The sequence below is a fragment of the Pygocentrus nattereri genome, chromosome 13, assembly GCF_015220715.1.
Source record: "Pygocentrus nattereri isolate fPygNat1 chromosome 13, fPygNat1.pri, whole genome shotgun sequence".
NCBI classification, from domain to species: Eukaryota; Metazoa; Chordata; class Actinopteri; order Characiformes; family Serrasalmidae; genus Pygocentrus; species Pygocentrus nattereri.
In genome coordinates this window covers 26,047,978-26,336,335 of record NC_051223.1, presented here as the reverse complement: position 1 = coordinate 26,336,335, position 288,358 = coordinate 26,047,978, and the positions used below count along the sequence as shown (strand labels likewise).

At 38.6% G+C, this 288,358-nt stretch overlaps 1 protein-coding gene across 1 annotated transcript; it reads left to right on the top strand.

Annotated features, from left to right (window-relative positions):
• Positions 1-84,237: 84,237 nt before the first annotated feature.
• Positions 84,238-270,133, top strand: LOC108429368 (cadherin-12). The gene is made up of 12 exons (XM_017701065.2): positions 84,238-84,718; positions 149,272-149,771; positions 183,820-184,114; positions 193,755-193,874; positions 195,832-195,999; positions 200,469-200,656; positions 242,997-243,250; positions 248,930-249,066; positions 255,776-255,897; positions 258,971-259,088; positions 260,290-260,541; positions 268,726-270,133. Exons 2-12 carry the CDS (start codon positions 149,514-149,516, stop codon positions 269,256-269,258), a joined length of 2,445 nt encoding a protein of 814 aa, XP_017556554.1. The 5' UTR covers positions 84,238-84,718; positions 149,272-149,513; the 3' UTR covers positions 269,259-270,133.
• The last annotated feature ends 18,225 nt before the right edge of the window (positions 270,134-288,358 follow it).

The window sequence follows — 288,358 nt, the reverse complement described above, 5'->3', positions numbered from 1 at the left end:
TTAGGAGTCCAAATTTCTTAGATTGATGTGCATGAAGTCTAACACCAAATCTTTATGAATTGCTACACTGGAGCAGCTTGATGTATTTGAAGAACACAAAATCTCTTGTTGTAGCCATACTATCTAGGAAATGCCTTAAAATATTAATAACTCAAACTGACAGGAGAGATAGCACCTCTACATCATGGTTATAAAAAATGCATGATTTAAACTTGGAGCCTTGAGTTAGGACAAAACCTTTTTTCCATTTTAAAATGTATAGTCCAATGAAAATGATTAACCCATTAACTACCACGAAGTAAATACCAAGCGAAGTGAAAGCATCCTCTGCTGGTCTCTCTGCCACTGGACCAGAGCTGGCTTTGCCCACATTATTTCCTGCTTATCCTATTACTTGCTTGACATTTCCCCTAACTCATCCTCTTCAAAGGCATCTCAGCCATCACTGTTCAAGCCTAACACAATTTCACTGTCATCGATGATTCATCAGGTTCACAGTCTTTCTTCTCAAAGTTGTTATTCTGCCAGGTAGTTTTAGTCTAAATAATGAGATACAAAACACTATAATTGGGGAAAAACTGAGGCATCAGTAACAATGCTCATACACATTTTCCCCCGTGGCATTCCAGAATACTGAGGGTTGGGGTGAATACATTATCCTTTGGCACTCTAACAGTTTAAATCACCTTCTGGATAATAGTTTCACCTCTAATACACATTCCATGCACAATTTTGATACTGAAAAATAGTGTGTACAATATGTGTTTTAATAACTCTTATTGGTCATTGGCTGTTTAATGTGTTTTCTAGTAATGGTATATTAGTGGTTTTGAAAATCGAAACAGGATTGCAGTTGTGGATTTTTATATCTTTAGTAGCATACATTTAAGCATTAATATTTGTAGTAGCATACTTTTAAGCATTAATATCAGAAAGCATTAACTCGCGCTTAGCGTTAAAGAGTTATGGCATTTGCATGGCAGGGCAGGCGACAACAGGCAGTATGTGACAAACATGCAGAGATGTACGCAACAGGAAACCGGCCAAGGCCACAAACTGAAGTAGGTCTGCGCTGAACCGTTAAAACGTGAGGTTTTCGTTAGAACATGAGGTTTTCACATCCATATATGGTAAACCATATGTCCATTGCACCCACTAAACAGGAACATGTACACATTTAGGTTTAGCTTATTCGCACACACATATTTAGCTTCAGGGTATAAAAGGAGTCAGAACACATTGGGAGGTCAGAGCTTACTTGGGAGATACATGATGCATGTTCTCTGTTTGTAACCTCTCCAGAATTCTGTAATAAAACTTCAGTCTGATATACTTGTCTCATTTTTTTTGCATCAACGAACACGCAGGACTGGTTTCGTCCACATAGTTTAGACTAGTAGGGCCTGTTACCAACCCTTTACATAGTTCAAAGTGCTTTTTATTCTCAAAGAGTCAATTTACATTTCAAATATAAAATTCAATAATGTAGAAGCTTGTAATTTGCCAGATGATCTAGGGGGACAGAATGGCCACAAGCCCATCATCATCATCAAACTTTCATTTTAGGCCACATGTCCACAGAAATAGTCCACTGGAAAAAAAAAAGTATTATTTTCCCAAAGATAAAATAACTTTGTGTAGAAATTACACTGTGTAAAAGCTGTTTCTGCTGTTTAACTAAATAAATACAACTAAATAAATATAAATCCTACAATTATTATAAATCCAACAATTATAATTGAATTAGAGTTCAGATATTTACTCTAACTGTGCTTACAATTTTTTTAAAAATCCCATTTCTGTAGCTTGTACTCACATAGAGATAAAAGGCAAGCTCTGCCCCAGACAGTAACCCATAGTCATTTTCGCTCATCTCAGCCAGCAAAAGTCTGCCTGTCACTACTTTGACATTGAGCTGTGGGTTTGCCTTACAGTACAGTAATTATTTTACACTTCTCTTAGCTTAGTGATTCTGATTAATTTACTACCTCCTTCTCATGCAGTTCTCACTGCATGTTTATTCCGAGGAGTTTTTTGCTGTGGTTGGCTGAGAGGCATGAGAGAGGCATTCTTTTTCAAAGGTTCAAATGACAAATTTTGGCTGAACTCCTAAATAATCATCTCTCTGTCCTAACAGCGCATGCACTTAAAAAAATAATAAATAAAGGTGCTAAAATGGATCATGAATATTAGCATTCATCTACTCCTACTCCATCCCCACACCACCCTGATAGCCCATAAACCTTATTTCAAACTCTATGCTAATATCTGTCAGTACATGTTATGTATTCCTCCCTTACCTCATTAGAAGACCATTGCTTTAGATATAATTGCCTGTAATTAAAAAAAGTGCTTATGACATAAAAACTTAGCAATGCTAATCTTAAAGGGCATGTTCAGAGTGAATAAACTACTCAGGAAGCCCATGAATGACACAATAATATATTCCCTTCAGTAATTTCTGCTTCTTTTAGTTGGAACATTGATAGAAACCTTTAAAAAAAGACTTCTTAATGGCACAACAGTGTTTTGATGCATGCTGTACATTGGGGTAAATCCATAAGCTAAGTATGCTAAGTGTGGTCTAACCACCCACTCTCTGGGTGCACACTGATCCCCCCAGCTTTCCGCCTTCCATTTAATACCCCTCTCTAAACAAAGCACAAAAAGAACAAAGCAAAATAGTGTGCGTTTTGTTTATTTGCTGCTTTGGCTGGCTTTAAAAGCATGAAATTGACTGTGGGTGTGCTCCATTGAGACAGGCAGCCTGCTGAGGTGTATTGCGGGTGGTGATCATTAAGAATAAGTTGACCAAAGGCTATTGATCTCGGCCCTTTCTTCAAGCCTTTTTAGCATAATCCTGCTCAGAGTCCATCAGACAGCAAGATATTCATTAGCGTTGACTCGCTCATGAGAAAGGCAAATGAACTTCTGGAAAAGAAGTGAAAAGTGTGCACTCGTATACATGCAACATTCTGTTTGTACATAATGACTCACCAGTACATGTTTTCTGTGGACTATGGAAATAAGAGTTAACAGAAAACAAGAGGAAACAAGAAACAAGTACATATACAGATAAACAGTCATTCTAATGCAGTGGTTTAAAGTCAGAAATGAAAACACATTACAGATATTTAACTGACTTGGACTTCAGACTAAAATACTTTTGCTTTGAATGAGTTTATAACTTAAAAATGTTTATTTTGTTAAAAACAAATGATTGACCAGTGCATTTTGTTGTTATCAAAACAATCAAAACAATAACACAACTGAAACCTTTAGCTACTTGTGAGTAGAACTCAATAATGCTAGCTAGGGATGCAGTCTAACTTCCTGTTGTAAAATGCAGGGGTGTGGCTAAAATAAGGTTCTGTCTGTTGACAAACTATTTTCTGTTTCGGTACTGACATGAAAACATACATTTTTAAATTTAGATTTTTTATTTATATAATTAAACTTGTGATAAATCAAAATCTTTTAACTTCACCAAAAGAAAAACAGAAAAAGAACATTGAAAGAATATACAAAAATGTAAGTATTATTGTCACAAGTTGAAATTTAAGCAATAAGGTTTGGGTCAGATTATGAACAGAACGATTTTGTAAACATTTAGTTCATTACTATCTCAATTAATGCCTTGGGTTTGAATAAATCATAACGCTAACTGTAACCCATTTCCAAAAAAGTTGGGATGCTGGTCAAATGTAAATAAAAACAGAATAAAGTTATTTATAAATCATTAAAATCTGACATTTAATTGACAATAATACAAAGGTAACATTTCAAATGTTGAAACTGAGAAATGTTAGTGTTTTGAAAAATATATGCCCATTTTGAATTTAATGACAGCAACATGTTCCAAAAGTTGGTACAATAAAAGACTGGTAAAGTCGTGTATAGTAAAAAAAAAAAAAAAACCTGGTGTAACATCTCACAACCAATTAGGTTAACTGACAACAGGTCAGTAACATGATTGGGTATAAAAGATGAGGAGGAGTTCACCACTCTGTGAAAAACTGCGCTGGCAAATAGTGCAACAATTTAAGAATAATGTTTTTCCGTGTAAAATGGCAAAGAACTCATCATCTGTGGTACATAATATAATTAAAATATTCAGGGAATCAGGAGAAATCTTTGTATGCTAAGGACAAGAGCGAAAACCAATATAGGCTTACCGTGATCTTCAGGCCTTAGGCACTGCATTAAAAACAGACATGATTCTGTAGAGGAAATCACTGCATAGGCTCAGGAACACTCCCTTGTCTGGGCCCAAGCATATTTGAGATACACTGAGGTGAAAAAGTGCCCTGTGGTCCAATGAAACAAAATTTGTAATTCTTTTTATAAACCATGAATGCCATATGGGGGTCCATTAGCACACATCTGTGAAGGCACCATTAATGCTGAACAGTATATACGGGTTTTAGAGCAACATGTGCTGCCATTCAAATGATGTCTTTTTCAGGGAAGGCCTTGCTTACTTCAGCAACACAATGTCAAACCATTTCTGCATGTGTTACAACAGCATGGCTCCATTCTCAATGAGTTTGGGTGTTAAAATTATTACACAAAAAAAAATATTACAAAGGAGACATGAACTGTTAAGCAGCTGAAATCCTATATAAATCAAGAACGGGAAAACATTGCAAAAACTACAGCAATTGGTCTTCTTAGTTTTTTAAATGCTTACATAGTGTTGTTAAAAGAAGATATGATGCAATACAGTTGCAAACATGCCTCTGTCTCAAATTTTTAGACACATATTGTTGGCATCAAATTTGAAATGGGCATATATATTTAAAAAAAAAAAAACTTTTTCAATTGTAACATTTGACATGTTGTCTTTGAGCTGTTTTCAATTTACAGTGTGTTTTATTTACATTGTTTACAGAAACAGCATTGTAAATTCAGTAGAATGGTCTAGGGCAAAGTTTCAAACTCATTCAATTAAAACATTTAAACAATTTTACATAAACAAATAACCAATTTAGTCCCAAATAACTACTGCACATTAGTCACTTTTCTCAGAATGCATTTATTATAGATTCATGATTCATTCATGTTCAGGTAATTATAATGAAACATCAATTTTAGCTCAGATTTAATTGCAATTTAGTTCATACAGGTTGTGTACCTTTCCACCTGCATAAAGAACACTACCATGGGTTCTCTTTGGACCCACCAGCCTTTACCATGCAGATAAAATCATGCCAGAGCCATGGGGTAAAGAGAGGGGCTGAAGGAGGGTAATGTGTTTGGGTATATTGCCCAGTCTATGTCCTGACAGTTCATCTTAATGCCTTATAACAGGACCCAATCTCCCTCAGCCGAGATAATATCCCTTTTAGTTCATACACCCTATTAGAGCAGCTCAGCCTGTCAATATCTCTGACGGAGATAGCCTAGCATTGGCTAACATGCTGCTGCGCAATAAGCCCAGAGTAATGAGCACTCTTAAAGTGGTTAGGGTTATTGACTGACCAGCCCTGACATCTTAAGTCAATGCAGATCTCCCCTCTCCCCTATGCTTCCTCTTATCGGGGTCCCACTACACCATCAAGTGGCCCATGTGTATCTGTCCTCTTAGAAAAGCCATATAAAAAATAATGAAGCAGGCCAAGTGTCTTCAGAATTGAGACACCCAACTAAATCATTTTTTAATCAAGTGAGTGCACTCTTCTAATAAACGATCATGCTGGGAAGTGGCACAGAGTGTGTGTGAGTGTGTGTCTGCGGTGTGTCCCGAGAGCGTCCTTGAGCGTATCCCACATAATACAATTATTCATGCTCCCAGTCCTGATTACGTACCAGATAAATCACACGGTTAAATTCTAAGAGTCCAAAAGACAATAGACTGAAATGGCCACCTTTTAAAAAAGAGAAAGGTTTATGGGCCATGATGAAAACTCCCATAAATATAGCAACCTCACTTAATATGAGCTGGATTACAGAGGAGGTTTTAATGGCGCTCTGTTGATTCCTGACATGATGTCAAACATCAGCCTAAAGTAGCCTTCACTTCTGACTTCACACCTTTCAAAACAAGGTTAAAAGACATAACAGTCATGGCATGGATAGCATGTTCTATAAAGATGGATATAAAGCACTAAAATACACTGTAGGAGACCAGCCTCTTCATGAGTAATCCCAGACTATGCACATTAAGTACTGAATGCAGAGGAAAACAAATGTTATTTTATTATTATTATTTAATGTTTTGTTTTATTTTTGTTTGTGTTATTTTTGTTGCTTAGTCATTTCCATTTTCTACATCTAAATTGTTATTGTTCATTCATTCATTTTTTTCTTTATCTATCTAGTACTTTTCATTTTCCATAATGCAAAATGTGTATGCTTACATTATGAAAAATGAAGTGCTAGATAATACTGCAGTGACTTACTGTGCGGAGTCCACTACAGACTGTGTGTATACATTCAAGGTGCACGTATTCCAGGTATAAATAAATAATTAAATACACAAAGTGCTGTGCAAAAGTCAGAGACCCTTCATTTGTTTAATTTCCAGCCCAAACAGCCGCTGACTACTAGCTAATGTTTCATGGACAGATGAACTCTTACATACAGCTGTGGGTTTTTTCAGCTATGAAGTAAGAAGTTTGATTCCTCTTACACTGTAGAAGAATTTATGAAATTTCCACAATAATGTCACACTGTTATACTGTGGTCAAGGCAGTACATTTTAAATGTGTTTTACACTCTTACAGCATCCCTTGCTGAAGCACAACTTGTCTCAACATAAAATAGGTAAGTCGAGAATTTCATTTATTTATTTGTCATATATGTAATTAAATATTAGACTTTTAATGTAGAAACTTTCAATTTGTAAGTGTTCTATTTCTTTTTGATCATCACTGTTACATGCTACTCTCTGCTAGTTAGGGGATTCCGTCTCTGTGGGCTTTGCAGTGTCATGTTAGTGTCAAGCTAACAGTGATGTAACATGCAGTTTCCCACATGAGTTCAGCTCTACCTTAAACACTTGCTTCTCTGCGTTTAAGTTTTGGAAGCTTCTCCTTTTCCAATCATTTTCCTTTGACCTTCTCCTTCCTTATGCAGTTGGATTATTTTATGCCTTATCTCTTCAGAAATATCTCTTTCAGAAATTTTAAATGCACACGAGCAAGAAATCTGAAAGCAGCTACATGTGTTTGGGCAGTTATATGTGTGAATGGTGATGTCTCTTTGAAGGGGAACATAATGCCAGTGACACCTTTGGGAACAGCTTTTATTGGGAGGACACAGCTATAACTGCTTGGCTTTAAGATTGGTAGAATGGGAGAGTTAAAGTGTCAGTAGAGTGCACAAAAGAAAAGCATGGAAAAATTGAATACTGAGAGATTTGACAGGGTGGTCTTTGACTTTTGTGCATTACTGCACATACCTAGTATTCAGAAAGAGAGAAAGTAAAAAAGAATGAAAAAGGAGAAAAGGATGAAAAGCTATGCAAGACTGAGAAGAATGGCTGTGTTCTTATTTATTCATTGCATTGGAAATTCAGGCTGTATGCCACCATCAAACAGCTACACTCTCCTACACTCATGTCCTCTCTGGAGATACTACACACCAGTGTTGATGTAACACCTACAAAGTTCATTACAATGCTCATTTAAATCTAGTTAGGCACAAACACTAAGTGATAATTCAACACTGGGGATTTTGCTACATGTCTAATATCTAGGTGATGTATTCAAAAGCTACTCTGCAAGTTGGAGAAGTTCTGAAATTATGACACTGATCAGCTTTTCCTTTTTTGACGGGTATGACTGGAAAATAATTTTGAAATTCCAATCCTGTTATAATGCTCAATTAAAACCGCCATCCACGCATGACAGATATGCTCACCGCCTGGTTGGAAAAACAAAACACCTTTTCCAGCATTATGGAACAGAATAATTTGAGTCAATATAATCTCCCTTTGAATTAGCTGCCTCATGGTGAGGTTATGAATATAAAGCATTGGCTCAACAAGGCTTTAAATGGACGCATAGGCCAAACTACATTTCAATGACAACTAGGGGTCAGGCTTTTTACATTCTGACTACATATAACACCACTTTAGAGTGCATAAATAATTTGCATTTCTCCTCACTAGTGTTGAATACTAAGCGATCGTGGCAAAAACTGCCATCTTGGAAGCCTGGGAGAGGTACACCGCCTTCCGTAGGCACCACATTCCATTTCTGCTCATGGCAAATGGAAAAAAAATTCCTGCTATTTATCAAGTTCTTCTCAATTATGGATGCTGGAAATCTTGCACAGGATTGCAGTAATATGTTTCCAGACGGTAAATGGAGGAAAGGGGTGTTGAAAGAATGGCTGAGGCATGCACACTTTTCTCCATAGATGACAAAATGTGCCAGACAAACAAAGGGGCTAGCAGAGGCCAATCAATAGCTTTTGTTGCAGGTCCTCTGTCTTTATGAGGCTGCCTAATCAGGATGTATTGTGCGCAACATGACTGTGCACGTATTATGACTTAGTCATTAAAAGGCTATTATACAGTAATCTTCAGCTAACTTGTTATTCCTGTGAATCTGATGTGTTAATAAGAACACCCTTATTTGTCTTTGGTTTGGAAATAACATTGAACAGCACTCCAGGAGAACAGTTCTGAATAAAGGGCAGGGCTATATGAACAGATGGTGAATGAAACTTTGTTCATTAAGTTTCTTCTCTGACTACTCCAAGACTTCAGGCCAGTGATAAAGATTAAGACTTTGTCCACACAGACCCAGATATTTTTGGAAAAAAGGCTTTAAGACAAAGGTTTTCAGAAAACCCTCCATCCCCAACAGCAGCATTTTTGAAAACCTCTCAGTCCACATTAGAACCCAAAAAACAACTCAAAATTTGATGTCAGTTCAAGAAGAACATTGTGAGCTTGTGTGCTGTGCAAAATATGGAAGGTGCTGCAAGCCTGAAACAGAAAAAAAATGCGATAACAGACACATTAGGCTTTGACATGCAGGCCAACAGGCCCAGTAGTTCAATATTTCAACAGTCCAATTTCTGCAAGAAAACAAAAGCTTAGCAAACTGAAAGAAAGCTTACCACTTGCTATTGTGGGAGTTGTTTATGTTGCCATAGCCACTTATCTGCCCTGATCAGGAAAATGGATGGAATTTCTTACTCAATTTGAATAATGGAGTTTTTTTCTCAAGTCAGACTTTGGTTAATGATCATGTCACATATGTTTACAAATCATGAGGTATCTTCAATATTTACAATGAAATTGCACCATGTTTTAAAGCACAGAATGCAATACATTCAGGTGCTTCTACACTACTGGTTAATGGAAAAGTAAAACTAAATTAAATCAGAAACCTAACCAACCTTCAAATCAACCCCGAATTGCCAAGCAAACAGAAACAACCCAGTCATCAGCCATATTATACATTACGTTCTGCATGCTTAATACATTAAAATAGCAACAACCATGTGCAACTTAGTGAAACACAGTCAGCATTTTCCCATCCACACCAAAACTGCTAATGGAGTTTTCAAAAAAATCTCCACTCTAGAAAAAAAACCCTCCACTTTCAGTGATCAAAATGCTGTTTTCTCTGCAAATATAGGTGCTAGCTTTGTTTGAATGAATGCTTACAGAATACATTTTTGACATTTCGAAAGACAGTTAAACCCAAACCGATTTTCTAAAGGTTTTATTTATAAAGTTTTTATTCATTATTAAAAGAAAATGAACTGTCAAAAAAAACTGATATTTTATCCTGAACTACCATTTTGAGCAAAATGCCAAATGCACAGAAATATACTGCAGTCACTTCTTATTGTTATTCTGACTGAACCACTGTTTCCAACATCTAAACTAAGCTGTTAGTAATTGGAATGCTGTCTGAATGTATGCCAGCACTTGTTCAGAAATTGCTGCATTGCAGCAGAGACTGAGACGGCATTGTGGAGCTCCAACTCTGGCAGTATTATCACTGCTTCCTCCTGACACATTTTAGTGTTACTTTAAGCTATGTAAGGTCCTTTGTGACAGAATTGCTAGAGCATGTAATTTAATAAGCTTTTATTTTATACTTTATCTTAAAGTTTAGAAGCTGGTGTCTGCACCACTAGGGGGCCTGGGTAAATGTGCTACAAGTAAGAACCCTCACTGTTGAGTGGGATGACTTCTGTTGGACCCTATTTTCGTCAGTAGGAAGGTTAACTGAGTGTATACATTGGCAGGAAGAGCAAAGGAATGAGAAGACTCATACAGAGGACATGGCCTGGCCTTATGTTTATGAGAAAAAAAGCTGATACTGGACGTCAAAACAAACCTGTTTTTATGAGCTTGCAAAGGGCATGTTTTTTATTATTATTATTATTTTTATGAACTGAATCTATTGAACACCTGCATACATAATATAATGCTAGCACTTGATCACAGACTAGAAAAATTCCCTGTAATGAAAGGAAAGTTATGTAAACTAGAGCCTTAGCTCACTCCAATAAACATTCTAAAGCTCAAGCAATGCAAAAGATAGAGCAAATTCTGAAAAAGGTGTTAAAAATCACTCTAAAAACAAAGAAGAGTCAATATACCTTTTCAAGGCCCTCCACCTGCTGATGTGGATAAATTGACTAAAGATAAAACAACCCTCAAGTTGATGGGATGAAAACATAGCAAGACCTTGAACAGCTGAGAGGAGTTTACAATCTCCATCCCTTTGATGGACTAATGATTGTAAATGCCTTTGCAAACTGCAGGAGAGGAAGTAGCAGTAATAAGAGCCACAGACAGTGTTATGGGATATAATGAAGCAAAATGACTTTTGAGGCTTTTGCAATTACCATAAGCCTTGGATAGATTCATACGCTGCTGTTTCACAATCACTGCATGATCTGTTTGTTGAAGGTAAGCCTGTACCACATAACTCTACCACACACACAGATAACACCAGGTCATGGCTGTTATGACCCCAGTCAGTCAGGGCAGTGCCACACACACTGCCAAAGTGGGATAGACAGGTTGTTATACCAGAGTGGGGACTTCCTGAACAAACACTGTAACCCAAACTCATATCAGGCTCTCTTAAAAGAAACAAATGATATCCACGCATGGATACATGTTCTTCACTTTAAGGCTATACGAGTACACTAAGATTGAAAAGGAGAGCCTTGCCAGCCATCACCAAAGGACAGATGGGGGCGAAACAGGAAAACCAACCATGATCAGATACCAGACTCTAGAATGAGGAAACTGAATATCTGGTTACCTGAATTAAAAATGAGATGGATCATCAAAAAAATTTGAACCTAAGCCATACATGCATTTGCTGTACTGAACTCATTCCACAATTTCTAATTTAAATCAATAAGTGTTTTTTATGTTTATATCAAAGTAGAAAGCTAATTAATTTCTAAATCTACTTTAAAGTGATGCATGTGTGAGCATATATATATATGATGATAGATGTGGGGACACATAGCTTTTATGAAATGTTTTATTTAGTAAAACATACTTTTTGTTCATTTTCTAAGTAGGAAAACATGTCCTTTACTGGGAACACACTCGTGCACATTATAAATTATGGCAGAATTTTTTTAAATGTTTTATTTAATCCAAAATGTTAAATAAACAGAAAAACTTCATCATTATTTATCTCTTCACATCAAAGAAAAACTTTTACATAAATCAAATTTACTTTGATTTATGATACTATAAATCAAAACCTTTACAAATCAAATCAAATTTATGTGTATAGTGCTTTTTACAACTGATGTCACAAAGCAGCTTCACAGAATTCCAGTAAAGACAAAGTTTTAACATGAATGTAAAACCCCAGGTGAGCAAGCCAGTGTGACAGTGGCATGGAAAAAGTCCCTTGGAGCTGAGGAAGAAACCTTAGGAGGAACCAAGGCTCACAAGGGGGGACCCATCCTCCTCTGGTCAAACTACCTACAAATTACAAATTATTTACCAAAAAAAATAAAAAGAGGTCCCTATACATCACATAGGTCTGCTGTTATGCTCATGTGTACTGATATAGTCATAGTATATATAATGTAAGCAATGATGATGATATTATTATTATTATCATTATTATTATTATTGTTGTTGTTGTTGTTGTTATTGTTATCATTAATAATAATAATAATAATATTAGTAGTAGTAGTAGTAGTAATAGTAGTAATAGTTAAGAGTCCATGAAAACTTCAATGTAGGGTGGGCAGCTAGTCCAAGGCAAAAACATGAAGCTGATTGTTGCAAAATACAGCTAAAATATTAGGAATTATGTTTATAATGCCACTTTATGTATTATGTTAACTAATTTTTCTTATATGTTACCTAAGTTTTGACGACCAGTCTATATGACCTAGTTCTACAGATTACATCTGTTTCTATAACTAAATCAAATCTTTCAAAACGTTTCAATATTTATAGCTGAGTTTAGCTCTTTCTAGAAACCTAAATATGAAAATAAGGAAGGAAGATCATATTATTTATTACTATGCACTGATAAAAAATCTCTTCCAAAAGGAGTAATTGTGCAGGGCGAGAGGCACATCTATAAACTTCTATCTCAATTTCCTCTCCACATCGTCCCAGCATGTGGTTTAGTAATCAGACAGGTTATAGCACGTTGCTCCAAGTAGGCTCAGTCCCACAGTGCCTCCAACAATAACATGAAATCAACCAGCACAACATGATCTCCACTCACTAAATTACACATTATTATTATGCAGGAGTGAAGACAGAGCAAAAATGTTTTTCGTTAACACCCACTGATCCTCTACTCCCTTCCACAACTCACATACTGGTCACCCTGGAAATCATGATAAAGCTGCTGTATCAGTAATGAAGCTTGTCCATTGTCCTCTTGTTCAGTATTTTCTGAATGAATCAAAGGTTATTATGTCCTATAAACAGTAATAATCACAATCAACACAGGGCAATATTCAGCAAAACGACAAGGCTATGAAAAATGTAATTTTTTTGTTTTCAGACTGAGAAACAATCTATGTATTCAGAAAATCATTTACTTAAATTCTTTAAAAATATATATTCCCATATATTCATATTTTTAATAAGCAAACCTTAACATGGTTTTTAAGAATTATTTAGTGGCCACCCATGACATCCTGTTTCAATGGTGTAAAAATACAGATGACAGGTGACAAATAGAAGGGAAAACCTGATAACTACGTGGAGAAACATAACAAGTGCAAATGCTTCTAGACTTCCAGGTGTAGCGCATGATAAAATTAAGCAATTAACAACCTACTATGCTCTGTGGCATGTAGAAAATTCGAAGCAGGCCCAGCTGACCTTGATTTGGAATCAAGATGGCAACAGGAAAAGATGCAAGTGACTTGGAAAGAGGGTTCAATAACAGGGCACAGATGTCAGGAGACTGTTCAACTGGATAGTGTTTCAACAGAAGCAGTGGCAACAGTGACTTTCTGCATCTGCATGAACATCTGCATTTAGATCTATGAGAAAGACATCAGAAAATAGGGTTGGAATTGTGGTCTAAAGCACACATTCAATGATAGTGATGATTGTGCATTAGTGTGATATGAATGGGGGGATGAGGATGTCAGTGAATAGAGTGATCAGACTGCTGCAGAGGGAACAGCACATCCACAACTACACAGCGAGGGATATTAGAGTAGGACTGCAGTGCGTAAACCCCTCAATACAAAGATAAATGCAAATATGAGAGTTTAGTGGTGCAAAGCCCAAAGGCACTGGTCTGCACAGATGTGATATGGTCGGATTCTCCACAAGTGAGCGAGTGCATATGCAGCATAAACCAAGAGAGCTGATCATCTATATATCCTATGAGGAAAGATTTCTGTGCTGATGGGAGCAGTGTCCACATGTACAGGGCATGAGGGGCCACTTAACGAGTATTAAATCATATGCTATGGCCTTTTCAGTCACAATATCTCAAGCCCAGTTTTACAGATTTTGGACTAAACTGTTAGTGTTCTCCACCATCACTCCACCACTCTATGCCAAAGAGCCCTGAAGCTATTCTGGCTATCATGGTGGCTGAACACTTCTGCTAAGACATTTCTGATGTGGTCCATTCTGGAGGCAGCTGTCTAATTAGGCAGCATATTACGACAGCATTGGTGCACTCCTAAGACAAAGGCAGTCCCATTCAGAAGGCAGCATGTATCTTTATTGGTGAAGGTGATGCCAATCTCCATTGCTTCAGTTTGCCAACCATGGTAATCATTCCTGCTGACCAGGATGCTTACAAATGTTATTCTGTTATTAAAGTTTAGATTGACTGCTGTACGCATATTTGTAGAGGTTTGTAGATTGCTAGAAATCATTCCTGTGGTCAAATGAGGCAAGTTGCTTTTCAAAGGTGACCTGACAGGCTGTATTTGCACCACATGCTAATGTTAGTTAGCTTAGCTAGCAGCATAACTATGTAAACATGCCGAATCTTCAACAGCAACAGTTTCTTTTTACAGTGAATGCAAGAAAGTACACAACTTTAAAGACAGGTCATTCACTGTTTTTTTGTTGGTAGGGTCATTACTTTGCTGATTTGATGCTGCCACTAATTTAGATCTTTTTCTGTCCTCAGGGACTAAAGAGAGAATCAGTGCAGAGGCTCACAGGCACAGAAAGTACTTTTTTGCCCGCTCTATTTTGTCGTGTAGTGCTAAACCTCTCAGAGTCACATCAGGGCAAGTGAATGTTGACAGCTGTATTTCATACTAGGTGCCCATAAATAGACAAAAATACATGAAACATTTATTAAAATGCATATTAGTTATCCAGGCTGTACAAACATTTTTGCCGGGTACTTCTTGCACATAATTATCAGCAGTTTTATTCCTCTTATGTTAGAAAAAGAGGCAGGTAAAATTGTGAATAATGGGTGAAGGAGGACAGTGATTCAATTAAATGATTCACAAATTAGTGGTCATGTTTATTTCTATTAACATCAAGTACAGTTTTAAAAGATATGATTATTCAAGGGTTCTTTAGTAAAGAAAATGGTCCTATATAGAACCATGAGCATGCAAAGAACCCTTTCATTGCACTGAGAAAGAGATCTTCAGATTCATGGAAAATGTGCTGCAGATGGTTCTATATAGAACCTTTTTGAAAAGATTGCTATATAGCACTGTGATAAGGTAAGGCAATGCCTACCCCATCACCAATGAATACCATCCCTTGGACTATAAAATACATGTGTATGTTTGAAGGTACTTACCTGTGTCTGCTTGTGAAAGGTAAAATAGCAAAAGGGGGACAGCAGGGAGACCAACTTACCTTATCCTTATTGGGAGGATCCACCGATGGGGAGAAAAGGGGGGGTGAGGTCCATTCATCTAATATCCTGTGGGGGAAAGAAGAAAATAATTAGTTGTTATAAGTTAATGGCCAAGACGATGTACTTACTGGTTATGAATTGCTGAACCTAGGTTGACTGTTGTGTATAGAGCTATCATTTTTTTCAGGTTTAAACCACACTGTTCTGACCTCATGGTGGGGAATGGGATCTCCGAGGGTGGGGCTTTAGACTTAAAAACCCAAGGGCTCCACGAAGAGGTCTTCTACTTTTCTCCACGACTTTGCCACCGTGAACACTAACTCCTTGTAGTCTAAAATAATGGTGTGGGGGAAGTTGTAAAGTGAGTTGGGATCCAGCCTTGCAGCTGCTTCCCATGCCATGACAGCCTGATGCTTAGTGTTTGTACATACTGTAATACTTCATCCTATTGTTTATTTTTCACTTTGTACAGTTTTTGTTTGCCTGTTTTCATGTTGTGTAAATAAACCGCTTGCTTGCGCTCTCTACTTTTGGTCTTGCCCACCCTACTAGTTGTCTCATCCTCACAGACCTTACCAGTAAGCCACACGTAAAACCCAAAATCCTCTTCTCAGGATTTAACACCTTCACAAGCATCAAAAAGGGTTCTTCCATTGTTATTGTTCTGTCCCATGAATTCATAACATTAGCAGAACCCTTTTTGGCGGTATATAGAACCCAACATAGAACCAAGCACTGATATTTTATATACACACATATATATATATATATATATATATATATATATATATATAGAGAGAGAGAGAGAGAGAGAGAGAGAGAAATAATACATATATATATATATATATATATATATATATATATATATATATATATATATACATAAATATATTCTTTCTCTCTCTTTATTATATATATATAATATATCTTTTTTCTTTATATATATATATATATATATATATATATATATATATATATATATATATATATATAGGGAGAGAGAGAGAATATATGTTTAATGTATGTTTACTGTTTTTTTTCTGTTTAATATACTTCCTTGTGCTCTTTGAAAGACATCTATGATGGATGGGGAAACCCTTTAATTCAGCTTTAATATGGTGTGCTTCAACCTAGAAGTTTCTCATCTGTAAAGACTCATTTTCTGGGTGTTGATTCTACATTCAAATGAGAAGATTCTCATTGGCCGACTACATGGGGGGGTATGACTAGGCAGAAGAAGTGCAGGGGGCAGGATCTGGGTCATCACTGCACTGCTGTGTATAGGTCAAAAATGGCCGCAGTGGGCCATAGCCTTGTGAGACTGTCATGTAGCAGAGTGGTGCTATAGAACACACAAGCATGTTTATGTTCATTTTGACTTTTCTACTTTTACAATTTAATGAAATAAAACTTTCAATGTCATTTATCACTCTGGGAATCAGATTATAATAACTTCACAAACTCACGGTTTTTGAACTGACAGATAAGAGTTGAAAAAAGGCTAGGCTGGTAAGTAGGTGAGGTAACAGCCTATTAGCATTTGTCTGCTTATCTAAAAGACTGACTGCCTTTCTCTGTGTGAATTTTAAGGCACATGTGATTATTGTGTCTTTCTGTGCTCTCAACATGGCTTTCATTTAATGTTGTGATGGCAAAATGCTGATGTGGGGCTCACAACAGTGGCACGAGTCAGTTGTAGAGTGCATCGAGGATCGGTGCCAGTGCACAGATTTTTGTGTGACATTATACAGTGGTCTTATGTATTCAAATCAGAGTCAGGGGACATGGAGAGACAGGGGTCAACCACTGATGAGGATGCAGCAGGAAATTCCCAAATGGAGGTTTAACGCCATGTAGAGTCCTGTTTAGCTTACTGAGTGCAAGGTGGCTGATGATGTCATCTTGCTGAATTGACCAACACAAAGGAATTTAGCATCAACTGCCCTACATGAACTCATCAGAGATGTCTGAGAATTGTTTGTTTACCTTAGACTCCTCCTACATATCAGTTTTATATCATTAGTCTAATTAAGGCCAGAAAACTCAGCCATGTAGCTAGCTAGCTAGCCAAGTAACATTTTCAAAGAGCTTAGCCAAGAACTGACATTGTTAGTTGCAAAAGGGATGCACATATTAGTCCAGAGGGCACACAATGTTACCATGTAAACTGAAATACAGAGGCTAGGGTGTACGTGGCTGTGCAATCTAGGACTTGAGAACATGACACAAACCTGGCATCCATGCCAAAACAGCAGGGATTTAATATTTCACGATTTCATGAATGGAATATATAGTGACAAGTAACATGTGTGATTAGGAATCGCAGATTATGCTCTCGTTTAAAAGCATCATGCATAATTTAATATTGTTTTTCAGAGATATATGATATACACAAATGATGTAATTCAGTGACTGTAAAGTCATTATAACAATTTAAGCTGCGATGCATCTACTTCACTACTTCATTACAGGAAAAAGTAACCATCTCACCGTAATGCACTACTTTTTACTGCATTACCCTCAACACTGCCCATGACACCACCTCCATGCCAAGAAGTCTACTTTTCCCCACATTTCTTAAACATTACCGCAATTTTGACTGCAACTGAGTTCTGTGGTCAGAGGAGATAAAAGGTGGGTTTGGCCCATCCCCATCCTATCCTCAGTGTAAAGTATGGTAATTGATCTGTAATGATTCATGGCAGTGTTTTCTTCTCAAGATGCTGGGAATTATGTTAAGATAAGGTCTAGAAAGTGAGGAATAGGCAATAGTTAAATCTTCTTGCAGGGTAATTTTCTAAAGCATGTATCTAAACCTACGCAAAAATGCTTCCATTGACCATTGAACTGAGGTTTGGCAATCTCAGTGTTCTCACCTAAACACGATTAAAACACATCAGAGGTAGAACAGGCTTGAAGCATGAGGTTTGGTATCTTTTATGCTGTAAGCAAAACCAGTCCATTGTTCAAAAGATAGATGGTACAGAGATAGTGTGAAATCACTGTTCTTGGTATCAGGCACTACCATTCCATCAAACTGGCCCTTTAATAACAAACAATTCACAAGCATACCAGCAGCAGAATGTACACAGCCAAAAACAACAGATTTAAAGGGCAAAATTTGCCACAATGTATTAAATGGATCTTGAATGTATGCAAACGGATAGAATTAGACATTATATACAGTTAACCAAATAGAAATGTGTGTTATTCTTGTTATTCTTAATGAGATTGGAGTAATATTATCTATCTGAATAGCCTGGTCTTACTCTGCTGGAACACATTCTGTGTGAACCTGTCCACTTTGCACTTGGCAGTGTCTGTTAGTAAGCAGATGGCAGCAGGAAATATTCAGTGGTGTGGGTTAGGGTCATCTGTAGCTTCTCAGTCCAAATTTAGCTAGACTCGCTAGCAGAGCTGGCACTCCAAACTAACAGTGATACACACTCCCATTATCCACTCTCCTCCAAAGAAAATGAACTCAGAAGGCTGGATGCCACTCAGTTCTGTTGCTCAATGAAGAACAATGTGAATGTGGGGAACAGGCTGGGGGGGAAAAAAAACAAAAACAAATCAATATGATCAAATGTGCAGCTTCTAGCCTCCAGTTACACTTACAGCCTGGCTGGAGAGACAGAGAAAGGGGGATAAAGAGAGAGAGAAAGAGAGAGAGAGAGAGAGAGAGAGAGAGAGAGAGAGAGAGAGAAAGAGAGGGTGAAACAGAAAGAGAGAAGAGTGAGAGGGACAGGAGAGAGTGAGAAGAAAGATAGAAAGACAGAAGGGGAGAGTGTAAAGAGAGAGGAAAAGAGAGTGACTGAGACAGAAAAAGAGAGTCAGAGGTAAAGAAAGAGAGAAGAATGAGGGGAGAAATAAAATTAAAATAAAAAGACAGAAAAAGAGAGAGGTGGGAGAGGGAAAATAAAAAGAGATGGACAGAGTGGGAGAAAAAGAAAGGGAAGACAGAGAGAAAGAAGAGGCAAGAGAAAGTGGAAGAGAGGGAGCGAGGAGAGTGAAAAGAGAAAAAAGGCAAGAGAGAGGGAGAAGAGATAAAAGAGGGAGAAGGAAATAAAGATAAAAAAGAGTAAAGAAAAGAGAAGAAGAGGGGAACAGAGGGGAAGGAGAAAATGATGGGGAGAAAAAAGGAAGAAATTGGTTAGAAAGAAAGGCAGCAAGGAGAGTGGAAAATGATAAAAAAGACAGATAGAAAAGGAAAGAAACAGAAAGAGAATAAATGAAAGAGATGGGAAAGAGAGCGAGAAAGAGGGGTAGGACAACGTGACAGGAAGAGGAAAAAGAGAGGAGAAGGGGGAGAGGGAGAAAGAGAGAAAGAAAAATGAAGAGAATGAAAGCAAGAGAAAGAGAGAGTAAAGGAGAGATGGGATAGAAAGAGTGATAGAGCAAGAGGGAGAAGGAGAAAATGGCAGGAAGACAGAGAAAGAGAAAAAGAAACAGATTAGAAAGAGGAGAGGGAAAGAGAAGAAATTAGACAGAGAATAGGAAGACAGAAAAAGAAAGAGAAGGTGAGATGCAAAGAAAGGGAGGAGAGTGAGAAGGAAGCAAAGAGAGATAAAAGACAGAGGGCAAGGAACAGAGAAGGATAAAGAAAGGAAGAGAGAAAAAGGGAAAGAGAAGACAGAGAGAGTGAAGGAGAGAAGGGTAAGACAGGAGCGAGGAGAGTGGAAAGAGAAAAATTGAGAAGGAGCAAATATAGAAATAAGAGAAAGGATAAGAAAGAAATAAAAGAGTAAAGGAAAGAGGTGGCATAAAGTGAGAGAAAGAGGGGGAAGGAGAAAATGACAGGAAGAAAGCAAAAGGTAAAGGGAGAAAAATAGATCAGAAAGAGGAAAGCAAGAGAGGAAGATAAAAATAAAGTGAGAAAGGCAGAGGGTGCAGGGAGAAGGAGGGAAGTAAGAAAAGAGAAGAAAGAGAGAGACCTCGCTGTTTGACAAATTTGGCTGTTACCTGTACGTGTGGAGAGCCTTTATGATTCACAGTGGATACAGAGCTTACTGCATGACTTCCCTCTGACAGCCTGAGGAGCTTTTGTGTATAAAATCACCTCAGCTGCCCCAAGAGGGCACACCCCACTGAGAAACACACTCTCTCTAGGTGAAAGTAAGTGCGTGTGCTTTTATATATATATATATATATATATATATATATATATATATATATATACATACACACACACACACACACACACACACATACAAGCAACATTTAGAGGGGCAAGAACAGGCATTTGATCCCATTAAAATGTTTGGCAACTCACTTTAATTATGGAATATTGACATTTGTCAGAACTACCTACTATGTATAGAGACTGATCTCCACGACACTAGAGGGCAGCCTGCATTAATGAGTTTTCATGCAATGTAATGTACTATGGAAAGCACTGGGGTCATTACATTTATATTACACCCTGGTCAAGAGCCTAGCTAGTAGCACAGTCTCTACAATGGGAACAGATAATGACTTTCACAAACTCTGGAAGCTCACTGTTGACTTGTGTGCTCAAAATAACTACTTAGGCCCACAGCAACCACGAGGTAGGCATGGCAACATGATAGACTAGGTCAGATGCTGATTCTGCTATAGGTTTCTACAAGGCAGTGTACTTTGGTGTACTGGACAAAAACATTCAAGAAATCCATGAATGGTTCAGGAAAATGATGCAGAAAGCCTAATCACACTAAACAGCATTCTCAGCTCTAGAACACACACTGAATCGAACCTGGTATTTGTTTTTCGTCATTATGGATTTCCCAGAGAGGACATGAGCTGTCCCTCTTCAATGCTATGCCCCTGACTCTGCCAATGAGCAATGCGTCATGCAAAAGGAACTTTTCTTGCTTGCATTGATTAAGACCATATATGAGAGACACTATGTGTCCAGAAAGACTGTCTGACATTGCTGCGCTAAATACTGAACAGGTCATTAACATGGACTTGGAAAAAACAGTCAGTGCAGTGAAATGTCATGCTCTGTGGACACGGACACACACACACACACACACACGCGCGCACACATACATACACAGTGACACAGCTGCAGCGTTAAGCTAATAATGTCATTCCTATAAAAATTCTTCTGAAGTGAATAACAGAAATACATACAAGACAAAAATATGATAATCTAGTAAACCGACCATTTTCAGACAGATCAGACAGAAGAGGGAAGGGGCAGGATGAATCAGGAAGTACAAGAAATCTCCTAAAATACACTAGCACTAAAATTTAAATACCATCTGAGATATTGGATATTGCACTTCCTCTCTGCCACCCCTTCACAGAAACACACACACACACCCACACACACCCCTACACATTATGATAAACTCCCCCACAGAAGACTCTATACTTAATTGAAAACCATTCGACAAAATATACCAAACACACCTACAGCCAATCACGCATATTGCTTTCAGACATATTATAGTGGAGAGTGAAGGCGGAGGGCAAAGAGGACTAACGATGCTAATATAGAGAGAGGAACAGATCATTTCAGAGTGAGAGACGAATCCAGACAGTGAAAAATTACACAAAAAGACTGCAAAGAGGGGAACATACAGCAAGCAGCTTAACACAAAATAACAACTCAATATAGCAGACACGCTGAAGAAATGACTTCATTCTCTCTGCAACATTATGAATCAGTGACAGCAGGAGATCTGGAGGCGACTTTCTGAATACAGTGCAGTAAATGTGTGTGTGTGTGTGCGTGTGTGTATGTGTATATGTGTGCGTGCGTGCGAGAGAGAGCGAGAGAGAGCGACAGTGGCAGACCTTGCCACAAGCCCACCCAAAAGGTCTTATTAAACACATTCTACATCAGCACTCAGGCCACTTCTATTACAACTGTGTCCTTGGAAGTCCAGCTATACGACTGCTTATGTGAAGATAGAATGAATGCTTTAAGCTTCATCTTGCTTTAACATGACAATAACATATTTACAACCTGGGTTTAGCAAAATACTTTGAAAACATAGTGTTGTCTGAATACTGACTGTATTGTCCTAAATGTATTCAGTAAAGTACTTCATTACAATACATACAAAGTAACATATTCAGAACACATTTAAATACATTTACAGTACTTCTTGGTAAGGCACATGGGGAAAATGTGTTCACTACTGAGGAGATTATTAGTTTGATCGTCCTTCAAAAGAGCTCAGTAACACTGACTAGAACAGCCTCCTTGATTTATCAGTCTACTCAGGCTTTAGTAGTAACTTCAGCGTAAAGAAGAGGTTAATTGAGATCCTCTTTAGAATTTATCTAATGAACATGTTTGCTACATGCCATTCACCGATTATAAATAGTTCATAATTTACTTCAATTTAAGTTATTAAACAGTTTTAATTTAGCGGGTAAGAATTATAAAAGTGTTTTCCAAAAAAAAAAAAAAGTATTCCAAATACTGCCTTTACAAAATGCAACTTGGACAGAATACAGATGCTTAATTGCTGTATTCTGAAGACGTATTCCCAATACTTGTATTCTGTTATATCCCAGCTTTGTTCAAAACCAATCTATAAACCTGCTGCCATGGAAATGTGATGCTTGCGTTGACTTTTTGCATTCCATTGAAAGACGTGCTGAGTATAGAAGAGATTGATGTGTATAAGTTTGTATGTTTTCAACGAACAAAATACAGAATACTTCTATCAATTGTTTGTGTGTTTATTGTTTAATTTTCCTTGCAATATTCCAATGTACTATTTTAACAGCAGTTTCTGGCCAACCGACATAAGAGAAGAATTAGTATAGACATTTTGGCAGATGCTGAATCTCTTTGAACTGGATCTATGTACCACTGTGGATATGAATGTTTAAACTAGGGCAATGATCCAAGCTGTGAGTAAATTCACAACACTTAGCATTAAATGTGTTTAGCTTATCTTCACTAAAAAAGTCAGGTCTTATTTAATAGATATTAAACTGAACTAAACCAAAGTAAACTTAGTGTACTTAGTTATAACTAGCCTGTATCTGAACACACTGACTGGTGCTTGTTATTTGGGTAGTGTTCCTTACTCAGAAGTATAACAGCATCACCAGTATGGTAGAGGTATGATAACATGTGTGGTGCTGTGGTCAGTGTATCAGGCACAGCAGCATTACTGTGTACACTTACTGGCTATTTTATTAAACGCATGTACCTTGTGAGCACATACTGAAGATATACAGTCAGAGACTGTAGCTTATCTTTTTTTCATGTACAATGTGTGCTAGCCATAGTCTAACTGATCAGCACCACTCCAGCATCTTATCATGCTCTGTGGTATGTATAAAAGGCTGAGCAGGGTTTTATATTTATATAGGTTATGACATGTTAGTGGAAAGCACACATTCAGTGATGCCTATGCATCAGTGTGTCATTCACGTAAAAATAGAAGAGCAGCTGTTTCTCCAGTTGACTGACAATGCAGGGCGTCATCAGACTGTGTCAGCAAAAACAATCTATCCACAACTACATAGAAAGAGATATTATAGTAGTGCATTAAACCACAAACACTGGTCTACAGAGATGTTGACAAAAGTGATATGATTCATCCTTCACCACAGTCTCTGCAACTTGCATGTATGGCGTACACCAAGAGAAAGGCCAGAATACGTGGTCTCGCTTTGTTTTGAAGTGGGCATGTTTGGCTGGCCCACATTAGCCTCTCCATGGATCACCACCTTATCGTGGTGGAGAGGTTTGTGTGCTTGAATGATCCTAGGAGCTATGTTGTCTGGAGCAAAAGCTCCTGGTAGGGACTCCCATGGCAAACTGGTCCTAGGTGACAGGCCAGACAAAGTGTGATCCACAATCACCCCTATGAAACCAAAAAGGAAGGACTTGTGTACCCTGCCCGGATCAGGGTTACCGGGGCCCCACCCTGGAGCCAGGCCTGGGGGAGGGCATTCACTCATGGTGCCCGGCCGTGCCCAGCCTGAAGGAGCTACATGAGTCCCCCCTCCCATCGACCCACCACCGATGGGAGGGGCAGTAGTAGGGGTACGGTGCATTGTGGATCGGGCAGTGTCCGAAGGCGTGGGCCTTGGCGTTCTGATCCTCGGTTGCTGAAACTGGCTTTTGGAACTTGGAACGTTACCTCACTGGCGGGGAAGGAGCCTGAGTTGGTGCGCGAGGTTGAGAGATACCGGCTAGATATAGTCGGGCTCACCTCAACACACAGCTTGGGCTCTGGGTCCAATCTCCTTGAGGGGCTGGACTTTTTTCTTTTCTGGAGTTGCCCATGGTGAGAGGCGGCGGGCAGGTGTGGGCTTTCTCATAGCCCCTCGACTCGGCGCATGTATGTTGGGTTTTTCCCCGGTGGACGAGAGGGTAGCTTCCCTACGCCTTCGGGTTGGGGACCGGGTCCTGACTGTTGTCTGTGCTTATGCAACGAACAGCAGTTCAGAATACCCAGCCTTCATAGAGTCCTTGGGAGGGGTGCTTGAATGTGCTCCTCCTGGAGACTCGATTGTCCTACTGGGGGACTTCAACGCTCACGTGGGCAACGACAGTAAGACCTGGAGGGGTGTGATTGGGAGGAATGGCCTCTCTGATCTGAACCCGAGTTTTTTTTTTGGACTTCTGTGCAAACCACAGTTTGTCCATAACGAACACCATGTTTGAACACAAGGATGTCCATAAGTGCACATGGCACCAGGACACCCTAGGCCGCAGTTCAATGATTGACTTTGTAGTCGTGTCAGCGGACTTGCGGCCATGTGTATTGGACACTCGGGTAAAGAGAGGAGCTGAGCTGTCAACTGATCACCACCTGGTGGTGAGTTGGATCAGGTGGTGGGGGAAGATGCCGGTCAGACCAGGCAAACCCAAACGTATAGTCAGGGTTTGCTGGGAACGTCTGGCAGAAGAACCTGTCAGATTGATCTTCAACTCACACCTTCGTCAGAACTTTGACCAGATATCGGGGGAGGTGGGGGACATTGACTCAGAATGGGCCATGTTCCGCTCCTCCATTGTTGAAGCGGCTGACTGTAGCTGTGGTCGCAAGGTAGTTGGTGCCTGTCGGGGCGGTAATCCTCGAACCCAGTGGTGGACACCCCAGGTGAGAGATGCCGTCAAGCTGAAGAAGGAGTCCTACCGGACATGGTTGGCCTGTAGGACGCCAGAGGCAGCTGGCAGGTATCGACAGGCCAAGCGATCTGCGGCTTCAGTCGTTGCCAAGGCAAAAACCCGGGTGTGGGAAGAGTTCAGTCAGGCCTTGGAAAGTGACTTTAAGTCGGCTCCGAAAAGATTCTGGCAAACCGTCAGGCGACTCAGAAGGGGAAAGCAGTGTGCCACTAGCACTGTATATAGTGGAGATGGTGTGCTGCTGACTTCGACTGAAGACGTCATTGGGTGGTGGAAGGAATACTTTGAGGACCTTCTCAATCCCATCCAACATGTTCTCCAGTGAGGAGGCAGAGTCTGGGGACTCGGGAATAGGCTTGTCCATTACTGAGGCCGAAGTCGCTAAGGTAGTTAAAAAGCTCCTTGGCAGCAGGGCTCCAGGGGTGGATGAGATCCGTGCCGAGTTCCTCAAGGCTCTGGATGTTGTGGGGCTGTCTTGGCTGATACGCCTTTTCAACATTGCGTGGACATCGGGGGTGGTGCCACTGGATTGGCAGACTGGGGTGGTGGTGCCTCTTTTTAAAAAGGGGGACCGGAGAGTGTGTTCCAACTATAGGGGAATCACACTCCTCAGCCTCCCTGGCAAGGTCTATGCAGGGGTACTGGAGAAGAGAGTCCGGCTCATAGTCGAACCTTGGATTCAGGAGGAGCAGTGCGGGTTCCGCCCTGGTCGTGGAACACTGGACCAACTCTTTACCCTCTCCAGGATTCTGGAGGGTTCATGGGAGTTTGCCCAACCAGTGCACATGTGCTTTGTGGATTTGGAGATGGCATTTGACTGTGTTCCCCGGGGTATTCTGTGGGAGGTGCTTCGGGAGTACGGGGTACATGGCTCTTTGCCACGAGCCATTCAGGCCCTGTACAAACAAAGCAGGAGTTTGGTTCGCATGGCCGGCAGTAAGTCAGACTTGTTCCCAGTGAGAGTTGGACTCCGTCAGGGCTGCCCTTTGTCACTGATTCTATTGATAATTTTTATGGATAGAATTTCTAGGCGCAGTCAGGGGATGGAGGGTGTCCGGTTTGGTGACCTCAGGGTCACATCGCTGCTGTTTGCAGATTGTCCTATTGGGGACATCAGGCCGTGAACTTCAGCTTTCACTGGATAGGTTTGCAGCCGAGTGTGAAGCGGCCGGGATGAGGATCAGTACCTCCAAATCCGAGGCCATGGTTCTCACGCGGGAAAGGGTGGAGAGCCCTCTCTGGGTCGGGGATGAGCTCTTGCCTCAAGTGGAGGAGTTTAAGTATCTCGGGGTCTTGTTCACGAGTGATGGAGGGAGCGGGAGATTGACAGGCGGATTGGTGCTGGGTCAGCAGTGATGCAGGCTCTTTACCGCTCTGTTGTGGTAAAGAAAGAGCTGAGCCATAAGGCAAGGCTCTCGATTTACTGGTCGATCTACGTTCCCACCCTCACCTATGGTCATGAGCTTTGGGTAATGACCGAAAGAACGAGATCGTGAATACAAGCGGCCGAAATGAGTTTCCTCCGCAGGGTGGCTGGACTCTACCTTAGAGATAGGGTGAGAAGTTCGGTCATCCGGGAGGGACTCAAAGTAGAGCCGCTGCTTCTCCACGTCGAGAGGAGCCAGTTGAGGTGGTTCGGGCATCTGGTTAGGATGCCTCCTGGACGCCTCCCTTGGGAGGTGTCACAGGCAAGTCCACCGGGGAGGAGACCCCGGGGAAGACCCAGGACACGCTGGCGTGACTATATCGCCCAGCTGGCCTGGGAGCGCCTCGGAATCCCTCCCAGGGAGCTAGTGGAAGTGGCTGGGGAAAGGGAGGTCTGGGCCTCATTGCTCAGGATGCTGCCCCCGCGACCCGAACCCCGGAGAAGCGGAAGATGATGGATGGATGGATGGATGGATTCTCAATGTACCAGTGACATTGGTGTGTTTAAAAATAATTACATCTATATATTCAAATATGAATTCAAAGTGCATTAATTATTCAGTAAATACATGGACTATATTGCAACCTGGCAATAGAAACACTGTAATGACACTTTACAACTGTTGATGGGTCCTGTCCATTTAAGGGGGTTATGCTTTGCCTTGTATTTATTACAAATTATTAATACAATCAAAGAAGGTGAGTGGATGCAAGATTTAAATTCCAATCTTGTTAAGCTTTCATACTTGAAAACTGTCAGCATATCAAATATAGTGTTGCACTCTTCGTGAAATTCTGAATCCAGAACATTCACTTGGTACTTTACTGCACCATAACAATGAAGCGAGGGTGTGATTCAGGAGCTAATGAGTGTCTGTGGCTGGGAATGAGACTGAAGCGGCAAAAAGCGCCTGCAGACAAGAAGCCACACTGCCTCATTATCAGTCGTTAGCACAGAATGAAACCCATGTCAGCAGTTTCCCTCCAGGGCAAACGGGAATTAACCTACCTTTCAGAAGCGCTATTAAAAACAATAACGTCACAAGTTGGATAACCTCCACAAAGTAAACAATCCCTCTTTTGTTTAAGAAGACCTTCAGAGTCAGTACTTTCAAAACTGCGCTGTGAAGAGGAAGAGAGCAGCAGAATGAAGGTTCTATCAGTGAATCACCTGTTTTCTAAATATTCTACTTCCTCTGCTGTTAGTCTTTGAATGCCCTCTATATAAAAAGCATCTAGGCACACTCAGTGTTGTCCCCGTCTCTACTGAATGGCCGTGAAGTCTCCTGTTTCTGGTTTGCAGAATGAAACAAAATTAAAACAGCTCACAGATGGGACACATCTGTTTAGAAAACAAAATAAGAGGATTTCAGATTAAATTTCATAGAGAATTGATGCAGCAGTCATTGCACAAAGGTAATTCTTTATGCTTCCCAATGCAACATGAACAAAAATGATCTCAGGTTAGAATTTTAAATACATTTTGCCAATAGCAGTTTACCAACCAGCCACCAGCTGATTTTTAAAGACAGCAGCAGACATGAACGGAGTTCTGTCTAAACATTTGGATAATCGAAAGCATTTTTAATTTAATTTCAGGGTTCTTGAAATGCAGGATGCTGGAAAGCCATTAAAGTCTGCTTGAGATGATTGATGAAATATCCTACAACCGCAGTACTGATATAGCTCATTCCATATATTATTCAGTCTTTTATTCAGTATTCAGTTTTATTCAAATCTCATCTAATCATAAGCCATCATAAGCACAAGTAAGTGCAGAAACTTTCTGTAGGGGGGTCTGCAGGCCTGGTTTAAATGATTTAAACATGAAAATAAAGCATTCAGGAGCACTCTGAGAATAAAATATAAGGAGGAAAGCGACGTTGTAGTATTTTGCACTTTATAAGGACAATAGAAGACAGACAGGCTTTTTCTGATTATGGAGCTGTCATATTACAACACAAGTGTAATGTGGCTTTGCATTGTTATGTCAAAAAAAACAAAACATGTATGTCCCTAAAATAAGGCAGCATATTGTTGGTGTCCAATGAAAAACATGTATCTCTATGTTTTGATAGTTTTTACTTTTCTGTATCACTTGAGCTCAGCAGTTGTTTTTTTACATTGTGTGAAAATGTTATGATGATTGGACCAATAGAAATGCTCCAAAATTGCTTAGAATAAAACCTTTTTCCATTAAATTACATTGAAAGTAAAGAACGTTTTTGCCCTCTCCTTTAAAGTTTCTATTTTGGAGATGTTTTTCGTTGGACAGTGACGATATGTTGTGTATATATTTTTCAGCATTAGTGGTGCTTTCACAGGTGTACAGATGTTACTCATGGTTTGGGCACTAATACACACTAACACAATGACAGATCCTGGCTTTTGAATCTTGAGTTTAAGCCCAGAGAAGTCAGCAGTGTTTCTAAATGTTGTAGACATTGTGCACAGTATGATCTTAACTTGCAATTACAGATACAGTGAGAAACTAACAATGGTTTATCAAGGTGATGACATCAATCACAGAAACATAGCTGTTTAAATGCAGTCTCAACTGAGGAGTCAACGGTCATTGGCATTAAGTTTTTGGTCTTGCTTTTTATGCACAGAGATTTTTCCAGATGTCATGCACCATAGATTTAGGATTTGTTCTTAGGTAAGAACAGAATCTACACACACTCAAAAGGTGTGAACAGTTCTGCAGGTTAAGAACACCTCATGAATCTAATGCAGACTTTTTCTTAGGACCTTGAAGACTTAGGAAGATTGAAGTTGATTAGATAAAACATTGAATATACTGTCTGTGTTCTTTTTGTTTAAACACAGGTCAATGTCGATTTACAATTTATTTCTATTTAACCTACTGTCTCAACCTTTTGTTGGTACTGAGTTTGTACATTATTGGAAATCTTGCAACTACTTTTGCAACTTTTACAGGCTACAAAATGTCCTATGCACAGATGTGAACAGAATGCATCTATTCTTCTAAAGCCAAAAATGCTGGGCTAAAACGCTCTAATGTAATATTAAAATGTGAAGGCAACCCCAGCAGTAAATTCCTTTCCAGGTAATTATTCAACCTGTTTATCATCAGTTCAAACGTGTTGCATAACAACCGATGCTTATTTACAGATGCTTCTAATTATGAGGTGAACTTGGCTGAGGGAGGATGATTGCAGAGAGAGTGTCATGACACATTCCATTACACAGTCAGAGAAAATGCCCTCTCTAACCTTGAGAAGAAAGCAGGAATATTTATAATATCATAGCCTGTTTCATGAGGCAAGCATGTCTAAGACCAAGCTTTCTTCCTCTGCAACTTTAATAACTCAAATTACTATAATGTCTCAGAGTCTGAGAAAACATTGGTGCTCAGGGGATATTCAGGACAATGATTCAAGATGTAGAACTACTTTGTTGACAGGTAGCATTGCAGAAAGGACAGTTATTCTATGCATGCAGATCAGACAAATACACTGCTCAAAAAATAAAGGGAACACTCAAATAACACATCCTAGATCTGAATGAATGAAATATTCTCATTGAATATTTTGTTCTGTACAAAGTTGAATGTGCTGACAACAAAATCACACAAAAATCATCAATGGAAATCAAATTTATTAACCAATGGAGGCCTGGATTTGGAGTCACACACAAAATTACAGTGGAAAAACACACTACAGGCTGATCCAACTTTGATGTAATGTCCTTAAAACAAGTCAAAATGAGGCGTTGGTGGCTAGAACGAGACATGATGTCCCAGATATGCTCAATCGGATTCAGGTCTGGGGAACAGGCGGGCCAGTCCATAGCTTCAATGCCTTCATCTTGCAGGAACTGCTGACACACTCCAGCCACATGAGGTCTAGCATTGTACTGCATTAGGAGGAACCCAGGGCCAACCGCACCAGCATATGGTCTCACAAGTGGTCTGAGGATCTCATCTCGGTACCTAATGGCAGTCAGGCTACCTCTGGCAAGCACATGGAAGGCTGTGCAGCCCTCCAAAGAAATGCCACCCCACACCATTACTGACCCACTGCCAAACCGGTCATGCTGAAGGTTGTTGCAGGCAGCAGATCGCTCTCCACGGCGTCTCCAGACTCTGTCACGTCTGTCAAATGTGCTCAGTGTGAACCTGCTTTCATCTGTGAAGAGCACAGGGCACCAGTGGAGAATTTGCCAATCCTGGTGTTCTCTGGCAAATGCCAAGCGTCCTGCGCGGTGTTGGGCTGTGAGCACAACCCCCATCTGTGGACGTCGGGCCCTCATACCATCCTCATGGAGTCGGTTTCTAACCGTTTGTGCAGACACATGCACATTTGTGGCCTGCTGCAGGTCATTTTGCAGGGCTCTGGCAGTGCTCCACCTGTTCCTCCTTGCACAAAGGCGGAGGTAGCGGTCCTGCTGCTGGGTTGTTGCCCTCCTACAGCCTCCTCCACATCTCCTGGTGTACCACGTGTCCTCTGGACACTACGCCGACAGACACAGCAAACCTTCTTGCCACAGCTCGCATTGATGTGCCATCCTGGAAGAGCTGCACTACCTAAGCCACTTGTGTGGGTTGTAGAGTCCGTCTCATGCTACCACGAGTGTGAAAGCACCACCAACATTCAAAAGTGACCAAAACATCAGCCAGAAAGCAGAAAGGTACTGAGAAGTGGTCTGTGGTCCCCACCTGCAGAACCACTCCTTTATTGAGTGTGTCTTGCTAATTGCCAATGATTTCCACCTGTTGTCTATTCCATTTGCACAACAGCTGTGAAATTGATTGTTAATCAGTGTTGCTTCCTAAGTGGACAGTTTGATTTCACAGAAGTTTGATTTACTTGGAGTTATATTGTGTTGTTTAAGTGTTCCCTTTATTTTTTTTGAGCAGTGTACATGCAGTGGTGTCTGCAGGATATTCCGTTGCATACAGGCCTGTAAATCGACTCACCGTCTTCTGTTATCAGTATATTATAGGCTCTGCTTCTTTGATGCAATTCCTAAACTCCTAAATTCCTGCTCTACTTCTGCATGTTGAAAATAACAGAACTGAAGAAGGACCAAACAATGGTTAGGTCTAATATATAACAAATGTTTGGAACATTCTCACTTTTGTTGTTTTCAACCATTCACTGTCTTTAGTAGCTAAGAAGCCCTTTGCATATACACTAGCATTCAAAAGTTTGGAATAACTTCATATTATTAATTATTGTCATTTTATTCAATAATATCACATGCAGTGTTGACTGTGATACAAAAAGCTAGACAGCAGAAGTTATTTCAATAGTAACTAATTTTTGGTAAGTTATTTGCCTGAGATTAATCCACACTTTTCCAATATGAGGCGTTAGGGATGTTAATTTTGTTATAAACTGCATAATCTGCATCTTTGTTCATTATTCTGGACAATTTAAACTTTACTTTTTTCACAGCTTCCTACTAAATATTTAAAATCAGTAAAGTTATACAGTAAATTCGACTGGCTGAGAATAGTTTTTTCTCAACAGCATTCAGCTAAGCAGTTAATCTATAGCTCTACATTTAAAAACAGTAAATGGATATGTCAGATAATGTTCTAAGAAAGTATGTCAGTTGACAGCAGTAATAGAACAACTAAAAAACTGGAATTAGCAAGAAAAGAATAGAATATGACATTCAAGTTAATCTGGTAAATACCTGAAAGGCTGATTTGAACCTGATACTGGGGCAGTATTATTTTTCTATGCGTAATACAAAAGGTTAATTTTATGTGGAAGGAATTATACATTTTAAAGCACATTTGACTTTTTTTTTTTGCAAAACTATTGTACAGCACTGAAAATAGTTCAAACACAACATATAAAATGTTGAAAATCAAAAATTTTACTTTTTTTTTTTTAAATATAAGCTTATTTTTAATTTGATGTCAACGACACATTTAAAAAAAAGTTGTAGCAAGGACAATAAAAGACTGGTAAATTTGTAAAATACAAATAAAAAACACCAGGTGGAACATATGACAACAAATTAGGTAAATTGGCCACAAGTCAGTAACATGGCCAGGTTTAAAAAGAGCCTCTCAGAGAGGCCGATTCTTTCAGAAGTAAAGATGAGAAGGGATGGTTCTGCGTTGAAAGCAGGCAGAATTATGCCGTAGAAATCACTGCATAGGCTCAGAAACACTTCCATAAACCACTGTCTGTGAACACAGTTCATCGCTGCATCCACATATGCAAGTTAAAACTCCAAAACACAAAGAAGGAGCCATATATAAACAGGATCTAGAAATGTTGCCATCATTTTAAATTTCAACTGGTCTTCTCAGTTTCCAAACTCTTACAGAGTGTTGTTAAAAGAAAAGGTGATGAAACACAGTGGTAAACATGCCAAAACATGATGTTTTCAAAAAACAATAAAAATGCCTCACTTTCAACATTTTATATGTGTTATGTTGTCTTTGTACTACATTTCATTAGATAAAGGGTTTAAATGATTTGAAAAAAGAAAGTAAAGATAGAAATATACTATGAACAATACAATATTACAAAATTGCAGAGCTGTCTTTGTAATGACTGAACATAATGACCAATAATTTTAAAGAAATTAAAACCAGTGCACTTGCAGGCTGCACATTTAGGCCCAATCCCATTTCACCCTTTGGCCCCACCACTTGGCCCTTAGCCCTCCGTTTTTGTGTGTTCAAGTCTAGGGTTAGGTCGTCCTAGTTTTTGTTGAGATAGAGGGGAAGGCCGGACCGACGTTTTTCAGAGACACACTCCAAACGGAATGTTGTGAGAAAAAAAAAGAAAAGCTGAAAAAAATCAAAGAAACCCACAACTGTAATTTCTCAGTTCAAAAATTATGTTGTAATAACCGTTGTGTTATCTTAGTTTAATGTTGTTTCAATGTATTATAGTCGTTTTCTTCATAACAAGCACAAAAAAATCACTAATACCATGCTAACGTCTTGGTAGCTAGCTAGATAACTTTCCCATTCCACCTTAAATAGTCCAGCAGTATTGACGTCTGGACCACCAGAATATAACTGCTGCACCATTTACAGGTGGAAGCTGGTGAATCGTTGATTTCAGCTTTGTATCACTAAAGAATTAGGACTGGGTGATAATATATAATTTCCTTATTGTCTTTGAAAGCATATGATGAAGCCCAGTGGTGAGGTTGCTGAACTTTCCTTTCTCTGCTATCACTGAAGACGGGCCAGGTTAATGAAGTGATTTGAGGGTTGTCCCATTTCATAGGGCACGATTTCAACCACTACCCCTTATAACTCAGCTAAAAGGGGTTAGGGTGACACTCGAAAACAAGGGGTAAGGGTAAAAAAAAAGAAATGGGACTGGGCCTTAATGTGGTTTCCCAAGAGCTCTGATGCAAATAAGTCACTGTGAAACTAACAATATCTACAGTTTTTTAAGACTGTCAGTGGGTGGGTAAATTATAGGTCTTCAGCAGGCAGTGCAATGGTGCAGTTCTAGCTGTCATGTTAAGCTGAGACATTCACAAAAAACATTCATGCAGAGTCCGTAAGTCGGATCATGTGAAAGTTATACTATATTTGTGCAGTGGAGTATGGAAAAGGGCATACGATCGAAGGTATGTCTATATTTGTAAATCAAACAATGCTCTGCCATGCAGACCCACAGCGTTCCTACACAAATCTCTGTTGTAACCTTTTGGAGACATTCATTTGAAGTACTGAGACAGTCTTGAAAAGATGTCTTCATATATTGCATATACCAGGCTGACTACCTGTGAACTACACTATGTCGTCTAGACTTTTGTGAACGATAACTGGAGGCTGAAAATATATAAAACATATCACTCAAAAACTGATTCCTGTCAGAATAAAAGACAATTTTCCCCAAACACCCACTGGGGAGAGAAAATATCTTAGCTCCTCCAACACCCTCCCAAAAAATGGTGACAATTCTACTGCTGATGATACCACCTCTCTGTCAGTGTCAGAGACATTTGAGTGCTTCACATATGCTAGACTGTTTTGGACAGATAAATAAAGCATTTATATGAATAAATGTATCACCTTCCCCCACATTTCCATTCCATTCTGTTCTACCTGCATATTTCTTAAATATAATAATGGGGAACAGGTGAACATTCCATTCTGATGGTCTCATCAAAGTAGAAACAATTTCCACAAGAATGGGTAAAAGTCCGAAGTCTTGTGGAGATAGGGCAGATGCTGTAATTACTGTTGTAAAAGCTCTCTTGCACAGTTCCACAGTTTCACATGCAGCTGGGAGAAAATGTTCGTCATAGGAAAAATCGAAGGATATTAAACATTCCAGAACAGGCAAGCAGCTAATAGCAAGATAGAATGATAACACTTCACAATAAGGGCACACAAAACAGCATTCATTCATTCATTAATTCAAGCATTAGTTCATGCAGAAGTAATCAATAATTCATATATGTAATACATTGAGTAATATGAATAGTAATATTGAGTAATGAATATGCATAAAGTAACCATGCCTCATGCATGCCTTGTAATATGGAAATATCATTAGATAAAATCGCTTAATTATGTTCAAACAGGCCTTAATGATAGTCAGCTTTTTTACTTTGAAATGTGGCTTTATATAGAACCTATATTTATTAACTATATATCCCTCATTGGAGCACATAAAGTGTTTTTTGGGCCACCAATCTTGCTAATGCACTATAAAATCATAAGCAAACTACTAACAATGACCACAACAAGCTGTCTGAATTATACAAATTTATAACTGTCGATTTGTATATTTTTGATGACTGGATTCTCATTTGTGGTTCTAATTACTTAAACTTTAAACTGCAGTGTCAACAGGCCTCTGACTACAGACTGTGGAACAGCAATACAGGATGTCCATGTCCAGTATTTGACTTTTTTTAGCCACACTCCCTCCTGATCTTTGTTTATATTCCTTGATAAGTCAGACAGTTTAGGCTGCTATAAATATTCTATTCTATTAGTTTAAGCTTTGCTGTGCAGCATGAGTAGTAACGTTATTGTCTGCTAACATTAGGCAGCATTATAAATACTATATTCCACACAACTGGTTAAAGTAAATGACAGGCAGCTAATATTGTATCTTGGTCTCACTTTATTTGGACAGTACACTGCAGTCCCCTACAGATTATCTACAGATGTTTAAATGGTTAACAAACTATCTGTTGAAACTCAGTTGATTCTAAACAGTGGTGGGGTTAGGGTTATGATTTGGACCAGATTTGCTAGATTCAGGGTTAGGGCCAAAACTAGGGTGAGAGTTTTAACATAAAGCACTATATGTGATAAAATAAGGCTCAACATTTTGAGAACCAGCAAAAAATCTAAAACCAATGAATTAAAATCTGTAAATGAGAGGACTATCATTAATGTCCTCAGTTTTAGAAATGCGTCTGTACACAAAATATTTACATATTTGACCATCCATTTTGTATTTTACATTCAAAAATAATTGTCGCTTTTCATGGAACTTTAATATGCTTTTCATTTGCTTCATTTGATGTGCTTCAGAGTTGCCAAAGTCTGTCCTGGAGGATACTTGATTGTGTAGGATCTAAGGCCTTTTGTTTCTGATAATATACACATACACTGGTTGTACATAATTTAACCACCCAAGAACTATATTTACAAGATTGAAATATCATGTAATTTTGAGTAGTCCAAACACACTTATTGTTACTACGCAAGAAAATGTCAAAGGAACTCCAGCTAGCAAAAGTGGTGCATGCTATGCAACACGAAGGATTCTAAAATAGGAGCAGATCAGCGCTCTGCTGAGTATAAACAGCTCATGGCTGAGAAGTGAGCTTCAGAGCATCTTTTGAGTGAAGAGCTTGTGACACTGTGGAAATCCTGACATTTACCTTTCATCGGTAAAACTACACTTTTCAGGAGCACTTGTGATTAAAGACGTGCTCCAGCAGTTTTCAACCTAATCTGCATCTGCAGCATCTGCATCATACTATCTATTACCATGGGCAATATTGGGGGGAAAAACAAAAAACCATGAACAGCAAATCTACTGACTTACAACATTCTTATATAATAAGCCATTGGGCATTTGTTAAATCAACCAGTAAACCTTTATGCACAACACGTTTCAGAAATGGCACTAGTTTTCAGGAGGAAGAATTAAGATTAATAGGTTGATAGCATAGTGGTGTAGCTAGACTTTTCACAGGATTCTGCCTTATTACACATGGATATGGGAAAAATTAATGTAACAACAATACATTTTTTAACTAACTGGGGCTGGGGGCGGGCGGCACGGTGGCGTGGTGGGTAGCGCTGTCGCCTCACAGCGAGGAGGGCCTGGGTTCGATTCCCCGGCCGGGTGACCAGGGTCCTCTCTGTGTGGAGTTTGCATGTTCTCCCCGTGTCTGCGTGGGTTTCCTCCGGGTTCTCCGGTTTCCTCCCACAGTCCAAAGACATGCAGTCAGGCCAATTGGACATGCTAAATTGCCCCTAGGTGTGAGTGTGTGAGTGACTGTCTGTGTCTGTGTGTCTGCCCTGTGATGGACTGGCGACCTGTCCAGGGTGTATCGTGCCTTTCGCCCGAAGACTGCTGGGATAGGCTCCAGCACCCCCCCGCGGCCCTGACAGAGAAGCGGCTTGGAAAATGGATGGATGGATGGATGGGGCTGGGGGCAGTTGTGGGCTGGAGGTTAGGGAACTGGCAATGTGACCAGAAGGTTGCCAGTTCGATCCCCAGCACCGACAGTACATGACTGAGGTGTCCTTGAGCAAGACACCTAACCCCCAACTGCTCCCCAGGCACTGTGGATAGGGCTGCCCACTGCTTCAGGCATGTGTGTTCACTGCCCCCTAGTGTGTGTGTGTGCGTGCTCACTAGTGTGTATGTGGTGTTTCACTTCATGGATGGATTAAATGTAGAGGTGAAATTTCCCCATTTGTGGGATTAATAAGTATCACTTAAACTTAACTGAACCAGAGAAATCTGTTTACTTCAAACATGCTTAACATAGAAGCCATTTAGCACTTATTGAATTGTGTGAGTAAAGTTCAGAAGTCACTTTATGCAAGTCTTGAGATTCTGAGGAGCAAGTCAGGGTAAAGTCTTGAGTATTTAAGTCATGAACTTCAAATCATTATTAGAAATTAAGCTAAATCTGTGCAAGAGTAATTTGACTTGTAATCAATTGGACAAATTTGATGACCTTAGACTCAATTCAACTTGTGCCTCGGCTTTGAAAACCAGTGACTCAGACTTTGACTTGGACTTCAAGCTTTTGACTCAAAGATTTAAGATCCAAAGTGGAAAAAATGTGAAGAGGCATTTGAAGACAGGACTCCCTACATAGCAAGTTACTTTCCATGTGAATGGCTTTAGTTCCCTGGTGTAGGCGTGCCAGATCTGCATCAAATATAAATTTCATATACAGCAATGTCTTCGAATGTCTAATGTTTCTACGGTTGTGCATTGCTTAATTTATTTCAGAGGACAAGCGAGACAAGCATGAGAATTCAAGTTTGCCTCTGTAAGCTAGGAACAAGTGAATTTAAATAAGCAGCAGGCCTTCGCTCAGCACAGTTATACTAGAATAAGTAGGCTATATTTCTTTTTGTAGGTTAACAAAAGAAAGTGAGATTTCTCTATTTGAATGATTTGAACAGCTTCAGTGCAAAAGTGGTCATCAGTTTGCACTCTTTTCTGTAAACTTTGTTGAGCACTGTCATTTTGTTTTTTGCAGTTTGTCAAATAAATTCAGTTCAAACTAGGAGTTCTTTTTAGTTTTTGTTTAAGTAAGGACAAGATTTGAGACTTACTTGTTACTAGTAATGTAGTGATTTCCTGTTCGACTATTTATACTGAATGTGTTGCAATGCACACTGCATAGGATACAGCTTAGCTTAATGGTCTCAGTTATAGCCTTCTTCATGCAGACAAAAAAGACTTTCACTGCCAGTAGACCTCTATATGAACCTCTACAAGACATTTTATTATCTGTAACTTACTAATATGAAATGTGTAACTTCAGTTGCAAGCTAGCATACTATTAAACATCTACGGTATAACTCTTTTTCTTATTTTTCTCCATGTCCTAAGTTTTTCAAGATACCGACACTGTTTGGTCTGATGGGTAGTGGTGAGCTTATTTACAGATTTGTAATCCAACACACGTTTTTCATACAACCCCAATTCCAATGAAGTTGGGACGTTGTGTAAAACATAAATAAAAACAGAATACGATAGGATGCAAATCCTTTTCAACCTATATTCACTTGAATACACTACAAAGACAAGATGTTTAATGTTCAAACGGATAAACTTCATTGTTTTTTGCAAATATTCACTCATTTTGAATTTGATGCCTGCAACACGTTCCAAAGAAGTTGGGACAGGGGCATGTTTACCACTGTGTTACATCACCTTTCCTTTTAACAACACTCAATAAGCGTTTGGGAACTGAGGACACTAATTGTTGAAGCTTTGTAGGTGGAATTCTTTCCCATTCTTGCTTGATGTACAACTTCAGTAGCTCAACAGTCCGGGGTCTCCATTGTCATATTTTGTGCTTCATAATGCGCCACACATTTTCAGTGGGAGACAGGACTGGACTGCAGGCAGGCCAGTCTAGTACCCGCACTCTTTTACTACGAGGCCATGCTGTTGTAACACGTGCAGAATGTGGCTTGGCATTGTCTTGCTGAAATAAGCAGGGACGTCCCTGAAAAAGACGTTGCTTGGATGGCAGCATATGTTGCTCCAAAACCTGTATGTACCTTTCAGCATTAATGGTGCCTTCACAGATGTGCAAATTAGCCATGCCATGGGCACTAACACACCCCCAGACCATCAGAGATGCTGGCTTTTGAACTTTGCGCTGATAACGATCCAGACAGTCCTTTTCCTCTTTGGCCCGGAGGACACGACGTCCATGATTTCCAAAAACAATTTGAAATGTGGACTCGGCAGACCACAGGACACTTTTCCACTTTGCGTCAGTCCATCTCAGATGAGCTCGGGCCCAGAGAAGCTGGCGGTGTTTCTGGGTGTTGTTGATATATGGCTTTCGCTTTGCATGGCAGAGTTTTAACTTGCACTTGTAGATGGAGCGACGAACTGTGTTCACTGACAGTGGTTTTCTGAAGTGTTCCTGAGCCCATGTGGTAATATCCGTTACAGAATAATGCCGGTTTTTAGACTTTTGGACTATTTGCTCACGCAGTTGTTCACAAAGTGGATGCTCCCTTTCAGGGATGCTCCCTTTATACCCAATCATGACACTCACCTGTTTCTACTTAACCTGTTCACCTGTGGACTGTTCCAAACAGGTGTTTTTTGAGCATTCCTCAACTTTTCCAGTCTTTTGTTGCCAGTGTCCCAACTTTATTGGAACATGTTGCAGGCATCAAATTCAAAATGAGTGAATATTTGCAAAAAACAATAAAGTTTATGCATTTGAACATTAAATATTTTGTTTATGTAGTGTATTTGACTGAATATAGGTTGAAAAGGATTTGCATATCATTGTATTCTGTTTTTATTTATGTTTTACACAACGTCTCAAATTCATTGGAATTGGAGTTGCACAATCTTTGTTGAATTCCAAATATTTTTCCTCATAGGAATTTGTGAAAAACTGCACGACCATCCACTGTACTTCTGATTGGCCGACAGACACTTTTGTATACACACTCTATGCACATACATCTCAGGGCAGGTCCCCAAGCAAAACATTTTCATCTAAACCCCAGTCTTATTATTTCCTTTGACCTACAGCCACCAAACTGCATGTATACACTCAGGGCAAATCCTCAAGCTTTAACACACAGCCATACTGAGCCACACTCATCTATGTGTTGTTTTTTTTTAGTGATTTTTGAGCATTGGTCCATTGGTCTATTGGTCCATTCATCATTAAATGTTTAACCCAATGTAAAGGGCAGCTGCCATGTTCAAATTTGTAGAAAAATAAATATGGACTGTTATTTTAATGTCCACTGGCTTCTAAATACCATAACTACCAAATATCAATACCATAATAAAAAGTATCAATTACAAAAAAGCACTGAAATTACTCCCACCGGTAATCAAAGGTATGATGCAGATGCAGCAGACAGAACCACAGTAACCATCAGCTACAACCAAGTTCTCTGACTGCTGATTTCCACCACTATTATAAGGACCATCTTGCAAGAGCCATAAGCTCACAGGTAAAATTGGAGCTCAGAGCAGTGTGTTAACCTGTAGCAGTGACAGGGACAGAGTGTGATCAGACTCTTTTATTGTCAAAGCCCACATATGAAATGGTCCCCGTGCTGTGCAGCCATGTTTCCACTGACAAGGATATATTTCTTACTGCACACATGAATCGGTATGTGCTACATGACTCAAAGACTATAAGAGCGGAATTCGGAGACTGTATCTGTGCGTGTCCAAATGTTCATTGTGCGTGTATGGGGAAGGTGGGTGGCATAATGTAAAGAGCGTGAATGTCAAGGTCATCGAAGACTCTATCCATCATTTAAAAGTTCAATGCCAAATCAAACAAAGCCACTGGACACATTATATCCACTTTGCACAGCAATACACGGCACCTAATTATGGACACTTTGCCCTAACCTTCAAAAGAAATGGCTCAAACTAGTCCACTCAACTTCATCTGCATATAAACACTTAAATTGCTGTGAAATATTCCCAGTGTGCCACACTTTGATGTCCAGTTTAAGCACAGATTAAAAAACAATTCCTTATTATTGCAAAACTAAATATAACCTTTTAATATCTATCACTAGAGACCTTTAATTATCCGCCAATTTTGATCTCATTTCTCAAGTGTTGCTATTATGTTATTCTCAGCAGGGAGAGGATGGCAGGCAGGGTTTTACTTTAAGGGGAAAAAAGAAATATAAATTGAAGTTTCTAATACGGTATCATTAGAGTAACTCTGCAAGGAAACGCAGTGTATTTTTCCCTTCACTGACTCGCAGGTCATGGTTAGTCGTTTAATTTAATTTGTTGTGCATAAAGTCTTTAGCAAACTTTTTGAAGAGTGTTATGCTAATAAGGCTCTAATTATTAGCCTACCCATTGCAGACTGGCTTCAAAGGTATCGTCTTTGATTATACATGGTTTGGCTTTGCTGTTCCTTTGTGAGCCTTCTGTGGCTCTTCTGCAAATGCACCTTCTTCAAGACTGGAGTTCAAAGAAAAACGGGAGTTTATTTCTGTTCTACAGATTATCCGACGGGTTAATACCGCGACCTTTCAAATCGCTCCATTATCCTCCGACTTCAGAAGCTGCAAAAACTAACAATTTCTCCTCCCCCATTTCTTTCCATCTCTCAGTGTCTGCAGACTGTAAATATACCTCCAACAAAATAACTGAGGTTTTAGAAGCACTTTTGCACATCTGACTTGCTCATAGGGTTAGGCTCTGCTGTGGCTAGCTGTAATTTAGCAACCCATTATCCTCTCCTGCATTTTGTGAAATAGCTGTGCTTCCTTCTACACTTTAAGGTTAGAGCATGCTTCCAGATTGCTCTGTCAAACGGCATCGATCGAAGTGTTCGGCTCACTTCCCTCCCTAAACACATATTCAGCAAAATGCACAGGCTTCAAATGGTGAAGGTTAAGGCAAAGCCCATTAAAAGACAATAGGTCATTAGATGAAAGAAGCCTTTGCTTACTTGTTTTGACCAATAATTTGTAGTTTGAAAGTGCTGACTCTTGGTCATTGAAAATCCCACTGTGTGATGCTAGGATTAGTTGACTGAATCTAATGAAGAGTGGTTTAAGTTGGCTGTTTATGACCTTCAAGTTATCCTGTGGTGTGTAGAGTGACAGACCCCATTGCTTCATCATGCCAGGCTTTTCTTTTAGTGTTAAGAAAGTTACTGTTCCTGTTAAAAGATTTTCTTGCACAATATTCGCATATTTTGGTTAATTATAATTTCAGTTAGGGCGGCACGGTGGCGTGGTGGGTGGCGCTGTCGCCTCACAGCAAGGAGGGCCTGGGTTCGATTCCCCGGCCGGGTGACCGGGGTCCTCTCTGTGTGGAGTTTGCATGTTCTCCCCGTGTCTGCGTGGGTTTCCTCCGGGTTCTCCGGTTTCCTCCCACAGTCCAAAGACATGCATTCAGGCCAATTGGGTGTGCTAAATTGTCCCTAGGAGTGAGTGACTGTCTGTGTCTGTGTGTCTGCCCTGCGATGGACTGGTGACCTGTCCAGGGTGTATCCTGCCTTCCGCCCGAAGACTGCTGGGATAGGCTCCAGCTCCCCCCCGCGACCCTGACGGAGAAGCGGCTTAGAAAATGGATGGATGGATAATTTCAGTTTACAAATATTTACATGAGACAGCCACACAGGCCAAAACTGTTATTTTAAGGAGATATACATTTTTAAGGGATATAAATGCTAACAAAATGCTAACTTTTTTGTCAAAAATGTACTCAGCATGCCTTAAATGTTTGGAAGTTTTGCATGTAGAGATCATCAAAAAAGCTGCCTGTTCAAATACTGCATCCATGGGAATACAGGAAAATACAGGTATTTTGAAGGTGGTTCATTCTATGGCTCATTACTTTGAAAAAATAAATGATAAGCAAAAGTTGGCCATATTTTCTAATGATTTTCTCTCCTCTTAGATCCATGCTGAGTGATTAAACTCTGATAGTCAGCAAGATATGTATTAGAATGTTCTACCAGAGCCAAGACAAGAATTTTAAAATTGTTTATGATTGAGACTGACTTGGACATTTACTGTCCCCTGTTTACAATAGTCAAAATGAATGGAGAATGAAAGAAAAAAAACTGAACATTTATTCTTTTTTTTTTTACTTTTTTTTCTCTCTGAGCTGAAGATGTTGAATTAGGATGAACCCCTTATTGCTTATTAAGTGTAATTTCTGCTGCTTCTCGTACAAATACCATGACTATATCTTAGACCTTTCCTGAGTTATGAAGTCTAGAAATAGCCATGCAGACACGCTTTAGTTCTTGAAGCTGAAGTTTCAGAGTTAAACCAAGTGTTACTTACAACACAAATAAGATTCTTAAATGAAGTGATGATAGATTTGTAAAGATAAACATTTTATTGTGACCACTAAGAAATTGAGTCTCTGAAGGAGCTGGTCTCTGAGCCGTGTAGAGATGTGTAATAATTTGCAAGAGGAAGTGGTAGTAGGTGGTCTCTCTAGGCATGGCACAGTTGGGTGGCTTGGCTGCATGTCAGTTATTGATTGTGGGGCATAGGCAGAGCAAACAGCTGAAAAGTGCTGAGAGCTCCCAAATTCACCAGGGGAGGATTCCAGGAGACGCGACCCACCGTTATTTAATTATAATTTCCTAGGCTGGCAATCAGCTAGTACGCTTCTCATTCCTGACAGGCCTCTTTTCAATAGGACCTGCCAGTCCAGAGCTTGGATGTAATTTGCAACTTTTCTCCCCTCCTCATTTCCGCATTGCTGGCTCACTGTGCTGAAAGTAGTCAATACTGTCCCTCCACTGTGAAGAAGGTAAAGGCATTTCACCATGAGTAATAGCACCAGTAATAGGATTTATCAGCACGAAAGAGAGCAAAGTATTAAAAACTGCCCACGTATCAAAGTCTCGCTACACAGCGGTGAGACAATAAATTCAGAGACGGCAGGTTCTGGAGTCATTTTCCATCAAGGTCAACAGATATGCTGTCTAAAAAGCAAAATGCAAATGAGAAAAAGTACTGCTATGTCCGAATGACTGGTAGAAGGAACACCAATTAAAATTACTTGGACTAGTGAGAGATTTAGAATTCATAGAAGAAAGAAATAAAAAAAGAAAGTAGACTTTCAGTAAACATAAAACAGTGCATTTTATAGCCCAAACCACTGTTTATTCAAACTAATAGATAGCCTGGCAGAAAGACTGGGAAATAGATTGAGCCCAGAAGTTTTGTGTAGACCACCCAACTCCAATTCCCCTATCTACAAATTTAATTTTATATTTATTTAATTTTTTTAATACACACCCGATCTTCCCAACCTTTTCTAACTCACGGCCCACACAACGAACCACAAAAACTTCTGGGGCACAAAAGATTTAACTGACCAGATTGTTTAACATGCAAACAAATGTAATACAAAAATCAAGACTGAGGTTTGCTTTATTTTGTATTATAACACAACACAATAAACATTAATTGACAACCAAATTTTTTCTAAGTCACCTAATAGACAAAAGGATGTTGGTTGACAGCTACTGGATGACATGCTGAAGAAATTGAAAAAGGAGGTCTGCCTCAGTTTGCCTGATTGCCTCCACCTGATGGCAAACCTTTATTTAAAAAAAAGACCACTGAGTGTTCAGCTCATTGGTGTCATGGCACGATTAGGCTCGATACTCACTGCTGCATTTTCTTCGTTTTAGTTATGTGGTTTTCTTGCTTTTCTCGTGCTGAGATACGGTGGCTGCCTCAGCTATAGGTGGTCCATTTATCTATGGTAAATGAATTCCATACGAATGAAAAGAGAAATGTATTACACTGATTTGCATTGAGATGATTGAATGATTTAGTTTCATGAAGGATCAGCTTCATGAAAACTAGAAATATCTTGGATGATCTCTTTATCTCTATCACTTTTGTCTCAGAATAAGAGACCCTTATTAGTCCCACAACGGGGAAATTTCACCTCCGCATTTAACCCATCTGGGCAGTGAAACACCACATACACACTAGGGGGCAGTGAGCACACTTGCCCAGAGCGGTGGGCAGCCCAATTCGCAGCACCCGGGGAGCAGTTGGGGGTTAGGTGTCTTGCTCAAGGACACCTCAGTCATGTGCTGTTGGCTCTGGGGATCGAACCAGCGACCTTCCGGTCACGAGGCTGGTTCCCTAACCTCCAGCCCACAACTGCCCCAAGTATATATAATATAAAGTAAATAAATAAATAAATAAAAACACAAGCTAATATGGCAAAAGAGGTTGATGGGTTACCTGAACTTTGATGTACATCTACATCTACAAACATGTTACTGTGTTTACTCTACTCTACTTAATTTTATTTCAGAAGACAAGTGACACACTTAAAACAAGCAAACCCTTTACCAGGTGAACTGACCATTTTCCTCATGGTGGCAAACAAAATAAACAAAACCCTCTATATTTGACCAATTTTAACAGCTTCTGAAGTTAAAACAAACACAATATTTACCACAAGGCTTAAGCTCAAATTTAAAATCAGCATTATATTGGAATTTGCCATTCCACCTTAAATGGCGCTGGAGTATTTTTGTAGTTGCATTTTATTTGGAAGGGTAAAGAAAAAGGTAAAAATGTAATATACAGCCATGCACTACTAACATGCTGTCATTTTTAAGGCTATATTACAATTGCAATGATTTCTGTTGTTCAATGTTGAAATTATTTTACATTTGCTTGGATCTTAAATTAGGACTTGGGTCTTCACTTGGGACTCAACTTGAGACTTGCCGATACTGACTCGGGACATGAATTGAGACTAAGGCCCAATCCCATTTCACCCCTTGCACTTAAACCTTAGCCCTCCATTTTTGCATGTTCATGTCTAGGGTTAGGGTGTCCCAACTGTTGTTGAAATGGAGGGGTAGGGTGAAGTGTTAAGGCTACATGGCCCTCTAAACAGAGATTTTTCAGAGGCGCACTCCAAACAGAATGCTATGAGAAAAAAAGAAAAACCGTCAAGATGGCTACGTGAGCGACAAAAGAAACCCACAAATGTATTTTCTCTGTTACAAAAAATTATGATAATCGTTGTATTACCTTAATTTAATGTCGTTTCAATATATTATGGTCATTTTCATCATAACAAGCACAAAAAATCGCTAATGTCTTAGTAGCCAGCTTTCCTGTTCCACCTTAAATAGTTCAGCACTTCTGACACCTTAGGGTCCAGAATGTAACCGCTGCACCATTTAATGCGGAAGCTGGTGAATAGCTGACTTCAGCTTCGTATCACTAAAGAATTAGGAGTAGGTAAAAATAAATGATTATACCTCCTCTTTGAAACCATATAATGCCATAAATGTAACTAAAGCCCAGCAGTGAGATCGCTAAACTCTCTCTTCTCTGCTATCACTGAAGTTGGGCTGGCTTGCCAGCAGAGCACCGCGACTGTTAATGAAACAATTAGCATTTTTTTAGAGGGTTGTCCCATTTCGTAGGGCAAGATTTCAACTACTACCCCTTGTAACTCAGTTCCAATTCCAAGGGGTTAGGGTGATACTCGAAAAGAAGGGGTAAGGGTAAAAAGAAGAAATGGGATTGGGCCTTATTACTTGCAACTTAGTGACGTTTTCCCACCACTGCAGCTTTCATGTTGATGAAGGTTGGAGGTTTCCTCCCACAGTCCAATAACATGGATGATAGGTGCAGTCGTGTAACACTGTCCCTGGCTATACATGCAGAGACACAATCAATCACAAGACAGCAAGACTACTGCCAAGTTTTTGGTTTTGATTCTTCTGATATAATGGTAGAAATCATAAAATCTGTATAATAGCATTTAAGCAAGATACATTTAATAAGGGAAAGTTCAATTCAGTTTATGTTTACAGATTTTTCAAACTGTCTATTTCAATCAATCAACTATTCGATTTAGTGATGCATTCAAGAGTCAAGTCAACTTTATCATCATCTATCGCTTTCATACAATGAAATTTTTTCAGAGTCAGTTTATTTTCGAGCAAACATTTGTGCCTTTAGTTAATGTGTGTTCAGTTGGTGAAGCTTAACGCGAAAGTTCTTTTTCTATATTTACTTTTGGATTCGAAAATGGTTCATATCCAAAATACTCTACCGGTGGGATGTTGGGTGTCTTGTAATGCTGAAATACTGAAAACTTAACCAAAGTAATGGGGGACAGCAATAGTTACTAAGCAGCAAAGGCAATGTTGCATCAGACAAGAACAGCAATGCTCATTGAATGTTTGACTTGCCTGGTCTGCATAGAGAGTGCATAAAATGAGATGGGGCTTCATCTGCTAAGAAGCATTGATAAGAGTGGTGGTTCACAGGCCCCCCAGAACACAGGCTCATATGCAAGTGCATACACTACATGCCAAGATGTGATGGCACTGAATACATGGATTGGCTATGCTATTTTGTCTCACTGTATGGCTGTATGTGTATGGGTCCAGTGATGGACTGGCACCCCAAGGGTGTAACTTGTACTCTTAGAGCATCCACAACCCTGACCAGGTTAAGCAACCTGTGAGTGATACAGTTTAATTAAAGTTACAGAAACTAAAAAGACTCCAATGTAGTAATTTTTGGAACACAAGTTGGGTAGAAAAGCTTAATCTATTCCTTATATTGTGCTTAAGTATTGTTCATTGCAACCTCTAAAATGTGAACACCTGTATCACTACTAAATTTAGCAGTGACACAGACTGAACTGTGAACAGACTGAACTATGAACACTTGCATCTCCCCTCACTTTCTAACATTTGTTTCAGGTGTGACTTCGAAAAATCTGAGAATTCCGTCTCTTCTCATCACTGCTACCAAGGAGCCTTTAGAAAAAATTAGACCTGAAATGAAAACCAGAAGATCCTAAAATGAGGCATTCCTCTTATTCTCAGGTGATCAGAGGGATATTGTAGACAATGATATATAAATATTTTTTTGTTTGCCTTATAGATATAACAGTCTCAATAATGTCTTAAATGATGCTTAATAGGACTCCCAGCATTAATGACTCAAATTATGCTCTCTTTGGTAGAATCTTAATCACAAATGTTAGGTCAGTTATCTTCAGAATGAAGTGGGCATCCTCAGCTACTGTACAAAGTAATTTTCTTACTATATAGAATATTTCTGGTCTTATATGATCTAGTAAAAAATAAATAAATAAAAACAGTCATAATAAAAACAACAGTATGGAAAAAGTGTGCTAAATAAATAAATAAATAAATAAATGAATAAATCTTCACATCCTAGTTTGTTAAAGATGACCTGGATGCATTCTACAGCTGCGCTGAAACAAAGAACAATGCTTTGTAGACAGATAAGACAAAAAAGTGTTATTTTGAAGAAACCTAGCACCAAAACCACATCCCAGCATGGTGGAGGGAGTTTAATGTTAAGGAGTTTAATGTTAATTGTATCGGGAAATTCTATACTAAAATGTCGGGGCGCTTGCCCATTCTCTAAAATGTAAAAAGGGATTGTCTCATGCCACATGACTACATTCCAAAACACAGGACTAAATCAACATCACAGCAGAAAAAATTTACACATACAGTTGTCCACTAAAGTAAGACACTCCAAAAAGGACCGTCATATGCAGGGCCAATTTTATACTTTTAGGGGCCCTAAGCAAGAGTTTTTGGCCCCCACCATCTTGCTAGCTCATATACAATAAAATTGGGGGCTAACTAATAATAATGAATACCACAAGCTGTCTAAATAATATCATGAATAATAATTACTAATAACAACAATTTGTTAAAACTTTTTAAAAAGTTGTTTGAAGCTGAAATGTAGTCAGAAAGACTGTCAAAGTTGAACCTGCTCTATTAGACAGACCCCAGCTCCACTACTATTTATCAACCAGCCCAAATCAAATAGTATATATATATATATATATATATATATATATATATATATATATATATATAAATCAGAACTACTCAATACTTGTTTCAACAATGAAAAAACATTTGCATAGTAAATAAATGGTTCTATAAAATGTATTATGATCATTTTAGATGAAGACCAGACGACATTTTAAGAGTAATTAATATTTCTAAAATGGCAGACAAACATTTTGTGTAGTTGCAATCATAGAACACAGACCACACAAAATACTCAGAGGTTTAAATAAAAGCATTTCCATATTTTAGCATAACCTGCAGAGTAAGTGAAAGCAAGGAGAGAAAAAGACAGACAGAAAGAGAGAGAGCGAGAGCGTGTGAGAGAGAGAGAGAGAGAGAGAGAGAGAGAGAGAGAGTTTGATAACTCTTCAAGGGCAGCACTCAGCTGGGAAAAGAGCACATAATGTTACTATTCTTGCACGTACTGTGAACTAGAGGACCCTGAAAGGCTAAATGCACAGAAAGAAGATAAATAAGTAAACACACCACTCACTTTGTATTCCTATGTCTTCATGCTATCCTTCCATATATCTCTCCCAGCTTCCTATGTTCAAAAGAGGTGAAAAGATAAGCCTTTTAGATTTTCAGTGCTGTCGATATCCCCTGGTTGTGTCAAAGTTATGAATAATGCAAGAGATGATTTTATTTTGATTTAAAAATAAATGAGTGCTTGAACTTCCAGGATTTTATCTGCTCTTAAAGTTAAAAAAGGGAAAGAACAGAGGAGAAAAGAGCAAGACGGAAGGAACATAATGCATTTGTCTCTGGCTTCTGTAATGGAAGTAAGGAGCATCTAATCCCTTGTGTCCAAGCACATAGAGAGAGATACTTCAAAAGTAGTGAGAGTGAGAGAGAGAGAGAGAGAGAGAGAGAGAGAGAGAGAGAGAGAGAGAGAGCGAGAGAGAGATAAAAAGAAAAAAGAATGAGACAGAGATGGGGAGAGAAAGAGCTGGAGAGAAAGTGTGAGAGAAGGAAGGCTGGGGGGAGCGAGAGAGAGAGAGAGAGAGAGAGAGAGAGAGAGAGAGAGAGAGAGAGAGAGAGAGAGAGAGAGATAAAGTTAGAGGAGCGAGAGAAAACAGAGACAGAAACAGAGGAAACCAAATTATAACACATTAAAAACAAAACTGCATCACCCAAAATACGCTAAAGCATCAGTACACTCACTGTATCAGACACAGTGACTGACACAGCATACATGCCACACTGACAAAGTACAGACTCAGTGAATACGGTCCGAACATACAGAGCGGCCCATATACAAGATCATGGCTGCTTACAGGACAAAGAATGTAACTTAATGTAAATGTACAGACTACTATAATCCAATGACCCAAAAAATGTGCAAACTGAACATGAAAATATTTTGTGGGAATAAATCCAAGGAATCTAGAAATTTCTGATAAATTTGTGGTTTAAATAAATGAATTCATTAAATGTTGATTTATCACTTCCATGAAATTTGGGACACTGTACAAAACATCAATGAAAACAGAATGCAATGATGTACAAATAATTTAATCTCTATACTTAATTAAATATAGTACAGACAAAAATAGGCAAAAATAGACTGGTAAAGTTATGGGCAAAAATAGACAATAGAATATTAGAATAGAAAATAGAAAATTACATTAGCTGGTGGAACATCTTACAAATAATTAGGTTTATTGACAACAGGTCAGGCATATGGGTATAAAAAGAGCATCTAAGAGATTCTGTCAGAAATAAAGATAAAGATCTGTAAAAGACTGCTTGGGCATATAATGCAACAAGAATAATGTTTATTAAAATTAGCAAAGAACTTTAGATTTTATCATCTACAGCACATAATATCACTAAAAGAATCTCTGTATTACAAAAGACAAGGAAGAAAACCAATACTGGATGCCTGTGATCTTTGGGCCCTCAGGCAGCACTGCATTAAAAACAGGCCTGATTCTGTAATGGCAATCACTGCATGGGCTCAGGAACACTTTCAAAGACCACTGTTAATCTGTGAGCACAGTTCATTGCTGCATCCATAAATGCAAGTTAAAGCTCTACCATGCAGAGAATAAGCATATATAAACAGGATCCAGCAATACTGCTGCCTTATCTGGGCTTGGGCATATTTTTAAGTGGAAAATGTGCAAAAAACTTTTTGGAAATCATGGGCGCCATGTCCTCCACATTATGCATGTATTATAACATGCTCTGTCGGAAGAGTTGAGGCCACTGTCCTTGTCCTTTTTGAAAGGTGTTGATAGCATCAAATTCAAAATGGGCATATATTTTTCAAAAAAACAATAACATTTCCTAGATTCAACAATTTCACATGTTGTCTGCACTATTTTCAATTGAATAAAGGGTTTAAGTGATTTGCACATCATTGTAATCTGTTTTATTTTATCTTACATTTTGCATTGCATCCAACCATTTTTAGACAGGACGTTATAGATTTGGCCCAATTATTTGACAAGGACAGAAAACAATGTTGTATGATGGGGACAGGGGTGTTCCCAAAGTTACCCCATGTTTTATATTGCCAAACTGTCTATCATGGTAGGAGAAAAAAGAGGAAGCAGCACTGTCCTTTGATAATTTACATTGGACACTTTAGAATTTCTGTGTGTGTGTGTGTAGGTGTGTGTGTGTGTGTGTGTGTGTGTGTGTGTGTGTGTGTGTGTGTGTGTGTGTGTGTGTGTGTGTTTTCAATCAATCTGTATCTAAATATGACCATGCCAGTAAAGCTTACTGAATTGAATTAAATAGTGGGAAAGAAAGTGGGAAAAAGAGAGAGAGAGAGAAAGAGAGAGAGAGAGAGAGAGAGAGAGAGAGAGAACGAGGGGGGAGGGAGAAAAGGGAAAATAACAAGTGAAGAGATTATGATTGATCTTGTGTAACCTGTTGTTTTCACAGTGAGGGTGCCATTGAAACTGCTGAAGAGGTCAGGTTGACGTCCCATCTGCCCACTTTCACAGCCTGAGCACATTTATGAGCTCAAACTAAGCCAAGGTGGCTGCCTCATGTGTTTGCGCTTGGTAATTTGAAAGTAGAATCCATTAAATATCTTATTATAGTAGCCATCCACTAGATCTTTTCACACTATACTCCTTAAGTTTTTGTTTTTTATGGCCTGAAGGCACCAGTTTTGAAGTATTCTATGCCTATTCTATATTCTAAGTCCTCAAGAAGAAGGATCTCAACCGAGTTGTATCAAGCTTCTCAGAATTCCAAGTATGCCCATATGTGAAAAGGATTTTACAGAAAGTAGGGTTGGCAAAACCATCAGTCCAACAAAGGAAAAGAGGATGCAGAGGGGTTAAGAACAAGCCGCACAAGATCAACACTGTGGTGGGAAGAAGATTAGATTGCAATAGACCTCAGTTCACATGTACGTATAGAACATAGAACACATTAAAATTCAACATTTAAACAGAAAATAAGTCAACAAATCAGACCTATTAACTAACTTTTTTTCATGACCAGTACCAGATCTAAAGTAAATAAAAGAGTTCCAGGCCATTTGAACACAAAACCAAGAATATGTGACTGTTGTCTCTGAAGCTTGGTTTTCAACTTTGAACATTCCATTCTAAATCCTGAACTAATTGTTGTGGTGGGGGGGCATCTCTGAACATCAAAGAGTGTATTCCAGCATTTCCTCTTATCTGTAGAAAAATCCCTGAACATCTGGAATGTTTGTGGGTGAAGATGCGACCTCAATAGACTAATGAGACATATTTCTGCTGTTGTGATGTGTGAGGTGTACTCACCACCACAGTAATGATATTGAGATGAAATAATCAAGCACTTAAAAGTACCTAGAAATGGGACTGATCATTCTTGGAGATTTTCATTGGTGAAAATTCCAGAATATAAAGTTTGTCAGGTTATTCAAAAAATAAGACCAGAGGTGAAGCCATCTTGATTTCATGAAAGCCCAAAGTTCTACTTCTAGTCAGCTTAAGTAATCATAATTGCATTCTGTGGAGAACTATTGCTCAAGAAAGATCTCCACAGTGTAGCCAGCAGGTGATATGACCCATAAAGGAGTTTGAGTGCATTTGGTAGGTGGATTACTACTCATTTGTGGCATGAAGTGAAAAAAGCAACTAATGAAAAAGACTAGGCCTTTTATTATACCATCATGCCCAAGATTGACAAGAATTTCCCAACAGAGACAATAAGAATCTACTCTTCTGACAAATCATTGATCACCACTAAGATTAAAAGTTTGATCCGCGTAAGAAAACCGGGCCGAAAGATTTTGTGTCTGGGTGAAGTATTACAAAAACAATGTACAAAAGAAGATCTGCACAGCAAAAAAAATGTTTTTTTGAGATCAGCAAAAAATATCCCAATTCCTTTCCACCATTGGTCCAAGCAGATTTACCGTTTCTTTTTGCCAACCCTTCCATTTCCTCACATTCAAATGTGGGAAGTGTATAGTAAATTGTACACCATTATTTGCTACAAATAACAAGGACAAGACATGATTTCACATATAGTCCGCACATATTTGGCATGAGAAATTAGCACGCCACTCTGTGACATCATTAATAGTATTTGAAGATGAGGCAGTTCTGATAGAATGGAAGGAGGCTACTGATACCTACACCTAAATCTACTCCTCCAAGCAAGGATAAGCTAAGACCAATATCATTAACCACCAAGCTTTTAAAGATATGCAAACATTTTGCTGCAAATTGGATATTAAGTGATACTATTCCAAATCTTGACAACATGCAGTTGGCAGCAGATGGAACTTTTCCAAAACACATTGCCTTGTTCACCTGCTAGTTTAGTGGATCATATGTTTAAAGCCTTTGAGACTCAAGGCCGAGTGTGTACCTTAATTTCAACTGATTTTGCTAGGGCCATCGATTCTTTTGTCTTGTAAACCTTGAAGTAAGATCATGTCTTCTCCCATGGATCTGCAGTTTTATGGATCACATGACATCTTCAGCTAACAAGAAACTGTAAGCTTTGCACCACCTTAAGAAATTCAGTGTTATTGATGATTATTACATGAGATAGGTGAGGCATTTCTGGCAGAGACTGCTTACCAGAAATCAAGATAAATGGTTGGAAGAGCTTCAAAAAAAAGTTTTGCAGAATTATCCTGGGCCAAAGGTACACAACATATATAGGATTCTTCAACTGCCCTCTCTTAATGAGAGAAGTAACTTGCCTGCATTTTCTCACAAAACTGTAACAACTCAGACTTTGGGGACTGACAGACAGGAGGTAACAGACTAACAATGATTTCAAACAAACCAGTCATTCCAAGATGCTGCACTGAGAGATACAAGAAATCTGCAATACGTTATATGTGCCGATTCCTGAACAGCAATGTTGTTTGATAGTAGAATAGCTACAATCTTGAATGTTTATTTGTCTTAGACTATTTAGATTTGTATAATAATGATGGCATTAAAAACAATTATGCATTTTCAATTATGCAGAATTACAAATACATAAATGATAATAAAAAAGAAGTAAAAGAAAACCATGAAACTGGCCCCTTACATATGTCACACTGACAGGGGTCAAGAGAAGCATTCTGCTAACATTAGCAGCTACTGCCACACCACACACATCCTCCTAACTTTGTTTCAACTGCTCATGAGATTAAATGCTTCCGTTTTTGAAAACGCACTTCTTATTAAATTGATTTCAGAATTAATATAGTCTAAAATCTCTCTTGTGATTCTGATGGATAAAACACTAATCTAACTATTGTAAACAGTCTGCTGAACAACTCCTAAAATGCTACCTTTTAAGAAGTCCAGAGTTATTGCTTTTAAAGCTATATCTTCAGGACCTTCAGAGGCTACACTGAATAGAGTGCAACAGAACAAAAGCACCAGCAAAGTGTAAAGCTTAAGTTCCCCTTGAAAGCCTCATTTTTGACAAGAAGCCATGAACTGTATGAACAACAGCAGTGGTGAGTGCCTGCTGACAGTGGTCCAAAGAAGGACAAACCATATGTTGGTGATAGGATATTGGGCACCAAAGACTTTTAAATGTCTGAGAGCAATAAAGGCTATTCTGCTTAATGCTAAACCTGTCTACTACTGAAAGCACTTACAATGGGCTTGCAAATATCAGAACTGGACCTTGGAGTAATGGAAGAATGTCACCAACTCCAATGAGTTCAATTTTCCTGTACATCACATGGATGGCTGTGTGTGTGTGTACTGGCTACCTGGGGAAATGATGGCACCAGGATGCACTGTAGGAACACGACAAGCCAGCGGAAGAAACATGATACTCTGCATAACGTTTTGCTAGGAAATCCTGGGTCATGTGGATGTCAACTTGAAACATGCAACCTATCTAAACATTGTTGTGGACCAGGTACACTCCTTTATGCCTCACAATGGCATTAGCCTTTTTCAGCACTAAAATGCACCCCGCTAAACTGCACACATTGTTTGGGAATGGTTTGAGGAACATGATGAAGAGTTCAAGGTGCTGCTCTGGCCTCCAAATTCCCCAGATCTCAGTATGCTGAAACATCTGGGAAATGTGCTGAAAAAGTCCGATCTGCAGCAGCTGTATCATGCAACTTACAGGACTTAAAGGACTGTTTATAATGTCTTAGGTGGCAGATACCACAGGGTATCTTTTTTTGTTTTTGTTTTAGCAAGTAAGACAAATAACATTAATCATAATTAATTACACAAAATAATGCAATTAATCTCAATTAATTATATTACTGACTTGAAAGCCTTAGTACTTACTTAAGTACACATTTAAATAATGACATTTACAGTGAATTTACATTCTGTATGCACAGGTTGTCTCTGCACTTTTTACATTTTTTTATGCTAGTTGTATGTCAAGCAATAAAAGAAAAGTGGCAAAATTGGATTTTTTTTCATTTAAGGATAGCCTCAATTTGTCTGCTTATTTGTGAAAACCAATTATAATTTAGTTACACCATAATTCAGTTGTCACCAGCAATGCTCATAGTTTCTATGGGTTAAGTCTCAACTGGAAAGGATTTTCAAAAATTAACATGAATAACGTTTTTAGTTTATCAGTGAATTTAAAACCATCACATGAACATACACTTTATGGCTGAAAGTATGTAGACACCCCTCCCAATCACTGAGTTCATTTTCAGCCTCATGCATTACTAACAGGTGTATATAATCAAGCATGTAGCCATGCAATCTCCACAAACACTGGCAGTAGAATGGGATGTACTGAAGCACTGAGCTCAGTGATTAAACATGGCCCTACTAGAGCTGCACCAGTCAACTGTAACTGCTATGGTTATGAAATGGAAGCATGTAGGAGCAACAACAGCCACAAATCAGTAGATTATGCAAACTCAAGGACTGGGGCTGCCAAGTACTGAAGTACATAGCTTGTAAAAATAACTTATGCTCTATTCCATCACTCAACTTTAGAGTACCAAACTGCCTCTGGAACTCCAGTGGCCTGCCCTGAACCCCAATGCACACCTTTGGGATGAATTGGAACATTCATTGTGAGCCAGGCCTCCTCATCTAACATCAGTGCCTGACTTCACAACTGCACTTTTGAATGGGCACAAGTTCCCACAGACACACTTTAACATACTGTATTTTAAAATGCCAACTGCTCTTTAAATTTCATAATAAATGGATGAAAAGAAATGGTCCAGAACTACTTGGGGAAAAAATCTGTGTATTAAGTTACATGAAAAGTACAAAATGTTTCTGGCCTTCTCCTATAAAGTCACCAATGTGCAGATACAAGGTTTTCTTCCTGGGACGGTACGTAACATAATGCAGGTTAAGATAACAATTCGTAGATATGCAAAATTTTTCTTCCTCCTACAACAGGAATATGACAGCTGTGATGAGAGCTTATCTCAGCTTTCTTATCTAAAAGGAACATATTATTTTAGTTGTATAGTTTCAGTTGTGCTAAACAAAAGGAGCCAAACTGTTTCTTCCTCATTCCTTATGGAGCTTCCCAGCCCATCAGAAGTTGATAATGACAGAAATTCCTGGAATGCGTGCAATAATGTGTGTGCTTGAATGAGCAGTCAGGTCTCTGTGGCACCCCCTCCCACCCACCAACACACACACATTCTCTCGTTCTCCCTCTTTCTCTCAACAAATCTGCGAGCTTGATTTCCCTTGGTGTTCAAAGTAGAAATTGAAATTGAAAATGTCCTCATGGATGTGGCATTGCACTATGTTACATTTACTAGCATTTGGATTTTATCCTTCCCTGGGTTTTCTGAGCCCAGTATGTACAAAAGAAATAACACCGCATTTGCAGTATACATAATGTATGTGCACTGTAACCACTTTTGTCCTGATTAACTGAACAAAGTAGAATCATAAGAAGTGTTTCACTTAATTTCAGATGCAATTACATGCATATCAATCAGTGGTATATGAGTGTTGGGACAAGAGCTAAATGAGCGGCATGATACATAATGATATACTATATTGCCAAAAGTATTCACTCGTTTGACTTCACACATATATGAACGTCACACCTTCAATTCCTCTGGGAAGGCTTTCCACAAGGGTTAGGAATGTGTTTATGGGAATTTTTGCCCATTCTTCCAGAAGCGCATTTGTAAGGTCAGACACTGATGTTGGACGAGAAGGCCTGAATTGCAGTCTCCGCTTTATTTATCCCAAAGGTGTTCTATTGGGTTGAGCTCAGGACTCTGTGCAGGCCAGTCAAGTTCTTCCACAGCAAACTCGCTCATCCATGTCTTTATGGACCTTGCTTTGTGCACTGCTGTGCAGTCATGTTGGAACAGGAAGGGGACCATCCCTAAATTGTTCCCACAAAGTTGGGGAGCATAAAATTGTTCAAAATCTCTTGGTGCTGAAGCATTAAGAGTTCCTTTCACTGGAACTAAGGGACCGAGCCCAAATCCTGAAAAACACCATCACACCATAATCCCCCCTCCACCAAACTTTACGCTTGGCACAATGCAGTCAGACAAGTACCATTCTCCTGGCAAACCCAGAGTTGTCCATCGGATTGCCAGATGGAGAAGCATGATTTGTCACTCCAGAGAACATGTCTCCACTACTCTAGAGTCTAGAGCTTGGATTCAGCTGCTTGGCCATGGAAACTCATTCCATGAAGCTTCTACACACTATTCTTGAGCTAATCTAAAGGCCACATGAAGTTTGGAGGTCTCTAGTGATTGACTCTGCAGAAAGTTGCTGACCTCTATGCACTATGTGCCTCAGCATCTGCTGACCCCATTATCATTTTACGTGGCTTACCACTTTGTGGCTGAGTTGCTGTCATTCCCAATCGCTTCCACTTTGTTATAATACCGCTGACAGTTGACTGTGGAATATTTAGTAGCGAGGAAATTTCACGACTGGATTTATTGCACAGGTGGCGTCCTATCACGGTATCCTGCTGGAATTCACTGAGCTCCTGAGAGCGACCCATTCTTTCACAAATGTTTGTAGAAGCAGTCTGCATGCCTAGGTGCTTGGTTTTATACAACTGTGGCCATGGAAGTGATTGGAACACCTGAATTCAATTATTTGGATGGGTGAGTGAACACTTTTGGCAATACAGTGTATGTATTTTTCCATCCTAAAAGCAAATCCACTAATGTGTCAGAAGGGAAGTTCAATGATATGTTAAAAGTTTCAAATATTTAAGCAAATAGTTACAATATGATCTTCAGCTATGAAGTTCATCATTTGTTTCTGCCACTGAGCTATAGCAAAAGGCACCACATGAAGCTTGAAGTTAATAAGTGAGGGTAAGTTTGGTATGGAAGAACTTAACTGGCCCTCACAGAGCTTTGACCTCAACCCCATCAAACACCTTTGGGATGAACTAGAACAGAGACTGTGAGCCAGGCCCTCTTGTCCAACATCAGTGTCTGACCTAACAAAAGCTTTTCTGCATGAATGGGCAAAAATTTCAACAGACACATTCCAAAATCTTGTAGGAAGCTTCCCAGAAGAGAAGAGAACAAATGGATATAGAGCATTTTGGATTAAAACTTGTCACATATTCGTTTTCATTCACATTATAAATAAGACAGTATATACTAATCACTGTAAATCTCGGGATCATCAGTACTAATTGCTGAGCAGATGTGATGCCTCATTAACTTTGAATTGCAGAAGGGATTCCTGTAGCATGGTCATACATCCTCTACATAATTGTCAATTATGAAGCAGATGCATGGCAATCAATCAGTCAATCAATTAACCTTTGTACTCTTCTGTGAAATGTATCCAAAGCAGTGGAGTACTGTCAGTGGTAGCATTAACATTTAATGTATCCCCCACACTTTCAGCTCTTTTGAAAAATGTATTTTCAAGTGATACCGCAAGTGAGTGGTTGTATCTTAATGATTTAGGGGGTAAGAAGCTCTGCAATTAGAGCTCAATATTGAAACTGAATGACAAAGTTCTCATAACACAAGTGGTAAGACAGACATGAAAAGAATGATGCAGGCCTAAGCAGTTACAAATTGTGCAACTAGTGCTCATGTAGACCCACCTGAAGAGTTTAGCCCAATTTAGTAGAATTAGTGTCTTCAGAGTGCCTGAGAGTGCAGAAGAAGAAGAAGAAAAAAAAAAAAAACAAAGCATGATCTATATACATAAGTTTGTGTGTGTGTGTGTGTGTGTGTGAGTGAAGAGAGAGAGAGAGAGAGACAGACAGAGCTGCAACTACTCTTACACACACCACACACATACGCGTGCAAGCTGCTCCTCTCTCTTGATTTAGCGCAGCTGCAGCTAACAAGCAGAGAACCATTGACTCTTTAAAAGCTAAAATGCCAGAGGGGAGAGAGTGGAGGACGCTGACATGTAAGTCACATGCCACAGAAAATGCGAGGAAGAGAGAGCCTCAAAGACTTCATAAAAAAGGCTAAATAAGCCACGGTTAAGTTTTGGTTTATTTCACTAATAAAATGTAGGAATAAAGCGCTATGGGTTTGGGTTCACTGTGTTTGGGGTTTATGTGTTTTTCCGAGTCAGGTTGGTCTCCCAGTCAGTGTGCATCGGTGTACATACACACACATACATATAATGTGTGTGTGTGTGTGTGTGTGTGTGTGTGTGTGTGTGTGTGTGTATGTGTGTATGTGTGTGTATTCAAAAATAAAAAATGTGAAATATTACTTTAAAAACTGTGAAATATTACAGTGCTTCCACTGAATACCAGGATTTCTACTACTAGACTAAAGTTCACCTGTGGTAAAGTTTAGTTGATTCAAGTCCATCTCTTACTGTATAAAGCCCCACAGTCAATCCATTGACTTCAGAGACAGGGTTGTTTTTTTTTACAGAAATTTACTAAATTTCTGCAGCTTTGAATGTCCCAAAAGCAGCTCATCATCACTCACAGCGTGGCCAGTTTATCTGTATGGTGAAGCATAGTGGTGGCTTTATTGTACTATGGGATTGTTTCTCAACAGCTTGCTTGCAGTGCCCTCTATGTATATTGGCACCTCTGGTAAATATTTTTTATTCTTTTGATGTTTTATTCAAAATATGAACAGAAAAGTCCATTTTAATTGTAGTGCAATGATTAAAAAATTAAATATAATTAGTAAGTAAATATTTTTCTGAAATCTATTTGCCACAATTGCTAACCCACTTTTTATACTTCCTGCAGGCTCCCTTTGTAAAGATAACAGCTTAGAGTTCTCTCCTATAATGCTTAATGAAACTGGAGAACACAGGCAAGAGATCTGAGACCATTCCTCCATACAGAGCCCCTTCAGATCCTTCAGGTTCTAAAGTCCACTGTGGACTCTCCTCTTCAGCTCATTTCACAGGTTTCTATGTGGTTTAGGTCCAGGGACCAGGATGTATATGGCAAAACCTTGATTCTGTGGTCAGTAAAACATTTTTGATGTGATTTTGAATTTACCCTCTGAGGTCAGCGATGTCATATATGTGACATCAAAATACATCATCGATAAAAGATGTACTTTTGTTTTGTCCTAAAGGGTAGTATTATACAAGTCAGGAACACAGACTCTGATTGGTCAACAGACTTGACCCAAGGCATCAGTAGTTGTTAATCAACAATAACTCTTTTTAACATTGAGTTTGTTGGTCCTTGATAGCAGAAGCTTTCTTCTGCTAACCCTCCCAAAACTTGTGGTTGTGTAGTTGCCATCTGATTGTAGTTCAGATGATATTCTGACTCCAAACCCTAAAAAATGTTAAAAATTCCACAGCTGTGATCTTTGAAGATTACTTGGACATTTGAACCATCCTCCTAATTGTGCCTAGGGTCAGTGTAGCTATACATCCTCTTCCCGACAGATTCTTACCACCACCTATTGCTTCAAACAACTCAATCATCAAAGTGGACACTTTCATTTGTGTAGCTATTTCCTAATAGCATTTTTTTTATTTGTGCAGCTCAACAACTTTGTGTCACACATTACTGCTGTATTTTCTGGTGTTTGTGATGGGAGGGAATTTGGCCTGCGTTTCACACCATATTTATTCCCCAGTGAAACAGGCAGTCATGGCTGACTACTCAAGTGTGCTTAATCAGTTTAAAGCTTTGAGTATGAATGAGAACATATTTCAGTTACGTTTCACTCATAAGAATTTATTTTTAGCAGTACAAACAATTGTGGCACATGTTGATTTGAGAAAAAAATATGTATGTAATATATATTTTTTTTTTTACAGTTTCTTCTGCACATGTTTACCAAGTGTGCAATACTTGTGGAGGGCACTAGTTTAGGATTAAGGGAAAAAGGAATAAATCAAACAATGCTGAAATCCTTGAGGAACACCTACTTAAGACCACTCAGGCCCTCAGAGTGGGACAAAAGTTGCATCCAACAAAACAATGACCTGAAACTTCAAACCAAAACCACAGAGGGGAAGCTTTGAAATATCTATGAATGCCCTTGAGCCAGTGCATGGACATGAACTAAACTGGACATCTCTGGAGCAAAGTGTGTTACAGTAACACTCCCCATCCAGTCTGACGGAGCTTAAGAAGTTCTATATCTTTTTTATTTTTTATTTTTGATACATTTACAAAACTTTTTTAAACCTATTTATGCATTGTTATTACTGAGTATGTAATCTATTAAACTGCATTTACTCACCTTGATTCATTTTAAATTAAGGCTGCAGTGTAAGTAAAGAGATCTAAATATTTTCTGTATTTTATACATACAGGTAACAACGGTGCATGTCATTGTCTGGGATATATTAGACAGTAAGTGAACAGTCAGTTCTTGTCATTGATTGCTAGATGTGGGAGAAATAGGAAGGTGTGAATAGTCAAGACTTGAGTGACTCTGACAAGGGCCGAATCATTTTTGACCAGGTGAGTGGGATGGAAAAACAGTCTTGTTGAATTTTTCCAGTCAATGATGGTCAGAACTAACCAACAATGGTCTGAGAAGCAACAAAGTGTTGGGCACCCAAAGCTTATCGATGAGTGCGGGCATTAAAGGCTCATCTCACCTCGCCTGAACCAACAGAAGAGCTTCTGTGGCACAAGTCACAGGGCTGCATAGCTGCAGACTAATTAGATCGCCTGTCCATCACTGAAAGTGTCTACAATGGATACATGAGTGTTGGAACTGGAGCGAAAGAAAAACGTGGCCATCCACTGAGGAAGTGATGGGACCAGCATTGCTGTGGACCAGGTACACCTCTTCATGGTGATGGTATTTCTTGTCTCCAGTGGCCTCTTTCAACGGGATAATGCACCCTGCCACACTTGCTAAAGATGAAGAAGAGTTCAGGTCATTGTCCTGGCCTCCAAATCTATGGATTGTACTGGAACATCAAGTCTGATTCACAGTACATATATATATATATATATATATATATATATATATCATGATTAAAATATCCAGGGTGTATCCTGCCTTCCGCCCGATCACTGCTGGGATAGGCTCCAGCACCCCCCGCGACCCTGACGGAGAAGTGGCTTAGAAAATGGATGGATAGATGGATGGTTGGATGGATGGATGGATGGATGGATGTTCACATTTCACATTTATTTTTTTTCTTAGAGAATAAAACTGATGATTTTTCCAGGAATTACAAAGAAGATTAATAAACTGCTGGACCACACTGGAAATATGTTCTGATTTAGTCTTATATTATTAAATTTATCTATGTCTATTTTCATAACGAAACATGCAGATCAACCATTAAGGAACTTCCAAATATTAGGACTTTTTTTCCTGTCAAATCCAAACTTGTTCAACTTTCACAGCAGGGATGTTTATGACTGTAGTTACTAACAACACAGCAGTGTTATAAATTTATGAAGTGTATTACACACAGTGAAAACATCAGAGTCACCAGCTTGTCATTAAAAAGCAAAAAAGTTTGTGAGGTGTTAAATCTCTCGAGCAGAAAACAAATAAACAGCTGCATTAAAAAAGAGCCTATTTTAAATGCTTGCCACGTTTATTTCTTCTGCTGTGTTGTATACACTGCAGGAATGGAAATTAATATTCATTTGGACGCTGCTACTAAAACAAGCATGCTGCCACAGTGTGCTGTGCATTTGCTTGGCTTTATTGACAGTGGACCACTAAAAAAATTAATTCCCTTGGCAAAGGCGACACCATTTTACTGACCTGATTTTCACCAGACATGTTGGTGAAAAGCTGCTTATTTCAGTAGCAAATGACTTGCTGGATAAGGACGGCTGATAATAGGCTAACTTGTGTGGGCCAAAGGTTAAAAGTCCAATCACAGATCATCTGGATTTTCAGCTCAGTTTCAACTAACTCAGAAAGGACAGGCTGCATCAGGACATGGTGATGTCATCCAGTCAATAAGACTGCAAAGAATTACATCATCAGAATTATGAAACAATATTTAAAACATTATATCATCAAACAACCAAAAGAGTCAACTTAGCTGTCTTATGTTTGTTTACTTACGGACTTATGCACATGCATATCACAATGTCCTTTTAATGTGGATTTAATGTCTTGCCTTAATGAGAAGCATTGGACATATTTTAAAGCATCAGCATATCCAATGACAGCAGATGTGAATTAGTGTGAATTATCAGAGTAGAGCAAAGTTTTGCTAAATGTGACACAGGACTATACAAAAGCCAATGGCTGGTTAAAACAGCCATTAATGCAAGTTGTACTTTCTTCAGAAATATCAGGAGATCCTTTTGCATAACGGAGAGGAAATTCAAAGGAGATAGGAGACAATCAAACTCCCCTCTTCTTTCAGATCTGACAAAATCCCCAGGTGTTTCAGTCCATCCTTCCACTGTGGAAAGACAACTCGGTGTTATGAGTCTGAAATGATGTGTAGCTGTCAAGAAGCTGTCAAGAAGCATCACTGAGCGTGTTTGGAATTACCTGGATTGCAAGAAGCAGAAAATGCAACCAATTTCAAAAACTTTTACATTTGGTATATTTAGTTGCTAAGGGATGTCATTTTTCTATTGCATAAATGTTTTGTCCTTCTTTTTCCTGAAGATGAATTAATGAAATTAATAACTATCAGGTTTGAGTGGAAATTACAAAAAAAAATTAAAGGGTGGTCTCTGACTTTTACACAATGCAGTATATCATGGAAGAATATTTGTTAGTGTCAGTTATCCATGTTAACTAAAGTAAAAAGAGAAAACCACTCTTTTCTAGCTAAAGGTAGACAACGTTACCATTGCCTTTTTGCATACATATTGCATATATTGCTGTAAGTCACATGGCTGGTAAGTTAAATACAATAAGTTGCTTCAAGAGTCACCGTCACAACTGTTCAACAGAAGGCATTTTCCTGCCTCAAGTGCCACGCTGAAATTTCATTTAATTTCCCATTACCGTCTATCAGACATCTACTCCAGCAAATCCATTCGACGAAGATCCATACACACATACAACAGCCTGTCCAAGACGATCAATGATTAATACATCGTAGAAGCAAACTTTCAAAACCTACGGAGAACAAAATGAGTTCCCATTGACATACTGAATTAGCCAGTGATAAGCAGCAAACAAAAGTGTGGGTCTGTACAAGGACAATCTGCTGTCCCTGACATTCCAGCGAATAGCATGCAGAACAGGATTACAGTGTCCACACTATCATGAGCTACATGACCTCTGCGTGAATGCTGTGTGTTGGGGCAAATGGGGAAACCCTGCCAAGTGCTGAGCGGGAAGACGTTATCTGTGAAGCAGGACAGAGAAATGCCCTGAATATCAGCTCAAACAGTGCGTGTTTATGTGGATGAAGGCTGGACACAAAAGGGAAAGCAGCTGGACTGGCATGGACTATGAGATTAGCTTCCTCCCTGCACCAACCTTCAACATTTGCAGGCGGAACAAGCCATCCACATATGTGCATGCATGCATATGCATTAAGGTTGGGCAATATGATATCTCATTTGCTCATATTTGACCATGAAGAGAGATTTTTTCCATTTCCACCCTTCTGAATGACTGATGTTGCTGGGTCTGCACTGTGTTTTGCTTGTAATTGATACTTTATCAACACACACACTTTTGAGTGCCACAGCACTCAAAAAAAAAGAATAAGAAAAGATACAGTGCGAGAGCACCTGAGCCTCAAGACAGAACAATAGACTCCGAAAATGCATTGACAGCATTTAAGAAATTAGTAGTGTTAATAATCTATCATATCAACACATCATTAACATGCTAACATTGACACTATTAAGTGTCATACTTGACATTTTCACAGTAATCATATTTATTTTTGTAAAAATACTGATTGACACATCTCTCAGCCAGTCACAATCATTTCTGAGCACTACTCCGTCTGTCAAGTCAAAGAAAAACTCTGACAAAATTTTTCAGAACAAACCTGCAGTGAGAAGAGCAGAGGCAGTAAATTAGTATTAGGTGAGCTATAAGACAGATAAGAGATGAAAAACATGTAATCCTGATCATCTTGGGGTGTAATTTCCATTTCAGAAAAAAGAATCTATGTGTAAGAACACACTGACAGCTCTTTGTTAAAACTATTAATGGACATTATTACGGTAAACATCAAATATGGTTGTGCTAAGAAAGACCACTCTTTGTGGTCAATCTCATACACAAACCAAGTTTGAGACTGAATTCACACTGTACTGTAATTATATTGTGTAAATGCTTCCTCATATGATATAACATGCTGTTCCTCTGAATGCAGAGTCTAATTGCATTTACATCCACTTTGCCTTGTGAGGTAAATCTGCGATGGCAGATTCAGAATGCCAGCACTGTTACTGTATTGAGGGAGGAAAAAAGAAACACTAATAAGTAAATGAATAAGTAGTGGCAAAATGGATAGCATGTCAGTTCACAGATCAGTAATACATGATGCTATTATGGTAACACTGTGTACCAGCTTAAAATATTACATACGAATTTTCTGGTTGTGAATTATCAATAATAAGAAGATAGAGAGATAGTATCACATTGTTTAGTATTACTTTTGTTTATTGTAATAGCTACTAATTAATTTATTTAGTATGCACTAGAAAATTGACATTTTATTTGGAAATGTTGGCTAGTCACCAAAATGTTTCTCTTTTATTACCATCAAGTTAATGCTAGATCGCTAACTTGCTATTTATTAACATTTAGGAAATTAGCAAGTAATGTTTCACGTTACTAGTAACTAGTTAGTTACCATTACTTTACTATTTTATCAACAACTTTCCCTGTTTCTCTTACAATTATAAACTCATTATTTATTAACAACTAAAAATAAACATATAATTTTTAGGTTGGTTATTAACTGTTTTATCACCAACTTAATCACCAGTTATTTAGTAACATCTAAAAAAAATTAGTACGTAATTTAATGTAAAAGGTGTCTAGATGAGTACAGTGTCTATTGCTAAGTAATAGAGCTCAGTGCATCAACCAAAGTCTGACATGACACACTATTTGGAGGCAGAGAGAGAGAGAGTGGGGCAGAGAGAGACAGAGGTCTGACCTCAAGAAGTTTACATCATAAATTTAAGATACATGAACATGAACATGTGCGCGTGCGCATGCACACACACACACACACACACACACACACACACACACACACACACACACACACACGTCCATTTGGCAGTGCTAGAGGACAGATCTGCAGGCTGCATCACACAGACTCATTGCATCAGTCTCCCCAGTTTACAGTCACTCAACTTAATAAACACCACCACTTCCACTGCCAGCACCTCCCTCTCTCTCTACCCCCACATACCATCCTTTCTCTCACTCTCTCTCTCCACCCCCCAGATCCCCAGACTCATCTCAACACCTGCACACGACTGTCAGAAGAATTTTCCCCAGCTTACTCACGCAGGCACACACACACACACACACACACACACACACACACACACACACACACATATACACTCGAGCCAGCGCCATCCCCCATACCTTACTCTCACTCATACAGCAGCAATATTAACCCCTCCCTAATCTTACATGCTCAGGACATACACTTTTTTGTTTTTGTTTTGTTTGTTTTTATACAATTTCAGGATACACGTCAGAACTCTTTTACAACAACGTACTCTGCTCATCAAGTTTGGAGAAAGTAATATTGCTCATAAGTTCCCGAGAGCACCACATCCACAGGAAAATACGGAGCATCATGATATGAGGCTGTTTCTCTGTGCTTGGGCGTTATATATCACCGAAGGAAACACCAATGGAGTGATGTACTGGTTTATATCAGAGGACAATTTAATCTCATCATCAAAGAAAGGGGGGAAGATGGACATTCTGACAAGATAACAACCCCAAATATGGAGCCAAAATAACTCATAACTACTGTCTAAAAAAAAGTATAGTCTAGCTCCTGTCCTGAATCCCATTGAAACATTGAAGGGGATTTTGAAATTGCAAGTACTTTAGAAGGACCCTTGTAACGTTGGGGAACTGCCAAAATTGAACCAAAATGCTGTAAAAAACCATTTAGTCATCTCAAAACTGTAACTGCTAACAACAGCTTTGCAACAAAATAGTATTATTAATTTGGCTCTGGATGCTGTTTCTATATTAATTTCATTTTTTTAAACATTTCTTTGTTCATGCTGATGAACAATACTTTTCTGTTCATGTTTATCAGTACAAAGTTAAAAGACACAATGTTTGTTAATCTGAAGTGGATGCTCTGGAATTTTATTAAATAATGAAGGTAAAAATGGTTGAATACCTTGATTGTAACTATACATTACCAAGGAGACCTTTGGAAATGGTTAAGCTAACATACAGAAATAAAATCACAATGTAATATTTATTCATATGCATATTCAAATAAAAAAGATGTGTTTCTTTTTTACAAACACATTTTACTAACCAGATAAATGGCTTTGCCTATAATTTTCTGGTCTCACTTTATTTGGATAGCCCCCAACAGATGATCTATACATGTTTCATTTATTAAAAATTGGTTGAAATTCAGTTGATTGTCAGTAGTGTTAGGTTAGGCTTAAAACTAGTTTATGAGCAGAAACATAGTACAGAAGCATAAACAAATATATGTTAAAAAAATGAAATTTATAAGAAAAAAAGCATTGACATTTTTAATAACAATTAATAACAGTTTTCATTTCATCAGAATTTTTTTTGTGCAAAAATCAATAAATAAATGAAAATAAAATGTGTTATGTACAACAGAAAACTACTTGTTTTTCCTTTCCCTATTCTACTAAAAAAAATAAGATTTTTTTGTAAACACATTTCCCTTTTAACTTGTGTTTCAATGTATTACAGAGTAGTGCAATACATGAGGTTTTATTAGGACAGGAGTGACATTTAATGCCTTAATTCCTAACTATATGCTACCTGTATACCCTATTTAATACAATTTTTCTCTGCCTAACTCTAAACCTAACCTAACAACCACCTTTATCCTAGTAACCAAACATAAATAGCTTTGCCCTTTCAATGTAACCATGTAGCTCTTTTAAAAAGCACTTTAAGAAGATGAAGTTCCACAAAATATACAAAAACAAACACTAACACACCCGCATCCGATGCACTCTGCTTCCTGTCAATGTCCTCAGGCCACCTTTGTTCCAGTCTTGTTATAGAAATCGTTTATTCAGACACCACACAGTTGTCTGGACAGGCAGACTGTGACTACTCTGAGCACTGAGCGCTCACTGCATGTGTATAGCTGCTCATTCAGCAAGAGGAGGAAAAAAATGGGGTGCATGTTTAATATTCCACACCATACTAATCTCTCTCACCTCGCAGTGAAGAACATTACAAAAGATCAACAATTCAAGGCAGCGCGTTCCAGAGCCTCCTGACACAGGCCAGTCAAAGTAAGCTTGCCATGACTCTCCTGTTCACTTGGTATTAGGGCTCATTCAGATTTGATTAGCAAGCCCATTCACTCTGTCTGATTGCGGTCAATGGCAATTGCATTGGGGCACGTTTTCATCTCAGGCAAACTGTCCCTCTCTCTCTCACTTTCTCGCTCTCTATCTCTCCTCAAACATGTACCCCTAAACACAATTCGTTTAATTACCGTTTCACATTGATCTCTGTACACAATTACCACTATTTCCATCTGCGCTGCTATTCCTTTTTTTCTCTCCTCTTACTGCATCCTCTGTGCTTTGTCTTTCTGATTGTGAAAGGCTTGATTGTATGTCTTGGTCAATCAAAAGGTTTGTTCAGTTTGTTTTTCTTTTTTTTCCCCCTCAGCGTTGCTGTGATTTTAAATTATGAGGTCTGAGGCACAATCTTACGTATTCACAGTGTGTCGGTGGCCAAAAAAAAAAAAAAGAACAGTAACTGTGAGACTGTGAGGCCTACTGAGACCAGCCATGTGTCTGCTTACTCTCACAGCGTGATGTTAGTTAGGCCTTGGCTAAGGTCCCTCTGGTCTGTATCTGCGATCGACATTTTTTTTCCGATTACCATGAACTTGTGCCACCCAGCTGGGACTATCTATTCACATGTAAATCCACATTTACAGTCACACAGCAGCACCATAAACCTGCTGTAAAACAAAGAAGGAAGCATGTTTGTCAGAGCAAATTAGTCTATATCTGAATTTTGTTCCATAACTGCTGAGATCAAACGCGCATTTAGAGACATTTACAATGTTTTTTTTTTTTTTACAGTGGTAATAGGAAGCAGGGGTTGTGATGTGTATAATGGAAACAGCCATTTCAATTATAATTATAGGCTAATAATGTCTTTATTTATAGAGCAGTTTTCATACCAGTGGTAACTCAAAGTGCTTTACAGACAGGTTGTGAAGCTTAACAGTAACTAAGAAACTATGAGTATACATTTAAATATCCATCCATCCATCCATCCATTTTCTAAGCCGCTTCTCCGTCAGGGGGGATGCTGGAGCCTATCCCAGCAGTCTTCGGGTGGAAGGCAGGATACACCCTGGACAGGTCGCCAGTCCATCGCAGGGCAGACAGACAGACACAGACAGTCACTCACACACAGGGGCAATTTAGCATGTCCAATTGGCCTGACTGGATGTCTTTGGACTGTGGGAGGAAACCGGAGAACCCAGAGGAAACCCACGCAGACACAGGGAGAACATGCAAACTCCACACAGAGAGGACCCTGGTCCCCCGGCCAGGGAATCGAACCCAGGCCCTCCTCACTGTGAGGCGACAGCGCTACCCACCACACCACCGTGCCGCCTCATTTAAATATCATATCAGATAATGACAGATCAAATTAAAACAATGAATGAATGAATGAAATTAAAACAACAAATACATCCATATTTTATATGTTTTATGGAAGAAATTTGCAGAAGGCCAGTATTTGCAGATCTAATTTCACATACTAGAACATAAAGAGATGTGAGGTACACATGTGCTTTAAGGTCATTTACAGCCTTAAAATCTAGTAGCAGAAAGGTATTCTAAAAGATACAGGTAGCCAGTGCAGTTCTTCCAAAATGGGGATATGATCTCACTTTCTAGTTTTTGTTAGTATCCGAGCTATTGTGTTTTGTATAAGTTGTAAATGATGAAGAAAAACAAAAGCATTACAGTATTGAGCTCTGCCTTTAACAAATACATGAACAAATTTCTGTGCATCACACTGAGACAGAAAAGGTTGAACTTCAGGAATATTTGTCTTTGGCAAAAGCTACTTTAGTGACTGTGTTTACATGTGGGATAAAACAGCTCAGAGTCTAAGATTACACCTAGGCTTCCTACTTCAGGTTTGGTATGGGAAGCTAAAGAACTACTGAGATTCTCAAAAAACATTCTTGTCTTACACACAGCTGGTCAGAAGAATATTGATTTTCAGAGAGAATGAAAACATATAACTGTGTGTTATCAGCATAAGTACGAAAATGTATATGTTTCCTAATGACATCACCAAGAGGTAATTGTACAAAGACAAAAAGCAAAGGCTTTAAAATGGAACCTTGAAGGACTCCACAAGAAATGTTCATTTTTTTCATGAATGATTTCCCAGTGAAACCAAGAACTGTCTAGTCATCAGATATGATTTAAATCATGGTTACAATAAAAAACAAAATTTATAAAATAACTAGTTTGCTATTGGATACACATTTAATTGTTTGAAAACAACTAGAGAGAACAGATTACCATAGTTACATTATTTTGAATCAAAAACAATCTTAAGGAGTGAAATAGCAACAGTGTCAAAATTACATGCTGATAACAGAAAAAAGATTTGCTGTACTATTCTTGCTCCATTATACCATCCTTGTTAGCTCTAGAGGCAGGTGCTAGCTTATCAAGCAGACTAAAATAGTTTCATACACAAAATACCCACAAGTTTAGACAATAAAGAATCAAGTCTGGGTGAAATAGGCCAAGTAACTGTTATTGGAGTGACACAATGACAAAATATAATCATTGATATGGTGTTGAATGAAGGCATTAGCCTGCCTAGTAAGCTAGCATTAGTATTATCAGCTCTACTTTGCTTTCCTTAACACTGATCAACATTTATGAATAGGTGTAAACTTTATGGTTTAACATTTAATGAGTGATGATTTGAATATTTCCCTATTTATTTTCTGATTATTAATATTACAGAAGTAGTATTTTTGTTTCTGTTGTGCTTTGTCTCACATGAGCTTTTTGAAAGACATAGACAGCTGTATTCCTCATTTTCAGAGGGTTAAAAGCACTACTTGATGGCAAAGAGAAGCAGTCTGATTTCTGTGCTGAATGTATGTGAACACAGTATATTTTGCTATAAAGGCTACATCGTGATTCATTTAAACAGTCCTAGGCAAAATGGAAGCCCACTGAGATTCCAATTCCACATTTTCATTCGATTTACAATGTATGAAGTCAAAGTCTCAAAACAATGTTAGGTTTGATAAGGTATATTGTCCATATAAAATGCTCTCATTTTGGATCTGAGCTCTGCAATTTTGTGCAGCCTTAACTGAATGTTTTTCTCCCTCTTTCTACAACTTCACCCAATAATGGCAGTACATGCTGGAAAAAACTGCCTCATTTAACGTTTAGGATTAACCAAAAGGTTACTTTCTATTTCCGAATGAGGAAAAACCTTTAAAACACATCACTGTTGAGGTCTCAGACTCTTTTACGGGCAGCAGAGTATCATTTTTGTTTCTATATGTGTGCCATGTAACAATATAGCTTGGGAACAACAGAAAATGCCATGCTATGATCAACAGAAAATAGAATGTATACACACACAAAGTCTGGAAGCCTCAGTATTGACAACCTTTCCTTAACTTAAGACTGCAGGAGTTGGAAAGACACAGAAAGAGCACTGATTGAACAACAAACCAAGCTTGGTTGCTGTCTTGTAACAGACAGCTGTGGATATGTCATAGCAACATCTGGGCACTATGTGATCAAATTTAAAATAAATGTATTACATTCCTCATCAGAAATTTATGGCTGGAAGATTTTTTTACTTTTTTTAACAGATAATGGTAGCAGTGCCAAACTTGAATTCAATGAGTAAAGATTTACAACAATGGCACATAATTTTCAAGGGCTGTTTGCATACAGAGTACTATACAGAACACAACAGATGAATGAAACAAGTTACTCACTTGCTACATATAAGTAACATTATCACTTCCAAAGAGCCTATTTGGAATTTACATCAAAAATATGGTGAGGCAAAGAGATATTTCTCTTTCTATTATTCACTATTACAAGTTACAGTTATTGCTGGCAATCATGAACACATGTTGTAATTTTAGATTAATGACTTCATTAATCACTCATAACTCTCTGAAACAAGCAGAGATATTTCATTAGAAGCAGAGATTCTGAACTTTCAACTATTAATACCACATTTACATAATTTTAAAGAAAAGATACTCTATGATCTGAAATTGATGAAGTCTTTGTTAGCCACAGTCTTATTTTGTGTAAAGAAAAAGAAAAAAACTTCTTCACATTTTTGCCACAAAAATGTTGTCTTTTTTAAACAAACAGAAAAGGTGAAAAACTAACCTGCAAGCTAGAGGCCATCAATACAGAATGCATGTTAAATGTAAATGTAATTCCTTCCATAAATAACTGCAATTAGATGTGTAATTGGGATAAATTACTATTATTTAAATAGTACGGAAAGTTATGATAATAACTCTAGATGTCTCAGATGACTCATTTTGGGTTTAATATAGTTTAGTGAACAAAGGAAAGTACAAACACAGACAGACAAACCCAGACAAACCCACACACACACACACACACACACAGGCACTCAGACATCAACATGTCTTGTGCAGGTCCTGGGGGACTAGACTTATTATAAGAGTGTGGTCTGGAGGAGACAGGAGGGCTTTCGATTAGTTCTTTCACTAATGGCACATACACACACCTGAGTCCTTCTCTCAACTGTTCCACACCCACACACACCCACACACACACATACACACACATATAAAGCAGAACTACACAACACACAGCTGTCATGAGAGTTAAGAAGCATCCTTGCTTCTTAACTCTAAACCATTTAGGATTTTTCTATTTTGGTTTAATTGCATTCTGTCACCTGCCACCATAACAAACCACCTCAGTCTTTATTAATTGCTGCTGATGACCCTGTGGTGACTAATACTCCAAAACTGAGGCAGTGAGAGCACAACATGTACATATACAATGTGTGTGTGTGTGTGTGTGTATATATATATATATATATATATATATATATATATATATATATATATATATATATATATATACACACATACACACACACACATATATGCATACATGTGTGTGTGTGTTTGTATACTAACAACTGGACATAAGCCAAGGCAGAAATTGAATAACGATTGCCAATATGTGTGTGTGTGTGTGTGTGTGTATATATATGTTATTCAATTTCTGCCTTGATGTATGTCCAATTTTGGACAGTTTGACTGAAAAAGTGTTCAAACCATGTATCTGTTTTTTTCCACTCATTCCACTGATGCTAAGTAAAAACGCTTTATTAATTTGCTGAAATGTTACGTAGTTTAGACAGCAAGTATGCTAGCATGTAGTATGGATAGCAAGTATGCTAGCATGTAGTTTGGATAACAAGTGTGTTAGCCAGCACAATACCTAATTTAGCTGAAGCTGTCAGCTTATGTAGCAGAATTTACAGATCACATCACTTTAAAAGATAATAAAACGTTGTAAAAGTTAGTAAAATTATTACACTAGCTATTACGCTACACTAACCAACCGTTTACAGTTGATTTGACTCTACACTCCGCCACTCTGCATAAACTTCAGTTCTGTACTTCAGACTGAAGATTTTTCTTTGAGGAAAGACTTACTATTTGACGATGTGTTACAACTGGCAGGCTTTTACAATGCAATACCTAACTAAACTGAAATTCTCTACTAAAGACTCGAGAACACAAGACTCATGATGCACTTTTGCATTAGGTGACTTGTAGACATCTCTAATGATAATACACTGCAGCTTGTGTTCTGTTTCTTAAATAGTTATAGGCCAACATACTCTAAAATAAATAAATAAAACCAGGTAGACTGACAGGCAGCTGAGGTCAGGTAGGTTAAGCAGAAGTTAGACAGGCCAGATTGGGCCTGTCAAAGACAAAGAAATGAGTGTGTGTGTGTGTGTGTGTGTATATATGTGTGTGTGTGTCAGTGGAGGCTTATAATAGAGTCAGAGTCATAGAGTCAGAGTATCAGCAGATACTTGCACACATGGTCGATTTGTCAATTTATCCAGAGCTAGAGGGAACTGTGCTTGGTGATAGCGTCTTCTTAAATGACTTGGAGCGCTACATAATTGTTTGGATGTGTTGGTGTAGTGCAGCTTGAAAAAAGCACTTTTGGTGCCACTCAATCAGTTCCCTTTCCTTTCATCCCTGAAGAGCAACCACTAACACATATCACAATTCTGTTGTTATACTATGCTAGCAAGAACATGAAAGCTACCTTGAAATGACTCCCTTACGTCAAAACACCCCCCACGTGACAGTCATCATGATGAATTATGAATGCTTCCACTGTCACAACATATAGCCGACCACAGCTTCAGTGATGTGCTAGAAGGAACTATTTCAGAAGATTGACGGCCAGAAGTCATAACAGCACTTGATGGCTAATTAGCTAGCAGAGGAGGTAGAGCAGGTACTTGAAACTTCTTGAAGAAGAAAGGCACTTAAACTGGAAATGTATTGGAATTTTTTTTTTCTCAGGTGAGTTACTAGGACTTGTAAAGGAAAATGTGTTACCTTATCTACTGTAGCTTCAGTTAGAAAGAAACCTTGTCGTCAAGTCTGAGTAACATTTTTGGTTGAGAATGTTGTCTTGGCTCCCTTTTGGTGCATTCACCATTTAATTTCTGTTTTATTGTTGTTCTCCCACAGAGCTTCCAGGAAAGCAGAACAGCTTGAAAGAGCATGTGTGTGCGGCAGAGGCCAAGTTTAATCAATCTAGAATACCACTTTCAAGGCACCTTCACAAGCACTGAGGCATGCAAATGAAAGTTAGGAAAAAACTAATATAAGCAGCCACTGGTGTTGCAGGTGCTGCAGTCAAAAAAAATAAATAAAAAGCCGTGGTCCTGCAGAGCTGGACTCCAACTCCGTTTGGTGATTTCCTTGCTCAAACACGTCTACTAACCCTGCTACTGAATGGATGGAATCAGGTTTGAGCAGAAAAATCACTAAATCACCATAACCAAAAAAAGAAAAAGAAAAAAGAAAAAAGAGGAATGAACTGAACCCTCAAGTTAAAGGAGTTATTCAATGTTTTTCAACCTAAATGTTGTTTGCTGCATCTGTAATGAATGGTCAATTACCATAGAGACTAATTAGGCTAAGCTTAGACAATAATGTACATTTAGACAAATGACTACTGTCTGCAGAATTCAGGAATAACAATATCATCAAGATTCAAATTCAAATTCAGTTCTACCTGAATATACAACAGCTTACATAGTTACCAAATATTGACCAACTGGGCTTATACTAATATAATAATAATATTATTTCATTATTTATAATGATTACTGTGTTCAGCACAGACAGTATATAATACTGTTAACACCCAGTGATTCTTCACGTTCATTTGGTTGGAAAACAAAAAAATATTTACAAGCTAGCATATTGGTACCCTTCTCCCGGGCAAGTCCATCCATTTTACTCTCTGGATCTCATGTACTGGAGTTCTTGTTTCATTTGCATATTCCCCAGAATTCTTAGATGAAAATCTGTGTTATTATCTTTCCAAATGGTGCTCTGTTTGTGTAGCTCTATATATGCATGTGTAGTATGTCATGCACCCAACATTAGCTGTCTCCCAATTTTAGCCATTTCTACACATTAAGTACTTTTTCTTTCTGACTTCACCAATCACTATGAGGAAATAAAAAAAATCCAAGCTTCTGCCTTCCAACATGGCTCCCAAGGCTAGTTTCAATGCAGAAAACAATTTATGAACAAAAGTATCTGTTTGCATCCATTTGTCCTGTTGTTTTCATGCCTTATTGATTGTAATCAACTGTATGCTATAGATGCAGCAGACAGGGATTGAAGAGTATCCCTTTAAGACAAAGAGAAAAGGACAATAAAGGTCGGTACACACACACACACACACACACATGGGCCTTAAACAGGTCCACAGCTACTACCATTACCTCTTCTCCATATAAAATGCGCTTTTATGTATGTGTGTTAGCCACGAGGATTACCATGGAGGCCCACTGGGGGTTATACACCATCTGGATAAGGGTTAACCAGGAATGAGAGTAGGGTAGGATGGACAATGGTGTGATGTGTGTGTGTTTGGGTGTTGGGGGGCTTCTCTAAATGGGTAACGGATGTAACAGCAAGTGCATGTCTAATGTCATAATGGACCCCCCCCATACCCTTTGTGTCTGAACACAACAGTCTGCTGGCTAATCACACTGTGTGCCGGGGGCAGAGTGGGCACTGGTTGGCCTCGGCTGTCTCCTCTGTGACCATCTTCCTGCTTGTCTTCGTGACTGCATTGCAGTATGCAGCTGCTCGCCACCTTAATTAATCTCACATCACTCTGTGTTATTATTCTACCTATTACTGCCTGATGTGGGCTGTGCCTATGAACCATTACTGACAACACAGTTCTTACTGTTACAGCTCTGTCTGTAGACAATGACCTGAAGCAGAAGATGTAGATGTCACTTGATGTAGCTGTTTCTCTAAAGGGCCAGTCTTCTGCAGTGGTGGACAGTAACTAAGTAAATGTAAATTGTTTCTGTACTTAAGTAGTTTTTTTCATGTATCTGTACTTTACTGAAGTATTTCCATTTTGGGTGACTTTTTACTATCTTACTTTTTACTCCACTGCATTACGAGAAATCTGTCGTTCCTTTTGGTTTACGTGTGTTTAAAAATGTAACATGTCAAAACGAAAGAAGCGTGAAGCAAGAACACCAATCAGGGCACAGCGGCACTTTGTCTTGAGCTCGTTTTGACATGTTGGTCATACCGACCCAGTGCAAGCACACAGTTCAACATCAATGAAGCAGTGTAAAATTTTGGGAGAGTCTCTTCAACATAAATGAAGGAAGTGACCTAACTTGGTATAAATAGACCATAATACAGAAATATGTATACATATGCTTTGTGACTGACGTGTTTTGTGCTTATGATAATTTTAATAGACATCAGTGATTAATGACATTATATTAAAAGACTGGTTTACCAAGAGTAACACTGGAGTATTTTCACCTAAAATAAGTTAATGAAGCAGGAGTGCTGTTACAAAAACGATAATAGGACAGTAGAGTAATAATTAATCTTTTAGTAGTTTTACTTTCGATACTTAAGTACATTTGAAGGCAAACACATTTGTACTTTTACTCAAGTGAAGGTCTAAAGGAAGGAACTTCTACTTTTACTGAAGGAATATTTTACTTTGAGTATCTTCGGGGCAGTCGTGGGCTGGAGGTTAGGGATCTGGCCCTGTGACTGGAAGGTTGCTGGTTCGATCCCCAGGGCCGACAATCCATGACTGAGGTGTCCTTGAGCAAGACACCTAACCCCCAACTGCTCCCTGGGCGCCGTGGATAGGGCTGCCCACCGCTCCGGGCATGTGTGCTCACTGCCCCCTAGTGTGTGTGTTCACTAGTGTGTATGTGGTGTTTCACTTCATGGATGGGTTAAATGCGGAGGTGGAATTTCCCCATTGTGGGATCAAAAAAGTATCACTTAACTTTAACTCAAGTACATGATTTGTGTACTTCGTCCACCACTGGTCTTCAGATGGAAAAAGTTCCCTAAATCAAAACTACTGAAATTTAATCAAAAGCATTTGCAAGATTTAGTGTGTTTTTAAACTGTGCAGACAGACAGACAGACATGTGCTTATGTATACAGGCACACACACACCTCTCTCTCTCATACATACACCTCCCATGCATCCTGAAGGCCGCTCAATAGAAGATGAGAGCCATGCATCTACAATGCCGACCTTTCCTTGAGGTTAAAAAGAAATTTCAATTTTTATTTGACACAATACAAGAGGCAGAAGGTTTGGAACTGTGAAATGGCACAGGGAAAAATGCTTAAAAAGGCTGAATGTGAAAATATGTTTTTTACCGAACTTCAAAGGATAAAGATAAATCGACAACCTCGGTAAAAGTGGATTTCTATTTCCCTTCCAAACTAACTTGTTCAAATCTAAAGAGTTGTTGGTACCACTTTAGAATAAGACCACAATGATAAGTGGTTTATGAATGGCTTAAAATGAGTTTATTAATGGCTGCTACTTAGGTCAGAAACACCTTAAAAATCCTTAGTAAACAGTTATACCACACTATTAAAAGGGAACCGTAAGCTGTTTCACCTGTTGAAGCTGACAGTTTTAAAGCTGACTGATGAAGAACACAAAGATAAGCAACCAGTAACAATTGTGGTTTAACTCCACACTTATTGTTCTTTAAGGGTTCTTTAGTACAGAAAATGGTGCTATACAGAGCCATGAATACTAAAAGAACCCTTTGCCTGATTAAGTCCTTTGAAAAAGGGTTCTTCTGTTGACACTGTAACAATGGAAGAATCCTTTTTGGTGCTATGTAGAACCATATACCAAATCCCCATCAATCTGAAGAACCATTTAATCATGCAAAGGGTTCATAGTCTGTTCATGGTTCTAAAAGAACCCTCTTTTTTATATTTTTTATGCAGGTGCTTCTTAGCTGACATAACAGAATTTGCAGTTAGCGTTCTCTTCAATGGTGGGCGGCAGGGGGGGGGGGGGGGGGGGGGGGGTAATTAGCTAGTGGAATTGGCAATGATTAAAGTAGGAAGAGATTAGATAATAAAACAAAAGAACACAGTGGCGTTGATGCAAAGCACTTCTTTTATGAAGCATTAAAAAGTGTTAGCACCCCATGGTGGTGAATTTTCAGCCTGTTAAACATAAGTGAGTTACAAGCTGTGCCCATCAGGTGCTCTGAATCTAAAAAAAATGAACTGAAAATGATGAAATTGTTATAGAAACAGAAGTGTTTATTGACAGTACCCAATGACTTTTTGACCATACCCAGTGACTATTATTACAGTACCCAATGACTGTTAATAGGTTTTCTGTCCTTTTCTAAGTACAGAAAAAGGCATCCAAATTATTGTCCATGGTAATACAGATGAAGATTACTTTGGAAAAACACTGTAGTATCTGCTGCCTATAGAGTTACACTTGAAATCAGAAATCTAATTCTAATCATTATGCTAAAAAATACTTTACTATATGACCACGACCTAGCTAAACCAAGACCCTCACACATGCCTCAGCTCTGAGCGGAGAAAGGTGAAATTGTAGGAGCTCGACCACACACAAGACAGGAGTTGCCAAAGGAGGAGATGAAACGTCAGTAACCTTTTGAATGAGTGATGTGTGCCATGGCACACTCTTCCTCAGCATGACAAGGCCCTCTTCCTAAAGGTTATAGCTCACCATCCTGTCGTCTCCTGACACTTAGGGAAAGTATGAGTGGGAAAGACACTGGCCTGAGTTCAAACGGCCTGCCACCACGGTTTGAATCCAATCAATGTCAGGTTATGCTTCTGCGAGACAGCCTGAGTGACACAAATCTGTGAGTGCGTGTTCGTCCCACATGGGTAAAAACAGCAACGCTCTGGCACTGCATGAGGATTGCCCTAAAATAGGTCAGCATTAACAAGGACCCTATGCCATTTGAGTAGCGGCAAATGTCTAAATATTTCTGGATAAAAAACTTATTTACCCGAGTGCGGAAGAGAAGCTTTGGGGGATACAGAGAATAAGATTTCATTTGAAACTGAGTGTACAGCAAAACCTCTATGTATTAGTGATGCAAGATGATGACCCTGACTGCTTATTTAATGCCTTCATCAGTAATCCACCAACACAATTCCATGCTTTCTAACCTTTAAATCACTTTAACTTACCATTCTAAACACAACCACAAACATTCCTTATTTATGCTTTCACCAAATAATTACAAGCGCAATTCCATTCTTTCTAACTGCTATTTAAAGCACTTCCTCAACTTGTCAATACCATTGTTAAGCAAGGAACTGTGATTATGCTAGATTTCAAATGAAAATCTGCCATCAGAAATGTTACCAGTCAGTTAATCCAAAAACAAAACCTACTTTTACACCATACAGTTTGATTTTTAGCCAAATGGTTTGATTGTTGGTTCTTCAGATTTGTGCTCAGGCAAGCCCAGACAACACATTCACCAAAACAATGAATAAAATGTCAGATATGGAAATGAAGGGGTTAAGAGAGACTGACGGCATATTGAAGCAGTGTAGTAGATCAGTGGTTTCCAGTCTTGACTCTAGACTTCCCCTGCCACTGCATTTGGTGTTTTCTCTTCTCTACACCACCTCTCCAACTAATCGGCTAATTAACTAGCCCTTCCTAAGTTGAAGTGGGTGGAAGCACAGGGCTGAAGTGGGTGGAGGCAGAGTAGGAAAACACCAAATATGCAGGCCAGAGGTATTCCAGAGCCTGGGCTGGGAACCATGGTATGAGAGGTTACTTTGAATTGCAGAACACTCATTGCAACATGTTCTGTGTGGGGAGTGAAAGAGTGGGACATCCAGCTGCATCTTTCACCTCCTGAAAGCAAATTTTTGACCAAGCATTGAAATACTGGCCACCATATTAACAGCCAATTATTGGAATTCAGTGCAATCTAGCTTTATTTCACTAACGGAAGCAGCTAACAAAACTAGGCATCCCAGCTAACTGACTTATTGTGGTGCTACCATGGACCAGACTGCTATGGGAAGCTTAGAGGGTGTGGCCATGCAAAGTGGCTTTCAGGAAGCACCACGCTCCTGGTTAAAAAAGACATTTATTGTTGGAGGAGGAATCATACTATGGGGTTGATTTTCAGGGGTTACTCTAGGCCCCTTAGGTCCAGTGGTGTGAAATCTTAATGTTTCAGCATTCCAAGATATCTTGATCCCAACTTTGTGAGAACAGTTTGGGGAAGACCATGTTGAAAAGCTGGGATCTAAAAAACAAAAATACTTCTAACTGGAAATGAACAGCAGAAAATGTTACCATTTTAAAGAAAATAAAAGGAATATATCATGACAAGTTAAATAAAGGGTTTAATGAATATTTACTATTCATCATTCAAAATCAAGCACATTTGTGGCATTGACCATGTACAAAAGTTACCAGGTTGTTTTAGTCTTATCCATTCCACTAAAGCTCATGTTCAGAGGACTCATACGTGAATTTGATCTACATATCAGAGGCTTTTGCACAAACTTGTGGAGTCCAAGCCAGTTTGTCATTATAACAAAATACATACAACATACATGGAACATACCAAATACTTAAGAAATAAGAAATTCTGAAATTCATACAAATATTTACAATATTCCACTTGTATTAAGTTTATGTCAATATCATTTTTACATGAGCCCTTCAGCCCAGATCTCCGTCCTTTAGTTACAGAGTGTATCATTACTGCCCAAAGGAAACGTGTATCTCCAAAATAGCAATTTTACAAGAGAAGGCAAAAATGTTCTTAATTTTAATGCAAATTAAATAGGTTTTGGAGCATTTTTATTGGTGAATTCAGCATGAAATTCTCAGGACTGCTGTTGTGTTCAAACGATGTAGAAAAGTAAAAATCAATATGAGGGAGTAGTGCGTGTTTAAACTGTGTGGATGGATGAACACAGGTTAAGAGCGGGGCATGGTGGGATGGGGAGAGGAAGGTTGCACACGTCTAATAAGTGGACACAATTACACCACTGTTTGCCCCTTCAAGAATGGCGGGAATGAGGGCTGAAGTAGTGGTATTTTTAGTAGTTCGGGGGTGGTGGTGGTGGGGTGGTGAAGGGGCAGAGTCCTCTGTCTCTCTAATCTGTCTGATGAAGATCCCCCATGATAAAAGTTCTGGTTCTGCACAGACACACACTCACACACTGCGCGTCTGAGCACAGTGCAAGATGTTTGAAACAACTGATCTGGCTAATGAATGTGTTTCCACATATAGCACCACTTTATAACATTTATATAAATGATATCATTTAAAGACATATTAATCCAGTAAAAAAGTAACATGTATTTCTTGCGTTCAAAAAAGAAGTTACAATGCTATGAGGCTAGTTAGAAGAGAAAAAGTTTGGTTCCAGACCTCTCCCTGACGCCCCCAGCGATTGCATAGATTTGTTCAAATCCATCACCAGCACACCTGATTAACTTAATGAAGCATTGATCAGTCAGGAACTAGACAATACAAATCATGCTGGGCTTCCTTTATGAGAAGCATGAAAATAGTTAAACGAACACATTTGCAGACATGAAATCAGTACTAATTTATTATAAATTTAGATTTTTTTTTTTCAAAGCAAATAAATACTTACATGTCCAGTTAAATGGCTTTTCAAATATAATTTTCTCAGGTGCCTAAAACTTTTGCTATTACTATTTACTGTGTCCTGTACACTATTAGAGTCCTCAACATACTCAAGTACCCATATATTAACACCACACCCAGCTCGTTCTCCCTCTTTTCTTCCTTTTTTTTGGTTGGCATCTGTCAGGGTACCAGCTTGGAAGATCCGCCGCTGGTCCCATGTGGCAGTGCGAGTGGGCCGATTAGAATATCCCTGTGGTGACCGTAGCACACATCACTGCCTCTCTGCGGGACAGAGAGAGAGAGAGAGAGAGAGAGAGAGAGAGAGAGAGAGAGAGAGAGAGAGAGTGCGAGAGAGAGAGAGAGAGTGAGAGAGAGAGAGAGAGAGGGAGAGAGAGAGAGAGTGAGGGAGAGAGAGAGAGAGTGAGTGAGCAAGCGAGGAAGGGAGGAGGAGTAGAGGGCGGGAACAAGGGCTGAAGTGGTGGTGGGGGTTTTGTGGTGGGGGTTTGGGGGGGGGTCCTCTGTCTCTCTAATCTGCCTGATGAAGATCCCTCACTCTGGAGACCTGACAGGGGTCGCACTCACACCAATCACACTCACACACACCATAGACGCCAGTGCAGCGCGCCACAGCATTCAGCAAAGTGCTCCCTCTCTCTCTCTCTCTCTCTCTCTCTCTCATTCTGGCGCTCTGACACAAAACGCTCTCTCTCTTTTGCTCCCCCGCTTCTGTGCTTTCTTCGTTCCAAAACCGCAGGAACACACAGTCTCTCTCTCTCTCGCACTCTTTCTCTCTCTCATCCCCCTTTTTTTTCCTTCAGCAGTGGCACGCGCCTCAGTTCCCTTTGCTCCAGCGTGTGCATGCAGTGAGGGATGAGTGCGCGAGCAAGGCAGCAGACAGGAGAAAGAGCAGAGTAGATGAGCGCAAACGGGGTGCAAAGAGGAGGGAGAAGAGGAAGGTGAAGGGAAAAGAAGCCGAGAGGTTAAGGAGGAAGGACAGATGAAGGAAGAGAGTTTGTGAAGCGCTTGGATTTTATCTAGCTCAAGTCTTTGCGTCGGCTATTCCCTCTGGCAAAGGACTCAATTAAGGTAAGACTGTGTTTTCCTCTCTACAGCTCTGTCCCATGTTTGTTTGCGTTTCTGCTGATGTGAGCTTTTCCACTGGGGCATGGAACAAGCTTAGGGGGGTGGACAGCCTCCAACTCTTGGAAAAGCTGCTGGGAATTGTTAGGATCAGGACGAGCCACAGATTTGAAGAGAGTGACCCACAGCAATGTCCAGTCACACTCTTCAAGTCTTCACCTTCTTATCTGCCCAGGGCACAGGCTGTAAAGCCTGGGCACTTTCCTCTACTCCATCTGCACAAGTATACATGTCAGTGATTAATCCTCACATCCTTGAAAGTGGAGGATTTTTTTTTCATGTTGGAAGAGAAACAGAGTGCGTGCGAGTCCAGAGTTAGTCGAGGTAATATTGCTGATGTGTGGTTGTTTTGCTGGGCTGACATTAAAGGATGAGATGAAAGTGCGTTCAATACGGGAACGCGGGAACAGATGGAACGACTGGAGTCAGTGGGCTCTGATTACTACTCAGCACCACCGACAGCTCCAATAAGCACGGGTATGTGTGTGCGTCACATTTCTGACTGCCTTCTCACCAAAAAAACCTAAAAAATACACACTGAGCAATTATATATAAAACGGTGTGCATGCTTTCACTGCATTCATTTCATGTTTAGCTCATGTTTAGTGTGCTACAGTGTGTACACTGCTTCTGAGAGAGTTTGGGGCAGCTGATTAAAGTGCTTCTGATCTGCTAAAAAAAGGAAGACAAATTGCCGAGCAGTGCAGAACACCACAACTGGATGATACATGCAAGTTAACGCTCTCTCTTTGGAGCGATGCCATAGAACAACAACTTTTGGTTCCCTTAAGGACCTTTGAAACCATGGATCTCAATGTCCACTTAGAAATCACTCAGGTGAAAGGTTTTTCAGTGGTTCTGCTATGGCATGGCTCCAAAAACCCTTTTTGGCAACTTTATTGGCCGGTAATCCTTCAGAAGAGATAAGACTGACAGAATGTTGCAAGATGTCAAACATGGTAATGAATTTTGATGCAGATAGTGGTGAATTCAGCAAGATGAAAAGGCTCTGAACTTGCAGATGGCCTGCGACATACATTGCTCTGCAAAGTCTTAGTGATCTAAGAATAATGACACGAATAATAATAATAATAATAATAATGCAATAAGCAGTGATTATATGTATGTCAGTGAGTTCATTTAACTAATTCCAGACCTCCTCCTTATTTGTAATGATCATCCAACACCTGATTTGGCTAATCAATGCTTCATTAAATGAAATCAGGAGGGCCTGGTGATGCTTTTGACAAAATCAATGTGATGGCTGGAAGCGCTGAGGTCAAGTGTGGGACTCTGAAACTTTGTTCTTCAAGCTCTAAACATATTAACTACTGATTGATACAAACTGATACTTTTTACTGCAGTCATTTTTTTTTTCTAAAGCTTTTACAAACAAAAGCACCTTTATTAAAATGTTATTAGAACAATTTATTTAGGTACCTATGACTTTTGCACAGTAGTGTATTTAAAATGCCTTTGTACAATAACCACATTCAGTTCGCCAAATGACCTTTCAATGAATGATCACATTTTTATGGATTCTTTAGTGGTTCTTCTATCACCCCAAAGAACCTTTTTGGAACCTTGATAATTCAACAGAGATGAGACTTGACATCATGTTGTTGGGTGTCAAACCTAACACATTTCAATGCATACAGTGTTGCATTCAGCAGAAGAAAGCTCTGAATTTACACATGCATGTGACCTAGGTTAAGTGCTGCCATAGAAGAATCACTTTTGAGTTTTAAGAGTGCATGGCATGATGATACATATATACATAATGACATAAGAGATCAAGCATGACAGTGAATTTGAAGGTAAAACATGGCACGTTTTGCATGGAAGAATGTCATGACAGTGGCTACAAAAAGTATTTGTACAATTTAATCTTTAAAAAATTTGTAGACATTCTTTAGGTAACTTTACAAAATGTTTAAGAAATGATTATTTGTTTTTAGAAAAAACACTTTAGGAACAACATCAAGCTGATGGTGGATTTGCATTGAGAAAGCCTAGAGAAGAGTGCAACTGTCAAAGTCTGGAGCTTTTGTTCTTATAATGGTGTTGGTGACCTTGTGTTCAGTGATGGGATCATGAACTCAGAAGTGTACAGATGCGTTTTGGAGGAAAATTTGCAGAAGTCTTCTCAAACAGTAACATTTGGCAAATCAGCAGCTGCTTGTTGAAAAAATACCACACCACTACAGTCTTGGAAAGTTTTGTTTGAAGGGCCCTACAGTTTTCCTGTGTTTATTTATTTATTTTTTTCATTTATGAAGTTCATTTGGTTTTATATACCAAAAACAGTCATTTTTCCAAGATGATTTTTCAATGTCTTTTTATCCCTTTGGATTAACAGGCCTTTAAAACCAATAGAGGTAAAAGATCTGTGTGTTAACAGGCTGGCTTGTATTGTTCCCTTGTCAAAAATCACTCTGAGCTGAAATACTCTTTAGAAACTTATGTGTATAGGTGGGGCTAAACTGCTGCAGGTTGAGTAGATGGTTAAATGTAAATGCATTGTATTTTGTGACCTCACAAAAACACTGAATTTTAAATGTGCTGTTTTTGAGCTTGGTTTCTATATACAGACCAAATGGACTGGCGAGTGACACTTTAACAATGTTTACATCCTACATCAAACTCAACAGAGTGAGAGAAATTCAGATATAGACACACGCCTGTAAACTAAATGCCACTTGGTTTGATATGTTGTGTCCCAACACAGTCAACTTAATACATTTTTAAGCTTGACACAAGTACCCAAATCCTTCTTGCTGCTGCTGTTTGTAAAGTGCTCCTACTGAAGAATCACTTTTGGTTCCCTAAACAGCAAACAGTAGTTAAATTTAAACCCCTCAGCTGAAAGGTTATTTACAGAAAAGTGGTTCTTCTATTACATCATGCCAAAAAGCCCATTTTGGAGCTTTTATTTTAGGGAATGCATGGATGGTAATACATATTCAACAGAGATGAGACTTGACATCATGTTATAAGATGTCAGACATGACAATGAAATTCAGTGCGGACAGCGGTGCATTCAGCAAGAAGAACAGGCTCTGAATTCGCACATGCATGTGACAAGATCTATGCAGTTGGTGAGTAAGTGAGTGAGTGATTGACTGAGACAAGCAGACAAAAACAGAAAAAGAGAGAGTTTGAGGGCGTATGTGTCCCACTGAGAGACTGGCCTTGTTGAGTCAGAGTGGACTCGTGTTTACACACAAATTAATATAACCTCACAAAGATTAAGCACTTTGTGTCATCTGAGAGGGATTAGACCACGCAAACGTTTTCTCATTTGCAGAGAGATATTATACACACGCATGCTCGTGCATGCAACACACACACTCGCACACACACACACACACTAGAAGCAGAGTAGGATCACGTATGCCTTGTTCTGTTCCCCAGTGTGCTAGTAAGGCAGATGCTACTGCTCTTAGCTAGATAAGCCACGCGAGAGAGATATACGGATTCTGACTGAGAATTCACAACGTGATGCCTTTTATAGCTGCCAGAGGGTTTAAAAACCAACTTCCCATGATTCCAAGGCAGGACTAATATCAAATTGTTGCCATGCAGGTACATGTTGACTGACTGTTTTCAAACTAAAAACAGATGCCTACAGATCGACTACGATAAAAAAGATTTTAGCATGTAAATAGAAGCTCCGATACTGCATACAGTCCTGCGGGAGAAAACAAAACACATGCAAAACAGCATGTGTGCTCTAGGATTGTGCCATTTCAGCAGAACTATTTCAGAGAATATATAGAAACATGCCAAAGGTGTGGTTCTGTATGATTCTATACATAAAAAAAGAAAGGCAATGTGATGTGTACTGTGATGTATGGAGTGCCTGCATCAATTTGTCAATTTCAAAGATAGGGTGTTAGCGAGCCTACCAAGGCCTCAGGGGAGGAGCCTTGGAATGACTTTAATACAGTATAAAAGACTTTAGTAAAGTTGCAGAGAGAACTAGGAGTACAACAGTATTAAGTGAGACCAAATTTAGAAATGTGATGTTGGCAAGTTTGCCTGTTTAAATTCATTGTTTTCTTCCTTGTTCTTTTTCTCCTTCCCTCTGTATGCATCTGGTGTGAGTATTTTTTATGATCCCACAGATCATCAGAATCAGCACACCTATACTGAAATAATGGAACAATAGGCGGAACATTGAGATTAATGCATCACTTGAAATATATGGAATATATTGTGAGATCATGAGAAGCAGAAAGTGCAAAGAACTTTGTACTTTGCACTGAATATGTTCAGATTACAGGTTTTTGTTGATTTTCTAAGTGAGAAGTACACAGCCCCTACAAAGAACACACACCTGCTTATTTTAAAGCATAACTACTAACATAAAACAAAAAATGGCTTATGTAAGTTATATTTTATGTTTTATTTTTTCGAATGTTATTTTCAATTAGAGAAAAGAAAAAAAAAAACACATAATGATTTGATCAGACACACATGTGCCATCTCAAGTGGATAGCAACAACACAATATCTCTGTTCGTCTCCTTGGAGAAACTAAAGCAGCGCTGATCTGCCAAATAAGAGCCATATTCCCATGAGTGACTGTAGAAGTAGAACATACACAAACCCTAATGAGAAGGAGCCTGCTTTTGACCACTGGGGCACACATGACAAATGGATCAAAAAAAGGTGGGGGGGGATGAAGGAGACCAAAAAAAAAAAAGTTCTCTGATTTTCCTGCTGAGTTCTCTGATGACTAATCAGCTGAAAGCAGATGGGAGCTGTGAGACACAGGAGGATCAGGAGTACAAGGTTTGGCAGTCAGTATCTTTTCTTTTACTGTCTGCCCCTTTTCTCTTGGTGCCTGTATCCCCTTCTTTCCCTCATCAAAATTCATTTGGAACATCTAAGGCAGAGGGATCATATTATACAGGAAGATCTATGGTTTATGGGGATAGTCTCAGATGGACATATAAGTGGACTGTAGCTTTATGTGCCCAGAACCACCATAGACACCCAGTGGTTAACAAACAAGTGCACATGGTCATTTTGGTGCCTGTGTCATGCTCGTCATTCCAGTAGAATCTGGTTCAAATTTAATTAATTAATTATTTATTTATTTTTTTTAATTATTACATTCAATTTGATTAATGACATAAATTAACAAATATGATAGCTTGTTTAAATATGAACAAACCGTGGAACACAAAATATTTCCATGGCAAGGTATGTTGTCTATTAGAGCCTCAAGTTTGCAGCTTTAGTATAGCTAGAAAACTAAGCTAGCCTAGTTAGTTATAGCAGACTTAAATGATTGTCGACAGCGGCAAGTAAAAGCAACATGCTGTAAGGGAGAAGTTTCAGTTTGCTCTGAATTTTTTATAGTATCAGATCATTTATAAGCATATATGCTTTTAGACAAGCCTAGATTATAAGCCAATAACAATGTAATCAGGCTCATATGTGGGCCAACACTTACATTTCTCACTCTCACAACAAAATGACTAGCTATTAGCTTCATAGTAGTTACTAAATATTGGGGGGTGGGGGTGGTCTGGAAGGGTCCTGCACCTCTCATAAGAGTAAATGGACCCCCCATGTGTAAAAATCGCATGTATTAATACAGTAAAATACCCTACCTAATAATATTTGTTAAAAAAATACAGGGCACGACTCAAAAAACATATTGTGAAAATAATATGCATTAATACATCGTCAGAATTTCCACCAGGGCACCCCCCAAAGAGCTCTGCTACAATTCAAACCCTGGGCTTATTATATAGTAAGTCTTATTAATTATTAACTACTTGGATAGCAAAGCAAATTGGCTAAGATCTGGAAGCTTAGAGTTCAAAGGGTTTATTATAAAAAGGCTTTACCTGCCAGACAAGATTGAGATTGAGGCTACAGCTGTTGTAAAAATATTGCGTGGACCCCTGTTTCACATCATTTCTTCATGTATTCCAAGCCCAGATCAGACCATTATGATACAATGCTTTGATATGTCCTATTTTCATCCTTTGTGCCCACTTCCACTCCCACCCCACTCCACCCTACCCCATTCTGACAGCCCTAAGCATCTGCCCTTTCTTTTGGAATCCCCACTCTCTGCTTCTTATTCAGTAGAAAAAGTTCAGCCGCTTATCGGCAGTGCACACTAAGGCACTTTCAGTGTGCGGACAGTGGCTGAATATGCGCTCGGTCAAGGGAGATGTTCCCGAATGGCAATGCGGCAGTGATGAAGCTCTGTGGCCTTGAATGGGCAGATGAATGGAGAGAGTGCTACAGTACTGGGAAATCCACTGTAGTCTATCTGCTGTGGGGCAGATCCTTAGTAATCCCATGGATTTATTGTGTAACTGACTATCACCTGTCACTAGCACGGAGAATGGAGAGGATACGGCTGTATATAGACAGTGATGAAGCTGTGAGCATGTGAGAACAGGCAGAATGAGCTCTTCTAAGGCCACAGAGTCCACTGGCCTGAAGTGCATGGGTGCAGTGAGCAGATCACTGTCACTTCCTCACCTTGTGTGTGTATCATTACCTGGCTCTAACACCCCCACCATCGCACCCCCCTCACCCCCCACACACCCCTCTCACAGCCTCGCCACTCTGTCTTTTTCCTCTTCACGTTAGGCTTCCCGACCTCTAATTCTTCCTGGCTGCAGGCTGTAATCTGGCTTTATCTCGTTTCGTTCACCTGCCTCTCCCTCTTTCAATCACTGCGTTCTTTTTCTACTTCCTCAGCCCAGCCTCCGCCTCCTCCTCCTCTCTCCAGGCCTATGTAATTTTAATGGCAGGATAGAGTGGCTCTGTCTCTGACTCATGTAATGCTGATGGCTTTTGGAAGCTAACCATTGAAATGTGGGTGAGTGTGTGTAAGATATATGTATAAGCGATGTACAGTATTTGTGTGTGATGTATGCATCTGTGTGTATAAGCTACAGTACTGGCCAGAGAGCACTCCTCATTTATGTAGTTTCCAGTCAAAAGAGCAACTACCAGCAAGTTATTTTTCAGGAGGTATTGAGCAATGACATTGAGATTCCAAAATAAAAGTATCTCAAAAATGGTAACTTTACAGGAGAAGACAAAAACGTTTAATGTAAGTCTGTTTACTGATACTTTTCTATGTAATCTCAAAACATTTCTATCAGTCCATTCATCATGAAATATTGACATGATGTAAAGGACAGATGCTGCAGTCAAATGATGCAGAAAAAGTCATTATTTATTGATCTTTTTTGGTCAGTAATAATAATAAAGGGAACATAAAAGGAAAATAAGCAGAAAAAATATGTTGAAATTATATTAAAAGATATAGAGAAAGGTGACTAATAACCATGCAAGACCAGGCAGACCACCAAAGCTGTCACCATCGAATATACAAGACTAAATAATGGGATAAAGGGAAAATCTTTTAATTTAGTTCAGTGGTTGAGATGTAAACAAAGTCATTTAAAGTTGTTTATTGTAAAATGGTTTATTGTTTCCTCTGGGTACTATTTTGCCTTACAATGGCCTACATGTAACTTTAAAAAAATGTTTTATGCCAAAATATTATCTCATACCTATCATAAAATAATAGCTTTGGCAGCAGAAAGCATATTCATAACCATTTTATGCTAGAATGTTCTGCGAGAGATCTTTAGAGGCACTTAAAAATATAGACATCTGGTTTCTATTAGCACCACTGTGAATTCTGACTCAGTACATTTCTCAGACCATGCTTTGAGATTACTTGGATTGTGGGAAGCAGAAAATGCAACCAATTGATCTTTGGATGTGTAGGACAATATTCTTGCATGTTTCTGTGGAAAACTGAAAGTGAATCTCCTGAAAAGAACCGAAGCTGTAGTAAAGGCGGAGTGGACACACTGAATACTGAACAAAAATTTTCAAATTGATGTTTTGGTGTTATTTTCTGTTATATATATTTTTTTCCTAGGATGCTGAAAAAAAAATCTTTGTTTGACTGGAAATGAAATAAGTCATGGGTGGTCTCTGAGAGCACTTCATCCACATATGTTGCACAGTGTATGTATGTGTGTGTTATGTCTGTCTTATTTTTGTATTTGCGTGTATTATACGGACACATTTAAGTATCTATTATCATTATCAGCTTGGGTATCTTGACATCTGTTGATGTGTGTGGGATATGTATGCATTTAAGGAGCCATTATCATTATGCTGCTGGCTGAAGGATGCTAACTGATCACTGATCCGGATATGGCAGCTATCAACGCTCACTCTCCCACAGTGCAGGCCCGGGCCTAAAGCCGATCAATAGCCCAGATTATTTGGAGCACTGCGACTCTCTTCACCTTGGGCTATTTTAAAGAGTTTAACCCCACAATAAAGAGACTCACCTGAGCACTGTTTATCTCTAGATGAGCCTTACTTATCAGTGAGGATGTTTGCGGAGGATTAAGCAGCATTGGAATTTATCAGAATGCAAATTTTGGGAAAACATAGTCAGAATACAGAAATTAAGTATTTGTATTTAGTCCAAGTTACATTTTGTACAGGCTGTATTCCGAAAGCAGTTAGTTTAAAATTTTTATGAGAATATTTTTAGAATACTTTCCCACTATCAGTGCTTGTAACACCTTTACAATCAGCACACGGTGTATTAAGTTCCTACTGAAGCCTAAGTAGACTGATAAACCAATATGATAATCAGTTATTAATGTCAATATTACTATTTTTTTGAAAGATGATAGAACCTCATGAGTAATAAGCTTAGCATTGGTGCTGTGCTGGATTTGTGCATGCCTCACCTACATGTTATAACTGCAAATCACATAGCTGCCCACTTCATAGTCAAGTTTGCCAGATTTTATTATTGTGATAAGGCAAATTATTTGCTTAGCTCATGAGGAGGTGGATTATGGAAGCAGTAGTGAATAAAAACAGGCAATGAGAGCCAAAATAATGTTGAGTGAACAAGTGAATTTTTCATGAAACCTATTAATAGAAGCATTATATGGTGACTGTCACCAATAACGGCAAGGAACAGTGTCAAACAGCAAATACACAACTCCCCACGCCTCAGTCTTCTCATCAGCCTCTTGCTCTTCTTTCATTTACTCGTTCCACATTGTTCTTTCACAGTGCTGCAGTGCTCACTCGCGCTTTCCTTAACCCTTACTGCTCTACTGCCTCTCTCTCATTCTGTCACAATCAGCAGAAGGGAGCCTAAATGTCTCAAATTAAAGTCTGGCTGTGATGGATGCTCTCCTATCTGAGAGAGATATTGCACCTGTTTCCTCCTGAATGATAGCCACTTCTCCCCATCATTTATATTGATTTGTCTCCATTTTCACTCTCTGCTTGCTTTTGGCAGCTCTGTACATGTGCTAACACACACACAAGCACAAAACAGGCATACACATGCTTGTATTTCTATCATCGTGGAGCTCATATTTTCATTGGCTTCTGTATGACACCAACATCCATCAATTCTGATCCTGAACGTATGGTGTCCAGCATGATTTGATGATTTTCCTACACAAAGACACACACTTAAATACCAACTAAGAGATGAGGTGTGTTTGAACTGGGAAATCGCCAAACAATGCTGGACACCAGCCCCCCCAGGACCAGAGATTAACCCTGGTTATTAATAAAAGGGTGCTAAAATTGACTCTTTGGAGTGATGTCACTTTCCCCAATTCAAATTTCATTATGCATGTGCTCAGGCATCCAATAATAAAGGCAGCACTGCTTATAGTTCTTGGTGCTCTTTGGGACTAAAAAGGGTTCTTTGACTTTAACAATAGTGCACCCCCCACTATTTTTGGTGCTATCGAATAGATTTATGCCAACTATCATGTCGTGATCTTGAACCAGGTTGGATGATCGAAATACCAGAAAACAGGTTTTCTATGCATTTAAAATCAACAAAACGAATGATTTTTTTCTCTTGATATGTTTTCTTTTATTGTGTAGTCCGTGTCCTGAATCTTTGATATGGTATCTGGCTTCAGAACATTCTGCAGCAGTGGGTGGAAGCACTTTCTGTTTGTTTGTTTGTTTGTTTGTTTGTTTGTTTTGTCAAGCTTGTTTAATAGATGAAGCTGTGCTGCAGCTTCCCACACACAGAACGCCTTCCCTCACAAGCCATTATTGAGGGCTAAATGGTTTTGACGTGTGACTATACTGAAGTTATTGAAAATAAAAAAGACTAACCATACTCTCATTAATAGCATGATAATATATGCATGCTAAAAACATGCCTGCCTGTCATCACCAACCAACACCTCCATGACTCTGACATCAATCAGCAGCGGCTAGGAGGCTTAATCAGAATGCACATGATCTCACAAGCCTAATATAGAACTGTTTAAAAAAAGTTCTTTAAAGAACCATATACAAGAGGCTGTCCATCACAGAGAAAAAAAGGCCATAAACATAGGTATTCAAATGGTTCTTTGTGTTTTCATAGTTCTATAGACAAGCACTGCCTTTACTAAACTGCCTTTTAGCGTGTTGTATCACACAGAGAGCTCCAATTACACATGCTGGGACATGGGGGCAGACTATATTTCTAGGTGAAAGGACCCCTTCATAATGTAATAAGTGTTGACCAAAGACCTTTCAGAGAATAGTACATCCAAGTCAAGAACTGTTAAGGAACCTTTATTTTAAGACTGTAACTAAACGCTACCAATCCAACTACCCCGAGCTTAACATTTACTTTCACAAAGATTAAAGAACACCAATAGAAAGAATGCACAGGCAGAAATTAACAGATAAAAAAAAAAAGTGAAGACAATCCGCTCTCTTCCTCAAATGGTTTCCTGTGTTCTCTAAAGTGCTGCTGCGTTTAACTCTGTACTGCTGTATCTGCCTAATGCTGCCCATTCCCACACTCCCTCCAGGTCCTTCAGTAGGGAACCCCCCCCACACATACACTCAAACAGCTGCTGTACTGCTATAAATGCTGTAACGCCATTACACTCCCTTGAAAGTTGCCCTGCGTTTTTAGTGCAAAAGACTTTAATATAACACAATCGCATTGCAAAACGAGTCCCATTTCTTGGAAACTGCATGAGGCGTAATTGTCCTGTTTTTTAGAAAGGGTGTGTGACAGGCTGCTTTTAGCGGAACTGGATGGGTGGGGGGGCTACAGGGGGAGCGGCTTTTGAATACATTCATGACTTTCTGCTGGGAAGGAATGCGAGAGCCGTGTCAGTCCTCAACGGCAACAGCCGCACTCACACACTCACCCAGGGCCATGTGTTATCAACCAGCGCACAAGTCAACAGCAGGGGCTTTACACTCACACACTGCTGTGTGCTGTTTATATAATGTGTGTGGGGTGTGTTTCTGTGTTCACTTATTATCCAAAAATGCTGAGATTTTTTTGTGTGTCTTTGTGTCAGGGACAAATCAAAATCAGCCAATATTGAAAGGGAATTCCATCGATTTTTCAATATTTCTGCCTAATTCTCATTGAGCTGTAAACAAAGTCTTTCAAGAAGGTTTGATGTGAAATGGTACATTGCACATTTCCTTGTGATGCCCTACATGGATCCCTTCATCATGAACGGCTTTAAAATGGATTATGTTAATATCTTAAGGATGAATAACGCAGTCATTTTTTAAAATGTCTTCCTCTTTCACAGACGTATCAGCATTGGAGGAAATCCTAAAGGTTCTTCAATTCACACAATCATCCACTGAAAGGTTCTTTAAGGAAGGAAAAGTGTTTTTTTCTATGGCATCACTCCCTTTTGACCCTTTTAAGAGTGAACTATCTAAAAAAAGTACAAATGGATTACTTGTGAGCACTATACTAAGTGAGATGATTTTTGGTAAGTGACACAGACAGTTTAACATTGTGAGAGCCTATGTTGAACACCGCCTTGCTGCAGACAGCCAGCCCACTCCTGAAATCCAACTACAGGTTTTTAACTGCAGCAACATTACTACTGGAGCTGGATTACCGCGGCTGCTGGCACCAGACTTGCTCTCCAATGTGTCCTCACCCATGGGTTTAGGATTTGCTTATTCATCACTGAATGAGACGTCACCGCCATGGAGGGTGTGTGATCGGCCTGAGGTTATCTTGAGTCAACATTATAGGTTATTAATGCATTTTAAGATTAAAACGGATCAAAACAAAAATAGAACTATCATTGTATGTGTTGTAAACATGCCTAAGAGTCAGTTTAAAGATGAGGAAAACCACCTCATGATGATGCATCTGGTAAGTAACTGTAGAAAAACTACTATGGTTCCAGTGGGCAGGTTTCTTAGGAAGCCAGATGGCAAATATTAGGTCACCACTTGGAAGACTATCTTATTGCAGCTGTCTAATTGTGGTAACTGGCTTAAACTCATTATTACAATATAGAGAATGAATTAATACATGACAGAAATATTCATTAGATTAAGATGACAAAAAGCTTAAAGATAGAGTTTGCAAGGTAGCTACCTGGCTATTTAGGTATCTTATCTCAGTTTGGCTTCTGTCCTCTGATTGCAAGGGTAAAATGTGTCCTACATAAAGACATACTGATATAAAGACATGCTAGATTTCCATTTATGCATTTATTAGCCTGTGTATCAGTCGCTATGCTAGCAGTCATGATGAGTTGAGAAGCACAGGGATTCTGTAATGTCGTATGACATATCTGTGAAATATATACTGGGTAGTGTGATGTGAGAACACTGATGAACAAAAACATGAAAACAATATTAAACTCTTATGCTAAACTGATGAGGCAGAGGGACGCAATGTTGGCCTTTAGAATTCTGCAGAACATGCCAAAGAGTATTACATGGGAGTTTCAGGCCAGAACAAACATTTTGGAGATTAATTATGAATGGAATCTTTAATATTTAAATAATTTAAAAAGCTATGAATTCTTACTGAGTTTTTGACTTACAGAAATGTACGTTTATTTGACTTTTAATTGTCAACCCTATTTGAACAGCACTGTTTATCTAAAGCTATTGGAATCTAATTTTGAATATTCAAAATGATATTGTATATATTAGTGGTTATCAGAAGTGGTTATCAGAATTTTTAGCAGCAACATCAGTATCAGTATCATTGACAAACGTTTCATATCATTCAGGCCTTAGTGTGTGTTTGTATAGTAGTGTTTTAGACTGCCTTTATTGGCCTGGGTGCATGTCCTACCAAGAAACTGACCCTACATCAATCTCAGCATGACCCCTGTTGTCAGATTTGATGATATGGAGACCATACTAGGTATGTCCACTCTGTGTGTGGGTGTGCACCTCACCCATAAGACATCCAGCCACCAGATAAATTCCTCTTCACAAGCTCCTTTGACTACAGAATGTAGTTTCAGACAGACAGCTATCATTACATTTAAAGTGGCTTCCTGTACTGGCTGCATTCATCAGTAGTGCAGCGACAGCAGACAAGGCTATAAGGACTCCCCAGGGGCATACATGAGGAGGCCTGCAGAAACGAAGGTCTCCTCCAGGGCTCTCTAACCTTAAACATAACCCAGCCAGCCCCCATTGGCACCAGGGAACAGATTTGCTGTCAGCCAGGTGAATGACTATTAGTTTACGGACACTGTGGGGGAGAGAGTGAGAGAGGGGGAGGAAGGGAGGACGAGAGAGGAGTCTAATGGCTCCGTGAGATGGGCTCCGGGTCTGAGCTTTTCATTTCCTCTCTGCTGGTCCACTCTCGCTTACTCAGTCTCTCTCTCTCTCCTTCTCCCTCATACACTGTCTCCATTTCATTTCTACTATGCTCCACAACTATGACACTCCCACATATACACATGTGCGAAGTTTTCTCTTCATTTCTGAAAGTTACATAATGGCAGATGGAGGGCGGGTAGAAGAATAGCTGGACAATAAGCAAAAAGACACTGAATTTAATGTTAATATAGCAGGAGAATGTAAATGTATATGGACCAAAAATGTGCACCACCTGCTGGAAGTAAGATTTCAATACCGTTTGCTATATGTCACTGATTGATTAGGACACTTAGCTAGTTAGCTAAGCAGACTTCTAATGCACCCGTTGCTCCTAACACTTAGCTCTTAGCCCTCCTTTTTGCTCATTCACATCTAACAGTAGAGTGTCCAGGTTTTTGTTGAGACAGAGGGGTACGACAGAGTGTTAAGGCTCCATGGCCCTCCAAACGGAGGTTTTTGAGAGGCACACTCCAAATTAAGTGTTATGAAAAAAAAGAAGAAAAAAAAAGAAAGAAAGAAAAACCGGAATGATAGCCGCATGACTGACCAAGGACAGCTGGCTAAATTTCCCGTTCCACCTTAAATAGTCCAGCAGTACTGATACCTGAAGTGCCAGAATGCTTCATTTAAGGTGGAATGAGAAAATCGAACAAGAAGCTGGCGAATAGCTGATTTCAGCTTCATATCACTGAAGAATCAGGGATGGGTGATAATAAATAATTATTGCATCCACCCTCTTTGAAGGCATATGATGCCCTAAATTTAACTAGAGACCAGCAGTGAGCTTATTTAACTTTACCCTCCTCTGCTATCACTGCAGACTGGCAAGATCGCCTACAGAGCTCCGCTAGTAGCCTGTTAATGAACTATGTTCTTTTTTTATTTGAGGGTTGCTCCATTTCATAAGGGAAGATTTCAACCATTACTCGCTGACGCTTGAAAACAAGGGGTAGGGGTAAAAATAAGAAAACGGATAGGGCCTTAGCAGGTACAGGTTAGCAGATACAACCAAGCTGCCCAACACCCGTGTGTATAAAGGATTAAAATTTTACATTACTGGCATTAAATGTGTGGATGAAACATAACATGTTATACAATCTATTAAATAAATGTCCCAAACCAGATCTTGAGAGCTCTGGCAGTAAAGCAGCTTTTTCCTGATAGGTCTGTGGTTTGTTTACATCTTGACATTCCCAGTATAGACATCCTGAAGCCTCTGGCACTCTGTCAACAGTTCCATGTCTGATGTCTGTAGTGTTGTACATTAGGATGGCATTTAGCATTTGGCAGCTACTAGCAAATAATAAGATGATATTTGCTTGTTTTTTGCCAATGCACACCACTTTGTTTCACAAAGGTCTGTTTTTGTTGCGATGCTCTTTGATGGTAGGCAGAAATCAGGCAGTTGGCAATCAGGCTTTATTGTCTTTGCTATCTGTTGCTTTCAAAATTCACCAAAAGAATTGCTATTCAGATGATGAACTGTTAAGAAATCTGAACTGAAAAAAATTATTTTCTTGATTAGAAAACCAAATTCGTCATACAAATTCATGATTATTGCACCTCTATCAAAATGCATGACTGATGAAAAGACAGAAGCATTACAAGAGAGAACGCCAGGGCTGGATATCAAGAGATCCACATATGGAGAGATGTGGATTATGAGGTGCGAGGACAGAGATGAAATGAGATGATGAAGGAGCATGACTTGGCAATGAAAAGAGAGAGGGAGGTGGAAACAGACTAAATGAGGGCAAGAGGAAGCCTCCGTTTTCAACCATGTGCAACAGAAGCAAAAAAATCGATGAAGAAACTTCAAAGTGTCAGAGTGGCCTCTTTAAAGACGAGGGCATGGCGAGACATCACAATCATTCATACATTCATCCCTGAGCCTGGCTGTGTGACATCAAATAACACTGCGAGGTTTTCATATGCTTTATGTTCTGCTTTCAGAGAAGGAATATCAAGCACATGGAATAGAATATCTAAATCTTATCTGGAATTTTTCAATATAACAATACACGACTGCTACTGCTCCCAGAAAGATAAAGCCAGCCTAAAAAGCCTCGCTGAAAATGTGTCCTTTCTACAGTTTGAGCTTTGGCAGTTGCTTTTGCAGAATGTAACTTTCAAATTCTACCACTCTCCCCCAACCCCCACCCCAATCACATCTCTGCGATTAATAATTCATCCACTTCTGAATGTCACAGAAAATTTCAAGTCATATTCAACCATGCACTAAGTGATCTTCATTTCATTAAGAGGACGAAGAAAAGGGTTTCCTGAAATTAAGTCATTTCCCAGTCCACTGAGTCATGCTTTTCAATAGCCCAGCCATATTTGTGCCATCATGTACCTTCTGGAGTTAAAACCATATCCTATAACCTGGTAAAATATAAGTACTTCACATAAGGACTCAAAAGCATTCCAGGCTTTAGATGATTTAATCATTTATTTATGATATAATGAGCTTTAAAATAACAATTTTCATGTATGACACTTTGAAAAACATGTATACCTATTAGAGCAACCATTACAATACAACAGTTATACATGTATAAATAAGGGTGGGCGATATGGCAAAAATTTAAGTTCAAACAATATTTAGGATGATATTTAGGTTTTCTGAGGAAAATAAAATGCTTCAGGAATAAAAATTCATTTTGAATTCACCATTGGTGTACATACATATATATATATATATATATATATATATATATAAATATATATAACCACAATTCCATTGAAGTTGGGACATGTGTAAAACCTATATTCAACCTATATTCAATTGAATACAATACAAAGACAAGATATTTAATGTTCAAACGGATAAACTTTATTGTTTTTTGCAAATATTCACTCATTTTGAATTTGATGCCTGCAACACATTCCAAAGAAGTTGGGACAGGGGCATGTTTACCACTGTGTTACATCACCTTTCCTTTTAACAACACTCAAGCATTTGGGAACTGAGGACACTAACTGTTGAAGCTTTGTAGGTGGAATTCTTTCCCATTCTTGTTTGATGTACAACTTCAGTTGCTCAACTGTCCGGGCTCTCCGTTGTCGTATTTTGTGCTTCATAATGCGCCACACATTTTCAAGGGGAGACAGGTCTGGACTGCAGGCAGGCCAGTCTAGTACCCGCACTCTTTTACTACGAAGCCACGCTGTTGTAACACGTGCAGAATATGGCTTGGCATTGTCTTGCTGAAATAAGCAGGACGTCCCTGAAAAAGACGTTGTTTGGATGGCAGCATATGTTGCTCCAAAACCTGTATGTACCTTTCAGCATTAATGGTGCCTTCACAGATGTGCAAGTTACCCATGCCATGGGCACTAACACACCCCCACACCATCAGAGATGCCTGCTTTTGAACTTTGCGCTGATAACAATCCGGACAGTCCTTTTCCTCTTTGGCCCGGAGGACACAACGTCCATGATTTCCAAAAATAATTTGAAATGTGGACTCGTCAGACCACAGGACACTTTACCACTCTGCGTCAGTCCATCTCAGATGAGCTCAGGCCCAGAGAAGCTGGCGGCGTTTCTGGGTGTTGTTGATATATGGCTTTCACTTTGCATGGCAGAGTTTTAACTTGCACTTGTAGATGGAGCGACGAACTGTGTTCACTGACAGTGGTCTTCTGAAGTGTTCCTGAGCCCATGTGGTAATATCTGTTACAGAATGATGTGGGTTTTTAATGCAGTGCCGCCTGAGGGAACAAAGGTCACGGGCATTCAGTGTTGGTTTTCTGCCTTGACGCTTACTTGCAGAGATTTCTCCAGATTCTCTGAATCTTTTGATGATATTATGGACTGTAGATGCTGAAATCCCTAAATTCATTGCAATTGCATGTTGAGAAACATTGTTCTCAACAATGTTGTTCACGAAGTGGTGAACCTCACCCCACCCTTGCTTGTAAATGACTGAGCCTTTCAGGGATGCTCCCTTTATAGCCAATCATGACACTCACCTGTTTCCAATGAACCTGTTCACCAGTGGAATGTTCCAAACAGGTGTTTTTTGAGCATTTCTCAACTTTCCCAGTCTTTTGTTGCCCCTGTCCCAACTTTTTTGGAACATGGTCCAGGCATCAAACTCAAAATGAGTGAATATTTGCAAAAAACAATAAAGTTTATCCATTTGAACATTAAATATCTTGTCTTTGTAGTGTATTCAATTGAATAAAGGTTGAAAAGGATTTGCAAATCACCGTATTCTGTTTTTATTTATGTTTTACACAACGTCCCAACTTAATTGGAATTGGGGTTGTATATATATATATATATATATATATATGTATATATATAATGTCGGTTTTCAGAAGAATCTCCAAAATGGTAACTTTAAAGGAAGAGGAAAAAACCATACTTTACTTTTAATGTAAGTCAATGGGACCAGACATTACCCCCAGACATTATCCCTAGTGTTTTACATTTATCACGTAAAACACTTTAAAAACATTATTAGTTATGTGAAAAGGCTGCTGTGCTGCCTTAGAATTTTTAATTAATTCAACTTCTAATAGTCATTCATTCACAGTCACACACACATATATATATATATATATATATATATATATATATATATATATATATATATATATATATATATATATATATATATAGATAGGTATATTTCATACTTTTTATAAGATACATGTAGTTGTTTAATGTTCTAAATGTCTAAATGTAGTGATGACACTCAGGTTATATTTAGAAAAATATATTATGATGTAATGTGATAAAATATGACAAATATATTCATATGACATGAAGTTTTAAATTGTACTGGAATATTTTTTATATTTTGGCAACTCAGTCAGTCTGAACAATGATATTAATATGTTTACTTTATCAGCTAAATAACACTAAATTTGATTGTATGTAAGGTGACTGAATAGTCTGCTTCAGATGGCTTTTCTATGATATGCCAAAGCTCCACATGAGGATGCTCTGTAGCACCATAAGCTAATAAACACATCATAATTATGTTGTAGTGACATAAGCTGCTAGTTTAGCTACATGGCTAAGCTGCTTCACAACTACTACCACCACCCCAATCAGTTATAGCATATTTTTCTGGTTCAGATAACTCCTAATGGGAGTTACAACATAATATTTGGGGCCTCTTTTAAGTGAATCTCCCTGTATTAGTAAATGTATATAATATAATAAATACCAAATGTAACTATTTTTACACACATTTAATCAGAGAAAAAAAGGGTAATTTTTCCACAGTTGTTTTTTGCCACATTGACAGGTGTGTTAAGTGTTTGGGTCATTACTATCATGTCAGTGTAAATATATTCAGTCGAACATTTGACCTTGCTGAAGTAGTGAAATGAGTGAGGTCATCCACGCACGATAACACAAGAGCGTACACTCATGTACGCCAATACTATCAGCTACAACCTGCTATAGGAAATGAATGATAAATGAGAGAGAGAGAGAGAGAGAGAGAGAGAGAGAAAGAGAGAGAGAGCGCACTAGTTAGTATTGTCAGTCTTCCCAGGCTGCATTACAGAAATGCTGCTTGGTGGGTTTTTTTTCCCTCTAGGTGGAGTGAATGGTGCAGTGGATCTGGACAGTGTCCACCCTGCGCTGCAGTGGTGCCGCTTGGCTGGGCTTCCAGACTGCTGCTCTGTTTGTCCAGACCATGGTGGAAGGAGCAAACAGGCTCAATGTTTGTGTATCAAACAAAGAGGAGATTTTTCCCCTTCATCCTCTCTTACTCCTCTGTCTTTTACCCGTCTCTCGCCCTCTTCCCCAGCGAGGTCATAGTCCTGTCCAATCTCACCGATTCATTTCAGAGAGTAAATAAGAGTGGCGTTTGCCCAGGCCCACCATGGACCCTGATTGGTTTCAGTATTACACACAGATAGTGGAAGAGCAAGGGAACAGATCTGAATTAGCCATTAATACAGATGCGCTTCTCAAGCTACAAGGCCACAGGTTCACAAGGAAAACAGCTCTGCTACATGTCAACCTTGCATAACATGGAAGAGACTGTGGAGATCTGTATATGGTTCAGGTTAAAACCCTTAAGGCCTCAACACCACTTCTTGCAAAGGCGATGTGCACCTGGCTTCAGTGAACAATATGAAGTGATTGTGGAGAAAACGAATAACCGCAGACATCACACGGAGGCTTCATTCACCGTGTTGCACACATGGCAGTTGAACGTAATTCACAGACGAAGACACTATGTGGCAAAGACTGTGATTGGCATTCCATGAGTCAAAGATGGATGACTCTGGTGAGCTTCATTTTGCAAGAAGTATGCTGAGCACTTTGGCAGAAGAGTTAGATGTTAGGTCTATTATTCTGCAGTGCTAACTAGTACTAAGCATCAAAACATACAGGTTATCTTTTATTTAGGGTCACAAGAGGACGAGGCTGAAGTTGGCTCCCTTTTTTCAGCTTCATGTTTGAAGTTTCCCATTCCACCTTAAATGGTGGGAGTATTCTGGACTTTGTCTCTGTACATTGCCATAGATCAATTGTAATAGAATCATTTTCCAGTAGTCATTGAACTTAGCATAAAATGTCATAGTGTCACCTGCATTAGTGAAGCATCCACAACAGGCAAAACAAGACTGCAAAATGTAAGTTTGTGAAGGCGCTTTATGTGTATCTACATATTGCATACGGATAATATAGCAAAACAACAGTAACAACTCTAGTAATGACGCTAGACTCAACAGTAATAATCAGTAGTAACTCCAAGCCATCAATTCTGTTTCATACAAAACCACACATAGTGTTAGAGAGACTGGCATCTGAGAGAAATTCAAGCATGTTGTACATGTTTAAGTTAATTTGCCGAATTAAATAAAAGCAAGACAGTTTCTGGATGACACTCACTGGTTGAAGATCCTCTCCAAACGCAGAACATCACCTTGAGCCCTACTTAATGACATTAGAATATCATTGAAAAGCACTAGAGTGCACAGAGAGGCTCTTTCCCTCTAGTAGACTTCAGAGCAAACCCCAGTGGCTATTGTGGCAGCATGTAATAAGAGCAGAGTGCTGAGTGACACGTGTAGTGGTCAGATTAGAAACATCATGTCCACACCTTGTCAGCTCTGACCCACAATCCATGCCATCACTGCCGCTGACGTGACTGTAGCCTTCCGGCTCAGAGCAAACACCACGATTCCCAAAAGCCCTCTCAAACGAGGACACAAGGACAAGAGTTTCCCCTTCCTCCTTATCTCTGCTTGTGGCTCTCATAGAAAATGACGGAGGTGTTGGGGGGGGGGGGGGGGGGGGGGGGGGGGGGGGGGGGGTGGTAGCAGAGAAGATGGTAGGATCATCATGTGTTTCTGTCTCAATTATTCAGAAGGCTGCCGATTTACCATAAAATGACCCATCTTCTCTCGGCCCTCTCTTAAATCACAGTGACTGCGAAGGACGTCTTCTCTCCTACATTGCACTTTGACTAAACAGCTTACTATTTGAAGCAGAAGCCGGCGCTGCCTCTGCTGCCTTGTATAAACCATGAACCCAGAGAAGAGATAAAGCGTTGCACTCCCACCATAAAAATGGAATAAGAAATCATCCTGACACAGCCCCGCATCTTGAGGCAGAGCACAGAGGAGACTTTCTGAAGGTCACACAGTGCCCACCACTTCCCTGGCCACCGTCACCAAGGGGCCATGATAAATTCAAAAAGGAGGATATAAGTGGAGGTTAATACATTCGGATGAGCTGGAAAAAGAGGTGGGAGAGAGTAAGAATATCACTGAGTGAAGAAGGGAAAGAAAGAGAAGAGCAGGAAGAAAGAATGAAAGAAAGAAAGAAAGAAAGAAAGAAAGAAAGAAAGAGCACAAGTAGGAAGGAAAGAGACAGAAAAAACAAAAGAAAAAGAAAGAAAACAGAAAAAGAATAAAGTAAATACAGAGAAGAAAGAAAAAAAAAGAAAGAAAGAAAGAAAGAAAGAAAGAAAGAAAGACAGAAAAGAACAAACACAAGAAATGAAAGAAACAGAAAAAAGAAAAACAGAACAAAATGAACAGAAAGAAAAAGAAATGAAATGAATATGGAAAGAAGAAAGAAAAAGACAGACAAAATGAAAAAGAGAAAGTAAAGAAAGACAGAAAAAAGAAACAAATGAAATACAGAAATATAGAAAGAGGAACAAAAGAAAGAAACAGAACAAAGGAGATGAAAAGAAAGAAAGAGAAAGAAAAGGAAAGACAGACAGAGAAAAAGAACAAAGTAAATAAAATAAAAAAGGAGGAAGAAAGAAATATGAAAGAGGAGGAGGGAAAAAGAGTGGAAGAGCGATAGGAGGGAAACAACAATAGAGATAAAACAGAATAAGAGAAAGAAGAGGAGAGAGAGATAGAGAGAGAGAGAGAGAGAAAGAGAGAGAGAGAGAGAGAGAAAGAGAGAGAGAGAGAGAGAGAGAGAAAGAAAGAGAGAGAGAGAGAAATAGAGAGAGAGAGAGAGAGAGAGAGAGAGAGAGAAAGAAAGAGAGAGAGAGACAGAGAGAGAGAGAGACAGAGAGAGAGAGAAAGAGAGAGAGAGAGAGAGAGAGAGAGAGAGAGAGAGAGAGAGAGAGAGTGAGAGTGAGAGAGAGAAAGAAAGAGAGAGAGAGAGAGAGAGAGAGAGAGAGAAAGAGAGAGAGAGAGAGAGAGAGAAAGAAAGAGAGAGAGAGAGAGAGAGAGAGAGAGAGAGAGAGAGAGAGAGAGAGAGAGAAAGAAAGAGAGAGAGAGAGAGAGAGAGAGAGAGAGAGAGAGAGAGAGAGAGAGAGAGAAAGAGAGAGAGAGAGAGAGAGAGAGAGAGAGAGAGAGAGAAAGAAAGAGAGAGAGAGAGAGAGAGAGAGAGAGAGAGAGAGAGTGAGAGAGAGAAAGAGAGAGAGAGAGAGAGAGAGAGAGAGAGAGTGAGAGAGGCTAGCAAAGCTTGCATTTTTAAACAACCTGCATGTTTGACACCCACTGGAAAACGGCTGGGATTGATTTCTGAAAGCTAACAAAGTTTCTCAGTCTCACAGTTCTTTATCACATTCTGTCAAACAAACACTACATAAGAAATCAAACAGTCAACACATTTAAAACAAAAACAAAAACAGCCACTAGAGACCACAGACTGCTGGAACCTCTCTGTATTTATCTTAATATCATCAAAGGAAAAGCGCTTGCTCAAAGCTTGTGTCTGCCATACATCACCGTAGATTGCTGATTCATCGAGCAGGGAATTTGAGGGGGCTGCAAGGTGGACTGGCCCTGAGTGCATTCTGCCTGCAACTTATTTTCTGCTCTGCTTTGCTACTCCTGGGTGTTTAATGTGGGCAGCAGCTGCTCTGGAGCTGATACACTGCAGGTGAAAGGAAAGGGGGAAGTCATTACCCTCCTCGTCCACATTCATACTCTCTTTCGTCCTCTCTCCAACATGGGTCGCACAGTGAAGAGAGAAAGCAAGCAGGCAAAACAGACTTCAGCTTCCAGGCTGATTCTGAAGAACTTATTCAGCAGATGGGGTTCCTCTGGACCTCATGGCACAAAAACAATATTGGAAAATTCCCCCCCTGCTGGCTCCTGGGCACTGTTCCTCCTCCAACACCTGACCACCTGCTAAGACACAGCCAGGCCTGAACTAGTGACTCACTTTCACAAGTTTGCAGAAGTTAGTCCTCACAGAGGACAGCACAGGAATTAGAACCTCATTTTTTAAGTTCTGATTTTTAAATTAAGTTACCTTAACTTTTGCTTTATGTTTTAGAGTAACTGTTTTCTAATAATGAATGAAAATCGATAAACACAGCCTGCTTATGTACAGTAACCACAGCCTACTGTATATTCCTTTGAAAAAGCATTGTGTTTATTTTTAAAGGGCCCATATTTTACATTTCTCTTGCAACACCACTCCCCCTCCCCCCTTTCAGGTTTACTCATGATTTTTTTTGTGGTTTTATGTACCAAGAACAGACTTCATTTCATTTTTCAAAACCACTTTTAAAACCTTTATTCCTTAAAAGTAAACACACTGTTTTTGTTACCGGGCCTTTAAGACTGATAGACTGATATATGTAAATTACATCTGCTTTGACTGGCTGCCCTGTATTGTTCCTGATTCAAAAATCAACCTGGGCTGATATGCTCCTCACAACTTCAGTGCAAATGGGCATCTGAAAACTGAATAGACCATCTGTCTGTTAAATGTTTTAGAACAGTACAATTAAAACAGGGCTGTTATTGCAACTTAATCTCCATTTTCATGAGTGAACGATACATTTTAAACGGTTTACTACATCAATTTCTCATTTCCAAGAAGTAAAGACATGTTTTTCCAATTATAATTTTAAATTGTTTTGCTGGGTGGTAAAATCACTGTAATGCAGGACCACTCATGGCTTATCACCTTATTTTGCTCCCACTAAACTATTTAAATAACTAATCATGAATTAACCAAGCACTGTAGTGTTAATGGAATAAGTAAACTACCATCATTAGGAGGATGCACTACTTGGCCTAATCAGGAATCTGCACATTGCAGTCTTGCTTATCCTTATGTTTAGCCACAGTAGTGAAGAAGTCCAGTAATGGTCTGCAGGAGAAAATACTACATCTTTCAACTAGAAAAGGGCAGCATCCTTAGGGTAAAATAAAATGACGGGGGCGGAAAAAAATGAAGGATGCTGGAAGGGCAGGAGAGAATATTGAGCCAAATGAGGCCCATTTCAAAACAACAAATCAATGAGGCACTAAATTTTCTATATGCAAAACAGACATTCACAATGGCTAGACAAGACTCCAGATGTAATGCAGCAGCTCACATTTAGTGGATGGCTGGTAACACAGAAGACATTAATGCAGGAATGAGTCAATTGACACTCATGCAGTGATTTGCTGAAATGTGAAGTGCAAGTATACCAAAATGAATGGATTAGAAGATGTGTTGTGAGGGCCTAGGAGGCTACTGATATCAAAACTACAGCTGGGCAATGTTTAGCAGCTAAAATATAATTATGCTCATATTTAGCCTCATACTTTTCTCAAAGAGAAGCCAAAGCCCAATGAAATATGCAGTCTAACAGTAAGCAGAGAGAGAGAGAGAGAGAGAGAGAGGGGGAGAGAGAGAGAGAGAGAGAGAGAGAGAGAGAGAGAGAGAGAGAGAGAGAGAGAGAGAGAGAGAGAGAGAGAGAGGGAGAGACAGAGAGAGAGGGAGAGACAGAGACAGAGAGAGAGAGAGAGAGAGAGAGAGAGAGAGAGGGAGAGAGGGAGAGAGAGAGAGAGAGAGAGAGAGAGAGAGAGAGAGAGAGAGAGGGAGAGAGAGAGAGAGAGAGAGAGAGAGAGAGAGAGAGAGGGAGAGACAGAGACAGAGACAGAGAGAGAGAGAGAGAGGGAGAGACAGAGAGAGAAAGAGAGGGAGGGAGGGGGAGGGAGAGAGAGAGAGAGAGAGAGAGAGATCAATTTTGGTCGGATTTACAACAGATGTTGCCTGCATCTTCAATTTGCTTTGCCCCAGACAGGGTCAACAAAAGCTTGTCCTACTTTCTCCCAGAAAAAAAAAACAGTAAACTGGTGGGTGTGACATTTAGCAACAGAAGTAGTTTTGTAAGCAGTCTCAATGGATGTGAATTTCATATACCACACCAGGCTCTAAAAATCACTTATCGCCCATGCATCAACACAACTAGCTACGATTAGAGATGAGATTAAAGGCCATTTGTTGCATTCCTTATTACTGAACACAGCTTGGGTCTATGCCATTCAACTGCAGCTCTGAAACTACTGTTTTCTTCCTCTTCTTCTTCTTTTTTTTTTATAAAGGCAATGGTGCTTGTAATTTCATCTTGTGCAAATATACCTGAGGCGGGCCCATTTCCATTTCTCCTTGGGCAGAATCAGTGCTGGTGGTGTTTTAAGAAGGGCCACCGCAGTGATTTCGCTGAAGAAGCACAATGTGGTGTCACATTGCGGTTCAGGAGAGAGGGAGAGAGAGGGGAGAGAGAGGGAGAGAGAGGAGGAGAGAGAGAGGGGAGAGAGAGGGGAGAGAGAGGGGAGCATAGGGGAATGGAGTGTGGAAATAAGAACTGTCACCTCTCTGATGTCTCACATGGCCCAGATGGATAGTTTCCTTATCACTACCACATTACTGCACGCTTCCTGGAGACATGCAACATACATGAGTGTAATCTATACCTGTATATAAAAGCATCCCAAAGGTGTTTGGATATAGAAATGTTGCAGCAGGTTCCCGTCCACATGTCATTATCCCAGAATACATGATATATAATACAGTCATGTGCTAAAGTTTGGACATCCCTGGTAAAATGACATCTTGTTGAAAATAACGCAACAACCTGACCCAGGGTACAATTTAACACAGACTTTTTAGGCCAAGCTGCGTGTCCTTCTGGCCATATTATCACATTTTCTAGCCATGGTATGCCACAAAAATCCACAGCGATTTATCTGAGTTTTGAAAAGATCTTGCCAAAGCGTTTTTAGGGCATGTAAGTAAATTTTACTAAAGTAAAAGTAAAAATATGTTTCTTTTCTATTACTGAGCTGTTTATGTAAATCATAAGTTTCAACCTCATTTTACTTTAATTGCTCTCGTCACCTACAATGCAACACAGTTTTGAAGCATGTGACAAGCTACAGCAAGTGCTAGCTGAGCTTAAGTACAGCTTCTGTACTGTGAGGTTAGTTGTTACATGGCATTACAACTAAGCCACCTTTAGTAAACAGAGACAAATAAAGCAAATTATGCCATTTGATGTGTTTACACAGATTTTAACATGAAAAAGCGAACGCATCTGAAAACGGGGATACTTTATTAATATCTTTCAGATGTTAATATTTTGATTTTAAAGAAATATATTAATGAAATTGATATTAACAGTTGCTTAAGGTGTAGTTATTCAGAAACAGTGTTCCATGTTTTACTGATGTGTGAGGTTTTCTATTTGCTGTACTACACCGGACAAAAAATACATTTATCAATTGAGCTTTCTGCCTGCAGATTTTATATATATAATGCAGTGTGGTTGGGAAATATTTGTTTCTTACAACATTAGAATTAGATTTGTTTGCACAAATTGATCAGACCTTTCTAGCAAGTGTTACAACTACCCTCTGTCTTTTACATTGAAATTGTAATATTGCACTTCTCATCATTTGTACAATTGTTCAATTATACAAGAACAGTAGGTGCTAGAAATAAAGTTCAAATGTTTATTTGTAGCAGAGATTAATTTGTTGCTTGTATAAAAATTTGATCATTCCAACTTCAATACTTTTACATTTTGCAAAAACCAAAACATGTTAGGTTGTGTTCCACTCTCCTCTACTCAGTACTACCACGACAACTACTTTGTACTAGTACTAATACTAGTATGCTATTAATACTAGTACTACTATACTACAAATAATAAAAGTACTACTACTACAAATATATTACTACTACCAAACTGCTACAACAACTACTACTATACTATACTAGTAGTACAGCTACTACTACTACTACTACTACTACTACTACTACTACTACTACTACTAGTACTACTACTACTAATAATAATAATAACAATAACAATAATAAAAGCAATAGCAATGAAAGTGTTCTAAGGGACATGTTTGAGGAAGATCAATAATAAGTGTTTAAGTTGTAGCTGCACTAACTCTACCTACACTGTAGGCTTCTGGAGAGAACTTTCCCTGTTCATGTACATCAAGCTTCACATATGTAAGAAGGTTCACAGCGTGTGAATCTGTTCATGTGATAGATGCCTGTGAGTGAAATACATGGAAGCCAAATGAATAATAAAAGTAATAAAACATATTTAATATATGGCAACAATGTAATTAAATGAACTACTATTAATACAATACTGCACAAAAGTCAGAGACCACTTTTTGTTTGCTCTGTTTCCAATCAAAATGGCTTTAAATTAAAGATCTTTATTTTAGTGTCGAATTGGAAAGAAGGGAAATCTATATTAAGTCATCCAACACTAAGTCTAATGTCAAATCTATCAGTACTTAATTTGTCCACTCTTTACTTTTGTGCACTCTACTGGCACTTTACCTCTTCATCTCAACACCAACCAGTTACAGCTGTGTCCTCCAACAAAAGCTGTTCCCAAAGGAGTCACTGACATTATGTTCCCCTTCAAACAGACACTACCACTCACATGAACACAAACATACTTAGCTGTCCTGCAGTTTTCTGTGGATGTAAAATGACTAAAGATATACCTGAGAGATAGGAATATTTAACTAGTTATTCTATACTAGAATAACATAAGATACTGTATTTGCATAAGAAAGAGAAAAGTAAAAAAAAAAGAGAGAGAAAATGGGTCTAACAATTATGCAATGCCCAATAGACCACCTAAATGGTCACCATCACATAAACAGTGCTTAAAGTGTTCATGTTTGGGAGAGAGAAATCAAGAGTTCCACTCTTGCTTCAGATCTGAAAACATCCTTAGATGTTTCTGTCCATCTTTCTACTGTGAAAAGTCAATTCAACGCTTTGGGTGTGAAATGATGTGTAGCTGTCAAGAAGCCCTCACTGAGAAAAAAAAAACAGCCAAAAAAGAAGAAAGCTTGCCCTAGATCACCAAAACTGGACATCTGAGAGTCTAAATGTGTGATCTTTGGAAGTAACAGAAGACAGTTTGTAGGTTGCCAAAGCAAGAAAGACTCTTCTGCAACCATCAGCACAGTGGTGGATCAGTGCACGTTTGGAGATGCTTTACATCTAGAGTTGGTAATTAGTTTTTTTGATTGAAGGCATAATAAATGCTGTTAAGCACAAATACACTTTTGTCCATCATAAAACAACTTCTGTAAAATATCTAATTGGAAAGAAATTAATTCTACAGCAAGATAATGACCCTCAGCACACTTACTATAAAAAGCAGCTGCTGATGTTGTAATGACCACACCAGAGCCCAGACCTCAACATTACTGAACGAAGATTACTTGGGTCATAAGAAGCAACACAGTTCTGTGACTGAAATTTGGAGGCGTGGAAAAAATATCCCTGGAGATTTCTTAGACAAACAGAAAAGGTTTTATTTAGTTGTTGAGGTTTCTGCATAATATTCAGTTAAATGCATGTTTTCTGGCACTAAACAAAGAGCTTCCACTTAATGGTTGTTTCGAAGGGAAATGATTTATTGATGGCCTCTGACTCACAGAGCTTCATGACAAACAAATAAACAGCGTATTACACTTGTTTTGTTTCTATTTAAGCTATGTGAGGTCATGTTTTCCTGTACAGGAGGTGGGGCTGTTTGTTGTTTGCCATTTGTGGGCTTGTTATGTCCACAGTTTGGTATCATTTATATTGAGTCATGACACAATACCATCACTTTTGAGTTTTATACCAGTATACCTCCCACCTAGAGCTGGTAGTATGATGTATTGTATGCAGCTGCTGGCATATCTACATCATACAGTCTGTTTCTTCATTTACTAATAATGCCTGATATCCACAAACTTGTGATTTGCCTTTTGAAATCCAATCACACAGAGCTTTGAAGTGCTGAGTGGCTCTTTTCACAAAATCCAATAGACACTAACAATGAATCCCACTAGCTGCAATAAAGCTGAATAAAAATTAATGCAATAAAAATGGGCGAGTAGTCACAGTGAGGAAGAATGAATTCATTAGAGCTAAAAAGTAATTTCAGTCATTTCTGTTCTTTAGGTTCTGAGAAATTAATGACTAATTTCACTTGGGAAATCATTGCTGAGAGTTTTGTGTGTGGTGCGTGTGTGTGTGTGTTATTTTATTGTTCTAGTTTTTAATCAATATTTTTTTTAATCTGCTTAACCACCATTTCCGCATATGCACATGCTGTATAATCATATACACCCACAAAGGCATGCCAATAACATCAATGAATTTTACTTGACAGTTTACAATTGGTTCTCTAAGTTTTCCCACTGTGTTAAAAGGCTTATACACAATGGCATAGCTGTAAAATGATATGTGATAAATGGTAAGTCTACTGGAATATACAGCAATGAATTCAATTAAACTGCAGTTTGCGGAACAAGCAAGTGTAATCAAAGACTGGCTTCCAAGGCTTGAAGTTGTAGTTATATAAACATAAAAACCTATTGTGTAATCCATTCTCTATATGTTACACCTGAGTTTTAAGTATTACACTGACCTAATTTGTCTCAAGACAGTTTTAGATTGAGATACATACATATATATTTTTAAAAATATTATTATAAGTGTGGCACTGCTAACAGCTTTGCACAGTTCAGAACCATTCAAGTCTTCTTATTGTGCCATTCAGGGTTTCTTTTCTTACTGAGAACCTGGAACTCAGGATGTTTTAATGGAGCAGAGATGTCAGAATAGAACATCTCAAAAAGCTTTTTACAGCTATTGTGCGCATTCAAACTGAGCTCCTCAATATTTCAGTAGGATTTCCTGAAGTGAAGCATGTAGCCAAAGGAAGAGAAAGAGAGAGTGTCCCCCTCTGAGTAAATGAAGGGGGGACCCACCAGAAAAGCAGACCAGCTCCACTCAAATCAATGATGGATGCAACAGACAGAATCTCAACTCTGCTTACACGCTATCCTTTCTAACATACTGCACAAAATCAGCACTTAAGTGTCTCTGAATACAGCTGACGTCGCTGCCTTCCACATTACAACACATCCTTCATCAGGACAAAAGTGGTTTCAGTAATATGCACCCAGTACTGGACAGGGTCAAAAACAGAGGTACCATCAGTTACACATCTTAAGGGCTAATTCATTGACAAAGGCATTTTCATGCTTATTAAGGGATTTGCATGCTTCTCTGGGCTCTCTCAGTGCAATGTGTTTGATTAAGGTAGTTATGTCGTTTTGGTGCCTGAAATAGCTTGGCTTTAATACCTGGCAGTGGAATTACAATAGCATGGCCTCGGGCTAATGTGCCACTTGATTACTGTGCTTAGAGGGCTAATGAAACAAAGCTGACCTAGAGTGTCTCCCCTGTTATCCATCCAACACAAAGCTCATTAATCGGTTGTATATAACAAGAAAGGTGGAGAAAGGTGTCCATGTTGAACACCTCTTAGACTTGGGGTTAAAAAAATTATTTGCCCTAAAAGGAAAGCTAAGAAGATACAATTACTCTAGAAGATACAATTACCTAAAGGGGGGTATTCATGGCTCAGCAAGGCTCCTTTTTAAATCATTGTGTTATAGATGCAAATATGCCTGATCTGCTCTCTTTATTAAAAATAAAGATGTCAGGAGGATTATTAGAAGCTACACTTGAAAAAAAAAAAAAAAGAAAAATGCTGTAAATGGGTTCTTTGAGCGATGCCAAAGAAGAAACACATTTGGTCCCCTAAAGAACCATATTTTGAGATTTATGATTGAAAGAACCTTTTAAAGATTTCAGGAAGCTGTGTGTCATAGAAGAACTACTTGTGGTTCTCCAAAGAACCTTTAAATGAATGATTCTTAATGAAACTCAAATGAAATCACTCAATCAAAATGTTAGAGAACAAAAAGTGTTTCTTTTATGGCATTGCTTCGGTTAACAACACTACACAGTTTTGTAGTCTCTTACTTTGAAGAACATTTTTCACTTTTGCCCATTTCAGCTGTTCCAGTTATTGCTTAGTAGAACACGTTTTTGAGTGCTAGTGCCACTCCAACATAATGCTACAAAACCCAGCTGAGTGCTCCCAACACGATTGGGGAATTCACAAAGAGTGTTTTAAAGGACAGCAGGTAAGGGCTTTTTGCTACTGCCTGTTCAAACTGCATCCTGAGCAAAGTGAGTCCTGATGGCCATTCCAAACGGTTCTTAGTGATCAGACAAAATGGTAAGACAAGCTGCAGCAGTCCAGGCAGCACTTCTTATAAGGAACCTTTATTTGATTTCCGCCAAACATCGAGGGGCATTTAAGGAGACTGGGTGTGCTCCTGGGGAAGCCTATAATGGATAGAATGTAAGGAGAACTTCCTGTTTAATTGAAAACACATCTCCCCACGAAGGCCTAATGCTCCTTGTCACCTCTGGGCCAAGGTTTGTTTTCAGCACTCAGGAGTGCATGACTGTGTACCTCACATTCACTGAGTCAAATTAAGGCAGCCAAGCTAGGCCATAAATATGCAGAATATGAAACACACACTGGACACTTCCCTAGAACCAAAGTCCTACATCCTCAGGCCTCGGCGCCATATATAGACCAATAACTAATGAATAATGAGTCCTCATCTAAGCTAAGAGGTCTATTGACCAGAAAGCAAACACAAGTGCCTACAGTAGGCTGCATCTATAAACAGCTCTCAGAGAATCAGTACCACTCTATTTCATAGTGAGCCTACACTAATTTAATTATAGACTGGTGTTTAATGACTTACAAACTGGCATTTCTCTGTGAGTAAATTAGCTGGAAATCATCCATTTTGGGAAGGGAAAACATAGGCCACTGCCCACAGGAATTATATTACCACATAATGAATGGCTTGAGATGTCATCGACATGTTTTGATTGCTCATATCTTCATCCATTAACATGCAGCTAATTGGGAAACATTCCCCTCTCTCTCACTCTCTCTCAATGAATCTCAGTATGCCTAACAACCCATAAAGCACCAGAGAGTTATTTGCTGTTTCACAGAACTTTCGGTCTGCAAATTAAAAACTGTATTAGAAAGAGAGATGAGGAAGACTCTCAGGAGGTTTCTGCCCCACACACTACAAAAATGGCTCCTAAATAGTTCCTGGCATGGATATGTGGTTCTATGGAAATCCTTTTAACATTATGTGGAGGTTCTTTGAAAATGAATACATTCATAAAATGAGGTTCTTCCATAGCATCAATCCTAGGCACCTTTAGTTTTAAAGGTGAGCGGTGACTTGCCTGCAACCTTTAAAAGAATTATGGACTGTACCTTTCCCTTTACTTCATTCATTCATTGGGAATGTGAATTAAGATACTTCTTTTAAGTATTTTAAAATACTTATTTTAAGTGGCTACAGATCTCACTAACCACACATTCTGCTACTAAATACTAGTAAAGAACACCAAGCCATCCGAACCAGACTGAACAGGGAAAGAACATGCTAGAACAATATGAATGGGAGAGAACACTATAGATTCTCCATACAATCACACAAGTGTGGCATTCCAGCCAAAACTTTATTTATATTGATTAGTCTTTGGTTGGTGTGCTGTGGTCTTACTGTTGATAGATCAATTACTTGTGAATTCCTTCAGTTCCTATGGATACTGCAGGTATCAGGCTGGGTTGTATAAGGCCCTGTCCAAATATTGCCCAAAGCCCTAAGGTCCACCTTCAGGACTGTGCTTTGATGACTTGGTGAAGGTAAAGATTAAAGGTGTAGCTGTGTGCAGATGTTTGAAGGTGTATAAGTTTAAAAAGAAAGACCTGGGACCCCCTACATGACATCACTGGATCTTGTCAGGAGCCCTGTCAAGATATTCTTGCTGCTTTCACTCTGCTGCTATTTAAATGTGCACAACACCAGAAAAAGCGCTTTCTGCTCACAGCTTGATGAAACCGAACGTCATTTCATTTACCTTTACACAGAAATCATGATTTTAGATTAGCAACAACAGAGTTAAATGCATACAAAACAGCACAAGTCCCTTCGTGTGAGCTTGACACCTTTGCTTTCTGCTTAATTCTGTAATATTCATACAGCAAAATACTTGTAAAAAGTATTTGATGGTTAATTGCTACGATTTGTAACAACATTCCAATGATTTGATTTCTTTCTCCCGAATTAGACTTTCTACTCATTCATTCTGAATGTCTGCCAGACAGCTGCACTGCCATTTGATCTAATTTCACAGGACATGGAGAATAATGCAGCAGTAACACACTGTAAAAAGAAAGAAAGAAAAAATACAACCCAGGCAATGAACTATTTAAAAAAATTAAGACGAGAGATAGTACTTATTCAATTGTGCTGAAAAACAAATCTGGCTGGCTGGTCTCACAGCCTTACGCTGGCAACATCCACATTCTCAGAGCTGGGGGCAAATGATCCTCACCTTTGTGGATATTATTAATATGGAACTTTCAACTGCATAGATCTATGGAGCTAATAGGACTTTGAACTCTTTGGAAAGTGCAGCTAATTGGCAACTTATTGCAAAACCTGTTTCCTATTACTTTCTTTTAACCCGCCACCACCCCCCAGAGGACTAATTTTTCTTTATTATTGGTGTAGCACATTTCTTTTAGTATATGCTGCAATCGTGTAAAGAGAGGACAACAAATTGCAAACATACAAGCAGACAAAAATTACAAGGGGGAATAAAGGAGGAAAAAAAATGATAGAAGTTGGGAGAAAAAAATAAATAAATAAAAGTAACATACAGAACATGTAAAACAACAAAAAAAAGAAAAAAAGGAAAAGAGAAAAAACAAAAACAAAAAAAAAGAAAAAAAAAATATTATTATATTTGTACTCTTAGAGGATGAACTAAGCTTTAGCTATTTGTTATACCTGCCATATAAATTTTATTTGTGTGTGTGTGCGCATGTGTGAGACCAGGAACATCCGGGTAGAGGCACCACAGGTAGGTCTAAAAGCCGATGGAAGTTAAGGTGGTTGTAAAATGTTGTTAAGTGTTGTATTACTCGATATGTCAGGGATTATTTATTTATAATCAGTGGTGGGTTTATGGGTGCTATGTGGGGAATGGTTGGGTGCTCCATTTTGTTGCTATGTATTTTGTTGCTTACTGTATTTTGTATTACATTGGAGCATTACGTTAAAAAATAAACACATTTGATCGCAAAAGAGAAATAGTACTTATTCAGTTTGTAAACGTTTGGACACCCTACTAGGTCAGTACTTATTAGCATCACCTTTGACAAATATTACAGCTTACAAACCCTTTTTGTAGCCAGCTAGGAGCATTTCAGTTCTTGTTTTAGAAATTTTCACCCACTCTTCTTTGCAGAACGCTTCTATCTCTGAAGTAGTCTTGGCATTAGGCTTCTATTAGCTACATTTTCACATTCTCAGGCAGCTGCTTAGAGGAGCCCATGGTTGTTGAATGTTATCACAAGGTTTGGAAAGGCACAGAATTAATTCAACTCTCTAATGATGATTCATGGCTTTCTTAACCAGCCCTAATTAGTCAAGTGAGCCCTAATGAGTCTTTACAACTGGATAGATGTCCAAACTTTTCCACATGCCACGATATAGTATTTTATATTTTTTAATATCTTGTTTTCAAGTTAATCAAATTCAAAGTAACTGTGCAGTAACATTTGCAATTTTTTTTTTTTAATACTTCAATGCAGAGTCGGTGTTCACTTCTTTCAAAAACAACTGAATATGTCAATTGGCCAAGGGTGCCCATATTTTTGCATGTAATTGTAAGGGTTTAAATTGCCCATGTGCTATTCAATTTGAAATATATTAAATACAATATAAAACAATGACTGATAAGGACAATGAAGACATTAAACTTCAATGTAAAATGTTTGTAGTCATTCATTCACCCAAGCCCACTTGTGGAACACAAAAACAGAGACGGGACACCCTTGCAGACCCTGGTGTGAATGTGCATATGAAGACCACAAGATTGCAAGGGCAAGAAATGGAACAAGGCCCCAATCTGGCCCTGCTGCTCTCTGGGTAGGCAAGCAGCTTAATTACTCTCCTGATAGTCAGAGTGACACTAGCCATTCATAGCACTCAGTTAGGTCACATGTGTAAAACTGAACAGTCAGTACTCTTGTCCAAATGCATGCAGCTTCTCTCTGATGTACTGGTGGCAGCTCAAAAAGATGCACTGATGCATGTACTTAATGATGACTAGGTTTAAAAAAATAACTGTGGGGACGGGGCACACAGTGAGAGCAGAGAACAAAAGAACATAAAAAGACATAAGATGGGTAGGATTATTAAAAAAAATGCTTCTTTTTCAATGACTGCACTTTAGTAAGTGTTGTTCACCCTTAATAGTTGTACAGAAATATACAAAAGACATTAAAACCAAAGGCTAACTCTTATTAACCTCTAAACCCTTATATATACAGTATATATACACAATATGTGAGTCAATGCTATTTATTTGTTCATTACCCACACTGCACTCTCTAGAAGACAACAAACTTGGCATCAATTTGCTGAGCTTATAAACTGACAGTAACAACAATTTGAGTACTAATAATAACAACATCCTTATTTGGCAATGACTGGCTTCATTTGGTTTTCTGGGTTAAAGATGAATCAAGGGCCAATGCAAATAAACACACACACACACACACACACACACACACACTCACACACACAATCATTTAAACAGCAATTATTTTAGATTAATTTATTAAATTAATCTGGGATCAATTTGGGATATTGTACCAACATAACTTGTTCCACTGTGTGAGGAAACATAATCCAGAGAGGGGGGGAGGGGGGTGGGGAGGCTAGCAAAGCTTGCATTTTTAAACAACCTGCATGTTTGACACCCACTCGAAAATGGCTGATTCACCCTCATATGAAACCTCCAGCAAGCACAAGGTCAACTGTTCCATTTTAGGCTCAACTGAGTTGGCAAAATTCAGTATTTAACACAATCAGAAGCTAAGGTGTCTCTCTTGAGTGTGGTGTACTCAAGGACAGAGTTACTCTTACATTAATCTTTTTTTCAAAAAGGAAAAAATCAGGAAAAAGAAAAATATCCACATTACTTTTGGAACTACCAGCAAAATGATCAGTGTTTGCAGCATTTTATGTGTTGTTAAGCAGAAGAACCTCTTTCTCCCACAACTGACCGACCCCCCACCCCCCAATGTTTTAATTTAATAAAATAAAAGAACATTTTCCCATACCTGTTATCAGATTAACCAAGACTCTGTGTATATGAAACGCTGTGCGTCTGTGTTGAGCTGCTAGCGAGCAATAAGGGGTGAAAATGAGAGGATACCTCCTGCTGTGAAAACAATTCACTCCTTTCCATAAACACTGCAGCTGTATTGGTAAAACAAAAAATGTGTCTTACCATCACAATGAAAACACAATGAAAACACTTTTGTGTTGACTAGCTTTTCTTGAATGTTGCCTCACTTGTTCAACTATGCAGATAATTTACTTATGGTTAGGAAATCATATTCTGTCTCTGAAATATATCCCATCAATGTTAATGAAGAAAAAAAAGTATTGTATAGTTCAAATGATCAAAACTAGGCGAGTGAGAATGAAATGGGCAGTGGCGGCGTCGGCTTATGGTACATACACACCCACATTTAAATGACTGGGTTTTGACCTTAAAGTTGATTAGATCACAACCTGAGACCACGAGTATCGTTACACCTCTACAGATAAATATCAAGAACCTATCTATTTATAGTGAGCTTCATGAGTGTATATGGAAAATAAATGCTGGGGGGATACATGCAAAAGAAATAGGTGCTTTTTTTCCTCTCTCACACAAAGACACACAACCACATTTCAACTACTCATAAATAAATTAAGAATAAATAAACAGTGCGAGTGAGCAAGGACAAACATGCTTAGACAAAGCTTTGGGTCTCATCAGACTTGAAGATAAGATTTTACAGGGACAAGATAAAGCAGAAGTATATAAAAGAAAACAAACTACAGGCTCCAGTAGCCATTCATCTTACGCTTTTATTACTACACAGACATCAGAGCAAAGGGCCTTCATATAACTACAGAATCACTGTTTCAATTAAAAGAGATAACAGAGGGGAAATGATATTCTTTTATCTTAATGAGAAAAGTTAGAACTTATTACAGCGTTTTCCTCACAAACACTTGATTCAGGCAAATCCAAGAGCACAGAAGGTAAATGAGATGCGTAAGTGTGAAGAATGTTCTAAGTTTAACCCTTTACTGCTTGGTGTTGCCATATGGCAACAATGATGTTGTTTTAAGTTGTTGACCAACAATAATAGAAAAGTCATTGTTTTATTTCTTTCTGAAACGGAAAGCTTTGTGTCTATGTGTCAAATACATTTCATCACATGTAGTCCTTTGGCAGTTTGTACTTACAGGCCACAGGCCACAGTCAGAAGCCATGTCTGTTTCACAACTGTTTTCTATCAATATTGCAATTTTCATACCTTTCAAAATTCTAGAAAAGAAATAAATCATGTATTTATGCTATTTCCCATCATGTCTGGATGACAAAAGTGGCCAATATCCAAAAGCAGTGTATTGGTTTATTCCTTTGCCACAATATACATTTTTCCTATTGTCTATTTTATATAATTGTACCATTTTTAATAATAATAATCATGTAATAAAAATCATTTTTAGAACATACAGGTGCCTAAGTGAATTTGAATTCTGCTTTGGTTTAATATTAATTAATAATTAATATTAATTAAAATAATACAATATTAATATTTCTTCAGTGAAATCAATATTTATATATTGGTGAACTTGAGTAAATGGTGACTTAACGGTTCAGTCTTATTTCTCAAGGCTTTAAAGAGAGACATCCATTGATTGTCACCTACTGTATCTTCTCCCTACCTTCAAACAATCTTCACTTCAGAACCTGCACAACTTCTCTGAACTAGAAAAGAACATGAGCCGATGGAGAAAGTTAGAAACGGTCGATATTGGCGTAGCGGGTGGGATAATAAACGGCATCCATTTTGCCCTTCCCTTGGCTGTCACACGGCACAGGTGACAAATCTCCAGTGACATATCACCATGTCCAGGCAGAGAGAGTATCCTTATCATGAGCTGACACCTCTGGCCACCATGTTTTGTTAGTCTGTCTGGGTTCATCCTTGAAGAAAATGATTTATTAATGGCACGCTCTGCCGGAGGTCATCCACGCTCCTGGTTCTCTTCCAAAAGAGGAGAAACGTCCAAGAGAGCCAAGATTTGAAGGTTCTGTAGAAGCTGTGTATTTGCATTCTGTTCAGCATATGCATTTACAAAACCTCGCGATGCTCAAATGCAAATGGAGGAAAAAGAGCAAAGGTTTATAGCGTTTTGATTGTTCTCCAGCTCCACCCAAGGTACACATTAATAGGAAATTAAAGACATAAATAAAAACTGTAGGTTCATGTCTGCAAAGCAACCCTGGTGTATTTTGCTCCACAATTTATGGCTGAATTATAATATATTCTGTTTCCTTAAACCAATACTGCATAGCCATTACTCTTCAGAAGCCATAGACCTCATTATGGCCTGTAAATAATGGAAAAAGTACAATACGGCTCTTGGTAGTTCATTATCCACAGTGGAAAGCTATTCTCTTCATGGTGAAATTAAATCTTTTTTTCCATTGAAAGTGGTAATTCATGTATTTGCTCAGTCTCTGTGTGTGTCTGTTTCATGCTAAAACATTGCTGTTACACTTATGGAGCGGTTGGTGGAGATCATAAACATTTCATTGATTACTTGTATGCTTGTTTACAACAAACATGATGGTCTACAACAGATTATCTATTTCTGTAGAGTAAACAGTGCAGAATGAAATACATTCTGAAAATACTGGCCTTTGTTAAGAAACTCAAATCATTCCAGCTTTGCCTCATGTTATAAACACATCCCTGATAAATTTGCATTGCATGTAAGGTGATTTCTTCACTCCGTTCCCTGCTTGATATGCCACGCTTACTCATCCATTTTCAGTAATGTTAAGCCATAATTCATTTGTGGTAAAACGGTAAATCCATTTTGTGCTTTAAATAATTAATCAGACCTTACTCCAAGTTAAAAATCCCTCATTATTTATTCAGAAAGCGTATTGGACCATATCACATATACTGCTCTATATAATTGCTTGTGGAGTTGCTAAAAGTGTTTACTTTATAGGGATTATTGTATCTTATTATAAAGTAAAGAATGCCAAAAACAGAGTAGTGAAAGAAATGAAATTAAAAAAAATAATGAAAATCTATCTACTGGATGAAGGCATTGCTGTTATAAACATACATCTTGACCTTATTCTGCTGAATAGAGAGCAACACTGTTTTCTCTGCCTTCCCTTAGCCAAACAAGCCTATTGTCACACTTACGGATGTCTGTCATGTAATCAATGGCCAAAAAAGAAAGAAAAAAAAGAAGATGCACTTTGGATGAATAGAAGTGGAAAATGAATGAAGCACATTGTGCAGTGTGTGGATATGATCAATAATACTGTATATGTAAACAAAACACTCAGAGAGAAAAGTTACAGTGTTACGGGAACAAATAAACACAACAGGTAAATGCACTGTTTACTACAATGTGCATGTTTCAGAGAGAGAGAGAGAGAGAGAGAGAGAGAGAGAGAGAGAGAGAGAGAGAGAGAGAGAGAGAAAGAGAGAGGAAGAAAGTGAGAGAGAGGAAGAGAGCAAGAGAGGGAGAGGTAGAAAGAGAGAGAGGAAGGGAGGAAGAGAAAGAGAGAGCGAGAGAGAGAGCAAGAGAAAGAGAGTGAAAGAGGAAGAGAGAAAGAGAGACAGAAAAAGAGAAAGAGAGAGAGAGAGGAAGAGAGCGAGAGATAGAGAGAGAGAAAGAAAGAGAGGAAGAGCGAGAGAGAGGAAGAGCGAGAGGGAGAGAAAGAGAGAGAGAGCAAGAGAGAGAGAGCAAGAGAGAGGAAGAGAGCGAGAGAGAGCAAGAGAGAGTGAGAGAGGAAGAGAGAGTGAGAGAAAGTGAGAGAAAGTGAGAGAAAGAGAGGGAGAGAGAGAGAGAGAGAGAGAGAGAGAGAGAAAGAGAGAGAAAGAGAGAGAGAGAGAGAGAGAGAGAGAGAGAGAGAAAGAGAGCTTTTAAGAGAGAGAAGAGGGTTATGAGACATGGACAGAGAAAGAGAAGGGAGAGAGAAAGAAAAAGAGAGGAGAAAAGTACGAACAAAGAAACAGAGTGAGAAAGGTTGATGTGAGAGACAGATGCAAGAAAGAAGAGGGAGAGAAAACAGAGACAGAAAGAGAGACTAAGAAATGAGAAAGGGAGAAGTGAGTAAGAGAGAAAGAGAAAGCAAATGAGAGAAATAGAGACAGAGAAAGAATGAGAGAGAAGGAGAGAGGAGAGAAAGAGAGATGAATGAATAAAGAAACAGAGAGAGAAAGAGGTTGATGTGACAGAGAGGAAAGAAAGAGAACACAGAGAAAAAACAGACAGAGACAAAGGGAGAATATAAAATAAGAGAGGAGAGCAAGAGGAGAGCGAGAGAAAAAGAAAAAGAATGAAACAGAAAGAGAATGAGAGAGGAGAGAGAGAAGAATGAATAAGAAAGAGAGAGAATAAGAGAGAGCGAGGAGAGTAAGAGAGAAAAAGTAAGAAAATGAGAGAAGAAGAGAGAGCGAGAATGAGAGAGAGCGAGAGAGAGAGACAGAGACCGAGAGAGGAAAAGAGAGCAAGAATGAGAGAGAGTGAGAGAGAGCAAGAGGGGAAGAGAGAGCAAGAGAGAGAGAGAGAGAGAGAGAGAGAGAGAGGAAGAGAGAGAGAGAGAGAGAGAGAGAGAGAGAGGGAGAGAGACAGAGAGCCAGAGGAGAGACACAGATATATGGCTGTCTTACCCATTTTCAAATGTACAGATGAGTATGAGTTTTTATGTGAGCTTCTGAATCTCACACCCAGAAGATCCATTCAGATTTGCGTCTTAATGTTTCGCCCTGTGCTGCATGTTTCTATCATGGCATATTGATTCCATCATACATCAGTCTAACACATATTACAATGTGTCTGCCTCCGGTAGAATCGGCAATGTGCTCAGACAGCACAGCGCCATTAAACTTTAATATTGCCTAGAAGCACAATCAACCACCACAGTCCTGTTAGCAACATTGCTCTTCTCCCGTTTAAAGTCACGTTAGCCCCCAACACAAACACATCATCCCACCCATAAAGCCACGTTGAATAAAAGGGCCCCAATTTAGATGACTTGTGAGCAATTAAATTGTCCTATAGAAGCCATGCAAAACCACAGAGAAGGCAGCATTCTTAACGGTGAACAACATCCCGTGAAGGAGGCACAATTACAGCAAAGCAGCAAAGGAAAAGAGAGAGAGAAGAGCTCAGCTTGCAGTCTGGAAGTCTAGCAGCGTCACAACTTCAGAACACAAAGTGCTAATTGGCCTCTTTCTCTATTACACCATCCATTATAAATCTGCTAATGCAAATTACACATGAATAATTGATCTGGAACATATGAATATTGTGTGCATGGCTAAACGTTACTGAGTTTCTGTCCTCAAATGAGTATTCATGCTTTTTTTCAGGCTGGCCATGGGAGCTTTTGTCTACAGCTTTGAAAGCCATGTGAACTACAGATCGATGCTGCCCAAAATTGCTTTAAATTGAGGGAGGTTTGGGATTATTTGGTGTCACATATAGCCAGCATAAATAAAACAAAGTGACATAAAGAATTAATGGACGAATACGGCAGATAATAGAAATGCGTGTGTATGCGCAGCCAGCTTCAGACGTACTTTTCAGCCAACCTGTACTGCATTTCTTGTCTCTTGTCCCTGCCTGTCAGTGGCAGTCAGTGTTATATAGAGGAGGTGTGTGGGGGGGGGTGTCTCAGTCTCTATAACTTTGTGTTTGCTTGCACTACACCTGTTACAAAACACAGTAGTGTTGAAAACTACTATCTGCTCAGAGAAATGAGTAAGTCTGTGTCAAATACAGTCTTGCTGTTACAAATGACGGGATCCTCTGCTTACACAGAACAATTCACAGCATCTTCTTTTCACCACTATTATTTATTTCTAATGTTTATAAAAATTATCAGAAAACCATGGTGCTGAAACCAATGACAGCACTTGTTTGGTATCAGCGGATTGTTTTCCTACAAGCAAAACTGGGTAAACAGATAAACAGACCATATACTAATAAATAGGGGCAGTTGTGGGCTGGAGGTTAGGGATCCAGCCTCGTGACCGGAAGGCCGCCAGTTCGATCCCCAGAGCCGACAGTACATGACTGAGGTGTCCTTGAGCAAGACACCTAACCCCCAACTGCTCCCCGGGCGCTGCGGATTGGGCTGCCAACTGCTCCGGGCAAGTGTGCTCACTGCCCCCTAGTGTGTGTGTGCTCACTAGTGTGTATGTGGTGTTTCACTTCACGGATGGGTTAAATGCGGAGGTGAAATTTCCCCGTTGTGGGACTAATAAGGGTCTCTTAATCTTAAATAAAGTAATAATATTACTTTAATTCAGCTTTTTCCACTGGTTTCAATCTGAAATGACTCTGAAAATAAAAGACTTCTTTTGGCCATGAGTGAAAGATTCCAAGGCCTGCCTTGCTAGCTATCAGGGTTTTAGCCCTCAGCATGGATCCAAGAGGAGAAAAAATCAATAATAAAAATATCTGCTTTATGCTGATCACTTATTTATTCATATTCATCAGCCACAGAATGGATCACATCAAAATTCTTCCATTTTCAGAACACAGACATTCTTAATATATCATCGCCTGAAAATGTCTGATATCCACACATATTAGCAAGTGCATTTTAAACTAGCATACACTTTGTATATCAATTTAACCTAATCATACCGATTAAAGCGGTATCAGAATATTTAACCTCCACTAAAATCAGAGCTAACTTAATTATAATCTAGACATTGAATCAATTTGTTGCAGAAATATGTCAGTTACACACAAAGTCTTCCAAGTGTTCCTGTCAGTTTAGGAAGGTGGTGAGCACATGCATTAGTGATATTACCTTTGTAGCTTATTTATACTATATCATTTCTAGGAGGACAGTGCCATGTCACTGTGACTAGCTGCTGAGCGAGGGGAAGATTGATGGCTGGGGCAGCTGAAAGTAGACATGATGGAGCCTTTTAGCACCAGGCACCCATATCAGGCTCAGCAGGCCGCACTGCAGCACTGTAGCATGCTGAAGCATCATCGTCTTCTTTCACTGGCCAATAAGAACTGTCAGTATGGACAGAAACATGAGCATTGAGCAGCAGTTATATTTTTCAGGCTGACAAATGATACAGAGCAATGAAAAATGAGGAACATGATGTTAATTCCTTAAGTCAGGGAAGTTGGAGAGTCCAGCAGATGTTTTTTATTGCTGTACGGGAAGGTAGTGAGGTGCTGTTCTACAGAATCAATGTTAAGCTAGTGTTAGGCATCCATAAACTGTGTCCTGGCTATGTGACTGTCTGCTCCTGGGCCTTGACGTCGATACTAACCACATTGTAGGACCGTTATGTGGTATTAAAAACACTAACACACACGGAAGTGCACACACAATGCGAATCTTCCATCTCCCAGAGGATGTTATGATAGATTGTCTCCTTTTGTAAACCTCATTTCTTTAAGGGTGCATCTCATCATAAGTGTTACGCTCATTTAACTGCAGCCCCAGCCTCTGATTGGAAGCACTTCACCAAACTCCCTCGGCCCCATTTTAAGTCAGCAGGCCATCTTCAGTCTTTATTGAATTCTCACAAAACAATGCAAGAACAGGAGCAAGAGCAGAAAGAACACATCAGTTGAATCTAGTATGCACCCTGTGCCAGGAGCTCTTTCCAGACATCTCAGCAAAGAGGGCCAATCAAAATTTGCATTTAGATTAGACCTGTAATGGAAAAATGGGGCAATGAATCTTGTGCCACTAAAACAGACTAATGTGGTTATTTGCCAAGCGAAAATATGCAACTTAAACACTTAAGTAGAATATACATAAGAATTCACTTTATGGGACTGCCTAGCTATATTCATCTGATCAAGATCATGCTTTTTTACTAAACTGTTAAACTTAGTACAAAATATGAAAGAAAAAGACAACTGGTGCACTTTTATCACCAATGAAAATAAGATGCTGGATTTCCAGATTAGGAAGATATGAAGAACCCTTAAAATTCCCTTTTGTGCTGAAAGGAGACTACATAGTTGTAGTTTGCTAGCTTTTAGGGCTTTATTTCAACTGTTCTAACCAATGAATCACAAGAACAAACTCTCTCAAAGCCTGACACCCACAGTAAGAGTTCAAACACATTTTATGGAACACCCCCTGCAGTGAGAGCCAAATTCCTGTCAGCTTCTCCCCAATCCATGAGCTCTCCCATCAGCAATTTTAACAGCAGCTCCTCAATAATAAAGGCAGTTAATTAAGCTTGGCAGTTCCTTATGAGACATTCACACACTAATAATACACACGTTAGAAAATTAAACAGTGAAGTTTATAATCAGTGGCCACCCCAAAGCTCACAAACAAATCTAATATAATCTGTTTTTATGTCAAGCACCTCACCTCACTTGTAATTTAACAGCTCATGAGCATAGATTCTGGGAGGATTACGACCCATCTAAAAACAAAAGTTAGAACTAACATAAACACCCTCCCCGTGTATAAACCCAAATTATTATTTTTATTCTAATTTAAAAGGAAAGCAGCAAAATTCATTTTTGATGAGGCATCGGCAGGAAGCTCCATCATCGCTCATGCAAATAAGACATGCTGTTGATTATACAAAAGATTAAAACATGCTTAGTTTTCAGGATTTTCAGTAAATACATGCTTATTTTGACATTAATGTATACACCATGTTCTTAAAAAAGCACAGGGACAACATATCACTAGGAATGTTGTACAATGTTCAAGAAACATTTTCTATAGGACTGTCAAAAGTACTATCCAGGAAGGCAGGAAGGCTTAGTCTTTCATGAGCTGTGTCGAGACTTGATGTGTTGAGACTTGCTATTTTGCCAAAAAATAAAATTTTAAAAATGCATCAACAAATCATCCAACAGTTTAAGAATAATGTTCCTTAACAAGTAATTTCAAGGATTTTAGGTATTTCACACTCAACAGTGCATATCTTCAAAAGATTCAGGCAATCCAGAGAAATCACTGTGCATAAAGGGCAAGGGTGAAAACCACAACCGAATGCTCATTACCTTCGATCCCTCAGAGGGCACTGCATTTGTGATCAATGGGCTCAGAAATGTTTGATGAACTATTATCAAGAAAGTGTTTGTTTGCCGAATCAAAGTGTAGTATGCACAGCGGAAGAAATGTGTCAAGATGCAGAAATGCTGCCATCTTCTCTGGGCTCAAGCTCATCTGAAATGGACTGATGCACAGAGGAAATATGTGTTATGGTCTGATGAATTGACATTTGTGACTGTTTATGGGAACGGTGGATGTTGCGTTTTCCTGGCCTGGCTGTATAAAAAAGAAAAAGATTATCCAAAATGTTACCAGTGTAAAGTTCAAAAGTCAGAGTCTGTCATATCCCTAACACTGAAAAATGCAGACATATTATTTTGGAGCACCACATGGTACCTTCTAGACAATGTTGCATTTAAGGTCAACTGTGTTTATTACAACATGATAGAACCAAGTAAAAGTAATTACATCAAATAGTATGTTGGGTACATAGAAGAAATCTAACTTTTAGAAATGCCTCTTGCAAACATTCATATAACGCAATGTCAATATTATTAAAGTCAATATAACAGAAATATGTAAAGGCAAATCAACTGAAATTGTGCAGTCCTATGTTTTGGCAAGCTAGCTCTGGAAATATACAGACCTTTATGCTTAAATTTCACTTATCCCACCTCACACAGTTTGCATTGCCAGTTTCGATGCCTTAGCTGAATATGGCTCCAGACTTGTTGCTCCTTTCCAAGTCATAAATGGCAGTCACCCAAGTGTCAGACAGCATCAGGGAACAGGCAGTAAAGGATGAAGACGTGCCCTCTACTCCTGCACCTCCTCGCAGAGTTGCTCTCTGAATAAGAGTGCTGTGTGCCACTCCACTGAGCCCTATTTAAGACTCACCGCTAAGCGCTCTCAAATCAACGCTCCGATGCCTTCATTTACTCCTGCGCCTCAAAAGTACAATTCAATCAGCTTCTTTATCGTCTCCTTATGAAGGAGCTTGTCACTGCCTCAGGAGCCAAAAGATTTGTTTTCTTTTCACATCCCCCCACCCCCCTCACCTCATAATCATGCAAATCGGATCAGGGTCCTATTGAGCAGTCAGTAGTAATGTAGCATTTCTGTGTAGAGTTTCCTTCTGGGTGTTTTATGCATGACGACACAAGTTGATGTTGTAGAAAAGGAACATACTAACATCACCAGGGGTTAAAGTAACAACAAGGCTGAAACTAATTAAATTCAGCTCTGAAGAAATTGAGACACTTGTGATTAAGCTGTGTCGGCTGACAAACCATGCTCATCACCATCATTAGTCAAAAGGCCCGAAAACAGCAGTCGTTTCCACCTTGAACATTTGACCTCAATTTGTGCATTGTGTTCTTGTTTTATGGTGAATGAATTAAAATGCTCATTCCCTTTGTTTGATATAAGCAGAGCTGGGTAGTGACTAGTTACATTATATGTACTCAAATCAATATGTGATAGATTTGTATGTTATTGAGCATTTCCAAATGACAGTTTTCATTCTATTTGTATACATTTAATTTTCTTTTTACTCAGTAATTATTTGACCACTGACACTCTGCTACTGATTCCACTGTTGTCTTTACCCATACTAAACTATGCATCTTGCCAACCATCCGCTCTCAGAATCTGATGGCTCCTTAAACTTGTTTGAGTTGTGGGTGTGCATGTAACAAAATATACTGAAGGTTTCTGTGAGCTATTGTTTTCCATCACTATGTGAAAGCTGCGCAAGGTTACTTGTATTGTTGGATCCACCGTCATTTATCGAGAGGCAGCCCATTCAGAGCGCAATTGTGATGAATAAATTCTTATTACTGATTTGTTGAAACACAGTAACAAAGCACACCTGATGCCTGACTCCATATTCCTATTCATGTGTTTGCTTATTCAAATGAACTAATTAAATAAAAATCTGCACATTGTTAAGTCCAATTCTTTACATATAAAACACACCAGCAGCACTGAGAAACCATGTCATTAAAAGGTGTCATATCCTACATTTTGCATGTTTTATGTTTGAGCTCCACTCTAACCTCATTTTGCCTCATACAATTAAACAGGCTATATGTGTTACTGTGCCTCTAACGTATATGCAAATGAGCTCTGTTCTGATTGGCTGTCCTGTATTATGCTTCATTCAAAAAGCAGTATAGGCTGAAACACCTATGCCTTTATTGTCGATGGGTGAGGCCCAGCTCCTGTAGGCTGAATAGGCAAATATATAGATATATGTATGTGTTGGTTTTTGTGAACCAGAAAAACAACAATACATTCAAAATAGGCTATTTTTGCAGCTTAGTTTTAATATATGCACTGCATGGACTGGGGAGTAAACAATATGTTTTAAAACTTTAACAATGTTTACATGCTACATCTAACTGTTTTATTAAAAAAAAAACACAATGTTTCCATGACAGTGGCCCTTTTACAGAGAAGTGCTGATCAAATAGCAGAAATAGTTTCAAAGGGCTCATTTTATTCTGTTCTGCTGGTGACTGTGTCTGAACTTCACTGTGAATTCTCACACCTTTTCATGTTGATCAAGCTACTCAGTACTTAAGTACTTTTTGACATGCTACTTTTGCACTGCTTCTGAAGTTATTGTTTGGAAAAAGACTCTTTTATTTACTCTTTATTATTTAATTAACCACAATTTTACCTGCGTATGGGTTTAAGCTATTCTACCCACCTCTGTTTATCAGGAGGTCTCTACAAGGAAGGTCGTCCTAAAGGACACACGAGTGGAGATGATTAGCTTTGGTTCCATGTCTAAACTTCACGCTCTGTATGCTCTCTCTCCCTTACATAACTGTACCCCATCTGGTAGGGTAGGTGTGAATCTAAACACAAAGCGACTTGCTCACCCAACCTTTGTGTTACTGTTTCTTGTTGCCCAATTAACTGCAAAACCAGGATGTGCTCAGCAAACAGCTGTTATTGCTGCATGATAATGGCCGTCATAATAGTTTGCGATCACTGTCCTTCACGTCAAGCAAACAAACTTGTTAGATCGCGGCTAATTAGCGGAGGACAGCACTGACGGCCTAACCAACAGAGCTAGTTTTCAACACACCAAATTGTCATATTCAATAAAGATGCTTTGTGCTTGATTCATCAAAGAAGAATGTTCTGCATCAGATTTGTTTGAATGTAAATGTATACATAGGATGGTGAATGTGAAAAGGCACAACAGAAGCACATGCTAATAAGTGTGCAATGATCCAAGAGGCAGATGGGACATCAGTTTAATGCCCGTAAAAAAAAAAAAATCACTTTGTGAAAGTTAACTTAAGAATCCAGATGTTAGTGTATAAAATCTGGTTGCAGATGAATGTATAGGGCTTCTAATATGCTAGTCTTGTGTAACTAGTCACAACTAGACACTGGAAAGTAAAAAAAAAAAAAAAAAACAAAGAAACAAAGATACAAAACAATAATAATAACACATACAAATAAATTCATCCAGAAAGATGAACAGAGCTGTAGGGGATTATAAAAATGACTGAGAAAGTTGTCTAATGTCAAGTTAAGTTGCATTAAAATTAATATCTAGAATTAATCAAACCAAATCAGTAAATCATGAGTGAATTACATGAAAAAAGTATGTCAATCTACATTGTTATTTATCATTTCATAACATTTTACAGAATTCCTGAAATTATGAAGGTAATGTAGATTATTTGGCTAAATGTTCATCTTGTTTGTTCACTATGGGCCACCGTACATATGTGTTTTGTGTCTAGGCCAATCAGAGTGCTTGGGTCTCTTCTGTGAAGTTTAGTCACAGTAGTAGAGCTGTGGGATGTCAGCCTCAGTAACCGGATTCCATATTTTTCTTGCTTTCTGAATAAACCTACAGGTTGTTCCAAGTCTGTGTGGTGCTTGACTCACACGAATGAAACAGTTTCTACGGGTAAGATGTACAAAAAACCTTTGAAGAATATTTTCAGTAATTAAGCAATATTTAAATAAATTACTTGGGGGAAATAAAATGTAGAATGTATAAAGTTTTCCACATACCTCAGATATCAACAAAGTCCATCAACAAAGACATGCTTGCTGTCAAAATCTTTTGCACTGGAGTTATGGGGCTAACGTCGCTAATAAAAATGTCAACAGTCACCCAAATCTTTTCTGTACCGACATCCCCAAAACATCTCTTAACCTGCTCAACCCATATCCGTGTCTTTTGAAAGATCAGACCAAGTTGTTCATGTGATTTTTAGAAGAGCATGACATACTGTTGACTGTAAAAATGAACAACATCTGACCATGTAGCTGAATGATGCAGGCAGTATGAGGCAGGCAGTGATTTTAGACAACCGGTCCTGTGCAGAATTCTGATTCCCCTGCAGAATCCAGCTCCCCGTTAGGCGCATGAATGTCATGAAAGCATATAGACTCTAGAAAACATTCACAAGTTCTGTTGTTTCTCTTTTTTAAACATATCATTTCAGTTAAAAACTATTACAAAATTTTATATTTATATAAAGAAAGACACATCACAAACGTAATCTGTATAGTCTACATGTCTGCGTCATGTGATGCCTTTGTCACGTGAATCAAGGAAAGATGTCTTGGTGCCACAATTTGGCACCAGTACAGTGATGGCAATGTAATGGTACCATTACATCTAAAATGTGATGTTTTTTATTTCTTTCTTTTTTTAATTATTATTAGAGTTTACAGTAGGTCCAACCCACAGTGTCCTAAATCACACTGACAAGTCTGCATGACCTTGGAGAGTATCTGGATGCAGTATGAGCATGTTGAGAGATGTTCTAGGGATGCATATACAGAAAAAAAAATTGTGGCTATTGACTTCCAATGTTTGTTAACAATGCTAGGCTATTTGCATCAGCTCTAAGCTAAAGAAGTAAAATGTACATGCAAACATGTCTTGACCAATCAACTACATATGAGCTTTGTAAAGATTTTTTTTTTTTTATATTTTGATTTTTGCCAAACCATTTATTAGTGGGGCGGCACGGTGGCGTGGTGGGTAGCGCTATCGCCTCACAGCGAGGAGGGCCTGGGTTCGATTCCCCGGCCGGGCGGACAGGGTCCTCTCTGTGTGGAGTTTGCATGTTCTCCCCGTGTCTGCGTGGGTTTCCTCCGGGTTCTCCGGTTTCCTCCCACAGTCCAAAGACATGCAGTCAGGCCAATTGGACATGCTAAATTGCCCCTAGGTGTGAGTGACTGTCTGTGTCTGTCTGTCTGCCCTGTGATGGACTGGCAACCTGTCCAGGGTGTATCCTGCCTTCCGCCCGAAGACTGCTGGGATAGGCTCCAGCATCCCCCCGCGACCTTGACGGAGAAGCAGCTTAGAAAATGGATGGATGGATGGATGGCATTTATTAGTGTTAACAAGTTATTAGTGCATACAAAAATATAGAAATATGGTAAATGATTCCAAACTTTTGAATACATTAAACTTAGTTAAACCTGTTAGATTGCAAATGTATTAGCAAAAAATGATTTAAAAAAAAAAAAAAAAGAATTAAAACTGCAACAACATTCATACACATGCCCTCTTACAGTACAATACAGTTTGCGAATAGTGAAGACTTACTAGTCCAAGACTAGAGACAATTGTTCTAAAGTGTTCTTTAAAGTGTTTGGCAATGTGTTTTAATTTAACACAACGATCATTTACACTTATGGGAGACCAGGGGGGACCCGTGCTTTTAGCACAACCTAATGAAGCATCACATTTAAAACAAAGCAAACGCAGCAAATGGGAGAATTAGATATGCAAGTGATTTATTGAACCAGAAGACTTCATTTCCTGCTTGCTAATAAATGCTTTCAACAAGGGACAGTTCATTCACAGTCAGGAGAAAAAAAATCTTGCAAATGATCATTGTACATTTACATCAAAAAAATCTTTAATGTCAATTATAAATAGTTTGACTTTGGGATGTTGTTATCTGGCATGATAATGAGAGCTGGTAGATTAACCATCTATACTAGCAGAAAGGTGTCGCAAATCATAATATTACTCAAATGCTCTGTGGCTCCATGCTATAATCAACACCATATGGCAAAACATTGCACACCTTTTTCTTCACCTTTGCTAGTATATTATATGCTATTATAGATCTGATAAACACCGCTTCTGTAGCTTCAAGCCGTCTATCAATAGATGCTGATAAAAGAGATGGTTTAGTTGTGAAATGCACTAATGAGACTACACAAACATAGGGATGGGGGGTATCCTAGCAACATTCATTGCTAACACTGCCACTGTTGTGCCCACAATATTACGTCCTCAGTACTTTTGCATAGGTAACATAGTTGTATCCCACTCCTTTGCAGTTATATTTATGTTATATGTTAATACATACATATCGCTGCTGTCGGAAGAAAACCTTGTATCTCCAAAATAGTAACTTTACAGGAGAAGGAAAAAACATACTTCACTTTCAATGTCAAAGTCAATGGAACCAGATTTTTTCCCGTGTCATTTTGGGTAATTTCTTTTAGGCCATTCATTGTAAAATTTACAAACAATGTAAAGAGTAACAGATACTTTCAAATTATGTCAAAAACTGAAAAATGCCAAAAATTCACAGCTGGATTTTAAAGTCCATGCTGTACCTTAGAGGGAATGCTGATATTTTCCATGGGGAACTAAAATTTACCTGAAACTAAAGTTGTCTCATGATATGGATTTTGCTATACTGTGGATACAATGAGACAAACCACACAAAAGCTCAAATGCTCAAACAGTTCTTCTGAAGTAGATGAACAGAGATAACAGTACAGTTCATAAAACCCATCCAACAGGCAGAACAAAGATAAACCTTGCAAAAGTGGAACAGCAAGCTGCTTTTGATACCTACAGCAAACATTAAAGTGTTATTTAAGAGACCTACTAAAAATTCAAAACAGAACTGAGGATGAGTAGGAAGGTAAAAATAAACAGGAGGAGAGGCAACAAGAGTGACCAGCTACAAACTAGTTCCATTAAAGGACAGTGAAGAAGCTACTAGAGTATACGCTAGTATTTGTACAATAAAGAAAGCTTTTCAGACTTAAACTGTCTTAAAATGTTTGGGTTTCTAAAGTTAAGAATAAATTAACAAAAAAAATATTTATATATATGATGATGTGATATGTCATATGAGCACCTAACCAATCCCAATATTGTTGTTTGTTAGGGGTGAGGTAAAGTCAAGATAATATATTTTGTTAAATATAACATTACATATAGAGCCTTCTTCTTTTTATTATTTTTATTACTATTGCCATAGTCCAACTTTGCATTGTAACTATTGGAAGCAAATGATGATTAGGTTCTTCTCTCTTTATTATTCTCTAAAAGTTCCTCAGAATCACCTACATATATTTTTATTATTAAAATAAGTAGCAATTATAACATTCTGAACTGCCCTCAGGAGATGTTTGAAGGTTTTGATACTTAGTTTCAATAGAAAAAAAAATCCAGTTACCTCAGACAGAGGCATTGCACTCAGCTGGTCTTGAGAATAAAGAGTCCAACTCACCCAAGACCAAATTATGTTGAGACTGAGGTCAAGACCATTCCTTTACAGTCCTGAGACCAAGATCAGATATGAGCACTACTATGTGCTGTGATCACCCTGACCAATCACAAGTCCAGATGAGAGTTTCATGTCAATGGTCAAAATAATTATCTTGTTCAAAATGCAGGTCAGTCTTTGTCCATGGCATATTACTAATTCACCTTAGTTTTAATTTCGCTCAATGTGTATTGTATTTGCAGCATAATGTATCAATGTAACCTCAACCTTAGTTTTCAAGCTATACATTGCATTCCTAAAGCCATTTATATGCATTATGTATTACAAAAGCATGCCAGAGGTTGTGATCAAGTGTACTAATTTCAGTCTTCACAGAGTTTGCACTGGCATATGCTGATCTTCCATCCATCCATCCATTCTCTAAGCCGCTTCTCCCTCAGGGTTGTGGGGGGGGGTGCTGGAGCCTATCCCAGCGGTCATCGGGCGGAAGGCAGGATACACCCTGAACAGGCTGCCAGTCCATCGCAGGGCAGACAGACAGACACAGACAGTCACTCACACACTCACACCCAGGGACAATTTAGCATGTATGCTGATCTTTCTGAAACAAAATAAATAAATAAATAAACAGACTGGAAATACACCAAAACTGATCTGAGAAAATGTGTTGAAAGTCAGCAACTCAGGCAATGAACTGGTTTGAAAAGACCCATGAAAGAGGTGTCAATGCCTCTGGTGTGGAAGATGCTAGACGGGCTGGATCCGGCATGCCGCGGTGAAAGGGTGTTCTTTACTCTCTCTAAGAGGAGTCAAACTCTGACAGCTCTGCTTGCCTCTCCCCACCACCCCTCCCTTCCTTTATTCTGTGCGCTCATTCTCTAAGCTTTGTTCTGCTGTCTGACCACAGAATGGACCCCGAGATCAGAACATGTAGCAGCAGGAGTTCTGAACCCAAATGCGCACTCACTGCTCCCTTTTAGAGCCGTACAAGAGAGATGGGGTGCAGATGAGAGAACAGGATATGCCCTGTTATCTCCCCCCACCGTGGACCTTAAAGTGGCCTAGTCTCTTGAACACTGATATATGACAAGCAAAAGTAGAAATACATAATTCACATGCTAGGAGCACTTTTGGAGCTGTCAAGTAATCCTCTCTCATAATCACACGGTTTCATTCATGCTTTGTCGGTTGCATCATAAGGGCTCGGGTTTTTTGGCAGTAGAGCCAGACGGTTTCCCATAGGGCTTTGCTGAGTCAGAGCCTTCCCCTATCTCTCCACTTCTTTGCCTCTGGCCATTTCTGTCTGTGTGCTAACACCGGCTGTGTCTTCAGGGGTAAAGGAGAGTTCACGTTCGTTCACTTACCGAGTTTCACTGTCGTTCAGTAGGCCAGGCAGCTGAGGAAGGAGATGAAAAAGTAAACAAATAAATAAACAAGCACTGCTCGCATGAACCGCAGACTATGTCTATGATAAGGATGCTGGTGTTCTTTGAATCCATTTGGAAATCTGTAATGAATGGCTCAGTTCTAGCAACTGCTCATTTTACACCAGGGTTTGGTGAGAAGATAAGAATACAGGAGGAGGGAAAAAAAAGGAAAGAAAGAAAATCTTGTCACCGTCACAGTGGGAACGGAATGGAGTCCTTAGGACAGTTTGGAGATTAAACAGCCCAAGAAGCGACAGACATGATTGCCGTTTAATCCACTCTGCCGGAGGCCTCTCTGGTGTTTAAGCTCAGCATCCATGTGGGTTCCAGGCCAGCTTTCCTCAGCTTGCTACCCAGGCATGGGGCCCAGGGGCCTGGCCATTATGAGCAGCTAGATAGGGCTAGTAGGTACAGGCAACCTGCAAACAGCCTTATGCAGCTGTTCCAGATGGTGTGCTGCTTAATAAAAGGCTTTGTTTGGAAAAAAGAGGACCTGAAATGTCTGATTCTCTCACGGGAAAACATTTCTTCTCAATAAAACCACTGCACACAAAGCTCCTGATCCAAGTGTTTGCACTGCCATGTCTTATTGACTGGGCTATGATGGCAACAGCAGGAGAGAACCAATGCACGTGAGCCTCTAGCAAAGATTTTCTACCATGCCCAGTTCCACAAGTGGAGAGGGAGAGTCAGTGCCTCAATGTGCATCTAATGATAGGCATCAGCATCACTAATTACCTTAAGCGGATTATCAAACAAAGACATTTGATTTTTTTAGACATTTTTACTTAGTTTAAGAGACACTCTCAAAATGAACTTTGCTACATCTGTTTTAAGCATGAATACTTGCACTCTTTAACAGTGCAGTAGTGTAGTGGATCACTCCTCTGCCGTCTACACTCTAAACCTCTAGGGTTCAATTCCCCACCTGGCAAGCATGCTACACTATACCAAAAAAAAAAAAATTGGGCAAGACTCCTAACATTACCGTCGGCTAGCTGTGTAAAATGATCAAATTATAAGTCTCTTTGGATATTAGCATCTGCTAAATACTATAAATTTAACTAACTAAAATTTAATACTCAGGTGGACAACAAGGTAAAAGCTAAAGTTAGCAAAGTAGTGACCTGGCCATCTAGATATCTTACCTGAACTTGGCTTCATTTCTCTGACTGAAAGGGTAAAAATGTTTCTCTGGCATATATTTTATGCTGCATATAGACAGATTGACTTTTCTTCTTAATTTTGTTTGCAAATTCAGGTAAGAGCTACATTAATGCTGGTTGTTTTATATATGGTTGTATTTATTAGTGTATAGTTCAGTGGCTAGGCTAACACCACAGTGTTTTCCAATTTCTATATGATTTATTTGCATAATGCACTCTGGGAATTGTACAGACAGAACACCAAAGAACATAGAACATAAAAAAAGATCCAAGATGCATGGTTTCTGTCAAACTGATGAGGCAAGGCAATACCAGACTGCTCTACAGAATACTGCATAAAATTACATTAAATGCTAGTTTTATAGCAGTAATTGTATCTAAAGAAATTCTCTTATTCCACTGACAAAAAGTTTGCTTGTTAAAGCATTATGAGTACAAGTAAAATGAATAAACAGAAAAAGGGCGACATAGAGAGAAATAATTATGAATGTTCTCACTACAATTATATAATGAGAAATTATAAAGAACTTGCCTAGATATTATTTTAAATCTTTTTTTTTTTGCAGTGAATACAAATATAAACATGTAGTTGTCACTATTATATCAAAATCTCAGACTTTCTTTTTTTTTCTTTTTCTAACCATTTGAAAACACCATCTGCCCTTTACATTCTGAGAACATGCCACGGCAAAAGAACCAATAGAAATGATCCAAAATGAAGTTTTTTGCTGTTCACATTAACATACATTAAAATGAAGACATTTTTTTCCATCTCCTGTAAAGTTACTATTTCAGAGACACTCAGCTTTGTTATGTCAGTAGTGCAGTGAAAGAGGTAGGACCTTGGCAGTCATTGCATTGGGAAAGCCAAGTTTGGCACCAGTGGGATCACAGGCATCTACAGTGATCTGACTGTTAGAAGCTCTGCGTGGGTTGCTCCACTGAGAGAGCAGTGTCCCTGCAGTGCTGCAGCCAGTATCAGCAACTATTCACCCTCCCATCCATCTTTTATTCATGAGTCCCCCCGCTTGATTATTTATTTAGCTGGGTCCAGTCCACACTTGCTGTTAGTCTGCTTTATTTTCTTTTCATTTAATCTTCCTTTCCCTTCCTGTCCTCATTTAACACATATTTCTCTCTTTGTACTCTGCATTCCTTTCTCTCTTCCTCATTTGGTCTTGGCTCCAGGGCATCCACTCTTTAGTCATGCCAAGGTAAACAATGACAAAGTTTGTTCTAGATTTTGCATTCATTTTCCTCGCTATTTTATCTCATGCCAGTACTCAAGCTATAGGTGTGCGAGAGAGAGAGAGAGAGAGAGAGAGAGAGAGAGAGAGCGAGAGAGAGAGCGAGAGCGAGAGAGAGAGAGAGAGAGAGAGAGCGAGAGCCTCATTGCTTAAAATATTTGTTGAGCTTAAGTTAGCAAATACTGAATCCATTGCAGGAACTCAAATACACTGGAATTTTTCAATCAACCAATACATTTCTACATTTCCAAGACACTCGAGGCTGTGTGCTTCACTATTTTTACTACAGTTATGGAGTGTTGTTAGGCTTAGTAGTACATCTTTAACCATGATACAATCACAGTACGGCATAACATATGGCCTGATGTGGATGAATGCATTTACAAAATGGCAGCAAAATATAGTATTATAAAATACACCAATGTTTAAAAAATAATGTATCCACTTAAAATGACAGACTTGCATCCTAAGGCTTATTATTGAGCAACTACATGGACTAGCATGCAAACTGGCTGAGTTATTCTTAAGTTACAGAAGTATATATTAAAATCGATAACACTTTATTTTGAGTCCACTGTAGATGTTTGTCAATTCTCAGGTTATCTTAAACTAACATTCAACTAATATCTATTAAGTGCAACTGGACTTGTAGAATGTAATATATTCAATTAAATCTAACCTTATAATTAAACCCTAGTCTTAACTTCCTCCCGAAAATGAAACCTAATGTGGAGCCCTAAACACAACCCCAATGTTATAGACAACAAACTGAGTTTTACCAGATAGTTTGTTGAGTATCTGTAAATCAGGTGTAGGGGGCTATCAAAATAAAGTGGAAAATAAAATACATAACCGTCAAAGATTAGTTTGTGAACAACACAGCTGTTTTTAATAATATGATGTAGAATTCAATTGATGTGTGACATCATGTGTGTACATATAAGTATTATACATTTACAAAGTAATATTTAACCTGCAGCCCATTTGGTTGTTTTCTGAATAGTGTGACAGCAGAACTACAGTCAATACTGAACTTTGTCTTTGCCCTAACAAACTTTTCAGTTGGCAGCAGTGACTGCAGAACAATGGAACAAACTGAAATGAGCATGAAACTAATACTATACAATTCAGCAAAAGACGGGCTGTGAAAACCTTTACAGACTGGCTGAGACAAAACAACAGTCAGGTTAATCAGGCAATGGACGTATTGAAAAAGCTGCACTGAATTTGATATTTTGACAGTTTTATGACTCCATCTGTAACACAGAAGTCTTACTTCTTGGCATTAGGAATTACCATTATTAAAATATAACATCATGGCTGTGATTCAGTCAATAATAATTACTGTAATTTTACAGTAGCTTCAAATGTGGCTCAGTCAGATTTTAGAACCAGAATCTGTTTAATGCTCAAAATGAGAACATAAAATATAAAGTTGTTCCTGAATGCCAAGGTTGGAGACATCGAGTTAGCAAAGAGGACTGGACCTCAGACATGAGCCAATGTCATTCAGAAGTGCTTCACAGCCATTTTTTTTTGAGTGACATTATCATGTCAGTCCAGTTTCAGCAGAGAATCCAGGCAGCCACTTTACTTTATTAAACCAGCTTTGGATTTTAAAATGGCATCCTGACATCCAATAATGCCCAAACACACACACACACACACACACACACACACACACACACACACACCTGGGACATCGTCACAATGAAAATATATCCTCCCTCACATCGTAAAATGATGAATAGATCCCAAAATAAGGGTCTCCTCCAGATGAACACCATTTCTCTTCCCTTTCTCCATCACACTCTCAACTGCTTATCTGTTAATCATGTTTACGACAGGCCTGACAACTAATAACTTTCCCTGGGAGTTTCATCTCCCTCATCTTAATCGGAGCCGGCAGGTTGGTGAGCCATATGCTTGCTGATTATTGAAGGTGATGAGTTAAGGGAACACTACAGCAATGCTGGCGCAACGTTCAGGGAACACTGTCAGGCCCCAGCTTCACGTTATCAGGGGCCGACGTGTGGGTCAATGCAGCGTACACTGTGTCTGACACATGCTAATGAACCCGTCTCATCAAGCATGCAGCGCAATGTATCCCCGGAAAAAAAATGACCATCAGACTGTTCTGGACTGCCGAGGAACTATGAGAGCAGTCATATCCCATTATATCGGAGCGGGATAAACACTGACCCTCGCCATCACACAGATGACCCATGCAGTGACAGCTTGTCTTGATCGTGAACGTAGGTGGGGGAAGGTGGGGAGGTTGGCTGATGAGTTTTGACTTTTAAACAGCACTTGTGGAAATAAATGAAACAGGATATGCTGCATAACCTTGATAAAAGTAATCTCTCCCAAAGCACTGTTCCAAGTCAATGAAATTAACCAAAGACAATGATGTCAATGAGAGCACTTCTAATCAAATTTGTGTAGTAATGGCTTATTTTATTATATGAGTTTGGGGAGGGGGCTAAATTAGCAGTCGAATTAGACAATCTCGACTGTTGAGACCAAGAGGGATACTCAGCAGAACACTAATTAAATAGTAATCACTCCACTGATTTACTTTATATGCCAGTTCTTTGGTCATGATCCTCCACCGACCTGTATCTGAAGACAAAATATATTATGAAGTTGTATCCAAGGAAATTACATATTGTGATTAAGTAAATACTCTGATAGGGCCAAAGGATCTTTTAACAGAGATAACAGGTTTCTCACCCCAAGTCACCCCACTGCTGCCAGCACACATTTTTCCTACAAACCAGTGTGCAACACCATGCTGTGAGAGTATAATTATCTCATTACATTCACCTTTGTGTTTTTATCATTTATGGTAGGTGACTTAGCTAGTTTGCTAACTGCACCAAATTGGAGGATATGCAGACCAACAATAACTGTCCATTTGTAGTGTAGGGGCATCACAGGAAGCTTCTCTGGAATACAGTGAGAATCCTACAGAGATATAATTCATAGGCCTAATTTTGGCCTCCTGTTTTTACAAAAGAATACCTGCTACTTGAGGCTAGCCTGCTTGAAGTAGTCCACCTCATAGAAACAACAATTTGATGAACAGCTACTACTGATGGGCCCTCATCACCAAAAGAGGCCTCAAATTAGCACTCATGCACTTCACAGTTTTACTGGCATGATGAGGACTGTCAAATCAAGCCTCCACAAAAATCAAGGGGTAAACACTGTAATTGCAGTATTTCAGTTTGACATTGAGCAAATCAGCGAGAGCAGCAGAGGAGAGAGAATTGTTCTGACCGGATCAATCTTTCAGTCTGAAACAGTTCTTCACAGACTTCCACTCTAAGGCCCAGCAATTCGTCCTGGTCCACCACTGCTGATTAATGCAAATCATCTAACAGACATCTACCAGAAACACAAGTCATTTCAGGAACTTGCTCTAATCCGGTCCTGTAATTGCTTAACAAGATCAATCATCAAGTCTTAATTAACCTAAATGTCCAGATGTGTCAGAGGCACTCAGTAATGCAGGTTCTAAAAGAATAATGCAGGCTGGCAGTGTGGGGTGTTCTAACCATTTATCCACTTCACTGGCACCAAATCGACTGAAAAGCAGTATTTTCTCCTCCTTCATATTGATTTGCCTGTAGTTTAAAGTATCATGGAGCTTCATGATCAGACTGTGAAACTATTTTGTGTTGGTCACCACTTAAGACAACCCCATTCTGAACTTTCACATTCACAGAGCATTCAAGTCTTTTCTTTAACTGAGAGAACTCCACAACACTTGCTAGAATTATTGCAGCATCACTGAATGGACAGCAATGGTCATAAGATCTGCATTTCACCAGCTTTGGGTGAGCGAGATGAGTTTGACTCTAGGTCATCCCAATCTATAGTGAACAGAAGTGGGTCTGAAAATTGCTGACATACCCCTCCACCCCAAAATATCCCTGGATAGACACTGAAAATATGAGCCTTCACTTTCATCACCTCAATTCAACGGACTGTACCATTATAGTCCGAGACAGGGGTCACATTTTTCAATTTTCACATTTAGATATAACTAGATATGAATTTGGTTCACTGTGAACAAATCAAACAATAATGAACTGCAACAGCTTTGTGCTCCATTATCTTGACAAGACATATTGAAAAAACTGAAAATAACAATTGAATGAGATTCGGGGAGAAAAACATTGTTATTGCTGATCTATTTTTCTCCATCTCTCTCTCTCACACACACTCTCTCTCTTTTTTGATAAAGCTGCTCAGTGAAATCAAGCTTTTGTCTTTTGCTTTGTGAATAAACACGGGCATTGGATTCATTGCTCTATTATTATTACCCAGTTCTGGGAGCTTACCCCCCTGTGGTTATGGCAGTAAATAGATCTTTTGTCATATTCAATTACATAGGACATAAACAAATACATATATGGTTATCTTCGAAAGACTACTTATATTAGGAATCAGGATATATTGGACAGGGTTCATAACTTATACTCAAACGTACAATGTAATCTCAGCTACCCACACTTTTTTCTTCTATCACAAATTAAGCCCCGATCTCACCCCCTAGTTTAACATTCTTGAAGCAGCTCTTTGATATTGCTTGGCTCTTTGAAACAGGGTATTTTTAGCTGATACCTTCTGGTATCAGAAGTCAGTTGAACTTCTAATGGATGCCGCTCTCCAGGCAGGGCTATAGATGTTGCCATGCTTTGGAGAGCTGCTGCATCTGGGCCTCCTCAGGCCACTCATTGGATGCCAAAGTGTCCAGCTATTGTGCTCCATCAGGGTCTCCTGGCAAAACCCATCTTAGTATTTGTTCTCAATGTGCTCAAATGCTGCCAAAGCCAGCACCATGCTGTAGCAGGTGGGGTTTCGGCACAGGCCACCTGATAAGCACATTGACCCGGACACGCTGCGCCAACGATCAATCCTGCAGCCAATGAACCGCGTGGGAGGAGTGTGGAGCACCGAGGCATATCAGAGAAATATTGGGTTGGCATCTGGACAAGGATGGAGGTGTGAGAACAGCACCTTTCAGAGGCTGGAAATGCTCAGAACAGCACTGAGTCTCACTAATCGGATTTGGGGAAGTGATACGGTGCTGATCACAGACTTCCTGTGATCTACTGTCGAGTCGCTACAATGCTGCCGCAAAAGCCTGAAGAATATTTGGTCTGGCTCTACATTTGGAAATAAATAATTATAGAAATTAGGGCAAATGACTCAGCGGCAACTACACTGTAAATAAAACATTAACATTTGTTTTGAGAGAAGCAAACATTGCAATGCACCATGTTGTACAGCTATTCAGATACTGTGCACATGTCAGAGACCACCCTTCATTTATTTAATTACCTCACATTCAGCAACAGGAAGAAAAAAAAACAGAAAAAAAAAATCTTGATTTTATTGAAGATGACAGCTTTAGGGACTATTTATCCCATGGCAGCAGTTTTGGTGATCTACCAAGTCTTGCACGGTTTTTAAGAGTTCCATTTTTCTCTTTATCTTTGAATCATTCTTTGTACTCTATTTAAAAAAAAAACACTATATCTTTGATCTGTTTCATCTTATGTATAATGTTTTCAGAAATATCTCCTGAAAAAATGAATGAATAACTTATTCTTAATGGCCATTTAAACTGAGAAAAGTAAAAAAAGAAGGGTGGTCTCTGGCTTGTGCCTGGTTTGTACAGATCGTTCTCCATGTGACAGCATTTCCTCCATTATATAACATTCTTTTTGACAGCAGAAATGGACATGCAGTGGTCATCTATGTCTACAAGTGATATGTATCAGTTTTCTTTTTTTGGTCATGATTAGCCATGTTGCACTCAGCTTTAAGCAGAGTAGGCCCAGTTTGACGAGGCCTAGGCTTTATTTGTTGCTTTTGTTTTAAAGGACCAAGGACATGTAATTGATGTGATGCAGATATGATTTGACAAGCAATGATTTATATTCATTTTTTCATGGGGACGTGGTTTGTAGGAAATAGGGTCTGTCTGATTAAATCTCCCCATTGCCACTGAGGGACCTACCACGTCTCTGGAAAATATTTCACAGCCAGTGACGCCCAGCTTCGATATCTGGATTAGAGGCCTGATGGATCAATCCTTTAGCTGCAAGCTGGTGTCCATGACAGCCGGTGACTTAAACTGCATCTGATTTTAATGGAGGTGCTATCGCCTACTAAAGGGGAGAGGTGATTTCAGAGCTGATGTGATCATTATACATATCTGACATCACATCATCTATATCATCATGTCAAAAGTGCCGTTGAGCGTGCAGACACTGACTGAATGTGAATGGCAAATGTGCTGAAATTCTCTATTTCTAGGAGCTTATAGCCATACAATTAGTATTCACATGTCTTGAACTTCTCAGAGTTTGAGAGGTGACAAACCATTCTTCTCTTTATATGGCTCATAGTGCGAGTGTAGGGCTGAAAATAACCACACTGACTAGGGCATTCTGTGACTGTGAATCACACCAGAGCTGTAACTATCCCTTGCCTGCCATTCTGGGAGCTCTTTATAAAAGTATTGCAGGAATGGACGTACACTTTCAGAGGGCTTAATGTTACAGTGGCATGTAAGGATAACAAGCCAGGAACAGCTACATCTTTAGCTCAATGTGCATTTCAACAGATCCATTATAAAAGTTTTATGCATTTTTGAAAAAGGGCTTTGAGCTACTCAGTATAAATCAATGCATTACAGGGCTGTACAAAGCAACAATAATGCTGCTTGTGCTGTGAGAAATTAATGCTCTGTTATTACCAAAATTGTATGTATGAGAGTATGTAGTGAGAGTAGCTCATAAATATTTGCAATATCAAACATTTTCCCACTGCTCAGACCTTCTTCTCAGCGTAGTCATGCAAACTGTGGTGCAGATTAATTTCTAGTGTTGTTGTAGTCCATCTGCTAATTCATACACTAGAAAATAAATCCTCTTTTCTGTAAACAAAGGGTCTTGTGATGTACAAAATACACTAATATTGTACAGTTTGGGGCTGCAATGTGATATGTAAAGCCAAAGATTTGGGCTTTTACTGCTATGAAATGAATCAGCTTAAAGACACCTTTGGATTTAGTGGTTGAGACATCGCATGCTGTGCTTACTTCCTTTAGTGTCTTTAGCCTGTACCACTTCATAAAAGTAAATCAAGTTAAAACTCACATAAGAAGCAACACTTTGGGGTAGTTAGGTAGTTTAGGTAATACACTATTTTGAAATCTGTGACAGTGACCATACATGAAATCCTGCTGGTGTGGGTTTTGTGTCTTATAATGATGGACATGCATGCTATGTGAGTGCTAATAACATTCTCTTGTGTCTAAATATTGCGGAGAAAAATAAAATTCTGTATCTTTTGCATGCTGCTTCTGTTTATTTTTGCTTCTCCAAAGTTAAAATGTCAAATTGTTCTTATTTGTGCTACCGCACTTTCCTAGCATCAGTATTTTATGATCGATGAGCTTACATACAGCCCTACATCAACTAAAAATTAAAAGTACCATTTATATTTTCATTGGTTCACCTATAGACAGCAGATAAGCTGATGATAATTAGCTGTTTGGCTAAACTAGGCACACTGTACACATAAAGTGAAGTACAGTAAATGTATTTCTGCCTTTGTGCTTTATTTCAGGTGATGATTTCACTACCTGGCTGACTGGTTCAGTACCACTAGAAAGAGGAGTTGAGGAGCACCAGGCTTTAAGTGGCCCCTTCCCTGGTCCCTTCTTCACCCCCTCCTCTCCTGGTCCCTCTCCTAAACCTCAGTATCCAGCCTTTCCCATTGTGCCCTGGCTCTGGCTATCTGGTCTTTGTCTTCCACCCTTTTCTGGACTTGGACTTTGACTTTGACACGGCGCCGTCCCAGACCGCCCAATGCTGAAGGGGAACTGTCTGCTGCTGTTCCTGTGCTACTTCCTCGTGCAGAGCTCCTCGGCTCCTCTCCACACACTGCCCCTAGCTCAGCCCCACAACAGGCCAGGGCACGACTGGCCCCGTAGCCTGGCCAGCATGTCCACAGCAGGCCGCAGCGGAGGGTCTGGAGGCTTCCAGAGAGTCAAGAGGGGATGGGTATGGAACCAGTTCTTTGTGCTGGAGGAGTACATGGGATCTGACCCACAGTATGTAGGCAAGGTAAGGCCCAGTTTAGCAAATGAAGAAGGTATTTCTGAACTATCAAGTGAGGATAAAGGTAATATTCAACATAGAACACAATGTTGTAGAGGCAATATCACTGCAAATTACACTGTCAACTATGGAAACAACTAACTATTTAACTCCACAAAGACATTAATGAGACAAATCTAGGAAAAAGAAACAAATGGACCAGATGTTTGTATGTGTATAGTACAGAATGTGATTTGATGTGGCCCTTGCAATACTTCTGAACATAACATTCAATTTAATAAGGCAGCAGTTAATGATACAAACTGCACACAGGGCCTTCTGCTAATTGCACTATGTTGTGCAGGGCTCAACAGTTCAGTGAAATAGTGGAGCCGCACAAAGAAGAAAGAAATGCAAGTTCAACAATGTTAATAAATGACAAAAACAATTTCTAAAATCCCACCAAAAGGAATAATTTGATATATACACCTAGTTTAAAGAGAAACTTCATGCACAATTAAAAACTAAGACTTAAGTAAATTAAACAAAAGGCATTTTAATATATCTACCATTTTTTAAAATGAAGTATGAGGAACATAATTGCATTTTTTCTGTGTATATTCTGTGTAAAACTGTATGCCTCTGAAAAAGTGGGTAGCCCACCTAAGATATTTTTGGAACCAAATACATACTATCCCACACCCTCTTAACATGGAGCTACAGCCTATTGCAGACAGCAGTGTAGTCATTATTCTACCTGATCCAGTGCTTCCACCCAAAACAGTAGAAACAAAACAGTAGCAAGAGTGGGTACACTCCAACATCCTTTAATATAAACTGAGTTTTGATCTGACAGCTGAGATGTCAGAAAACTGAAAAACGTCAAAAATGGACATAAGGATTTCTTCCTTTATATATATATATGGTTCGATTCCCCTGCTGGGGGACCGGGGTCCTCTCTGTGTGGAGTTTGCATGTTCTCCCCGTGTCTGCGTGGGTTTCCTCCGGGTTCTCCGGTTTCCTCCCACAGTCCAAAGACATGCAGTCAGGCCAATTGGACATGCTAAATTGCCCCTAGGTGTGAGTGTGTGAGTGACTGTCTGTGTCTGTCTGTCTGCCCTGCGATGGATTGGCGACCTGTCCAGGGTGTATCCTGCCTTTTGCCTGAAGACTGCTGGGATAGGCTCCAGCACCCCCCATGACCCTGACAGAGAAGCGGCTTAGAAAATGGATGGATGGATTTTTATTTATTTATTGTTTTTCATGTTCTGCTTATGATGCTGTCAGAAAAGTAATGTAAACAGGCATTATTCACAACCTGCTATAGTGAAACATGTTTTTAGAAGTTAACAAGGAGATCAACTAAACATCTGCAGTGAAATATGAAAATCTAAATCACCTAAATTAGGTTGTATTGCCTAAACAAATATTGGGTCAAATCAGTATAAGCCGATGTACAATTTTAAAGTATCCTAATTACACTGGGGGCAATATATTGGATTGGGCGATCCCTGTACATAACAAGCATATTGTTTTGGACAGAAAGTGTTCCTTTGTGCAACCTGATCCTAAAAGTTTCAGTACATCTAGCCCCATGTACACAAAATAAGTTAGTAAAGATGTATCATGAGAGAAGTAGGAAGACTGTAGAGTGAGAGAGGGTAATGGAAACAGAGACATGCGGACTAAGGGAGACATAATCTTAAATCTCCAAGATATAACCCAAATACATCACTAAACAATGTGTTTTAAAGCTAGATCTTGTTTTTTACGAAACTATTTTTATGAGTGTTTTATGGTATTAATAGTCTACAAGCATAAAGGCTAAAATCAATACATATGCTGGCTTTCTGCCAAAGCTTTCATATCGACCTTGCATTATCATCAGGATGTTCCCCTGAGCTTGCTGGTGGTGAGCTGAAATATGTCCTTGCAGGAATGCATTTGAAGCCCGTGACTGCCTGCTGACCTAACACAACCTCGGAGTGCGGTTATGCTAAAAGTGTTGACATTAATGAAAGACAGAGAGGCGCTACTGTCCTGGCAGTCTGACTAGCCACTAATACATCAGCTTCCCAAGTCCCTGTTTCTCCCTATCCACATTTCATCTGTCCTTTTCCATCTACTGTACACAGGTCTCACTGACGTCATATGCACTCCACAGTTTCTCTTTCCACCTTCGATTGCGAATGACACGTCTTCCATGTTTACTGTATTTTATTTATTTATTTATTTATTTATTTATCCATTCATTTATTCATTCATTCTGACATTGGTGGAACTGGTTAATATTTCTTTAAATCTAACTGGCTATCCCCCACTTCTGACATTTATGTGGTTTTATGCACCAAAAGCAGATGTAATCCCTTTTTACATGCCCATACTCCTACCTCTCTGTTGTTATTATGCTTTTAAGACTGCTAATGTAAATTACCTCTTATGAATGACAACTTGTGCCTCAATGAAAAAAAAGCAGTCTGTAATCTGGGCTGAAACAATCTTTATACCTTCCGCAAGAATGGGTGTGGCTACATTGCTGAATATGTTGATATATGCAAATGTGTTTGCTTCTGTGATGTCACAAAAACAATTAATTGAATGCATGCTGTTTTTGCACCTGTCCATCTACGGACAGTATGGACTGGTGAGGGTATGGTACATTTTTTAAACTTTTGCAGCGTTTTACATATGACATCAAACTCATATTTCAAAAGAGTCAGGAAAATTCTGTTTTCCATGATATGGGCCCTTTAAATCTTTCTTAAGAAGGAAAATAAAGTCTAAGGAGGTTTAAGGCTACTGAGGCTGTAATTTGAAGTCCAGTGGCTTACTTGGGGATAATAGTTCCTCTGGCTTATCTGCCCCTGTGCCACAGTAATCAGCCTGCACACGTGCCACTGTTTATGGCCAACTCTGTGACTGGAAGGAAGCAGGAGAAGAAGAAGCTGCCTGCTTTTCCTCTAAGTCACTTAATCCTAAGCCTCAGCCAGCGCTTCAAAATAATTGACTGATTTTGGGCCATATGAAAGACATAAGGAGATGAAATCTCTCAGCTCTGATTAAGACAATCTTAAGGCACGTGAAGACAGACAGACATAACTGCCGATACACGTAAGTAAACACCAGGGAGAAGAAGATTTAGAGATTTAGAATGTATATCTGAGCATCCAGGAGCTGAGGTTTCCATGGCACACAGTCGTCAAGTCAAACGTAATCTACAATGTCTATCTCATGAACTTAACAGCTCAGTGGGGGGGGGGGGGGGGGGGGGGGTGTGTATGTAGCATACACTACATATTTATGACTAATACATCATAAATTAATAGGAACAATGGTATTCATTCTCTCTATAGGAAACATAACTGGGGAATGTTGGTCGTTGATGGTCGGTCAATGATACTGGCAGCAGGGTAAATGATATCATTTTTCTTCTGCTTTTGTTCGCTTTTAAAGTCAGTTCACAATCAGTGTTTTCAAAATAAGCCTTTTCATAGAAATTTCTGAAACATGAAAGGAAGGGGTTAAGCATTTTTTCCTAAAATCAACAGATCTTGATGCAGAAGTTAACAATTACTGGTGAACAGCCAATAATATTTTATAAGATCATTTGCACAATTGTTCTGCTAATCATTTATTTTTGATCATTCAGTTTGAGTGAGGCAAGCTTCAGGCAGTGCTGAGAGGCAGGAAGGAGTGCTAAATACTTAAAACCATCACCAGTCAGTTCACTAAACATGATAAATAAATGATAATAATAAATACATTTATTTCACTGTAGATGAACTAGGACCTGTGAACCTTGGAGAGAGATGTCTGGCTGTGCTTCAACGTGTGAATCCTATAGCTCTCCTTCTCCACAAACATTTTACAGTATCTCCACACAGTGTCATAGACACGTTGAACTCAAGGGTCAGCCAGCAACCCTCCGTTGGCTCGGGTCATTCTGCATCAGCAAGTAGAAGCAACCTATGCCCCCATCCTATCCAATAAGGTCAGTTAATTGTAATGTTATGGAGATACAGCCATGGAGACATCCATACAATTGAGTATTCAGATCCTAACAATTGAACCTAATTCTGCACTTACAAGCTACAAACTTTTCTTTTTATTTTAAAAAGTCTATAATGATCTGCATTAATATTCAGCATCACTGTGATTCCTAGCTTAAGGCTGTTAGTTATCCTTCTCTCTCGCCTTGTTGCTGATTTATACTTTTGCTAATGTATTTGCATGCAGCAAGCAAGTGCTGATTGGCTTTCCGGTAGCATTGGGGGTGAAGCAAGACCTAAAAAATACTCAACCTCGACCAGAACCACCGCAAAAACAAAATAGAACAGTTTGAGGATCAGATGGCAGAAGATGTATAACATTAAAAACATACGACCCATCTTCAAAATATTACAAAAACAGTAAAGTGAGTATTACGTCTTGGAAAGAAATAGGAAAAATGAGAGAGCAACTTCTTTGTTTTCTGTACATTCTAGTTTATGGACTTGTCTTCTAGTGCACATTTTAGCATTGTTGGCAGACACAGTTATATGGAAAGCTTGGGCACCCTAGTTAAATTATTTTATTTTATTATTATTCTTTTTATTATTTTTTTTCCCCAAATGCTAATTCAGTGACTGATTACATTGCATGTGCAAAATTTTGCAGATCCTTCCAGCTGTAAAGTCTGAGAATGAACTCATTGGGACTGGTTAGATAGGTAAAGATTTGTCATTAGGAATTTTCAGCTGATGACGATTCCAGAGTGTAATAAATTGCCTGACCTTTCAAACCTTGTACTAACACTGAACAACTACAGGCTCCTCTAAGCAAGTGATCGAGGATCTGAAAATGAAGCTAATTGAAGCCTACAGCAGGAGAAGGCTACACAAAGCTATGAAAGCACTTCTAGCTTGCCATTTTCATTGTCCAAAACTTCATTAGGAAATAGCAGTTAAGGGAAACTGTGGAAGTCAAATCAAGATCTAGTCATCAGAAAACACTCTGAAAGATCTGCTGGCCAGAAAGGCAAAGAAAAACCCCCATATGACAACTAAGGACCTGCAGGAACATTGCACTTTGAGGAGTGGAGATGCATTGTGTCAGCTAAAGCATAACATTTAGTTCAGGGTTGCTTGCACAAAGACTATCTGTATTCAAAATGCTGTGGACTGAAGTAAAAATTAAGCTCTTTGGCCACAAACACCAAAGTTATGTTGTGAAACAAAACAGACTCTTTTGTTTTGTTTCACAGAGAAAATGCCCTGACAACTGTTAAGTTTGTGGGTGGATTTAATATGGTTTGGAGTTTTGTGAGAGCCACAGGTGCAGGAAAAACTGCATGGATAGATGGAAAAATTGATTCTTCTAAATACCAGGAAATTCAAGAAGCAAATGTCACAGTCAATCAAGAAACTGATGCTGGCTTCTCGAAGGGAACAATGGTCCTAAACATCCCTGCACCATGAACTACTTTCAAATAGCCCTCACAGTCCTGCGTTGAACATCTCTGGGTAGATTTTAAACATCCATCCATCCATCATCGTTGCCCGCTAGTCCAAACAGGGTCGCGGTAGCAGTTGGGAGAGCAGAGAATCCCGGATGACCCTGTCCCCCGCAACTTCCTCCAGCTCATTCCCGGGGACCTCAAGCCGCTCCCAGGCCAACTTGGAGACATAATCCCTCCAGCGGGTCCTAGGGCGACCCCGGGGTCTTGTCCCGGTAGGCCGTGCCTGGAACACCCCCACTGGGAGGCGTCCAGGGGGCATCCGGATCAGATGCCCGAACCACCTCAGCTGGCTCCTCTCAATGCGGAGGAGTAGCGGCTCTACTCTGAGCTCCTTCTGGATGACCGAGCTCCTCACTCTCGCAGAGCGTGTAGCCCGCCACCCTGCGAAGAAAGCTCATTTCCGCCGCTTGTATTCGCGATCTCGTTCTTTCGGTCATTACCCACAGCTCATGACCATAGGTGAGAGTTGGGATGTAGATCGACCGGTAAACAGAGAGCTTCGCCTTTTGGCTCAACTCCCTCTTCACCACTACAGTCCGGTACAGTGACCGCATTACTGCTGCCGCCTGTCCCAGCCTACGGCCGATCTCACGATCCCTCTTCCCGTCACTCGTGAACAAGACCCCAAGATACTCAAACTCCTCCACCTGGGGCAGGTCCTTTCCCCTTACCTGGAGTGGGCATGCCATCCTTTTCCGGGCCAAGACCATGGACTCTGGATTTGGACATGGATTTTAAACATGTGCATAAAATGTGGCAAAAGAAAAAGAGGATTGGTTGAAAGTTCCTAACACAAGAGGAGAAAGAGCTCTAGCACACTACAAAAAAGTTAGCAAGTTGTGATATCTGCTAAAGGGAGTGTTACTAAGTACTGATTTAGTAGGGTGTCCAGGAGTTTCTATATGCTGCAGTAACTTTGCTATTTTAGTTAATTAGTATAAAGTAACCATGTAACATCTGCAGAAAATGTTTTTTTTTTTTTTTAATAAAAAAATTAAAATTAGCTGCAGGCTATTTTGTTTACTTCAAAAAGCAACAAAATATATCATTTTGTCAGGGGTGCCCATGTGAACATCTGAACAAGATAGACACACAGGTTCACAGATATGCAGATGCAGAAGTATGATTTAGCCTTTGGTCAAAAAAGGGAATTAGGGAGCTGCACCCCCTTAACGCCAAAAGTCTTGCAATATACAACCTTAACCCTAAAGAGATTTTGACCTCCATATGAAAATATTCAACATTCACACGCAGACGTCTCCCACTGTGATTTTACTTCTAGCAATGGTGAACCCAGAAAACTCTATAGAGCATTCAGATAAACCCAGGAAATAGAGAGGCGAAGATAAGAGCAGAACATTGTGCAGCTCAAGGCACAAACACTCGCACAACTAGACAAGCAACACAATCACTTTGCTTCCTTGAAGACTATCAATTTTGCATTTATTTATTTATTATTCATACTGCTATAATATATTGTTTTAATCTATAAACCCATTTATTACTGAGTAAACAAAACAAGCAAAGGCTTACATGCCCACCTCTGTACTTCTATGAGTTCTTAATGAATGAGAGCTAAAGTTTTATCATGGGGAAATGCACTGATGACAGTAAGATGGTTTGTGCTTTTGTCTATTTTGAATTAATGAATGCAAACTCTGGCAACGTTTGTTTACTTCTCTGTGACACAGACCGAAGGGGGAAAATTGCTCGCTTGGCATTTTTTTCCCCGACAGGGTGTCAAAGGAATAAACAAAGAAAAAGTGTAAAGAAAACAACTGTGCTTTGCATTTATTTAGCCTCATTTTCGCCGTCGTTGTGAGGAATAACTAGCACATGGGATATTACATAGTTCATACTTTCACATACAACAAGCAAACTTCATAAAAAATTTATTTTATGGGAAGTCTATTTTCTTCACCAGCTGTGATTCAGCATAAATCCTGCTTATGTTATATAGTGCTATGATGTATGATAAAGAGCTGCTGTGGATGTGGAAGAGCAGTAAGCACAAAACATTTAAAATAAATGCTGACTGAACAAATATAAAGTGAGAAATATTTGTCAATATATGTACTGATGCACAAAGCGGCATGTTTAGCTGAGCACACACTGACAAAAGGTCACTAGGAATAAACAAGACAGTAATTAGTGCAGCGGAATGAATGGATTTTGTATAAACAATCGATAGAAATGAATCCATAATAAGCTCTTCTAATGCTAATTTTATTTATCAGTATATTATTCTTCAATAGAGAATCAAATATGCATTTTAAGCAGAAAAGTGTATTGATTAAAATGTAATATATGCCAGCAGGCTGCATGAATTTTTTTTTTCTTTCGTATGCATGAGCTGTGAACAAGGGACCACTCGTGTCCCCTAGACACCCGTAGAGAGAGTTTACAACACATCAGCAATTTAGCATTTATTACAAAGAAATAAAAGCTGTTTTTAGCCCCTGAGAATCATGCAATGAAGCCATGCTTCCACAATTATACAGTCTGTTACTGTCCATCATTAGGCTGTGGTTTAACCAATTATATATAACTTCAATAGCTTAATTAATAAATAACTCAGCCAGTCTGCATTGATCTCCATGTAATTACTGACTATTAAGGCTTAGCTAGTAAAAACATTAAGGAAAGGGGAATTCCATTGATTTTTCTAACTTTTGGCATAATTCAACTGTTGCTACATGAACAGTCATTCCGAGCGGTTTGAAATGGTTTGTTGCATAGAAATGTACCATCTCCGATTTCTAACAGGTGGTGAAAGGAACTAGAGGTTGCGTTTCAACAAATGTAATCATTTTATGTAAAATGTCGTGAACCTGTGTGTGTTTTCAATGTTTTATATGTTTACAATGGTAAAATAGTGATGAATGTATGTTGAGTACTATTTGGCCTTACAACACCCATGCATGAACCTCTCTGCCATGAATGGATTTAAAATAAATTTTATATCAAAATCTTTTTTATTTAATATATCACTTTCTGAGAGAGGATATTGAGGTATTAAATTCTTCAGACGCCTGGTAACAGGATTCAGTAAGGTTCTCTAGAACGAAGCATTTCACATCAAACTATTCTGAATAACTTTGTTTACATCTTAAATGAAATAATTACACAAACAAGTACAATTCTTTCCTTTAAAATTCCTTTAAAAAGCAGGTCTTTGGTTCTGGGCATAAATCAAACCAATTCTCACTTTTTCCTGTTCTCTTTCTGCACAGCCACCCAGCGATCATTAAACCTCCCACTGTGATCATCATCCGCAAGCCAGTCTTTCCTAATACCACAGTAATCACTACAGACAGCCAGAGAGAAACTCAACCAGAGTCTGAACAGACATTGTTATTTGAAATGTATAATGTGCACAATTTCTCAAGACACCAATCAAAATTATTTTCATCAACAAAATAGAACAGAAGTAAATTGAATTTTACAACAGGAAATGATTTCTCTTTTCTAAATGTAATGTAATTTTTTGTGTCTCTTAAGACACTTACGAAAAGCAATATTTCTTTATCACACAATCAGAATCTCTCAGGTGACTAAGCTAGTGACATGGCTTTAAGTAAAGACAGGTTTACCTTCACCAGTGTCAGAATGTGGGCTCCAGCTAAGTGGTACTTTAATTTATCATTAATGAAGTTAATAAACCCATGCTGAGAACACAATATCTTACAAACCTGACAGACCTTCTTATTACTGGCCTGTTTACTTCATTAAAAAGACTCCTTACACAGCACTGTGTTAAGCCGTAATATATGCCATATACTAATAAATCACTAGCATTTGAATATATACATGTAAATGTGTATATGCACAATGATTTATGAGAGATTTACAAATTTGACCATCTAACACAAGAAAGAAAAGTAATGAAAGTACACAGAACCCAGTTCTGACCAGCCATGACAGTAAAACTCTGTCATTAAGCTAAGATAAGATAAGATAAGATAATCCTTTATTAGTCCCACAGCGGGGGAATTCACAGTATTACAGCAGCAGCAGAGTAACAGGAGTAAAGCACTCAGTAATAGAAATGGGAAACAGTTTAAACCTCAACATTATAAATAATAAAAATTAAAGCTAAATCTCTAGACTATTTACAGGAAAGTAAGGATAATAATAAAATAGAATAAGAGTTGCATAGAAATCTGTATTGCACTTAGGAACATATTGCACAATGAAGAATGGTCGCATTCTGTATGTGTGTATATTGTATGTTTGTATATTGTATGTGTGTATATTCTATGTGTGTATGTATATTGTGTGTGTGTATTGTATGTTTGTGGTCTACTGGTGGTTGGTTAGTGTAGTGGTTAACACCATTGCATTCTACGCTGTAGACTGGGGTTCAATCCCTGACCAGGGCAAGCACCCTACACTACACTACACTTGGGCAAGACTCCTAACACCACCTTGGCCTCCCTGTGTAAAATGATCAAATTGTAAGTCGCTCTGGATAAGAGCGTCAGCCAAATGCCGTAAATGTAAATGTACTGGGAGCAGTGCTGGTTGTACAGTCTCACAGCAGCAGGAAGGAAGGACCTGCGATAGCGCTCCTCCACACACTTGGGGTGAAGGAGCCAGTCACTGAAGGAACTGCCCAGTGCTGCCAGAGTCTCATGCATGGGGTGGGAGTAGTTCTCCAGCATGGATGCTAGCTTGTTTAGCATCCTCCTTTCTCCCACCTCCTGCACTGGGTCTAGAGGAGTCCCTAGGACCGAGCCGGCCCTCCTGATCAGTTTGTCCAGCTCTCCGACAAACTGAAAAACCTTAAATTGTGCTACGCTTTCAAGTCACATTCGTATTGCTGATTATAACTGCTTTGAATGCTAATAGATCACAAAAATAAAGGTAGCTTTACACACTAAAACTTTAATCCAACTCTATTTAGCTGAAACCTAATGAGTTTGATAATGTAGCAACTCACTTGGTCAAATAGGTTTAATGAAATGACCAATTAAAATGCCAATAATGTATCGCATTATCATGTCATTGTGCTTTAAAATGACTGATTTCAGTTCAATCAACAAGAAAATAACTGACAAAGTTTCCTGAGCCATGACAAATGTGAGTTTCTCAAAGGTAATGTTTGTTACCATCTGTGTTAACTAGAGTAGCAATAGCTCTTGAAATTTGTCCAGAGCTGTAGCTCTTTGTCCAGCATTTATCTTATTTGTTAGGCTGATATTGTAGTGGTCTGCATAGCTTGATTCATCTTCTCCTCTTCTTATGTCTTCTAATTTTACAAAAAAAAAAATGGTAAGCCCTTATAATGGTCTTAATAAGCCTTAAAGAGCATGTAGCTGGTGAGTAACATGTTCATTTCTGTTTTATGAAGTAATAGCTAGGCTGAATTAAGCACTTTCTAGAGCACTTTCAATTGTGTATTATGCATCATAATCCATTGTCCAACAGTTGTTGATATGAAAACATTTAAATTAGATGTTTTAAATAAACATTTAATCATTTAAATGAACGGCCTACATTTTAACTGCAACCTATGTTAATACGCACTGCTTATTTAGTCACCATTCTCAAATGAGGCCACCAGAATTTAACACCTTTTAAGTATGTAAAATCTTCACTTTAGAACAGATGGCCAGTTTGTCTTTATTTAGAACTAATTAGTGATATTTTATTGGAGGTGTTGATATGAAGCATAAGAAAATAATAAACAAATTATAGGCTCCATGTTTAGGTAAGGGCAGTGCAGAAGATCATAAGATATAATGCACAAATCAAAGTGCTCTGGAAAATGTTGAATTCATTCTAGGTACTGTTAATAAAGTAGAAATGGTCAGACAGTTACTAGCTAAGGGCGTGATAAGGCTTAATAAGGGTATAACAGTAGAAATCTAAAATGTTTAGCAAAAGATTCTGACGTTAAATTCACAAATTTAATTAGGCATCAATATTGTTTAATAAAGTTGGAATGAAAAGGCAGTTAATTAACCAGATACTGGCTTCTTAGGCTTAACTGCATTACTGCAGTGTAATGTCCCTATACTGAAGTGTTACCTGTTTTTGTAATCTAATAATACTATTAAAATAAAAAATGAGTGTTGTTTTGCAACACCAATAGCAGTATACTGGTGTTGACAAGAGTATGTGAGTGGAGTGGCTGCAATTTCTGCTTCCCACTCAAAATGTTCTGTAATCACTCTGCTCTGGGTTTTCTATTTACCAGACTACAGCTAGTTTTGGGCTCAAATTTCTAACCTTACTGTGCTACACTGGTGGAAAAATATGGCATAACTTACAAATGATGATAACGTATTGTATAGGCCTGCTGTAGCATTCTCCAGAGGAGAAGCCGTATGAATAGCCAACATTTGCAAGATGTAGCAATCACACTGCTGTGTTGCGGTACTGGAGTGCTCCTGGAGAGAGGAACTTTCTAAAAAGTCGTACATCTCTCCAGGCAAAATTTCTTCACTCCACTCCCCACCACTCACAGGCTTTTGGTCATCTATGGTAAAAAAATATTAGTTTTTTGTGGTACATTGTTTCAATTTTGATAAACTGCCTTCAGGTTACAAGGGTCCCTCTGATGGACTGGCAATGTTCCATAAATTTTCAGCGGAATGCAATTTATAAATTGGCTAAGCCATGCAATCACCTTCACCGTTTTTAAATGTCTTGCTGGAATGTCCACCTTCTTTTGTTTCCCAGTCAATGAGATTAAATTCCCTTCTCATATCTCCTGGTTCATCACTGTATTCATGTTTCCTTCAATAATATGTAATGCCCAGGTAGTTTTTGTAGAGTGACAGCCCTACATCATGATGCTCCCACCACCGTACTTCACTGTGGGCATGTCGTTCTTGTGATCAACCCTTCTAATCTCCAAACATGATTAGCTGAATTACTGGCAAATATTTATATTTTTGTACAGTCTGACAGCGTACATTACTCAAAAAGAACATCGCTCATGTGTGCAAATTACAAACATTTCTCTTTAAGCAGAGAAGTGTTGTGTGAAGTAGTAAAAGAGATGACTGCAGTGCAATTGATAGCTTATTGCTTTCTGTGTAACTGTTGCTCTGCTGCTTTCATGTCACCCTCCAAATGTTGGCTTTTTTCTTACCTTCCTCATCATTACTCTGAGAAAAAGCTTGCATGACTCACCTATCCATGAACTTCCATGAATTTTCCAAGTACATATTATCACACAAATTGTACATATAGGGATGTCTGGGGCTCTGCTTTTCCCATTGGAGTGTTGTTTAATAATGTCCCTGAAACATTAGGAAAGCTCCTTCATCTTCACTATGAGTGCTACCTGTTGAGTGGATTTTCCCTATCAATGGTAACATCTTTTACATATGACATTGAGAGCTACTTTTTTGCACCATTAACATGTAGAGTTTAATTTAATTTGTTTTTTTTTTCTCATGTCTACTTTAAGACATATTGTCTGAACCCCCACCAACAATTACATTATTAAAGGTTTAATTAAATCTGTTTATTCTTCTGATACATGCTTTTGTTTATATATATATATACATATATATATATATATATATATATATATATATATATATAATAAGAACAAACTCAAAATACAGTATGTATATACAATTGAAGTTGATATATGCATTGGATGTATATTAAATAACAACAAAAAAAGTGCCTGAATACTTGCTATCAGCCATATTAGTGCAAGTGATTGTGTTATGACCTTCATGTTCAAAGTGGAGGGATCATACAGAAACAGACACTGAACTGGATCAGATCCAGCTTGCATCAGAGGATAATACATTCACACAGGTTTCAATGGATTCACACAGGGCAAAGCCACATAAGGATTTACTCTATTTACAAAGACTGCCTGTGTGTGTCTTGTGCCTTAGTGCACTAAAGAAGCTTGATGTCTTTAACAAAGAGCTAAACAAACGAAAGAACAATGATGCCCAGAGAGATGTACTGCATTGTCTGAGGGCATTAGCGGTGGCTATTTATGGAGACAATCCAATAACACACACTGAGAATAATAGCCCTCCTGAGCTTATGAAATAAAACCAAACAGCATCCATGATATATGATATAAAGTGATATTATTAGAAAAGAGATGCATCTACTGCTCTAAATGATATGGATGCCACAGTGTACTTTGGCAAATACGCCCTCTCTCTCATTCTTGCCATGTCCCTCAGTCTTTCCGTCTCATCTTTGATTTATGCATAAAAATAGCTCATATCAGAAAGGTCACACATTTGAATACAAGTCAATAAGACACATTTGTTGGAAAGGGCAGTCATCCCTGCCACAACAGCCTGCTTACGTGAGCACAGCCTGCTTGACAGCCGGACGTGCCTGCTCACTCTTTCTCTCGCACTCTTATTGATGACACCTCTTCCCTCCGTTCCCTCTCGCAGACTCATTGCTTTCTAAAGCTGTGTAATTTAAGTACACAGACTGCCTGCCACTAGCACAAGTCGTCTCATCGCAGCACCTTCCAGACAGACATCAAATGAGGTAAAACTGAAGTGACCAACAGATTCATAGCAGCATTAACTGCAAAGCAAACAAAATGGGAAAACTGAACTGTCAAAGTTTAAAATAATTTATGCAATGAATTATTAACACTATTCATTTTCTTAACACCATAGCAGTCCAGGGTAAAGCACAAACGCAGGCTTTTTTTTTTCTTCTATTTTCATTTCACACATTGGAAAAAACTGAGTATATTAAATGTGCCATAACCCTTGTACATGTCACGTTTAATTTTTTATTAATTTTTTTTCTATATGTTATATTCAGCATATAAACAGTAACTGCGCATGAAAATGTGCAGAAGTGGCTTCTCTGTGGAGGAAGTGTACTTTTTTCACACAAATCAACAAAACAAGTAATTTGAACAAGGGTGCCCAAACTTTTGGGTAACAACTGTAGAACATCTTGGCCCTCTCATTCAAATACAGCTTTTAAATTAATTTTAAAGTGATTAAACTTTAAATCAAAACTTTTAAAACATCACATAACTATGGAAAGCTGGCAAACTAACAAAAGCAAGAGCAAAGTGTAAAGCTACAGTTCCCTCAGAGCCTTCAAGCATAACAAGAATATTAAGCTGCAAAAATGGTTACAGTTGTGGAGGGGTTGTAACCACATTATTTAAACACTCATTATTTCGAATAGGCAGCCACTGTTACTTTCACTGGATGCTAGTGATGAAAACTGGAAACTGTCACTCAATATTCATGTAAACCTTGAATTGACATGAAAGTAACAAGCAAAGTAATAAACACACTCTGATGAAGCATATCTTCTTCACAGATGAAGCTATGACAAAATTTAAATATTAAAAAAAAATTATATAAAATATGAAATTAAATAACTGTGGTTTATTGCAATTAAATATTGTAATTGTGTTGCAGCCCTACTGACACACCAAACAAATCATAAATACATGTATTTGTGAAAATCAAAAATTGCAAAATACTGAAACATCAAGTTACTAGCTCTTAATATTATTAATAATATTATTAAGCTTAATATTAGTTTTTTTTCTCAACTTTTGCATATCTTCACATTTAACGTCTTCAAATCATTTCAATTACTCAGTAACCACGGGGATTTCAGTGTAAACTGGCTGAGCTATTCTTACACTATTAAAGTGTGTAATAAAGCTTTAGACTTGCCGGTGGGCCCTGGCCATTAATTGGGTTAAAGGCACTTGCCTATAACATGATACCCATATGTTTTCTTCTTCTTCTTCTTTCGGCTGCTCCCTTTAGGGGTCGCCACAGCGGATCATCTGCCTCCATCTTGCCCTATCCACTGCCTCCTCTACTTTTACACCAACCATCTCCATGTCCACCTTCACTACATCCATAAACCTTCTCTGAGGTCTACCTCTTCTCCTTCTACCCGGCAGCTCCATCTCCAACATTCTTTGACCAATATATCCACTATTCCTCCTCAACACATGTCCAAACCATCTCAACCTGGCCTCTCTGGCTTTATCTCCAAACTGCTCCACCTTCACTGTCCCTCTGATCTGCTCATTTCTAATCTTGTCCATCCTTGTCACTCCCAACGAAAATCTCAGCATCTTCATCTCCGCCACCTCCAGCTCAGCCTCCTGTCTTTTAGACAGAGCCACAGTCTCCAAACCATACATCATAGCAGGACGCACTACTGTCTTATAAACCTTCCCTTTCACTCTTGCTGCTATCCTTCTGTCACACATCAGCCCTGACACCTGTCTCCACCCTTCCTTACTGTCCAGCCTCTCATACAGCTCATCATAGGCCTGAGCCTTTGCCTTTGCCACCATTCTTTTCGCTATGCAACTAGCCTCACAGTACTTTCCTTGTCTTCTTTCCTCTGACCAGACGAAACACCCAACACATTTTTGCCAGCTTCTCTCACCACCTTAGCTGTAGTTTCCCAGTCCTCAGGCAGCTCCTCACTGCCCCCAAGGGCCTGTTGCAATTTTTCCCTGAACTGCCTGCAACCATCCTCCTCCTTCAGCTTCCACCATCTAATCTTTGGTTCTGTCTTCACTCTCTTCCTCGTCTTTGTTTCTAATCTCATTCTACAGACAACCACCCTATGCTACCTTGCTACACTTTCCCCTGGTACCACTTTACAATCTCCAATCTCCTTTAGGTGGCATCTCCTGCTAAGGATATAATCCACCTGTGTGCACGTCCCTCCACTCTTGTATGTCACCCTGTGTTCTTCCCTCTTCTGAAAATATGAGTTCACCACAGCCATTTCCATTCTCTTTGCAAAATCTACAACCATCTGACCTTCTGCATTTCTGTATTTCACACCATACATACCCAGCACCTCTTCATCCCCTCTGTTCCCTTCACCAACATGTCCATTGAAGTCTACACCAATCACTAATCTCTCCTCTCTAGGGACACCATCTACATCCATCTTACTCCAAAATTCCTCTTTCTCCTCTAACTGACAACCAACCTGTGGTGCATATGAACAGAACACATTCAAAATCACACCATCAACCTCCAACTTCAGGCTCATGATCCTGTCTGACACTCTCTTTACATCCAGAACACTTTTCACAAGCTGTTCCTTTAGGATTATTCCTACTTCATTTCTCTTCCTCTCTACACCATGATAGAACAGTTTGAATCCACCTCCAATGTTCCTGGCCTTCCTTCCTTTCCATCTGGTCTCCTGGACACACAGAATATCTACCTTCCTTCTCTCCATCATGTCTGCAAGCTCTCTGCCTTTACCAGTCAGTCATTGTCCCTATGTTCAGAGTCCCTACTCTAACCTCCACACTCCTGCCTTTCCTTCTCTCTCACTGCCTTCTAACCTGCCTTCCTCCTCTGCTCTTTGATGGTCTTCAACCTACAGTAGTCCAATTGCCACCAGCACCCTGCTGGTCAACAGCACCGGAGGCGGTCGTTGTTAACCCGGGCCTCGACTGATCCAGTATGGCAATCATATTTGTGATCCGCATGATAGTTTTGGCACAAGTTTTACGCCAGATGCCCTTCCTGACGCAACCCTCACCATTTATCTGGGCTTGGGACTGGCACCAGAAGTACACCAAGTACACCCCTAATGGCTGGTTTATGATACTCATATGTTTTAAAATGCTCTATTATCTTCATCGCTACTTTCCAAAACTACCGCAGCAACTTCAAGGGCTGCACTTTTTAAATTATTTATTTATTTTATTTTATTTTATTTTTTTAGAATTGGACAATTGAACACGCTTGGAGGAGAAAGCTAACCACCAGTTCTGTTATGTCAGTTAACAGACGCTTGTGCTGGTTAGCTTCAGGCTGAGTGATGAGGAGAAAAGGAGGGCCACCCACCCAGAGGGAGTGAGGCCATTTGTGCTCTCGTGGACTCCCGGCAGTGAATGACTGTAGCATTACTGGGGATCGAACTTGTGATCTCCTGTTGATAAAGCCAACACTTCCATGGCTGTACTGCTGAGCACAGCTATAAAATTGAGTGAAGAATGATGAGATAGGCAAGTCCTCATTAAAGGTCCTTTGGTCAGTTTCACACAAGCAGATGATGTGTTTGTCAACCTCTCTTCATAGCCTCACATCTCTGGCAATGAGCCATGTGCGATCTTGCGAAACGATTGAATCGAAAGGGCGACTCTACAGTTTCAGGGAATATATGAACTGTACTTCTGAGCTGTACTAACACAAAAATAGAGAAACATATAGAGAAACATTGAATTTGATATGCGGACAAGTTTGTGGGCCCCAGAGGGTTAAATGACAATATAAAAGCATTAAACAAGACAAAACATCTGCAGTTACTCGTAGCAGAAGAACTCCATGGCACTAGGGACAGAAAGTGAGGAAAAGACAAAGCTAGTGAAAAAGTGAGGTGTTTCAGAGAAAAAAGAGTTGAAGAAGAGGGTAGAAAAAACCTAAACAACACACAGAGTATCATCATCAGTTATTGGCAGCATGACCCTGTCAAATTAATTTTAGATATAGAGCACTTCATGAATCTCACTTGAGTTGAAAAATACTGGCCATGTAGGAAATGTAAAGATGCTTCAACTGTTAATAATTGTAGGTTAATTAGTTTGGGCTTTGTGGTTTTATTTGCCCATATGGTTGTGGATTCCAGATATTCAGAAATTTGCCTGTTTTTTATTCTCTTCTGATGTTTTCGATGATGTCTGAATGTATTTTGGTGTCCTTTAATGTTGTCATGTTGTGAACTGCAGTTTGCTTCACATTTGCTGTTGTATTTTAAGGCCTTGGGCCACTATAGAATACATGATTAATAAAATCAAATGATCTCAACTAAATCACGTGTACCCACAGTCATAATTGCATTCATAGAGAGCAAGACACTTCTAGTTTTTAATATGTGATGACTCATTCAGACATATATGGCCGAAGATGTCACGATTGGCCCCTCCCAGTCCTGTCCATGTGCTCCTTTGTTTTGGTTTAAGCCCTGCCCCCTGTTTGGTTACTCCGCTAAGACTATTGGTCTTAGTTTGATGTGTTGGTTCTGGTTTTTGTCATGTCTGTCCCCCGATCTGTCCGTGTCGGCTATATGAACCTGGACTGTTATGACCACGGCCCTGGATTTGCCCATAATAAATCTCGCTTTTCTCAGTGTGTGCGTCCGCCTCCTCACTCCCCCTTACAGACGATGTTAAGAAACCACAGAGAAGATCATTGTGTTTTATTAGCCATTCAATTAGCTGCTACCTTTTGATTAATTTTATGCTACATTTAAAATCAGACATCTTTCTCAATGTTTAGTACTAAATATGAGCTCATTTGTTTTTGTCTGTGTGTGGTTTAAATCATAGGCCAGAGGTAAATGCATGACACATTTCATAAACACATGACCTACAAGCCAGCCAAGTCATTAACTTGCATAATACTATCACAGCCTCCACTCCATGCTAATTGGCCTCAAAAGACCACAGAGAGAATCTCTTCACTGACCTATACAGTAATCAAGGTTACCATGCCCATAGACCCTGCAAAGCAAACCACAATTATCCACTCTCTGTGCTTATGAAGCATGTCTAAAGCATTGGGACTCTGACTGCCGTGGCCAACTGCAAGCTTCTCCCTGGCAACGCTGACTGCCAGTTTGAGCTTCTGTCTCATGGTGTTTTTATGAGTGCTCTGTTTGCTATGTGCAATGACCCTTAGATATGGATAGTAATAAGAAGCCTGACCTAACACTAGGAGTGCAAGCACCATTACTGCTGAAGCAAGCGCTAAATCGACACAAACGAGTCAATGAGGCGTTTCTTCAAAACTAATGGATTTGGATTTCTCTAAGTGGGTGCTAGTTTCCATTTGTTTGTTCTCTGGCCTATATTACTGTATAGTGATGTTACAAATATATAATTATAATAATTGGGCTTTAATATCTTTAATTGGATGTCACACTGCTTTGACCTTTGGGAAAGCCACTATATTGTTTGGGTATGAAAGGTTATGAGCTCCTAGCTAACGTTACCTGGCAAAATGTCATGTTCAGCTCGATTTAGCTTTAAACAAACATTTATGCCAAACTTAAATGTGTAACCATCGCTATCTGTTGCAAACCTACTTACTTGCCACCTATAGTAATGCCACAGGTTTAAAGACAAGACAAAAACCTCTGGTGGCATATCTTGAAAAGGGGAGGATATTTTTGAAAGACTACAAATCCTTTAGGGTCGATTTTATGTGAGTCATTTTTAAATGTCGATTTTTTTCTCCTTCTCATTAGCTTAGAAATGTAGAAGGAAAGGTGATAGCTAGCATGACAGGAATATGAATATCCTGTTACAGCCATTTAACTATAGTAACTGTCATCAAATCATCATTTGAGTGTGATCCACTTTAATGGATTATTCAAATGCCATAAATGACTCATCAGATAAGGAGCACAAGCTGAAAGCTAAAGTTAACAAGCTGGGGATAAGATGTAGATACCTTACCTCAGTTTGCCTAACCTGAGTTTCCTAGTTTTTATTTATTTTTTTTATTGTTTCTTATGTGATCAATATTTTATTAAAAAGTAAAAGTAAACAAAGGTCACAAGATATGCCCAAAGCATTCCTCTCAATAGATACTGCATTAAATTAGAGTTAATAGCTACTATTAGATACTGATAACAGTAACGTTAATGATAGTAGTGGTGACCAGCGGTACCCTTACATAAGAGGAGAAGACATGAACATTTAAAACAAATAAATTAGTTTCCACACTCATATCAGTGTTTGACCCAAGTGTTCTTATTTTGGCCTCATTCATCCTGGCCAATACATACTCCAGAAGAGTAATGTCTTGAAAAAAAGCAAGCTAAACAAGATGAACAGGAATGGAGACTGCTGCAAGGCCAGCCAAAAAAAAACTAGAAAGTAATTCTGCAGAGTCATCAAGTAAAAGCAATGTCCAAGGAACTTTTTCCAAAATATTGGAGTTTACTGACCAGGTGTTCAAGATACTCCTGTTTGACTAATAGACATCCTAGATATGACACACCCAAAATATATATGCATATATGTGCAAACTACTGTTGAGTTACATGAATGACAGTGAGGACCTTGTCTAACTTTACATTTAAATTGGGTGTAGAATATGCTTTCTGTATAGACTTAAAATGAATCATTTACTGTACTAGGTTATTTGAGTAATACAGCCGTTTTTCCACAGTGTGACCCAGTAAGGTTTCACATTCAATTCACTCTCCTAAAACATGGACATTAAAGGATTAGAATGATTGTTTAAGAAGTTACATGCACACTGTAGTCACCATGCCTCTCCATACAACAGCAGAACCTAACCATCTCTGCTTAGGGTGCAAAACATCTAGGGTAAAAACATTAGTTAGACCAGTCAACACCAAGATTTTAAAGCAAATCTCAATCATAAATATAATAAAAAGAAAAAAAAAATATTTCAGACCCTCATTAAAAATATCTTTCAGGGTATACATGCCATGTTTAGTCCAAACTTTATATACAAATGACTTGTTGCCTGTATTAAGGTTGCTATTATGCCAGAGAGGCATTCTACTGATATAAGAAAAAAGGTCTCTCATAAGTGCTTACACTTTTAGAGGTTTCTTAAGAAACCCTTCAATGGACAAGTCCTGGAGTGTAATTGGGTGAACAGTGATGGCTTCCAGACCGTGCCATGGTACAGGGGAACCTGTATTATTCCAAGTCTTCAAAGGCCTACTTTCAAATGCCAGATAGTAAAATTTGATAATACAACCCCGATTCCAATGAAGTTGGGACGTTGTGTAAAACATAAATAAAAACAGAATATGATGATTTGCAAATCCTTTTCAACCTACATTCAATTGAATACACTACAAAGACAAGATATTTAATGTTCAAACGGATAAACTTTATTGTTTTTTGCAAATATTCACTCATTTTGAATTTGATGCCTGCAACACGTTCCAAAGAAGTTGGGACAGGGGCATGTTTACTACTGTGTTACATCACCTTTCCTTTTAACAACACTCAATAAGCGTTTGGGAACTGAGGACAGTAATTGTTGAAGCTTTGTAGGTGGAATTCTTTCCCATTCTTGCTTGATGTACAACTTCAGTTGCTCAACAGTCCGGGGTCTCCGTTGTCGTATTTTGCGCTTCATAATGCGCCACACATTTTCAATGGGAGACAGGTCTGGACTGCAGGCAGGCCAGTCTAGTACCCGCACTCTTTTACTATGAAGCCACACTGTTGTAACATGTGCAGAATGTGGCTTGGCATTGTCTTGCTGAAATAAGCAGGAACGTCCCTGAAAAAGACGTTGCTTGGATGGCAGCATATGTTGCTCTAAAACCTGTATGTACCTTTCAGCATTAATGGTGCCGTCACAGATGTGCAAGTTACCCATGCCATGGGCACTAACACACCCCCACACCATCAGAGATGCTGGCTTTTGAACTTTGCGCTGATAACAATCCAGACAGTCCTTTTCCTCTTTGGCCCAGAGGACACGATGTCCATGATTTCCAAAAACAATTTGAAATGTGGACTCGTCAGACCACAGGACACTTTTCCACTTTGTGTCAGTCCATCTCAGATGAGCTCGGGCCCAGAGAAGCCGGCGGCGTTTCTTGCACTTGTAGATGGAGCGACAAACTGTGTTCACTGACAGTGGAATTCTGAAGTGTTCCTGAGCCCATGTGGTGATATCCGTTATAGAATTATATCGGTTTTTAATGCAGTGCCATCTGAGGGATCAAAGCTCACGGGCATTCAGTGTTGGTTTTCATTTACTTGCCGCTTACTTGCAGAGATTTCTCCAGATTCTCTGAATCTTTTGATGATATTATGGACTGTAGATGATGAAATCCCTAAATTCCTTGCAATTTTGTGTTAAGAAACGTTGTTCTTCAACTGTTGGACTATTTGCTCATGCAGTTGTTCACAAAGTGGTGAACCTCGCCCCTTTCTTGTGAACGACTGAGCCTTTCAGGGATGCTCCCTTTATACCCAATCATGACACTCACCTGTTTCCAATTAACCTGTTCACCTGTGGAATGTTCCAAACAGGTGTTTTTGAGCATTCCTCAACTTTATCAGTCTTTTGTTGCCCCTGTCCCAACTTCTTTGGAATGTGTGAGTGAGTGAAATTTTGCAAAAAACAATAAAGTTTATCCATTTGAACATTAAATATCTTGTCTTTGTAATGTATTCAACTGAATATAGGCTGAAAAGGATTTGCAAATCATTGTATTCTGATTTTATTTATGTTTTACACAACGTCCCAGCTTCATTGGAATTGGGGTTGTAATCAGATACTATAAAATCTGGAAGAGATAATCCTCCAACACATTTTAGGCTTTGAATATTTTAGAGTTGTATTCTGGCTCTCCTTTTGTTCCATACAAATTCTCTCACCACAGAGTTAAGTTCCTTGAAATATCCATGAGGAGCTGCTGCTGGAAGCATTGAGAAAAGAACATTTAATCTAGGCAGAACATTAATTTTAATAGTTGATATCCTACCATAGTGGGGACCACCTGTCAAGATCATTCTTAATCTTATCTAAAAGAGAAATATAGTTATGTCTTATTATTTGCAATAATGTTGGAGAAATTGTAATACTCAGGTGGGCTAAATGCTTCATTATTAGAATTAGGCTGAGAATAGTATCAATGATTGATTTTACACTTTCATTAAGGGGTAATAGTAAAGATTTATTCCAGTTCATTTTATAGCCGGAAAAGCTATAAAAAATATTTTTCAAAATGTTTTAAACATTCATGACCAGTATCGGGGATATTTGATGTATAAAGCGAAATATTGGTGTAGAGTAAAATGTTGTGGGATTTACTCATACATACGTATAATAGGAAATATTGATGATGGGTTTTAAAGAGAAGTTGAAAATATGGTGAAAAAGCACCCCTGATATGTACCTCTGCCAAGTTTGAATGCTGGAGATCCAGCAAGTACAGGAGCAATAAACTGTTTTTACCACTTTCAAGAAGTTGGATCCCAAACCAAAGTGCTCCAAAACTGACCATAGAAAGTTTCATTTGATTCTATTGAAAGCTTTCTCTGTGTCAAGAGAAAGAACTGCAGCAGATGATGCATAGGAGATAGACCAATCAATACTATGAAGCACACACCTCATGTTATTTGGGGCATATCTTTTTTTTGAGGAAGCCAGGGTGATCATAATTGATCAGATCTCCGATATACTAAGTCTGGAAGCAAATATTTTGGCAAACAATTTAGAGTCAGTAGATATCAAGTTAACTGGTCTGTAGCTGTAGTTGGCATCCCTTCTTTTCTTTTGTAAAAGTGTTATCAATGTGGTATTTTGATCTTTGCGGAGAGAGGTGTTTAAAAGCAAAATAAAAATTATTTTAAAAAAATCAATAATTTCCCAAAGGACAAACAGTAACTCAGGGGGAATCCTGTCCAAACCTTGAGCTTTGATAGACTTCATGGAGTCAATTTTGTTCTTCCAGAAGCACAAAGTGCTGTCCAAAAATTATACTGATCATTTCTTAGTTTTGGGAGCTGTAGTTTGTCTAAGAAACCTTTGTACTCATTATGGTTTGTCTGGAATTCTGAGATGTTTATTTGTATACTCAATGGCTCTATTTACTTCATGATGTTCATCTCTAGTTGCGTGTGTATTACCTCTCTGTTCATTAAATTTTAAAAAAGAGTTTACTGGGTTGTTTGCCATTGAAATAGTAGGACTGTTTAGTACAGGTTCATGATAAATTGTGATCTTCTTAAAAATATGCCTTTTAGCTCTGATTTAAGCACACTCAGCTCTTTGGCTTTTTCCAAACAATAATGGTTCATCAACTCTTACTCCAGCATATTAATTGAGTTCTCTGATTTTACTATGTATCTATAATCTGGGCTTTCATTACTAATGGAAAAAAGCTATACATTTCCCCTAACACTTAGTGGCTTCCCACAGAGACTGGGGGTCACATGCTGATTCACTGTTGAGTTGTATAAGTTTGATTGGGTAAAAATTCTGGGTCCTGTAATAAGGAAATGTTAACCTCATGATTAGGTTTATGTAATATAGGGGTGGGCAAAAGCATTGTGGATAATGGAGAATGATCTGACAAGAGAAGGGGTGAAATTGTTACATTTTCAAAAAAAAAAGTAATCAGAGTAGGTGAGATAAAAAAACGTCTATTTGATAACAGCTTCAACAGTGTCAAAGTCACTGCTTATCTATAGCTGGCTATCACCAAAACCTAAGATAACATGCATCAATTTAGGAAGAAATGTAGGGTCATTTTCACTTGGAGCATATACAGACATTTAAGCATATTTTATACTATTCCATGTACTAAGAATGTCAGTGATGTGGCCTTCAATTTCCCCATTAGAAGAATGGATAGAAACGTGCAATTTCCCTGCTAAAAGTATTAGAACTCATTTAGTTTTATTTTAAGCTGAAGCTTCCACCTTAACATGCCTATTTTGAAATCAGTGCTATGGATTTTAAGCAATATTCTTGGATAAAAGCAACTGATGCCCCATTATATCTTAAGTAATTTGGACATTTAGTCCATTTAACAGTCCATTTTACCTTAATATACAAAATGCAACCTCAACACATCCAACAGTAAATTAGGAACAATAAAGCCTTTCCAACGACCATACACTACAACTAAGATTTGAGAGAATAACCTTATATTCACTTGGGTAATCCTGAACATGGAATTGAAAACAAAACAAAAAACAAAACAAAACAAAACATGAAGCCAGCATGCAAAGGGCTAGAACATGCTCTCATTTCTGTTGTTAAGGTTTATTTGTTAGGATACATGGCCAATACAGCCCTGAATCACCTCAGCCATCCAACCCTGTCTCCATCTTCACGAGCTAAACCCCTGTTATGGAAAATCCTTCAAGATCTACATATCGGTTTTGTTGTCACCCATCGCACTGGCATTTGGAGGGAAAGATGAAGGAAGTTCAGCTGTGAGTTGTTGAACTTTCCCAGGGGTCTCAAGAAGTGAAATCTTCCTTTTGTGGGCGAGTTTGACCAGGGTAAAGCAAGAGGACATGCCATGTTGTATCTGTTCAGACCCTTGTTTTATCTCCAGTCTTTGAATATGGATCTGCTTTTGCTATTGCTTGCTTATGTTTTGACCCCCTGCCTGTTGTATGGACTGAGTGTTGGAATTCCCTAAATAAAATCTCTTCACATTTGCAAGCTGTTACAGATTCCCAATGTAGTATGATGTATGTGTGTATGCATACTGGGTATTGTAGTGAGAGAATCCTGATGAATCAAAACCATATAAAATGAAGAATTTTGTCAGACTGATGTCAAACTTTGTCAAGTTGAGGGATATAATGCTGAACCACAGAATAAGGTACAAAAACTGTTAAAACACTAATGTTAGGCCAAAATTGCCCTTTATTCTTTACAGAAGGAATCACTGTAATATAACTGCAAATAGTACACCATGCTAGAAATAATGTAGCAAGTTAACTCAATATTACTAAAATTGTTATGTTTGCCTTCCATGATTAATTGTAATTATTGCAGGTAGAGCTTATTTGCAGAAATCTTGTTACCAGTCTGACCTGCTTAACATTCATGTACAGTCATGCTGCTATTTTGTACCCTTCCTCATATGAATCAAACAAAGCATTGTGAAGCAAAGAGATCCAGAAAGAAGTCTCTAATGGGTATACAATTCAATTTTAATTTACAGAACACTGATCTCTCAAATGATTGCTTGCAGTTAATTCTGTGGCACCAGACTGCAAGAATAGCAAGACATCTAATCGAGAGCATCCTCATTTGAATATTTTCCCAAGGCCTTAGGGGCAAAGGCACAGTACCTTTCATTTGGGTGTCATTAGAGGGGTTTAGTCACATTGTTTTGGTTGACCTCCTCTTGTTTTGAGCTTGTTTGAAAAAGACATTTAAAGCTCCTTAAAGACTTTCCACAACTCTATTTAGTAGAACTTTCAGGCAATTGTGGCAGTATATTTGAACGTTTACGTAACTATGAAAATGTGTTTATCAACAGCTCACCTCACTATTTCCAGGTGGACGTAACAAAACTGACTTAAATTCACACGGTAAACATGTTTGAAATGTATAATTTCTATCTACAATTCTACTTGAGAATGCTACCAGCTATAATCTAGTCAGCTTGTGTCCTGAATAAATAGGGACGGTCACTCTGAGAGTTACAAGATTAACCCCAGTATTGTTTGTTTATTCATGCAGGGGCAAGGAAGGTCCGAATGACTTCAGCATCAACTCAAAACCTTTGTTGCTTTCTATGACTAGTTTAATACAGATTTTTCTCTTACATGTGCTTTGTGTGATGCAGTTTTTAAACTGCTTGAAAAAAATAAGTGCCCATACTAAAATACTTGGAAATCTAAAACTCAGTGAACAATGAAGATACTGTTAGATAGTTCATAGGACTCAACACTTATTTAGACTGAATTTCTCAAAATATCATGGAGTTGTGTCCTTTTACTTTTGAGCACTATCTAATCAAGACAAACCGCTCACATTATATGTTTAACATAAGCATTGGATGTAAACAAATAGCTCCTCCAGACAATCTGGCAGATAAATACCATAATGCAAAGTGTGATGTATTCCCAAACTGTGAATGACTCAAGAATTTCACATTTGAATGTCATTGTCCATCATTAACGTATTATCCTTATAAGTTTAATGTACAATCACCATAGCTGAAACCAATCCACAATACTGATGAAACAGTGAAATGGGGAAGTCTGATGTAACATATGGCAGCGACTATTTCATTTAAAGTTATATCTGAGCAAAGCCATAGGCCACACGCACTCATATTTTTACTGCTCGTTTAAACCTCATGCCAAACTAATTCTAGGGCTGCAGATGTGGAGTCATTTGTAAGGATTACTCTGCCACCAATTATGCATCTGACTTGCCAATAATCCAGTGGCCCATTATAATGCGTTTAGGGAACTGAAGACATTTACAATGGTAATGTATGTTGATGATACAGAGCGTGTACGCAACACTGAAAGAGTATCTAAAAGAAAAAAAAAAAGGATATCTAAAAAAAAAAAGATAATGACATCATTTATCTTGACTGCCATTATAAAACACACCCCCTCACACACACATTTTTAACGTGATCCACTTTAATAATAGGATTTCTGCTTGAAATCCTCCTGAAGCATATATAGAACTGCTAATGCTTCAATCAGTATCACTTACTGGCCTTTTCCAACATGGGGTGGCATGGGGATTGAGAGCAAGGTGGATATTACTATGGCTAAAACCAGATCTGTTCATTGATCTTTTTTCCTTTACTTTTCATTTTAAATTATTGCAAATTGTGACAGATAGTGAAGGCAAAATAGCTCTAACACAGGTATAGAAGGCTCATTTTTTAGTGTGTCAGATATCGTGACATTATGATAGGAAGATTCTCCACCAGTTCATCGATCACATTTTGCTTTTTGGCGTAAGGTTATCAATATTGTTGATATACTACATCAGGGAAATAATTAGGCTGGTGTCTTGTTGGATCTACTGAGTTAAAGACTTGACAACAGAATCAATACATTTGTAAAATTCCTCTAAGCCTTTAAATATCAAACTGCTTAATGGTACATCCAAAAGGCAAATGTCACTGTGTATTTCCGCATATAATTAAAAAGTGCAGACCTCACATAGTGAGTTTTAACACTTATGCTAAAGGCTGCAAAACACCAAAAAGATCAATGCAAAAAGAAGAGGGCTATCTTGGCAAGTGAAATGATCTTAAATCTAGTCTTTGTATAAATAATAGACTATTCAGCCTACTCTGAGATATTCTATCGGCGTATAATTTGCTTCATTTAAGCAATATTCCCTGAAAGACGCTGAATAAGCTCATAATATTCTTACAACAGTAAGATGAGAAATATTGCATACATTGATTATTAATTTAAGATCATTGCACAGATCATTGCCAAGATGTTTTTTTTTCCCCAATGATTTAAAAGAAGCCCTCTGTAGTGCACTGCAGAGTTACAAACTATGAGCTGATTGTGACCTTGCTGATAAATTATTGCTTAGTCTTATTTTCCAAGTGTTAGTTCAACTGCAGAATTCTTTTCAGCCCAAGAAGTAACTATTTAACTTGTTTACAGTCTCAATGCGTGATGTGGCACTAAGAGTAAGTAGGGTGTAAATATATTATATTGGCTTTGATTTGCCCAGCTGTTTATTCTCCACAAACTCCATCTGTTAGAAAGACGTTATGTGAGGGCAAACATACACATAAACAAACATAAACCTAAAGAGCAACATAAAAAATACTACTAAATACCCAAAACACAAATACATTCAGAAAGTGAAACACAGTTGACAAAGTATTCATCTAAATATAAAGTGACTTAACAATGTCTCATGGCCTGTATAATTTTACAGTGATCCTCAGCCTTAAAGGAGGAAAAAAATAAATAAATATTTTTGTCTATGCCTTTTACTGAGAGATGGAAAAGAGAGATAGTAAAAGAGCTGGAGTCTGAATACACACAGACAGAGATGCTGCTCACTTTCCACCCCATTGTTATAATCTTACTATTCCTTTCCCGTTTTAGTCATGTAACCTAATCAAACTGAACAACTCAGTTTGTACAGGAAATACAGGAAATACAGGAAACTTAAATGTCATTTTTCTGAAACGTTAGTGCACAATTTCTATGTTGGTGCTGCATTTATTGATTTGTATTAAACATCAAATTTAAAACGTGCCATAACTTGCACAGGCCACATTCTCCCCAGTATGTTAAATTCAGCAAATAATGTGTTCTCTGCTGAGCAAACTTCGGCATACAATTGAATAATAGTATATGTTTTTGCCATATTGCTCTCCTTTACCTGTATGTGAGTGAGAGTGCATACACACATGTTGATAAGCAGTACTGATGTGTCCACTATTTCACAATTATTCATGATTCTGACCTGCAGTATTTTACCATAATAACAATGACAATACTAAACACTAATGTCTGTAAAATAACGATGAACATTTGTTTTTTTGTGAATTTACACTGAATTTACAATTATTTACATGCATTGAATCCTAATTAATCTGTTTTTCTATAAAATGGGCCCTGGGGGTCTCTTTCTCAACCACAAACACAGACACAAAGCTGTGCAGAAACCAATGGGGTAACATGATGTATAGAAACACAGTAACCATATTGTTTATTCATAAGTTCCTTTATAAGAATAATTGTGTTAATTGTGTTGCTTATATGTCTCAAGTACAATGCTGATTATGCACAATTCATTTAAAAGATATTACAAATATATATTATGTGTAGCTGTCCTTGTATGTATTCCGCATGCATGTGCTGCCTGAGGTAGCTGACTGTGCCACTTCAACTGTGAAAATGAGCAGTGCCACATTTTTCCACTACTGTAAACTCCACAAGCAATCTGTCAAAGCATCTCATTATGCTAAAACTAAATAATAAAGATCCTTATGCCAAAGAAGACAGAGCGCCGATGTAACCTAAACAAGATTGAATGTAACTTCAAAGCTGCAGAAACCTTAAAAAAAAAAAGTTACTGCTCTTTTCTTACCAATCCTCCTCTGAGACCCAGAAACAGCTTTGGTGAAAACCATATTACCAGCTATCCGAATAACAGAGGAGAGAAGAGAAGCTGCTCCAAACTGCCTGAAGCAGCTTTCAGCAGAGTATACACGAGTGCATGATATCCGGAAAGTCTTTTACAGATTTTAGCATGGCATCACTGCATGATGTTAAGCTGTGCTCCTTATTGTGTGTTTCATTTGGGTTTTTTACTATTTCTGTGTTGTGTGTATTTGTTCTTCACTTAAAATGAAATACAAAACATGGATGTGAAGGCCATGTGTTATGTGTTAAGTAGGTTAGTCCTGTGTGGTAACTGCAGTTGGCTTGCTGGAGTATTAGCTGTGCTTTTGCTTTCATATGAACTTTGTGATGGGCTTTGATTTCATTATGTTAAAGGGGTTAATCTGTCCTGTTTCCCTCTCCTCGACTCCTCCACAACCTTTCAGGGAAGGAGAAAAGAGCAGTAAGAAGGGAGATGGAGGACAGGAGCTGTAGCAGAAGTATGTGGAAACAGCCACGAAGCAGCTCTTTATATTCAAAGACTTTATTTCGAGGCTGCAGTTTTGAGCTGTTTCTACCGGCTCGGGTCTAGGTTTTCAAACAGCATTAGTCGTTTTTTAATTTTGTTTCATTATTATTTCTTTCATCCCTTTCTTCTGGAAAAGATGCTGCACTCTTTGAACAGCATGTGTGGGCTGATGGACACAAGTAAAAAGACCGCAGTAATGTTGAGCTGCTGAATCTGCCGTTCTACGGCAGAAAGCTAATGATAATCTGACTGTTATTATTCCAGTATCTTATTATGGCCCCGCCGCATCCACAGACTGCAGAGCTACCTGCTAATTGTTGCTATTGTGAGCAGGGGGGAAGTGTTTGATGGGCATGCTCCAACACCTGTCGGCTTCCCTGCAATGCACCCATGCAAACAGCCATTCTCCAAAGGGAAAGGAGTTTGATCCGATTCAAATTATACAACAATTTCCTAACCAGTTGAGCTGAAAATGTGAGTGCTTATTATCTTGGAGCATGAATGGCAAATTGTGTGAGAGCGTGTGCATGTATATTTGTTTGTAAAACAAACAGACACCGGCTCAATTTGGCCTAGCTCTCCTAGCTCTGTTGAGTCTAGATTAAGCCTCGGTGCTCCTGTTTCCTCCCTCTCGGTTTTTGCCTCCTCATACCACCCTTTTTCAGGTCACAAGTTTTGTTTCATCAGCTCCCATGCACTACTGAATGATATTTGCATGATAATAACTTGATTACTTTCCCCTTCTCCTACTTTACGCCTGCTGGATATTCTCTGACTACTTTCTGTTGTGCACGGAAAACTGCAAAGAAGTTTCCTGCCGAAAAGTGTATAAAGCATATGGGCAGGCTGCCTGTTCCTAATGCATTCCTTTCATTTCTGGGATATTTTTCTTCAATCCTTTGTTAAGAAAAGCCTCTGTGCATTTGTCTGCGCCTGCCGATGTGCTTTTCCCCTCCGTGCTTTACAGGACCCAGAGGATGAAGCATTGCATTAGAAAGAGCACTCTAGTGCTACTCGCCCATTAATGAATCCCTTTATGTCATTGATTACTATTGTTAGCCTAATGGAATTTTTAATTAGTATCACTCAACTTTCCCCAGCAGCAGTTAATGAGCAAATGTGCTGTTTCCTCTCTTTGCAACATCTCTTTTCTTTAAACTCCATCTTTAATTGTTCAGATACAAAGTGCAGATAATTAGGGGATAATTCCCTAAATACACTTTTCACTGCCCACCCAGACTGAATATTTTAAGCAGAAACCTGATATTATCAGTATGATTCAAATGGTATGAAGGAGTTTGACCTAACCTAAGATGCATATTGTTATAAGCCATGCATGATATATGATGTGATGGAATATAGCAGCATAATTAAAAAATACATGCAAAATGAGCATTTTTAGATGTCTATCCATCATCTGTTATGGCATTATTTGCCATTTTCTATTAATTAATCTATAATTTCATTATTTAGTATGTAAAAAATACTAATTAAGTTTTGTAAAATACACAGTATACTGTATGTCCTGTTGCTTGGCAACCATAGCCCATGTTACTTATTGAAAATTGGTGCATTTTATAACATTAGATTTTGTTCATGTTACTCAAGGCTGCATGTTACAGTGATTTTACCGGTTAAAGTACCCCTAAAACATCATACAATGTGCAAATGTAAAACATAAAAAATAGTTGATTAAAAGTAATCAAAAATCTGAATATCTATGTTTATGCATGATTATGCAAATTACAAATGCCTCATTGTCTCTCCATTTCTAAACCCTCCCTCTCCCTCCCACGACTCTGCATGCTGTCTCTAAGTTTTATAAGATGAGGCAGATGCTAATGCTATCACATTTGACAGTTTATTAGATAATGTGGAATTTAAATCTAACACAGTCATAATTTAAGAAATCATTTGAGCTTACAACTGCACAGTCCAAACATTTCAAACAACCATGCTACTTTAGTGCAGGCAGTTCCTGTAGGTGTAGGCGAGTTTCTTGTCATCATGTTATAATCCTCTCATTAGTGTATGTTAGCATAACGGTTCATAAGCTCATTGACGATGTACAACACTAAGCTGCCACAGAGCTCTCCACAACATTCTTGATGAGCAGAAGTGTACAGAGCAGTTATATCTTCCAATTATTATTTTTTTAAATATGTTGTTGGAGGTGGAATTACGAGTGACACGACTCTGGTGAACGTTTGGCCTCTAGGCTCACAAAAAAAATTACAAAATTATTAAAAATAAAAAAATGGCGTGTCTTCTGTCATGTCAGAGAGAAAAAGGATTCAGCCAAAAAAAAATGTTGAGCGCAGACAGAACTGGGTCAAGTTAGCCCACCACCCAGCCAACAGAGCAAGTGTGTTTAAGGAACCTGTGTTCATGCAACCTACATCTGCTTGCCATCTTCAATTCACACGCTCATAGATGTGTCAAACTCAAACAAGTACAGGCACCCTATGATGAATAATTTATTGCCTTACATAAATTTGTATCATTAATTTGCTTCCTTACTACTACAAAAACAAAGGTGCTAAAAAACATTCAGGAGCTCTACCATAGAAGAACCGAACTTAGTTCCATAAGCAACATTTCAATAGATGGTTCTTTAAATGACCATTTTTATAAAAGGATAAAATGAGAGTTTAAATAACCTCTGCATAATATAAATATTCGGTAACACTTTATTTGAAGGCTACCTACATAAGGGCTTCATGACGCATTCATAAGCGCTGAATAATGTGTTTATGAAGCACTACTTGAACATTTATTAAGTGCTTGTGTCAGTTCTCGCAACCTGACATAAGATGTTTTATGAAATAAATGACATTGTACTGACATAATATGAATAAACCTTGAACATATTTACAGCACTAAACATATTTAAAACACTATACATAACTATATATGTCAGCATTCTTAAAACGACATTGTATTAATATCAGGTGAAATATGCCTGGAAACCACCCCCTCTTCCCTCCATGGCATAGATAATATGATTGATGCAATTATGTATAGTGTTTTAAATATGTTTAGTGCTGTAAATATGTTCAACGTTTATTCTTATTATGTCAGTTCTTGAAACCTGACATAAGCACTTAATAAATGTTCAAGTAGTGCTTCATAAACACATTATTCAGTGCTTATGAATGTGTTATGACGCTCTTATGTAGGTAGCCTTCAAATAAAGTGTTACCAAATATTCTTTACCTATCAAATATTCTTCCCCCTTACACTATACCGCATCCAGAACCTATGGTAATCCAAAATCAAATCAAGTTCAAAATCAAACAATTATCTGTGAGACGACTAAGCAGCACATAATTTGTAATACGTAAACTCATTTGTCTGTTTAGACTGTGTTCAATTATTTTCAAATTGAATGAAAATGATTTTGTTATCATAATTATCTTTCCACAGTATCTTTTCTAACGAGTCAAACTGATATTTAATGTCTGTCATTTTTCTGCTGTGTCAGCTGCACACGGATCTGGACAAAGGAGAGAGTGCGGTAAAATACACTCTGTCAGGGGAGGGGGCCGGAACCATCTTCACCATCGACCAGACCACGGGGGACATTCATGCCTTACGCAGCCTGGACAGGGAGGAGAAGCCTTACTACACACTCCGAGCCCAGGCCGTGGATATCGAGACCAACCGTCCACTGGAGCCCGAGTCAGAGTTCGTCATTAAGGTGCAAGACATTAACGACAATGAGCCAAAGTTTCTGGAGGGCCCTTACACAGCTAGTGTCCCTGAGATGTCGCCTGTTGGTAAGGATACTTTAAATGGCTGATTTTTACTTCTATGAAGATGCATGTAAACATATTTTCCTCAAGATGCAGGGAAGGTGTTTAATGGAGAGTGTAGATTGCAGAGGCCCACATGCACACCTCTAAATCAGCTGTTATAGAATAGAATAGAATAGAATAGAATAGAATAGAATAGAATAGAATAGAATAGAATAGAATAGAATTCAACTTTGTCACTGCGTATGTCGCAGGTACAAAGCAACAAAATGCAGTTTGCATCCATCCAGAAGTGCTTAGCAGAAATATAAATATGTATGTTACAATGTACAGGTTAAAAATATGAGGGGGTATAGACATGAAGGGGGTTATACAGGTTATAAATACGAAGGGGTATAAAGTATTATGAACAGGTTATAAATATGAAGGGGGGTAAGTATGTACTTATGAACAGGTAGACTATTTACACAGTAAATACAATAATGGGCAGTATATTATTGTATTAATACAGTATGTTATGGTATTAATAGAGTGTTTGCTGCACATAATTGTACCAGAATCCACAGAAATGATATTTTCTAAGCTATATTGACTCCACACCTCCCGTCTCATTTCCAGGACTTTTATTGTACTGTTCTGTTTTAAAACATTAGGCTATGAAAAAGCACAAATATCTACTTTTCGCCTGGAAAACCTCATGTAAGGACCTCTGCTGTACCTTTGACGGTACACTTACATTGTTTGTACCTTGATGAATGAATCATGTACCTGCATAATACGATTATTTCTAACAGTGTAATGGCCCTTACACAACCCATGCATGCACAATTTGATGCCTGGGTCAGCAATGTGTGCATCTTAAATTAGTTGAATTCACTAATTAATATGTTTGCATAATTTTACTAATATTCTAAGTTAACTAAGCCAACATTAATATGGCACTAATATGATAAATTATTAACACCATTTATTGATTAATTGATTGATTATCATTTTGTAATTTACTTTTGTATTTTAAATGTATTTTCCTACCTTAACCATTTGGACAATCTGTAGTTCCACCTTGCAGCTAGGTGCATTCTGTCCACTCATACAGCTTTAAAATGTGCTGATTTTTAAATGGAATACTCTTTCTTTAAGGTCAAATTTAGCCAAAAAAGATACATACAATCAATTATGATTAAATACAAAAACCAGTGCAATTCATGACGATTCATTATTTCAATAGTTTTTTTTACTACTGCATAAGCCTTTTTTCCAGGGTTGAAAACAAATTGCTGGCTGCCCCTTAGTGTGGATGTTAATGTCACATGGTGTCAAACCTACACAAAGGTCAAGATTTGGCCCAAGAGGTGTTTACTGGTACAAACATATTAATTTAGTCAATTTCAGAAGACCGTGTGACCAGTCATAAACTCTGACAGAAGTCATCCATGCAGGACGCTTTAGAAAAGCTTTCTTTTATGTGTTTGAAAATTCTTTCTAAATCTTTGGGACGCTAAAAAGGTAAGAGCCAAGGTTCATCATTCTAGTGCCATCTCTCAAGGCTTTCTGACTTTTTTGTAAAAGTTTTCCATTACCTGCAAATTATCTATTGACTGAATGAATTTACTATCCAAGGTAAGAGCACAACAGTGACTGTTTAATGCCAGTGTCTATTCACAATGCCTGGGCTCAACCCTGTCCAAGGTCCTTAAGCTGCAGGTCATACCAAGATGACTCCTGGAAACACATAGTTTTTAAAAGCCTTAGAAGTGGCAGTTATCACTGGAAGTCTCAAAAGCACAGCGCAAGTTGCTATTAATTATGTCTTATTCATAGCTCATTGAAATAAGCCGAGAAATTCTGCCAGACGTGCAGATTCTAAACTTCGAATCAATACTGCACTTGTGTTAGTGGAAGCGGATATTTATCTGATTTGAATGTGATGAAAAGTTATTATTCTGCATCGTCCTGTTATGTAGAAAGAAAAGCCACCATTTGTGGACACATTTTTCCATTTGGATGTTGAATCAAACTAAAAGGTGAAACATGCAGAGCGGCTAACACTATAGATTCACAATCAAAATAGCTGAAGAATCAGCAGACATCTATTCCAAACACACAATAGGCAATCTGCCAATATACTATATTTATTTTGGGCAAACCATGTTGCAATGTATTTGATTAAGGCACTTGTTATAAAGGCAATTTTGCTGTGTTTTTGTTGATATTAGATGTGTCATAACACTTTCTGGGGTGAAACAACAATATCTTATGATAGTTAATGTAGTGTGGCATTATGTCCATGTCACAGTTTACCTCCTATTTTTAATAGTATTCATTTCATATGCAATTCCTAAAATACTATACTAGACATTTTAATACAGAGAAAATGTCCAATCCAAGTCATTCCAGGAGATGACACAAACTGTACTGAAACAATCCTACAACAAAGTGCTATGTCATCAAGTACTAAATATTGTGTAGAAGAAAGTCATTTCTTGTGCACCACCAAGAGAGAAATGAAAGATGTGATTCCATGATGCAGTGTTTTGTGTGCAAGAACATCCAGCAAAGAATATTGGAACAAACTGCTCACTTTACTTAAGAGCCAAATGAATATACATAACTCATTTCAGTGTTTTGGCATTACTAGTAGGATTCATAACCATAAAAAACAAACATAAACATAACTGTTATTATAGTGTCATGATGTTGCTTTATGGCTTCATAGAAATCTTATGAGCATAAAAATATGATACTCTCTTTAATTAAGAGCCAGAAAAAAAATCTACATAACTATGTTCTAACAGAGTAATAGTATCAAAACCTTCACAGTGGATTTGACTGAAGACTGAACCACTGAACCTGACAATGATGTTGACAAAAGCAACCTTTATGACATCTTCCGCTTACTGGAATAAGCCCTTGTAAATGTTTGTATAGGTTTACTGCAGTTGTCATGAAGGCTTATGTAACTCATGCAGTCTTATGAACATGAGCTACAAGTAGAGTATCACCAAAAACTAAAAGTAACATTACAAAGGCATTGAGGCTGCTTAACACAAGCCCAGGTTGGACTATATGCAAGAAGACTAACACTCTGAAAAGACTTTTAAAAGACTGAAGTCTGAAGCCCTGTCACTTCTAAAGACAACGTGCCATTAGTCACAGACCACGATTTTGAGGAGACGGGGGGGGATCTTGCAGAGTCATTATTTGCAAGACTGCACATAGACTGCTTTTGAGATTATTTTCCATGCTCTTGGTGGAAATTTACAAGAGAAACTGTACAGAAAAGGAGCAGATAAAGAAGCAGTCTTGGCCATGGCTGGCCTTGAGTATTTGGTGGTTTGTTCTGAGAAAGAGCCAAAGAAAAAGACAAGACACTGACATTTCTGCCCACCTTTTGTCTTTCTCCACTCTATCATGGTACAAAGGAGAAGACATGTGAAAGAGACACTCTTGCTCAGTCCACAACTCTAGCAGTTTCTCCTCCTTTTGCACAGTCCTACAGAAGACTCTCTTGTGCTCTCTCTCTGTCCGGAGTGGGTGAATGTGACCCTGAAATCATGTATGATGAGAATTACAAGGGCTGGTTACAAAATATCCAGGGCAAGGCCAGTCGATGCCCCTGAGCTCACCTAGTGGTTGTTGACAATGTCCACGTCACCATTTGCGTACGCCAACACTATAAACTTATGATAATATTATACATGGTTGATTTGATCAGAATATCAAGACAAGAAAAAGACTGATTTAAGATAGCTATCCTGCTCACCGTACACCAGACAATTTGCCTGTGACAGTTAAATCACTTAAACAGTCATTTGGTGTGTTACCCACATAACTCAACTAAGCACTCTGAAGTCTAAAGAGAGGGAATTTTTAATGGTTTAACAACTCCAGTTCCCACTCATGAGAATTAGCTTCAGCTCTGACCTCTGAGTCTTGTTAAACCTGTTCATCCAGGTGCTACATACATTCTCTTTTAAGATGCTCTCCAAGCTCCAAAAGGCTCTACAGTAGAATCAAGCAAAGATTCCACAGTTGGTTTTAGAAGCTAAAGAGATCTGCAGAAGATCAAATGAATGAGCCTCATCCTAGCTTCTGTTTTTCACAAAAACATAAAAAAAAAAAAAACAACCTTAAAATAAAACCCACAATGCACCTTTTGGTCTGACACAGTCTTCAGTAGTAGAGTTTTGTAAGTGCTTTGTAAAGTCCCTAGTTATGTAGTACTAGCACATATTTCCTACTACATATGTTAAATTGTATCACTACACTACAGATTAGGACTCATGTATTTGGTGGGGACAACATTACTCTTAATGTAAATAAAAGATTCCAAAAAGGGTTCTTTGGAGCGATGCCATAGATGAACCACCACTGGTTCAGTAAAGAACCTTTAAGTGGGTGGTTCTTTAAGGGATCATTTCTGTGTGTGAGGCGTGTGTGAAGATCTTTTTAACGTTTAAACTTTTAAATGACCAGGTTTGTTACATACTAAGGCTTACTATTCAGCAACTACTGCAGTGTGCAATGAAACTCTGGGCCCTGGCCATTTAAGGGGTTAAAGAACCTCCACTTAGGACTTTAAATCCAAGCAAATATCCACAGGAAGACAGAAGTGAAAAATGTTGCCCGCACATATCCCTTAAAAGGTTCATCTTAAAAACTAAGCACTTGACATATTGATTTCCACACCAGATTAATTCAATAGCTGTAAGTACAAGTAATTCAGACGAACACTGCAGCCCTGCTCACAAGGGCCACATTGCATAGTTTGTTAAAGATGTAATGGCATCTGATTTGGATGTGTCCCTTTTAATACGACATTTAATGTGACATTAGACTGCTCACAAGTCCCTGGTGTGACATTAGGGGAATAAATGGCGCCATTATACTAATCTTTGGATTCAGATGGGCTATACTTTTGCAAATGGGGTGTCATGACATGTCAGACTGCTGAATTCTGCTCTAGCCCACACAGCCACTGAAAAGACTGTGAAAAAAGAAAGAAGTACTTATGTTATGGTAAACAACCTATTGAAAAACTTGATCATTCATATTCAAGTATTGAGTGTTGTTGCATTAAACTGAGCGCTGTGATTACTTACCATAATTGCCACAGAAATCAAGGGCAAAATAAATAAATTAAGTGCTTGTCAGTAAAGGACCATCTCAGAGAAATCCTTTCAAGCCATTATAACTACACCATAAAATATAACATCAAGGCTGTAAACCAGCAGTGGTCGTCTCTTTGTTCTCTCCCAGTCTCTCTCTTTATTCGGCACCCTGATTTAGTGTTTGCACTATTCTAGTAGCTAGATTGTTGAGCAGACTTTAATGGACTACAATTAAGTTTAAGACCATTCTTCTTGGCTGCCCTTGGTTACAGTGACTGGCACTATGGAACATTATCACTCTTAAATGCAGGCTGTGGTGTCACTGGCAGATAGCCATCTTCACTCTATCTTTAATTAAAGCCACCAGGTAGCCTGCCATCAGAGAAAGTTAAACATGCAAGCGCGTGGAAACAATGAAAGAAAGAAAGGAATCCAACTGTGCACTTGAGAATGTGCTAGTAGGTGTGAGTATTAAAAGTGAAAGATAGATTTCATGTGCAAATTATAACTGGATTTAATAATAAAGAGAGGTTACGTAGCAGAACATTAAAGGAAAATAATTACATTAGATTATATAGATCTTGTTGCTTCTTATTCACCTTTCATCTATTCAAATGTGCAGGAAACCGATTTGTCAAGCTATACTGTCTTTCTTATGATCAAAGCAGGTTCCTCATAGAGCAAATGCCAAAAATACTTGAATAAATAAAAGGAGAACATTCAGTTTTACATCGCCAATGGCAACAACAAGAATAAGAGACAGACTAGAGGGGAAAAAAAGCAACAACTCAAGCACATCCCCGTGTTGCTGTTTGAACATAATACCCAGTGTGCCCTGCGCTGCTCTGAACCATTTTTAATGCTTTCCCCCCGAGGATGACAGATCAAGGTAATTCACTCGGAGATTGCCTTTCTCTTGATCTGAATGGCAACAAAAATGAAATGAAACCCCCTTCAACAGTCAGACGAATGAAAGCCACTCCCCGTTGCCAGTAGCCTAGCATGAACGGGACAATTTATATGCACTTCATTCTCCTCAGTCTTGCTGGATGATTCTGAATGTGGCACTGCTTAAGCTATTTCTACATTCCCAATGCTTCTACATCCCAGTGTACGCTAAATCAATAGCCACAGATAAGAGAAAGATTCTAGCCGCTCTTCATTAGTGCTCTTGATTCCTCAGGTCTCCAGAAAGTATGAGGCCTCATGAGGGGAATGTGGCTCTTTGAATTAATGATTATAGAATATTTCTCTACGTGGGTGATGAAATAACTGAATGGTACATTGACACGCAAATGTGTGTGGTGAAGGAGCATGAAAATCAAAGCTACTTACATCAATTAGCTGAAGAGAAGTGAAAGGCCAATCAGCTCTGTTGGAAATCTGAACGGTTACCCAACCTGGTGTTTTTGTGTTTCAAAGACCTTCATGTGGCCTTGTTTGCTTATTTACATGTAAATAGTACACATTTACATATATAAACACGTAACAGTGCATAACAAGATGAATAACAAAATGAGCTTTTAAACACATAACCGCTACATCATACACCAGAGATGAGGACTGGAGTCAGAGAGTCCCACTTGACTCATACGTTGGCTGATTTGGAACTTGACACAGACTACACTCTCAGAAATAAAGCTACAAAACTGGCACTGGGGCAGTATCCGTTCTTGTCACTGGGGTGGTACCCCCAAGGGCACATCTCAGTACCTTTAGTCTGGGAACATAAATGTATCATAACCCATTGAAATTATTTTATAAAATTTAAAAACTTTTAAACTAAACAAAAAGTTGTACTGAGTCCACACATCCTGTCTCGTTTCCAGGCTTTTTATTTTATTGATCTGTTTTAAAACATTAGGTTATAAAAAGATACAAATGCATACTTTTCACTTAAGTAATAAACAGGACAGGACAGATGCATCTCTGATCCAGGACCGAAATACCTTATTTAACTGCATCGGATTTCACACAATAAAGTTGATCATAGCAATATGATCAACTTTATATTGTATCATTATCATTTATATCATATTGAGATACAGATTACAGTGTCTGATGTGTTTCAATAAGATTGTGTTCAGTTGTGTACCTTAGTAAGTTTTTTTCTTATGCAATTTAATATGTATGTAACTTTGCTATGTATTTCTTATGTAACTTTAATATGGCTTTCAATCCTCCAGATATGTCAACACAAGGTATGCAGACTAATATGTAAACAACGCTGCTCCCACATCACCTGTGTGTACACATATGCACAGTAAAATATGACAAGGCCTTAAGAACATGCTGTCAACCACCAGTGTTAACAGTGCTATTGCATCATTCCTAAATCCTCTGCAAGAGCACTGTCTTCTTCCAGCATCCCTACAGAGCTGCTACACTATCAAACATGGCTGAGCTTTGTTTGTTGGATTAAAGCCTTGATCTTGCTCAGCCAACATTTTAATGCCATTGTTAACCATCTGCTAGCTGCAGGGTGCCATGCTATTAAAGGCGTGTTACAGACAATAAGCAGATTAACTTGAAGTATCCCAAAATTTCAGCCCTGTTTTTAAAAAAAAAAAGGCAAGAAACTGTCCAAGTCTCTCCCAGATAAAATCACAGACATTCACCTTAGCTATCAAAAAGGATATCAATGGGAAGTCTACACTTTCACTGTTGACATAGGAGCAGCGCAGAATACGTTACTATTAAAGTATCCTAAATTCTATCTCAGTTTTGCCACAGGGCTATGGATTACAGCAATAGCACTACGGCTCAGGCTAATTAAAAGGGAGGGAGGAGGGCTGTTTTCCTGGGCAAAATAATGACTGCGAGTGTCTGCGTCTTCATGTGGCTGGAGGGTTTTACTTCTGCTTCAGCATACCTCTGCTCTGCATTAGCGTTTTGTTTGTATAAGATGTTATAGAGGCTATTGGATCTTTATCTCTTCTTGTAAATGACACCATAAAGTGTCTTTATTAGTACTGCACAGGATGTACGGCCAGAGTGCAAAGAATTATTCTGAAAATAGTTTAAATACTGAATACCTCTGGGTAGTTTTACGGTTGTCTTTTTAAAAATAAATGATCTTTTTCATATGTTGTATCTTTTATGAGTAGCGAGTGAGATACACCAGCAATTAATTTTAGTTTTAAAAAATCAACACACAAATTGTAATAAATACAGGATATGTCAGTAAGCACTATTAAACAAGTTTATTTATTTACTAATTTATTTTGCTTTTTAACTCCTAGAACCCCTATCCTATGTTTCATAAGTCAGAAAAGGGTTAACTTACAGGTATGATGCACTTAAGGCTTATGGACCCTAACAAACTGCCCACAAAGCATGGGCTTGGGGTTCTAAGGGTTTAGAACAGAATTAAAATACAACAATGTATTTAAAAAAGTACTGATTAATAATTCATGTACACTGCAAATTGCATTGCAAAGCTAAACCAGGGATCGTGCCCAATCTAACGACCATAAAAAGAAAGCTGGCTATGATTGAACAGCAGTGAGCAAAGCAGGAGAGCTGAGGAAATAGCATCAGTTTAACCATCATCTTAAAAATGAAAACAACTTTTTGGTCAACTCATCAGTGATTGAGGGAGTGATCCTTTATGGTACTCAAAACCACTTTATATGGAAGCGTGTCCTAAAACATTGCTGTATTTCCTGGTGCAGAATTTTGCTGCAGCGTTGGAGAGCTAGCTAGCCTGCATCGGTTTATTTATTCTAGGAATTTTTTTTAGACTGTATCTGGTTAAGACTGATAGTGTTGCCTCAAATTGGTATCTCCAATTAGACCCAGCATAGAGCTGGCAACTATGACTGTGACTTGTGCCAAGTTACTATTTATCTTCATAATACAACACGTTTCCCCATGCAAGTGTGCAAATTCATAAAAGTATAAGCATGTGTGTTATTCAAAGGGTTTTTCTCTTTTGCAAATATTTTAATTATCGTTATCAATTTCACCAAATATTGGTTGTAGCATTTAAGAGTGGGGACAATATAACAATTGACCAATATGAATGCAGATTTTAAGGAGCTAAAAATATTAAGGGGCTAAAAAGTCAGAAAACCAATTTCTAATATCATGGTTTAAACAATGCTTTAGTTTTGGTTTCTCTAAATTATCTTTTAAGATGTTTTCATAGAACCTTCAAGCACTTTTTACAGAATTTTATGGAAAAAATTACTGTAAAAGTTATTCTGATGGATTAAGGTTGAATTTGGATGCAGTTTGCATATATTTGTTTTGTAAATTTTGTGTTGAAATTTTCTAATTGTCCAGTTCTGCGATATGTAGGTTGGAAAGACATGCACATAAAGTTCATCACTTTAACAGCCAAAAAGATTGACAAGAAACATTCTCAAAAAAGAAAAGTTTCATGGGTTTGGTACAATATAACTAAGACCAATGGTTTTCAGTGCTTTATTGATAGAAATGTTCCCAATAGTAAGAAATCTGCAGGACCTTAATATCAGCCACTGTTACTGGTCAACTGATATACCACTAAAGCCACTCATCACTCATTCATACGCTGTGTCTTTTTGTAGGTACATATGTGACCAAAGTAACGGCGACAGATGCAGATGACCCCACTTATGGTAACAGTGCACGAGTGGTGTACAGCATCCTGCATGGCCAGCCATACTTCTCTGTGGATCCCAAGACAGGTAAACCCTGTTACACGTCAATGTATCTCTGTAAATTAAAACAATCCTCATAACAAAATGCGTAACATCCCACAAATAAGGGTTATATAATTTGTTTTTGTCAAACTGAAGTCAATGCACAGATTTCAGTCTAATTACAAAGTATTGACCCCATTAAACAAATGGAGAAAGACGGCTTGATTTGATTACACCGTGGCCAGTCAGGGCAATAGATTTGTATCACAGGGCAATTCTAAACTCTAACTCATTCTGAATAGTGTGAAAGCAATGGACATGCTGTCACCTCAATAGCCCCTAAAAGATCAATGCTCACACAAGCAGGTGCACATTTCACACAGCGCACTTTCCACTAAGAGCAAAATATGTCAGCTCGCTTATTGGAATTTTTTTTTTTTTTGCCTTTTTATGCTGAGATAATGCTACTACCATCAAATAAGGCAGCAAACGCATGCTGTTCGGGAAGAGCATCTGAAGGAAATGTTTGAGAGTGTTGACAGAAAGTGAAAGAGTCTTTAAATGATTCAACTTGGATTCAATAAACTGCAATCCAAAAGTAAAGCGCTTCAAATAAAACACTTCAGACATGATTTAGATGAAGAGTTGCAAGCATATCTACACTGATCACTGATCAAAGACCCATAAACTCCTTCCTCCTGGTAAGGATAAAGCAAGATACGACTAAAACCTAGAGTACATTGAATACTGATAGAGTACTGATTCAGTTTCTTCTGATCACATTTTCAGTGCAGCCCAAGGGAATCTCACTGGAACATGGCAAAAAAAATTTAGATCTGGGGACAAAGAGAAAAATCACGGTTCATCACAGCACGCTGTATCAAAACTGTTAACCTCTGCACACAACAAAGTGCCAAAACAGACAGAAATAGAGAGCAAGAGAGCAAGAGTGTGTATGCGTGTGTGTGTGTGTGTGAGAGAGAGAGACAGAGAGAGAGAGAGAGAGAGAGAGAGAGAGAGAGAGAGAGGACAGAGAAAGGGGAAAAAAAAGAAAACATAACCCTCAATCACCATGCACTTCACAGAGCCGTATGTTTCAGAGCTCCTCTAAAACTGATGAGAAGCGAGTCAAAAACAGAAGCCTTTGATGGTGCTCCCAGGCACACAGACCCAGGAGATCAAACGTGACATCCTTTTTCCATATTACCTGCTGCCAGTGTTGCTGAAACACCTCTGTGACCCTTTTAACCACCCACAACCATATCTAATCTGACCTATGAGGTGCTTGCTTGATCTGTAAAAGCTTCATATGGCATCGGGAAAAGCATTAGATGAGCTTTTTGTATTGAAAAAGGTATTTGACGAGCAGCAAACCATACAGTCTTAGCTCATTCAGACCACAGAGAATGAACTCCTGGTGGAACAACCTCCATTTTACAGACAAAGAAAAAGCTCAAAGGATAGGTTCAAAGTTTCATCCCACAAAAATGTGCTCTTGTTTGAAAGTGTCACCAGAAATGGAGATGAAGTGCAGTGTTTTAAAAGCTCTTGGTTTGCTAGAACTCATGTAGAACTAATTTCTGTTTCCCCATATTCCATTCTTAACCTTCTATTACCCAAAACTTTCCAATTTCCAATTTGTTAATTTCACCAAATAAACAAGCGTGCTGTGTATAGAGGTGTCAACTCATTTTCACTAAAAAAAAGAAATAAAACAACAACAACAACAAAAGCCAACACAGATAATTTGAATGGGATGCCCAAACTTTTGCATGAAACAGTATATCCCTGCTCATAGTGCTTTCAGAATGGTAGTTTGCAACAAATAAAGCAGACATCTTCAGATTGTCAGCTTTGTTAGCTCATGTTCCTTACATAAAATGAATGCAACAACAGCAACACCATTTCAGAACCCTTTGCTACCTCTTTCACCCTGAATTCTAATCAGATTCTCTCAGTTGTGTCCCCACTCTCCTCACTTGTCTCTCTCTCTGGTATAAAGGTGTTATTAGAACTGCTCTGCCCAACATGGATCGGGAGGTGAAGGAGCTCTATCAGGTTCTCATCCAGGCCAAAGACATGGGGGGCCAGTTGGGGGGTCTGGCTGGGACCACCACCATCAACATCACCCTGAGCGACGTTAATGACAACCCACCCAGGTTCTCCAAAAGTAAGACATTATAACCTTTGTTGTTCATAAAGTGAATTCAAATGTGTCATACTAACAAAGAGAGAGATTTCACGCAGTATAGAGTAATAAGCAGGGCTCGATTTGAGGAAGGGGTGGACGCAAGGAACGCCATCCCCCTAGTAAAGCAGTTATTCCCCTGCTACAATTCTCTTTGGATCAATGTCAATGAATTCTAAGGTTATTAGAAGTTTTATATTCATAATCAGATGCAATTTATATCTCACAATAGGTTCTAAGAGCATGGTATTCAAAAAAAGAAGAGAAAAAGAAAAGAACAAAAGCAAGCGTGAGATGAAAGTTATAAAAAATAAACAATGTACATACACTATTTTTATACATTATTATACATATTTTTTTCTATTTTATGAGTAGCTCAAGCAAATTAAAGCAGCATAATCTACATGCATGTATTTTGATTTATGAATGGTAGGTTATTTGTAGTAAAGCACCAACATAGCCTACAGATAAAAACAGAGCAATTCATGAGGAATCGCTGTGACATCTTCATTTTGGTTCTCTCCTCTAGCGCACTAAATCTGAAATTAAACAATGGCTCTGAGGTTAAATTGTGCAGATATCAGCTTTAATATCAGGCTGTTTATTTATGTATTGTGTTCACCAACATAAAGGGGACATTTCTTTTCATATATGGTGTCCTATTTTTGGGATCTTCATGTAAGTGGACACAAACACAGAAAATGTACGTGGTTGCAATTCTCTAGGCAGTTGAGGATTTAAAGTCTACGACCCATACATCTCCAGATGCTGGGTATCTTCCCTGCTGATGCTCTGCCAGGCCTGTAATGCAGTCATTATCCCTTTCTGCCTAGTTCATGGGCTTTTCACCTTCAGACTTGTCTTCAGTGACTGAAAGGAATGCTCAGTGGGGTTTAGGCTGGGTGACTGACTTGGCAGGACTTGGCCATCTTTTGGCCCTGAGAAACTTCATAAGTTACTGCCACTGCAGCAGCAGTAAAAGCACCAGCCACCAAGTTTAAAGGCATTTGGTTTGGTCTGAGCAGTTAAGATGCTTCTGTTCACTTCAGTATTCATTCTGCTGCTGTCAGCAGTCACATGATCAATAAAGACAAATGAGTCAGTTCCACTGCTATCCAAACATGTCTACCATGTTTCACAGATGAGGCAGTACATCTTGAACAGGAGCAGTTTCTTTTTTATGTATCCAAATTGTTGGTTTTGACATACTTAATGTCTGACTGTGTATCTAAAGGATATTTTCAGATTTTCAGCCTCAAGACGTCTTGCTTTAATGACATGACCACTTCTTTGTTCATGTTCATGTTTAGAGACAACAGCAGCAAATACCACATCTAGAATTACTCAGTGGCTCTCAAACTGGTCCTCAGGGACATTCCACTTTTTTGCTCTCTCACTATGCAAGTTTGGCTGGAGGAAAAATATGGACCCTCTTGAGTTTCTCTGACGACTGGTCTGCTTTACACCTTATGTGCATGAACTACAGATGCAACTGTACAAAATGTACAAAATCAACTGTTCACCTAAAAAAAGAAGTATTCTCATTAAAACCAATTTCCTCATTCTATGAAACTCTCACCTGGCCAGTACCCCTCTTGTCACTGTGGGGATTCTCCATTAAGGGTATGTCTCAGTACCTTTAGTCAGGGAACACAATTGTACTATAATCCATTACATTATATTCTCAAATCATATTGAGGGGTATTGACCCCACACCCCGTCTCATGTCCAGTCATTTTATTTTATTGTTCCGTTTTAAAACATTAGGTAAAACAAAAGGTACAAAGACTTTTCACCTTAGAAAAGCGTATTTAAGGTGCACACTTGGACATTCAAACCACTGTTGCACATTTGAGTTTACATTTACATTGTTTGTACCTTGATGAATGAAAAATGTACCTGCATAAAACCTTTATTTCTAAAGGTTTCTTTATTTCTTTATTTCTAAATGTCATTCTAATTAAATATGCTCGAGTACAAAGACCTAATATAGTGTGTGCACTATTACACACATATAGTGTGTGCACTACTACGTCCAATTTTCAACAAATCTTTTCTTTAAAATCGTGTTTACGCTTTATGTATGTTTTATGGTTGATTTAAGAAATATGAAAAATTTTATGTGGAAAAGACAAACAGGAAAAGGAAACTGTACTTTTCTTCATTCACTTTTTACTTTATTTATTCTTCTGTAAGTAGTACAGCTGATTTATCTCTCTTCAGAAATAAGAGGTTATGATCTCAAGATGTATTAAGACTAAATTAATAAAGCTGGCTTGAGGACATATAAAACAGCGCAGAGCCTCAATTTTTTTTTATTTAATTTAAATTCCAGCAGGTGTTCTCTGATGCGATGTGTCGTGAGCTTCAAAGACATTTTTTTTCTTTCTAAATTACTATTTGGACAGGATTAGTTTTGAAGGGGGAGATGGGATAGTGTAACTATTATTGATGTTTCTCTGTAATTTTAGTCTCATCTGAGTCATGTCAGTTATTTTTATGAACTGCTCCCACGTCAGCTAAGATTCTGGTGGCTCTGACCTATTAAAAAATAACTCTAGAAATAACTCCAGCTTACATTTATACTGTGCAAATTACTATGTTAGTAAAAATTCCATTACATCCTGAGTCCTTAAGTACGGAGAAATATTTACTTGTGTTCTCTGCAGCCCATGTATTGTCCCTATCCCAACCACATGACTCATGAACATTGGCTTTGCTTGACATGCAAAGATTGTTGACGATCCAATTTAATACATTTTAGATTATAGATTAAGCCTGATGTGTTTATTTGCTCACCCTACACAACAACCTGATGGAAAAGCTCCATTCACATGCACACTAAAATTAATCTGATCCAAAATGAGGCGCATACTCAGAGTAGCATTTGGTGTAGATCTTACCATGGAATAGAGTGCTTTAAACCCTTTAAAATGATGGGAGACTCAGAGATACTTCACATGTACCTTATAAAGAAGGGTGAAAGGAAGACGTCATGTACTGAGACACCTTTTAAAGTTCAATGCATAAACCTCTCCTCTGCAGACCAGCCATGTTGAACATTATAAACCTTCGTTAAAAATCTTGTTCAATCAGATAGAAAATGTATTCCAAACGACCTCAATCAGACTAGTCTATTCCAATTAAGGTGTGTACATGGATGTATTCTATTCTATTAGTTGCATTATTAACAGATTATCAGGCTGCATGTACACATGGCTACTGAAACATGCAAAACGACAGAATAAAAGTTAACCTGCAATTAAATGAAATGCTCGGATGTATTTTCTACTCATCAGAAGCTGAATGTCTTGTAAATGGAACTTCTTTTTTTAGGTGAGATCACAGTGTATAAATCAAGTAGCCATGCCCATCTCTGTTACTTATACTGAGATCACATGTGAATCTGCCTAAACATTACACACATTACCCCACTTCCAGATGTAAAACTATTTCTATTCCAACAGTACCGAAGAATGCAATCAGTTTTATTTTGAAATTGGTAATTGGAACTTTCTGGATGTCCTTCAAAATGTCTAAATTGCTGAAAAGTAACTAGTGGTCTTAAGCCACACACTACGGTAGCTGTGACCTTTGCAGTCAAAACCTCCATTATATTTAGCCTGAGTGATAGTGAGAGCTTGAGTGGAATATAGTAATGCAAGCTTTTCACAAAGGGGTTCAATCAACCACCTCCCTTGTATTATACCATGTTTGGGTGCTCCGTGGAAGGTTCCTTATACTATTTTTTTTAAAATGTCCATAATCCTATAATCCTATAGGATTATCCTATAATGTTTTATATGTGCATATGTGCATATTTTTAAACATGTGTGTATTGTATCTATGCTAATGTGCACTGGGATTTTCATATTTCCATAATAGTATCAGAAAAGGGCTGCTGTGGCAGGCACTGCATCCTGGTCTCTGTCCCTTGTGGATGTCTTTCTCTTGTTTGTCTCTTTTGGTGCATTGCTCTAATGCGTCTAATGATTTCTCAATTAGCTGAGGTGTTTTCTTCCAGCATGGCCACTGAGCATTATCTGCAGCTAATTACTGTGTTTGTGTGTGCATGTGTGTGCAGGTGCTACAAATCTTCTAACTATCATCGTCATAATCATAAATATATATTGCAAAACACTATACATACCAAATTATGTGATTCCATTAATATATTTTATGTCAATTTTGGAAATGAACAAAAAATACTTGGATGGAAAAGCCAGAATTGTGAAATAAAAGCCCAAACATTGACAAAAAGGTTTAATTCTTGGACAAGGTGTAAAAGTTGGTTTATGGATAAAAGAGAAATGCAAAAAGTGATAACGGAAACAGATTTTAACAGATTACTTACCTTTGAATTGAAATGGTATCAATAGTGCAGGAGCATCAGCTCAACATGCTTAGCACTCATTTTGTAAGAGTGATCATGTGTTATTATCGTACCTCAGGTATCTTCCACTTGCGCGTGCCCGAATCTTCAGCGGTGGGATCTGCTGTGGGCAGAATCAAAGCCCATGATCTGGACATTGGCAAGAATGCTGAAGTGGACTATAACATCATCCCTGGAGATGAAAGAGGAACATTTGACATCACCACCAATGAGCACAACCAGGAGGGCATCATCATCCTTAGACGGGTAGGGCTTAATTAAAGAAACACACACAAACACACACATGCACACACACATACATAATCAACATAGAAAAAAACATTCTGAGGCAGATTAAACTTAACACTGCTAACTTGAGGATAAACTACTGCTGTTGCTCATTAATATACTGCTCACTGGGTGATTTCATGGTCTTGCATGCTTAACATCTTACATGAAGAATCTTTCAGTGGATGGTCTTTTACAGAAGCAATTTTGTAAATGAGTTGTGATAGCATTTTATAAAGGTTTTTTATTTTATTTTTTTTCCCCTAGAACCAGACATCCAAGCCAAGAATAGTTTAATAACATTTGCTTTTAACAGTGAATGTACTACTTGGAATAAAATTGTGTTACACTGACTTCCACTAAAAAGTTCAGAACTTTTTTTCCTCCAACAGTGACAATATATGAAGATATCAGAGCAGTTTGCAAATCCCTTGCAAATCCCCTTCTTACAAATATATTGCCATTTTGATCACTATCCATCCATCCATCCATCCATCCATCCATCATCATCCGCTTATCCGAGTCCGGGTCGCGGGGGCAGCAGCCTAAGCAAAGAGCCCCAGGCCTCCCTCTCCCCCATCACCTCATCCAGCTCTTCCGGAGGGATACGAAGGCATTCCCAAGACAGTCGAGAGATATAATCCCTCCCACGTGTCCTGGGTTTTCCCCGGGTCTCCTCCCTGTCAGACATGTCTGGAACACCTCCCTAGGGAGGTGTCCAGAGGCCATCCTTACCAGATGCCCAAACCACCTCAGCTGGTTTCTCTCAATGTAGAGGAGCAGCGGCTCTACTCCGAGCCTCTCCCGAATCGCCGAGCTTCTCACTCTATCTCTAAGGGAGAGTTCAGCAACCCTGTGGAGAAAGCTCATTTCGCCCACTTGTATCCATGATCTCGTTCTTTCGGTCACTACCCAAAGCTCGTGACCATACATGAGAGTCGGAACATAGATTGACCGGTAAATTGACAGCTTCGCCTTCTGGCTCAGCTCTCTCTTCACCATGACGGACTGGTATAGGGTCCGCATTACTGCAGATACCACACCAATCCACCTGTCAACCTTTCGCTCCATCCTTCCTTCACTCATGAACAAAATCCTGATATATTTAAACTCCTCCACTTGGGGCAAGAATTCACTCCTGATCTGGACGGAGCATTCCACCCATTTCCGACTGAGGACCATGGTCTCGAATTTAGAGGTGCTGATTTTCATCCCAGCCGCTTCACACTCGGCTGCAAACTGGTCCAGAGAGAGCTGAAGGTCCCCACCTAATGACGCCAACAGGACCACATCATCCGCAAAAAGCAGACGTGAAATCCTGAGGCCACCATACCGGACAACCTCCGCCACTTGGCTGTTCCAAGAAATTCTGTCCATAAAAGTTATGAACAGAATTGGTGACAACAGACAGCCCTGGCGGAGTCCAAACCTAACTGGAACCAGTCTGACTTACTGCTGGCTATACAAACCAAGCTCCTGCTCCATTTGTACAGGGAGTGAATTGCCCGTAACAGCGAGCCCTTCACCCCGTACTCCCAGAGCACTCCCCACAGAATCCCCCGATCTCCAAATCCACAGAACACATGTGGACTGGTTGGGCGAACTCCCACGCACCCTTCAGGACCCTGGTGAGGATAAAAAACTGGACCAGTGTTCCACGACCAGGGTGAAACCCGCATTGTTCCTCTTGTAGCTGAGATTCGACTATCATTCAGACTCTCTTCTATAGTACCCCTGCATAGACCTTACCAGGTAGGCTGAGAAGTGTGATCCCCCAATCCTGCAAATCCAATTACACAACTATGAAGTCGATCAATGAACTGTGGCCTAAGGTGTCCTGATGCCATGTGCACTTATGAATGAATGAATGAATGAATGAATGAATGAATGAATGAAAGAATTATGTACACCTTTGTGTTCGAACATGGTGTTTGTTATGAACAGACTGTGGCAAGCACAGAACTCCAATAACAAAACAACACTTGGGTTCAGATCAGAGAGGCCGTTTCTCCGAATCACACACTTCCAGGTCTCAATGTCATTGCCCACGTGAGTGATGAAGTCACCCAGCAAGACAATGGAGTCCCCACAGAGGGCACTTTCTAGTACCCCCTCCAGGGTCTCCAAGAAGGCCAGGTACTCCAAGCTGCCATTTGGTGCATAAGCACAGACAACAGTCAGAGCCCATTCCCTGACCCGAAGGCACAGGGAAACAACCCTCTCATCCACCGGAGAAAACCCCAACATACAGGTGCTGAGCCGGGGAGCTATGAGTAAGCCCACTCCTGCCCGACGCCTCTCACCCTGGACAACTCCAGAATGGAATAAAGTCCAACCACTCTCAAGAGAGTCTGTTCCAGAGCCCCTGCCATGTGTTGAGGTGAGCCCAACTATATCTAGTTGGTATCTCTCTGCCTCATACACTAGCTCGGGCTCTTTCCCTGCCAGAGAGATCACATTCCATGTTCTGAGAGCCAGTTTCAGTAGCCAAGGATCGGAATGCCAAGGCCCCCCACCATAAGCACCTCTCCCACAGGTGGTGGGTCCATGAGAAATTGGTCCCATGTGGCTCATTTTGGCTGAGCCCGGCCGGGACCCATAGGTAAAGGCCTGGCCACCAGGTGCTCGCTGAGGAGCCCCTCCCCCAGGCCTGGCTCCAGGGTGAGGCCCCGGTAACCCTAATCCAGGTGAGGGAAACTGGGTCCTCATGTTCTACATCATATGGGGTTTTTGTATCACCCTTTGTCTGGCTCATCACCTAGACCTGTCTGTCTTGGGAGACCCTACCAGGAGCTTTCACCCCTGATAACATAGCTCCTAGGATCATGCAGGCATGCAAACCTCTCCACCACAGTAAGGTGGTGATTCAAGGAGAGGAATTTTTTTTTTTTAATCACTATGCAAGGAAAAAAGTGTAGAAAAGGGTCATGCCTCAAAGTCAAGGCTGCATGGCCTAGGTAGTAGATATCTTGCTAGTACATAACGGTATGTAAAGGTTCCTCTTAAGTGCTCAGTCAGTCACTGTTAAGACAACAATTAATTAATTGTGACCCTTATTAGTCCCACAACAGGGAAATTTCACCTCTGCAATTGACCTATCCATGCAGTGGAACACCATATACACACTACTGAACGCTCACACACAGGGGGCACTGAGCACACAAACCAGGAGTGATGGGTAGCCCTATCCACAGCGTAGGGGTTAGGTGTCTTGCTTAAGCGCACTTCAGTCATGCACTGTCAAGCTCAGGGGATCAAACCCACGACCTTCCAGTCACAAGGCTGACTCCCTAACTTCCAGTTCATGACTGTCCCTAGATGGAATCAATTGTTTCTGCCCAGTTTCGAATTGTGGACCTTTTGCATATGAGGTGAATGTTATAACCATTACACTATAGAAACCACTTTCACACTTTATTCAGCTACACGGATATGTATGAAATTGCAATAACATTTCTGCAGAATTTATTTTAAAGATTCATCATATTTAAAAATTATGCTATCAACATATGCACTTTCATACTAAGTATGTTCATGATTTACACTTCATTGCAAACTTGGGTGCAAACCCCTCACAGATGTTTCTCCAGTTTTTCAAATGGGTTTTAAAATGTTAAGCCCTTTGAATTTTTAGAAAGAAAGGACACATTTTTGGTCTACATCTGAAGGGAAAGAAAATAAAAAATAAATATAAAAAAGGAACAGTCTTCAGTGCCAGAAATGCTGCCCACCTTGGCTGAATCCTTGGCTTTACGGACTACAAAAATACAGACACACAACAAAAAAAACAGCTGATAATAATAATGAATGGGCAAGATTACAAACTAAACATAGGTGAGTGAGTTGACAAGGGGGTAAACAGCAGTTGAAACAGTAAACAGTGAGTTGACTTAAAAGGGCACTACATATATCCTTTAAACAGGCAATTAGGCAAGAAGATCATATTATTATTTACAGTTCTTGGAAAAGCCAGATGCCATGTTGGCCTCAGCAAGCATGACTAAAGAAACACGCTGGGCTGGAAACAACTCTGTGTAGCCATATGTTTTCCTGTGCTTTGCTCTTAATGCTCCCAGCATGTATGCCTAGAACACACGCTGGTGTTTCTCTGTACTTGTGATGGACGCTACATCTCAACCATCAGATAGTGAGAGACAGAGAGAGGCATGGTGTGGCACTCACACTGCTTTAGCTTCACACCATTGTCTTAACTCATTCACCTCCAAAAACTAAATTTAGTATGATAAGAAAAAATGCCACAGAACCTTCATTGGTTTAAAGTGAAGATATTTTGTTTGGATAAACACAGACATACAGCTATACTGTACATTTAACAATGCATATTTAATATTATTTTTATATACTTTTCAATCAGTAGCAAAAGTAGCAACTATACAATCAGTAGCAAAAATCATTCATCAGTAACAGGTGTTCATATGACTAGATTTAATATCAATTAACTGGTAAAATCTCACTTTTTAGCCTAAAGGTTTGATGGTTTTGAAAAATCTCTTGCTCAGGCAAGATCAGACAATACATGAATCAAAGGAAATTTAAAGGGGCGTTCCAGCTTGAAACTAGTATTTAATATGTTATTGGTCATGTAATGCAGCACTCTGCAGAGAAGTGTACTTTAGCAGTATCCAATACAGCTATTTCATTTACTATCCAAAACCACCAGTGAACCTCTTTTTAGTTTTACATGCAATAGTGATGGGGACTATTTTGGCTTATAACATCTCAAGAAATTAATTTTAGGCCAAAAGCTTTTCTCAAAGCTAATGTAAAATAATGTCTCAGGCATCAAGTAACAGTGGTGGACAGTAACTAAGTAAATGTAATTCATTACTGTACGTAAGTAGTTTTTGCATGTATCTGTACTTTATTGAAGTATTTCCATTTTGGGCAATTTTTTACTTTCACTCCACTACATTTCAAAGTAAAATATCTTACTTTTTACTCTACTACATTATGCAAAATCTGTCTTTCCTTTTGGTTTATGTGTGTATAAAAATGTAATGTCAAAATGAAAGAAGTGCAAAGCGAGAACAATCAGGGCACAGCACACACTTTTTGAGTTTTGAGTTTGTTTTGACCTGTTGGACATACTGACCCAGGGCAAGCACATGGTTCAACATCAGTGCAGCAGCGTAAAATTTTGGGAGTGTCTATTCAACATAAATGAGGGAACTAAACTTTTTTTTAGTACACAATACAGAAATATGTACACACATGCAGTTGTGACTGACATCTCTTTTTTTCTGAATTAATACAAACACTTTCATGTTATAGTCAATTTGTTTTTGCTAGTTTTGTCTACCTACAGATGCAACATAGTAAAGGAAAACTCATTTGTGTATCTGTGTTTAAAACAAGTTTTCATTAAACATAAACTTGTAGTCTAAGTTGCAAATAAATATAAAATGAGTTAATGATGCAAGAGTCCACCACTTTGTCCACCACTGTCAGGTAGTGTACCCATGTCTTTATTTACATCATAATGACTTTACTATACAGAAATTTTGTAAAATCGGTAGAATTTCCCTTTAACTGGGCAATGTTACATTTACATTTTGACATGTTCTTAAAGGAGGTATATAATGGTCATTTACACTATTCATAATTTTATTTTGCTGTCTCCTAGAATAAATTTACATGCTTCAATGTTCCAAAAACATGCTGTTAGTACCTCTGTATCTTTAAAGCCAACCACCAGAGTGGCATCCTGCCAAAGATTTTGCCACTACACTGCTGTGTCTATTCTTACAATGGCATTGATTCTGCTGTACCACTTTAAGCAGATAGCAGAACAAGTTTGGGCTTTGTGACTTTCCAGACTATTTACATGCACAAAAGGCTATATAACACCCTAAAGGAGAGGGGAAAATCGGCAAAGCATAATAGGTCTCCTTTAGGCAAGTACATTTATACTGAAACAGATAATCACACTTCCTCCATCCTTATAATTTACAATCTACTTGAGGGATTTCTGGGAGCTGGATGTTTCTCTGCAGTATACACAGGTCTTTGAATTTTGAAAGAATTTGCATTTAGAAACCTTTACTCCTTTAGCAGATGAAACCACACATTTTGCAATTAAAAACATTTTTTTTGCTTTCTCCACAGTTAATTTACAATGACAGAATGACAGATGTAGACCACGGTTTGCTTGCTGTTGCCCTATTTCTTTCTACAGTTTTTGGTTTTGAGGGAGTAATCAGATACAGTTACAGCTGGTTAATGATTTAGAATTTCCACTGCAGTCTAAATAACATGATAGTTAGAGACATCTCTGTGAATAAATCTCACATATCTCTCATCTCTTCTGAGGTGCATGTAGTAAAAACAACAAAACCAAGAATAGCAATCGGTGTTGCTTTCCTGTGCACATGCATGCCCTTAAACACACATTCATTCTCAGTGGCATAATGTGCGCATACCCTACAGTTATTAAATCTTTGAAGCTATAAAATGCTTTGGTGGTGATTTCAAATTCTGTTTGTCAACACATCACTATAAAGAATCACAAGGGAAATGAAGAATGCAAAAGTAGAGCAAGTAAAAGCCTGAATAAAACAACAGTTGCCCAGCCTGGAAACAGCATCCAAATGTAAAAGGCAGAAAGATTAGTGTCAAATCTCAACTCTGCCACCGCCTCTTCTTGCCTCCATTTGTTATAGATCAATTTTTTTTTGATTTGCCTTCCTCATAAAAATGTCTCATTTTTACTGATGAAAGCAAGATAGATGACACATTTGCTGTCTTCCTGTACTTGGTGAGTCTAAGAAATATTTGTTTCCTCACCCTTTGAGGAAACTAAAGGATTAGACACACAAAAGTGAAGGTTATTTTTCCACCCGTTTTATATTCTCCTTTTCTTTCTCTCTCTTCCTCTGGTGCAAACAGACAAAAGCAGACAGTAAAAAAAAAGTCTCTGAAACTTTTCAGTCATAGATTATTGATTCCATCACAAAGCTCAAAGGGCAAATCCATGTACTTTGTTCTTTTCTATACACATGTATTCACTCACTGAGAGACAGCTATGCACTTGGTTTCTATGTGTTTCTCAGTTCAGGGACATTTGGCCTGCAGGCTTTAAATGGTCCCTGAACAAAATCCTATACACCTTCAAATTCTATACATGTTGGGGCATATTCAGTACAATGAGTACAAAAATAAATAATGCTAAGTAGTACTGTCTGCTCATGTACATTCATGTGAATTTCCCTGGTGGTGCAACTGCCAACTTTAGATTACTTGGGTATTTCTGCTAATACTGCCGAAGTGTGTATTCTGTGCATTGATGTGTATTACAAATAATGAAGTTATATCAACAGAAATAGTAAATCACGTGGTTGGCTAGTGTAGTGGTTAACACCTCTGCCTTCTACGCTGTAGACTGGGGTTCAATCCCTGACCAGGGCAAGCACCCTACACTATACCAATAAGGGTCCTTGGGCAAGACTCCTAACACCACCTTGGCCTACCTGTGTAAAATGATCAAACTGTAAGTCGCTCTGGATAAGAGCGTCAGCAAAATGCCGTAAATGTAAATGTTTATTCCTCAAACACAACATGGAATCCATAGAACACATATGATGACTAATTTTACATTTACATTATTTTTTTCAGAAAAACAGATCAGAAAGTGTATTGCTAGGCTGGTTTTAGGAGGACTTTAATCCCCCAATAAATGTACACTAGTAGCTTAAGCTATCAATGTCTCCACATTCACAATGTACTAAGACAGCAGGGTGCTAAAAGTTTAGGGAGACTGCTGCTGCTGCTCTAATCCAGCATTATTCTGGATGTGCTACTCATTTTGCCAAGCAAGAGCAGAGACTGTAACACCAGACAGCAACCACTGATGTTGTGACATGATGTTGACTAAAAGCTTAACAACTTAAACATCAGGCCTTATTCAAAATGCCTCAAATACACAGCAAAATAGTAAGTTGTTACAAAGTGAAGACACCTAGCTCTAATATGAATTTGTTGCAATTACACTCAATATAATGTTTTACTCAGTTGTTAGCCAACATTAGTACCTTTAGGTGGAAAGGGGATAGGATACCTTTAGTAAGCTGATGAGCTGAGTGTGAACTGTAAAAAACCTCCAAAGGTAGCGAGAGTGTGAAAGATAGAAATAATGCTACTGACAGCTCCTTACATTCTTTGATATATATATATATATATCAATTCTTCAACCTGTAGATGGATATTTGAGAATTTATGGTAACATCTATGATTGTCACCTTTGTAGGCATCTATAAACACATACATAATTCATGTTATAATGCATTCATAAGGCATTATAAACATGGCTATAAATATTTCTAAAAATGCATTACACATTACAGCCATGCTTATTATGCATTATGAATTGTTAACATAATACATTATAAGTACTGATCATAACAAATAAGAGCTCACAAGTCGTATTTTTCCACTCTAAGTAAAGTGAAGCATACTATACTAAAGCCTCCTCCAGTGTTAGAAGTGAGGCTACAAGTTGAAGTATTTACTGAAGAATTTATTGAAACACTAAAACATACACAATAAAGCATATTACAGGCTTCAAATGTCAGATTTTAAACTAGTGCTGCCATCAGTGTTTGACTCAATGTGGGCACCGTTAGCTTGGTATTTGTCTTTACACTCTCCAAGCTGGGACTGATTTCTTTGGCACTGATTGCATAACATATCAACATTACTTATGATGCATTATATTAACAATTCATAATGTATAATAAACATGGCTATAAAGTGTAATCCAGTGTAACTGATTTTTATAAATGTTTATAATCATGTTTATAATGCCGTATGAAGGCATTATAACATGTTATAAATGTGTTTATAGATGCTTACAAATGTGACATTCATTGAAAGTGTTACTGATTTTTTTAAGACAAAAACATTTAAAGACCTTCAGTTTAGCATAGTGAAGGAAGATAGCATTGCTTGACAATTGGATTTGCTTGATATGTCCCTCTTATAGTGGAAGGATAGGATTTATTAGATCCATACCTAACGCAAACTATGAAAAAACAATCTGACCAAACAGTTTTATTTTTTTGATCTACAAAAATTCCTGACAGTTATTTTGGAACTGTTTTTCATGATTTCTCCTGGGAGAGCATGCCCCCTAGTAAACACTCCTCCTCGCCCCATCTACTAATCTGTAGTGTTGCCCCTGATGATAACCATGTGCAAACTCTGCCTTTGTAATTAGTATAATAAACAGAGATTTTAGGCATCTGACTTTTGCAGACAGATTAATGTATCAAAAGAGACAGAGTTCTCACATTTTGATGCTCTGATGCAGCATTTAAGATTCTGTTTAAGACAAAGAGCACGGAAAGAAAGCCATCATGCACTTTGTTAGTTTAAAGGGGTAAAGCCAGGATGCAAATTGGGGATGTTGACATATTTGAACGCTAAATAGTGTTTGCGCTTCACATAAAGGCACACGCGCACCTGTGTTCACACACTGTGTCTGCTTTGTGTTTGACTGAGCCAACAATAGGACAGTGTGATATATTTTGCTGTATAGGGGGTCCAGGCACAAATCCAGTCGCTGAAAGAAAGAGCTGTATCTCTCTCTGCTCTACAGTAGGCAGCACACAGTGTGGAGGCTAGACCTCACACCCTATACACTAGTGGTAGCTGGATGTGTAATGTGTGAAGTGCAGGGGTGTGTGTGCACACATGAATGTGTGTTTGTGAATGTGTGTCCAGATATACGTATAAAGTCACTAAACAAATTCCCCACATTTATGTTAAATAATAACATAAGTTAACATAAATATTTATATACCAATCACACATTACATTATGAGCACCTCCTTGTTTCTATGCTCATTATCCATTTTATCAGCTCCACTTACTATATAGATGCACTGTGTAGTTCTACAATTACAGACCGTCATCCTTCTGTTTCTCTGCATACTTTTTTAGCCCCCCTTTACCCTGTTCTGTGGTCAGCACTTCTATGGACCCTCACAGAGCAGGTACTACTTCGGTGGTGGATCATTATCAGCACTGCAGTCACACTGACGTGGTGGTGGTGTTTTAGTGTGTGTTGTGCTGGTATGAGTGTATCAGACACAGCAGTGCCACTGGAGTTTTTAAACACTGTGTCCACTCACTGTCCACTCTATTAGACACTCCTACCTTGTCAGTCCACCTTGTAGATGTAAAGTCAGAGCCAGTAGCTAATCTGCTTCTGCACAGTTTGTATTGGTCATTCTCTAGCCCTTCATCAGTGGTCACAGGACGCTGCCTACAGGACACTGTTGGCTGGATATTTTTAGTTGGTGGACTATTTTCATTCCAGCAGTGACACTGAGATGTTTAAAAACTGTGATCCACTCAGACCAGCGCAACAGACACTAACACAGCACCACCACATCAGTGTTACTGCAGTGCTGAGAATGACCCACCACCCAAATAGTACCAGCTCTGTGAGGATCCATGGGGTCCTGATCACTGAAGAACAGAGTAAAAGGGGGCTCACAAAGTATGCAGAGAAACAGATGGACTACATGGTCTGTTTTGTAGAACAACAAAGTGCACCTATATAGTAAGTGGAGCTGATAAAATGGACGATGAGTTTAGAAACAAGGAGGTGGTCATAATGTTTATAAGACTATATGTATAACCACCCCTGGTAAAATGATCTTTTGTTGATTTTTTGAGTGGAAATAAGTACACATCCACTACAGATAACACTCTTCTGTACATGTAATGTTTATTTGAACAGTTTTATTTAACATATTGAATTTAATGTATTGGGTAGGTGACCTGTGAAGAAGTTATGGCACATGCACTGTGTTTTTATAAATCTTGTGCTTTGAGGTGACTTGTTCATTTTGTATGCATTGTACATTTGAATAAACCATTGTGTACAGAAAATACCTAAGATTTATACGTGAAACCTCTACGGACAGCCTCTACAGACAGCTCTGTCTACGGAAAGCTTCAAATAGCTGTTTCATTTAAAACAATATTTTGCACACTGAGTACTGAGCAAAGAGAAGCTGAGCAGTGTTGCTAACACTGTGCCCTGAAGCTAAAAGCAGGTGGTGAAGTACACGGTAGGACAGTGTGGTCTCTCTACAGCATATTTTACAAAACAAATCACAGCATTAGCATTTATACCTTGGTATTGTATTCAGTCAGAGTACAATTGGCTTAGACGGAGTAGGAAATGCCAACTTATTTCTGTTTCTGTATATCTGACCTGTGTGTCTCGACCTGTAGTGGGGAAGCGGTTGTGATTGTGTTGGTGTGTGTGTTTAAAAATAGACTAAAATCACACAGTGTCTTCCTGGTGGGAATCTGCCAAGGCAGGATGTTTAAAGTAAACTGATACTTTGTGTCCAGCTGTGACAGAGTCAGTAATACTTCTCCATGTGAGCAGAGCCTCCTCCACTGCATTTGACCATTTACACAGCAGCATACACTCGACTCACAGTGGATACTGGAACATTGCTATTGGTGACCTTGGTATTTATGAGTATAAGGAAATGAACATGGTATTGGCACCAGTATTGGTATCGATGCATCCCTTACTACTGCTGTTACTACTACTACTAATTATTATTATTATTATTTATTATTATACAAAGTCAACACATTCAAAAGGTAGGATGTTTGGTAATTAATGTAAAATAAAAAATATCAAGTTACTTTACACTTACAATGGAAGAATTACAGGAGACTGTTATTGTGATAACAATAGCATTCCTACCTGAAAGAGGAAGTTATCCACTATCCGCAACTGACATATCGACCCTGCTGGTAGAGGCCAAATCTATCTGCCTTATAGTGATAATTTAGTTTGTTTTTCAACTCTAATGTGCTGGATCTATTGCTATTTCATGAATAAATATGTGAAAGCATAAGAGTATCGAGCTCTGAATTCACACGATAGTAGATTTTAGAACTGTTATTAACATAACAAATTCTATAAGATGATTTCTTCTCATACATGCACTCACACAAATGTCTACAGATATCCAGTAAATAAAAATCCAGTACATTTTATTGTTAAAATACGTGCATTTGTTCTCTAGCTGCTAGAATGCATGCTAAAAACACTGGGGCTATAGTTAGCTTATGTTACATTGGTGAATTATTACAGAGTGATAATTCTAAATATAATGATCATCACATCAAAATACCATTTCAATTTATGCTCCAGTTTATTTAATGGCTGTATCCATACCTGAAATAGTAACAATAGTAAAACTGCTTATACTGCAAGGTAAGAATTTCCAACTGGCATATACTAAGACCCATTACGTTAATGGGTCTTAATATGTTTTCTTAATTTTCATTACTTATATTTTGGCCCTATACTGGAAGATGACTTGGCTTCAATTAATGGTGTATAGCGCCACCTACTCTTTGTTTTGGGTGATGCTTGTTCATGCACGTTTTAACAATGGTTGCCAGGCAGGCAGTAAGAGATGTGAGATTTGATTCTAAGTCATTTTGGTCCATTAACTGCACAGTAACTGTGCAGTGCTTACACAACATAAAGGAAAGCTGGTGTTTCCAAATGGTGTACAAAAATAAATAAATAAACAGAGGACTTTTGACATGACAGCGACAGTATGCTCCTTTTGTCCTTCTGAACATAAACCTGATTAGTGATGCTCTTGTCTAGACATTCACTAATTCCGTGAAATCCTTCCGCTGAAGCTTTCATAAATGTGAGCGCATGAAGGAAGACCACTCCCACACGCTTTAGTGGTTTAGAAAGAGAACCGCAGACTGCTACTGAAGCACGAGTGATCTAACAAGAGCAGTGTGAGGAGGAAGTCTACGTTCATAAAGCTGCATACTCTGAGCCTGCCAACTCTACCATAAAGCCTGGAAGAATTCCATTAGATTTTACAGTAGAACAGGCTTTAACTCAGATGCAGGAGCTGTGCAATTGGACTTCAAAAGACCAATAATGAGCCACTGGCAGCTGAGCATCTTTCAAATTCCTTTCACTATGACGCAGCGATACTATTGACATTGGCACAGCCAAAGGAATGTGCATCAGAGATCTAAAACAGGAACAGAGCAACAGAGCCACATCAGACTGATGTATTTGAGATTCCAGACCTTAATCATTTGTGACAATGTTAGAAATAACTGTGTTCTTACATTCCTTCATTCATTCAGTCGGTAATGATGGCTTTTGAGACTGTATAATAAAGGAATCCAAGACCATTCCTCAAAACAGAATGTAAAAGCTTTTTGGTGTGGATTCGAACATCTGCTGATGATCATTGTCCTGCTGAATGATTCAGATTCACTCACATTGTATCCTGAACTCCTTCATGGAGTTCACTAAACCATGTAGCCGATCAAGATACCTTTGAAAGAAACCAGTCCTAAAACAGTACAGATCCTAAAAAGCTTAGCTCCCATCTTAGAATAGAATCTGGTCCTAGTTTGTGGTTCTATTACATTTTCCAGTAGTTTGTTGGCATGCTTGGCATCTAATTATAATTTTGGAGACTTGGTGATCTTAAAATATCATTTGCCTCTGTGGCACCTCATATTTATGCCCCAGTGATATAAGGAGTCACAAATGACAACTTAGAGTTCTTGGACTAAGTAAAATATAAATGGTGACATGCTTCAGTTACATTTTGTTAAGAATAAGAATTTCCAAGCACACCAATAAACAAATAAATAAATAAAGGAAAGTGTGCTGAGGGCTTTCATTTTCAGACAAAACTTGGATGAGTTTCATTTTTTCAGTGTGCAACTGAGCTAAATAAGCACAAAGACAATTTTTTTCATTTTCTTTTTTAAACTTTATCAAGGGTATCAGAAATTATGGAGATGACTGTCTCCATAATCATCTTCCTTTCTAACAAGCAGTTATACTTGTAGTGCTTTTTTAACATTCCAACAGTGCAGCAGCTTTTATATGAATATGAAGCATAATTCTCACAAATTATGTAGGTCTAAGTAAGTGCATGCACGGAAAGCACACCTGTTAGACCGAACACTGTGCATTATCACAGTCATTACAAATGGAAATAGAAATTGTACTGGAGAATATCTCTGAAGTGATAACTTTAGCAGAAAATGAAAAACATTCTTAACAAATAAGATTTTGTTCCAGGCAATTCTGGACCATTTCTCCTGATGCTTTTATTAAGAAATGCTCACATAATGTAATGACTAGAATTGTCAAATAGTGTAAAAGAAACAAAAACAAATTCTGCCAATATAAAGTTTTGATATGATGGCGATATTAGGTATGTACTTCATATTTAATAGGAGGATAGTCCTATGTCCTACCTGGAGCCTGGTGCTCTACAGATGCAGGCATTTTAATATTTTATCATGAGGTGACATTTATCAGTAAGTCACTTGCTGATACAGCTATGCTAAAGTGTGTGTGTGTGTGTGTGTGTGTGTGTGTGTGTGTGTGTGTGTGTGTGTGTGTGTGTGTGTGTTGTCTAGATTTGTCTGAAATTTGGAGAGAAAGGGGAAAGTGTGTGTAATGTGCCCTCTCTGCCCCTGAGAAACCGATTTAGAAAAGAGGGCACGGTGGGATAAAACTTTTGTAGTTGATTCAGCAGGAGCGCAGGGACAAGGGTACAGAACTCATACACACACACCCACACACACACACCCACACACACACCCACACTCCCCAAAACAGCACAGAAATGTGAACAGGCCTCATTAGGAATAAACTATATCAAGTCAACCAGCAATGAAAATCATACTTCATTTCCATGAAAAGGCTGAAACATGACAGTAGATCTGTCCATGCTCTGATCATAAATCTTTCACAGCAACTGGTGAGATGGCGGCCAACTCTGCAGAGAACTGGCAAAAAATCCATCTCAACCTAAGGAAAATGTAGCTTTCAGTTTTGTAAAAATACCTTAATTTAGAGTGCATTATAAACGTCATACGATATTTATTTTGTATGCATGTGAAGTTCACATTTAGGGGTTAAACTGGGCCAGTGACTACCACACCAGAACTGGCACTACAACAGAAGTGTACTGTAATTTAAAGGAAATGCAAATCATTTTCCAATTCCAAGTCTTCATAAAATCAATTTTAAATCAATTTAAAATCTTCATATCATTCAACCAGTTTTTACAATGCAAGCACATACTGATTATTCATATCTAGATTCAGAATGTTTTGTGTCTAGATTATTTGTTCTTATTTACCATGTTAAACCTTATTTAAATCCTTATTTAATCCAGTTAAACAGTTAGTCCAAAGGATTTTGTTGCATAGATCACAACTGAGGAACCTAAATCAAACATTTGATCATATATTAGGTCTATTCCATGTAAATAAGTTTTTTATGAAATTTGACAGTCTCGCATAACTATGATGTTTAACCTACTATTTGACCGACTGATTATTGTTAAAAGCACACAGTTGCACCTAGTTAGGCATTATTGTTGTAACTTAATCTCTCTAATGAGCTTCATTAGTTATTATGTGATGTTAGGTAGGAAGGCAGGTGTTACTTTAGTTGGAGAAGAATGAACAGAGGTGATTCTTTTTAGAAGTTTTATTACATCTATTACCAGTCTCTAGGGTACTTTCACACCTACCTTGTTTGGTACAGAACCATCAAACTCTTGGTTTGGTTCGTTTTGACAGGTGTGAACACCTGCACTCCGGTCTGCACTAAACAAATGAACCATGGTCCCCCCCAAATGTTGCAGGTCTCTGTTTACTACCAAATGAACCCTGGTTCAGTTCCCTGCTGGTTGAAATACATTTTTTGCAATGAAAATATGGAAAATCAGCATCTGAGGATGCTTTATGGTTCTTCTAGCAGCACATCAGCTGTGTACCATCCACATAATCTGCCTGTTTTAATCTCTGACTCTTGACAGATGCTTGTTTTTGCAGGATGAGGTGCTGTTGTCAACAGAAAAGGAGCAATAAAATAGCATTTTTTTTTTGATACAAGGATTGTCAAATGAATTGCATTAGTGACCAGATTGGCTACATTAAAAATGAAGAAGCAGATATCTAGTAAGGATTATTATTATTGCTTTGTGATAACTGCATCTCTGCAAAATAGAAGTATTCTTGGCTGAAGTGGTGGCAAATGTGAGAGTAATTTGCCAGTCTTGTGACAGGAAGGTCGTCGTTTCGATCCCCTGAGATGACAGTATGTGACTGGGGTGCCCTTGAGCAAGGTACCTAACCTCCAACTGCTCCCTGGGTGTTGCGGATAGGGCTGCCCACTGCTCCAGACAAGTGTGTTCACTGCCCCTAGTGTGTGTTCACTAGTGTGTATGTGGTGTTTCATTGCATGGATAGGTTAGATTTCTAGAGGTGAAATTTCCCTGTAATGGGACAAATAAGGGTCACTTAATCTTAATTTGGCACACCTTAACCACTGCAGTGTGAAACAAAGTGAGTCAAATGAGCTAGCAATGCCACAAAAACTCAAACTCTGGCTTGTAGTTGAAATAAGCCTTAGAATCAGGAGGCAGATGCTCCAAGAACATACATCAATTGTAATGCCTGTAGCTCCCTAAAGTTGAAGGTAATATTGCTCTCAGGTATTGCAAAATAAAAATATTAGAAATCTGAGTATTAAATAAAGAATGAATACGTATAAATCAAACTTGTAGGACAGGTTTTTTTGTAGTCGCAATAAATGTCATCATTTAAGTTATACAATGAAGGTGAAGCCCTGACATCGAGACCCAGTGGATCAGACAAAACCAAAGCTAACCTAGCCCAGAGCTCAGAGATAGCAGGTCAGTCCAAAAACATGCTGCTTTTTTACTGAATATATCGCTGTTGTCAGAAGAAAACCTTGTATCTCCATTTTTGTCATTTTTCAGTTTTTGATGTATTTTGAAAAAGCCTGTTGTCCTTTATATTGTATGTAAATTTCATGATGAACTGACCAAATGAAACAGCACAAAATTACTTGGAAAGATGTCTGGCTCCATTGACTTACATTAAAAGTAAAGAAGGTTTTTTCCTCCTCCTGTAAAGTTACCATTTTGGAGATACGAGGTTTTCTTTAGACAACAGTGATATATAACAGTGTGGATTATAAGAGCATTTCATTTGATAGTGCTTCAAATGAGTGGTATAAACTCTTTGAATGAGTTTATGATGAATTAACTGCATGATGTGTCTTGAGAAAAAGACACCAACCTCCGAAGCTCCCGCTGAACCAATGGTCACAAAGTTCTGACCACATCAAGGGTAGTTTTGTTTTGCTCATAATTAAGCTAATGTTAGCATAATAGCAAATCCCATTGTTGTCGTGTGCAATCTGCTTATTTTCGCTTAGCTACAATGACCCAGTCAAGCTCAGAAGAGGTGCATTTTAAACTCACCGTTGTGCAAATCTGAGCATTTCTCATTAGGTTGAATGGGACATTTGTTCATCTTCTGTAAAGCTTACTAACAGCTGCTACTAAAGAATGCATTTGTAGGTGGAGGACGGCTAGGTCAACTGGCATTCATATCCGTTATTCAGTCACAAGTGCATACTGTAATTGCTATCCATCCCAGAAAGAATGAGAATGCACTGCCATGAAAACCTAAAAATACTCCAACTGTTGAGCATCAGTATTCAGTGATCAGTGTGGTCCAGTGGTCCTCCACTGTGGGATTGACTGGGATAGGATAGTGTTAAGCAGATCAGCGAGGGGAAAGGGTTCAGACTGATCAGCTGCAGAGAGAGAGAGTGAAAGGCTGAGAGAGGCACACAGAGGGGTTTACACTGCACCTCCACTAAACCTGTGATTAAAGGAGACAACACACAAGACCCAGCTCAGAACAACAATAAACAAGCAGAGATCATTTTACCAAACAGTGACTGAAAGCTCAACACATACTCTCATGCACACAACAGCAAAGAAAAACAAAAAAAAAACAATGCAGAATGACGAAAGCACAAGCGAGAACACGCAAGAACATTAAATGTAGGCTTCTCTGCCCACAATCTCTGTTCACATTTTCTGTAGCAGTGAAACTGCTCTGAAAAAGCTCTTCGCCTTTGTGCTTTTGTGTGGTTGCCTGTCAGCAGCTATGTTTACATCAGAGCACCATAAGGCGGGGGCAGCCCTGAATGATTCAGGGGTCCAGAGCTTAACAGGGGTCCCGAAACATGCCAGGGATTATAGATGCCATTTTTAATTAAAATGACTGTGTGCTACTTTGGTTTAAAGTATAAGCTTTTCTCAGGGGGGCAGGATTTATAGCCTCTCATCTGGTTTCAATTGTTGGAACTGTGAACCAACTGCCCACAAGCTTCACAGTGAGTTACTTACCATCAGGCTTTGGTTCTGTGTTAAATTATAGTGGTATTGCCACACAATTAAAAATAAAGGTGCCAAAAAAGAGTTCAGTAGAATGATGCCATAGAAGAACCACTTTCAGTAGTTTCAAAGCATGGTTCCCATACTTAATTTAGTTGGGGGTCACTAGCCAGGTGGCCAAGTGTGTCCCACATATTTCCACACAGACACACACACACACACACACACACACACACATATATATACATATATATATATATATATATATATATATATATATATATATATATATATATATATACATACATATATATATATATATACATACATACATACATATATATATATATATATATATATATATATATATATATATATATATTCACTTAATAGCATCTTAGAGTAATACTAGTTATTGTATAGTTATTAATTAATTAATATTATTTCTATTAGCAGTAGTAGTATAAACACAATAAATTATGTTTAAGTAAACTTACATTTCACAGTAGAATAACATGGGACATATATTGTGATAACACTGACATTCCTGCAGGTGATGTTACTGAGAGTGAACTGCTGGCAAAACAGGCTGTTAATTCTGCATTTTAAGTGGTTTTGTTTGATAATTCCATACATTTCTACATTCTGACATGCTGTGCTGTATCATGCTGTATGTACGTATTTAACTATCAGTCTAATGTGCAGCACTCATACTAAGTCTGGATTTTATTTGAATGGCTCCTCTTGTATGGTGCACTATATTTTTGCTTTTACTGAGCGATTATATATGGCTTATGTTAGGTAATCAGTCACAGCGTCTGGTAGCTAAAGCAAATCTACACATCAAATGTAAATATGTAGCCAAAGGAAAAAAAAAAAATATTTGCCAGCTGGATTTAAGGATAAATCATGAACATGAGACAGACTGCATGAAGCTGTCTTGGCCAGCAGTTTGAGACACCTGGTATGAAGGCTCTATCCCAACCATAAATGTAAGCCAAGAACCAGGAATCTCTATTTTTAAGAATGTATGGCCAATAAAACCTTAATCTGTATTGTGCTGAATAAAGAGTGTCTAAAATCATCATTTGTCCTTTCAATTTTGGGCCAAATCCTATTCTGACATGCCAGCAATTGCCCTGTTTTGTTTTGTCAGTTTTTTGCTGCACAGTTTAAAACACTCTACCCAGCCTGACTGAGGTTGGCCTCTGATTCTACCAATACGGGTATTGTTCCTGAGTGAGCACAGTAAACATGCCTGATAGGTGTAATTGAAAGGCACTAAGCTGTGGGGAATAGTTCTGTTTAATAGCATCATGTGTGGCATAAGCTTCACTGGCACACCGCCACAAACCCCATTTGAAAACAGCTTTCAGTAGTGTTACATGTTGAAACTGCAAGTCTGCGTGGTGTTCAATAAAAGCAGGACCATAAATCTGACAGGAGCTAGGCACTGCACACTATCTGGTTTTATGCATTATGGACCAAAGCTAGAGAATTCTCAGATTTGCTTTAAGTGGGTCAGTCGATGATTAGTCATCAAAAACAAATCACTCGTTCCTTCTACTGGTAAATAAAGGCGATTCAGCTGCAAGAGATTCTCATACGCTGTGTATGTTAAAAATGCCAGGGTTTAGAGTTCATTAGTTTTAGAGGAGGAAAAAACTTACATTTCCAATTCCAGTCAGCCTAAAGAAAGCCTTTTAGAACTGAAGAAGCTGGAGGAAACGGCAGGTTGGCACACTGAACATATTCTATTATGCCTCTTCTAACCTTTAAAACTGTCTCAAACTCTGCTAATTTGACTTTTCAAAGTCAGTGGTGGGCAAATAGCCCTCTCAAACTAATGGCCATCAATTGAGCCCTCTCCATTTCAGCAATGTCAAAGCCACTGCCAGCCATTCCATCTCTCTATTAAAAATGTCATTAATTTGCTGTTTGAACTGTAAATCTTTGGAGAGCATGTTAACTGCTAACAGCACTCGCGGTCTTGATGAGTTACTGCCTTAGACACATAAAAAGGTAATGAGTGAATGACATCATAAAGGCCACAAGTGCTCAAAGAAACCTGCGCAAGGGCTCAAAGCATTATTACCACAGGAGATGATGTGGTATGAATCACAGACTATTTTGGTTATAGTATTCTCTTTGGATCTTAATGGCCTCTCCTGTATTGTATCTGTCTGTATACAGTGCTGACTCATAGAAGAGTTACAGGAGTAAACAATGCCACCTATAGGCAACGACAGGTAGAGATCTCTTGGATAAATGTTTACCTGCAGGAACACACTTTCCATTTTTTAGACTGAGCAGAAAATACATCTAGTGCACAGTTATAACTCTTTCAGTTTGAAAACCAAAGGTGCTTTATTACATAAATGCTAACTACACCAGGAAAAAATAAGACAAACATGTATGTGTGTTTGTGTACTTAATGTAATTCTAATGAAAAGGATTGAAGGAACAGCATGGCGGTTTGAAAATGGAAGGTGCGCAGAGAGGAGACGGGTTATTTGTGCTCATAAAAGCAAGCATATGTGCATGGGGAATGCAGTCTAATATTTATGCAAGACAATGAGAGAGGACGTGTGAGACAGAGCTCTCTGATACTCTACTGTGAATTTGTCAAAGAAGCAGTGGGGGTGTGTGACTGTGTGCACTGGGATGTCACCATGGAGTTTGTGAAGAGAGATATTTCAGACCTCAAAGTGATGAAAACTTGTGGGGGAAACTGAGAAACCATGTGTGTATAAAGGTGTGTTTGTGCATGCGTGCATATGACAGTGCAAGTGCAATCACACATTTAACTCACACATTTGCTCTACCAAGAAACTAAAACAGTATTTAAAGGAATAATTTGCCAAGAAATCAAATATACACAATCTTCCACTTACCACGCCAGGTGGTGGTGATCAGCCAGCCCTGCTAGAAAAACCAGGATAGACCAGCATGGCTGGTCACCAACAAAAACCAGCATACATTTGGATGCTAGTCAACATATATCAGGTAAACCAGCACCAGACTAGCACCAGATCAGCATAAACAAGTTTAGTTCAGCATGGAATCCATACTGGTCAATGCTGTTTTTTTTTCTTCAGCAAGAAAACTGTTTGCTGTCTAATTTTGTACAATTTGGGCACTGGAGATATAAGATCAACATTGCTTAGATTCTATAAACAACCTACTCTGATCTATAATAATGAACAAAACTATAACCCAGTGTAGCTAGCCTGCCAGTTTAGACAACAAATGTGCTGAATTCTGACTCCCATTCACATCATGCAGGCATACAGACATCACAGATTATGTTCATAATTTCAGTTTTTTTTTCTTTCTTTTTTCTAGAAAAAATCCATATATCCATGTAACTCACATGGATCGAAGGGGAGCTAGATTCTGCGGGAGAGTCAGAATTTAGCACAACCTGTTGTCCAAAATGGCTGCAATAGTCCACAACAAGTCATACTGTGTCATAAACTACACTGCAACCTCAAAAAAGACCTGGAAGTTGTTTGAGTGAGCTGAGAGAATTTTTGTGGATGTATTAATAGAAACGATTTCAGCATCTATTGGCTTCAAAAATTTGTTAGCAATGTTAGCCCCAGAGCCCCAGGGCTGAACCCAAGAAGCAAAATGTGGACACCACTCTGCATCTGGGATGAGTGGATAATTGAATTAGATTTTTCAACAAAACATTTCTTTGCAGCCCCAGGAAACCTAACACTGCTTTTTTTTCTAAGTATGTTTTGTGGCCACATGCTAAATATGTGCTAAGTAAGGTTGGTATAGTGTGGTGGGTAACACCTCTGCCTTCTATGCTGTAGATTGGGGTTCAATCCCCTGCTTGGACAAGCACCCTACACTATACCAATAAGAGTCCTTGGGCAAGACTCCTAACACTACCTAACACAAAATTTTATAATTTGCCTTATCAAGCAATATAATATGACTTCAATGCCAAATCAAAACAACAACAGCAACAAATGATGTTTTTAATTTGAGTAATTCAGGGAATATGTTTGTGATGTAATAATAATAATAACAATGCCCTGCGATGGACTGGTGACCTGTTATGACTGCTGGGATAGGCTCCGGCAACCCCCCGCAACCCTGAGGGAGAGGCAGCTTAGGAAATGAATGAATGAATGAGTAATAATAATAATAATAATAAGTTACATTTATATATATAAAAAGAAAAAATCTAAGCAGTGGAGGAGGAAGAAAAATGCTCATGACAGAGGAAAGTCTTTAAGTCAGATTTGAAGGTGGAGAAAGAAGAGCAGTCCCAGAGGGATTGAGGAAGAGATTTCCCGAGTTTGGGGGTCATGGCACTGAAGGACCTCCCTCCCAAAGTGGACATTCTGGTGTGTGGGACAGCAAGTAAGTTATTGCAAGAAGACCTGAGAGAGTGAGAGGGAGTGCAAGAGGTCAGCAGTTCTCTGAGGTAGGGGAGAACAAGGTTATGCATGGTTTAAGTGAGCAGTAAAATTTTAAACTTTATGCAGTACAGGACTGGTAGCCAGTGTAGCTGAGAGAGAATGGGAATGATGTGAGCCGAACGCTCAGTATGGGTGAGAACACTAGCTGCAGAGTTCTGAATGTACTGCAGATTTTGTATAGACGTTACAGGGAGACCAACAACGAGGGAGTTACAGTACTCAATATGGGACATAATGAAGGCATGAACCAAAGTTTGTACATGTTACGCAAGTGAAAGAATGCAGATCACAAATTAAGGGATGGGTCGAGTAAAACACCAAGATTTCTAACAACAGGTGCAGGCTTAACAAGCAGGCCATCAATACTAACAGAAAAAATGGATGGCCAATCAATAAGACTTCAGTTTTATCAGTTTTTAGCATGAGAAAGTTATCGTGCATCCAGAGCTTTAAATCAGAAATACAATTGGCTAGTGTATTGGGAAAGGAATCTGAGGGTATGTCCTTACTGAGATATAACTGCATATCATCAGCATGACAGTGAAAGTTAAGGCCATGGCTATGAATGATCTGGCCAAGGGGTGAGATGTAGATTAAGAAAAGTAGGGGTCCAAGAAGGACACTACATGTAACAGGAGATGTGGTGGACTTGTGATGACCTAGCATGATAAACTCCTGACTGTCTGTAAGATATGACCTGAACCACTGTAAGGCTGTGACAGTGATACCAATAGAGAAAAGATGAGCAATGAGAACATCATGACTAATAGTATTGAATGCTGCACTTAAGTCGAGGAGAAGGAGAATACTGAGATAACCACTATCATCAGACCAGAGAAGATCATTAACTACTCACAGGAGAGCTGTCTCAGTGCTGTGGTGAGCATTGAAACCAGACTGAAATGGCTCATAGAGGACATTATCACTGAGAAATTTCTGGAGTTGGGAAGCAACCACACTTTCCATTACTTTAGCTAAAAATGGAAGGTGTGAAATGGGTCTGATAATAGAAAGAGAAGTTGTGTTCAATTCAGGTTTCTTAAGTACAGGTGTAACTGCAGCCATTTTAAGGGCAGTAGGAACAAAAGCAGAAGAGAGACATGAATTCATCACTGTAGCAATTGGAGTGTTGATTACACATGAACAGGCCTTAAGTAGAGGTGGAGACAGGGTCAAGCTGACAGAAGGCAGAATGACTGAGAAGTAGAAGGAAAGAAACTATAGATCTGATTAATTTTCTTTTCGAAGGAACGTAGAAAAGCTTGACATTGCTCAGGTGAATGGGGGCATGCTGACACAGGAGGATGGGGAAGTTTGTTAACAGTTCGAAAGAGTGTTTTTGGTCTAGGCACAGCATTATTTATGATGGAGGAGTAGTAGTTGGAGCGGGCAGTATTAAGGGCATCCCTATACTTGTGGATGTGCTGACTGTAAAGTAGATAATGGACAATAAGGCCTTTTTTTTTTTTTTTTTTTAAACAAAGGCGCACAATGGCCTTCAGTACTCTTAGATCGGGGTGAACCAAGGACATGAGAGGGTGGCAGAGAGAAGTCTATTCTTAGAAGTGGCTAAATCATTAAGCAATCCAGAGATAGAGTCATTATAAAGGGAAACCATTCTGTCAGGGGATGATAGGTTATGTAGGTCAGACAGGGCTGAAGACTGAAGAGAAGCAGCAAACAGATTGAGATTGACAGACTCATATCAAAATAGACAGCAGAGATTTTCTCAGCAGTAGAACTATGAACACTACATTCAACGAGTTTATGGTCAGAGATAGCAGAGATTGAGCCAGAGACAGAGATCTCATTCAAACCAGTAGAACGGAGTAAATCCAGGGTATGACCATGAGTGAGAGTTAGAAAATCAACATTCTGCATCAAGTTAAAACACTCCAAGACTGAAATCAGCTCAGAAGTGAAAGAGCATTCAGTATTAAGCAGCAAGCAGTATCAGTCACCAAGCACAATTATGGCAGAGCAAAGAGATGAGATGCTTGTGAGTTCAGACAAGAAGCTTGCAGCAGGTTTGGGAGGGCGATAAATCAACAGCAACAGCAGAGGCGAGGAGGAAGCAACCTTTAAAACAACACATTCAAAGGATGTAGTATTGAATAGTGAAAGTTCTTTGACCGTTCAACCAGAATGATAAACCACAGCCAGACCACATCCTCCTCTCCCCTTCAATCATGGTTTTGATAAATAACTGTAGCCTGGAGGTGTCAGCATGTTTAAATGTAAGTAGTCACCTGGTTGTTGCCAAGTTTCTGAGAGAAAAACATGTCCACTTCTGGGTAATGAGCTCATTGATCAGCGGGGCTTTATTGGTTATTGATCATGCGTTAAGATGGGCGAGGTTAGTGCAGCGACGTTTGGGAAAGAAAGTTTCAACCAGTTTTGAAAGTGGATGAAGATGGCCATGATTTATTCCATGGATGGTTTTAGTGTCACGCCAGCGAGCACGATTATATTTCCATATAGTAGGCATCCATGCATCAGAGCCATCACAGCCATAACTAAACAATGTAGTTAATGAGAAGAAAAAAACAGATTGTACAATTTAAATCATAAGGCAATTCAAAAAATTAAAAGCTTATTTCAATAGTTTCACTCCTATAAAGGTAGCAGCACTACACACTTCACAGAATCAGATAACCTGACCACAGCATAAATTACCCCCATATTATCCCCAGTCTGTCCACAGAGAGAGAAGTCGACTGCATGCTCTACTGATCTTGGATTTAAGACTCGCTCTACCATTGTGAACTCTACTGTGCACACCATTGCTTTTTCTCAATGCAACTCAGCATAGCTCAGTTATGCTTAAGCAAGCCTGTGGAGCAGCACAGCAGTGTCAAACTAAAGAAAGGTTGGACATTTTTTATTTAATTCAGCCCCATTTTTCTACCTACTTGCTCATAGCTAGTTCCAATAGACTGCTAGGTATGGATGCAATGTTCTTATATAATCTAATTCTTGTTAGTTAAAACCATTTCAATGCAGGCACTGACAACCCAGCACAAGCAGTGCATAGGAGTATAGTTAATGGTACACAACAATCTTGTGACTGGTTCCTTTGAAAAAAAGTTAGGTTTCTCTTTCAGGAAATATACGTTTCTGAGTTCCTTTTTCTCTAAATTCCTGACAGAGTTTCTGGGGGAATGTTGGGCACCACAGTCAACTTCATTGCAAATGCACTTCTGTGCACTGATCTTTATCTGTCCAACAGGTAACAAACTTCTCCTTATCAAGTTAGATTCTAGAAAGCAGTTGCCTGCTCTGCACACCATGGCAAAAAAAAGCCTTTTGGAGCAAGATGCAGGCACTGGATTGGAGAGAGAAAAAGCAACACATTTTTAGTGTGTTAAAAAGTTATTCAAAAGTTTTATAGGAAGTATATCTTATGTGTTTCATGGTAGATGTACCACTTTGTTTCACAATGTCTGGGACTGGTCAGCTTGCGTGTCAGTCAAAAGGCATTTTCCTGTCAAAGTATTGGTATGTAGTAGTATCTCCTATGTGCAAACAGCCCCGCTAATCTAAGAGATCAAAAGCACGTAATGATGACTAGAGGAGTCCCGATCAAATCTGAACATTTGGTATCGAAGCCACTGAAGGCAGATTTGTTATCACCATTGTATCTGTTTAAATTCAGATTTTTGTTAAAGCTATTTAACCTCAATTATGTTACTATTAAATTGCTAATATAGGCAGATATTATCCAGACCATACAGCAGTGAGCCATGTTAACTTCATGTCTGAAGTTAATTCTTAGGGTCCCAAGCGATTCCTGGGCATATTCAGTTACCTTCTTATTTAAGTTCACAACAGGCCCATTTCCGACTGCAGGATGTAAGACCCCGTTTACACCTGGTCACTTTATGTGACTGGTATCTGGATTGTATCCTGACACGATTTTAGCCACATGCATTTACACTTAGTAGGCAAATGCACTCTGGTTAGTTGGAATAATATCCGACTGCTGTGTGTGAAGGAGTATGCAAATCTGCTTGTTTCATGGCAAACAATTACTAACTGTAAAAGTCAGCTACAATTTGTTTTGCACAATATTGAGTCCATATTTCAGTTCAGTGTCCTTGGGTGTTTGAAAGGCGCTTTAAATAAAATGTATTATTATTATTATATATTGGTATTAAGTATTTAATTTCATCTGGTCCCCAAACACATGCATCCTTCATGGTTAGCTTCCTTGTTGACACAAATCACATACCCAGTGATGTACTGCATGGCTGTACTGGGAGGTGTTTTGGTTGTCAAATGTGTCTTGGAGAGACACATGCATTTACACTTCTATAACATGTGGTTCAAATGCATCTCAATCCACCTCCAGAAGTGATTTGAGTAACTGAATTTGTATCTCTTTGAATGGATCTTGAATGCGTTTACACTTGCATTTTTATGTAGCTCGGCCTTATCCAGAAATAATCCTGATATTCAAGATGCATGAAGAGACCAGCTGTATATGGGGTCTATTTGTTGCCTCTAAACTAGACTCTAAACTAAACAGTAGATCTACCAGGTGGCAAAGGGTAGCAGTTGCCATCCCCTCGGTACTGCTAGCCAGCCCACTGTCTACCCCAATTCTGCTGCCCCAAAAATATGATGCAAAATTTTTTAATCACAATGTATCTATACTCCAAAAACTTAAAATGGAAAAGAACATTGTGAACAAAAAAATCTATCAACCGAGTATAGTGCCATTCCTTCACACGGCCCATCAGAGGCAAGACACCGAGACATGCCTCTGAGTGTGCATGAGCTGTTTTCTAACTCAGAACATTTCAGTCATAAACAAAAGCTCTCTGCAGAGCAGTCACCTGAAGAGAGTAAGTACAGATAGAAACAGTAGCTTTCTGTGTAAACCTGAAAAAAGTGAGTAATTTATGTATACTGCATTGAATTCCACATCAGTATCATAACACTTAGTGTCTTAGCTGTTCAAACACTATTTAGCAACCATTGCTATTAAGCTTTTAGTTCTTTAGCAGTGCCCAATGTGCCATGTATTTTGAAATTAATGCCCCAGCTGTGGTCTAACAGATGCGTCTAGGAGATGTTTAAAAAAACAACGGTCACCTTGTGCTAAAAAAATAAATAAATAAATGAAGTTGAAATAAATAAATGAAATAGCTGCATCTTTGGGCTGCGAATTTGGTACTCAGCAATGTCTTTATACACTATAAAAGCAAAAATGGCTGCAAAAATATAAAAGCAAATGCATAACGTCATCTCAAGTAAAATATAAACAGTCCATAAACATGCCTGCAGCTTTAGCCTAGGATGCTGGATGGCTTAGGTTTTAAGTTTGCTGTTTTTCTTTGTCTTTGTGCAGCTGTACACTTTCAGAAGACATGGTGTCTTCTCTGGACAAAAGTTGTGCCTGTGGCAAGTGGATACATGCTTTTAGTGAAGGGTGCAGAAGGGTAGAGTTGGTTGGGCTTATTTTATGTAAATCTGTCATTCATGTTGACAGGAATAATCTGGCTACTGTTGAGAGAAGTGGAACATTGTGAGACAATGTCTTTGGGCTAGCATATGAATTTTGATTCTGGTACAGTCAGTTCATCAGATATGTAAAATGTAATATAGCCAATGTAACTTAGACTATTATTTCTGACTTATCATAGCAGGATAAGTGATAAAATTGGTGCAGCAAAAAATACAAAGCTGTTTTTTTTTTTTTTTTGGTTCAGAACAGAAAAACTATTCATGTTGGTTGCTTTAATTTTGTATTTGTATGGGTTGTATTGATTGTTTACTATATAAGTCTGCACTACATGAACATGCCACCTCACCAAACTAAAAATGGCAATGCCAAACCAGAAAAAACAATGACAATAGGTTGTATGAAGGTTTGAAAAAAATGAAGCCTGCACAATTTTTATGTTCAGGTATAACTGTATACTGTATATATATATATTAGTATAGGCCACATGGGTGCTTTTTAGAGGCAGGCCTGTAAGGGCCACTAGAAACATTGCTCTTCCCATGCTGCAGAAAATTCTGCAGGATTAGGCAGTTTAAAAAAAGAAGTATTGCTACATCATTCCCATTGGCCATTTCATCTAGCAATTACATCAATGAAGTGACATTTAAGATTTCATTAGTTCATCTAAGTGATGAACAAACCAAAAGTCAAAGAGAAAACACAATTTTAATGAGCCAATTTAGGTTAGTTTTGCTTTGAGCATTGAAATACCCATGAGTTGAAGGGAAAGCATTCACTATTCATATTTTAGATTAATACCTCAAGAATCTCACATATTTTACCAATTTAACTATTTTAAAATGGAAAATGAAAACAGCCCAATGGTTTTAAACAATGCATGTTAAGCCTGTCACATTTAATTACAACACTATTTAACTAGCTGTATTATAACAGCTTGTGGCTGCATGTAACAGCCAAGAGGTTTGAAGCCAAGAAAAGAGCACTTTACTCATGTTAAAGCGACTGGAAATACAAAAGCAGCATATTAAATATACCATAAAAATGTCATCTCTTCTTTTTTTATGGTTCACTATTTATTGTACTTGAAATGGGAACCGTGTGGCTGTTGCCATCTATGAAATACAAATATGCTATCTTGGCAGGTACTAAATACTAAGTGACTTGAATCAGGGTTGGGTCAAAACAACATGACTGGGACACCACTGTCTTCTGGACAAGATAGGGTGGGAAAAAAAAGCCTCGTAGACATTTATTTAGCACTGTGTTTCACTGTGGGCATCCCACCGCAACACTTACCCCTTGTAAGAACAAACCATATCCCCCGGGAACCGCGGCCACACACAAGAACATGTGTATCTCTAAACTGCTAAGAGCTGCAGCCTCAGGCAGCTTGTACTAGACTGACATTTCCATATGCTATTTTAGCATTTGTTCATTTGCAATTATATTACATTTTGGCATCATGACTTCTTGTTTACTGCCATGCATTGTTTTGATGTGTTCACTGAGGAGGAATAGCTCAAGGGATACTTAGCGTAGCACAGTGTTAAATTTTGATAAGTGACACTTAACAATCCCAACACTAAAGAGGCCACATAAGACTCCTGCCTCAGACTGTAATGAAACATGCAGCATGGCTGTTCAGTTGGCATGACTTTAATCTTTGCAGCAGTTGTTTCAGATTATACCTCAGTTTGGTGTGATACATAAGCGAGTGCTAGTGCTGCCAACAAGCCGTTCTTCCACTTAATGCGTCCTCATCCTTGCTTTTAATCCCTTTTTCCCCATTCTTTCCATCAGGGGAAAAGGAGAAAGATGGAGAAAAAAGAGGATAGCCGAAGTGCAGCCGTTATTGTAATAGCACACTCAACACAAACAAATCCAGAGGTTATTAAAAATGCATTATCCTGTTTCAGCTTCCAAAAGAGGAAAACACCAGGGAGCAGCAGACGGGTCACCACAGTGTGTACATCCTTCTTAAGAGAACAGCCAGATGCAACAGGGAAAGACCTAATAGGCATGCTTCAGCGATTAGATAACAAAAGCAGTTGTTCACAGAGTTCAGATGAACATAACAATGCAACAGCCCTTTTAGATGTGTTAGACTACAGGGTTAGATGGATATGTGCTGAATGCTAATGGACAAAATTCTGCCCTCATGCATGAATTCTCCTTGAAAATTGCACATTTTATTTAAAGACCAAAAAGGTTGATTTCATAAGATATGTAAAGCCATGTGCTCTGTGAACACCTGCTGTCTCCCTTGTGGTACTGCTAATCATGGCATCAGAACCAGCAATGTTACTCAGCCTGAATGAAGATGTGAAGGTGGCTCTACCCATCAGTCACCATCAATCCTTTGAATAATAGTTATCCAAATAAATAACATGGCCCAAAACACTGAGATATTTTCTTACCAAATAAAACTAGTAAATGCTGGAGCATTTTTTGAAGTAGTTACTATGGTCAGTAAGTAGGGGTGTAACACAGTGCTCAAAATATCAATCTGATTGATTGATGTGAGATTGATTGATGTGATGGGGTCACAGTTCTCGTTCAGGGGCCAAATAAATGCCTTCAAATTCAAAAAGCTTAGAAATGACCTCATAGCATCTCTAAATTAATTTGTAAATATTATCATGTTTATTAATCATCAACCACAGTACTTGTATCGTCATATTACCCAATGTTTTACATTAATTTGAAGTCCCCACATTCATGGGACCAAACATTTTACAAATACACATACACAGTGAAAATGTTGACAAGTTTAAAAACCAACCCCCTGTAGAGGGTCCCTCAGAAGAAAGTGTTGAGAATTTATTGAACAAGAACATGAAGCATTCTGGTACACTAAAATGTGGCAGTCATCTTCATTTGACAAAACAAAGGCCATTTTAGAAACTCATGCTCCATAAGGCTGATGGTGCATGGATCCCGATGATTGCTGCTTAGCAAACAAATGGTTTAGCTCTTTTAGTGGGTACAACAGTCTACATAAATTAACAAGCTCTAAATTAAATTTGGGTTGACTGATATTCTTGGCTACAAACAGCAATCATTTACATACTGTAACCTTATTTGTAGCCCTCATACAAAAGCTTTTGAAGAAAGAAATTATACACGTGAAAAAGAAACCATCTTCACTGCTCATAAAACTTTGCTCACTTTTCATTTTTATTCTTGTTTGCTTCTTTTTCATTAATGTTTCTTTTAGCAGTATTATAAAAGCACTGACTTTTAGTTTTAGAATTTTGATTAATGTTATCCAACCCTAGCAACAAATCTTTGAACTACGTTTTAAAACATAAAAACAAAATACTATATCTCTACCTAAATGAACATGATCTGTTCCTGGGAAATAATGAGGGGATCGAAATAAACTCTTTATTCCTTAATTAACATGAATAATCAAAACAATGAATTTTCAATTAAAGTTTTTATAAAAATCAATAACATGCTCGTCAGTGATGAACGACTGGAGATTTTAAACCAACTTTATAAGTATCATGCATGCAATTTTAGCCCAGGTGGCAAAGTCTTACTGTGGGTCTAAAAAGAAAAGTTGGAGGCTGTTTTCTACTGATAAAAACTTTCAGAGGGGCCTGAACACACAAAAAAAATATCCAAAATATAGTATGCCACCTATTCAGATCTGTGACTGTATCTGTTTGGAGCTCATGCTGTTCATTCTGAATAAGGTATTCATATTTGGTTACACTGTTATCAGAGAAAGAGTTCAGCAGTCACCCAATTCAATTGACAGGGTTCTTTATCTCAATGAAATTCATAATATCATGCTTGTATGGGGACAGCATAGCAACCGCTAAACAAATCACCACAGAACAGGCCATCTAGTCACATTTACTGGACTGCTGGAGAACCACACATACGCACTGAATATAAAAGACATCAGTACCCATGCAAGGACAGTTCCTTGATTCAGGCCTTAGATGCCCAATTCCCACAGTTGCTGTTGACGGGCTGGGTTGAGAGCTTGCAAGTTTCTTTGTGGGCACCCACACCAGTGCAAGGAAGGAGCACATTATCATATCAAAGAGGTTGCTGGTGTGAAGTCCTGAATTTAAAGCATGTCGCTTCGGTGACGTTTAAGGTCTCATGTACTTACCTAGACACACACACACACACACACACACACACACACACACACACACACACACACACACACACACACACAGAGGAATTTCTCTCTTTCACTTTCAGACACACACACACACACACACACACACACACCTGAACTACTGACACCATTCTTGAGGTCTTTGATGTCCATTGTGCAGAATAATTCACATATACTGTATATATAGTTCAAAGGAAGTCCTAGGAAATGTAACACATTTGGTTGGGCATCCACTTTGTTAAAGGTCTACATGTATGAACAAAAGCAAGATTCAATTGTGCAAAAGAGCATAAAATAAAAACATTTAAAAAGCAAGTGATGTTTGAGCTACTATTTTCACCTTGGTGGTTGTATAGACACTCTTTAAAATAATTTTGCAAATGTAAGTTGCTTCCATCATCAATTCTGGTCCCAAAAAATAAAACAAAAAAAAATGTGTGAGTGGTGTGTAGAACCTTTTTGAAAGTTTATAAAACCTCCACATAAGAGCCACTGTTGGACCCTTAAAGAACCTCTAAAACATTAAAACCTTTAAAAGTTTTAAGAACCTACACATAATGTAAATACTCTAGAAAGAACCCATAAATAGGACCTTTATAGAACTTTTAACATTATGTATTAAAGGTCTTAAAACATCTTCAACTCACAAATATCGTTTTCCAAAATAAAGGTGCCAAAAGTGTTCTCTGCATGATGCCACAGAAGAACCACTTTCCTAAAAAACCCTTTAAGTAGATGGCTTTTTGAAGAAAGATTTTTGTAAATGAGATGTGCAAGGTGTACAAGAACCTTTTCAAAGTTAAAGAACCTCCAAATAATGTATATTTGTATATTTGTGTAGCCCAGTTGAAACTTTCAGGTCAATTTATTTCTTCTATGTTTTAATTGAATTAGCAGTTCAAATATATATTCACGGGAATCTTTCTGAGTCTTTAACATCTAACGGAGTGTTTTATTAGCCAGTCAGCAGGGTCAGTGGAAGGGACAACAGCAGAACTGGGAAAGAGAAGTAAGAGAAAAAAGAGAGACGAGGACACACACGATAAGCAGCAGGAAAAGAGCAGGGAGACTGAGTGAACTAAGCAGCTCATATGTGCGACCTAAAGTTTATTATGTTCGAGTGAACGACTGTCTGAACGTTCTGTACATTCAAGTGCAGAGTTGGCAAATAGAGAGCACGTGTGGGAATTTCACACACAGTTTATGAAATGCTGAAGTAAGAGCTTAGCTCGATAGGCTAACTCAGGCGGCTGAAGTGCACCCTAGCTCTATACTCCGTGTGTTATTACGTTAACTCCTACTTACCATCCCTCCATCTAACCTCCGAGGCTTTGGTGACCGAGCCTTCTCAAGATCCGCTCCTAGACTCTGGAACTCTCTTCCACTACTGGTCAAACAATCCATTTCACTCTCCACATTCAAATCTAACCTGAAATCTTATCTTTTCGCACTTGCCTATAATCTCCCTTACAACTTCAATGTCTGACCCTGCCATTGTACAGCATTTCTTATGTAAACTGCTCTGCCTCACCACACTCATAACCTGCCCTCAGTCTGTTATGCTCCTTCATTAGACCTGCCTATATACTGCCCTGTCTTTTTGTAAGTATTATTGTGCTCTTGTTGTCTGTGTTAAGTGTGTTATCTATGTCCTTTGAATTGTAAGCGTCTTTGGGTCCTTGATAAAGCGCTATATAAAAATAAAGAATTATTATTATTATTATTATTAACTAGCTCAGTAAACGTAATCCTCCTACAGTGTGTGTGTTTGAGAGGGTGTGTTTTATTTGTTCAGGCTTTGCCAATACAAATATTTTAAACTAAAATCTACTGTGGTTAGATGTTTTCCCTCTTTTGCATACTCAGAAGTTATTTGTTAGTACTATAATTGTAATTCAGGTTCATATTGAGTGTACAGTGCATTCTTAGAGTTCTGTCAGATACATTTATCAGTCCCTTACATCTACCCAAACTTAGAAGTTACTGAGTAACCCAGGGCCCCCAGCTATGCTTAATCATTTAAATAATAACCACCTATCTATTAGGTACTTAGCTGGGGCTCTACATTTTATAAAGAACCCTCACAGTTTATAAATCTTTTAAAGGCAGTTCTTCAGCGAACCAGAAATAGTTGTTCTATCGCTTTATTCAAGAGAATGCACCCTTTAAACATGCAGATTAAGAGCACCACAGAGAACCTTCACTGCTAAATGATCTCGCTGATATTCTACCAAACTTCAAACAAATCCAGTATGCAGGACAAAAATAAGCTGCGAATATGTCGTTATGAAGTAATCATGAAGTGTCAAAGACTTTCAAGTAATTCACTCAGCTGTCAGAGACACTACAAGTGTAGGAATTTAAAGGTTTATGATAAACACGTTACAGAAAGAACTACTTTTATAGATTCAGGTTACATAATTACTTTCCAGGTTACATAATTACTTTCATTGACAATGACACATGGTAGCAGTGAGGAATATTATACATAACTCACCACGCTGCTCTTTAGAACAACTATGTCCATGTACATTGGAAGCTAAATTTTCACTGTCTAGATGTATGAATGGGCCTCCTCTCATTAGTTCAAATGTCACTTTCATCACCCCAATATCATCCCATCCCTCTCTCTCTTTCTCTCTGTCCATCTCTCTCCCCCTCTGACTCTCTCTCCACAAAGTAATTAACTGAGGATATTGCTGTGATGTGGGCAGTAGCACATGCTAAAAGGGCAATGACGCTCTTGACATTCTTCCTTGGCTAACCCTCACAACCCTCAATAATCCAACAGATTTCTCTGACATTTAATCACCATTCACATCTGCTGGGGATCGTTGACAGAAGCAAAATGGAAGACCCCTAACCATAACCATCACATGTCTGTTTTCCATTTTAGCTTTTAACCCCCAAACAACTCCCCCACCCCCAAACCACAAACACGTGCACACACACATTACCTTTCCTGAAAACATGTGTAAGCGTATTGGAATCTAATACATCTGATGAATAAATCTTTATTGTTGTTTGAGTTGCAAGTTGCAGTATCAAAATGTGATATGCAATAAATGATGCTACTACAGATGATCATCTTAAATGAAAAGGAATTTGAATTTAATAAGCCGAATAAGCACGCTACACATCTTCCCATTAAGGGGCACCATCATATCTGCAAACTGTCTCTGTTATAATGGAAATCATTTCTGTTTTGCTTCTCTGCTGGTTCCAATAAACTATAATTGCTTTTGCTTGGATTTAAGGAAATGATCTGCGTGTGAGTGGTGTGCTATACTGTGGGGTCCAAAAGCCTGAGACCACTAGGGAAAGAGCTGCTGTTGTGCATTCTTTTCCAATTTAAAACAAACTTCTATTAGAAATGATATCATCAGCATAATGACTGGAGTTAAAAGTAGAATCATACCAAATTTGAACATAAACATCAGATTTTAAGTATTGTGTTTGTACCGCTTATGCTTTAAAGACAGAGCGCATTTGAGCTGGAAGTGGAAGTCACGGGTTTGGGCAAAAGCCTCTGATAAGACATTCAAATCAACCTAAGGATCGTCTGAGCACGAGCTTCGGTAATGACAGGACTAAAAAAAATATATGAAGGCCGTAATATGGTCAGTGTCACACATTTGTTTGAACGGTGACCTAGGAATGCAGAATCTAGAATTTCTTCATTTTACTTGCCATTTTTTATTTTAATTCTAAAACATTCAGTTGTTTAGATCTATGCTTTCCATTTAAATATCCATTTTTCAATGTGGTCTCAGACTTTGGGACCACTATGTATGTGGAGGAGAGATAGTACAGTGCTAATTCAAGCATGTGGACAATTTACATCCCACTTCAGCATGGAGCTGCACCTCTTTCAGGTCTGCAGCTGTGCCTTTATGATGAGATCCTCTAAGTTCACCCTGGCACACTGTCCATCTGAGTGAGAACAATTCTTTTCAGACATTTCCCAATGAAATCATGGCGCCCAGGGATTAAAAAAGATTTGCTTGGCGAAAATGAACACCCAAAATAGAGTGGTGTTTTCCAAATGAACAAAAACAGAAAAAAAAAACACTTGCAATTGTTGCTAAATGGAGCATTCCATTACAAAGCAGTTAACTTTTTTAAAGATGAGAAAAATGTATTGATTAGATCAATATAGTAATCCACATTACAGAGATCCATTTTTAACAGCTGTAGCTGCCATCATTTGCAACATACACATGTCTATTTTTATCCTCAAGAACAATTCTGCCTGCACAATTACAATCCTGGAAATGCTTCTCTGATAAGTGTTTTTTTTCTGTAAGTGTGTGAATAACAACACACTTAAAATAGACTCTGTGGAAAATAACAGCAAAACCTCACAATTTTTTCACTACTGTAGTAATACTTTGTTGTAAGCATTATGAGGGAAAAGGCCTAGCCTACATAAATAACAGAATGGAAACAAGAGCTGACGATTTTTCCTGTAGAGAGCCCAGAAAGACTGATTGATCAACTGACTGATGGATAAACAGATAAATAGACAGACTGACTGATCAGGAACAGGCCCAGATCTCAATTTTGAATCAAGATGCCAAGAGGAAAAGATGGCAGGAGCTTCAATCTTCACAATACTTCACAATAGGAACAGTGACTAAAGTGACATCTGCAATTAAATCTATAGGAAAGCCGTCACTAAACAGGAACGGAAATGGAACATGACTCTTATGTCTTAGTGTGACATGTAAGACATGTAAAAACAACAGGTGATGAGAGTATCTATGCAGGATGCGATTAGACAGTCCGTCCACAACTACACAGAGAGGGATATTGCGGTGGGATTGCAGGGCATAAACCCCTCAATACAAAGACGAATGCACTTTTCAGAGATAAGTGGTGTAAAAACCACAGCCACTGCTCTGTATAGACGTTAAAATAGTGACTGTCAGATAAAGTACCATATTTTCCACATGTGAGCAAGCCCATGTGTGTCATCCACTCAGAGAACAGTACAGGTGTAAAAATGAAAATAAATCATATCATCTGTGCACTGAAGAGATTTCAACCCAGTTGAACCCTTATAAGAGCTTTTAGACAGCACTCCCCAGCACCACTTTTAAAACGTATCTTTTAGAAGAATGGTGTTACATCCCTCCATACGGTTCCAGAGATTTGATATTGAGGCACATAGAAGGTGTTCTAGCAGCTTCTGGTAACCCAATAACGTTGCCTTAATTTTTTAACCATCTTTAGATAGACAGATAGGTAGATGTTAACATTATACACATACACTCTTAGAAAAAAAAGGTACAACACTGTCACTGGGGCAGTACCTTTCTTGTCACTGGGGTGGTACCCTCAGGGGTACATCTCAGTACCTTTAGTCAGGGAACATAACTGTACCAAAATCCACTGAAATTATATTTTCTAAGTTGTACTGACTCCACACACCCCGTCTCACCTCCATGCTGTTATTGTATTATTCTGTTTCAAAAAATTAGTTTATAAAAATATACAATGTCTACTTTTCCACTAGGAAAAACTTTTAAGGTACACAATTGGACCTTACAACCACTGTTGTACCTTTGAGGGTACACTTACATTGTTTGTACCTTGATGAATGAATCGTGTACCTGCATGGTACCTTTATTTCTAACAGTGTATGTGCATTGCTGCAGATGAACAATGAGAGTAAAACACTGTCTCACTACAGAACTACTAATATAATAGCAAAAGTACAGATGTTACTACTATCAGACAGTTCATGTTATGAGCATCCACGTTTTGTAGCTCAGAATCATTCAGTGTGAGGGTCAGTACCTCCCCAGCCATCAGTCGATTCATTATAGAGTCTAACTGCCATAAGCAGGAATGATCAGTTAGATGGTGCTGGAGATACTTCTCTGTTTAGTCACATTTAAAAGCAGAAAATTTCTTACATTTCCTCCTATACCTTTAGGTCAAGGTGGGCATTCACAATCAGCTGACCCCATCCGTACGATCATTTCTTAGCGACCTAGGTCCCTGTCTGCCAAGAAACTGAATAGAAGCCTGCTTGGAGAAGGCAATAGACCTAAGTATTTTCTAATTTCATTTAAGATAAGATCAATGGTCAGCATTCCAAACACGTTTTCAATCTGCTGAATTCTTACAAAGAAAAGCTTGCATTCAAGAATCGCTGACGCACTTTTGAAATGCAAAACTTACTGCAAGATCGTTGCACATTTCCTCTAACTTCAAGAGTAAAGGAGTAATGCAGCAATCAGTCAACCTGGAAATGTATTTCTCTCATCATAAATAACAGGCCCATCTTTCTCTACACCTCAGAGTCACTGAGACAACTGTCACAAGACAATTTTGACAAATGGTCATGAAACTGCAAGTACTTTTAAAAGTTTTATTTTAATGGACAAAGCAGATGTTCACTTTTAACATATTTAGAGCAAACTGACTGGCTGCAGGGCAAGCATTTCAGATCATACTGTAGCTGCTGAAACCAGGACATGTGATATTGTTCTACTATAAACTATAACCTATAGCAGCCCTGTGCTAGACAGCTTAATGTGATTTGGATGTAAATGGCTCTTGGCTAAGCACTCAAATAATAGAATTTGGAAATGGAAAATGCATGGAAACGTCACTTTTTCTGTAAATAATATTTCCCAAAAATGTTTAACAACACTATTGCACATGGAGCAGCTTTAGGGACTGGATTCACCAGAAAAGATGGACAGCTCAGTCTGTGTGTGTGTGTGTAGTTTTGTGTGTATGTCTATCTTTCTTCACACTGTGTGGGAGTTGATGGGGGATTTCCCAAAGAGACTGTTACAAGCCAAAGCAGGTTCAGAGAAATTGATGTCAAGAAAATCCATATTCTCTGAGTGACCTTGGACATCAAAAGTTCTCTTAGCTCCTCGTGGTCAAAGAACTGACCCACTCAAGAGGATAGCTAAGGGTCAGGATCTTATTTGTACGCAGAAAGATTTCTCATTCCAGCAACTGGGGACCTTTTTGGTTTGATTTTAGATTAAGCAGTTTAAAAGTTTCAAGTCCAAAGCAAGACATCCATTATTACGACATTCTGGAAGGTAACAAAGACTAGCCTTCTTTTATAAAAACTAATTTGAGCTGCCCTTGATTTCAGCACATTTAACTGAGAAATAATGTGCAATATTTGATTAAGACCAGAGAGAAAAACTGCAAAGAATATCTAACAAATTCATCCTTTTTAATTTTTTAAAACTGAAAACATCCTTGTGGCTTCAGTGGTTGAATAAAAAAAAATAGCTTGTGGTTGGTGGGGGTATAACGGAGCTTGAGTGAGTGCAGTAGGTGTTGCAAACCCATGAGCAGGTATACAGACAAGCTTCCAGAATAAGTGAATATTATTTGTAATATTATTTGCTTTTCAGAAAAAGGGACGACAACAGCTAACATGGCTTATTCCTTGTTCCACCAGTCCGTTTCCAAGGAACCAAGCAGCATGGTTTCAAGTGCCAAGGAAACCTAATCATTACTTGAAACCAAAAAAGTTGTGAGAAAAGGTTGCATGTTTGGATTCTGTATATGCCTCATCCAATTTCCTTCTGGCTTGCTCTGAAGTACTGAAAAGGCAGCATCCCAGAGGAAAGGTGTATTACTGAAATGTTGCTCTTTGATGACTCGTGAGACTTTATGGTGATTCTCTTAAACTTCCTTAGCAGAAATCGCATTAGACAAAAAAAGATATTACAGGTTCAGATAAAAATGACAATAATCACACCTGACATCAAACCTGAGCTTATAGTCTCAGATGACAAATTGTTGTGTTCATGTTGAGATTGAGAATTATGTATAAACTAGAACAATGTCTGACTTTACTGAGATCTCTACTAAAACTCAAGAGACGTGAGATTACTGGGCTGTTTTGTTTAGAAGAAACATCTGGGCAGCAAGAGAAAAACTACAGAAACTACAGAAAACTAATTATAATTTTAAAAAAACTTTTTGAATAAAGGGAAAAGATAATAGAGCTCACAGTGAATTGATTTGATTCATGACTCACTGGTTTTTGATTAGATTTAAACAACATTTTTTTGTGAATTAACAATTCAATTCAATACAATAAGCAATTCAATTCAGCAATTCAAGCACCTTTAAAAATGACTATGATGAATAAAAAGCACTGATATGATGAACTAGATCCTCTAATATTTCAAAAACTGTATCAGTCAAATTACTTCATAATGTTTATTACAATAAAGGTGATTCAAAAGGATCTAACTAGGCTAAATTGCCTGAAAACAGACTGTATTTAGAATATAAACAAGATGTGTAGCTAATGATGATGCACAATGTCAAAGATGACATTAGGGGGTGATGAGGTGGCGTGGTCATACAAAAAAAAGGGATTATGTATTACATTTCTGAAAATAATTTTGTATAAAATCTTTCCAGTCTCTCAACGTAATGATATTGTGGCAGTGCCTCTTCTGCTGCTTGGCATGTAAGGGATGTGGTTTAGGGTGTCAAAGCAACTTCAGTTGTTCTGGGAGTTCAAGTTCAGTAACACTGCAACTACACCCTGTATACAGTACATTTTTCCAAACAAAGGGCTTCATTTGGCTCCTTGCAGCATCTCTTGCTTTGCTTTTCACCGTCATCTCTATAAAATAATGCTATCTAAGCAAAAATAGAGTGACTGGTGAGAGTTCTGACTGACATGGTTGAACAGCAGCACTTTTAGCTAACTTTGTTGCCTTCTACGCATGTCAGCATTACATCATTATTAGCCAACTACACTACAGAGTTTTCACATATAGAGTGTAGGCTTGTCTGATCAAGTTAAATAAATAAACCAAAATAATTCAAATCAAACCAAAATAGAGAGCTGTTCTTTGGTTTATTTATAATCGGCAGTGCATCAGTGGTTTGTAAATCTCTTGGGCTACGTTTGCTCCCTGACTCAAAAGCTGGCTTGTGAACACTACCTGAGTCACTCACTCTGTAAGGCGGCATTCTGATGACATCATCACTTGTATTTGGTTAAATATTACTCATATTTGTTCATTTGATTTGCTGCTTTTAAAAATGTATTTTTGCCCCATGCACAAGATTCTGTATTCAGTAAGACCCTTTACGGTTGTTTGGTTGCCTCGGGACAAATAATAACTCAACACTTGCTTTGCTCTTAAAGTAACACAATGGATTGCATTAATTTGATAAACTGTATTAAACTGATTTTTGAGAATTCATAAAATGCACCTGCTAATCTTTTGTTGTGATTCATTTGATGTCTATATTGACATATGTGTTTCATTGCAATGCTTTCTGATAGACAGCATACAGAGCGGTTATCTTTCTCTTCACTCACTCACTGTTTTCAGAGGCAGAGGAAGCTGTTAAAACAGCAATCAATGTTTGACATCTTCAGACAAGCTGCCTCGTGGTGGGGGGCGGGTTGGTGGAGCAAGACTAAAATCATCTACACTGTCACACACACACACACACACACACAGCCTCACATCTGTAACAGTGAAGACAGACATGCTTTGTTTATAGCTGTGCTGCGAATGAGAGTGTAATTGACCAGCATGTAATTCTAGAATGTTATAAATGCCACTTGCAAGAACAAGAGAAAAAGAAGGTGAAAACAAAGGGAAGAAATGTGGCAAGCAAACATTTGAGAGTGATGTCTGCATGATATGAGTGAAACCATTTGTCAGAACCACAAACAAGAAAAACAGAGACACATGAGAAGCGTCTTGAGATGCCACCAAGACAAGCCTCAGATTTCAGTGAGAGTCAAAGAGGCAGCTTGTCAAATCAAGAAAGCTTTTAGAAAGTCGAACAGAACATCCATTTGGGTCTCTGCAGTTGCAAGCACAAGTGCTTTGATCTAACATGAGAAACCATGTGCACTTTATGCTCACACTCATTTGAGGTGCATTTCAAATTTGTCTAAAAATGTTCATCTCATATCTTTTACCCAATTTCTCCATCTTTTTTCCTCTCACAGCCTCTGGATTACGAGACAAGGAAGGCCTACACATTTAAAGTGGAAGCATCAAATGCACACTTAGACCCACGATTCCACAGTTTTGGCCCATACAAAGACACAGCAACGGTCAAGATTAACATTCTAGATGTGGATGAGCCTCCTGTGTTCAGTAAACCATCCTACACAATGGATATTCATGAGGACACACAGCTGGGTACCACCATTGGAGCAGTGACCGCCCAGGATCTGGATGCCGGAAGCAGCCCAGTCAGGTATGCACTCAGAAATGCACTAAGGAATGTATTTATATGAAGTGAACCCATAGTCTGACTGTGTCATTACAGTTTTGATTTTTAATATTATTATTGATTGTTGGCTTTTGATTTCAGTTACATAAAATAATTGTTAAAAAAGGGTTCCTTAGTAAAGGCAATGACTCTATATAGAACCATGAGCACTCTGAAGCATTTCAATGCATAAACAGCTATTTGTGGTATATGGTTCTTTAAAAAACCTTTTTAAAATGTATCTATAGCACCAAAACAAACCTGCCCAAAATGTAAAGGTTCCATTTAAGCATTTTCTCCGACCTCATGAGTTGTTTTGTCTCAATATAAATTTTTCATTTAATATAAGAGCACTAAATGGACACAGAGAGGATGTGAATGGAAATCCACTGTGAGATCTTGTTGTTTTGTTTTATTTTATCCATGCTCTGTCCTGTTGAATTATTTAGAAATGCTACAGTTGGCATTTTTATTGGAATATGCGGTTGCCCACCACAAGACAATGGTCCCAAATGAGCTACGATGCAGAGAACAAAGCTTTTAAAGTAATGCTGAAGACCACTGGCCCACTACATGCCACAACAAAGAAATAAACAGTTAAAGTGCTTTTTGACAACTTTGCCTCACAAGTTTCTCCAACTCTTTCAAAGCTTTTTCTCCCTCTCTGCTAAAAGGTTGAATGCATGTTACACTTCCTCACAGGCATCTAAATCCACTGAATACGTTCACATGAGAACTACACCCTCTCTCTCTCTCTCTCTCTCTCTCTCTCTCTCTCTCTCTCTCTGTCTCTCTCTCTGTCTCTCTCTCTCTCTCTCTCTCTCTCGGCAAAACAAGGTTTATAATCCCACAAACTGATATTTACTATAGTCAAAATACTGGAGGATACTTCAGAACCAGTTTTGCTTACCTAAGGAACCTTTCTATTGATGGCCAATTTAGAACTCTACAACCAAACCAAGAACCTTCAGTTGTAAGAACACACAAGTACTACCTTCATGAAGACAGACAATATTACACAATACAGACATCTGCCATGCGTGTGTGGATGAACCAGGATGCAACTAAAAGTAAAAATATAATAATTGTGTACAAAAAAAGTTTCATTCAAAAAGTGTATTTTTAACATGAGAATGATGCTAAATTACTTTACTCCAATAAACTATACATGGGAATGTGACTGTACACCATTAGCTTGACATTGCAAATCAAATGCTATGGATGTTCATGAACTTAGACAAATATCCCACACATTTTTTACACTGGTACTTGTTGGGCTTGGCAGATGACTGTGGGCACAAAGCACCAGGAGTCCATTTCAGATTGTAGTGACCATCTGTTACTCAGAAAGAAATCTGAGACAGTCGATTTCACAGTTTCAATATATAGCTATATACAGTTTAGCAATACGCAATATAAGAAATACGCTATAGTCACCTTGTCTATGACAGTGGCTGGAGTAGTACAGACATTTTAAGGTTATTCGATTTTGAAGTCTCGTCACCTCACTATTTTATTCACCAGGAAGGAAAAAATAACTTGAGTATAAGTGATCCTGATGTGATGTGGTTCAGGAGGAAATGTATAGGTTATTTAACAGCTCATGTTAACTTGCTAGCTGGTTTGGATTTTTTTTGTAACTGTGAGCAACAAGTGACAATGCTGACTGTGGAGCAGCTCCTCCTGTTAGTTTTGTTTTTTCCCCAGAAAGAACTTACTACAGCTCTACGTCTGTTAGTTCACGCATCCGAGATTCACGGATGTGTGTTTTTCAAGTTCAGTTGGATCAGAGGTCGGCAACCTAAATGTTAAGAAAAAACTTTTGTCCTTTCAGCAAAAATCAAATCACATTTGGAGTCACATAATTTTATGTCCATTTTATTGAAGTACTGTTCTACCATCTTGGCTAAAAACATGTCTTTATATGTGTTAGCTAATGTCCTAGTATAGACTAAAAGACATAAGATAAATTAAAATGCAGAGTATACTTTGCTATGCTATAAGTTTTACCTCAGCTATAGCTTTTATTATTTTTTTTTACAGTTTTTCTTGCATCTCTGGCAGGAAACTTTCCCTCAAAAGTATAACAGTCTCCTGTAAAATGTTTCTCCATGTTCAATTTCACACAAGTAAAGACAGCTTCTCATTCACCAGCTTCTTGTTGGAAGGTGCCAGAATATAACTGCTGCACCATTTAAGGTGGAAGGATTTGAACAAGAAAGTGGTGAATGAGAACTTGTGACTGTGTTTAAGAGTTTGTCGGTGCAGATTAAATGCATCAGGAAACCACCTGGAGTGATTATAAAAGCTTATAAAAGTCCATTCCTCTCCAAATTATTATAATTATATTTGTTCTAAATCTTTCTCTTTGCCATTTTATTAGCTACTAGATCGGTGAGATTGTTATCTGCATTGCTATGTGGCCAGCAGTCTGCATGCTCATCTTCAGGGTTGAATGAAAGGGTGAATTAGCATTTATACATTAACTCCAGGTGTTTTAGACTATTTATTGTTAAAACTGTTGGAACGATCCACAGAGCTTTATTTTACTGCAAAGGAGGATTATTTTATTTTTTACCTATAAATCTAATACAACTATGGAGCTACGACAAGGCAGTAAAAGAGCTGCATGTTGCCAAGATGAACTTGATGCAAAGCAAAATTAACTGTTACCGGAAGCAAGTTCTTTTTTGCATTCCCACATAATTTCTCTTTCAAGTGAACTGGCTTTTTCACCAGGCAACCTGTACTCGTGTTCAGTGTGACCGTGGCTTATGACAGAAAAATGCTGGGCTGGATTTTAGTGTATAATTTAAATATTCTCATGTTAGAAAGTGAGTCACCCTTTAATAGCCCATAGACTAGCTTCAGCTAGTCACAAAGATATGAGTCACTATAGGCACCACAGGCTGCTTTAACCTCTAAACTAAAGAGACAAAAAACTCCATGTAAATCTGTTTTCTCTGTTGACAAGCACTGAAAATGTATTACTTTCCCACTCTGTCTACAAGAGTAATGAAGCAAAATAAAGACTTCCAGCCATGCACAACATTCTTTTTAAGTCTTTTTTTGCTCCAAATCTGCTGCATGCACTTGTGGTTTAAAACAATTTAAGCCATAGGTCTTCTCTCAGGGGGCTTAGTTTATTTAAAAAAGAAAAAAAAAGAAAACCATCTAAAAATATAATTTTCCAGAATTCTTGCCAGAATTTGGAGATGCACTGAACCCGAAAGTACGGCATTCCCAGAGGATCTCAATAATTCATGGAGAAGGTACAAAGATGAGGAATTTGTGATCAATGAGAGACAGACAGATGTTCAGGCATTAGATAAATAGCTTCCCCCTAGACCAAAAGGATGGGGAATTTGTTAAAAATATTGTTTGCCAAAGCACTTGCATAAGCATGAATGCTTATGAGCTATAACACATCAACAAGTTATAAATTGCTAACTTAAAATCAACTGAAATCTTGCATTTGCCAACCAAAGAAACAACACAGTCAGGTAAAACGTCTTTAATTAAAAGTCAGAGCCATGTTGATACTCACTTTATATTTTAAGTTATTAGTCTGTCCTCCAATTAAAATTTGATTAGATTAGGAGACAATTTTACGTAAGTCTTAGCAAGAGAACACCAAATAAGTCCTTGCTCATTTGTTTTGGAACATTTCTGTAGTTATTTTCATTCAAATTCTTAATAAAATGCACTACTGGGGAAACTTGTAACAATAAAAACCTGCTCACGGAGAAAGTAAGAACCACTGAGACTGTTGGCATGGATGTTGTAAATACTCTGGTGCTGCTGCTGTGTCAACCAGTGTGCCTCAGAGTGAAACCTGCTGGAAATATAATGTGCTGACAGTAGATGGAGTGACAGCTCTAAAGGATGAAGAAAGTATCAACAGAAAACTTCTCTCACCATCAGTGATCTGGAACTGGCTCTGTTATTTTAAGTCTGACAGAAATGTATGGTTGTAGTTTTGGAACTTTCAGGTGCTGCTCTTGCTCTGCCCATTTACCATTGTGTTAACTGTGCCTTGTCAGTTTTGTTTGAATAAATGGCCAGTAGTTTTTGTTTTTGTCATGTCATGTTATGCATATACACTATATGGCCAAATATATGTGGACACCTAACCATCACACCTATGGGAAACTGTTGGGACACCCCATTCCAAAACCATAGGCATTAATATGGAGTTGTAACAGCCTCCACTGTTCTGGGATGGTTTCCATTTCTTTAACAATAATAGCACTTACAATTGACTGAGGCAGATCTAGCAGGGCAGAAATTTCCATTTGTCTATGGAGATTACATGATTATGTGCTTGATTTTATACACCTGTTAGCAGTGTAGACGAAACCCCTGAACTCAATTAGGAGGGGTGTCCTCATAGCATAACTACAATTGCAGTGTTCCCATTCCTTATTTTTCTAGCTTTTTCTAGCTTTTTCAGTATGCTTTTCTTGATTTCTAGCTTGCCAAACACATATCAAACATACAATTAGTAAAAAGGTAAGTGGACGATTAGTCATCTGCATGTTGGTTGGAGTTTTAATCTACTGTACTGATCACAATTAAAATGAAAACCTCTTTTTCAAATCCTAGAGGGGTTGAATTCAGCACAGTTTGGAGTCAGGGTTAAAGTTGCTCAAACCTGCTGTATATGGTGAACAATTCAAAGAAACTAACTAACAGTACGTCATAGCAGGCTCCAACGTAGCTGAAAGAATAAGTACAGTCTATAATGGCACAGTGCTAACCATACTTTCTGTACAGGTTCACTCAAGCTTAACTTACAGATATTCATGCATTTAGTTGCCCTCAACATTATGAAATAGCTCAGTAAAGTTTAAAACCAGTAGACTATCAGCAGTAATACCAAGAATAGACTACCAAGAGTGGTGATGAGAACCGTGAACAAAATGTGATGGCTTGCAGAAGCTGAAAACCAGTGGACCAGCAGACAGCCCAGTAACTTTCACATCACACAAGCTGTGAAGCACATGTAAAAGACTTCAGCTTAAGTCCAAGACCACAGTCAGCAATTAGCAACTTATGCAATGATTGATACTTTTTCTGTCTTAATATTGTTTACAAACTTAATACGGGGTACATCATCATCCATAGGATGGATGGATGATCTATCCTATGAGTTTCCAAAACTACAGTTCAAAATATTATTAAAAGACAGAGAAAAAAAGCAGACTCCTGACAACCATAGACCTGGTCAACCTCAACCAGCACCATTAGATAAACAGTCATTACGGCTTGCATCTTTGAAGGTGAGAGGAGAAAATCAAGCTCCACTCTGCTTCAGATCTGAAAAAAATCCACAGGTGTCCATCTTTCCACTGTGAGAAGAACTCACAGTGCCTGAGAAGAACAGTGCCTTCCACTGTGAGAAGAACACTATGTGCCTGAGAAGATGTGTTGTCAAAATGTTACTGTTACTGATGTGACAAAAAAAGACGACAAATTGCACTAAAAACACGACGTCCAAGTTGGAGCTTTTATAGACTCATTAGTTTAATTTGTGATTCTTAGACAAAACAGAAGGCATTATGTGTGCCGCCAAAGCAATGAAACACTTCTTTAATCATGCCTGCAATCAACAGTCAAGCAAGGTGGGGGATTGGTGTAATGTTTGCTCTATTCTTCTAATAGGTATTCGATTGACTGGAAGAGTGACCTGGACAGCTTCTTTGACATTGACCCTGTGACAGGAACCATCTCCATCAGCGAGCTGCTGGACAGGGAGAGTATAGCCCAACACAACATAACAGTTGTGGCAACCAAAGTCAGTAAGTATGCCTCATCTTCCTTCAGATGCTCTTATTTTTATAGACAGGGAATGTTAGCTTTCTGATTTACTGCACTTTTACTACAGTTGACAGTAAATCTGTTTGGTCTCAACATCATTTATGGTGAGCCATAAAATATGATGAGTCCCCTGAATGTGTTCCGTGGATACCATGTCTTTTTGTCCCTTTGACCTCCTAAAATGAACAAACAACTTGCTTCCTTGCTGCATCCTCCAGCAGCTGGGTGATAAAGAGTTTCTATTTTCCAATTTAATTAGTTGAAAAAGGAATCTCGAGTTGATCTTCCCAGACAGCCATCAAAAATTAATGACAAAATCATTTTTAACACCTTGTTGTGTAGTTAGAGGCTGCAGTGCTAATTTGGGAGGTCATCAACTACAAACTTAAAACATCATCCAGTAATTGTGTTTATGTCAAGATGACATGGGCTGCTTGCCCACCAAAAAAGGGTGCAAATTCACAGACATCAAGTCATCAAATCCTCTAACAAGTCATGGAAGTCATTATCTTTGAGCCTCTGTGGTGCTCAATCAAAATTACAAACGTAGCGCTACATTCATTAGGATAGAATGAGGAAGAGAGGTCATTAAAAGTTGAGCTCTTATCACCATGGTAACAAGCATTACTAACTGTCTCTCAAGGTTGTGGTGCTGATATGCTAATCGTGATTTGCTAATTTGCTGGGCTGATGGGAGACTGCACGAGACAGGCCTGTAAAACTTTGCTTCTCTGCTGCAGAGGGAGTTGTCCAGTCAGTGTTGGGAGCTCATATACATTAATACGGAATTTTTATACTATCAGTATCTTGCAGACAGTATTACATTGTGTTCATGCAGCCCCACATGAAATCCCACGGACTGAGCCTACAGAACTACAGAACATTTAGGCTTCTTCGTGCAGCTCTTGCTTAAAGCCAAATTAGGTAGAGAACAAAGATTTTTGCTAAATATATAAATACAGTGCCCTCCACAAATAATGGCACCCCTGGTTTTCATGAATTACTTATTTTTATTGATCTTATATTCAAAATAGCAAAAAATCTAACTGTTATTTAAGTATAATGATGGGGAAAAAAATCTTGTTAGAATCTTGTTCATATTTTATGTTTTTAAGTTAATCTTTTTTATGTTTTTAAGTTCATCAGTGATTAAGAACACTTAGATGGCCAGCAATGACTTCCTGATTCACTGGGGAATATATATGAGATAAAACACAGGCCAAATATAGCACCAAGAAGGGTTCCACTAGTGTTTTGATGTCAAGCTTGTAATATTAAAAAAGATTCTACACAGAGATATTTACAGCACATTCTCCATCAATCTGAAGAACCATTTTATGATGCAAAGAAACATTTACTCAAGCAAAGGGTTATTTGAGCGTTCATGGTTCCATATAAAACCATATTCCTTATTAAAGAACCCTTGAAGAACCAAATTAGGAAATGGCTACAAGAAAATAACTCAACAAGTGAAAAGACCCATGTTCACTATCAGGTTAATATGTAAGAAGCTTAAAACAACTAGAAATATTAATAATCTGGTGGGAAGAGAACGTATGTCTATATGACCCCTAGCACGGTGTGGCGGATGGCTCGAGTGGACAAAGAATCTGCAAGGATCACAGGAGGGAGAGAGGGGGTTGGGGGGAGGTGGGTCTGGAGAGGTTCTGTATGGATAAATGATTTCAGACGCTTTGTCCTGTGTTCCCCAGTCTCATTAGGAGAACCAATTGTGATACAAAATATTTATTTTACACAGCCTGTTTTGCTCAGGTGCCAATAATTGTGGAGGGCAGTGTAAACACTGCATATTAAAATGAAAATATTCACTTATTCACTGCCGTGACCATGAAGTGCAGAAAGTCCTGCAGCAGTCACAATATTTCCACACCTAAAGAACTCTTCCTCTCTTCTCTCTCCCTCTTTCTCTCTCTTTCTGTGTTATTTTTAAAAATTCCAGGCCAGGTGCAGCTCCAGATGTTGCAAGATTACAGGATATGAAATCTGGAATAATAATGCTGAGGGTAGCATATGAGCAGATGAGTCAGCACCGCTTCGTAAAATATCGCACTTGTTGCTGATAATGAGAACTGAGCTCTTCAGACCTTGTTTCTGTTAGTGCAGCAAATGTGTGGGCATTCGGCCACATGCTGCTAATTAGAGGATAGTCAGCTGGTCAACATTAATTTTTCTTTTTCCTTTTTTTCTTGTCCTCTTAAAAACTGAAATAGAAACATGCTCTTTAATTGCAGATTATTATCATCAAAGAAAAACTAGGTTGTTCATTCTCCCCTACTTCCTATCACGTTCCTCAGGCATCCATACACTGTACAGCTGAAGAGGGTTTTTTTTTTTTTACCTCTGGTGGACTGTGTCCCTTTACCCTAACTCTTTCACTGTGACTGAGTGCAATGCAGTAAAGATGTGAATTTCTCCCCTCAGACTCTTGCACCATCTAGTGGATGCCAAAGAAACACAGAAACAGTCCATTCTCAAATGGGAATAGTACTACTTATGAGAAGCATGTAACCTGATCTTTCCTGGGCAAATTAGTACAGTACGTTAGCTATGCTTAACTTCCATTTGAAAACAGTGTCAAAAGAGAATCACAGATTCCTAACAAGTCAAACAGTTTTGCGCATGTTTCTGACTATAATCACTTTTTCTTTCTCTAAACATATTTATCAACTTCTTTACTTCATTGCTGCCCTGAAGAAAAGAAAAAAATAAAGAAAGAAAACAGGTATTAGAGAATGATGATCTGTCCAAAACGTCTGACAAACTGGTGACAAACTGCAACAATAACCTTTTCTCTTGACAGCACTTGTCTGGGTCTCAGACTGCTGGCAATGTGCTGTTCTCCAAAATCTGACATTCAGCTTCACGCCAGATACCACAGCCATATTTTGACTTGGTCTGGAAAGAAGCAGTTGTTTTGGGAAATGGGCTTATCATTTTAAACAGGTGGTAATAAACACGGGTGGCATTTTTGCATTTAGAATCGCTGATTTCAAAAGGCCCAATTGGAAAGCTACGCCAAATGGCAAGCCTAAAAATATTGTTCTCAATTTATGAAATAGTAAGAAAGCTGTCGCAAGCATATGATTGTTAACAAAACACAACCAGCCAGCAAAGCTTTTACCTCTTTGAGTGCCAGCTGTTTTGAACAGAAAGGTTTTGGACTAGGGGTGGGCAACAGGATAATATGTTTAAATTATAAATTACATTACAACATGTTTTTCATAGTATGTTGTGGGTATTACCAGTAATTCTAAAAGACTGATAAACTACATTTTTCATAAAAAGATTTATACTTATAAACAACAGTAGTCAGTGTTACCAACTTAATGTACACAGTTTTTTATAGTGTTTTATTTTTAAACAGGGAACTCCAATTTTGTTGATGGGTTTTGTCCATTCCAAACTCTTCACAAGCCTCAGAAAAGAAATATGATAAAAAATAATTATAAAAACCTTTGTGCATATTGTTTATCATGAAAATGTATTCAAATACCGTGAGGTTATATTTTTACTGTATCGCCCATCTCTATTCCAGACTAAGGTGACTCTGATACCAGGCAATAACAGCACATACAAGCGTGCACACACGCACATAAACACATACGTGCACACAAACACACAACTCTATCTTGCCAGGAAGATTGCTTTTCTCCGTCAAGGTCACCCAAAGGTCTTGGCTGTATATGGGACCCCAGGGGGGATGAGCATAGATCTCTTTCCCTCTAAGCCATCCCTTTAACCAGCCCACAGCTCATATCACACTCCAAATCCATAAAAGTTCATTCCTTACTGATGCCCCCCTGCACTGCGCACAGTCAGAATTCATACATCACCATGATGAGTAATCAAACCCACACCCATGCAAGCACAAGACACTTGTATTGCTTAGCTGGCAGGGTCAGTTTAACCTCAGCAGTCATGATACAACCAGGGTGGCACTTCTCCCTCCATTTCAGGCAAAAAGATATTCACATATAGATCTTTCATTCCAGTCACATAACTGCATACGTTGACAGCAGAACTGATGCCATGTCTGTTGGGTTCAATCACCTAAGCCAACAGACAGGGCATGATATACTGTCATTCAAACGTTGTGTTAAACAAGTTAATTGCAACTAATCATGAGTCATAATGGCAAGCCTTGAAGCCAGTATACGTAGGTGCCGTCAAGCCCTGTATTTACCGCCAAGATGAAATTTAATGCAGCAAACCATTCACTTAGAATGCATTCACTGAGATTTATTATGCACTGACATTATCAAAGTGTGTGCACACAATGATGATAAAAGGACAGACACTCTGAATGTGGACTAAATGTGTTTCAAGTAGCTCTTTTTCAAAATCTGACACTGATCTTAATTGCTTCTAAAATGCTCCCGCTTCGTGTAAGATTTATGTTTTTTTGCTTTTGATGTTTCCGTGACAACAGATGCCCAGTAAAAGGTAGACTGAGTGGGGTTTTCTCATTGTGGCCACATGGTGCCAGTATTACACTGTTGATGACTTCTGTTTCAGTCTTGTACCCAGCCACACTTCTGCAGACCTCCCGCACTGCAGAGTGTAGCATCAGCCCTAATCTGTGAGTTGGGTTCCTTAGTTTTTTTGCCTTGAAAGAGATCATTTTCATCAGGGAAAAGACGGAAATCCAAACGGTAACTTTACAGGAGTAGGCAAGAACATTCAGTAACACGACTGTGCGTCGTGTTTATATGGCTACATGACAAATACATAAGCTTATCATGACAACTGCCATAAACCTACATAAACATTTATAAAGGCTTATTCCAACAAGCAGCAGTGGTCATGAAGACTGCTTTTGTCAACTTCACTGTCAAGCTGACATAACACTCATGTGCAGAGACAGGTTTCTGCTGCCATTAGAGGTCTTAACCCTTTCTAAGGTGAAATGACACAGCATCTTACGATGACTCTAGCTCAGTGTATTTTAGATAAGACATAATTGGGATTGTTACATAACTTTATAAATGAGGTGAGTACTTCTAAGAAGAGGCTTTGGCACTTTGTAGTAACACTGAAATGAAAATCTACTGTATTGTAGTTACATTGTGAAAGTTTTGATACTGATTCTCTTGTGAATATGTATATTGTGAATTATGTATATTTTTTTCTGGCCCTTAATTAAAGAGAGTATCATGTTATTACACTCATAAAATTTTTATGAAGTCATAAAGCAATGCCGTGACACTCTACTGACAGTTATGTTTAATTCTCTGCTGCTTAAGTGAGTTTCATTTTGTAGTTTATATGATTTTATGACTCCTAATAGTAATGCCAAAACACCGACTTTAATTACATTACACTATTATATTTTATTTGCCTGATAAGTAGTTCTCCCTGCATGTTCTCCCTGAGTCTGTGTGGGTTTCCTCCGAGTGCTCTGGTCTCCTCTTCCCACAGTCCAGAGTCAGGCAAACTGGAGATACTAAACTGTCCATAGATGTGAATGTATATGAATGTCTATGTCTCTGTGTCACTCCTGTGATGGACTGGCAACCTGTCCAGGGTGTTACCTACCTGTGTCTGTGTGGCTCTTAAGTAAAATGAGCAGTTTGTGCATTATTGTTTTTTCTGAACTTTCTGGCACTCAAAATCCTGCTTCATGGATCCATATCTTTCTTTTCTCTCTTTCTCTCAAATTTGTCTGAAAAACTACCTTAATATAGAATAGTTTTGGGCCAGTTTGTGCTGTATAACTTTAAGTTACTGTAAAGAGAAAAAAGCTATTGTAAAAGGCTTTGACCATTTCTATTGGTCTATTCATCTTGAAATGTTCACACAATGTAAAGAACAGCTGCTGAGCTCAAATAATGTAGAAAAATAAAAAATTAAGAGTTATTAATTGAGATAAATTGAGATAAAAATGAAGATGAATAGTTTCACTTTGGGCAGCAACCATATGAGTCAATACGTTTAATGTACAATGTAAAACAGTTTTGTTTATTGTCTATTTATTGTATTTAGCATCTATCTTTACTGCTGCTCTGTGTTAAATGTAACACAGTGTAAACTTAAATGACATGTATATATTCATATTAGCACCACATGCTTTAGTTTATGGTGGTATCAAAAATGCCATCAAAATCCTTGAATACAATGATTTTTGTTCAACATTTCACAAACTGCAGTGAATCCAAGTAAACAAGACTAATTATGCTCTTATTGTAATGGAATATGAGGTTGGTTGTTAAGTGCTGATTAACATCCACAATATTCTCAGCAAAGCATGTTGTGATGCAATGTGACATAATTGCCATAAAAACAGTATAATTCTTTCTTTGTTTTTGAGCAGTATCTTTTATTTACAAGCATAAATAGATTATTAGAGGGCTTCCATGAAGCTAGTTTTAGAAAGTACATCTAATTGTGAAATTACAGTTCAAATTCTGAGATTGTTGTTAAGTTTTTAGCGTTCAAATACGACTTTTGATTGACTCCTTTCACAGTCAAGTTTCAAGTTTAATAGTTTTCCTTAGAAAATCACAGCATTTACAAAAAGAAATGTTATGCTGTGTTATGCTAACCTCCATATTCATCTCCATAAGTTCATCTGATTCATCAAAACAAAACTGTGAAAGATTAAACTTGAAACGCAGGATGAAATGTGCAATGTACACAGAGTGAAACTGTATACTTTTCTCTGCATTGTAGATAATCCAGTGCTGACCAGCAGAGTGTCCGTCACAGTTCATGTCCTGGATGTTAACGAATTTCCGCCTGAGCTTGCCATACCCTATGAGACCTTTGTGTGCGAAAGTGCCAAAGTGGGACAGGTGAGTGTAAATCAGTATGTGGGCCACTCATTACCTCAATCATTCTCTCTCTTTCTCTTTCTCTCTCTCTCTCTCTCTCTCTCTCACACACACACACACACACACACACATACACACACACACACCAGAGAGAGAGAAAATGCATGTTTGTATGTCAAAATCCAATTCTGGACTAATGAGCCATTTAAGATGATGTATAACGCTCCACACAGCAGCACGCTCATTAAAACGGCACAACAGCTGTGGCCACGTGTGTGGATGGAGCAAAAGAAGAACAAGGCTTGCAACTGATAAAGGCCTCGTTCTAAAAATCTGTCAATTTGTACAAACCCTTACATACCTCCAATTACATATTAACATCCATAGTAAGGAATAAGATAAACTATTTTTACATTTAACACACATGCAGTTTTGACAAAATGTAAATCCTGACAGAGTCCAAACCGCCAACTTTTCATTTGTTTTGATCTTAATCAATGACAAAAATCTAGTGGACTGGGATGCTTTCCCAATTTTGAAAACTTATGTTTTTTTTCCCCCCCCACTTATTTTCCTTTGCATTCCCCTTCTTAAGGACTATGACAAATCTAATTTCCTCAGAAATACTGAAAATTCCTGTAATAAATAATAAATAATATTACTGAAAATAAATAATCTGTACTTAATAGCTGTTACTGACGTATGAATGGAGTTCTCTGATTTATACAGCATTGTATTTTTCCTATTTGGAAATAATGTCATACATAGGTGTAGGCAACTTTCCTATTTGTATTTGTTTTAGAAACAAAATTCTTCTGCATTTAAGCATGAATGTCAAAATGTCTATGAAACACATTTAAAAAATGCATACTCAGTCCAAACATGTGACTGGTGTGTGTATGTGTGTTTACACAATAGTAACATCCAGACAGAAAGTGTCTAATCTAAGTCCAGCTCTTACTGTCTCCTCAGTATTCTCTCACTGCGCTGTCTGAATGAAGGATTATCTGTGGCTGTTCTCTGTTTGGATTTCTTGGCTTCTGGCATTTTTTCAACGAGGGATTAGCTATAGCTGTTTGGTGTTTGGATTTCTGGATTTCTGACATAGTTATATAGCACGCTGTGATGAAGTACATGGCAGTGATCGGTGGCGTAGCAGCATGCACTGATGGATGTGCATGATTTGATGGTCGAGTGTGGATAAGTGCATTAGCGCAGCGCTAATCGGCTTGTTTTACACGCACCTGTAGTGCTCGCAGCAGTCCTGAGGCAGGTGATGCAAACAGTGGGGTGGGACAGTCTGAAGCAGACATGCTCGAGAGAGCAGAAGTGCAGAGATGGGTGTTATTACAGCATGGGGCGGATCATGATCATAGACAGGGCGCCAGGGAGCCGAGTGCGTGTTCTGTGGTGAAACATTTGACAACAGTCAGGAATAAAGAGAGCTAAAAAAACACAGAGCTGTACTTTGCTGTCTCCGGCATAGCTTGTAAAGGCATTCAGCTACTCCGATGCCTGGTTCCTATCACTACCACTGTGAATACAGTTTCCTAGAATGGTGCATTTCACATGAAACCACTCTGACTTTCACTTTGTTTATATCTTCACAGTTTAATTATTTAAAAAAAACTGTGAAATTCCCTTGTAAGGTTTGTTTTAGCATAACCTTTGTGCTCTATATTTTGACCGTTCTTTGACAGATATGACAGTAACATCAAGTATCAAAGCAGTTACTCTATATTTAGCACTAGCTGAGCTAATGAGATGCCACTCAAACTTTCATTTACAGTATAACAGGAGATCGATTAACTAAATACACTTTAAATATCCTTTTAAAAATAATTTCTTTAAAAAGTCTGAGAATATGTTACAAAGTTGATTGATGAAAATATTTTACTAATATATAAGTTATAAGTCCACAAGATTGTAGACACCTGCTCTTCCAATGTTTCTTCAGAAATCAAGGGTATTATTTCAGAGCTTGTCCCCTCTTTGCTGCAGTAACAGCATCTACTTTTATGGAAAGCTTTTACACTACATGTTGCAGCATTGCTGTGAGGATTTGATTATATTCAGCTATAAGAGCATTAGTGAGTCAGGTACTGATGTTGGATGATTATTTCTGGATCTCAAACTCTGCTAGGACTCATCCCAAAGGTATTGAAAGCTCTATCACTCTAGTCGATGCAGCCAAATACTCTCAACATGATGCTTGACATTAGACATGGTGACCTTAGACTCGTGCAGATGCTCATTTTCCAGAGAACTTGTAATGGTTTTATTAAGGCTTACTGATATGAAATGAAGACCAAGGGAAAAAAGGCTTAACATTTCTTTATATTTCAGTTCACATGTAATATATTTCAGATATAATAATAATAATAATATAATAAATGATATTACCCTACCAACTAGACTTAGTTCAACTTTGTGTGTTGACTGTAGGTAACAAATGACAGGCAATTTCTAGTGATGGTTGAGTCTTTATATTCTTAATCAGAGTGTTACAAATGCTTAATTTACCCTAAATACTGCTTAATAATGTATATGTAATAAGTAGCCAGTATACCACCAAATACGGGTTTGTTAAAGCTTAATAAGTGCATTATAAAGGTATTATAATGTCCACTTTTACTGAAGTGTTACTAATTTTTCTCAATCAAAGAACTGAGAACCAGCAATAGTCTAAATGTTATGACAATGGGATGATCTGATAAGAGGTGTGTGTGTTGTCTAAGGTTATGGTGAAGACTAATACAATTTCAGATTTACACATAGGTTAACACTTAGTTTGTTTTCCTTGTCTGTATATCATTTTTAGAAATGAACTACAGATACATTTTTATTGTATCATAATCATGGTTAACACAAAGGTGTTGAAATCAAACCCAGTCTATAAACTGTCTATAACTGTGCAGTTAACCTATGTCACACTGTCCAGATGTTCATCATTATCTTAAGTACACATCAGTTCACCACAGGCTTTCTATCTTACCACAGTCACAATAAAAGAGAGAAAAAAAACAATATTCTGTACAACAAACTAAGAACTAAAATAATAATTTAATCGAATAAAATTGTGATCCATCCACAGGTGATTCAGATCATCAGCGCAAAAGACCAGGACCTTCCCATGACAGGACAGAAGTTCTCCTTCAAATCACCACAGGAAGGGTTGAAGAGCAAGAACTTCACCATCAAAGACTTTGGGAGTGAGTCTTGGCTCCTGCCTCTTGATTTCTTCAGTGTGTATATTTGCTTGACTGACCGAAAAGTTTTCTGTGTAATCTGCTGCACTTGAAGCATTATCCCTTCAAACAAATGAGGGTTGATTAAGTGTGTAGTGATACTACTGTCAGGACATGATGTTTAAAGCATTAAAGCCTGATGTGGCTGAAACCACTGAAATTTCATATGTATGACACTCAAACATGCGAACAGCCTCCATAAGCACACATACAAAGGGTAGTAACACAGTCCCGGATCTAAGACTTGGGGTCTGATTCATAAAACCTTCTTAAACATCACTGTACAATTACTCTTAATATAAGTTCTCACCATTTGCATGCCAATAATAAAAAAAACACACAATGCTGGTGAATCATGCACTGTAAAGCCTGTAGTCACAGCACTTGTGGCTACCTTTATGTGGATGGAGATATGTGTGGAATTTTTGGAACATGGAAGGGGATAAAGCAAATATTAAATATTCAGAAATATAGAGATGCTTCTAGGAATGTTGAGATAAAAATGGTACATAAATGTCTGCCTTGGGCCTATGCAAAGTTTTTTGCTGTTGTCTTTATTATAGGAAGGTACTGTACTGTTACTACTGTACTGTACTATTATACACCTATAAATCTTACCCAAAAGCAAGGCAACCTCAATTATTTATAATCCTGTAGCTGTTGTAGTTCTGGTGAAAGGGCATGAGTCTTCATACAAACTATAATAGTCTATTCCCACAAGTGCTGATGAGGTGGAGATTAGAGGACAGTCTCAGGTAGTGATACCATGATGCTCTTTAGCAAGGTATGACAACACATCTCAGTCACAAAGAATTTTTCCATGGTTAAAATATCAATATCAATATCACAGCCAGAAACAAACACACATCTCCATTCAAATTCTGACAATCATTTCAGAGAAGGTGCACCAGTGCTCTTCACAATGCCCACTTTGATACAACACATGCTATTAGTGCTTGTTGACTTCAGCTGGACTGTGTTGCTACTGCTGAACTGAGGACAGAAACAATGAGGAGTCCTAGCAATTTTCAAGTCATTCTATCAGACACATTCATTGAGTTTTCTACTTTTCTTGTCACTCTTCTTTTTTGGTGGGGGTTGTTGGAGTTTTCCGGGGTTAAATGTAATGTGTTCAGAGTACTAACCATTTTCTTTTTAAATCTAGACAACACTGCAGGTGTCGTCACACTGCGCAAAGGTTTTCGGCGCCGTACTCAGGAGATATACCACCTCCCAGTGGTCATTGAGGACAGTGGGCTACCAGTAAAAAACAGCACCAGTACCCTGACCATCCGTGTGTGTGCCTGCGATTCTGACGGGGCACTCCTGACCTGTAATGCAGAGGCCATCTTCCTCCCTGTGGGCCTTAGCACCGGAGCACTTATCGCCATTCTGCTGTGCATCGTCATACTGCTAGGTGAGTGAATTGCTAGCACTGTCACATGAAGAAAGAAGCACTTTGATGTTTATGTATAACCTCATTTATTTATTTTCAAACTCTTTTATGGTAGAAGTGCATGAAATATTAGACCAAAATTCAGAACAACCTGAAAAATGTCTCATCAAATTTATCAGCAATAATATCAGCAATAACAATAGCAGTAATACATCACTGTATATCTAGTACAATCCTTGTACTAAAGAATTTTTTTTTTTTTTACCTGTGCAAATGCTGTGAATACATGTTCCTTTTAAAGACTTATTGCTCTGTGCTTTTGCACTATACTACTGGTATAGTAAACAACTGCCACACAAAAAAAACAATCAACAAAGCTTATCTAGTGCAATAGAAGCCTATTCATATTTTCATATACTGTAAGCAAGTATATGTTGTACTATATACTGTATAGCAAGTAATCACACTGCTCAACTGCATCATTCTGCCATCTTAAATGATAGACATTTTGTTCATTTCACATTTTATTCTTTTTTACTATTATAACTTGAACACTTAAGCCAGTAGGGGGAGCAGTGCACATTCTGTTTCCAACTGCTGAAATCACTGCTTGTTTCAATGTCAGAAATCAGGCACAGAGTAGTACATGAGGATCTGAACACAGTAGTACAACAGTGAAAAGAACACGCTTGCATCTTAAAAAGCCAGCATTTATAAACTCTTCACTAACTTAGCTGATGGTAAAGTTTAGAGGAACTGCCTCTAAAGTTTTTGGCTTCTTGGAATCCAAGTGATGTGGTTCCTAGATGGAAGACTAGGTGGATCAAAATTAAGACACTTCTGGAGTATCTCAACCTTGTTTAATTAAACACTCATTAATCAAATGCTGGGACATGAGCCATGCCAGATTGGCACATGATGGGATGGAAGCTTATGGTAGCCACTTTTTTTCCAGCCAAGTTCATATATAAAAGAGTCCTTAAGTCTCATTACTGTATGGCCTTGGACTGAATTACTCCCTTCTCAAGGTCAGAGAAGCAAAAACACTGCAGTAGCTAAAACGAATCAAGAAAAGAGCTTTTATTGCCTCCTCACAATGACCATTTGTATAGTTGGTCATTAAAGGAATAATAAAGGAAAAAATCTAACTGATTTATCACTTAACCCCAAGATGCAGTTGATCAGCCTAGACATGTCTGATATCCAACGTGTGCTTCTTTAGTTTACAACAGGAGATACCAGGCAACATTACTAACAAATGCTGGACTCATGTCATCTCCTGTAAACACATACCAAAAAAAACAAAAAAAAACAAAAAACAAACAGACTCATTTATTTCATGAAGACACATCATTGAGGTTTAGAACATAGTATGCCCTACTTTATGATATAAAAACAAAAAATAAACTCCTCCACAGTAGGAAAATACTCAGTAAATCAAAACAATGTCTAATTATGATTTTGACAACCACATTTTCAGCACCAATGAGCCTCAACCATATATACTGCATTGGGGTAGAAGAAGTCATGGACAAAATTGGGTATACAGGTAAATGCTCTTATATTTTCAAATAAGCCCTAAACAGAATGCCCAATTCAGCCCTACCCCAAAGTGAAACCCAGGGAGGGGGTAACACGGGAAGACATCACACAAAGGTAGACAAATGAAAACACAAAAAGGGAATTCCTCAGACACAATTCCATAAATAACAACTACTTTACTAATAAAATCAACAGCAATTAGTACACTAGTAGTGTGGCACCTCCTGAGAGACACTTTGTATGGTCACACCCCCTAAGCTCCTCACAGCAATGCTGCCCATGACAGACTCCATGATATGGTTCATGATGAAATGCCTCAGCTGGATGCTGGAATCCCACAACCAGGGAAATTCCACCTCCGCATTTAACCCATCCGTGAAGTGAAACACCACATACACACACTAGTGAAGACACACACACTAGGGGGCAGTGAGCACACTTACCCGGAGCGGTGGGCAGCCCTATCCACGGTGCCCAGGGAGCAATTAGGGGTTAGGTGTCTTGCTCAAGGACACCTCACTCATGGACTGTCGGCTCTGGGGATCGAACCGGCAACCTTCCGGTCACAGGGCCACCAGCCCACGACTGCCCCCCTTGTATACTTGTGGCAAGTGCCAGGTGATTTGAACTTTCTAAGATAAGATTTTACATTATATCTTTATTGAAAGGCACTCCAGAAAATACATTGTTTATTGGTAACAATGTACCAGCCTACACCTAAATTTCTTTGTTCTGTTTCCTGTTGGAAAGGAATCTAAACTGATTTTTGTAGCTTTATTATTATTTGAGATTCATCTTCTAGCTAACTGTCTTACAGTTATGAAGTATTAGCTATGCTAACAATTATAACAGGATGCCTGTGTAGTGATGTTTTGATGCACAACAGGTTGATGTTTAAAGAGGTGTAGTGGGATGTAATGCGGATGCGAAGCTCCGGTTTTAGCTTAAATGTTTAAATAAGATCTGTCTATGCTATTTCTCCATTATTAAACACCTGTTTTGGCAGCTTTTCAATTGATTTTTTAATCAACACGAGTCAAAGTGTATTTTAGCAGCATTAGCCTAGCATTTCACACTGGAAACTAAAGAAGCCCACATCAGATATCAAACATTCTTGGCTTATTGACCGCATCTGGGGGCAAGTGATGAAACATTTGAATTAGATTTTTCACCAAACTACTCCTTTCAGCTTTTTAAAAAAATGAACTAAGCATTTGTCTATCTTTAAGTGAACAGAAAAAGAAAGTTTCCTTTCCAGATGATTATGGTCCAAGCCTCCTGAAAAATGCAGTTTTCTTCTTCTTACTGCAAATAACTTGTATAACATGTGTGAGGAATTCAGAGAATTACAATTATCCCAATCTTTAAGCACAAAGCTAATCTATAACAGCCAGATCTTTTCCTCAGTGAAGGTCTCTTTACATCTGACTTTAGCATTTAAAACGTATTTCAGACATACCAAGGAAGATTCTGACCTTGCTGCCTGCCTCTCTTACAACATACCACATGAATAAAAGGGGAGTTGAAGAAAAACAGATTAATTTAATCAGATAGCCACTTAAATGGGTGAGATGAGCAGTACCTTTGAAATAAGTTTAAAACCAGGAAAAAAAGTTTATACCCACTCCATTTACATGGCTTGTACTGAAGAATGATGTGACTGACATGTGTTTCTTCCCAGCCATATGTAATGTTAATATTAGCTTAGGAAAAAAGGAAAACAGTAAATACCTACTGGAACATTAAACAGTGCACACAAGTTTAACCACGGCTAGCAATGTGACAATGTTTATGCATACGTTTGATAAACAATACTAAAATGAACAACTATATTGCCATCCCAAGTGAACTACATAGCCCCAAGTAAAGCATGCAATTTACTTGAAGAGAACAAACCTGCAAAAATGATCTAAATGTTCTAAAATTGAAAGAAAACTGAAGAATTCTTTTTAATGTTACCAAATTAATTCTTTCATACTATGTTTTTTGTTTTTTTTATCACCATAAGCCAGCTCCATAATTGGCTCTAAATACTGGCACCAAATACAATATACAATCTATGAGCAAAAGTATGTTGACACTCCTACTGGATATTGAGTTGTTTCAGCCATGTCCATTGCTAAAAGGTGAATAAAAGCCATGCAATCTCCATAGACCAACACTGGCAGCAGAACAGGTTGTACTGCAGAACTAGTGACTTTAAATTTCGACACTGACTCAGGATACCATCTTTACCACAAGTCAATTGTTGAAATTTCTGTCCTGCTAGATCTATTAGCGCTATTATTATGAAGCAACATTAGGAGTAACAACAGTTTAGCCACAAAGTGTTTGACCGTGCAAACTCACAGATGCTAAGTGTTTAAGCATGTTGCATGTAAAAATCACCTATCCTCTTCTGCATCCCTCACCACAGAGGTTCACACTGCTTCTGGGAGCAACATCAGCACAAGAACTGTGCATAAGGAGCTTCGTGAAATGGGTTTCCATGGCAGAATAGCAAGCCTAAGATCAGTCAGCTGGAGTGGTATAAAGCATGCTATAACTGGACCAGCCTGGTGGATGAATCTGGGTCTGGTGGATGCTAAGAGAATGCTACCTACCAGAATGCATAGTGCCAACAATAAAGTTTGGTGGAAAAGGGATAGTGATCTGAGCCTGTTTTTTTTAGGGTTTGGGCTTGGCCCCTTAATTACAGCGTAATACTAATGCAACAGCATACAATATATTTTAGACAGCATGACTGTACCCCTGTGAAAGTGAGCTCCATGAAGAATGAAAAATTTGGTGTGGAGGACCTCGAGTGGCCTGCACAGAGCCCTGACCTCAACCTCACTCAACTGGAAAGTCAGTTGAGTGCCAGGCCTTCTCATCCTACATCAGTGCCTGACCTCACAAATGCTCTTTTGACTTCAGGCCTTGATACAAATTCCCACAAACACACTCCAAAATCTTGAAGAAAGCCTTCCTAGAAAAATGGAAACTTTTTTAGCCACAAAGAGAGGTTCAACTCCATTTTAATGTCCATGTGGTTAATTGACTCAATCCCACACTGAAAATATTACATCTAATATAATAAATTTAGTGAAAACTTCTCAAAGCTTTTATTAAAACTATGTATGTCATACATTTGTATTTTATTTAATCTTCCTTTTATAACTTAACAGCAATGAGTCCTATAATGCTTGATGAGACTGGAGAATGAAGAGCAAAGAATCTGACTTCCCTTCAATGCAGAATCCCTGCAGACCTTCCAGTGTCTTAGGTCCTCTCTTTTAGATCGTTCTCTTCAACTCATTCCACATATGTGTTGCCGCTGGACGATTAATATCTCTAAATGAAAGCTTTGCACCACTTAGATAGAACTGAATTTAACATGCATAGTTTATGCATCATTTCCTACATAAGTAGTTATAGGTTCCTGCAGTGTCCTCATGTCAACAGATCCTCTCAGTTTACCCTGCAGCTTTTCATAATCCTGCAACTGTCATAGGAAACTCAGCATCCTACTCCACAGCGCTTTCCAAGGGTTGATGAGCTCAACACTTATTTACTTTTGTTTTTTTTATCTCCAGTAATGGTCTACCTTTTAAAAAGTGAGCTTTCATCTACCATGACCTTAACACCGTCCTCATCAAAAGTTGAACTCAGTCCCCCAGTCGTCTCTGTGTTTTATCTTGAGGCCTTGAGGGCTGTAATAGATGTCTGCACAGTTTCAATGAAGAACAAAGCAAACTAGCTCACACAGAAAGGGACAGACACCAAAACTGAACCAGGTTTAAGCCTCCCGCAGTACCCTCAGTCTGCTCAAGGTAAAAGAGGAATGTATTATGTTTAGGGAGCAAAACGGTTTGACTGCCAGCTCCCCTCAAGCACATCATTTTTACTGCACAAGATAATAAAACTTTTACAAGTGAAGTTTAAAGTCAGCTTGAAAACAAATTTGACCTTTTTTACCTTGTTAGTTCAAGTCCCAGGTCTTAAGCTAGACTGATTGTAGGGGGTGTGCAGTAAGACAGTATTTATCATTGTGATGACATATGTTTTGGAATATATAGATATCGTCAGTACTTAAACACTGAACAATTGCATGTTTCATTAAAAAGAGCATAACTAGTCCTGTCTCACTGGACATAGAGAAGCTCAGCATGTGAAATGTATAAAAATCACTGGATAAATAGTTGTTGACAGTATTTTTTTTAATGTGGCACTAATGGATTTTCATCTCTCCCAAGTTATCAAACCTCAAAAACTAAACATTTTAATACATAATATAATATCTTGAAGTGTACTTGTGCCATATAACCTTAACTCTTCTTATCATCTGTTACGACCTGGCTCGTTCATAGGATGCAACATAGAGAAGAGAGAACACTTCGGCTTTAAAACAAAAAGACAAGTGTATTATTAATCAGAGGCAAAGAAAAGGTTCTAGTGGTAGTTTGAAAGTGTTCCAGATAACATTGTATTTGAACTCTGCTAGATAACACTGGCACAACCATTAACGTGTGAAAGCAGATGTCAATTGCTGTCATAATTTTTGTTTTAGATTTTGTTTAGTAATACTGAGTGGCAACAAACTTTGTCATGGTTATGTCAATGTCGTGTAGCACGGTAAAGTGTTAATGTATTCCCTATATTCCCAAACAGCATCTCACAGTTTTTGAAATAGAAGTTTGATTTAGTATGTAAACATTGTTAAAAGATTCAAAATGTATTGTTCACAACTCAGTCCGTACAATCCATATATAGAAACTAAGCTGCAAAAACAAGCCATTTTGATTTCATAGTTTTTGTGATGTCATAAAAAAAACGATACATTTATATATATCCATGTATTCAGACTACAGCATTTAGCCCCACTCATTCACACTGAAGTTAAAAGAGGTGTTTCAGCCCAGACTTTTTTTGAATAAGGCACAATACCAGACAGCCAATCAGAGCAGATGTCATTTACATAACAGTCTTAAAGGCACAGTAACAAAAACAGCCTTTTTAATTCTATGGGATAACGAGAGGTTGAGAACGGTCGTGTGAAACTGAATGATGTTTGCATCTGAAACACAAAATCAAATAATTGTGAGCCTCAAGTGGGACTCACAAGAAAAGGTAAAATACAAGAAAAAGCATGACCATGACAAAACACCCAGTAGTCAAACCCCCTTAGGGCAGATTAAACAACACCAGGCTATACCCTTATACCTCATATTCTTATGCTTCTAAAACATCTTCTGATTTCTGCCTGTGCCGTTGTGCAACAGCAGGCAGGGAAAATGCCCAGACAGCTCAGAGACTCTCCTTGATACCTCGCTTCACTCAGAAATGTGTCACATCACGAAAAGGAAAATGTGTTATAACTTCCAGTGCATATTCACTTTTAAAGAACTGTGTATGTTTACAACAAGAATGTGCACATGAGATCTCAAAACACTTGTACTACCTAAACAAAACTCCAGATCAGGGTGGAAATCCCTTTCACTCTCACCTTGTACAAGCTTGGCAGGTTGATGCCTAAAAGCCTGCTACCACAGATGTTTTAAAGACTCCTCTCACTGTTTCCATGCCCACGAGAAAGAGGCTGGCACATTAGGCTCTTTTGGTTACACCATGCCCTTGTGAAAGGTGCCAGTCAGAATCACTGACTGCATGCACACATGGATACACAGAAAAGCAGGAATATGGAGTCAGAGCGCGAGACAGAGCGAGCAAGAGAGAGAGAGAGAGAGAGAGAGAGAGAGAGAGAGAGAGAGAGAGAGGCAATCATCCATTATAGGTGCTCTATTTGTCAGGCTGACCTAGTTCCAGCAGCAGCAGCCATGACAGACACAGTCAAAGCTCAGTCTGACCAAGGAAAATGCATCATCAATTGCATGCATACCTACCATGGGCCACACACACTCTAAAGAAGACCCCCCTCCCACCCCAAATGCACAGATACACCCATACACAAAGTGTTTGATGCAAGCTATTGATGTAATGCAGATGTCCGTCACTTGGGGGCACTCTTGCTTCACAGCTTTAGACCAGCGAACAGAAGACCGCGTCTTAGCTATTTATTTATTTTCACCCACTGCCTTCTTTTGTCTAATGTGTTCCCCTCTAAGTGTACCCTACCAGTTTTTACTTACGTAATTATAAACATTTCCCTTCATCCCAAAGAGCCGTACCGCTACCTCTGGACTCTCTCTCCCTCTGTTCTGGAGATATCTGGCTGGCTGCCCACACACTGAGTACTGCCTAGCCTACACAACGTTCATGAAAATATTCATCTATATTTACTGGACTGCAGCCACAGGGCACTCTGTCCTCTCTGGTTGGTCAGTAAAATTTAAGTCAAAAAAGGTGAAAAAGCAGAAATGGAGCTGCGCTGCTCTGAAGCAGCCATGACGGCTCAAGAGTCTACATCTTGAGTAGGCTCCTCATGATTGCAGCTGCTGCCAGTCTGCCAATAAATGTAGGAAGCAGCTCTAAATTGCTTGAAAATGACTGAAAACAGTGAAGAACAAAGTGGGACTCTTTCCTTGATTTCAGTACCATTTTCTGTCATTTTCCCTTTCCATTGATTTGTCATTGATTGATTGTGGTCCTTCTTCACAAAATCCTGTATATTTCATCCAACACTGCTTTGGTGCATGTGCGGTTCTTTCTCCTGTCTCCCTGCAGTGATCGTGGTGCTGTATGTGGGAGTGCGGAGGCAGAAGAAGAAGGAGACATTGATGACGTCTAAAGAGGACATCCGAGACAACGTTATCCACTACGACGACGAAGGTGGTGGGGAGGAGGACACACATGCCTTTGATATGGGCACTCTCCGGAACCCCAAAGCCATCAAGGAGAACCTCTTCAGACGTGACGTGAAACCTGAGGCGGGTGCCATTCCACGCCCTGCCATCGCCTCGCAGGACAGCGCAGACATCCAGAACTTCATCTGTCAGAGGCTACAAGAACACGACGGCGACACCTCCGCCCCGCCCTACGACTCACTGGCCACCTACGCTTACGAAGGCGAGGGCTCTGTGGCAGAGAGCCTGAGCTCCATAGAATCCCTAACCGGTGAAACAGAAGAGGATTACGATTACCTAAACGAGTGGGGACCTCGCTTCAAAACCCTCGCAGGGATATTTGGAGAGCGTTCTGAAAGCCAGACTGATATCACCTCCACAACTAGCACCACCACCACCGAAAACAAACATTGATGTTTTCTGAATTGCAAGCTTGAAAACAAATGTGAACTTAGAAGATGTTTATTTATTTACTTCACTTTCTTAGTGGATTTTTTTTATGTAATTGTTCTTTTTGCTATTTAAGGATTTTGTTACTCTGTGTGCTTCTGTTTGCCTCCATTGCCTGTCCAAGATTAAGGACTTCGGAGGTTTGATTGAAGAAAAAGAAAAAAAAAGGAAAAAAAAACAGAATGTTTTAGTTATGACCATGGATTTTTGTCATATTTATTCTGCTTTACTTTCAATGCTTGAAGAATGACAAACCTGAGTAGGAGAAAAAATGCAAGCATTTTCTTTGACATCCTTAAAAAAAAGTGCCTCAATGGAATTAATTTGTTTTTTTTCTTCTTTTCTTCAGTTTAGCTTTGTTTTTCACTCTTAACCCAGCCCCCCTCCCACCCCCCAAAGACAGCCAGTGCTAATGATGCGGAGGCTCATGAATGGTTGTGGGGTTGACCAGCTTCATTAAGGGGTCCGTGGGGGAAATCTACACATGGCCCAAGTTTGGCCAAAGATATTTTGAATGTTATTTATGCTTCTATTTATTTATTTGTGAGGCTAGCAGGCCCGGTTTTTAGGATTTGTCGATGTATTTATCTATTTATCTGAACCTAAAAGTAAATATGGATTTTTTTATTTTTTAAAGACACTTGGGGATTTTTGTAATTATTCACTCCTCACATGGAGATGGACATTGAAGTGTTGTGAGGAAACTGTAAAAATCTGTAAAGAATCTTGGTATAAAAAAAAAAAAAAAAACAGTTTAGGGCTAAACATGAGCTACTACACAGTTGAGTCATGTAATACACACAGTTTTCTTAAATAAACACAGCTTGGAAAAAATAAAACCCTGCATAGTTAATTAACTGAAATCCCAAATTAAAATTTCATGATCTTCCAATACCTTCAGGTTAAACAGGCTCACAGAGGGAGTCGCTCCTATTAACTCAGTCATCCAAATCACTACAAAGATTCCACTGACTGAGGCTGTAGTAAAGGTAAATGTATGATAGAATTAGACCTTTTGACCTCAGGTTGTTGGTACCAGGACCTGCCCTGATGTGCAAATTCAGCTTTTGTAGTTGGCTGTGTTTCTGCATGGCACCTGTTTTGCTAATCTGAGGTTTGAGTTACACCTGAAGGGGCCCAGTGGAACTGAGGTAGCCAGTAATTTACAAATATACTGTTTGAACTTGAGGAATGAGAGCTTGTATGTGTTCACTGTAATCCCACTACTTCAACAAAGAGTGCGAGCTCTCTTTAGTGCTTTAGCACTCACTTTTGGAAAGGGTTTCAAACACAAGTCAGTCATTTTCCTCTAGTGTATCAAATAACACAGAGAGGTGCCAGAGCAGGATATACTGCTGAGAGCCCGGCCTAGTTCTTGACTGGACCAAGAAGTACTACCACTTTAAACTTCAATTGCACTTTGAAATTCTATGAAGACTACACGATGCTGAGAAACTAAAAAAGTCAGATTGTACAATCTTAGCAAAAAAGGGTTCTACATAACACCTTGAAAAGGTTCTTAGACTTGCTGTGGATATTGACAGTTGTGGATATTGGAATCTATTTTATTAGTTGATGGATAATACTCAATATTGACTATTTTTTATTATTATTATTATTTTTTTAATGGTATTAACTCAAATACTACTGATGATATGCTGATTAGCCCCTTGTTTTGGCTGTGGCACCGAAGAGTTCAAACCTGCAATCTTCTGATGAAATGACAAAATCCTTAGACAGGTGTACAACTGAGAAGACCCTCATAAGACCCCATATATAGAGTTAAACAAGCAGAATTAGTGAATTTGGACACAAAACAGCATCATAGGTAAACAAAAAAAACAACAAAGATGTGAGCTCCACCATCAGTGCTACAGTATTTAGATTTTTTTAATTTAAGAAAAGTGACTCTCCACCTTAGTTTTTGACATGACCCCTGTTTTTGAGATTATGGCTAAAATATCCGGTTGGAGAGTGGAAGTGTTGTTCATAACTGTTTTGGCTAAGTCACAGAAAATGTGCAAGCCTGTAAAGGTTTTCTGTGGAGGTTGCGCAATTATGCGGCTGTCACTACAGTGAAGTGAAGCTAAAACCAAGGCAAGAACAAGGAATGTTATGACAACCACTCGAGAAAGCTCAGTATCTCAAAGGACATCTGAAAGTAGCTTCATAATCACTGCCTGAAAAAGCCCAGTTGCTGATGATATCCACGCACATAAAATCCATTCAGACGAAGAATTGCCAGTTAAACTACAGTGGTTGCCGCTAATGCACTCTCTTTAACTTGTTACCCTGGTGTTGCTACAGCCAGCTGTGGTTGGGAGTCCAAGAGAGCACAATCGGCCTCACTCTCTGGGTGGGTAGCACAGTGCCCCTTCTCCCCCATCACTCAGTGCCATGCAAGTCAGCGCAGGCGTCTGTTAGCTGGCGTAACAGAACTGCCGGCTGGCGCTTTCCTCCCAGGGAGTTCAGCTGTCCAATGACGCTGCGTGAGTGGCAGTTTAAAATGATGCAGTGGCTGGTTTCACAGGTCTCAGAGAAAGCCTGTGCTAGCCTTCGCCCAATCACCCACTGGTCGTAGTGTGTGTTTGGGGGAATTGTAATTACTGCGGGGGACTGGATATGGCTAAAATGGGGGGGGTCTTTATTTAAAAAAGAAAATCCACCATAATGCAGAGTGTTCCCTGCTAGCTTGGCACTAATATACCACATACTTGTTTAAAAAAGTATATTAATTTTTAAACAAATAAATAAATAAATACAAATAATAATAATAATAATAATAATAATAATAATAATGACAACAACAACAACAACCCTGCCCTGCGGTGGACTGGCGACCTGTCCAGGGTGTATCCTGCCTTCCGCCGGATGACCGCTGGGACAGGCTCCAGCACCCCCGGCGACCCTGAGGGAGAAATGGCTTAGAGAAAGTTTATGTGTGCATTAATAATAACAATAAGTGAATAAAAAGATTTTTACAGTAACATTGCTGTGTAGTGGTACTGACTAAAGCAATTCCCTCATGTGCGTATCATGACAGATCATGAACATCAGCAAAAGCATTTTAACATACATAGGTTAGTCTAATGACTCCGGAAGTTCTGTCCACAAGCCTAATGGAGCAAAGCATCATGGGGTGCAGGACAAAGGAGGTGGATAGAGAGCAGTTATGCTCTGAAGGGCAAACATTTCAAATAAATTAAAATAAATTTTTAATTCAGCAGTTACATTTGACTCAAAAACCCTTTAAGAGTGTACCTGCATCTTTAAACCTACTAAACTCAATAATTACATGTGTCACATTAACGAATAACATCTAATTAGTAAGGAGGGAAAAAAAAGGAATGAAACTTTCTATGATGATGAAATATTTATCAATAAAGCTGCCATTTATTCTCAGTTGTTGTTAAAACCTGCTATTATTAAACATTAGCATTCAGGTGGACGGACTCTGCTACTCTCAACCTGTTGGTTTGTTATTAGTCTATATCTCCAGGCATAATCTAGGGCATTTTATGAATGTGGAAATGAGGCTGTCATTACTAATGTGTTTAATGGTCCTCTCTGTGGGGACGACAGCCTGCTGGAAATCTTAAGCTTTGGCAGTCATTATTCCTCAGCAAGCACTGTATGATTCAAAACACACATTTTAGGATGCTAATAAAACAACTGCAGACTGCATCAACAGCTGAGTTTAAAAGTACTTTATCAGATGAGAAAACACAGCACTCAATAACATTCAGTGATAAATTAGCTGAGTAGTTTGTATACAAAGAATTTACTCTGAAAACTATCAGGACGTCTGAGGTGTACATGAGCACTATGGGATGTGTGTGTGTGTGTATTTAGGGATAAACGATTATTTACATGCTTTAACTTTAATAAAGCAGTCAAACCAGATACTTTATTTATGAGTTGGAAGCCAATCCCTATCTATCACTTTCTCCCTCTCTCACTCATTTACTCCCTGCCAGCACATCCCTCAGTGTCTTGAGCTGTTCATTCTTACTCTCTGTCCTCTGCGGTCTATCTCCAGTATTCACTCTCGCACCTCCTCTCTGCTCTCTCCCCCTTTCTCTCTTATACTCTAGGGGATTTGGGTCCTTGTGTATCTGGGTCATGAAGTCGGTCTATCACGCCTTTACAGCTAGAGACTAGAGAGAGTATGTACGTGTGTGTGCGTGTGTGTGTTCTGTGGAATTTAATTTCACCATGTCTAAGGTACATTTACTGCCAATTATTCTGCTTAAACTGAAATTTGCTGATTTATCAAAGCCCCCTCCCCCCCGTGTTCTCACAGTTCTCTTTATGCTTCATAATCCTTCCTGTCACTTCTGTCGCCTCACATCACAAAACACCAAATGTTCTTAAAGTCATTTAGCTTTAAGTAGGAGGTTGAATGAAAAGTAAACAAAACTATGTTGTTGCTGTCAAGACATCACCTTGAATCTCCATTTTATTGTCTTTATTCTTTTTTACATTATTTTAAAATATCTGCAGTTCTTTATTATGAATTACAGGAAAAAAATCAATGTAAAGTACGATTGGAATGTTACCATTTTTTGAGATTTTGAGGGTTTGTCCTGGCAGCAACAGTATATACCTCTGTTTCTGTCCCGTTGGCCAACTTTACTATCCTAGAGCAATTCTGGCTGGTATTAACTTCATTTCCATTTTTTTGTGTTTGGATCTGTTTAATTGTAATCTTAAGGCTGAAGTGAACATCCAGGCTATGATGTTTTGATCCAGGCTCTTTCATGTAATTTGGTGAAAATTCACAGATACTTCTTTCCTGTGTGAATAACCCCAGCAAATCCCTTACAAATTACATTACCAGAACTCCTCTGGTAACACTAATCCAGCTGGAATAGGACTTTAGACACTATAGGAATGAATGTAACACTCAAGGCAACAGTTGGCAATCGGACGCTGTGAGGTCGCTGGTGAGCATTGGTGGGTGACCATTGCCCAGTTTGTGTAGCACACCCAGCACCATTGGTTCTAGTCGCCTCTCGTCAGCACTATTTTGGTCAATTGAGCATGCAGAAGTCGTGTCAGTGGTCAGCCATGAGAGAGAGCTGTGAATCACCCCACAAGGACACAAACAAAAGAGAACAAAAAGCAATCTTATAAGGACACAAAGTGAGAAGCCTTAGTTTTCAACATCAAGCTGTCAAAGTTCTGTCACTACCAGTGGCCATTTTTTACCATTTTTATTATTCAGTTGTCTAAATTTTTAAATGGGCAGAATTTAACCATCGTATTCCCAACAAGAAAATATTCAATACAATTATTAATAATTAGGGACACATGGAGGCTTTGAAGATGCTCTAATAATATAAAACAAAGCATGAGATACACAGGGATCTCAAGCACTTGACTTTATCATTGAGACCATGTGCCTCCTGCATCTTTTATTTCACTGTATAAGTACATTCATTTTTCTTAGCATTTTTACCCACATAGTGGCAAGCTAACAGTGATTTACTTTCACACTCTAGGTTTAGCTTGAACTATTGCACAGGCACATCAAGTATGTGTGTAACGGCCTCCGGCTGAGGTCTTTGCAGTATTCGAGTGCAAATTTTCACAGAAAATAAGAGGCGACATTGTGCTGACAGAACACGACCATCAGTTGACCTTAGCTGGTGCTAGTTTTTCCTCACCATGTTAGCCAGTCTGAGCCTTTGCCCTTACAGTTTTGTAACAGTGTAACTAGATACCCTGGATCCTCTAGGAAATTTTAGTGCTAATCATGATGTCCAGTAATGACCCCATTTGCCACACAAGTGGTTAACATTCATTGGTCATTGGTCAGTTAAATGTAGGGTAGGTTCCACAGCCATTTGACATGTGCTCGGGTTTTTCCCCTAATTCTCCCCGTCTCCCAGGGGTGGCGCAACATTTCCATAAGTAGTAGGAAATAAATAAACACAGCTGGCTGAATAATAACATGCAAGTAGTTAGTAGCATGTGCTGCATGAATATGATAGTTTGAAAATAGTACCTTGTTAAAACTGGTAAATTATACAGACAATACAGTGCTGAGGGCCACCTTAGAAAAGCATGTTCTGATGTTGAGTTCTCTGGTACCCATGAATTTTCTTTTCCAGACCACGGTTCAGTTCTACAGTGCTGGCACATCTTAATGGACCAAACTAAAGAAAGTGTGGTAGCCACCAAACAAGGTAAGTTCAGCAGTGTAGCAGTGAGAAATATTCAATCTGAGATTTAGTACATTTACAATGTGAAAACTGTGGTCAAATGCATTAGTTTGTGTATCATAGTCAAACATTGTTACCAGATTACTGAGCTGCAGTATATGAACTTAGTATTATGAACTTTGTTTAACATTTTGTTCATTTTGCAGGGTCTTTGCAGGTCAATTACCCTCATTTACCGGATAGCAGAAATCTTGATGTAAAGAAAAAAAGTAGATAAGCCACACCACAGACTAAATGAGTGGTTCAGAGGACAAAGTCAATCAAATAGCTTTTTTCATGAATCTCCTTTACAAAGAGTTGCAATCCACTTCCCTTGATTACTCTGCAAACATCTGCAAACTGGCTGAAAGAAATTCACAAATTGCTTTCTTGCAGCTTAATGATAATCATTTTAACATTCATTTTCAACTACCATTAAACAGCAAAGTTCCTCACAGCTTCTGTGCTTGGAATCCACATGCTTAGTAATGCTACTGTGGTTAAAATGTCACCTAATTACACCATCTTAATTCACTCTCCCACTCTACCCTGTACATTCAAATCTTAAAAACGAAATGCCTTTACATGCCATTATGTTTTATGCTTGGCTGCTGCCAAAAGTGGCCAATGCTGAGTATTTATAACTCACTCCAAGCACATAATGCATCAATTACTATTCATGTGTTTTACCAACACTGACATCTACAGAGGAACAGCGGTTATGCTCTTGTCACTAGACCACTGGATAGCCCACCTCTTATCTTCTTGTATTTCAGACTAAATGTTCAAACTTCATGCATCATGGTAGCTTTCAGACAGATATTACATGTGACTACATTACTGTTCTTTTAATACATTCACAAAAACACCTTAGATAAACCACCATGAATGTGAATGTTTTTATTCATAACTATCATCATCATAATTAATTCAATTTAAATGTACACACGTTGTTATGCACAAATTGTGTCAGCCTTCTTTTAACTCTTCACTACAGGCCTGTGGAAGCTGACCACTCATTAATAGGAATGAGTGGAGCTGACAAACGGTGCATGTCAACAGCAGCTACATTATGTAAATGTATATATACCAATATTTACATTACTGTGCCAAAGTTGTTAATTTTTCAAGAGATATTTCCACAGAGATTAAATATGATAATCCAATTGCATAAATAAAAGTCAATGCAAAATAAGTGAAAAACAGGAGATTCCCAACTCGTAATACATAAATGAAAAATATGTAAATGAAAAACAGATAAACGGAAATCAAACACACAACTGAAATCTCGGCTACGCTAGATCTCTCTCCTAATCGGAAAGAACCAGTCTAAAATAGCATCCAAGCTCCTCTCATGATTGGCTGCTATCCAGCTGCCATATAATCAAGTGAAGGAGTGCCTTTCAAGTGTTTAAATCAGGGGTCGGCAACGTGAGTCTCTTTTACTGTCCTGTTGCGACATTACATGTTTAGGTAAAAATAAATTCACCCTCATTTGCAGTAAAATAAGGCTCTGCTGCTTGTTCTAACACAGTTTTAATATTAAAAGATCTTAAACTTTTTTTTTTAAGCGAGAATCTGTCAAACACTAAAACATTGCGAAGCTGAAGTCTTTTTCCCTATTCCAGCTTAAAGGTGCAACAGGAAAATTTGAGCAAGAAGCATGTGAATGAAAAGCTGAACATAAAAAGGCAAAAGTTGAGAGACATTTTACAAGAAACAATTCTACTTTTACTGAAACGCTTTCTGCCAGAGATGAGAGAAAAGCAGCTATAGCTGAGCTAAAGCTTAAAGCAGAGAAAACAAAGTAAGTCATTTACTTTATTATAGTTTAGCCCATATTAGGACATTAGCACATGTTCATACATATTTACAGCCAAGATGGTAAAACATTGCTTCAATAAAATGGACATAAAGGCTCCCAGGTTGGTTTGATTTTTTCTTCTTGAGGACAAAATGGCTCTTCTTAACATTTGGTTTATATACATACACAGACAGGAGACAAACTGAAGGAAAAAGGCAACAATGTGTTGGGCCACCATCAGCTATCAGCTCAAAGCTCAATAGCTTCAAAGCACCTTGGCACAGATTCTCTGGACTTGTCCTGGAGGGACAGATCATAATTCTTTCATAAGGCATTCTCACAATGTGTGTTATGATGATGGTAGACAATGCTGTCTAACATTTCAATTCAAAAACTCAAATAGGCAAGGAACAGCTGCCCTTCTGCTTTTCCTTACATATCACACTAATCCATGAGTATAATGGTTCTTGAACGGGCTACTGATACTGATACTACTGATGTCTTCCTCATACATATAAATGCAGATGCTACTATAGTCACTCCTCATACTGACACACTCCAAAGTTTGAACACTCCTGGTTTGTTGATTTTCTAGTTTTCTACACTCAATGGTCATCAGCCCTCCTCCTGGAGATATGCTTTCCTGCAGAGTCAGTTCTAGCCTGCATCTAACATGCTGTCTCACCCCTCAGGTAACTCTAAGGCTTTGATTCCAGCCATTCAAGGGCTTCTGAAGAAGTTCATTAACTGGAGCAGGTGTGGCAGATTGCAGCTGGAAACAGACTTTGCTAGAAGGTAGATCTCCAGGGCTGGTGACCACTGCTGTACAATAAACATAAACATGGCAATTTTCTGAAAATTTTAGAGCACAATTTCTATTTGTTTGCTGAATTTTATTTCTTTAAATTATCATGTTAATGTATGTTTTAATATGCAGGATGCTAAAATAATATCTATCTATGTCTCATTCTGGACATGAGGTAGTGAGAATAAGGTGCAGAGATACTTAACATGCTGTAATTCACTGTGAGTCACACAGTCAGGTGACATAAACACAGCAGTTACTGAGGTAGAAAAACCTGAGTAAAACAGTGAAAACACAGTGTAGCAGCAATGATCCAGATAGTGCAAGTAGAGCATTAAATGAGTTGTGTGTGTGGAGGGGAGGGGGGGGGGGGGGTGAGCCTTCTTCAGTCTCCACAGGAAGTAGAGGCGCTGCTGGGCTCTCTTGGCTATGGAGTTGGTGTTGAGGGACCAGGTGAGGTTATCTGTGATGTAGACACCGAGGAATTTGGAGCTCCTGATGATTTCCACAGCAGAGCCAGTGATGTTTTGTCTACATTCAGAGACGGGTTGTTGGCTCCGCACCAGTCTGTTAGCCGCTGCACCTCCTCTCTGTGTGCTGACTCGTCGTTCTTGCTGATCAGACCCACCACAGTCGTGTCATCAGCAAACTTGATGCTGTGGTTTGAGCTGTACTTTGCAGTACAGTCGTGAGTCAGCAGAGTAAACAGCAGTTGACTGAGCACACAGCCCTGAGGGGCACCGGTGCTCAGTGTGGTGGCGCTGAAGATGTTATTTCCTATCCTGACTAACTGAGGTCTCTCAGACAGGAAATCTAGGATCCAGTTACAGAGGGAAGCTTTCAAATCAGCTGCTGAGGTATGATGCCGTTGAATTCTGAACTGAAGTCTATGAACAGCATTCTGACATAGGTGTCTTTATTGTCCAGGTGGGAGAGAGCCAGGTGGAGTGTGGTGGAGATGGCATCATCTGTTGAGCGGTTAGGGCTATATGCAAATTGCAGTGGGTCCAGTGAAGGAGGAAGCTGGTCTTTAAATGTGCCTCATGACAAGCCTCTCAAAGCACTTCACGATGATGGGAGTGAGTGCAACAGGACAGTCATTGAGGCAGGATACTGGAGACTTCTTCGGCACAGGGATGATGATGGTGGACTTCAAGCACGTTGGAATGACTGCAGTGCTCAGAGAGATGTTGAATATGTCCATGAGAACATCAGCCAGCTGTTTGGCGCATTCTCTGAGAAACTTATATTTAATTGACAATAGTATAAGATAAGGTATCAAATGTTGAAACAGACAAATTATATGTTTTTTTTTGTTTGTTTGTTTTTTGTTTTAGAAAAGTTGGGACAGGGACACTGTGTTGCATCACTTCCCTGAAAAAGACATTGTAGCATATGTAGCACATGTTGCTCCAAAAACTGCGTCAATCAGCATTAAATGGTGACTTCACAGATGTGCAAGTCACCTATGCCATTGGAACTAATGCCGAATAGATATACCTATGTTCTTTCTGCTGCTCATAGAAGTTCATATAAATGTAGCTGAGATTAAACAGGTATAAACAATATTATATAGGCGCAGCATTCCAGAGAGAAATTACGTGAACAGATTTCATTTACATTTTAGTAATGACTGGCTGGTGCATTAAGTCTTCTGAATTATGCTCCTCAGCAAACTAGTGACTTAATGTCTTAATGACTGTGTTTACATTTTACACAAAGGATTTTGTGCTAAAATTATCCATACAAGCCATGTCTTCCCAGAACTGTGCTACTAGCTGTTACTACTACAGGCTTCTGAAACAGCTCTGACCCTGTCAACACCTGTAACAATGAACTTTAATACAATCAAGCTAGTCATGGATAATAAGTTCCTAAAAGACCTACATCTTTTGGTGTTTTCGAAAGGAAGCACTCTCTTATGATTAGATTCCATTCAATTACTTTGCGTTCAGGTTATACTTCCCCAAAATTTCACTCTCCCATTCAATCTTGACAAAGAAGCAGGGAAAAAATAGCTAAGAGGGAGTACCGCATATTAATACTGAAAGGTAACCAAGGGAAATTTATTTCCACTTACATACACGTGGTCTTTCAATCTAAAGCGCATTGTGAATAAATGATTCACAGTTGAACGTTTTGCACCTGTGGGAACACTGAATAACCGCGGCAGGCATTAATATGCTTACAATGCTGCAGAGCATTTTTTCATACTGACTTTATTGCTTGGGTAGTCATTCTTACTCCCTTTATTAATGTGTGCCTTTGCACACTGCTTTTAAGGATATGGAAAGAATTATTCACATTAATGTTGTATACAGCTACTCAAGAAGTACTAACGTTTTTCCATATGGTTGAACTGTCAACTTATTTCCTATTTTCCTAAGATGCACAGCACACATTTTCAAGAGGACAAAATGACATTTAATACAATTTCAGGAGACTGAAGTCTTGCTTGGACTGATCATCAAAAAAACTGTGTACAAATAAGAGGGAAAAGTGTTTGCAATTGATTTGTAACTTCTTTTTTTCCTCTAGAAAGCGGGTGCATGCTATCGATTAGCACAGAGGCCTGAAGCGCACAGCCAGCAATGTAGTCAGTTAAAAACAGAAAAAAAACTGTAACAAAACAGTGAAGCATCAAGTATGGAGAGATGACAAAAAGTTGGTTATAATCACACACAGCATCTTTAACATAGCAGGATAGATAATTAAATAATTTAGCAAATATGCTTTAACAGGTGATCTCCAATCATGTTATACAATCATTTGTTGTTTATAATTACAGTTGTGATAGGACAAGGAGCAAACCTTCCAGCTTAACATTATGTGTCTAATGATAACACAGGTTAGATACAAACTGCAATATGTTGCCACTTAATTGAACATCCACATACTCCAGGATACAATCATTAGTCATTTTCCTCCTGCACATCACTGTTAGACACTAATTGGTCCAGCAAATAAAGCCTTATAACGAACAACCTTTTGCTTTACAAACACCACTAATCAGTATCATTGTACAGTGTTAAACCAGCAATATTGTGTACACTATAGTTAATGGTGACATTTCCTGTCTTTTCTGTTAATTATAAGCCTCTATATACTGAACTGACTCATGCATGAAGCTCTCTATAAGCTGTTTGGCCCATCGCCTGCACTGTAAACAGGCCTCTCCCTACACCTCCATCTCACTCCCCTACTAGCAGCACCGCCGCAGTCATCCACTCTTGTTAGGCACTGGCTGTCTATTATGTGACTCTTACAGTAAATTGAAAAGGATGACAGCATGACAGTTTGATGATAGTAATTACTGTGTGTAGATGGTGGTTCGTGCACATTGTGATTTTCCTCTGGGTTTTTGTTCAGACAGCTTTTATATTAAGAGGCTTGCCTAATTCAGACAGCAACAGGGACACGCCCCTAACAAATAAATGAACATAAAAATGTAAAAAAGAAAGAAAGAAAAAAAAAAAGCAAGTTTCTACTGTGTAAAAACAGCCATTATGTACATGTTAGTAATTTCTCAGAAGACATTTCAGAAGACATCAGATAAGATGAGGGGAAAAAACATGCTCCAAAGCTCATTATAGAGAAAAGTAACACCTATCGAGACCTTAAAGCAAGACCTGGAAGACCATCAAAACCATCACCATCAGATACAGTTCTTTAAGCTTTCATCTTTCAGAGAGAGGAATAAATCAAGCTCCACTCTTACTTCAGATGTGAAAAAATCTACAGATGTTTCTGTCCATCCTTCCACTGTGAGAAGCTATCACAATGCTATGGGTCTGAAAGGGTGTGTAGCTGTCAAGAAGCTTTTAATAAGAAAAAGAAATAGACAAAAACGAAGAAAACTTGCAAATAAAAGAAAGAAGCTCCTGATGATCTTAGACCGATGAACTGGACATCCCAAAGTCCAGACCTCACCATCAGCGAATGTGTTTGGGATTACTTGTACTGTAGGAAGCAGAAAATGCATGCTTTGGACATGTTTACAAGCAGTACAAACAAATCTTCCTGCAGATTTCACTGAAAAAGAAAGTCTCCGGAAAATAATGGAAGCTGCGATAAAAGCAAATGGTGGACATAATAAATACTGAAAAGAAAAGAAAGATATATTTAGATGTTTGTTGTGTAATTTAAATGAACAGCTCATATATCATTTTTCATATCTGTTTTGAGTGGAAATGAAAATAAAAGGAGGGTTGTCTCTGACCTCTACACAGTACTGGAGCTATTTCCCCAACTGATCGGTTTCAGCCATGTGCACTACAGTTTCTGTTAATTTCTTTCTTTTTACAGAGCAAGTGCGGCACATGTAGACTTCACTTACATGAATATTTATAATACTTAGGGGTTGGGACTTATAATGCTTGTCAATCAATACCACTGTAAAGAGATATAAATATAAATGTACAATGTCATTGTCAATAATCTAGTAATTGTACGTGTGGTGGTACTGACAGCATACAACAGTCAATTACCTGACACACTAAGAAAAAATGGTTAAATGTTATAACAAACACAGTGTTATGGCATTCATGCAGGCAGGAAGACAATAAACAAGTTCATAATCAAAAACAGAAAACAAAGAAAGGGTCAAAAACAAGAAAATCCAAAACAGCTCAGAACTGCACAGGAAATATACAAGACTTTGCAAGGAGCCAGTCCAAAAGCTGTGTTCCAAAACCTAGGCTGCAGTCCAGATGGGCTGCATTTCTAGACCGCCATGTCATCAAAGACTGTTCCAATCAGAATTATCCTTCGAATGCAGCCAAGAAACACAGCCCACATTCTGACAGTTGGAGGACACTTTTGAGGACAATAACTTCAGAATCATGTTCAAATGCAACATGTTCATAAAAAGCTGTATTCCATGCTTGGACACGTTGCTGTTAGTTTAGCTTGAGTGACAGCTTTTTTTATAGTTGCTAGAATGAAGGACAGACCTAATCACTTCATTACATGATAATCATATACAGATCATCAGGAAAATGTATTATTATTATTATCATTATTATTATTATTGTTATTAAATACAGACAGAGAAAGCTTTGTATCTTCTTTCATCTTCACTGTGTCCTTTGCAGCCAGCTGCAAATTTGACTTTAAATATCAAAACTTTCTTGATAACCCTACAGATATATGACCTGATGATCATTCACTAGTTTCACAGTAAAAAAAAAATCAAATGGAGCTAAAAGCAAGAAAAAAAACTGCTGAGGACTGCGTGAGCAGTGACTGAAACTCACAATGTAAACAACACATGGCAGCAGCCTGGCTTTTTTCCCTTCTTTGCAGTTTAACTCCTATTTTTTTGGCAGGTCAGACTTTAATTTGATGTGAGATCAGATTTCAGAGAGAATTCACTCAAGCAGGAGTGACTATGATAACTGCTTTTTCTTCTCTTTTTTGGGGATAAATGTACACTCCTCTTGTTATAAGTATCAAACTACATTGCTTCTATAATGTGCCAAATAAGTGAAGTAGTTTACAGTCTCACGCACTGTGAAACTCAAGCTAACATCACTATGTGTTTTGAAGTTGCCACTGATGCTGCCACATGAAAGTGGCAAGCAAAACAATCTCTTAATTGATGGAGACAACCAAACTGTGCCTGCCCTCCAGGGACAGTTTTAAGGTTTATGCTTATGCATGCACAGCAGCATATTAACACTTAGAAGCCATCAAAAAGGGAACTATTAATTTTGAGACAAAAGGGGAAGGGGCTTGAGCTTAGAATAAAAATTCTATTCACATAATTATTAGCTAACAACATTACAATCAAACTGCCACAGTAACTGTAAATGCAACACTGTTTACCCTGAACAGTCAAATATTCTAGTGCAAAGTTCTTCACCAACAGGAAAGAAAACTCACAGATCTTTATATACCTGCAAACATAAGACACACACATCACATTGACTTTAGAAGCTCAGCAGACCTGAATTGGTCAAAAATAACACCCCAAGCAGTAAAATGCTGCGATTTTATATACATGATAAAAATGTTGCTTTCATGGGGGAAACCAATGGGAACTCAGTATGAGCCCTTTTTACACACTCTTTAAAAATGCTTCTAAATAGCTCTTGAGTGAATGTAACATTAAACAGTACAGAAACTTTACCCAGTGTGAAGGTTCTTGACATTTTAAAATAGTTCTTCACACTCCACAGTTTCAGAAATAGTTCTTTTAAAGGCTCTTTTAAGACATTGCTCCAAAAGTTTCTTTATGGTATATATATTTTTAAGAATGTAGATTAGCCTGGTTTACTACTTAATAAATAAACCAAAACCTATACATGGATTCCATCAAATAAAACAAAAGGAAAACCCATTTGCTTAGTTACATTGAATATACCCAAATATGCCGCCTACTGAACTCTTGTCCGCCTCTCCACCCCACAGCCCTGATCGGCAGTCCTGTGGGATTAGCTGTTCCTTCTGTTCCAGCTTCAAAGTGTTCAGCCTTCATCTGGACCTTCAGCATCAAAAAGCCAGGCCACATTAAACACAATTAAAACTTCCCATTTACCCTCCAACTGCAGCGAGGAGAATGACTGATTTGCTTGTCTACAGAACGTGTTTACACATTGCTTTGGATAACATATGAATGAATGTATTTGAGAAGTGATGGTGATTAGAATAACCTGAAGCAGAACGCCTGAAGTTGTAACATTTTTTGTTTTTGCTTTCTGAAATAATTATGCAGATTTTTTTCTCCAGCATATCTGGGTCTATCACTAAGTCTTGCAAGATAGATAAAAAGATGGTGAAAAAATGGCAGAGAGAGAGAGAGAGAGAGAGAGAGAGAGCGAGAGAGAGAGAGAGAGCGAGCGAGCGAGCGAGCGAGCGAGCGAGAGAGAGAGAGAGAGAGAGCGAGAGAGAGAAGCAGATGAGTTTATGAAGGGTAAAGGGTGTTGGCTGGCACAGAGAGACTGTTTTGCTCTTGCAGATATGGGAACAGCTGGTTTAACCAAATCATATTTTCCACCTTTCCAAAATCAGATGATGTAATTACTTTAAAGGTCATATGTCTTAAGTTTTTGCCATCCATATGGAACCAAAATATGGTGATCTTATGCATAATGCATCATTAATGAGGGGCTCAAAATTAGATTCCTCGCAAGTTTGACTCATACTGTAAACCATTAATTAATTTTCTGAGCAGCTTAATTACAGTGCATCTCAAAGAAACCAGATTTACAATGCAGAACAACCACCATGGAAGCCTTCAGGGACTTGAGAGTTTGTTTATAAAGAACTGCTGTTAAGTAATGTAAAACAATAATAACGATACTATTTTCTGGATCACCTTATACAATCAAGGAAGAGTGAAACACAACACTAGGATATTTTGCTGAAATCAGTTGCCTGTTTCACACACATTTTCTGCTGGCCGGGGCTGAAGCTTCTGTTTTATTGGAGAATGAATTCTGTTTTGTGCACTGTAAAAATATCCATCTTTTTATTTGTTATTCCTCTGTATAATAAACAGAACTTTTCTATCTCTGCATGTAACTGTCAAGGCCTCATCCTCATACTTCTTGAGAAACAAAATTCTTAAGGGCTGTGTAAAGCTGAAAGCGCCTTCATGAGCTTACAAGCTCTCATACTTTCTGTGGTTTGGTGTTGCCTCCAAGTGATACTATGATCTTTTATGATAAGTTTCATGAATGCTGGAATACAATTCTTTCACTGTTCTAACTATGGCAACGATTGAGTTCAATATACCGCCATCATTCAAGGTGGCATGGGAAAAGTCAAACAACAAGCTGGTGAAAAGAAAGCCAACTTCAGCCTTGCCCTCTTGTGAACCTATATATAAGATGAGCTATATGTATATAGCAAATAATAGAAATAATAGAATTAACATCTTACACTAAGGAAGTATTCATTGTTTATTTAACAAATACGTGCTTCACAGTGAAATATTAGCGTGTCTACCAAAGCCGAAGCTCCTCACCGCCATCTTTATTTAATGGCACGCTTCTCTTTCTTTTACCGACCAATCAAAGGCTTTGTCACGTAGCGTCTTAGTCCATGGAGTTCGCCCAGCTGCCTTGTGTGCAACATGGTGAACGAAGCCTCCTTGCGATGTCTGCAGTTGTTCGTTTTCTCTGCAATTACATCATATTGTTTGCTGAAACCAGGCCAATGTCGTCTCCACAAGAAGTCTACTGAGGCCTTCACTCTCCCATATTTCCAAGCACACACAGCATTCTGGGTAGTTTACCTGTCACCCCAATATGTTTACAGGTTATTGAAGAGAGTGCATCAGTCAAAAAAGATTAGAGGAGCAAACTGAACCTTGATTATGGTGGGCGAGTGCTCGCCACATTGATAAATGATAAATATGCTGTTAATAACATTGTAACTATGATGATGTTAGGTATAGTATTCATTTAGACATGTGGCTACAGTAATGAACATTCTTTTTACAGCAATATTAACCACCTTAAACAGTGTCAGCATGTGCAACAGCCTCCTAGAAATGGTCATGTTTTGCCCATAAACTAGACATGAAAGCAGTTCAAGTGTATGAAAGCCAGCCAGCTAAGACATCTAATGTTACTTGACAGATTCAGATTCCTTTATTGATCCCAAGGGGAAATTGCAGATATACAGAGGCAAATGCTGAAATGAGAAAATAAACAAACATTTAACTGTAAACAATCTGTTTTATCTTTCATTTGTAATGACAGAAATTTTCAGCTCTTGTAACTTATTTTTATTGCACCACAGAGGACAGCATTACCCCTAATTCATTACGCTCAATTACCTCTTACTTTCTTACTTTTTATCAGTTCTCTTCACATAAAACGTTTTTATGTTACATGTTCATCTCCACGCTAAAGTGTAGGTTTGGATACATTTAAAATGTTCTGGTTTTGTTCACCATGTTGTGTCCACAGCCCCATAAAAGTCACAAATTATAGCACACATTTTTATTAATACTACTAAATCTGCAGTTTTTCAATAACAGCTAACTGAGCTAAATAGCAGCCGAGTGATGTATTGTTTGGGTTCTAGTGGAGGATACAGAAGACCTTTCTCTTTTGAGTTGAGAAAAAAAAAAAAAAAAAAAAAAAAAAAAAATATATATATATATATATATATATATATATATTTCTTTATAAACACTATATATACACACACTGTACTGTAATTTAACAGAATTTTCCCTTAAAGTTATGAGAAAATTGTCTGCTAATGTGAACTTTTTTTTCACATATACATTTTCCATTTTTTGCAGATGTATTTATTTTTTCATTCACATTTATTTATACATATTTTTTTAAAGTGTGGAAAGTAATCTGCACTTACAGTACTTTCCAGCAATTCATTACAGGGCTGTGCTCAATTCAATACAGGGCTTAAATTAATTTATTTAATCAGATTACCCATCTTTTAAGAATTTCATGGATTTTTTTTAATTGAGATAAGAAGGTGCCGGTTTGATAATAAATCAAGCTGAGGTGCCTAACGCTGTCCAAGTGCCTACAATTTTCTGGCAATCAATATTCAATTAAAATAGACTATGATTGAGTATTTAATTATATAAACAAGCTTAAACTTAGGGATGCAAATAACATGTAGTCAAACAAACATGGTACTAAAAATAAGATCAGTAAAAATCACACTTCTACCTCAGTGGAGACAATTTAAACATATGAAGAAAAACAATGATTTGGTTGATTGTTCTAAAAATGTACAGAGCATGGGGCCTGGTAGAGTTGGAGAATTGGAGAATTCAGAGCACTGAATTCTGAATCACCCCCATATGCATCGGTCTGTCTCAACATATCACTATGAAAAGAAACATTTCCAGCATCATGTAAGAACACCAAGAGTTAAAGCCTAAGAAATTTATTCATAATAAATAAATAATAAAGCCTAAATTTCCTTCAGGATCAATAAAGTATCTATCTATCTATCTATCTATCTATCTATCTATCTATCTATCTATCTATCTAAGAAATCATAGCTTAGGAAGGCAACACTGGTTTTGATAAAACAGCCACTGAAAGGCAGAGAGAAGGAATTCATCTATGTTGCTTAAAGTAAGGTTGAAAAACTGAATACATAAATGAAAATGTACAGGCTGTAGACAAACATACTTTGACAGTGTTAAAAGGCACTTTTAACTTATCAAAATATTTCAAAATACAGTAGTGCTGAAGAGCACGTGTCAATGTCTGCATACTTATTTCACTATTAACTGAAGGCCTTTTATTCTTCCCTT

Excerpts from the sequence above, each read along its gene's own strand:
- LOC108429368 (XM_017701065.2), top strand. The coding sequence starts at position 149,514 with ATGCTGAAGGGGAACTGTCTGCTGCTGTTCCTGTGCTACTTCCTCGTG. Across the intron at positions 200,657-242,996 it reads GCATCATCATCCTTAGACGG|CCTCTGGATTACGAGACAAG; the intron begins GTAGGGCTTAAT and ends TTCCTCTCACAG. Across the intron at positions 260,542-268,725 it reads GTGCATCGTCATACTGCTAG|TGATCGTGGTGCTGTATGTG; the intron begins GTGAGTGAATTG and ends GTCTCCCTGCAG.